Source organism: Platichthys flesus, chromosome 19 (genome assembly GCF_949316205.1).
Source record: "Platichthys flesus chromosome 19, fPlaFle2.1, whole genome shotgun sequence".
NCBI classification, from domain to species: Eukaryota; Metazoa; Chordata; class Actinopteri; order Pleuronectiformes; family Pleuronectidae; genus Platichthys; species Platichthys flesus.
In genome coordinates, this window is record NC_084963.1 from 15967769 (window position 1) to 16184018 (window position 216250).

Sequence of the window (216250 nt, forward strand, 5' to 3'; positions counted from 1 at the left end):
TGCGGTATTGCCATGGCCTTCTTGTGGCCCAGGTCTGGCGAACAGGAGCAGACTGCCCAAGTCACATCACTCCATGTGGTATGTGGACTGGGTGACAGTGTGGCAGTGTGATCAATTTGAGTTTGGGTGTTTTCCTTTTCCTGTAGAATTTGCTTGTTATGAAGTTTGGTAATCCAACATATTAGTGGTGCGCTGTGTCTGAATAGAATAGTTGATTTTTGGCAATACAGAGATTAGTTAGAAAACAGTAAGCCAGCCAGATATTTCCCTCATATTGGTGGGGGCCTAAATCAGCGTGGTTATTAATCATTCATTTGAAATATGTCAATGTTGTGATTCCATTTTGTCACTGCTGCTCTCAATTGGCCAAAAATGTATTTACTGAAACTTTAATTTTCAATTAATCAAGTCCCTTCTCACAGGCCAAATGGGAGTATACGGTGAAATTTGTCAGCTTTGATTGTTATTGTTTGCTGAAACAAAATATCTTTCAGTATAACTTTTATTTAAAGTGAAATATGAGACTTCATTTGAAACATGTGGTTGTCGTCTGCGAAAGCAGCAGAAGGTGGAAAATGGGCTTGACTGAGATGAGGCAAAGATCTTTTGTTGCTCAATGAGTGTAGCCATATTTTCTACTCTCAGTAATAAATGTAAATCTATGACTATATCCTTCCTCCTCCACAACACCAGGTGACATTCAATTATAAAACTAAAACAAGGGTAAAAAGCTAAACATAGATTTCAACAAGTATCTAAAAATGAAATGCAGGAGTGAGGGGATATAAGGACCTAAGCGAGGGAGGAAAGCTCCACTTTTGCTGACACATCTCTTTTTGAAAGAGCAGGCTCTACATTTCCTCTGCCGTGAACTCGTCCTGCCAGAGTCAACTGACGTCTGAAAATGGGTCATCAACTTCCTCAATATAAACGTCCATTTTACCATTCACCACGCCGTGAAATGAATGGGCCATGTAATGACAGTTTTTATATTTGCTGTTCTAAACACCAGGTGCCGTTTAATAATGACTTTCCCAGGAGGAAAAAATCCTCAGGTCACACAGGAAGTGTTTTGTGTCGCGTTTGCTGAAGCACCAATGGATGTTTATTCAGGATAATGATGAGATGAAGTGTGTGGTTTGTGTCAGCAGGGGTTGGCACGCTCTGTGGACAGCAAATACAAAAGAACACACACAAGACCCTTATGTAAAAGCTAGAGTAAACATAAACACTGAGATGTGCAGCGACATGAGTAGTGATGTCAATGTGGCCTCTTCCTGTGATCTGGTTTCACTTCTCTAAATGTGCATGTATCACAATTAATCACAGGGGACTTTAAAATCACTGATGCTAACATAATCCCATGATGCCAGGTGATGCACGGGTGTGTTTCGTTCAATTAATGAAATGTGTGTATATTATTACTGACATCATGAGGAGCCACAGAATCCTTCATAAGACCAAAAGATATAAGGCCTTAACTTCTTCTTTACATATACTCAGATTTATGATTTTATTTATTGTACATATGTTTATTTATTTGTATCTCTAATAATAAAAACAACAATAATAATACAGTAATATTATATTTATTTATAGAGCACTTCTCAAAAGAAAGTGACACAGCATCTCAAATAAAAACACACAAGTAAAAATACAAGCAAATATTTTTAAAAGAAGAAAAAAACACATTAAGCGTGAGACAGAAATTTAGGCACGACCGACAAACACATGATTAAACCATAATTAGGTAAAATCACGGGAGGCGGTAGGATAAATGCATGTTTTGAGCTTGGACTTTAAAGACAGCTACTTGACAACAGCCAGATGTGACAATCACATCTTCAACCCAGATCCTCGTCATAGTTACATAGTTCTGGCACCTCGCAGACGGCAGCCTGATGATTTTCTTTGGGCAAACAAAAACCCTTAACGTGTGATGTTAAAGAGATGAGCAGTGTGTTGCGAGATGAGCGTTAAGAAGCGAGAGGGATCGGGACAGAGGAAGGACGTTCTTCCTGGCTTTGCATCCTGCCTTCTGCTGACAGAGGCTGGTTTTGCTGGAGATGAGCCCCACAGAAACCAGATAACTCACTAGATGAGAGAGTTTGTTTTCCCCTACAATCACCAACCAAGGGAACTGTCCTTTACGCAGCCTTTTATGGTGTTCTTTGGAAATTCAGTTGTTTCACATGTGTTTATTCATCATATATTTAGCATTCACTGTGAGTAGGGGTCATGATACACTTTACATTACATTACATTACATGTCATTTGGCTGACGCTTTTGTCAAAAGCGACTTACAATTAGTACACTCAGCGTTTATATACTAATATACTAATGACAATAACAAAATGTGCTTTCTATTAGTCAGATTCTGAGAATGTTGAAATCTTCCTTTCAGCGATGCGTATCTCTTTTCCGTTGCATGACAGTCCGATGAACCTGAGGTCCCTTGGTTCCTTGTTCTTCTGAATGTGATTCATCGTCTGTTTAGATCCGCGCAACTTCCAGCAAAACCGCACATGTGGACACAGGAGGACATGTCGGACATGTTCTACTTACTCATGTGGAATTTGAGAGTGGATTCTGGGAGGACGGGGAGAAGTTTGGGACTCCCTTCATCCAGAGTCAGATTGCAGATGGCACATGAGAGGACTTATTATTATGACAGAACGCTGACAGAGACAATCTAATGGGAAGTGTCCTTTCCCTCGTTTATGACAGGAAGGACACAATCCAAACATAAAGCATTCGGGGCGTGATTCCTGGAACCAGCTGCCACCACAGCCAGAACCTAAGATAGCCACTTATCTCCAGTCCATAATTGAGGTAGTCTTAGATTTTTATCCTCACTGTTTTTTTAACTCTCAGCTGCCATCACGGCTCTTGTCCGATTCAGTCTAAAAATACAGCATGAAGCAGGAGCTGGCGGCGCAGGAAGCAACGTCATCATATTCTGATATTCTGAAAAGATTCGTCAGGATGTTACCGTAAATCACAGTAAAAAGAGAGGCTCTGTGAGTGTTTCCACACAGTTCCAGCCACCCCCTCCTCCCCCCCAAAAAACAGGAAGTCTTTCTAGTCAGGAGAAATATTGGCCAAGCACCTTACCTACCCTCTGGTTTCCTGAGAAAGCTGGGAGGAAACTGCCGGACCTCTTAAAAGTGGTGACTTCAGCACATATTTGTGCCCCTCCAGCGGGCCATGACCACATAGCCCCCAGAACTACCCCATTTCTGCTCGCAGATAGAGCGAAAGAAAGAGGACAGGGCAGGCCCCACATTGACTTTCATAGACGTCAGGGAATAGTCCAACTGTGTTTATTTAAGTCAGCAGAAAGTACGGGTCAAGAGTATTCTCAGCTTCACACTCTCTCAGATGGATAAAAGCGGACATTCGTCGGGCCTGTCCACGCTGCTGCGGTTCTGTGTCCACGGATCAAGACTCACCTGATCATGAACAATTAGCTAGTTTTGATCATAACCTTAAAAACAAATCCAGTAATGCCTATGCTGAAAAGACGTCCTTTCCCTTTTTTGTGTGTCATTTACACACACTGCACTCCTTCCTCTTGAAGAACCAACTAGTGCAGACTCAGCAACAGCCTCCGAGATCACATGACAGACCATTAGGTGCAACAGTTTAAAACTTGTAAATGACTCTTGTGTTGATATATTTACATAAGAAAAGTGTGTTTGACCTGGTACAGAACCGCATTAGTGCAAACACGCAGTCCACTACATGTAGTTATTCTAGTGTCTGTGTTTTGCTTCATTCAAGATACATAAACAGTGTGAGGCTGGAAGACGTGGACACAAAACACAAATACTAATGTTCGGTTCAATGTTGCCATCTGGTGGACAGAGCGTAGCACTTCAGTACGTGCACTCCTGATCAGTGTCCAAACCCCCTGTCATGCACGTAACAGTTTCTTCAATATCATTAACGTTGGCAGATCGATCAGTTAAGTACTAGCTGGAGTTCTGACAGTCCTGTCATTCACTTTCCAAAATTCTGATGATGACCTTGATGCACCATGGACAAATCTTGTCAATGTATTACAACAGTCAAAAACTCCCTTTTCCTGCAAATATTTGCTCTGCTGTGCGGTAAACCAGCCAAAACAATTGCATCATCTGGGGAACACAGAAATGAACAAATTGTCTGCAATCAGGATGAGTGTTCTTCAACTAAAAACACTAAAACATTACATGAGCTTTGCCTCTGTGTATGAACTCTGTGTATTATTTAAAAGGAACCCCAAAATGTTTGTCAGCTTTTGTGTGACAAGCGTCTCCCTGCATTTCAACCTGTGCATGCTGGGATGCTTTCCAACTTCCCCTGACTCTGAGGAAGACTGAATGCATACGAATATAGTACATACATAATACTCAAATGATACTTTCTAAAACACTCCAGTAAATATCGTAATATATCAACTATATTTACTGCCAAAGATTGCAAGTACCATTGATCAAACTTCTTCAAACTCACTCAAGTTGAAGCCTTTTAACACAAATTCTAATTATTATTACATATACTGTCTTATCTAAAAGTATTATCAAGTTGATCAAAATAGATTTAGAATTATTTAAGAAACCTAGAAAACCAGTCTATAATATATATATATATATATATATATATATATATATATATATATATATATATATATATATATTTGTTATATGCCCTCAAAATATACTAAATTTTGTGTGGTTTCCGTGTCCTACTTTGTTTTAAGCGTTTCAGTAGTTAATGTACAAGTTTTTTGCAATAGTGCTAATTGATTAAACTCAGTTTAGTTTGGATGAATGTAACTGAATGTTAAAGTAATTAAAGGTACTTTAAGACAACAAGTTTGGGTTTTTCTAAATTAAAGTAAGCAATCGTGTTGATATAACTTTAAGTTGAACAAACTGAATTGACTTGTTTGTTACTAATTGAAGTATAAGTAATTTATTTAATTATGTCCAACAATTTTCTTATTTTCCTGCAGATAAATTTAATTTAAAAGAACTTGCAGGGTCAATGATAACAGATGAATCATCACTTTTACGTAACGTTAAGTTTATGAAGAGGCTTCGCTGTCAAGAACAAAACATAGAGACTGGAGGAGTAAAACGTTTTTACTTCAAACAAACACGGACTCAATGTCACTGTGGCTGAAATCCAAACTATTGACTTTCCTGACAACAGCGTGGTCCTTCCACAGTTTGATAATCATTGACAGAGACGCAGCTTAAAAGAGAACAGACGCTCAACACCATTTATCTTTCAAAGGTTCATCATGAGGACTGAGGTCGCCCTCCAGCTGGGCTTCTGTGGCCTGTGTCTGACTCTGGCTCTTCTTGGAGAAGGAAGGTATTAATGCGTCCTGCTTCATTTGAGCCTGAACATATGAGACATATGAGGAATGTTGCTTTTTAATCAAACTGTGGATCTTAGTTCTTTGTATCTAATGTGTTTATTTCAGGGCAGTGGAGCTTCCTGACCCCCCAGCAGTGAATTGTAGATGGGGCATCTGGTCACCGTGGACTGCATGTGATCCGTGCACAAAAACCAGGGTGAGATCATTTGAAACCGTTCGGATGCCAGTGATTACAAAAGTCAAGATGGAACTTAGTCTAATAAGAGAAATACCAGCGAGTATATAATGAACGGGTTAGTTTGTTACATACTCGCATAACCGTGAAACCGTCATTTATTTACTAGCCAGGTTAGTGCCATTGGAGTAGAAATATCTCTTTGACAAGGGAAACCTGCTCAAGTATTGCAACACAAATATATAAATGTTAATGTTTTAACAGCTTAGTGTTTCTGTATGTTATGCCACATAAGTAAGGCAGAAGCTAACACTAGAGAAAAGTAAGTAACAACAGAGGTTATTTGATGAGGTTATATTATATTCTTGGGGCCTTTCTAGCCGAGGATGAAAGAGCATAGAGTAAAGTTAAAGGAAGGTTATCTAAAGCCTCCTCATATTTATGTTATAATACTGAGTCCCCTGTTCTCTATTAAAGTAATCATAGGATCCAAGGTTTGGTTGATATGCTAGATACATAACAAATGAGTGAATAAAAGGCTATGAATAATAACATTCCTTTTAGTGGACACTCTGACTTCCTTGGAGACGGATAGAGAAGACACATTAATGGTTTATTTGATCTAATTGGTCCAATAGAGTAGCTCCACTTAAAGCCTAATGGTATGTAGCCAGTCTGGCCAACGTGGCACGGACAGGTCAGATTTGGTCGTGACAATACAACTATGAACTTGTTAACTTTCTTTCCACCTCATCAGCCTGGTCTCCCTGATACATCTGGAATCGAGAATAAATACTTGCCAAAGACGTCATCCGTCTTCAGAAAATACTTCAGTCCTTCCGCCAGCAAGATTTCCCTGGACGAGAAAGCTAACAAAAAACAACCAGTAGTGTTTTCTCTGGGCCCTTTGTAAAAAACCTGTAACAATGATCTAAAATAGAAAATGCACAAAATCAAGGTTCACAACATCTGTTATACAGTTTGTCATATTTCAAACCTTTCTTCTCTCAACGCCGCAGAGACGTTCTCGAACCATCGAAGTGTTTGGCCAGTTCGGAGGTGACTCGTGCCAGGGTTCAATCGGGGACAGGGAGCACTGTGCACCAGATACTGAATGTGCTCGACCACCGCCCCCTGAGTGCTTGGACTCAGAGTTCCAGTGTGAGACAGGTACTTGTACTCCACAGTAGATCTCTCTTTGTGATATTAAACTCCAGCAATTTAACCCCCGATCTGATCTCATCTTAACAGGTCCTTGCATTAAGAAGAGACTAATGTGTAATGGAGACTATGACTGTGAGGATGGATCAGATGAGGACTGTGATCCTGTTCGCAAACCATGTGGGACGAGGGTTGTTGAAAACAATGAGCAAGGCAGAACTGCAGGATACGGGTAAGAGCGAGTTATTGTTATTTAGGATCTAGCAAGAATCAGTTAATAAAATAAAATATATAGATTTCTCTACTAGAATGAAACTCAGTGCAGTTCATATCTCCGCCAAGTCCCAACAGTCCGATTAGGAGGCCACATTCAATACACAAGATCCAGATTTTAATTCTGATATAAAACTATTCCTTTGAGTACAAGTAAAAGAATGCATGCTCCTGTCTGAAAGTGTCTGTTCTGTCCACAATCCAGAATCAACATCTTGGGTGCAGATCCTCGTATGAACCCCTTCAACAATGACAACTTCAACGGAAGATGTGATGTAGTGAGGAATCCAAACACTCAGCGGTATGACAGGCTTCCATGGAATGTTGGTGTGCAGGACTATCAGGTGAGCTGCAACTATTTTTCCAATGGGGATGTATTAGCCACATCTGTGTGCTTTAAATGGGGATGAATATAATGGCAGTGATGGATCTAAAACTGTTTTTCCAGACTCTGGCTGAGGAGACTGTTTCGAGAGAAATCTACGAAGACACTCACAGCCTTCTGAGGGAAATACTGAAAGAGATGACGGTGAAATTGGATGCTGGACTTTCCTTCAAATTCAGTGCGAGTGAGGAGTCCATGTCCAAAACACCTGCAAAGTTGAATTTAGATTACCATTACGAGAAGAAAACTATGATAAAGGAGGTCACAGAGTACAGCACCATTAAGGTAAATTAAATAATTCAAGGAGCAGTATATAGCAGTTCAGCACCATTAACTAAACTAGAGAAGGACACACTGCTTGAGGCAGGAAGGCTTCAAAAACATCTGTATTCATGAATAACTCTGTCCTACACGCTCAGAACAAGAGCTTCATGCGGGTGAAAGGCCGAGTACAGCTGAGCACCTACAGGCTGCGCTCTCGTGACTTCAAAGTGGCCGATGAATTCCTGGCGCACGTCGAGTCTTTACCCTTGGAGTATGAGAAGGGTATTTACTTTGCCTTCATGGAAGACTACGGGACCCACTACACAAAAAACGGGAAGGCTGGCGGCGAATATGAGTTGATCTACGTCCTCAACCAGGACACCATCAAGGCAAAAAGTAAGTGTGTTCTCAAATCCTCCCCTCTTTTTCATGTTGTGAAACTTGATAAAGTGATAAAAATGTCATGAGTGCTCGTCTTTGCTTTTCGAATCCCTGCAGATCTGACGGAGAGAACGATTCAAGAGTGCGTCAAAATTGGCATCTCAGCGGAATTTGGAGAAGATGCGAAAGGACACCTTAACCACGACAAGTGTGGTGACGTGACCAAGAAAGAAGAAGGTTTGCTTGCCCTGTTCTTCATGATTACACGCTGGATTATATCACAGGATTTTCAAGCCTGGTTTAGTACAATACTTGCCGACCAAGTGTACACTGTAAAGAAAAATCTCGCAACCATTCCTCTTGTCCACATTGGTTAGAAAGTATGCCTAAGCAAAAAACCCTATAAAATCCAAAGCCCCTGTTCTAAAGTTGAAACAAGATAAATACAAGGCTTTAATAGTGTCTGGATTAGAAAAATGTTATCGGTATAATGTAGATGACTTTGTGTAGGGTTTGGTACTTTGGTTTTGCTCTGTCCAATGATAGACCTTAACATTGACCCAGCTAAAAATATCTGTCAGGCGAAACACAAAGATGGAATTTTATAACTTTGGTACGTTGGTTAAAAGATAGACTTTTAAAATCTACTTTATTAAGAGGACACAGACACTCTGGTGAGTTTATGTACAGTTTTACACAGATGTATCAATAGTTCAAAGTCACTGAAAGTTGCTCTGCTCCTGGCAAACAGGAAGTATTCAAGGCAAAGCAGTGGTGGACAAGGTGATGACATCAGTCAAAGGAGGTACCCTAGAAAGTGCAGTCACCATGAGAGCTAAATTAAACCGGGATGGGGTGATGGACCTCGCTACCTATCAGAACTGGGCACGGACCATCGCTGAGGCCCCAGCGCTGCTATACAGTGAGGTAGGAACTGTTGATCACGCAATGTTGTGTCAGTCCACCGCTTTGGGAAGCACTTCAACAACTGATTGGTTGTTTAGGAAATGTATCAGTATTCATGGTTTCCAGTGGATGGATCGTATGACTCTGATGAAACTCATATTTTAGGTTTTTATTGAAATTTCCCAACAGCTAAGAATTCCATAAAATTTAATACAGATAGTCATGTCCTGCTCAGAGGTAACTTGTAAAGCTCTGGGTTGACTCATGTTTCCTCATTGAGGTAAACACTTTTCTTCTAAATACATAGAAAAAATTATCGGAATCTGCATGGTATTAGCATTTAGCTTCAACCTGTGCTAAGTACAGCCTCACAGAGCTACTAGTGAACCAATTCTTTCGAGTTCAAGGCTGAAAACGGCTTAAGTCTTATTAAAATCATACAATTTTATTTTGATGTTATATGTTTTTTTCTGTCACAGTGTAATGGCAAGTGAATTAAAGCCCATATTCTGTTGTTCCTAGCAGCCAGAGCCCATCTACATGTTGATCCCGTTGGACATGCCTGGTGCTAACTCCAGGATAGCAAACCTGAAGCAGGCCACAGCAGAGTATGTAGCAGAGTACAGCGTGTGCAAGTGTAAGCCCTGCCATAACGGAGGTACCCTCGCACTGCTGGATGGAAAGTGCATGTGTCTGTGCCCTCACCTGTTTGAGGGCATGAGCTGCCAGAATTTCAAGGGCGATAAAGCTCAACACCCAGGTAAGAAGAGAATAAATCAAAGCATATAGTGTGCCAACATCCCAACAAGGCCACTCATAAAGCTTTTTCTTCTTCTGAGTTGATTTGGGAAATGTTTTCGCAGGTACGAGACCCACTGTTAATCAGGAAGGTAACTGGTCGTGCTGGTCGGCCTGGTCCGGTTGTAACGGAGGGAAACGCTCCAGGACCCGCAGCTGCAACACAGACGGGCTCCTGGGAGCTGTGTGCAGGGGCGACACCAACAGTGACGAATTCTGCTGAACAGAAAGATGATCAGTTTCTCACGATCTCTTACACACACACGTACACACACACACACACACACACACACACACACACACACACACACACACACACACACACAACTCTAACCCTAAATTCAAGTATTAGCCCTCAAACAAATTTCCTCACTTTCCAAAAATATCCTCACTCTGTAGGGTCTATCCTGACAATGGTCCTAACACACATATAAGTACATGAACACACACACACACACACACACACACACACACACACACTCACACACACACTCACTCTCTCTCTAAGGAGAATTTGGAGAACAGTACCGCCTTGAGGTTGTTAATAGATAATGCAGTTCCTATAATGCTGTCTTTGTTATTTGTAGTAGTTCATGTTCTTTTGTGATTTAAATGTGAAGTATCAGTATGCAATATAAGATGTAAATATGTTCACACATGGATTGGTTTGAAAAAAACAATCAAACTAGATGATCCAGTCAACTTAAAAACAAATTACACACATTTAATAAAAGTGCTGATTTCAGTTCCTGTGTAAATTAAGCTCTTCTCACTTCAGGATATTTAGCAACTTTATGGCTCAATAATAATAATACAATAAATGAATTCAAGAGCAATTTCTTTTTCATTCAAGATTCAGGACTGGCTGTTACAGTCGACAGTAACCTGGACAGAAAGAAAACTGTGTGTCCTTATCACTCATTAATCAGACTAAGACCTAGATCCCGAAACAGAACTGGGTGTCTTTCAGCCGTAGCCCTCTGAACAAGGCGCAGGCTGCAGTGTGTATTAATGGGCTAATAACTCATCTTTAAAAGCGCAGACACATTCCATCTGGATGTGCCGCGCAAACAAGAACCAGATGAGCAGACGCCGACTGGGTGGAGGGAGAAGTGGATAACTGGGGGACAGAGATCAGAGATTAAGGTGTTAGACATAAACTCGACATATAGATCACAACATATGAAGACAGTTTATGTGTGTGTTCTGTTTCCCTTTGTTGGGTGTGGCTGAAAACTCCTCCACACATGTACGTGTGTTTAAACACACGTTACTCATAAAGGCGGCAACAATTTGAATATTTGGTGCAAATAGTGAAATACGGGAACAGAAAGACACTTTTGGAAGTCTGGAACTCAGACATTGAAAATAATAATATATAATATGCAGATAATTGCTTTTGGTAGAACTTTGTGCTCCCTCTACTGGTGAATAGGTCGAGTAACATTGTAGCACACATTGTCAATAATACATAGGCTTTTGAAAGGAGCAGGCAAAGTAGGAAATATTGCTAAAGTTAATTATTCCTCATTCATAATAAATAATGCATCATATTAATTCGCATGGTGGCTCACTTTCACGCTGCCATTAGAACACTTTTTACTATGGAAAAATTTGATTTCTTTCACTTATGAAAAACGCAACAGGAGAGAGTCTGAGGCAAACGCATTCACAACCATAAAAAGTCCAGAGCATTCAGGTGAAGGGATGGAGCCTGGGTAAAGCAAGCAGGAGGTGCATCGCCCCTGATTGCCCAAAGCTCTCTAATCGAATAGTCTTTCAGAGTTGACTTCTTTGTCTCTTCAACATGTAATGGTTGCAGGTTTGCATCGGTATGATGGGTGTTTGTCATTCTGAATTATTTGGTTTCTTTTGGGGTTCACGTCTGCGTCAGTCGTCTGTTGGAATCGTCATCAACACGTCCACTTGGTCGTGGTGAAATGTCCATATAATCTCCTGCTCTTCTAACACGGGCTCACTCAGACATTCTGTGTGTGCAGCCACTGATTCACACTTAAAAAATAACTCCGGAAAGTTTCAGGAAAATGTCTGGACCTTCATGCTGGTCTGAAATCAGCTTTAAAGACGAGTCTCCAAAGGACTGTTCGTCCTCGTCCTGTGCTGCAACCCACTTGATCTTTTCTTTCTTGTCATATTGATTTCTTCTCTTTTTGTAGAAGTGTGTTTAACCTCTTCTAATCATTACTGGTAAGAATACTTACCACTGGGTATTTGCTCTAATGCTCATTGATTTGCCATCACAATGGGCAAAAAAGGCTGCCTGGCATATTTGCTCAGCTTAATGGCCTTTGATTTTGTGTTTGCTCTCGGACTTAGACTCAGTCATTTAGCACCAACACTGCAGGCATGACTGCAGATCCTTGTGTCAGAGGAGGCCCCGTAAAGTAAACAGCAGTAAGTGACCCAGCAGCCAGGTTACTACTACTACTACAGCCTGGCACAGTATTTGGGAATAAAGAGGAAATGTCCATGTTATAAAAAGTGTGACATTTTACCTATGTAAAATGAGACTACGAATTCTTTGTGATCATTAATATATAAAATAAAATCCACCCGCCTTTCACCAAAGTCTTCTGGATTTGCCCTCGCCCCCAACCCTGCAGGATAAGCAGTATGGATGAGTGGATGGATTTAGAAAAATCCTCAACAGACTTTAATAAAAGAGAGCCTGAGAGGATAGAAACATATAGTGCACCAGGACTGAATTTAGGGTCTTTGTATAGTGTGTATCATTGAGTTGGGCTTTGTTAAATCAACTATTTTCAATAAACAATAGCTTAAAATGACATCATCAGTTTTGGTCATCCTGATTCATTTATCACTTATTCCTCTTTCACCAAGTTTTCTGGGAACAACACCTCTTAAATAGCGTGGAGATGAAGTCCTACAGATGCATGTGTGTGTGTTGTGGGGGGTGATAAATGCATGCTTGAGAAGTAACCACTGGGGGTGGTGGCCCCTGGCCTTTGGGATGTCAGCATAATGGAGTAAAACTTTGGAACCTTATTGAGCTCTGGGAAGACCCCATTCACTCCAGAGAGAAACCCGGGCTTGGGCCATTATCTTAGCCTAAAATGTTTTGTTCTTCCTCCAGCCTTCAACGGAACAGTTAGCGCGAAATAATGAACCCCTCTTCATCGATTGACTGCCTGATTGTCTTTTACTAATTTTAGCTCACACTCAACTGAGGAACAAGGGGAGATTTGAAGCGTTAATGTCCAAGATACTAGAGATGCTGGCATGTAACAGGTTATTATTTCAATTTAAACACTGAGAGAGCACATTTTCCATTTCATACCGAAATCAATTTGAAAATCTACCATCCAAAATAAATAATTTACTCTATATGTGCTTAGTAGAAGCAACTTAGATTGAACCTTACTTCATCTTGATTTGTTTCTGCCTTGAAAGTATTAAAATATAAGCTCTTCACACTTTAATGAAGCACGTAACGAGAAACATAAATAGAGAAAACGCAGTTCATTCCACTGAGTAGTGCAAGTCCCAGAATTCCTCACTTTGAGACTTGTTTCTCACAGTCTGTAGGAAACTGCATTTGCTTTCAAAGTGCAGCCCATTGTCGCCTCATCTCATAAACATATAGTCCCTGCTTTCAGCGAGGAAGAGGTAAGGGATATTTTTGTTAACAAAAGCCCTTAGAAGGGTGTGAATGGAGCCCCTTCGCACTACTAAATGCCTGCTCACAGTAGGAGCTGCCCCCTCCCCACTTCCCCGGGTCACTAAAGGCATTGAAGTTTCAGAGGGCTGCCACGGCAGATTACTCCACACAGCTGTCCCAGCACCGTGGAAATGAAGTTATGCCCCTCGTCAGCTATGTTTTGTGTCCTCCTCCTCCACCTCCTCCTCCTCCTCGTCTCTCACTCCATGAAAAACTGTGCACCACTGCTCTTTGGTTGGCCTGCAGGGGGGAAACAGAGGAGGCCACTAAAGGACAATCACTGTCCAGCCTTTGCAGATGGAGAGAACCTGCTCTGATTGGCCGATTAAGTATTCCCCTCTTTGCATCATTAATCAGACAGCCTTGAAATCCCTGACATTCAGGCCCAGCGCAGCCCTTCTCCCAAACCAGACCCTTCCCCCATTAATCCCCAATCATAAATCAGCCCCTCCTCCACCTTTCCCACCTCTCGAAAAGCTGGGGATACAAATACCCACTTCAAATCCAACCCCCAACCTTCTAATTATTGTCTCTGGGGTTCATGCGTTAATTTGCTCTTGCTCAAGTTTGTTTACTTATAGTCAAACCTGAGCTGTGGTTGCCCAAAATAGTGACGTGATAAGGAACTACTTAGCATTTGAAAACAGTAGTAAAGCAAACCTCCTTTGAGAAAAGAAAAGAAAAAACTATGAGCAACAAAACACAGCGTGAAAGAATTTTTAACTTGTTGTTTTGCTGCAACAGCCTCAGTTTGTATGATGAGGCCAGCAGCTTTGTGGATAGATAAAATGAGTTTATACATGTAGATATAATTGTAAATTACTTTATGTGACTCCTCTTTTTACTACTACATCAGAGAAGCACTTTACCTAAATGTTTTTTATCACAATAACAAAATAAGCAAGAAAACCTTGGAAAGAAAAAAGGGAGAGTGAAATTCAACGTTACAAGCATTTATTATTAGTAAATACTATAGCTTTAAGGTATTTAGTTTTAATGAATGAATGTTCTCCCTTACAGCTAACGACAGGTGCATTTGCCCAATCAAGATATAGTAGAGCTGCAACAAACACTTATTTTATTATTGTCAAATGTTTATCAGTGTGTCTTTTGATTATTGGACTGACCATTTTGTTTATGAAATAAAAAAGAAACGGAAAATGCTCATTGCATATTCCAACTAAAAGTCTAATACCTGAAAGATATTAGATGAACAATTATTAACTAAAAGATAAAAACAAATTCTGTGTTTGATTATGGCAATTACAAACAATATTTATCAATCAATCAAATTTTATTTGTATAGCCCATATTCACAAATTACAATTCATCTCATATAGGGCTTTAACAGGGTGTGACATCCTCTGTCCTTAACCCTCAGCAAGAGTAAGGAAAAAACTACTAAAACCCTTTTAACAGGGTAAAAATACATAGAAACCTCAGAGAGAGCCACATGTGAGGGATCCCTCTCCCAGGACGGACAGAAGTGTAATAGATGACACGTGTAGGAGAACATCATCAATAATCAAAGTCTCTAGCAGCATTTGATGAGGGTAGACACAGGGGCGTTTCTAGGATTGAAAGAAAGGGGGGGCTTAGCCCCTAAGGATGCATAATGTTTGCGCCAAATCTTTTTTTCAGGGCTCATTTGGGGCTGCAGATATCCATTGTTTCAGACAGTTCATTGATTGGTTCAATCAGAAAGAGTGTGATTTTTCTCTGTATCTTTGCCTGCATTCATTCAGTATAAGATGACAGAAGAGACCGAATTTCAGGGTCATTGTGAAATTTGACAACACAAGAATTAACTTTTCTCAAATAGAGAGAAATAATTTTTCCTGCTCGTAAAGGAAAGACGGATATACTAGTTTTCAATATCCGCGTCACTCCCAAATCCTAATTCTTAAAGGGACCACACACAATGGATGGAGAATGGACCTGCCAGTGTCACTTCTGAGTTGTTTATTTGTTGTATTATGAGCAGAAAGGAATAATAGGCACTGATAATATTGTTTTAAATACTAGAGATAGATATTAATGCAAAGAATAGAGAGCTGTCGATAGTTATTTCTTACATTTCAAATTTGCTCTTTCACACTCTTGCTCACTGGAGACGTTTACTAACAAAATAGCTAGCTAGCTAGCTTAGTGTTAACATAGCTCATTACAATATTCCCTTTCATTTGCCTCAAGTAAACCTAAATTTAAGAAGGTAACAATCGTTAACATCTACAGAGCCACATTCTGTAACTACCTGTACTTACAATTTCACTCCGTGCATCATTTACTATGAGCTAAACTCCTTGGCTGTCATCCTGCTGTCTTGATGAGAGAAGTTACTTGGCAGAGTGAGAAAGCCAGCGCAGCCCCGATGCAGACTCCCCAAGGTCCTAGTTCCCGGTCTTTTATTGTTAAGTATGATGAGAGGCTATTGGATTGTAATTTGAAGGGGAGAAAACATACAAACCAGAAACACACTCACATATGTAGGGTTAGGGTTAGGGTTAGGGTTAGGGTTAGAATAACTTGTATAAATAACATATAAATAACTTGTCCAGACCACGTGAGCGGTTTGACTCCATATCCGTTTTATTCCCTGTTCATACCAATAGGCTTGAAAAATTCATATTACGTGACCACTCAAATAAGCGTGCGAGTGTAAACAGGAAGTATTTGGTTGTTCTGGAAGGGGTCATGTGATAGGAGCCTGACGAATCAGTGAAGGTTATGAGTGTCTACGTCATCATTCCCAAACATCTCAGTTTTTGCTCGGCAAGACAAAAAAATAGAGGCAGAGTTTTCAAACTAAAACCGACCCAGCAGCGTTTTCAAACTTTTCTGTTTTAGCAACTCTAAAAGTGTTCCTGCGTTTTCGAAAGAAAACGTATTAACCTGGATGTAGCCTTAGGAAACGGGATCAGCAAAGACTGGATATTTCCTTGACAATAACTCAAAGAAACATCATTGATGGTAAAATAGATAATTCAGTTGATGTTTTAGCTTTCTGAATGAGTGCAGCTAGAGAAATAAAAAAGCTAAGATCACACATCACAACATCTGAAAAATGTAAGACATTACTATTCTGCTGTTTGGATGAAAACGGCCTTCTGACCGAGTTACACGTTTCTCTAAGCTGTATGTCAGCATATATCAGGTTGTGGAGAAAATGTGTTCGATTTCATTGTGTAAATCTAACTTTGTCCTCTTTGTTCACCCTGCACGTCTCTTTGGGTTCACATGAGCAGAACTGAATTAGAAGCAGTTCTCTATATATCAGGAGCGAGAGTTTCCAAATGTCCTCACCAAGAATAAGTCGGTCTGGTGGCCGAGCTGTTTTTAAAATGTCTTGCAACGTTCCACTGGGACTTTGAGAGGAAGGGAGTTATTTTGTTGCCTGTGATGCCAATGGAACTGAGGAGCAGTGTCTGACAAGATAATTTTACAGCCGAAACATTTATGTTGAGTTTAAAATGGTGATTAACACCAGTTGTCAATTAAAAAATATTTAAGTGAGAACGTCACTGGTCTGATTTAATATTGTCTAAAGTTTCAGTCGCAGCCCTGTTAGGTTTTCCTCCGTAAACCTAGAGGACGGAGGATTCAGGCGTGACAGAGGGGAGGTCGGCCCAGCAACAGAGTGAGTTATGATGAGGCAATTTTAATGAGCTTCTAGTCCCGGCACCAAAAGCCCCAGTTGACTCTTTTCTATTTCAGCATGGAAAAAAACACACAGCATTCCTATTTTTCTCTGGTGCCAAAAGTTAATTGAAAACATTTCAGGGTAAAGTATGGTCTGGGGCCCCCATATGACTCTCATCCCTTCATTATCCCTGACAATAACAAAAAGGCATTACAATTATTAATGGCTGAAGCAGAGTCCTTCTCTCTTAAAGGGACAGTGGCAGGCTATTTTGCTTCTCACAACAAAGGGCCCAGAAATGGCTCCATTACATCACTTACTGTTTGTCTGCTTTTTCTAACACTCACTGTCATCGTAGGATTTATTATTTGCGGTCGTTCTTTTTGAGGCTGTTAGTTTTTCAGAGTCAAGTCAAAACCGAAAGCCAACCTACGATGACGTGAGTTAACCCGACAGCCGCTGGGAGAAGTTAACACAACTAAATATACAGATGACAAAGAACTACCTGTTGCACAAATGAAAGTTGTGGGGAGAATATTAGGCGAAGCAATAAACAACTTTCTCACAAAACACTCCGTCCTCCTCGTGGACGGCCGCCTCCTCCCGCACTCCCCCACTCCCTGAAGAGGGGGACAGAGGAACAGTGTGAATGAAGTGCCCCCACATTGTGCAGCAGCACCATTGTGTGTTTTGCATCTCCATAATAGAGGTGCCACTCGACTTCTCTTCCGATCAATGGGCTGGAGGGCCCATCGCTTTGCCTTGAAAAGCAATATGGCGGCCATCAATGCTTTCAAGACCCATTATCACAAATGAAGGAGTGGACACCAGTTTTTGTTTTTTCTTTTTAGAGCCGACTGACTCATAACATGAAAATGAATGCATGTTCCCTACATTATCACTACAGTTACAGATTATCCAAATGTTACAAAAATGTGTAACAGTTGATTTTTCTTGACAACCACAGGCTGTCACCACAAATCAGGCCTGTACTGCTTGTTGGAATAACCAAACATATTATCACGGCCGTGGTGAACCTACTGAGCGCTTAAACTGGTGAATTAAAACATTTCAAGTTGGTAACATTGGATTCTGAGTTGCTCCGAGGACTATTACCTGTTCTGAGTAGTACGAGCACTTGGGTAATGTTGGCAAATCGGTTTACCAAGAATATCAGAGGAGCTGTGACTCAAAGGCTACGTCCACGCTACTACATTATGCAGAGATGACACAGTCACGCACATTCACTTTCTGATTAGTTCTTATTGGAATGAATACAATTATTTGAAAACACCTACTGTCAGCTGCAGTTCCAGCCAATCGTCAGTCTGAGAAAAAATCATCTCACTTTTAATTTTTTGGTTTCTCATTTGCTGTATTTTCTGTAACCAAGCCACCAACTGCAGAGTAAAGGCAATCTGCTTCCTGTTTACGCACATATACAGTCCACATGATTGGTCAGATGATAAAGGTGGGTTAATATGGACAGGGATTTTATGCAGAGCTATAACGCACATGTGGATGAGAATACTTTAGATTGAAATTGAAAATTTTTAAATGAAAACATATTTGATGGATGTAGCCAGAGTCATTGTGGGTACAGACTCTTGCCAGATGTTTAACATGCAAACTGGCACACATGGTACAGATACAAAAATAAGGCTGCTGCATGCAAATATTTTGAAAACCACTGTAGGGCTCTGAAATTACTGGAGTTGAAATGACACATGGTAAATAATTACTTTAAGAAGTAGCTGAACCCATCAAGCACTTAAGTGTGTGTAAATGAACTGACATTAACCCGAAACTGTGAAGTTTGGATTTTTCAAAAAGGAATCAAGACAGATTAAAAGTTTAACATGATTTTAAAACGTATTTATTTAATGTGCACGTACATTCAGAGGAGTGTCTTCATAAAAGGGCAACATAATATCTCAGTTCACAAGAACACAGGCATCTTCTTTTTTCTCAGTGTGTCTGAGTGACGACTTCTAGCGAAGATAAAGAAAGTTATCAAAAGCTCCATTTGAGAGGAGCAGTTTTTTCTTTTCTCTCACGTTTGAACAGTTTCCAGGAACAAACAGATAATACCTTCTGCAAACACCAATGTTTACAGGGTCAAGTCAATGCCTCTCAAGACCTTCTTCTATCCAGATGTAAGATATCCACAGGGTTTTTCTGGCTGCACGTCACCTTTGGTTATTTAATGAATGGGTTGTGGAGAGTGCTGCTTTCACAGACGCTCACTTAATGGTGAATAAAAAACCAACATTAAGACGTTTAGGCACTTTTACACAAATCATTTCCCCCTGCCTCTGTGGTTATAATGCAGTAAGGCTGGGATTCGGCTCTTCGCCTACAGTGCAAATCTTAAATCACATATACAAACATTTTTGACCAAAAATAATTTTACACAATATACTGTACAATATATGCTTATATTGACTACATACAAAAATAGGCTCCTCCAACTTTACAAGATGACTAACATCTATGAATTTCCAACTGATAATATAACAAGGCTTCATGTGCTATAACCCACAAACTGTCATCTGCAAGATCCTGACATGAGCAGTTAAACAGCAAATGTCTAGAATTATATAAATTTGTGCGGATTTTAAGTTTAGTGACAAAAGTTTTTGGTTCCAACAAAGCAGATGCCAGAGAGGTGGGTTGACTTCGCAAAGAACAACTCCACTGACTGTAGTTGCCCTGGATGGCTGCAGCTTTTCATAATAATATGGTTAAAACCAAGATGGTGGTCAGGACTTGCAGCACACTCCGACACGGTGTGGAGACACCGGAGTCTTCCACATATTGATAATCCGCCTGGTCCACGTAATCGTCCTCCGAATCGTCCTCAGTGTCCGAGAAGCCGCTTCCCGCGAACCTGTCCTCGGGGTCGTAGCAGAAAGTTTTCATGCTGACCTTTATGTACTCGCAGACGTTCCTCTCCGCGCCGTCGCACACGCATGTGTCCAGCTGCTGCGCCTTGGATATGGAGCGCATGTTAGCGATCACCCTGCGGCAGCCGTCCGTGCACCTCTCCCCTCCGAAAAGTTTCCGACAGTGAAATAAATAATCCCTCATGGCGGAGCTGCAGGCCGGGTCGGTCTCGCACTGCCGCCGGGCCTCGGTGCAGCCCAGGGTGCTGGTCCGGGGCAGGCACGGCTCGATGGCTTGCTTGGTGCCCCTGCACACAGGGTCCAGGGCGCAGTCGCAGTCCTCCAGAGCCGGACCGCTGTGGGTGAGGTTGAGCTGGATCAGGGATGAGATGCAGTGGCTGGGGCACTTCTTGCGCTCCCCGGTGAGGACAGAAGCGCAGGCGTAGAGGTACTGGTCGTACGCGTAATGGCACTCCGGCTCGCCATGGCACTTGAGGATGGCTTTCCAGCAGACCAGCCGGCGGCTGTGGCTGGGAGATCCGACACAGAGACCGACGGTCAGGATGAACACGCTGCAGATCAACACCGCTGCCCGCTCCATCAAAATGGCACGAGCTGCCATTTCCAGGAAGAATGAATATTCAAACTGTCCAACTTCATATGGACTTCTGTAACTCCACGACGCTGCGTAAAAACCGCGTTTCTCCTGGACTGTTATCATGTCTGCGTTGATGGCTCGGAGCGACCGAGGGGCCACAAAGTAAGCAGCAGCTCATCCCGGAGGGCTGCACGGAGCCGGTCATGTTCAGGTCCGCTCGCTTCAGATCGTCTATGTGTCGTTGAGGAACCGCAAAGACGAGCAAACTTGTCCAAACTTCAACATGTCCTGCCAAAAAGACCCAACGACTTATAAGTCCTCTAGAAGTGTCCCGAAGTCACTCATCCGCTCCCTGCTGCACTCCTCCTCTGTACCCCGAGCCCCGCCGCTTTGTGATGAGGGCTGCGTAGTGATGGGATGATTACTGCAACCACCACGTCCCATTGGTCCGTCACACTGTTGTGATTCGCTCGTCACACGGGGCCCAGTGACGCAAGCTACTGTTTTTAAACTGAGGTACATCAGGGAGATTTCCTCCTGATGGTCTATCCCATCAAGTAGAATAGAGTGGCTCCTGAGCATGAGTGGTGTTGATGTCCTAAACACTAACTGCAACTATAAACATATGTATTTAATGAGAGAAGAAATACAAACAGTATAGGGACAGTATATTGAACTGTCAGAGGCTGTAGTTCTGTAGGTTAGCCAATAAGATTACACATAAGAAGTGCACATTAAAAGTTGAACACAATAAATATCCAACTGATCTATATCTCTCATAATTTTTTTATACTGAAAACAAATACAACATTTTAAACGAGGATTTTATGAATCATTGACCTAATAATTTAAAAGTAATTTAATTCAATTACTTTCCAGTCTAGATTGTATATTGTGTGAGTTTTGACTGTTCAAATTATTATTACACATTTGAAAGATGAGAACACGGACGTCATTTTAAACGTCATGGTTCTGTTGGGTTAATTTCACATCCATTGTTTGCAGATGCTTAAGAAATGTCCAGGATTTCTTATCGAATTTAAAGAAAATATCAAGAGTATAGAAAATATACAAACACTCAAAAAGTTACAAAACTGTCCAAATGTGCAATGAACTTTTCAATGAGCTACAAGAAACTGTTTCCCTTGTTAATTTTATTTGGTCTCCTTTGTATTATATTAAATATAATCATTTGACATAATGTATGTACTGTTTTATTTATTTATCTGAATGACCGTTTATTTATTACTGCAACATCATTATTTATACACATTTGTAAATAAAGTTAGAAAAAAACAACTAATTTAAAGTGAGGCAACAGGGGATTTCTCCTGCCTTACTTTTTTATTTCCTCAATGTCAAAAACAAGAGAACATGTAAAAGTATAATAGAGAATAAAAAAGAAAATGAACTAACTCTATGCCAATTCATAATTATCACAATAAATCTTAATTACATATAGCCCATTTAATATAATGCTTATGCATTGTATGAGCACAGTGAGGAGGTCCAATATTGAGCTATCTCAGATTTGTGTTTGTCATTCTCTGCTCGTAAAGAGTGTAAAACCACAGCTCTCACTCAGCAGTAAAAGTCAGTGACATTTATCATGATTATTATAATTGAATCGACTGACTCGTTTTGGGACATATCTCCCACCCCATAGTCCAAATTATCCAAAAACTGTTCTGGAGTTATATTCTCTGTAACATGAATTTTGATTTACAAGACAGTTCACCCATTGTGGTGCGATTCTTAAAATTGTGGTTGTAATAATTGTATGTATAAAACCCTTGAATTGTGTGGTCTTCCTGTCTGCAGGGAGCAACAGCAGCTGTTAGAACACACGCAGGGCTCCTGTTTTAGACTTTCCCCCATGAAACACGACAAGTCTTCTAGCTCTGCTACAACATACGTATCGACGCTGCACAGGAACATTAACACACACCAATAAAGGCATGCCAGCTGAAAGAGCCATCGTCTCCACATGGGGAGCTGGGAAAGTACCTGAGGCCTTCACACTTACACATTTGGTATTTTCTTTACGAGTGTGAGCAAGCTGTGGTGTGAAAATGACCAGGCGCTTTACCTTTTGGTGTAGGGTATTTCCTATTGCCTAACAATAACACTTAACTAGAAAAAGAAGTGTGAATAGCAACTGCAATCACAGGCGTGCCATGTAAACAAACATCAAGCATGAGGCCAGCAGGGAAGGATGTAGAATGGATCATTTGAGGCCAACAGAACCAAGAAAGAAAACCATTTGGTTCTCCTGACCCCCGGCACATCACCGTGCTATGACCCACAAAGAGCTGGCAGCTCTCGCGGGGGACCCTCGGACACCCCCGATTCCAATTAGAGAGATTAGAGAAGAGTCGGGACAAGTGCCGAAGAGTTTCTTAGCCAAACAAACCAAACACCCACCTCACTCCCTCGCGTACAGCTGGCATACCAGAGCAACAGGGTGACTGCAGACTCAATTTAGAGCAACATCAAAGTGGTGGAGAGAGAAAGCCCAAATGGGGAAGTTCTTTTTTCTGTAGAGCTACAGTGAAACACAAGTCTGTACAAAGTTTTCTTTTCAACAACCGAGGACAAACTAAAGCACAAACCCTGGCCACACTTGATTTTGGCTTTTCATAATGCCTAGCAGAACCAAAATCCCATCAGTGCTGGACGTCAGCCAGATAAAAACAAGGGCCAGATTCAGTGGAGCCAGCAGCTCTGTATGATGGAGCAGGCAGCTGCTCTCCCCCCTTACTGGACCTCTTAAATTACTCGAATACATCACTTGCATTTTTTTCCTTTTATACCAAATGTCTCCGCCGGTACTAAGGGCAAATATGAGGCCTTTACAGTTTCCTTTACAGTCTTGTTGTCCATTCATTTAAAAAAGAGTTTACGTTCAGATATGCATCCTGTTCGTGCGGCTGTTCATTGCGACTTTCACCGATGTAATAGGGTTTCCAGAAATGGAATGTTGTTCCAGAGAGTGTATTTGTAAATACTCGTACAGAGACAGACATGCTCTTCAGTTTGTCTCCACTGCTGTCAGAAGTCGTTACAAACGAGTTGCCCTGCCAGAACAATTCACTGAACTTGTATTCAAGTGCTTCCAAGCCCAGACACACACACACACACACACACACACAGAGACACACACACACACAGAGGAGGGGGGAGCAGTCAATATTCCAAAGTTGCCAAATGTTTTTCTGACTTCTTTTTGGCACTTCTTTGTGGCCAATGGAAACTTCTGTTAAAGATATGTTCATGTGTTTGTCCACGTTTGTTCACCTTCTTGGTTCCCAGACCATGAATTCTGACTTGTGGTCAGAATTTGTGATCCCATCACTTGACTGACAGATCGTAGGATCTGATCACTCAAACCACATTGGGAGGTGGTCTGTGACACATGTTGCTACATTCTTTTTCACTGTACAGACACAAATATTAGCCTGGACCACATGCAAAGGACCAACTACTCAGTTGACATCTTAAAACCCCGCTGTAGTGTAAACAGAACTTTTCTCTTCTCAGTGTCCATATTTTCATTTATTTGTAGCTACAATATCAACACTGAGCACCACATGAACATTTTTCTGAAATTGGTATAATACTTCATCCTAGTTATGGGTATTCACTCATTCAGTCCCTCCTGCCTCCACTATCTCCCTATCTGTCTCTTTCTCGCAAACAGACACATATAAACATAAGACTATTGGTCTTTGTGATTACAAACTCATTTGCATATAGAGCTTTGGAGTTGAGATCCAACCACATTAACTTATAGGAGACACATTAAGGACGCATTTGAATGTAAAGTGTAAACCAAGAAACCTAACACTGGCCACTTATGATTGGACTCTCTCAGGATGGATGTTAATATCATATCCGAACAGGGCCTGTGACACAATCAGTCTTCAAACAAAGCAATGCGCTCCATAACTTTGTCAAACCAGAGATGTTTTGGGATGGCACCTCATGTTCGGAGACTAAGTGCATCTCTCTGGGGGTAGCCTTACACCTCAGCAGGAAAATGAGTTGACTTTGCTCTCACCTAGGATTACAGAGCCAAAGTTTCAAACACGGGTCACGCCGGCTGTAAATTAGCTGAAAAGTGTAGAATACGGTATGATGAGAGGTTGAGCAGATAGACAGTTGTTACTGGTTTCCCATTAATAAGACTTTCAGATTCCTTTGGTTTATGTGATGGAACAGGTACTACGACGGGGGTAAAGCTGGATAACGTGACAAAAAGATGCACCGTTTCCAATAAGGTTTCATAGGAAAGCAGACGGGCTGTTAAAAGGATTGGAAGAGGAGGCTTCAGTCCAGACAGAGAGGTAGACGTTGGTTTTGCCATCACAGATAAGGGTAACTGATATTGGGTGCTGTGGTAGATTAATGACACCTGCAGTAAAATCGGAGTTATAAGGAACAATGAAGACCTCCCAGGGTTGCAAAGGCCTTCAGTACAGAGGTACTCTATTACACAGGTCAGGTAAGGATAAGATAATGGAGTCTTTTCCCTCCAGTACAAAGCAGGGGAGGACAATGAAGCGACGCAAACGCCCCCTGAGGTGATACCACTCAGTATCTGTGCCTAAAGAAGGAAGCGTGCACCGCTACAGACAAAAACACAACTCTGGGACAGACAGGAGGTTTAGTTTTTGTTTGAAATGTGACCTCTCCTCTTCAAACAGTGATCACGAATCTCTCCAAGAGGAAATAGCAGCTCAGGAAAACACAAATGCCAACATGACCTCCGAACAGAGAAGTCATTGTTTATGATTTCAGGCTTTAGAAGACACCAGAGAGGAAGAGGAACATTTTACCCTTCAGTTTTTGTTTAGGCTCATCAGATGAGATATAGTGTTAGTTTTTTGAATTAGGCCCTGTCCAAAATCGTCTCTCTTGGCCCTACCTATATATATGAAACGCATTTAACTGGGACGGAGCCACAAGGGAGAGGGCTAGACAATTTCCCCTTCGATCATCAGCAGCCAACCAACGTTATTACAGCGACAAACAATATCAACTTTTTCATATTAATAACCATTATCAACCAACATTATAACAGTGACACATCTGACATCTGCAGGACAGACGGAACAGATTCATCTATTGATCAATACATACGCAGTCAACATTTTTACATCGGCTATTTCAATGTAATGTTAGTCCATAGAAACTTTGACTCCACAGTGAAAACATTATAACATGACAGGGATTTTCTATTTTTTAAACTTCATACACGGGACAAGGGAGTAACAAACCTTACTCATTACTCTCACTGAGACTATTTACAGGCTTGTTTTGACAGCGTAACTATCCATTTTCCTGAAACACAAGCAAATCAATTACATAATCATTTGCTACTGGATTAAAATAAGATATATCGCAGGGATAAATACAAATGTATTGGTTATTTAGCAAGTTTTCAGTTTACCCGCAGTGGGTAATTAGCTTCCTCTGTTTGTAAAGCCTTTTTGAGGGGGGTCCTGAAAACACTTCGGTTGAAGGGGTATTTAAAGGGCTAACTGGCCGCTACCCCTACATCACATAGAGAAATGGGGCAACACTTCAAGCAAAATTAAGGGGTAGGAGCAAGTGGTGGGGCAAAGGGGTGAAATGGGAAAGGGCCTTGAACTCTGCTAAATAGAGAGACTGTTCTTTACCTTCCATCAAAGCCATCCGTGCTAAGCTAAGCTAGTCTAAGTGGATGCTTATTACTGTGGAAATGATACTCTGCATGCACATAAACACATACAGTCCCACAGTATAAGTTGCAGAAGCATGATATGAGGGTGCTAGTTTTCACATTTCAATGGTACATCCTGTAATTCAGACCCTCTGGCGTCCTGCCAATGTGGGACACACAAACTCGGTCTTTAAAGCGTAGCTGCTGTTCCAGGAGACAGAAGATGAGACATGACCCAATGCTTCCCTGACATTTACCCAAGTAATCACAGCGCTCTCTGTGTCGTGGTTTTCATAGAACGTCAGACAAGACTTGTGAATCATGAGGACTGATTCATGTCATTTTGCTGTTGCTGATGCACAGTTGACAAAGATGATAAACATGTGTCTCTTTCTGTCCTAATAAAAGAACATTTTTGTCTTTCTTGTCCTAAAGTTGAAAAATGATCCAAGTTGGATTCACCAAACTCTCTTAACCGCAAAGTGTATGCGCTGTGTTAATGCCAGTAGTATAGATCCGGAACTAAAAACACAATTTGACAGGGAGTACGAGACAAAAGTTTTGAAGAGGGCGGTTGGGGTGGTGAAGTTTTTATAGGAGTGAGGACTTCATTTCAGGCGACATTGTTGAATTTAAGGCCAATTTGATCATGGGAGCTCCATGGGAGTGCTGGACATTAACAGAGAGTTTGATCCTTTCTTGAAAGCGCATGTAGAAAGATATGGCAACGCTGACAAGGGACAACCATCCTACCCCTCATCAACGACATAACATTTATTTGTTTCACCTGATGGTTCCATCAAAGAGCATTTAGTCAGGTGTCAGCCTATTCAGAGTCGCTTCTGCTTTGGTTATGTTGCACCTGTTGGTTTAGTTACCTTAAAGCTTTTGGCAGCTCCGACTTCATTCATTTGTGTGGTTATGTCAGGGCACCTCAGTGCGCTGTGTTTCTAGCGCTGCTACTAAATTGCATTTTTTTTCTGCCAAAGCGTAACGAGTGAGGGGGCCCCTCAAAAAGAGTAGCCTAGGGCGCCATGACCAACTTTAATTCGCTACTGGCTAAGAGAGACTTCTGAGAACTAGAAAACAGATGAATGCCCTGAATTTATTTAAATTACTCATACATGCCACTTTAAAATGAATTTGTCTGTATGGCTGACTCTTGAATGAGGCCCAAGTTGCCAACGACTGCAGAACTGTTGGTTAGGGAAGATGGGTACACATGAAGACATACTCCAAAAAATTCTATATTGTAAAAAAATGTTATGGTGCCTGAAAAGGCCTCGCTCTTTGGTGGCTATGTTGTTAAAGTCGTTGTTGCTAGTTACTATACACATATGCTACAAGCAAAAGACATAGGGACCTGCTTCTGGTGGTCAGGGCTGGGATGAGACTGTCTTCAATGACAGTAACCACATGCATGCTTTTAATCCAAGCACACCACCCTCTGTAAGGCGTGGCAGCAGCGGTGGTCTGGTCCAACTTTCCCCATCCATGACTGCATCGAATAAATCAAGATCATCTGCGGGGACTTTTTCCAATTTCTATGCATACACACCACAGAAAGACTGAATTGTAACCACAACAAATAAAGAAAGAGAGGGAGACGATAAACTTGCTAAGTACCAGGGGCAGATCCTGGGGTGGGGCCAGGGGGGCAATGGCTTCATCTGAAAACTTATTGGCCCAAACGATGCCCCTGTCCTGTCAATATTCTGAAAGAAAATAGCCACCTTACAAACAATACTAACAGTAAACAAAACAGTTTGTTAAGATACAATACAGTTTTCTAAGCTTTCTAAAGTACAGAATGTAGTGTAGTGTAGCGTCACTGCTAATGACACATACATGAACCCAGAGACATTTAAAACCTGCTATTAGAGGAAGTTACAGGACGAGCTCAGCACTCTGCAAACATTAGACTTGCCTAGTAGCGCAACTTTGTGTTGCGCTACTAGGTCTAGACTTCTTTGTCATCTAGACTTTGGTAATGTGTTTATTTTTTATTCCAGGTTGAAGTCATCAGACTCTACTAAAACCCCCCTTGTCTAAGACAAAGGGGTTTTCAAATGCTACAAAAGTCAATCAGATGTCAGGTTGAATTTGAGATTTTTTGCGGTGTTGTGGTGTGTAACACTACCAAGGGAAATCATCCTTCTTGGAAAGGGGTTGAGACAGAGTTTGGAGTGAACTCCTGGGTGCACCAGGGTGGTCTGGCATATAGAGTTTATGTTTAATTTAAACAGAGGCTCTCCGGGTCTGCGTACTGTCACTGCGCTGAGAGGAATTTATCATTTAAACAAGAGATGTGCAGTTCACATATGAAGGCTGGTGAAAGATGTTACTGAGGTTGCCAGACAGAGAATCTGTTTTTTTGTGGAAGTCAATGGCTAAACAGTTGTCCACCTTTTGCTTGTGAACTACAGTTTACCACAGTTGCGCAATCAGCTGTTTTACCGACCTTTCCTCTTTTGTGTGAATTGTGCTCATTACATTTAACTTATTCCTGTGTTCTGTTTCAGAACAACCCCCCCTGACTACTAAATCATGTATCAGTCTTGACAGAGGATGACATCACTGTAGATTCAGGGGCCACAACCGAAACAGCTTGTATAAATCTAACCAAATATGGTGTGCCAGCTCCTCCGGGTCCATCCGTGCATATATCTTCCTTCCCTTGGTACAAGATGGAGATGGACCACCAGAGAATAAGATGTTTATTGGTGCCCTGGTGGCCCTGGTTAAGACGAACTGCACCTTCCCAGGTTTCTCCTCTCGTTTCCTGTCAGCTCTCTACTGTCTGCTGTCTAATAGAGAAAAAGTGGCTCCAAACACAATTTTACTGCTTTGTCTTAAGTGCTACCAGCATGTTAAGATGTTTGTTTCATGCTGATGTTCAGCAGCCATGTTTACCATCCTCTTATTAAGCATGTTAGCAAAATAACCACTAAGAGCAAAGGCAATTTGTTCTGCGTCTACCAAACCAAACCAACAAACCAGAGTGGATACATTACATTTTTTAACCTAATGGTGGTTGCAGATGAGAAGTGGATGAAGAGAGAATGAGGGGAATATCATTTTTTTACCAATTTTTTTTTTATAAGGGTCCATTTGTTGAGACCAAAACCTTATAATGCTGAAGGATAAGTTCCCCATTTCAAAGTTAGTATGTGTGATCCACTGGGAACCACGAATGTCTGATACAGATTTCCTAAAAATCCATGAACATTTTCCACCACTGTGAGCTGGTGGAAGTGAGATGTGGGGCTTTGTGGGTCAATTTCTGTATCGGCTTGGACCTTGAGGTGAATCAGAACAATTCATTTTTGGTGCAAAATAATTGACCAACTGATTAAGCCATCCTTTACTTTTGTTTCAGGATAATCTCTTTTACTCCTGCATTTCTGGAACATGAAGAGGATCAAGACCTGTTTCCTTTCGGGATCTAGTGTCTGAAACACGGAGATGGGCCGAAAGGGAAAAGGCGGTTGTTGACTGAATAAGCTGTCAACCGCAAAGACACACCACAGACACACAGCAATAACAGTCTTCATCAGAGTGCAAAGTAAACATAGCCTGTCTGGACACGGGGCGGATATCAGACACACAGTAAGGGTAACAGCAGGAAACAACTGACCAGTCATTGTTAGAAGTAAAAAAAGGTTAAGACAGAGCTACATAAACCAAATTAAATAACAGAGAGACAAGGATCTGGTATATTTCATCATGTTATGAATCCACATTCACAATTATCTGGCTAGATTATACTGCCATCGTCTCAAGCTTCTGTTGTTCACAGGACAATTTAATAGAGAGAAAGTAACGCGGATAGAAAAACAGAAGTAAGAAATGCCACTCTGAAAAGTATGGCAAAGAATAAAGTGCAGCCTAACACACTCAACAATGGCCGTTATAGTCGCCACCGTATTACCTCTGTTATGTTTTTATCTGCATTCATATGTTAGAAAAACTACTCAGACAATTTCCATTAAATCTCGTGGAAGGTCGCGTCATGACCAAAAGGAATTAAAGATGAATCTGGGGGAGGATCCTGGAATTTCAGAATGATTGCGAGATCCGACATTTATTCAACCGTTAAAACTGGGGTTTCATAAGTGACTGTTGAGCCTTGGCAGAGGCATGTGCACTACTGAGCGCCATTCTACTTTTAAATAGTTATTCCTACAGTAACACTAATTCAAAGTGAGATACGTCATCTTGTCTTTTTTCTTCTTAACTCCTTTAGAACCGAGTAAACGCATGTACACGCCGCACAAACACACTCACCACACACAGTAGCAGGGGGAAAATAAACAGGCTGGGTTTTGCTTTTTCCTGCGCAATCTAAATATTGACTCAGTAACCTATAATCATACGCAGTCTGAACAGAATCGAAATAAACATGTGCGCCTGCAATGTGTAAGTGTTTGTGAGTCTCATGGGCACCGGGACCCTTGAGTGCTGACACTGACAAACACACATAAAATACGGGAAGTGGTTCTGTTTTCTGTGAACACCAGACAATATGGATTCCATCCAGCACACTGGAGCAACACAAGTTATTTTGCGTGTGCTTTATATACAAAGAACTCCTTTCAAAGTCGACCAAGCCTTCCATGTCTGATCAAACATCTGCTTTCAGTTCACATGATTTAACTTTCATATGACTTACAGTATTCTGACATTAAGAGGCTTTAAATTGCCAAGATGTGAGTTAAAAAAAGCAATAAAAATTCCACTCGGCTCCACGCTGCCAAGTTTCCAAGTGACACAGCCAGTGAGCAACACAGCTGGGTTGTTATTATTGTGTTTCAACATTATTAAAATCTGATTCAGCTTCAAATCAAACTTACAATCTTATGTTTTCCTTTGCTGGAAGCCACAGGACCATATTGGAAGAGATACACACTGGTCTTTGCAGACGTTGTTGTTCTACGCACCATAATGACTGCTTTCCTAAATAAACTTGATTGAGTGAATGAGGCTAGAGTGCGAGCACACTGCTGGATCTTTTGTTTTTTTCTAAGTGACTTTCTTTGGCTCATTAGCGCAGAGCCACAGCCAAAAACCTTTCTGCTGCCGCTGAGGCCTGTCAGGGTTTCCTGCTGACACTAGAAACCATCAGAATCTGTCAACACAGAGTCTCAGAGAAATTAAAACTGCGAATGGACAAAAGGTTCCAACAAAGAAAGATGAACGGTTCAATATTCTGAGAGATATAATATTCTCTCTTGGAGACATCAAATAAAAAGCTCAATACCTCTTATACATATATATATATATATATATATATATATATATATATATATATATGTTTATATGTTCATTAAATATGAAGCTGGAGCCAGTACCAAGTTAGCTTGACAGTTCACTTTTGAGTTGCTCTTGGATCATTGTACTGTTTAAACATGCAAGATAAAAGACATTATCATATTTCTTGCTTGTTTAATCCATCCAAAAACCAAAGAGTAAAAACCTTTTTCGTGGTGGAACTCTTTTGGACTTGAGTGATTTGGGGATATGTCGGCTCTTGTCCTCTAAATATTTGTGTCTTCTACATGTATTGCACCACGTTTTCATCCTGAGATATTTGTATTCTTTTCTTTTTTTCTTTTTTTCTTTTTGCATCTGTCTCATGTTAGAAACATGAACACACCCACATGCTCACAGTGAATTATGCAAAGGATTTCCTGCTGCGTTCTCATATCTGCTCCTCAGGATAGTCTGTGGACTTTTTACTATTTCATATTAAAATAGAGACTTTTTAGTTTTTAGTTTAGCCCATGTCTCTTCCTCAAACGCAGAGGAGGCAGGATTTTGACCTATTCTGCAACCGGCCTCCAGGTGGCAAACAAGACGTGTGGAATTTGCTTTTGAGGAGCTGTCATGTTATGAGATGATATCTATCTTTATAGGCAGTCTATGGAATAAACAATCTATTAATGTCCTCCATTGTCTCACACAAAATTAACGTTATTTACTTCTGTCCAATCTGTATAAACGACGACCCTGCAATTCAAAAAAGTATTTGTGGCAGAAGTGGGCGCTCTTCACTGAGAGAGGATATCACAGGATCCTACACACCTACAGTCACTTGCACTTAATAAGTCAACGTTATACCAAGAATAGAATAAGAATAATGATATTCTAACATAGAGACTTAATCCTCAATACAGACATAAATATTCAACTTTGGAAACTCAGTGAAGAACATGAGAATCGTTTTAATCTGTGTTTATTTAAATAAATGTTTGTATTGACGAGAGTGTGAGGTGGTCATAAGTCCATTGAGGCTCCAGGTTCCTTCATCAGTGCAGCGATGGAAAGAGTAGAAAGAAAAGTCCTGATTGAGTCTTGTAAGCTCTGCTCAGCACCAGACTCTGCCTGCTGGGTTAAAAGAGGAAACCATCACTTAATAACCCAGACATTTTGCCAATTTACACTGATATTATTCTGTCTTGTGTGTTACTTTAAAACTTAGCAGATCTGATCACCTCATTTGTTATGCTTCTTGTAAATGGAAATGTATTCCTGCACATCATCAGGGGATCCGAGGACCACAGGGACTCGCTGGTGGATATTGGTGGGCTGGATGTCCAGAACGTTCATGGATCCTGTGGTGGCCATGCCTCCTGCTTGCTCCATGATGAAGGCCATGGGGTTGCATTCGTACAGCAGTCTCAGCTGAAAATGAGGGGCAGACAGACTTGATGTGAACGTATATATCAAATAACATGCATTTCACAGCGACTTAAAACAAATGTCATGTGATTGACAATTTTAGAAGCTCTGTCTGCTCACCTTGCCCTTTGGACTCTTGACATTGGCAGGGTATAAAAAGATTCCTCCGTAAACCAGAGTACGATGAACATCAGCTACCATTGAGCCAACATATCGACTGCCATATGCCGCAGAACCGTCCTGGAAAACAGATTGTGGAGAATTTATTAGTCAGTTTCGTGATTTTAAACTTTTACCCAATTCAATAAAGATGCCTAATTGAAGCCAGTTTAATATTTGACCGTTGTAAAATAAGAATGACTAACAGTTCATCTATTGCTAGTACCTCTGGGTATTTCTTCTTTTGCAGGTACTCGGTCACATCTGGGTAAAAGTGCTGCGCATATCCTTCATTCAAGCTGTAGATTTTTCCCTTTTTCTTAATCTTCACATCTCGATCCACCAAGATGAACTCACCGATTGCCTGCAGAGAAATCTCACATCATCAAAAGTGATCACAGCAGCAAAAAGTGTATGTACTGTATACAGCAGATAACCAGATAATGGTAGTGTCTTGGACGCCATCTTACGGGGTCGAGCATGAAGCAGTCCACTCCCTGTCCAGTGGTGAGGACCATCATGGTGGCACTGCCATACAGAGCATAACCTGCAGCAACCATGTTTCTTCCAGGTTGCAAAGCATCATTCTCACAAGGCTCATCGTCCGTGCTCTACAGAACAAGATGTGGTAAATATCACCACAGGAAAATACATTTTAGACATTTAAGGAAAGTAAAGCAATGAAAGTTATGGGAATTCAACTGTCATTCAGCATGACAGTTGGCAAGATATTTCACTAAAAGTGAAATTGTGTTGTTAAATAACCAGAGGTTCAACTCCAGTCTCCCCCATGCCACTTGCCGAAGTGTCCTTGGGCCAGATACTGAACCCCAAATTTCCCCTGATGGCTTTGCCGGCAGTGTGAGTGATGTGTAATTGAGAAAGTGCTTAACATCAATGCACTGTATGAATCAATGTGCGCTAACCCTTTTGATTAGATGTGCTGACACATTAACAGACAAAGATATGAGTAAAGAATTAACCACCTTGGTAACAATAGGCTGATATAATAACTTTATGGATTCAACATGCAGGATCATTACTTACCTTTTTGTAGATAGCAAAAATTGTTCCAATGGAAACAAGACAGTCAATGTTTGAGGAACCATCCAGTGGATCGAAGCACACAATGTATTTTCCCTGTCGGAGGAGACAAATAATAAAGTGTCATAATACTGGCAAAATAAAACTCTCCATAAAGAAAGAGAGCAGCCGTGCACGTGTATACTGTACAAATGCACATACTCTGTTGTCTGGGTCAACGATGATGGCCTTCTCATCTTCCTCGGACACGAGCACACAGGAGGAGAAGGAGGACTTGATCATGTTGATGACCAGGTCATTGGACAGGACGTCCAGCTTCTTCACCTGGTCCCCCGTCACATTGGTGCTTCCAGCGATCCCGTATCTTCAAAGGTAGGAAAGATATCAAGATTAAAGATTTTAGAGCTCTACAGTTAAAGCTATGGATTTCTAAGTAAATCTAAAACACAGTTAAGATAGTGTGATGAAAAATCCATTCACAAACTGTCCTCTTATGCTTGTTAATTGATTTTTTTCCTCACTGTGAGGAAGGTCTGAAAAGCCCTTTATCTTGACGACCTCTGCCCTGGGGGATAATGCACAACATGGTCAGAGTTTACCTTTGGCCAGGGCCTCAGTCAAAACTGGTTCTCATGTTCTACTCCAGACTGTATGCTACATGTTATGCTTTACAGACATTTAAATTTAAGACAAATAAATGTCTCGACATAGAATAGAGCGGGAAGCAAAGAAATGTTAAAATGAAAATCATTAAGTAAAATCAATTTGTAAAGGTTTAATATTGTGCTAATCATCAGAATCAGGTTTTGTGCCAGGCAGGTTTATACATACAAGGAATTTGCTGTGGTATACATTTAAAAAAAGGAAACAAAATAAGAAATATAAAAAAAAGGAGAGATTTGCAACACGCTAAACACTAGAGCTGGATTGTCCAAAGTACACTTAGCCTGTTATTTGTCACGGGTTACAAATAACACAAGTTAACGTGTCACAGTCACAGTCATGGACATCAGTTCATAGTTTTCCCTCATTCATTTCACTCAGCTCCATAGTCAGATACACTGTTTTGTTTACATTGCCACATTTGAAATGAAACACTACTCACAGGTTAGCGATCCCAGCCTTCCTGACAGCGGTGGAAATGGCTTTGACAGCTGTGCAGATGGAGTTGAGCAGGTTGGTGAACTCCCCTGTTCCCTGTGCCTTCCTGCCCTGCTCCAGCACAAACCTGGTGAGGGTCAACACGTTGGTATCGAAGACTCCCTTGTCAGACATGTTGCTGTCAGGTGTGGGACCGGGACCTTAATGCCTCAAGTGAAACAGGTGAGCGTTGGCCACAAGTTAAAAAGTAGACCGTGGAACAGAGATAGGGGCAGAGGCAGGGGTGTGCAGCTCTTCCAACCAATCACAAGCATCTGTTCTCCCAGTCTAGGGAATGATTTGATCGCTTCTGTTACTACGAGAGCAAAGTTCAAAGATAGTGGTAATTTCTTGTGTTAACCTGTAGTCTGAATCAATCTGATCGAGATAGCTACAGTCTGCACTTTAAACTTAGCTAATTATAAGTTGTAAGCAAAGTTTAGAATTCAAAATCCACTATTAATCATTTCAAAGGCACTCAGTTGGGTTCATACCTCTGCCAAGGCCGAGCAGTCAGCTTAGATTCTATCAAGCTGCACCAAAGTTTACACACTCACAGATGTCAGTTCCTTAAATGTGCCTGATTCTTCATCAAGATCCATGAATTCTTATTTTTTAAAGAGAATCCATCTTGTAATGTTAAAGAAATTGAAAAAAACATTCCTGGATCAGGCCCTTAATGCAGATCCACATCCAAATGGCATGGGCTGTCACCCTGACCCATACCACACACTTGCATCAAGTTTCATGTAATCTTGCTAACAAACAAACGGACTGGAGTGAAAACATAACATCCTTAGCAGAGGTTGAAAAGTTGTGTGATGTTAGAGTTGACATAGCAATTGACTCTCGAGACATTGTGATCAGGGTTTGCAACGCAGCACTGCATGATTCAACTATAGCCTTATCCCTGTTTTCTGATTTCAGTGCAGTGCCTGTTGTAAACCTGCCTGTTTGAAATGTAATGTTCTCTTTTCCAGTGTTAATGCTCTTGAGTGACTTCAGAATTATTCCTTGTCATCAGTGAGTCCTCCTCAAACAGATCTAAAATATACGGACACTTTTTATTGCTTGTGTGCAGAGCTTGTGTAATTAGAAAACTGTGTTTATCCTACCTGCTACCACGGTTTTATAGTCAATGTTTGTATACAAGTTTGAATCATTTACTCTTATTTTTTCATACATTGCATGTTGACTCAGATCTGTTAAGCAAGTTCTCAACTTTTCAAAATGAAAGCCCTGTAATCCAGCTACAAGGAAAAAAACAAACAAACATTGGAACAACAAAATGAATGTTGTGCTTCTATTTTTTAATGATAAATCAGAAAAGAGGAAGTGATTCTGTAAATATTTTTGCCATGACGGAGATCAGAACCTTGACTCCCATTAATGTCCATGTCAGTTTGATTTGGTGAAATAAAAATAACATGCTGCAAACTGCCAGTTGCAGACCACTGCTCTAATGGATCTAAAGAAGTACAGTAGAAGAAGACATGTTCAACTTGGTCCATAGACTCGAAGCTTACTGCCCTGCCAACACTGACTGCTAGAGCTCTGGTCACCTATAAATTAAGTTTTAATTTATATTAAATATATTGTGTGTCCAAATCGCAACAAATCTGAGTGCAATCTCCTGGCCACGTTTAGAGTGGTAAGCCTATTAGATAAACCTTTTTTCCCATTCCACAGACAGACTTCTTTGTGGAATTAGTAGGCAGATAATCATCCATTAGGGCCAAACTATTCTGAGATTTACTTATTTGGTTTGGTAACAATAAATGCCATTTCCTTGCTAAATAAATGCCTTCACTCAAACTGTTTTTGTTTTACAAAGTGTCATCACAGCTTGTACTGGACATGAGGGATTTCGCACTCAGCACGGTTAACTATTAAAAACATGCCTTCCCTGCATGATCCAGGGCAAAGTCCAAGTAATGGGGCTCATTGTCCTTCTCTATCCTGGTTTTGTGTAATCCCTTTAATTTCCCATGTGCTGATAATTCAGTGTTTGTGATAAACATTCAGGCGAAGCGTTGCCGAGTGCCGTCTCCGAGCTACAGTGTCTCCGCAGTGTGTGCATGTAATGTGTTTGCTCCGTCTGGGACACAAACATGATAAGGGTAAGAGACAGGGGCTAGTGAAGTGACTGTAATTACAACACACTGTAAACCTGCATGACCCATTTCACAACATGAGGCTGAAGATGAACCTTGAACTTTGACAAAGGCATCAGGAAAAACAACAGCCACTACTATGAGGTCATGTGTGATGCTTGCAGTTAAAATGCTTCTGCAACTGCTGCTCGAAACTCTGAATTAGTATTTAGATAATCTTGCTCTGGTATGACAAATGTGTAAAATGCAATTCTCCACTGTGTCCACATGATGTCACTGTGCAATTTACAAGCTGCTGGATATGAAGGAGGTTCAGGAAAAGACTCAATTCGAAGGAGCGTGGCACTTCCTGCTGCTTGTAACTGGAACTGCAGCATTAGAGCAGGTTAGGTCCATAAGTAACATCCTACAAATAGCTACAGAATAAAAATAAAAAAACATGTAGTATCACGCTCTAGGAAGGTGTAGCTCATATGTCACTGGGGTAAATTGTTGTTTAGAGTTTTGTTATTGAAATAAAAATAAACTATATTTCTATAGCACTTTCAAAACCAGAGTTACAAGGTGCAGATGGAAGAAGAATGAAATAATAGTAAACACTAGAATATAAAAGTAAAACTTGAATCTATGCAGAATAGCTTTGTTACTGCTTTTTAAACTGAGCTATACTCACTCTGCTGATCTGATGTTGAAGGGGAGTTTGTTTGACAGTGTCAGAGTTCAAACCAGAAAATCATGATCCATTTAGTTTTAATCTGGGATCCTGAGACTTTTAACAACATTAACAAATTGACAGTGATATTTGATCAGCTTTTTTGGGGGTTTAAAAATGCGCTAGAAGGATATTTGTTGAAAAAAATTCATTCACAAAGTAAAATATGTCCTATGACAAATCAAACAGCTGTTTAAGGCTGCATGCCAGTTCACATGTCACATGGTCTTTGTCATATGACTAATGGCTTTGGAGTAAATGGACAAAAATCATATCGTTTTTGTGCTGTTTAACTGTTTTAAGATCATCAATAATTGTACCTGACTGACTGTTAATTAATATTAACGTAAGCTGTGGAATCTCTGGCAGCTCAAACTTAGTAAAACCTAAAACAAACTATTCATTTATTCTTATTTATCCTTTTTGTCAATAAAAATGTTAGGCCTCCAGTGAGCAGTTGACAAATGGGGATGTGGAGCTATAAAAAAAGCTATGAAAACTATATAAATAATAATCTAAGTTTAAACTTGTAGGTGATGGGCTATCATTTATAAAAGAGTCAAAATATAGAGTACCACTCTTTTTTAAATGTGGGACATATGATCGTGATGTTTGTGTTACGAGTAATGGTAATTAAATGTTTTTTACGAGATGAGGATGGACTTGATGATGACAGCATTTTGAAATTGCATTGTAACAATCTAAAAACGTTAGCATTGACTGAATGTTAAGGTCTAGGGTTTTTGTACAGACTCAAAACAGGAAGCCCATAATGTGTGGAAATAAATTAAAACACGCAAAGCAAAAGAACCAACTCAAACAACGACAAGAGCTAAAAGAAAACAAACAAGCAACACAGGGAGCAAAAACTGAAACACAATGAAAAAAACAAGAGACAAACCAGCAAAACTGAAGTGCAGGGAAATCCAGGAGCGTAAAGGAGACAAGACACCAGAGCTCAAGTGTGACTCATCGATTCAGGTGCAGACAATCAAGAAGGAGGGAAACCAGACAAAGATAGGAAGTAAAGGAAAGAAGCTTCAAAGTAAGACAGCAAATAATAAACTCGAAATACAAACGAAGATATAAATACAAAACAGAAATTGAATTTACATGTGAAGGTGATTCTTTGCTTCGTAATATCTTACAAGTTAAATAATAATCAGACGAATTCTTAAAACTCACAAAATGTAATTTCAGCTTGTGACGCTTTTAGATAAAATAGAGCCTACTTGTGACCCTCTGTTATAGGTGCATTTGTTTATCAGATAGTACCAGGTTTTTGTTTCACTTTAATCATACTTTGACTTGAAAAAAACTTTGGAGGAATTTTAGAGATAAGTGTTGAAAACAAAAACTTTTTCTGTATTTATACAATTCATTTTGTCTAAATTAAGAACAACAACCCTAGACCTGCATCACAATGTGATTCCGCTGAGGAGGACAACCTTACATATTTAGCAAAAGTTTAGCTGACCAACATAAAGAGTATTTTCCAGGATCGTTATTGCTCAGTGGCCAAATCCAGCAATCCAACAATGTGTCTTCCGACTGATCAAAGGTTAGGTTTTTCTTTACATGCAATTAGTTAAAAAATGTATGTAACATTTTTAATAATCTGATATAGATGATAACCAAGTTCATATAAATCCTATTTTATCGCAGGCTATTGGTAGATGCAAAGAAATAAAAGACGCAAATTATATTTACCTGGGGTCAGTCTACTGTCACTACTGTGCAAGTTAGTGACAGAATGATTGAATGAGGATATGTGATTTGCTTTTTTGAAAAGAGTGAGGGCTGGGTCATGTCTGATTTTAATGCACGATGATAATTTATTTTATATACAATAAATGTTTACATACATATTAACACATAAAACTTACATTTAATGTTCCATACTGGGCAGAACATATGGCATAGTATCCACACCTCTAACATATTATTAATGATCAGTATGTAAATTTCATTTTATAGCCTACATATCAAAATGATGTTCCTCATATTTGAAAGCATTACATTGCTTAGCATTGCCTACCATAGAATACCATAACATAGCATATGAGAGAATGTCATAACATAGCTTGTTAGGGATTCGTTCACAAGTGCTGAATGAGACAGAACTGGAGCCTATGTGCATTATTTGCGAGATAAAAACCTCTGCATGCTGAAAACAGAAGGTGCTTACTGATGAGAACATGATATGGCAATGCAATGATGTGAGTCATTGACGCTGAGGCCTATAGGATTTTGCCCACTGTGACTTTTGCAGAATTAACTATAAGATCTAATGGCCTTGTATAGTATTTCCTTTGTGTAAGCACTGCAAGGTTAGTATATAGACAGCTGAACCTGGGCCGAGAGAGAGAGAGAGAGAGAGAGAGAGAGAGAGAGAGAGAGAGAGAGAGAGAGAGAGAGAGAGAGAGAGAGAGAGAGAGAGAGAGAGCTTTTCAATGAAAGGTATAATGATACCTTACATAGAAAAGCTAATAATCAAGATGGCAAGCATTTACGTTATATTTCCATATCTATTCAGTTCACTGGATGTACAGGGTTGCTCTTTAATTGGTTCCTTTTGAAACGGATTCACGGATCAAGTCCAGGACATTTTGAGAACTGTGTCAGGTAACTTCAATGTCTACTATTACAATAGTTTAATTTCTGAAATTTGTAATCATTTTGACATTAATTGTACATTTTTTGTTGTGTGATTCACAAAATTTGTTCACAAATTGTAAATTAAAACTTAACATTGCCAGAAATGAGTGCCTCCATCAACATATATTGTTTGACTCTAGCCATACGAGTGCAGTTACGCCTGTTTTTTTAGTGAATTACAATATTTATTGTGTCAAGTGTTTCATGAATGTGTAAGATCTCTGTTACTTTTTGTTTATTCACTGGCGAAAAAATACTTGGAAGATGGTCTGTGGTTGAGAAAACCTGCCAAGAGTATGGCTGGGCATTTAGAGGGAAAGTTGCAAAGTAATTATAGAGTGGGTTCAGTCTATGTTGAGACATACCATTTGCAGAGAAGTGACTACTGAAAACAGACTGTCTACACGATTGGAAAATCCTCCTCCGTCCCTCCTCTTCTTGTTGGACAGAGAGAAAGAGATTGTAGTCAGAAAACAAATTTCGAGGTGACAGACGAAAGACTCTAGACTCAAATAGATGGTTCCTGATGAGCGTGTAACACTGAGGTAAGAAAAAAAACCTGTAAGGGTATCAAGTATATAGCATGGCATGTTGCAGTTATTATGAAGAGTTAAAAATGCTTGAAATTATCAATATAAATAGTGTTGCGAATTTGATGTCTAATTTTTATTGTGGAAAATTCCGTAAAGTAATGATAACTTGTGTTTTTATTACATGCATTCAGAGAGACATGTATTTTAGAGTTTCTTCTCTCTAGCCCTGTGTTTGGACAATTAAAAAAAAAAATCTATCACTATTCTAATAGGTCAAAGCACTGAAGAGTGTGTTCCTAACTACTTTGGGATTGACTACATTCATCAGTTGGACGCGGGAAACCTCAAGTTTGTGGACAGTTTCCAAAACTGCACCATCATTAAGCGGCTAAGCCTTAAGAGGCGGCCCAGAGCGGCTGTTAATAATGCAGAAAAAACGCAGAGTGGTGTTTCATCCAGTCAGTGGTATTCTGAAGAATCCTTCACATCATCAAGCACAGTTGATACAAGACAATTGGGTTTGTCTGCCACAACGAAAGGTCGACCACCACTTCCTCCTCCGCATTGTTCCTCCTTGGATACTAAGCTGATAAGGAATGGGGGACTAGAAAAATCTCAAATACTTACTGAGTCAAAGCCTCAACCTACTGTAAGATCTATAAAAAGACCTGCTATGGAGACCAACAAGCACCTGGAGCAGGAGATGACCAGCCAGCCTCCACCTCAGCCTCCACCTCAGCCCCAACCTCGGCGACGACTGGCCAGCTTTGGAGGGGTAAGCTCCCCTGGGTCACTCTCCCCCTTCACTGGCCTTGTGGCATATAATCAGAGCAACAGTGGAAACAAGTATACTGGAACAGGGAGTGACATGAACGTTCACTTTAGCTCATCCCTTGGCGCCAGAGGCAGCACAGGGAGCCTGACATTTAGCCCACAGAGCTCTGGTAGAACAACTCCAGTTCAGAGTCCCGGCTCCATGCACCTGCAGCATGTCCGTGACCAGATGGTGGTAGCTCTGCAGAGGCTGAAGGAATTGGAAGAGCAGGTGAAAATCATCCCTATCCTCCAGGTAAAAATATCAGTCCTTCAGGAGGAAAAGAGGCAACTCCACTCTCAGCTCAAGAACCAGAGTGACAATGAGGACATGAACAATGGGATCTGTAGGAGAGCTGATAGCATGGAAAGGTCTGATATTAAGGTGCATATAGAAGAGGGACACAAAGTGCAGAGTGACCCAAACAACCTAAGTGAATTCAGGAAACTGACTAAAGAGATGCAGGCACTGGAAAGAAGCCTCAAGGGTGGACATTTGCATGCTAGGCTAGGACAAGGCCATACCTCTGCTCATGAAAATACAGTCCTAGTTGGAATTGATGAAGACGCCACGTTGCCTAAACCTTTAAAAGAAAACAAATGTGTGTTCACAAATCAGGTAGAGACCAGAGACATTGCAACAGAGGTGTCTGAAGTTAATCTTGGAATTTACAGTGTGAGGGAAGCAGAGCTTGATGCCCAACAGCTATTAATTGGTGCCCTGAAGGAGAGAATTTCTTACTTGGAAGCAGAGTTGAAAGAATCAGCCCTCCAGACAGAGATGAGTCGGCTGAAACTGGAGCTTCAGGCGGCAGGAGCTAGGAGCAGAGCTGACAAAGCATGTCTTGCAAAGCCATCCACTGTGAGCACAGGTTTTGAAGCGAGGCCACACACCACAAGCCAGGGAGTGGGTAATCACACAGAGGTACGGGACAATAGCACGGGGGAGGCAACAGAGGTAAAGAGCGTGGGAGTATCATGTTGTGGACCAGAGCTGAGAAACGTTTGCACCGGACCAGATGTACCCATGAAGACCAAAGAAAAGGGCATGGGGATTCAGGTTTTAAAAAACACACAGGGCGTTTTGATGGAGATAAAGATGTGTAATGCAGAAACCAACACAGCGCCACCACTGGAGATTGTGGGGTTAAAGAAAGGAAAGACTCAGTATCGTTCAGTGGCTAGTGGGGACTGTTCTGTTGATGTGATCATCTGTGAACCAAAGGAACTGGTTTCTGAAGGTATGGCCACAGATCCAATCAGAAGAGCTGAACTGGGAATCATGGCAACACCACTGACAGCTTCACAGCGTACCAACACTCTATCCAGCTCAGTGTCTCGCTTTACCAACACCAGGCATACCTTCAGCACAGACTCCAGCACTAATACTCTCCTCAGTACCCAAGACAAGCACACCAACACCACTCAGACTCTTACAAGGGCTGTGTCTGTAGGGAACCGGGTCACAGACATCAAATGCGCCCCAGAGACCCGTACCATCGGTGTCGGAACTGCAACTCTGGTTGGAAATGGTCTCAAAATGACCAGAGACACTGGTGTAGGGTTCACAAACATTAATGAGAATTTCCTGGTAGGACTGAAAACCCGAAATATGGCCTCTGGACCATCCCATCTGCCTGACCCTATCAAGACAAGAAGTATCGGTGTAGGAGAGGGGAGGATACGGGATTTTTCATCTTCACGCAGTACACCTGCCCAGAGTTCCCAGCAATCTTCGCAGTCCCAGTGGGACCCTGAGCTTAACCACTACATAGAAAAGATGCAGAAGCTCCTCGGGGAGCATGGGAACCTGCTCACAGACGACTGTTCAAACCAGTACAGTGGTCAAGGAAATGACAGCTCCAGGTGGTCCGGCAACAACAAAGCTGAGGTCCATCATTTATATTCTCAGCCACCAGGTAACCCTGCAGGGATTTGATTCTTAAGATACCCTGTGTTGTATTCTTCTGAACAAACACTTATGTTGAATCTCACCACAAATCATTGTGTGTATCCTGAAGAAATGCCTTCCCTCATACACCATGTTCCCCCTTTTGAACATGCATTTTGGGGGTATCTTATTGCCAAAAATCCTCTTTCAGTGAAGTAGCATAAAACCAATGTACATCAGTTATCTTGCTAAACTCTAACCCAAATTAGAAAATCCTCGTGCACAATAGAAACCCACTCATTCAAATAAAGCTCCACATCATCAACAGTTGTCAAAAACTCCACTTGGTAAATTTGATGTTTGATTGTTCTTATGTAAGGTGCTGTAACGTCATGTTGGTATGATTGAAACATTTTCTCTTTCTTTTCACAGTCAGCAGAGAGTATCAGTCTCCGTTTCAACTGTCAGTCCACTCTTCTAAATGTGAAAAAACAAACCCAGAAATCTGCCAACAGAGCGGCAATGAATCTGAGGTGAAAAGAATGATACAGCTGTTAGAGCAACAGGGATCCTCGGCCTCGCAAGGTAAACATGTGTGTGTGGCAATGTGTTATGATTCCAAACAATTATGTTTCAATATAATCTTCATTAGAAATACAGTCAACATTCGGAGGATACAAAAACTCTCTGCAAAACTTGAGCTTATGTTAAAAATATTCATTTTCCAGACCACTCCTGAGGCCCAGTTTATACTTGTGTTAGGTTTAAAGGAAGTGGCTGCCTTTGGCTTGGAAGGTTTGACTTTCTGAGGGATACACTTGCAATGTTTGGAATGATATCTGGTTTTGGAAGGCAGTTCATTGCACATAGCAGTTTGTGGCTGGGAGTCTAAAATTGAATGGGTTTGTAGGAGGAACTGGTGTCAGGAAACTTTCTCCTTAAAAATGTGGCCTTCAGATGTGTAAGAATATTTTAAGAATCAACAATATATCCTCACTAAGTCCTATCGAGTTAAACCTACTGTATTTATATCTGCTGTATATGCATATGTGTATGTGTGCAGTTAATAAAACAAACTGCAGGAGTTAGAAGTTGTCTATGTTAAGCTTCAGATGCATTGGTTTCGTCATTATTTCTAGACAAGTCAGCTTATCCTGGCGTGCAGCTGCCTGTGATAAAGAAACAGAATGGAGAGCCAGGCTGTAGCAGTAACAGGAGGATCATGAAGTTCATGAGGGTGACAGCAGGGTTAGTATCTGACGTCTAAACTAATATTTTACTGCTTAGCACTTGGATACGATACAACATTTTCTCTGTGTATTAACTCTTGCTTTTTGCCCTTAGACTGGACCCCATGCCGTCTTACGAGCTCCCGGTCAGTGAGAAAGGAAACTCGGAGGAAGGGGACAGGAGAGGAGACAAAAAGTTAAGGGAACCCTTTCAAGGTACGACTCAAGCCAGAAAGGGCAAAGGAGGCTCCAACAAGGGGGTGAAGACGTCAAAGCCGCACACACAACAGAGGTAATGTCAGAGTCTTTAAAGCAAGAGCCTCTCAGTTGAACAGGAGTTCTGCTTTAAAAAGCCTCAATGCATCTTAATGTTTGACTGTGTGAGTGTTACGTATGAGTTGTCTTCTCTCATGGGAACTGACACTGTGTAATCTGTGGCATTTTATTTCTTTTAGGTGTAAGTTAAGTGAAAAGATTTTCTCTGCTTGTCAAGCCTTAAAGATGCACCTGAGTGATGACACAGCTCTACCCAACAGGGAATTGGTATGTTTTGTTCTCCATATTCAGATAGAGAGGTATTCATATTGTGTGTGTGTTTGTGTGTGTGTGTGTGTGTGTGTGTGTGTGTGTGTGTGTGTGTGTGTGTGTCTGTGTGTGTGTCTTGGGGGGGGTTCCTCTACTTATATCTTTGTGAGGACCATGTTAAGCATAGACCCTATAAAACTCACCTTTCTAAATCTGCTTTTGATCTATGATCTATTTATGTATTATAATTGTTTTTAATGTAAAATTACTGTATTTGAACTGATATAATGACACATTTTTGTTATTGTTTGTATTGTCACTGTTTTTACCATGATAAGTGTCTTTGAGTACCTTTTAAAACAATAATAAGTTATTATTATTACAGAGTGAGGACATTGTGACCGGTCTTCACATTTTCAATGGGCTGTATGAGGGTTAAGATTTGATTTTAGGGTTATAATTAGGTTAGGGTTAGGGTGAGGTTAAGGTTAGTTTGTATGGTTAAGGTTAGGGTAAGGGGCTTAGGCATGTATTATGTTTATGAGTGTCCTCACTATATAGAAGTACACACATTTGTGTGTGTGTGTGTGTGTGTGTGTGTTTACCACATTTAATGGTATGTCACAGATTGAGTGTGCGTGGGGAGATACCGGGACAGGGTGTGTTCAAGTTCTGTCTTTCAGAAAGAAAGGAAACAAATAGCACAGGAATGTGTTGACTCTGTAATTTTGTGCCGGGGAATTTTGCTTGAAGTTAGAAACAATAATATTTCACAGTGAAAGAGACGCCTCACTTTCCCATTCATTTTAAACTACAAGAAGTTCAACAGTCAAGATAAATCCTATGATGTAACTTGAAATGGAAAAACACTGAGCATGATACAAAGTTTTCGCCGGGGAAATGAAAACAGATTCGTAAGGCTCTTCCTTTATGATGTTGTTTTGTAGATCTTCATAGTGAGTTTATAGTGTCATGGTTCTTTGTTTCTTTACGATGCTCTTCGTCTTAGTTCTGTCGCTCTCATCCCTGTAAAAGATATTCCCATCAATTCAAAGTAGAAATTGCTCTGCACACTGTGAATTACGGCTGCATCTTGCAAGGCATTTATGAGGACGCATGAAAAAGTATACACATATTTGAGTTGTATCATTCTGTCCCTTGCAGCATAACTGCCTGCAAACGCTCCAGCAGGAGTGGTTCTCCGCGTCCAGCCACAAGTCGGCTGCTCCCGATGCTGTGGCAGACTACTTGTCAGCGTTCCGGGTCATTTCGCCTGCGGTATTGCGGCACATTGCGAATATGGTCGACGGCAATGGAAACACAGCTCTGCACTACAGCGTGTCTCACTCCAACTTTGGCATTGTCAAGAGACTGCTGGATGCAGGTACGGTGCAACTCGGGTCATCGTGTATTCTAACAAAGTTCCTTCCTTTTTAGTTTTGGTCTGTCGCTCCACGCTGTGAGAATTTGATTCAGTTTCTCCACAGTTTTCTGTCTTTGCGTAACAAAAGAAGGGTTAAGAGAAACTTAGCCTGCTGGCATGCATTTTAGAAACTGGAACAATTACTGTGCTTTTGACTAAAATTCTCTATGATGATTACACAGCAGAGAAAGAAGCAATGATACCCAGGCTTATAGAGATGAAAATCCTTGTTCAATTCGGCATTACTATGCTTCTCAACAGCCACTTAGAGGCAGATAGGCCAACAAAGAGTTACTCTGTGGATCATGCGTTCAAACTATTTGTAAGACTAAACTTCCAAGGACAAGATGCAAGCAGTAGAGTACTATGCACTATATACAATCAAATGAAACCCTGGCCTCGTATAACAGCAGAGTGAATAGAAAGAGTTTATTGACGTTTGCGAAACCAACCAAGGGAGATGTTTTCTTTTTGTGGTCTTGCTCATGTGGTCTTGCTCAAGATGCAGCTTTTAAAATTCTTTATCGATCCTCATATGTCCCAGACAGCTGCGGCAGCGCATGTTTCCCCCCTATCCACATTAAATGAGACATTAAGGAGTGCTTCAATATTTTCTCCAGTTGTGTATGAGGGGACACAAGTTCAGAGAACAGTGATTATGAAGAACGGGGGAAACATCTTCTCTGTCGTTTGTCTAAAAGCCTTGCTACTGCTTGAGGCTTTTTCTTTCTCTTTGGATCGACTAAGGACATGTGAAATATAACATAAAATCAAAACAAACAATGAACATATTCAAATACTGTATCAAGAATGTATTTTTTTGTTATTTAAGTAACTGTCTGTCTAACTATCTACGTCTGAGGATAAGAAAAAAAAAGAACCCAGTAGGTTTGAAGTGTGGTGCTTCGGATTATGCACTGAGAGTGTGTGTGTTAGCAATTATGTGAAACTCAAGCACTCTCGAAAAAACATGCTTCTGAGAACTTTTAATTGCACAACGGGAATGAAAGCTCAGTTATTTATGGAGCTTTGGACACCAGGGATGATGGGTAATATACACCATTTGCAACAGGGTAGGCAAAAAGTGAGCACTTGCCTGGGGGGGCCCTTGAGAACAGCTGATTATGTTGGGGTCCACAGCAATGACAAGTTTATGAGAACTCCCTTCAATTCTGTGATAGGCTGTGTACAGAGGACTGCAAGGTTGACAGGGTCAGGAGGTCACATATGATCCCATGCCACCAGGTCCATGCTGAAAGCTTGGTTGTTTAAGAGTTTTGGTTAAAGACTTGAGTGAGGGGCTCGGTTTGGTTGAAGGTCGGGAACCGGAGGCCTCCAGCTCCCAGTCGCTCCAGTGGAAAGGCTGAAAATCTGAGCACAGAGGCGTTTATCACCTGTTGTTGCTGCAGAGGTGGCTGGTGCTCAGCAAAACTTACATAGTGCTGCTTTCAAGCTTCTAGAGTGCTTACATGGTTGCTATGTCTGAGTATACACCTCATTTATATGTGACCTTTAATGTAGATCCATTCTATTTTTAAAAAGAAAACAATAATTTCTCACCAGGGGTTTTAACCATAACAAAACTCAGTACAGTCAGTGTCGCTGGATATGAGCCACACAAATGATAACACTCCTCTACATCCTCTCCTTCCCTCTCTTGTGTTGCACTGGGCACCATCCCCACAGAGGTGTGTAACGTGAATCAGCAGAACAAAGCCGGCTACACGCCCATCATGCTGGCGGCGCTCGCAGCTGTGGAGAGTGCAGAGGACACGAGGGTTGTGGAGCAGCTCTTCACAAAGGGAGATGTCAACGCCAAGGCCAGCCAGGTGAGCCAGTCCCCTCTCGGGTGGAGGACGTGACTTCCTGTCCGCACCTTTGTTAATCGAAATGATGTCTACAAGACGTGTTGATGATTCCATCCTACTTTAAGAGGAGAGAAGGTTTCTTTTGGATTATTACAAGCGTATGTCAGATCTGTGAATGTCAGCTGTGGGGTTATATATCTGTTCCTGCATAAGAAAAAAAGACATAAGGGAAATTACAGTAAAAAACTTTTTCCTCTTTACTTATTTACTATTTTACTTGATTTTACTACTTCCTTTGAATTTCAATTTTGTATAACATATGTATATATGTCCCATCACCCCCCTGTGTCACACTCTGTCTTCCTGAATTTGACCCATTATGTTCAGTATGTCTGTTATTTATATTCTCCCCTAATAGAAAAATCCATCTTGCAGCCATTAAGTGTGGTTATCAAAAGTTCTTTTACAGGTCCATAACTTTCTAATAATTCTTTAGTAGTTATTTGTATACATTTTTTTATCTGTCAAAAGATTTACAAAAAGCTCCTAATTATTCAGTCATTCATAATTTATTAGGGGAAAGTTTTTTTCACAGCTTTGCCTGATCCACTGACCTGAGGTCATACAGACAATTAATTAGAATTTGAAATGTTGGAGATGTGTGGACTCGGCATCATTAACCTTGCGTGCTGTGTTTGACCCCTCCCGCCTGCCGTCCAGGCCGGTCAGACCGCTCTCATGCTGGCTGTGAGCCACGGCAGAATGGGGGTGGTGCAGGCCCTCCTGGCGCAGGGGGCGGAGGTCAACCTCCAGGATGACGAGGGCTCCACCGCGCTGATGTGTGCCAGCGAGCATGGCCACGCTGACATCGTGAAACTCCTGTTGGCCCAGGCAGACTGCGACGCCACCCTGACCGATGGTGTACGTGACTCACTGCCACAACTCACTCTGAATTACAAACAAAGAGAGCAAACATTTAGATTAGGATTTAAAGTATGTCAGGAAAACAGAGAAGCTTCTATTTCATTAAATACACAAATATGCACTTGTCTCCTGTAAATGTACAATTAACTGGAAAACGTCTTTTATGATTTTATGTTTTCAGGATGAAAGCACAGCCCTGTCCATCGCACTGGAGGCCGGACATCACGACATTGCAGTGCTGCTGTATGCTCATGCCAACTTCTCCAGAGGACAGACTGGGGTATGTGGCATTTTCACAGCACTTTAACTAAGTGGGCTATATATTCAGGTTGCTGAACTTTTTTACTGTGTGTTTGTGTCTTAACAGGCCGCCGCTCATCACAGTGTAAAGTCCCTCTCCTCCCCTGGTGGCAGACATCATTTTGAATAATGCGATGGCTCAAATTCAGATTCTTCATGAGAGTCACATTCATGAGGCGATTCCGATCAAATCTCTCATAACGAATGTGAGGATTTTAACAATGTCCGTTTTAACCTCTGTCAGACAAATTCTTTAACATTGTAATTTACCAGTTGACAGGATACTAGTCGTTTTCAGGGTCCGGTGTCCCATAGCATTTGAATAATGTGGCTTAGTGTCATTATACTTCACATCAGCAGCAGCTAATATATGCATAGCAGAGTATATTGGTTTGTATTAATAATATATAACATTTAATGATTGAACCTGCAGTTGTTTTGTTATATGCATTACTTCAAATATGTTCTTTATTCCTGGCGATTCAGTTTTTTTGCAAATAATATTTCAAATATTTTAAAATACATAAGATACAGAAAGTTGATTTGACAAAATTGCTACATAGTAGGTAAAGATTTTGAGATCATTGGATGTCCATATTTGTATTGTTATGGAATAGATTTATATATATTTAGGAACTGATGTGTTACTATTTCCATATTCTTTTAATGGAAGAATGTCAAACTTTGATATTTTCCAATCATAAAATGACATGATATTACTTAAGACTGAAGCAGGAACTTCTGCTGATATGCAATACATTGTGGATAACGTGCAACGGAATATTTCAGCACTTGGGAAAAATGCTCATTTGCTTTCTCACAAAATGAGAAGCACAACACCAACTCCCTGTGGGTTTAACATGAGGATAGCTTGGGTGTGATACAGATAACACAACGTCACGTTACCTGCTGAGCTGGACCCAAATGCAAACAAAGAAAAACCGCAAGGCCTAGAAAAAAATAACATTTAGTCAGCTGAAGAACTCTGGGGAAACAAAACTGAAAAAAAAAAAAAAAATCAGTAGACACAGCAACTGGACATTAAAAATAATACTGATCGAGGACCTGACACATTTGACTTAATCGACACAGAAATAATACAAAACGGTGACAGTGTAATAAAGTCCAAACCAGATTGATTAATTAGTAAGCTTTAAGAAGCTTTGAACCATATACAAATGGATGTAGACTCCAGGTCCAGAAAGTGAAGCCAATGTAGAACTCCCTGACTCGTGTATTATCGCAAATGACCAGCAGAGGGTGACTCCACTGGTTTTCAAAGAATTCTGTTTGAACAAATGTCTCTGATCATAATTCTTACTTGATTTTTTACATCAGTAAACATGTTCCTAATTAGTTTATTATCACAATTGCTAGTTTCAAGTATTCTTAAATAAACCATGACGTTCTTTTTAGTAAATTATGGTCCCATTTAGAGAAAAACAGAAGATAAAGCAATGCATCAGGACATGGATAGTGTCTGATTGACAGCTAATAACATCCAATGGGTGCAGGTTACAGGTGTAGGTGGGCATGCAGCGTCTTTGGTTACTTCTAGATCAAACCAAGATGGCGCTGGACGAAATGCCCAACTAAAGGCTTCAAAACTGCAGATTACACAAACCAATAGTCCAGCCAGCTCCTTCCATCCATTCTTTTATGTTAAGCTAAGGATCTCACCTGGGGGCTGCAGCTTCATATTTAACGGACAGATGTGAGAGAGATTTTTCTTACACTGGAAGGGACTGAAATAGCATATTAAAAAAAAAATTTCACTCCTCCTTCAAATGGCGTTGACATTAAAATGCTGTTTTGATGAAAGCTGGACAGCTGAATATTTTCTCGTCTGTGAATGACATGTCTTTTGTCACCTGACTGTAACTTTTCTCTGCATTTGAATAAATGTTGTATTTGTAAACTTAAAATCCTGTGCAGTAGTTCATGACTTAAACATTCACAATATATATATATATATGTATATAAAGATAATTACAAATTTTGCACATGACTCACCAAAGGCGTAATTAAGGAACGTTGAACGTTGGTATGGTGAGATAATGTCATAATCATGATAATAATATTTCTAAATTATTATTTGTTACCAATGAATGATTGCATGCTATACTCAGGAAATATTTACTATTAAAGAAAGATAATACTAACTATCTAGAAGCCAAATAGCTACAACAGAATTGTGATGGAAAAAAGTCTTTAGATTGAATTGACAAAATAACCACTTATGTACTCTTTGGCTCGTAACCTGATTTTCACCTTGGTTTAACTTTTTAACTATTCTTGTGTGGTATTGATGTTTGTTTGCATCTGCTAATGTAAAATAATGAACAATTGATTATTCTTTATTCTCCTCACTGCGAGCAAAACACTCAAAGAGATCCCGACTGTTTGCTGCTCTGGCTCCTAAATAGTGGAACAAAGTCCCATTGACATCAGGCCAGCAGAAAGTCTACACATCTTCTGCCGTAGGCTAAAGACACATCTTTTTCGACTACACCTTGGATTAAGAAAAAAAAAAGTCAGTTATTGTAAGTCGCTTTAAAAAAAAAAGCATCAGCTAAATTAAACGTAATGCATGAAACGATTAATGCAACCAGCTCTTGCTTTTGAGACAATTTTTAAGGAACCTATATCAAAAAGGTTCCTCTCTGCTGCTGGCCACTAATCAAGTCAAACAAATAGACACAAACAAGTACAGTCTCTGAAAAGTGCAAGATGTTTGAAGAAAATGGCAGGCGAACCTTCAGTGGGTCATCAGCAGTTCTCTCCCCCGTTTTCCAGTCTGGCAGTGGGAATTAAAACTGAATGTCAGACTGGAATTATCTGTCAAACATCAGAGTGACTTGTGCCCTGTTAGTTTGGGCTTAGAGTTTGTTTGCAATAAATGTGGGACACTAATTGAATTCTGCATCAGCCCCGCAACTAAGAGAGTTGCCATGGCTTAATTTAACAGAAGAACACTGATGGTGAATAAACATGTGACAAGCTATAAATTATAAGAAATCCAAGAATAGGTCATGGCCCATGTTTTTGACATCAATCATTTTTTTTTAAAGACATTGCGTCGTGCTCACATGATTTGTAACTGCAAAAGGTTTTAAAAGTGATGTCCGGGTGCAGAAAGGAAGAAAGAAAGCTTCCATAAAAAAACAGGGTGGATGAATAAAATTATTATTGAGCTCCCCCCCCCACACACACACACGCACACACACACACACACACACATAGCCTGCACAAACACATGCAGACTCCAAATGTGACTAGGTGTCCCATTACTGAATGTGCTTGTGCGACTGAGAACACTTTGTGAGTCATTTCCCGGCAACGGCAATAAAATGCAATGATATACAAGGTCTAGCATCACTTTATTTGCTGTTGCCATGGCAACGGGCAGCGGTTTTGAACGGGTGCTTCTTGAGAAAATAGCACAGGAATGATACGTCTGCTCCACTGCTATTATCTATAGTCTGTTGTCGAAGCACCACACAACTTATCAGAATAGACCTTCACAGGCCATGTTCACTAAAAGAACAGCTGCTTTTCTTTCATTGAAGAAATAAAAGAAAGAACGCACCTGTGAAGGATATATGAGCAATGACGATCTCATAGAGATCAACAGCTTTACAGATCGAATCATCAACACTTAATGTTCCAGTGTTAATGTTGCATGATCTGATGGTTAATGATTAATATATATAAACATGATTTCAAGAATCTTTCCTTCTCTACATGTGAGGGTCCCTGCAGTTTAACGGCTTCCTGATTTCTGATCTCCACAACATGTGCTTGAAAACACGGCCTTACACATGTACAACTACACAGCTCACCTGTGTTACAGTCGACAACTAATATCAGAACTGAATTCATTCCTTACAGCATACATCTCGGCAATCGTGTTGATTAAAATCTTTTTTTTTTTATTGTTATTATTTACATAGCCTTTATTCCCAAATAACACGCATTGGGACTGATAACTTTTAATGGAAAAAAATGGAGAAACTTCAGAGAGAGTGCGGGAGGGCAATCTGCTGTCCAGGCCAGAATAAGTCAGTGTCTAACCTAAATGGAGAGGTGTAATAACACAGAGTGTGTTTGACAGAGTGGGACCAGCAATGCTATGAATGAATGATCCGACTTAGAAGACTGGCTGGTAGTTTAAAAAACATTTTAAAGGATAGAGAAATACTCAAAGCAATGTGTTTGGAGGCTTTAACCTTCAAACTCTTTCATACAAGTGTATTTTAAGTGTTTGTTGTAAGCGGCTGAGTTGAGCAACAGTAAAGCTGTAGTGAGAAATGCATTAATTTGAGGTGAGTATGAGAAATGGCCCTGACCAGCAGCTGGGGATTGTCTTAACTTTCACTGATTTCTAAGAGTAATTGATCGACCTCTCCCATTATCAGCTGGGATTGGCTCCAACTGCCCCTGTGACCCTCAAAGTAGACGTAACGATGGATGGAGGTTTAGGGGATGGAGTGTTTTCAATTTGGTGCAGTTTGCTTGAATGTAGGAGACTACAGGGCCATAGTGGAGTTATCCGTTTGTGACACTGTGGTTCAAGTCCAGTCCGTGCAGCTCAGGTCCCCTTAGTTTTATAAAAGACGGTGCATCTCACAAAAGCACAGTCCTCCACAGCAATATGAGTCTGACCTTACATTTGAAGAACAGCTTTTACTTCAACCCTGTTTTCTTGGGTGTACACTTAACTTAACTGTTGTGCGAGTTCTAACATTGTGTGTGCCCCCCCAGAAGCCCTTTGCACCACATGCTAGGGAGAGAAAAAAAACTCCACTTAAATCTGATTTACAGAAACCAGATGTGTCTGAAAATGAGTCAAAAACTAAAAAAAGAAAAGTCCACAGTTTTTACGGCAACTGTTACAGCTCTTTGTTGCACAGATCTTTTTTTGGTTTTGTTCCCCCCCCCCCCCCCCCCCTTGGCAGCATCAAGTGAAATCTGAGTGATTATTTATGCATTAATAACCATGTTGGAATTTTGGGTGGGTGGAGGGGTGGAGGGGCTGCACATGCACCCCCTCTCTCCACGGAGGAACCGTGGAGAGAGCTACTGCTGCTGCAGCAGGCTGGAGTCATGTTTCCAACATCCCTCCTGCATGGGTTTGACATGCAGTGGAGGGACGAGGGAGGGAGTCGGGGGGGGCTTTGAAATGCTAGGCACGAATTAAATAAAGATCATGATGGGCTGGATTATTTAAAAAAAATGGACCCGATAACTTTAACAGCGGGGGTAGGAAGAGGAGGGGAGAAAAAAAAAGAAAAAAAGCCGTCTGGCAACAGTCGATATTAAAAACATGCAGAGGGAGAGCGGCTCGGGGCCTTCCAGAGTCAGGAAAAAGACGTCGGGCAGCTGCAGACAGGAGATGGGCACGGCGCTCGCGTTTCCCCCCCAGCCCATTGATTTGTGTATGAAAACATAGCGCTGCCATTCTCCCCCCGTCTGGGCTCTCGCTCCCGAGTGATCAGCTGATGAAGAGACTCGCAGCTCGCCGCTATGCTGGTTTGCTAATTCTCTCCCCCGCCGCCGCAGCCGATCCTGGGAGCCCGCCCGCAGACCGCGCTCAGGTAAAACCGCCTCATCCGCGCCTCCTCCATCCATGTCCCACCGCCTGACTCCCGCCCGGGCTCCGCGTTCAGCCAGGCTACATCGCAAGGGAAGAGACGGGTGAAGCGTGCGCGTGTGAGCGCGTGTGCAGGGTGAAGAGAGTGGGTTGTCTAGTGTGTGTGTGTATGTTAGTGTGTGTGTGTGTGTGTGTGTGTGTGTGTGTGTGTGTGTCTGAGCAGGGGGGGTCGAGAGAGGGAGTGTGTAGGTGTGTGTTGTAACAGATGAGAGGGAATCTTTGCCAGATAAGTCAGGGAAGGGGCAGGCTTGTTATAGGAGCTATAGCACAGGCATGGAGCATCACATGCACACACACACACACACACACACACACATACACACACACACACCCCACACACACAAGTGACACCCTTCTTTCCTCACACACACACAAGCACACACGCACACACATTTCAGTCAATCAGGCATCTCTCAGCTGTGTTATACATCTTTGAGGATTACCCTCTATCCCTCCAGTATTCCTCTGCAGCCCCTTCAGAGAGGGAGCAGCGGGGCGCTCAAAGCCTCGATTTGAGCCGAGCGATGATGAGCAGGATTTCCATTGTTGCCTCTCCAGTGTTGTTGTGTTGTGTCCTCTAAACTCTGCTCTCTGCCTATGTCTTCTCTCTGGTTGGTGGGAAGTGTGTAGGCAGGCATGTTTCTGGAGCGATGACATTTGCTATTACTGAGTGTTTTCCTCAGTGTGTGCAAAATCTCAAATTTCAGGATCCTTGTAATCTCTTGTCCTTGAGACATGCATGTTCACAAGTGCATGCTCTCTTATAGGAGGAAAAAGCTGCTGCTGCTGTGTGTGTGTGTGTGTGTGTGTGTATGATTGATGCATCAATATTCTGTTCAAATTGGACAGCATGCCTCCGCTATCTGCTCCCTCTTTTCCTCGGATGCTGCTGTCGCTGCATGCATACTCATATTTCCGGCCTCTAATTGCCTTTGTGGAATACACTGTGGTCGCTGCAGATATTATTTTTTTTAGAAAAAGGAGCGATGATGAAATGGTCGAAGATATCACAGGATGCAGCGGGCACCCTCGCTGAAATCCACGCTCCTAAAATCATGTTTCCATTCCCATATCAGTGCATTAAGCCAAGTGTACACGAATGTTGGCACTTTTAGACGCAGAACATGGCTTTTTCACATTTCTATCTATTGTGCGTTTAAAAAAAACAACAACAATGTTCCTCCCCTTGATAATCATCTGACATCAAAGCCTCCAGATACAATAATCTGTCCTAAATTTGCAGACACAGCGCAGAATTGTAATGAATACATAAACCCCCTCTTTCATTTGAATACAGAACCGCACACTTTAATAATTCTGACTGATGATAATCACGCTGTATTTGGAGATGATTTAAACTTGGATCCTAAAGCTTGGGGGGTAAGATGCTTTAGGTCTCTATCTTTGAAAACAGACACCGTGTCTGGAGCATAAAAAGAGTTCAAATGAAGAGAAATATAAGTTTCATTAGAATTTAGTCAAAGTTCTTATTTTCTCCTGTTACTCATCTGTTGTCCTGCTAAAGCTGATGACCTGAATGACCTGACCTGGATGACCTGAGCTGCAGAGGGAGAACATTACAGGCTGTTGTCTGTACATCATATGCATGTTTTCTCTATACCCGATACAACGCTTCACCCACCTTACCCTGTAAGTTTCTTTGAGTTTGTTAGATTTCCCCACCCATCGCTCCCTCTCCCTGCAGCCTGAGGCAGGAGAGAACGGTTCGCTGGAGAACATGGAGGAGGACATCAGCCTAAAGAAACGTAAAGGTGATCACCATGGGGAGAGAGTGCTGCAGGCCGCGCAGGAAACCGTCGAGAAGGTGAAAAGGAAGCGAGGCCGCCCGCCAGCAGAGAAACTGCCTCCGAATCCACCTGAGCTCACCAGAACACTGAACACGCTGGTCGACATGGTGATCAACTACAAGGACGGGTGAGCGATTGAGGATCTGTGGAATGTTTCATGGCACTAGGACCCAGCTATAACAACTGTCAGTTTCACTGAGGAAAGAACCTGCTTTGCTTTTACAGAAATCTTTATAAATTCGTGCTCACAGAAAGATTCTTCAGTCAATGTTTCTCATAATTTCCAAACAAATTCAATAACGATCTCACGTGGAGACAACCGACTATTTCTTATAAACATGAATAAATTCATTCGGCGGCTCTGGCTCAGGAGGCAGAGTAGGTTATCCAAAGGATCGGTGGTTTGATTCCTGACCTCTCCACATGCTAAAGTGTCCTTGGACAAGACACAGAACGCCCAAGAAAAAGCGCTGCATATGGAAGCGTTGTATGATTGTTTGTGTGAATATGACACACACACACAAATATATAGATATAATTGTCATTCTTATGACTATTTTATGGCCATAAAACACAGAGGAAAATTAAGACAGAACAGTTATATTACACAATGACTTACATTTTTTGTTTCTATCTAATGAATAAAGTTCACCATTTTAAATCAGAAAAAATAAAACAACCACCAGATTGATGATCACCACCTTGCGTATGTTAGTGAATCAGAATCTTTCTTAATAAACAGGCGCGTGTGTCCTTTGTGTGCAAGTAGCAAACTGCACCCCCTCTATTTATCTATACAAGGACATCCGTCTGGTGTATCATGAAGTAAGCGGTGTGCTGAATAGAGAAGTTGAAGTAATGAGAAATAACCCCAAAAGGTAAAAAACTACTTATCCACCCACCTAAAACATGAGGGAACCTCTACAGGGGCAGAAAAGAATATTTATATATATACACACTTTTCCAAAAAAGAAATTTAAAAACATTTATTTTTGAATTAAGTCATTCACACTAATTTGACAGCAGGAAGGTTGATTTTAACAAAACATCCATCGTAAAGTCTGTACAGATGTTTGCTGTGATCTGTAGCTACCAATGGTCGCATCAAACGTGTGTGCGTGCATGTGTGTTTGTGTGTGTGAGTGTGTGTGTGCGTGCGAGTGCTTAGTTCTGCTTCTGACTGATTTGAGAGAACCTACACAATCTTCCTTAGTACATCCATGAAGTAATGTTACATTCATAAAGCCGTTGGCTGCACACAGATTTTTGTTCAAGTTGAAGTTAAAACTGATTCAGCTTGTGCGGTCATGTCTCTGAGACTCACCTCATCTTCTGTCTGCACACGCACACATCTATTTCCTGTTCCTCCTCCTATTGGTGAATTTATATGAGCTTGTTGTTCCTATAGATAATGTAAACACTGTGTCTTCAAAACAGGGCAGGCATTTCATCCATTTCATTTTCTAGCTGTTGCAGTGGTTGTATTAACATATTTAACAATTTTATTGAATCATTATCTGCATATAAACAACCTTAAAACTAGAAAATGTACACCATGATATTGGGATTGTTCTAAAACTCCAAACATAATAATATAAAGTGTGAGCAACCGTGGCCACTTCGGGATAATCTCCACTATATATACTGACATAATCCTTCAACCCGTCACATTGTGCTTCCAGGTTGGGTCGGCAGATCAGTAAAGGCTTTGTGCAGCTTCCCTCCCGGAAGGAGGCACCTGAGTACTACGAGCTGATCCGGAAGCCTGTGGACTTCAGGAGGATCAGGGTACGTGTTGGGGAAAATCCTCAGCACTCACATCTTCATATCTTTGCTGCTTTGTTCAATGCAAACACTGTGAGATGAAACTCCAACAGATAAATACAAAATGTCTGTATTTGACATCCCAGTGCGTCTCACAGTAAAGAGTAGTTGATACAAATAGTGCTTAGGTACAGTGTGATGTTAAACAGTACCCTAGCATGGCCAAACCGACACCGATATTACTGGGTGACTTTGGAACCTCTCTGTTCATTTTCAATTTCCCAGTAGTGTTATCAACGGCGAGAGAACCGAACTACAACCAATCACTGATGAGACATGTGATGTAGCACAGAGTGCCTGAAACATGTAAACGGACTATTATCTGATACAACAGTTGGTTTAATGCTGTCGCGGTAGCAGATTCACATCATGGCCAGCCATCTTCTTTGTTAACAAACTTTTAAAACCGGCATTATTTTAGATATATGGTTGTGAGTGGCTGGTCTGAATGGTAAAGGTGGGCAGACACATTTACAAGAGCAAATAAACATCAACCTTCTGATTGGTCCAGCCAGGCTAGCCAAATATATAAAATACATGTCTTATGTTTACCAGTTTGAAACACCAGTTTGAAACACCTTGGAAACATAGCACAGAGACTTTGATTTATTTTTAATTTTTTTTTACTTATCCAGATTCTTAACTTCGTCTGAGATTAAACGTTGAAAATAAACATTTTAAACAATAATACACAACTATAGTGAAAAATGACTTGCGTCCAAAATTAAAAAGAAATTGCCTTTTATATAGACAATCATTTTTTGTGGATAGGGGCACATGACATTAGATAGAATGCTAATATTACATTAAATCAACCTCGTGGAAAAGGAACAGAAAAAGTGGAATGATCACAAAAGGCCTCTGGAATCACTTGGTCATCTTCATCCTCAGGAAACCATGGACGTAATAATAACGAAATTTCACAACAACCCATGTGATAGTTGAGAGGTTTCAGACCAACACTGCCTCTAGAACCCGAGCTGTTAGTGAGGATGGATATAAGACTGTAGGCACTTACCGACAGAAGGAGTCAAAAATAAAGTATGACACACACAGACAATCGCAGCTTCCCAGCCAACACATTTGAATGACAGATACAAAAATAAAGGTAATCTGTCTCTCTGTACTTGGTAGCATCGTATTAGGTTTGGAGTGGAGCCCATTTGTGGTAAGTGGGCGTAACCTATTCCTGTAAGATCAGTCAGAGCGAAGTTACAAATACGAGTGGGGCTTCATGTAACAGGCTGCAGAAAACTTGAGATGCGCGTCCGGGATTCAGTCGAACATCAGAGGGTGAAAGAAAAACTCTTTAGAAGATTAGAAAAATACATTATATCATCAACTCCCATCTTACTGGAAACCAGTGAAAGAATGAATTGAACAGGTATGTGAAAAAATTGAAGTAATGAGATGAAATAAAAGGGGACTGTTATGCCTTATTTTCAGTACAGTTACAGTGTCAGATGTCCAAAGTGGACAGTCTCACATAATGATTGACTGTTAACCGCTCAGGCATTCCCCTGCTCTGAACACTAACATTTACCAACACTTATTTCTACTTCTGCTACAAGCTGATAATGGATTTCGCAAAATGGTCCTCAGCTCCACTTACAGCTCGATCTCCATAAACCATCTACAGGAAGGGTTTTATAAGCATTACATGTAGTGAAACGTGCAAATATCAAACAGCAGGTAAGGGTTAGGGTTAGGGTTATTTGCCGACAGCAGAATAATTGGTAACATTAGTTTTTGTATTTCCTGTTTTTGGCTCTGAGCAGACATCGGCCTGTATTTTTGTGTATTTACTTATGTAAAATAGAGCGCGAGTCCGACTGTGCACGACACCAAACATTAGCGTAAAACCAGAACCAGACAGACATTCTTTTTTTTTATGTCCAAACACAACCTGAGCCCAATATTTCCCCCGATTACAGGCATGTGCAGTGTAAAACATCAAGTAGGTAGCCCATGCAAAGTCACAGAAGCCGACTCAAACCCGAATATCATGTAGAAAGTTCTGTCCGAATCCTGTCCAACTCGGGTCGGGTATCCCATCTTCAATGCTCAACTATTTACAGGAGCACATATAGAAAAATCCACAGTTGTATCGCTCAATAAGCAGGAAATGTTTGTCATATTTACGGAACAGAGACGTCATGCTGCTGCTGCTGTGGATGTTCATGCTGCCCACTCTCATTTCCTGATTGGATTCGTGCTCGAACATGTACGGATGTTTGGCCTCATTTCAGTCAGACGCTCAGCTGAGAGGATCCATTACAGGCAGTTTGAGATAAATAATTAGTTTTTCCGAACTTTGAATCATGCAAAGCTAATCCAGCGGAATAAAAACATAGAGCTGGATATTAGCATGTGAGATCCTCCTTAACCTGTTCTCCAAATGATTTGAAATCCAATCACGCATTGTAATTACTGAGTTTTAGACTTGCTGCTAGAAGAGGTTTTTTTACCCACAGATAGAGGAAGGCTTGAAGTTACTCCTGCTTCCATTCTTTGTGCTAAGCTAAGCTAATAGGTGTAAAGAAATAAATCTCATCTGAACTTTTACACTCACTGTGAAAGGAAGAAAACACATATTTCTTGAAAGATATTTGAGGATGGGAGACTCAGTTAATACGAGTTACCTGTGTGCAACCTTTTCCAGGCTTGTATTTTGGGGTGTAAATTATATTTGATTTTACCTTCTAATACCTCACTGTAATAAACGGCGTCTCAACAGCTTTGTTGCAATGGCCGCGTTAAGATTTGATACTGACCCTCTGCTTCCCAGGAACGTGTGCGCAATCACAAGTACAGAAGTGTGGGGGATCTGGAGAAGGACATTTTCCTCCTGTGTCACAATGCTCAGACTTATAACCTGGAAGGATCTCAGGTGAACCCAGAGAAATTCTTTCATTTGAAAGCAACAATTCTGCTCTATTGTTGTTATCGTGCAAGGGTCTGGATCTCGATGTGACTGATTACCTGTGTGTGTGTGTGCGTGTCTCTCTGTGTGTGTGTCTATGTTTGCCACTGCAGATCTATGAGGATTCAATTGTTATTAAGTCTGTTTTCGAGAGCGCGAGACAGAGAATTGTCACAGACGAGGAGCAGAAGGAGACGGTTAGCACCAGTCACAGTGATAATGGCGGCAGAGCTGAAGACCAGTTTGTTCCATCAGCAGGTGAGAGATGAAACACAGACATGAAGGGGGGGGGGGGGGTGGTTCACACCAAGTGACCCAATGGAAGTGAAAAGACAATGAGGAAAAACATTTTTCTTGTTAAATCTCCTGATGATGATGTCGATGAGTGACAAACGCAAAAATAGTAAAACAAAACAAGTATCTCCCTGTGCAATGAACCTCCCGCTGGGTCGTGCATGTGTGAAGGGCATTTCATACGCATGTCTGAAAATGTCCTCTGCCTGCATGTGGAACTTATATCTCAAGAAGCATTCATCTCATCGGCTACTCGCGTGTATTGTTAAGTGCCCAGGCAAGTGTCAAATTTGGTGCGATTTGGACACTAACTTTATAAATAAACAGACAACCAGTGGTGGCTGGGACTCAGCATGTTGTGACTTCTGGGTTCTGAAGAACCGAGTCGAGCTTCACCGAACAGGTGAACATCCCTTTCTCGCGGTTATGTGAGTCCCGCAGCTGGTCCCCAATTCCAAACAGGTATATTAAGATCAACCCCTGCACTAGGCAGCGGAACTGTGAAAAAACTATCTCGCATCCGACCCCTGATCTGGGACCACACCCCAATGTCTTTTCTTTGTGATAATCCGTCCTGTAGTTTTTTTTGTAATCTTTCTACAAAACAAACCAAATTACACTGGAAATGGTTTAACATCAACGTAATTGTGTTTTCTCTTTTGATCACCAGGGAAACCACTACCAGTCCAGCTAAAGAAGGGCACTAAGGAGGAGAGAAGCAGAAATACAATGGCCAAAAGGCTCCACAGTGATTTAGACAGTGATGAGGATCTAGAGGCTAACACCACAAAGGATGAAGGGTGAACTGCAAGGCCTCAAAAGGTCCATTTTTTGTAGTCTTCTTCATGTCTGTTCACTGCCACATCCCTTTTCATTGGTTTCCTCATTTTCTAAGCAAAATAAAGGTCTTTGAAAATAGAACAGAAGGGCCCACTCGAAGAGAGCCACTCGCTGCACTTAGTGCTGTTCCTTTACTTTAGCTAGTATTTTACAGTAATTATGATTTCCATTCTATCTGCCTTGGTCCCTGTGAATGCTTCTGCAGATATTATGTAAAACACCAGTGTCATTGACTGTTTTTAATCAGTATATTTGATTGTATGAAAAGCCTTCGTATGTCTTGGAGCATGATTTGTATCTCTCCTGAAACCGAGATCCTCCAGAGCAGCGCCCGCCGAAGAACCGCAGCGCGGGGAAGGTCTTTTTAACGACAACGGGAACAAACGAACACTGCGAGTGTGTAAAAATCTCTGAATGAGATTAGAGATGCTACATCTTTGATTAAATAATCATAATAAACACACAGCGGACGTATGAGGACAAAGAGACTTGATAGTACGCCTTTTGTATGATTCTGATGCTTGATGGAGTCAGTTTGGGTCTTATCAAGGGTACTCAAGTTGAACATTTATATCCCTTCTGCTACAGTATATTCCCATATTGTACAGTCTGTGCAGAGTGATTCAAAACTCTATTGCTTTTCAGTTACTCTCCTAGTTGGGGAGGACAGAAGACATCGTTGTTAAGACAATCCCGGCAAACATGTATCACTTCAACACTTGGGAAAATAAATTTTACCAAGAAATCCCTCGGGTTCGTGGTTACTGTTGATGCAGCACTTTTATGAAACCAGAGAATGGTGGATGTCTTTATCAGATGATAAATAAAATCATGTTCAGTTTGAATACATAATCTACTATGTAATCATCTATACGTCTATATTCATGCAGGAGCTTCTTTCAGTCAGCATTATTCACGTGTGAGCCTGTATTTTCAATATAAAGCCAATAGGTGGTGGAAGAGAGCTGTGTACTTATAATTATACTCACTACAAGTTTTTTAGACGCATGTTTTAGTATCTGTGTCCCTTTGCATCAATATCTTAACCCAGGTGTAATTTAAAAGATGAATTTATTTTATATTCTATATTTATTTAATGCCATGAATATATAAACGACCACATCAAAACCTGGGTCCATAATTATTAATAAAATAAGAAGTGCCCCTAAAGATGTGTTGAAGTACCAACTAAATGATAATAATTAATTATTTGCGCATGAACGATACAATCATTTTATCAAGTGACTGACAACAAAGTGCTCTCAAGTGATCATGCCTGAATTATGGAATCAACGATTTCATCAATCTAACATACAGTATTTATCATGTTTAAATATATAAACAGAGATTAATAGGAAATGGCAGCAGATAATGAAGATGCATGGAAAAAGGATTGTTGTATGTTTCTTCAGACCCCTGATGAATACCAACAAAATAAAAAAGCCTAATCATACTGCTCCAAATAATGATTCTATTTTAAGAAAGAAGAGGCTTGATGAACATATGAATTCATCGTTTTTTTTTATAATATCCAAAGTCAAAATGTGTTATTCGGTGATGTGACACAAGGCACTGTTTCCACAAATGATTGACAAAATAGTCAAGTGTTTTGACAATGGAGTTATCCACAATTATTATCACCACCATTTTGTGACCATTGTGTACTGTGTACTTTTTGCTTACAGAAGAATAAAGGGATTTATACACAGGTCTATGAAAACCCTTAGTTCCAGAAACCTCTCAATGTGTCCTCATACAGAAAATGGGCATACCCCTACATGTTGATGCATCATCTCTCTCATACGTGCAAATCATAGCCTCCAGTGAATAATAGCTTTTTACATCATGTGACAGTAGGACCCATCTGTGGCAATGTCACAGGCAATCTGTGCCCACCTGGCCACAAACTGAAGTTTTTCAATTTGCGTCAGAGGGTCTGCATGGCGACCATCCAATCAGGATTGATTGGATGAGTGACATATTGAAAACACAGATGCCTTCGCAGATTCATGTGCTATAGCTTCCGAGGAGAAGTGACAGCATGTCTGCAACATACAGCAAAGTCACGTAGGTGGTGTTCTGAGGAGGAATCCAAGATGGAATCCCAGGGCGCCGCTCCTATTTCAACAGTATGTGAGCTTATATTCTGCAAGTAATTAGTGATGAATTACAAGAGGCAAGGTTAAGAGTTTGTAATGAGAAATGCAAAGATCACAGTCCCATGGGATTTGATCTGTTATTCACAACAAATACTGCCTACTGGAAGTAATGTTATATATGTTTGGTACAAGTCAATTTACATTTAAAAATGGGAGAAGGGGTAGGAGAGGATCAAAATGATCTAGCCGAAAGAAGATAGTGTGCATATTTCCCAAATGTTGAACTACTCCTTTAAAGCAGGAAGTACAATTGACCACTAGGGGATGGAATGTTTGGAAAACAACACACGGGCCTTAGACTGCTCATTAAACTCATTCAGACACGTATCGCTCCTCTGGAATCTTTAACATTTAGGGTATTGTAAGCATGGGTTAGGGCAACACAAGAATAAGGTCATCAAATAAGTCTTACAAATACTTTATCTTTTTAGCCCCACACTAATATAAGTGTCAGGACTTTGACAAGATCGAGAAAGAAATTTAGTCTATCCTGAGGAACTACACAGACGTGGAGGAAATGTGTCTTTTGTGGAGGAGGAAATGTTTTGTCATGGTCGACTGTGAGGTTGTCGTTGGTTACGTCTGCGTGAGATACAAAGAGAGAGAGAGAAGAAATATTGTGATTGGTTCAACATTTTGGATCAACGTCCCAAATTCTTTTTTTCTTAATTGTTGACTGTAACATGACTTTCTTCTCGAAACAATTGCCTTGTTCTCTTAAAAACTTGAAGCAATATGCCTACCTCATTATCATGATAAAATGCAAGGGCAATGGCAGTACAAACGTCATCACCTTGCACGTATTTATACAGCACATACGTCAAAAATGATTTGGTCAGTGTTGGGAGCATATATTTTGAGTACACACTATGTAATCACCAAAAACAAATAAAAACCTGCAAATTGGTATTTGGACCAAATAGTTTTCTGTTATTTACCAGCTTTAATAAAAATTTGTGCTTATTTGCTTGTTATACAGACAAAAAAGTACATTCTGTTGTGGAAGATTCACCATTTATCATCCTGTCGCTCTAGTTTTCACTGATGCAGGAATGTTGACACCCAAATAAACACAAAAAGTGTTAGTCTACTGCCAGAGATTTGATAAACATGGAGGAAATGACAGCTGACAGTTTACTGATGACATTTTGATCATTACTGCAGCGCTGTCTGACAGCTGACTCTGAAGTCTGGAGGTCGGAGCATCCTTGAGTTAACAACTAGTCAGGTTTTGCCTGCTCACAACTATGTAACTTTCTTAAACCTCTTTTTCTAACCTCTACCATGAGGTTTGCAGTCTTGGTTTTTGTTAGAATCTGTAGTTAGTATTAACAATAAGATACAATGGATAACAGAATGCTATGAAATTCATTGAATCACCAGCAAGTGAACATGATCAATAACCATGTAAAATAGCTGATGATAACCTGACTTTGTCTAATGTTTTTGGTTCTGAGTGCAATGACTAAGCTGTTGGATAAGTTTCCCTGAAATTTACTACAAACTGTCATGTTCCACTTAAGGCAGCTGCACATTTGAAGATAATCGTGCCGATTTTTGCACCTTCCGACAATCGCAGAGTTTTCTGTAGGTCAGTCTGTGCAAATTATAAACACAAATAAATCTGAAATACACTCCTGATCAAATCAATAGCTGGCTCTATTGATTAGCCAATAGAGCCTGTTGCATACTTACGGACGTACGGCTGCGAATAAAAATAATAATACACTTAAAACTCCCCTCCAGCTTGAGCAGCAACACGTATAGTTCAACTACACCTTCTCAGCCATGATATCATCCATCGTTTTTTATTATTTTTGTTGATCATTTTTCACTGCAAAACAGAACACACAATATTGGTCCTCCTCCTCGTTGGGTTTTCCTCTAAAGTTATGCTCAATCACTCGCTTGTTCCATGCTCCAGTTCAGCAGGCAGCGGTAATGCGCCTAGAAGTTGTTTGCTGTTGAATCGCCACTCCAAAAACGTGTGAGATGTTACATTCAGTCCAAATCATCTAGTTTGTGCTTTCTGAAGCTTCTAAATCTGAAATAAACTCCCGATCAAAATCTTAAGACCAGTTAAAAAATTGCATGAATTTGCATTTCGCACTGTTGGATCTTAGGAATGTTCTAAGTAGAGTTTCAAAATGCAAAAAGAAGAAATGGGAACAAGAGACCAAAAGTTGTGAGCAGGCAATTTATTGAAAACAACAATTTAACTCGGTTTAATCTGTCTGTGGTCTCCCAAATTTCGACAAGGGTTGAAAATCCTCTTGTGCACCATGCTTTAAGATGATTTAAACTAATGCCATCTGGTCTACACTTTCCCTTCACTGTCCCTATTTTTATCGCTAAATAGTTCATGTTAGTATGCTAACACTAAATTAGATAGCAAACATTAAAAGCGCTAAGTTTCAGCATGTTAGAACTCTTCTTCAGCATGTGGATATCAGCATTAAGGTACATCACCATAAGTACATTCTAACAGGGCCAGTAGTATGGCTATCTAGGCTCTTAAGCTATATCGCAATGTAGGGTTGCATCCTTTGGAGGTCTATGCAAAGGCCAAACCGAAATAGACAGTATACAAAAGATCTGGGTCACTACTTTGTCCCAGCATCGTTACCAACTTTGAGCTACTGCACTTACTGCAGACTAGCTGCCTGTATAGCCAGCTCATTAGCTCGTCACTGGCACACAATGAATCCTGTGATAAGTAAACCTGAGTAGGATTCACCCATTGGTGAATCCATTGCTCAGGATTGCAACTCATTAGTTCTCTGCAGTGTTCATTTCGTTGACGAAAACTATGACGAAAAATATTCGTTAACGATCTTTTTTCCATGACGAAGACGAGACGAAGACGTAACGAAAACGTATCTTTGAAAATAAAAACTATGACTAAATCTATTTTAACTTTCGTTGACTAGACGAGACGAAAATGTTGGTGGTTGACTAAGTCACAATCATTTTTTTAACATCATCCTATCAGGCCGTCATGAAAAATCAGGAGTGGCCGAGTGAGTGTGTTTGTGTATGTGTGTGTGTGCGCGCCAGATAGCGCACCCGTCCCGAGGCTACGCCCCCTGCCCCCGCTCACTCGCTCAGAGACACAGTGAGATCAGAGCTTGTTCCCGTGAGGCAGCCTCTTAGTGACTAACTGCTTTTTAACTATGGAAACAGTGAAAACACAGACTTTCTCTGGTCTCAGCTGATCACAGATCAGCGCAGCAGCTTCTTGATCAGAGCAGAAGCTGCAGGTGGTTTGTACCGAGCTGCAGTTTCTGTGTTCGCCTCCAGCCTGACCTGCTCTCACTTTTTGTTTTCACATTTAAACTAAATATACATTTTTAAGCTATTAGGCTGCAGCTATATGTTTTTATTTATTTCAAAATAGGGTACGTCTTATTTCATACATTTTCCACAAATATTGGGAGGACTCAAATAACCCTACAAAGTTCTGTGTTTAATTTATTTCAAAGTAGGCCTACACTTGCCTGTGTATTTTCTTCTCTTCATAAGTGTTCGGTGTTATCCTTTGTTGTAACAGGCACAAACAGCAATTAAATGTCAAGAGTTTTCTTTATTGTCGTTCTCTAATTTCGTAAATGCAACAAACTATAGTTTAGTATACTATAACTTTATATTAAACTTTATTAGCTTTGTTATCAAATATGTTTTTTACGGCTCCAGATACATTTTATTTGGGGGAAGAGGGAGCAAAACTCTTTTGATAGTAAAGGTTGCCGAGCCCTGCTATAGACCAATGCTGGTAGGGATATCTAATGGACAACTTAAGTACTGCAAGCTAGACTATTATGCAGTTTTAGACAAAACACAGGGACCCTGGGCCTGAGTAGAGAAGAAAAGGATTTTAATGAGGCTATTAAATGTGACTAAAACTAGACTAAAATGTAAATTGTTTTCGTCGATTAAAACTAGACTAAAACTAAGGAGGATAAAAATGACTAAAATGTGACTAAAACTAAAATGCATTTTCGTCAAAAGACTAAGTCTAAGACAAAATAGCTGCCAAATTTAACACTGCTACTCTGTGTATCTACAATTCAAATCCCATATCAATCACTAGAAAGCTCATGAGAATATCACTCATCAACATGTCTTAGTGATCCCAATACAATATAAAGTGTCCATCATCCTGTTCAGTCAAAGTCCATTTCCTGCACGTCCCTAGGTAAAGTAACATCATGAAACAAAACCTAATCAGTTTACAGTATTGAGATATGTTTCTTAACGTTTAATGAAGTGGGAAGAGTCTCACAAGTAAAAGCTCCTCACTGATGTTTGGAGATTAACAATGTCCTTAGTGCGGGGTAGCTAATGGGCAAGGGCTCTCCCAGTGGCACGTATGTGTTCTTGATGAAAATCCCACATTTAATGTCACGTAAACCTAATGGAAGACCACAGATAGAGATATTGCTGGGGTAGACACACTAATGGCTTTTGGAGATTAGTGTGTCCAGAAGGTTTCTTTAATCTGTTGAGGAGACAATCGATTTTCCTTTTACCTCCAGGACATAGATAGTTAGTGTCGTCCACATTGTTGTGCAATAGTAGGAGTAGAATTGACAGTGGCTAATTATGAATAATCATGAAATATGATTATTAAAATAACAATTATTTCGTAAAATAATCAAAAATGATAAAGCTATTAATTAAGAATAGTAACACATTTAATTATAAATGATATGGTTATCCATTAATAATAGTTAAAATAATTAATGAAAACATTAAAATTATCAATTAAGAATAATACAAATCTGTAATCATTGCTTATTGTCGCGGGGCACCACCCTGGTTACAGGGACCAACAATTCAATCTTTAAATATCAGTCTCAATGATATAAGTTATATTAATAATCTCAATATTTAGTATTAATGATTATATAATAAACAATGAAGGGTTTTAAGTTCGAACACAGGCTATAGTAATCCAGCTGTATACACATACATATGCACAAATAATCACAGAAATACAAATACTTTAATTAGAAAAGTATTTATTAAAAGGGAAATAAAGTTATGTTATTCAATGATTCTTCATTTAACAAACTCCAATATTTCAAAGATGGCAACAACAGCAGCAGCAGTTATCACAATTAAGACCACGCATGTGATACGGGGTATCTGTGTGTGCGTGTGGTCGTGTGTGTGTCTGCCTGTCTGTGTGTGTGAGAAAGAAAAGGGGGAAGTGGCTATGGTGTAATGACGAGGTCACGTGGTGACGTCATCTGGCCGAATTCAAGGTGATGTTACCTTCACCTCCCTTTAAGATGGAGGTTGCCTTGTGAAGCCACGTTGCGAAAAGCCTCTTAAGTAGGGTGACAACTATTTCCATTTGGGAAAACCAGGACACCTTGTCGGGTGGGGGCATAGACGGATTACCGCATGGGCAAAGTGGGCGTGTGCCCAGGGCCCCAGAGCCAATGGGGGCCCTTGGCCTTCAGAGTTTTTTTTTAGTAAAAAAAATAAAATAAAAGAATAAAAATATATATATTGGAATGGATATGGTTTTGAAAATGTAGTATGATAATAAAATAATTGGAATTTTTGAGAAATTAAATGTGTGATGACACAATGACGTACGCGCGGAGGGTCTAACGTACAATGCGTTTTCAAAATGGAGAATCGAGCGCTGAGTGGAGCAGCTAAAAGAAAGCAAAGGAAAGAAAAAGAAGCCAAAGATGTCTCTTTGTTGCAGCAAATTCCGTCCATCTCCTCATTTTTCACCAGAAAAGTGAGGCAAGGTGATGGTACTGACAGCAGCGGTGTCATTACCACAACTGCAGCGGACAATGCTAGCACTAGCATTACTACGGCGGGCAGCAGCCTGGCGGTGGCGGCCGAGACAGGTCAGACCGAGCTAAGTCCTGTCACATCGCCAGTGGATGAGATATTGGCGGCCGGGAACGAACCTGAGAGTGCGGTACAGCAGAGGGATGATGATGAAGACTCCTGGTGTGAAACTGTTACTGATCCTGCGCTGTGGGGAAATATATTCAGTGGCAAAGTAAAGAGTGTTCTTATTGAAAGAGGGCCCTCTTTATTTCACAACAGACGAAGGAAATATCCTGCATCGACGAGAGACTGTGGACTAGGTGGTCGGGTTCGTTCATTAACTAATGACATGATGTGCAGTCGCCTGCCAAATGGTCAACTAGCACCACGTGAATGGTTGGTGTATTCACCATCAACTGGACATGTCTTTTGCTTTGCCTGCAAAATTTTTGGGGCAACAAAAAATGCATTTGTGGACGGTTTTTGCGACTGGAAACATCCACATCGCATTTCAGAACATGAGAGGAGCCCAGTCCATATGTCCAACATGCTGACACTGATGCAGAGGATGAGTGGATCTGGCGCAATCGACTCAGCGCTGATAAAGCAAACTTCGGATGCGAGGGAATATTGGAAGGATGTTCTCCGACGTGTGGTGGCAGTGATCAAGTTTTTAGGAGAAAGAGGACTGGCATTCAGAGGGAATGACGAGCTCATTGGATCGCCAAATAACGGCAACTATTTGGGAATATTAGAGTTAATATCCCAATTTGACCCATTTCTGGCAGAGCATATAAAAACATATGGCCAGAAGGGCAGAGGGAGCGTCTCATATTTGTCGTCAACAATATGTGAAGAGTTTATTGACATGATGGGAGAAAAAAACAGGCAAGTAATTGCAGAAGAGCTCCGTGATGCAAAGTATTTCTCTGTCATTGTAGATTCCACTCCCGACCTCTCTCATGTTGATCAGTTAACATTTATCTTCAGATTTGTTAGCAAGCAAGGTAACATAGTGGAGCGTTTCCTGGCATTTGAGCCAATTCAGAGCCATACAGGCCAAAGTCTAGCAGATTGTGTGACTGCAATGGTGGAGAATCTTGGGCTGGATTTATCTAACTGTAGAGGCCAATCATTCGATAATGCCAGCAACATGTCGGGCCGGTACAATGGACTGCAGGCACATTTGAAGCAAAAAAAACCATTAATCCACTATGTGCCTTGTGCTGCGCATTCTCTAAATTTAGTGGGTGTGAACAGCATAGAGGGAAGCAGTCTAGAAGTGGGACAGTATTTTGATTTATTACAATCCTTGTACACATTTTGCGCAGGATCCACTCACAGGTGGGAGCGAGTTTTTCGGAACTCTGATATTCACATAGACTTAACATTAAAATCACTGTCAAACACTCGGTGGAGCTGCCGAGCTGACTCGACTAAAGCTCTTTGGCAAAACTATGTTAAAATAAGGGAGGCATTGGAGAGCATAGCTGAAGATGAAACTGAGAAAAGAGACACCCGAAGTGAGGCCAGGACACTTGCTGTAAAATTAAATAAACTGGAAACTGCGTTCATGGCTAATTTCTTGAATACAATTCTGGCTCGTTTCCAACTGACAAGTTTACAGCTCCAAAAAGCCGACATAGACCTCATGACAGCTGTGCGCCTTCTTAAATCTCTGCATGATTTTGTATTAGCACAGAGAGGTCTTTTCACAGACTTTGAAAGGGAAGCCTTAGCTGTGCCAGGCGTGTGCCAGACGTACAAATATGACCTCCAGCGCACCAGAAAGCGCAAACGGTTTGAGGATGACAGCACAGAAAAAGATGCGGTATTTGATGGGAAAAGCAAATTCCAAATAGAAACAATCAATGTGGCTATCGATAAGTTAGTCAGCTGTCTCAGTCACAGAATTGATGCATACAAGCACCTGCGTGATCTGTTTGGTGTTCTTTTCATGCTGGAAAACACACCTGACTGTGAGTTAATAAACAAAGCGAACTCACTTGCCTCTGCCTATCCCGCTGACCTGGACAGCAATCTTGGAAATGAACTGATTCACTTCAGAGCTTTCATCAGATCAGACGGACAGAATGTGCCTCCACCGAAATGTCTGAAAACAATACTTGATTGTGGATTACAGTCAACATTTCCTAATGTGTACATTGCCATAAGACTGTATCTGACGCTTCCTGTGACAAACTGCGAGGGAGAACGGTCATTCTCTCAAATGGCCAGAATAAAAAATGAACTAAGGACAAAAATGACCCAGAGACGCCTGAACAGTTTATCAGTCATGGCTATAGAGTCCGAACTCGTTCAAGACATGAACTTTGATGATCTGATAAAGGACTTCTCATCAAAGAAAGCCCGGAAAAAGCCTACGTTTTAGGTGAGTCTCATTGTGGTTTTGTGTGGTCCTAGCTGTGGCTCTTTACTGATGTTGATTCATGTTGCCTTTATTACTTTAAAGATTTGTGTCATATGGTTGTCTATATTTTAATAAAGGTGTGTTTTACTCTATAATACTGCGAGGACTGGCTGTGCGCTTGCTGTCTCTCCCATAATATGTTTATTGTGCTGTACGTGGCACGTGCCAAATAAAACAGACCTAAAATAAGTTATTTTTTGTGTGGTTGTGTGTTGCCCGGTGTTAAGCCTGAAACATGCTTCGGCGCAAGACTCGTTTTCATTCATGCTTCCCCAACCGTTGCGCGTCTTACAAAGCAATTCCGCGCCAGAACACTAGGCGGAGTAATGCTTTTTGTCGAAGACGACCTTAGAGACGCCTTCTTTCTTCTTCGTCGATTGTTTATTTACATCGCCACTGCGGCTCCTCGTAGCCTTTTTCTGGCGGATTTGTGTGACAGGTTATACAAGTGATCATACTATCGGATATCTTCTGCCAAGTGCTCTTCTATTTGGTCCATATTCGTTCTTCTAAATCTTCCGTGATATCTGCCGGTATTATGGGTCATGAAACCGGAAATGCAGCTCCAGAAGGGATGTAGAGCAGACCAATCACAGCCTTGCGGGCTGAGTGAGCTTGCGGAGCTTTGCCGTAAATTTTAGAAAAGGGGGTCGACACCCGTCAGCACGTAAGGAGGGATACATAAGCGCGTAAGGGACCCGGAAGGGCTCTTGCGCTTACGGGCCCGTGAAAACGCAGAAGCATGTTTCAGGCTTTATGTGCGTAATGGGAAGCCGCCGTTCCGCGCGCACTGTTTGCGTGTGTAGATAGGGGCCCGTGGCAAGTTTGTGTCCAGGGCCCATGGTCATGATAATCCGTCTATGGGTGGGGGGGGGGGTTAAAGGTGGGGCGGGGCGGGGGGGGTGGCTGGGGGGTGGGCGGTCATGTGGAGGATGCTGCTGCTTTAATAGTATTTTATTATTATTCAATTATACCGGTATATTATATTATATAGATAAAACAAGATATTTACAGTTGGTTTATTAAAAATGCTTTTCAGTAAAAGTCAGTAACAATAACTCCAATAACAAATGATAATTTTATTCAAAATGTATTTATTCAAAATGCTTGAGTCAACAATTCCTGTAATGAATGAACAGCACAATGAAAGAAATAATGTCGCATCTTAACATCCTTCACTTCACTATCAATAACTCTGAACTTGAAATAACACTCACTTAGCCTCAGTTATGAACAAAATAAAGTCTGTTTTGTAGGGCTATTGGGGGGGGGGGGGGGGGGGGGGAATTAACCAATGATTTACAATCATTGAAAATATCATTGAAAATAATTACAATAAATAACAAATGAGCTAATTTACAATCAGGTAGCCTATTGGAGAAAATAAATTAACAAATGAGCATAATACAAAAAACACCTCTTGTATACTCGAAAATATAACTTAAAATATACAAAAAAAAATAATAAATATCAACACACCATCTTAACTTCCCTGCTTAATCCTCGTCTCCCTCTTCATCTGTTTTGTCCTCCTCTTCGTCTGGTTTTTCTTCCTCGTCCTTCTTTGCCCATTTGTATTTTGCTGTCGAGCTGATCTTCTTCAGCAGTGTCTTGTGGCCCAACATGTACGTGTGAAAGTCCTTGCATGACATATCTTTGAGATTGTATTGCACAAATAGGATCCCTTTCAAAGATGGAACTGAGAGCTGGTTCCTCTCCTTTGTCCACTGGCTCTGCATCAGTGAAAGCACTCTCTCCACATTTGCATTATGTGGAGAAAGTGCGAAGACAAACTGTGCCATCCTCAGCAGCTCCGAGTAGCATCCGATGCTTTTGGCCTTCTCAAAGTACTTGACCCACCTCTGGTGCACCTGCAGGCCCATGAATGCTTCATCCTCACTGCAGCTTTCCACAAATGTCTTTAAATTGGACACTTGGTCAAAGCATTTCACATTGTCAATTGCCACCCCTTTCTCCTCAATTTACTTGCTGCAGGCCTAAACATCAACCCACTTAGGTGCCTCGCTCATGTCCATCCACATGAAAGGTGTGAATTCTTCCATGGGCGCCATCCATTTCTCCAGGTACTCCAAGCATGAGCTATACATGCCTAGCACATCCGCCATGAACTTGTCACATCCCTCTCCAAGTCCTTCTCTGCGGTGTGCGGCAAGCAGTCCCTTGACTTTCAGGGACATGAAATTATTGGTCTTCCGTTCAATAACAACGTAATAATATTGGATGCTGCTCAATATTTTCTTGATTTCCATGAGGGAGTTGTCCTCCCTTTCCATCTCCTGAATGTGGCAGTGGAAGATGGACATGAGGGAGTGCATGTGCCACAAATACACCTCACTAAAAGGGTTTTCAAAAAAAACCTTGATCATCACAGGTGGCTTTTCTTGGGATAAAAAGAATGCTTTTAGAGCAGGGAACATCTGCAGCATCCTCTCTATTCCTGGGAATAGAGAGAACCAGCTGGTCTTGCTGTGTGACAGCATCCTCCTGTATTCCACATCCACAAAATCGCAGTACTCTTTGAGGGACTCTGTGCGCACAGTGTATATGTGGAAGTACTGGTAGATTTTGAAAATGATATTTTCAATGTCCACATTAAGCCTATCTGCCCCGTGATGGACACAGTTGTTAAGGATATGTGCTGGGCATCCCACACCAATCAATGTTTTGTTTTGTAGCAGCCTCTTCAAATGTGCAAACACATTATTTCCCCCTTCGTCACGCCGAGTTCCACCAAAATTGGTGTTGCAATTGTCGCCGGTAAATGCGACGCATTTGGAGGCCAAATTGTATTTCGTCAATGTTTGCATTAAGAAATTGGCGATGGTCGTTGCAGTCTCGTTGGGTATATCTTGCACTTCAATTAGTTTACTCTGAACACCACCCGCCTTCCAATCAAAATACTGAATAATGATGGGGAAGATTTTCACCGCACCATGATTGCTCCCATCAGTACTTACAACACAATAAGGGATGTCTTTTAGTGCGCCACTTCTACAGAATGCGGTGCCAGTACACTATCAACAATAGCCTCGGTCTTAGTTCGGGCACAACTAAACTTTTTAGCAGTGTCTGAATCGGGGAGGGTCTTTTTGAGCAATGCACTAGTGCAGTCCATGGATCTGTAACTGTTGTGGTGTTTCACTGTGTGAAATGACCATGCAGCCTCCGCTGCATTCACTGCATCCTCGTTCCCTGGTCTGAGAAAGTACTGTGTGATCGAGTTAGCACTACATTCGCCTCGGACAGCTGTTTTGTGCTTCTCGGTGTCCAGGTGGATTTTCAGATCTCTTGCACCTCCATTGGACACCGAGACATATGTGCCTGCTTTGCACACTGTGCACAAGGCTTCCCATTTGTCTCGACCCGGTCTGAAAGCCGGGAAACTCTTTAGTAATTCGTCGGTAAACGAGCACTTGCGCTTCGGCATGTTGTTTGCGTATGACTGACAGACACGTTGTCTACGTTCTGATTAATAGGGCTGACAGCATAGGGGCGGGGATTAGGCTACGTCGCACGCAGAGCCGTGGGCAGTGCCCTAGTGCATGTTAATGTAATGGTCCAAAGAAGGTCATTTTAAAAACCAGGACATTTCCTCACTTTCTAAAAATAACCCGGGACACCCGGGACAGGACGTGAAATACGGATGTATGGTCACCCTATCTTAAGCGGTGCTACGGTGGGTCTCGTGGTTGCAACGGAGGTCAGCGCTGGGCCGAATAGAGCAAACTTCTCTTGCTCTTGGAACGGGATTTTGCTTCGTCTCTTCTCTGACGGGATTCAGCTTCGTCTCTTCTGCAGGAATGAACAGCGGTAACGCCGCTGTGGATTTGGAAAGAAAGTCTCTGAGCTCGGCCAGCGAGCGATTTCCTGTGCACGGCCTTTTCAAGTTAAAAACAAAAATAGTCTCTATCAAAGTAAGATCAAACTAAAGATAAAAGACAATGAAAGAAATGAAAGAAAATAACTCTGGTTGCCCCCTTTAGCAACTAAATCATCTGGAAAGACCCGGAGGGGTCTGTTGACGTCTTCAGAGCAGGGAAAAATGGCAGCGATTATTGATGTCTCAGTGGTTTTATTCTACCTGAGAGGTTCTACCTCCTTGAGGTGCTGGTCATAGGATAATGCTGGCTTTAAGCCAATTGAGTGTCAGAGTTGGACCTCAGTGGGCGGGGCTTGGAACTCAGCGGGGGTCCTGAAGGCTCTTCAGGACATTTTCCAACCACCAGGGGGAGATTCTCAGGCCTGCTGGAGAATGTTTTCCCTCCAAAAGTTTTACAATCCTTTGTCCTCACCGTCGGCTCCAGTGTCTGGTGCTCAGCCTCTGGACTGTGGCCCAACAACATTTATTGTGACATCCACTAATCCAGGTGATCACCTTTTATCTTATTGCTTTCATTGATAATTAGCTAGCAATGCTAGCTAATTAGCTAATGTCAACACAACTTTGATTCTATATTTCACAAGTGAGGTCATTTTTTATTTGTCATCATGCGTCACATTTTACTTATATTTTGCCATGTGCAAGTTCTTCCCCAGTGGACTCAAAAATTGCTTAATTTTCTTAATTACGTATAAGGTTGTACAATCACAACTGTGTTAATAATTGCCATCAAGATATACATGGTTTTAATGGGTTTGTATTAATTAAAATGCTCTCAACACTGAATAGGTTATGCTTCAGTTTTCTCTCTTTCATTTGGTTGTGTTGAAAGCATTTGTAATTTTTTGAATTTTGTGCCTAATTCTAGGGACAATTCAGGCTGGACACGATTTTATTAAATTACTGTAGTAACATAACAGGCACTTTTTTGGAATAACAAACCTCTACTCTTGATTTCATTACCCAGGCTGATTCTGGTAAGAGGCATTGCCAGGGAAACCAAAACCATTACAGCTTGGAGAGCTTCATTGTTGTCTACAAATGCATCAATGACAAAGTTGTTCACTACACAATGATTGTAAGTACAGTTTTTTTAGGCTGGCCCAGAGCCACCAACATGTTGCTGTAGAAACCCTTGATCTGTTTCCTCTTCTTTAAGAAAAAATTTGTCACAAAATTTTCATTTTTTATTAGCACACTGAAAATCTGTATTCCCAATACACAAACAAGCAGCAAAATCACACTGGCTGTACAGTTAGTCCTTTTTTTCCCAAATAAGTAATATGTATGTAGCAAGCAAAAAATATGAATTGTAATATACAGTTTATGACATATTACAATTATCTATTTGTGTACACAAATACAAAAAACTATTAAATCACATTCATACACCTTCATAATTTCATCGCCTCAGGAACATTTTTATTTATGTACACAAAGATCTTGGGCTGATAATAACCACATCTGATCAGTGCAATCAGATCTGTTAATTCAAACACTGCTAACATCATCAAAGTTAAAATATAAATAATGAAGTTTCATTAAGAATGCTTTCAAATCATGTTGCATGTGCAGAACTTAACAATATGAACTCTGTTAAAAGAACGAGTTGCTTGGCTTAGCACACTGATATAATCATGGGAAGTATGCACAAGTACCACTGCAGAGCACAACAAAGAGAGTACCAATTACTTGACTAAGAACATCAATATTATGACACATTTCAGAACATAATACGGAGCAAACAGCAGCCTACTTGTACAATGCAACTCCCTCTTCCTCTCAACATGTACAAAAATGTATTTTTAAAGTATTTTATACCATGGATTGTTCCCTTCCATGTACGTCAGCTTGTTGTGTTCGTTCATTCTATTGCAGCAATTGTCAACCATGATGTACATTTCATTATGTGCATGTATGTCCTTGTACATGATGAAAATTAAAACCATAACCAAATCTTAGATTGGCTCCATAGCACTACTAGTGGACAAAAACTGTACGTCCCTTCAAGACACATTGTTTACTGTGACTTATCAAATAGTGTTAAAAATGGCAATTGTACAACCTTTTTCTTAATGAATATCTGTCAAATATATGCACTGTTCAGCTAGAATAGCAGCATCCCTGGTCAATAACACATCACAAATTGTTTTCAATGTGCATGTGGAAATGGGGTACAGAACCTATAGTTTCCAGAAAACAACAAACAGAATCTATGGTTCAGGTGTATATTTGAGTCCAGAAGGTCAAACAGTGACTTAAACACAGCTCAGGACTAATCATGTTCAAATGGTTCTGAATGAAGGACCATGCCTTGGGTAGTTCGTTGTGAGTTTTAAATTTATAAGCTTTGTCTTCAACTGATGGCAATTTTTCTCCAACGGTTAAATACTGGCCATACCCCTTTTCTCTATAAGGTATTATCGCATTATGATCATGTCCTTGTTTGTTCTCTTGTCATGGTAAGCCTCTTATCTGCTCTGCTGTCACCAGATAACTGGAGGGCACATAAAGGCTTTCCAAATGAGCCTGTGATCTTTCTCCCTTTGCCGCAGCACGTCGCAGCCATCAGCCCCGCACCGATCGCCCTGAGGCACTACAGCATGCACTTTGACTAGAGGTAGGTGACATAGCTCTCTACACACCGCCTCACACTTCACTCTTGAAAGTAATCCTATTCTTCAACTGTCAACCCCCGCCTGAAAGCCTCAAAATGTGCAGCAGTAAGAGTAATGTTCAGAGCCCCTCTGAATTAAAGTCTGATCGCGCTGTGCCGCTGTGGCGTTCGCTGAATCTCAAAGGTTAAACGGCACCTGCAAAGTGAATCTGTAATAGAGTCAACACAGTTGTCCCCTTATAACACCAAGACGAGGAAGTCTTTTGAGGTGTGGAAGTTTTTCTAAACATGGGTAAACCGGCATCAAAGGCAATTAACTTTTCTTCAAATATCCATTTGCCTATTGTCTTTTTTTCCGGTCATGGAGGCCACTAAGTATGGCATTTTGTTAATTTAGCTTCGTCCTCTTCAAACTCAACTCAAATGTCTGGAGACAGATTGATTTTGTGGTTGGAATTTGCAAAGAGCCACAGACGACTGAGACGGGTTTGTTGCCCTTATTAAACACCCTTAAAAGAAACCAAACCATCCGGGTGTCTTGTTTCCATCACTGTTCTGAGCGGGAGACAGCAGCTGTGTCTAAATTTGTGGGCTGCATCCTTCACAAGACCCGGTCTATGTAGTCCACAAAAGAGGCAAAGTTTGTGGGCCACATAAACCGAAGTACGATTGTCTGGTCTACAGAGGATATCTGTATATATATCTGCCTCACCAGCCTGCCCCTCACCTTACTGTTGTTTCCAAGCAACAGAGCTGAAGTTGTAGATGCCGAGATAGTATTAATACCCCTAAGTGTTCCGTTAGTTATTCGAATGATTTGAAGCGCAAAGAGACATCTTGTCCTATTACAGTTCTGATAAATGGTTAGTCGCTTAAGCAAAATGAATCCAGGAATATATTTAGCTGGGAAGGATCCACCCGTTGGACCTTTCGTTTTGTGAGGATAGAAGGACGCATTTGAAGGAGCCTTTGAAATGGGACAGCCTGGTCGTGCTGCTGTGACACAACTGAAGGATGCAGCCCCTGATTTGAGACAGCTATTAAATCGTGTCTCCTACTGAATGCACATGCCAGAGGTTGGTGGGTATGACTCAAAGGGGAGGGGGCTTTGGTTTGGTTCACAGAATGTAAACAATCAGATTATATCTCCGGTCACTTCTCACTCTCATTTCCTCAGGAGGTCTTTGGTGCTACACGTTGGCTGCATCCCGATTTTCGCTTCAGTTAGAATTGTTTTGGTTATTTCACATGAGAGAATTTTAGTTATTTGTGCTGGATATAGTATGTAGCACAAACTTCTGGTTTGAGGTGGTTTGGGATTTACCTTAAAAGATCATATTTCCCATCCACTAATCAGGATTTAGCAACAGTTGAATCCGACTCTGATGGCAGTTGGTGATTGTTTGTTCATGGACAAATCAAACCAATCAAGTTTATGAGGACTTTAAGCTCTATCTGTTTATATACACAATGATAAACATTCACAAAATGATTCCCGATGATGCATGTTGCAGAGGCTGAAAGTACCTTCACAAGTATACATATTTCTGAGGTCTGTTTTCCATGGTCCTTTAAACGTTGTTGTCCAAAAACCTTGAGAGGCTCTTAAAGTGCTGTGCTCTTCACCCTCTGGCCATCTAAATATGGGACACCTTTTCCAGGTCTTCCAAGATCAGGTCCTGTTCATTAACATCATGTCTACCAGACAAACGCCCCTCTTCCTGACATGAGCACTTCCCATTCCTCACAAACACTGATCCTGCTCTCGAGCCTGATCTGCTGAGGATGGCAGGCTGGACGGGCAGCACAGCATTCCCTCGTATCCGATGGGAGTACGTTCGCTGGTGCTGTATTTCAGCAGAGCACAGTTGGAATTTGAAAGCCGCCTGAAAGCCCCTGCGGAAGTTCTTGTTGAAGAACCCGTAGATGATGGGGTTGACGCTGCTGTTGAAGAAGGCCAACCAGTGAGCCAAGGGATACACGTAGATATTGATGACGCGGTACTGGTGCTCTGCAAGGCTGGCGTAGTCGCTTAGCATCATGAGGGTCCACAAGGGTAGCCAGGAAATTACGAAGAGCAGAGCCACAACCAGCAGCATCATGATCACCCTCTTTTTCTTACTCGAAATTGTGTGACAACTTTCCATGCTCAGCTTGTTGATGCCGCTCCCCTCGCCAGGCACAATTCCGCCGACCCTCATCGGAGGAATGGCGGTCTTAAAGAGGGTGAAGCCGATGCGGGCGTACATGATGACAATAAGGCTGAGAGGGGCGAGGAAGATGTTGGCGAAGAGGACAGTGGTGTAGATTTTCCGCATCTCCTGATTGGGCCAATTTTCCCGGCACCAGTAGAAGGGGCGGGTATCATTGTTGCGGCCGAGGACAATACGCACCCTCTGCTCCTTTGTGACCTGGAGCATGACCCCTGAGGGACACATGATGGACACAGCCAGGACCCATATGATGACGATTATAAGCTTGGAGTTCGCGATGGTCAGCTTCTGCTTGAAAGGGTAGACAATGCAGCGGAACCTGACACAAAGGGGATTGAAGGATATGCATGAAGGAAAAGAAGTCTTGTGGGACACACACAGCCCCACAAGCACAATGCAATTACAGCCCTCACCTGTCAACAGCTATTGCCACGAGAGTGAACACAGATGCTGAGACAGATATGCCTTGAACCATGCCACTCAGTTTGCACACTACCCTACCAAATGGCCATCCTGCAAAAAAGGGAGAAACTACAAATGTTTGAGTTAAAGAACATAAGACAAACAACCTGCAGAAACGATTTGAACATTAAAATGAATCCTAACTTAAAAAAAAACGTATACACTGACCTGTTATGATGTTGTCCACTAGAGTGGTTGGCATGCAGAAGATGCCAACCAGCATGTCACTGATGGCAAGGTTGAGGATGAACAGGTTGGTGACCGTGCGCATGTTTTTACTGCGCAGCACAATGAAACACACCACCCCGTTGCCGACCATGCACACCGCGAAGATCAGCAGGTAGGCGATGGTGAAGACGGCAGCCACCGAGGGCTTGTGGAGGTAGAAATCCACGTAGGTGATGTTCTGGTGGGTCAAAGCTTGCTCCTGCAATCTTGAGGAATTGGGAGGGTTCACTCTCTCCCATGTCGTGTTGAGAAGCAGATTCTGGGTCATGGTGATATCTGGTGACGGACAGAGACAGAGAGGCATTAATACATCACTTAAGTAACCTGTAAGGTGTTCGGCACATCAGTAGCCTTCATATGTTCCCCAATAAAAATCCTCCCGTAGCAAAATCGACCAACTATTAACCAGAGCACCATTACACCCAAACACGCACCCCTCAGTGGAGTGCAATTCTGCAGACCAGAAGAAGAATCGATTGGTCATTACATAAAACAATAGAACTGCCACAGGAATCAATAGTTCAATTCTTGTGTCTCTCGATTATTGTAAGTGGGATGATTCAGTGAAGTGCATGCTTCCTCACACAATATAACAACCACCGCGCTGACCAAAATAAGATATCTGCTGTGAGAGTGGTGGGAGAGCGTGCTAAATGGTTTACCGATTGGTTACGGTGAAAAAGTGAGAATGGCATTCTGGGAAGATTAAGGCTTGAAGCCCACCTCGTTTCCACAGCTCTGTAATAGGAACACTTCAATAAACATCTAGATGGATTTTTGGAAACTCAATTTGGGAAATTTCTTGATGGTTTGGCTCATGCTTTCTGCAGAATGAGTTGTTTTCAGTTTTGTTTTTATTTCACGCAGCTCAACGCAATTATTATTAACAATGAGCTGTCAAATCATTGTGTGTATACAATGGCATAAACGAATCAAAGAGGTTTGCTCTGTAATGAATATTCTATAAGCGGCAATGTATTCATCAGTCAAATTCAATTTTTGTTTCAAACAAACAAGAACATAAACAGTGGTTATACTACTAAGATAACATAACAACAATAATAACACATCAATAACCACAACCAGCAATAATATTAAAAAATTTCAAAACTGCTACATAGGATTCTTCAAGCTATAGAATACGTTCATCACGTGCTGGAAAATTATACCACAGCAAGCAAACAATGACCTTATTACAAAAATCAAAGAATAAAGCTGATTTTAAGAGTAGATCAGATTTAGTTTGTCTTTCAATCATCATGGAATTTGGATCAAATTCAAACTATACATTTAGCTGTGTCAACATGTACAGTGTCTCAGTGATATTTACTACTATAAGAGTAAATCACACAGTGCATAATGAATTAGTCAAGGTGTTGGGAAAGAAAGTCACAATTTCTTCCAGAGGTATATTTTCCTACATCTTCCTAATAATTTGAAGCCATCTCACCTTCCTTGAGTCAGTATATGGGTTGGATTCCTCTCTTCTTCCTCTCTCACTGATCTGTTTCATGGAAAATCCTCCCGCTCAGAGGAAAAAGCTTCACGCTCGCATCCCCCCTCTGTGCATAGTGCCTGCCAGGCAGAGACTGCTGGAGCTGCTACAGATGACAGAGAGGAGACCAGAGTTCCCCATGGGAGATGTGCTGGGCAGTGCAGGTGCTGGGAGCGAGACACGTCTTGAGGCACTGTATGAATTGAATGTGCTGCCACAGCACTCTGTGTCAATGAGGAGCAACGGTTGAGCATCTGAAAAGACCCATCTGTGGCATCTGTTTTCTTCGGCAGTCGGGGAACATCTTGTTGAGGTGTTGAGGGGATGTCACCCCTCATCTTGGCTCAACCAATCGGTAACAGAGCATCAATCCTCCTCCCTTGTGCTCACTGTAAATCACTTCTCACCTTCATCTTCTCACCCCTCTCACATCCATGAAGCAAAGTGGATGTGAAGTCTAAATGGTTTCAACACAGTGCTGCATTAATGGGGGGTTTCTGTGACAGGATGTAACGGTTGTTATAGTTCACATGTTCAGGACTCCACCCACCATGTTGCAAGCTGCTTCAGGATTATTGACACGTTTCAGGGGAAATGGAAATTGTCTCAGATTGTTAAAGCAGAAGATAGGTTGAGGGGTGAGGATTTAATCCAGGGTCATTATGTGGTGTATGCAGGAGCGAGGGGTGAGGCAGAGGACCAATGGCAAAGGGTGATACCTGACCAATAGGCAACAGCAGGTTAAGGAGCAGGATTGATGCTTTGTAAGTGGATAGTGGACATTTGACTTGAGGGGAAATGAAAAAAGGAGGAAGCAATTGTCTTATGTGTGGTTGTCACACAAAATATCTCTTTCAGTTTTTGCTGGGTCGGTGTGAAATGCAAAATGCTCAATTAGCACATTAAGATGCCTTTAGCATAAAGGTGTCAAAATAGTTGACTTATGGGAAGCGGGAGGGAGGGAACTCGGTGTCAGCTAGAGTTTATATGAAGTTTATCATTTTAAAAATAGGGTTCCAAGTGCGCACTGAACGTTGTAATTGCAGCCACATGAAGTTTTAATAACACGTTCAGTGCTTTGCAGGGAAAGTGGTTCACAAGTTGTGGTGGCAGAGGCTTATGTGCATGTGGCTGTGCTGTTTTCTTTATGTCAAGGACATGAGGATTGCAATGGAAAATTTGTCCAATATACCACGCTTGTATTATCTCAAGCTATTTCTCCGTGCGAAACTGAGAACCACATATCTGCAGAATACTTGTCTCCACCAGCAACACGTCCAGGAGGCCTTCAGCAGGTGTTTGTGTCTAATCTCCTGGGATTTCACTATTCATTCAGTCCGCACATATAGTTCACATAGGCACACACACAACTAAAATAGTGAACACACACAAACCCAAGGATACAAAATCACAGGAACCTTTCATCACAACATTCACGCAGGGTCGCCTCATTTTTGAGGGTTTCAGCTCAGTGGCCTTGCTATTAATTTGGCTCGGCAATTATCGGTGATTAGATGAATGAGAAATGTTCTTTCTCACCCACTCTTTGGTTTTCTATATAAAATAGCAAATAGCAAAGCAAAAGCTATTAATTCTAATTAATTTTTTTAAGTTTATTCTTCAGTCATCTAAGGTTTTATTCGGCTTTAACTGACGGCGGGTGACTAAGACTGAAGCAGATTAACACACTTAACGCTGATGGGAGTGTCTCTGGGAGTGTCCCCCTTCAAACGGAGCCACAAGGGAGAGGGTTAGAAAATCCCCCTAGGAATTGTGACACCACTCGCTACGTCATCAGCATTATTAATTAACATTATTATATTAACAACCGTTATCAACAAACATCGTAGCGTTGACACATCTCCCTCACATTTTCCAAAAAATAGTAACTAAGGGTTTTCAATGCTCATCTTGGATCAACCATTCAGTTACCGAGCATCCATCCTCCTCCGCTGTGCTCACCCCTGTTCTCAACAGGCCCTGTGGAAATCACTCTACACCTTTTCCTTCTCACACCCCCGCTAAGTTGAGAAGATTGAATGAAGTTTGAATGCTGCACGGCCTCTCTCTTTTTCCTCAACGCTTCACTCTCTCCTCCAGGGTTTAAGTATACCTTGAATATGAGCTGCAATGTGACCAAAACATATTTAAGTACAGTTGCACATTTGATTTTACCCAGATATGCAAAGAGAAAAGCAATAATTCAGAACTAGGCAAAATGATGGGACTTTATTTCATAAATGTAATGACGCACATATATCAACAAGAGAAAAGCTACATAGAGTTTTTTTATGTTGTGGCGGATCTATGTATAAATATGAATAATAATGCGAGGTATCAAAGTGGTACCAAGGTTTTTTCTATCAGGACAGATGTAAAATCTTGAACAGCTGCAGTCACTGATGGTATACATAGATACCTTATATACAGTTGCAATCAGAAATATTCAACCCCCCAAAGATTTTAAGGATTTATCAATTAAAGTAGACAGAATCTTGTTCTTTGATCAAGATTCTGCTTTGGATGCCTTCTTTATGAGTTGAGTGATAAAGAAAATCAACACGGAAAATGCATGATGTAGTATTTGTGTGTAGCAGTATATTTTGTTAAGATAGCCATGTCACAATTATTCAACCCCTATATAATATTGTTGTTTTTAAAGCTGTCTGACAGTTGTTTTTGTCCTAAAGTTGAGTTGAAACATTATTAAGCCTTTGGGAACTCTATACTGATCCTTCATTTGCTTCAGCTGTGATGCATATATAAACCCCACCCATGAAGGTATTCAAGGTGAGTTGCAATCATGGGAAAGACAAAGGAGCTTACACAAAAGCTGAGAGAGGAGATTATTTCATCACACCTGAAAGGCCTTGGGTAGAAGAAGAATTCCCCAAAAATTATATTCCAAGAGACACAATTGGGAATATTATAAAGACGTTTACAACTGATGGAGCAGCTTCAAACATGCCTGGCCGTGGAAGATAGCCCAGCATTTCATCAAGGACCCTCAGCAACTTAGTCAGAACAACTAAGATAAATCCCTGTGTGACTGCAAGACACCTACAGGATGACCTGATGAAGGCTGGTACAAGTGCTGCAGTGGCAACTATAAGACGTGCACTGAATAATAAAGGACTTAATGGCCGGCTCCAAGACGCACTCAGCTCTTGACCACAAGCAACATCAAAAGTCGACTAGAATATGCCAGGAGGAATTTAGATAAGCCTACAGAGTTTTGGGTGACAGTTCTATGGACTGATGAAACCAAACTGGAACTGTTTGGATGTATGGACCAGCGGTATGTCTGGCGTGTGAAAGGCCAGGCTTATGACCAGAAGAATACCATCCCCATAATCCAACATGGAGGTTGGTCAAAGATGATGTTGGGCTGTTTTTCTGCGGCAGGAACTAGCAATCTTTATTGTTTACATGGCATCATGGATTCACAGAAATACCAGGCCATTTTAAAAAGGAATGTGATTCCATCTGTTGACAAATTGAACCTTGGTGATCATTGGACTTTCCAGCAAGACAATGATCCAAAGCAAAATCTCCAAGTCCACCAAAGCTTGGTTGAGAAAAAGATCCTGGAACGTCCTGGAGTTGCATTCACAGTCACCAGATTCAAATTTGATTGAAAATCTTTGGTGGGATTTAAAGAAGGCAGTTGCAGCATGGAAGCCATCAAACATCACTGATCTAGAGGCTTTTGCACTTGAAAAATGGGCAAAGATTCCAATCGAGAGGTGTAAGAAGCTTGTCCGCACTTACCGAAAACATTTTTTAGAAGTTATAAAAGCTAGAGGATGCGCCACAAAGTACTGAAGCTGGGGGGTTGAATAATACTGCACATGCACATGTGTTGAAAGAGTTACATTTTTCATTAGAACTTCAAAGTTAAGTCAACTTCTGTTGTCAAAATAACTAATATACGCATCAATAAATATCTTTTGTTCTTTGATGTTTTTTTTTGTCATTTATTGTCATTATCTGTCATCCACATCACTATAATGTCTATTGAGGTGAGGGGGTTGAATATTTCTGATTGCAACTGTATATAACAAAACAATTGATTTATTCCAGTAGTGGACGTCTGTGCTCAGCTCAGTAACATTTAATAAGGTGACAGTAAACCCGCTGGCTCCTGACAAACACTGTGCATCCCTCCCAGGACATGGTCACCGAGGTTCATATCAATGTCCTGCTCTCAGTCCAGAGGAGACACTATTTCGATTTCCCCTCCGGGACCCCTTCTGTCATTTTCTCCCCCACATAAATCGTCACGTAAATTGTCCCTCACTTGGCCAGCCGAAGCCATTATCAATTTGATCATTGGCAGTTAATAAATAGGATCTATTGTAACGTATGCAAAACAGTGTTAAAAGTAGGACAGGTGTTTGCAGGGGTCAGGAGGGTGGTGGACGCTTCAGGTTCCGCTCAGAGACTTCTCTTCGTGATGACAATTTCGAAACTGTGTAATTATGGGATCCTTGAAACAAGTCAAAGAAGAAAAAAGCTTTGCCAAATGTACATATGCATGTGCTGTCGAAATAAAGGAGTGGATACAGTTTGAAAACTGTGTCAAATGTTCGCTCGCAGTGGAAGCTAATAAGACGAAGAATGGACAATTTTAATAATGAGGCAAAGGAGCAAAAAAATGGCGCTGCAACTACTTTTTCCTTTCAACTCTCGAAGCCTGTTATTATTATTCTATTTAAGCTCCGAGAGCAGCAAGTGATATTGTTAACCCAGAGTTTGTTTATTAGTTGTGTGGTGTTCTTCCAACGCCTCTTTTTTTCGCCTGGAAACAATGTCCGGTCATTATTTGTTGTTTTGCTTTGGTGCATAAACCTGACAGTGATTGTAACTATCCCACAGTCCTATTCAACACCAAAACAGCCCACACTACTATAATTAGAAAACAGTATATTATAGCCCACTATACTAAGTAAGGTAAATGTTTTTGTGAAAAAAAGAAAAAGAATGATTATCTTATATCATGTTGATGTGACACTTCAATTGGATTATGTTTAAGCGCTCTCATTGTCAGTCACGGTCATTATTCATTTACTCTCTAATCAAACAAAATCAGGCCATTCTGAATCCATTTGTTGTTTCTTTTTTTACTATATCTGACGTCATCGCTGTTTAGCAGCAGTGGAACAGCTCCCTCTCAGGCACAAAGGAGCAAAATGACATTAAAGTGTCAATGTATTGGTCTGAAAAGGTCGCCAGAGACATACATCAGTACAGAGAACATGAAGTCTGACACGGGGACACCTCCACAGAAGCTGAGAGTCTGGTTCTAACTAATGACCCTCCTGCTGTGAAGCAACTGTGACAGTGACAGTTAATTAGGTCAAACAGAATCTAAATGCATCCACATGCAGAACATCTTTTTTGCTGATCATTGTATCGCCGCGTAGGAATTTCATTTTCATCCTTTCCTAGTTCCCAAGGTTCCCAAATGGACGACAGTTAATAGAAACAGACAATGACACACGGTCAAACCATTCAAACCACAGCTACTGATTCACAGTGGTTGATCAATGGTAGTTGTACCTATAGTGGCTTTACTTTAATATTTGCAGCTTCAGACAACATGACTTGTGTGACCAACCTTTATTAGTCTTCATTAATAAACAGAGGAGTTGTGGGACCTTTCAAATCTAGTCAACCCTTGAGTTGCTCTTAAAGCTAATATCTGATCTATAGAGCAATAGCACGTGATGAAATTAGTGTAGAGTACAGAGGCCGACTCATTAGTGTGGTTAACCTCCAAACCACATGCAGATAAAATACATTCAATTTATTAAAATACAGCTGCCTTTGGGATTTCCTGCACATACTATTTCCTCATCTCTAGATGTGAGGGCTGCATTACAGACATCATGGTACTTCATCCACCTTGTCCTTCGAAAGGTTGCATATTGCAAAAGTCTTTGCTGTGAAAGTGTGTTTCTAACATCAAGGACAATCAAATATATCGAAAACAACTTTCAGTATCAAGCGACTCAGGACAAGAGCGCCGCAAAGAACTGCCTGCGAAACATCTAATAAAGTGCAATCAACATCTCTCTGACACTAACTAGGTTTCATAGGGGCCGTGCTGCTGTGGTGGGTTGCATCACATCACACAGGTGCTTTTCTGCTGTCAGACGCCCTGACACCCAATCTCGTCTCCTATGCAGAAATTGTCTTTAACTATAGGGTTCTGCTTGGAATCATTTCTTTTAGAGAGTCACTACTGCCCCCTTGAGCCTGAATGTGATTCAGTGTGGGGCTGAACAGGAGGATCAGCCCCTGCGTTCACTTCTATTGGAACTACTATATTTACTTCTAACATTGAAAAGCAATGTTTATCCCTTTCACTTTCAGTATTAGTAACGGAACATAATCAGACGCCTCCTTTTGTGTGCTCTCGTGGTCACATTACTCATAGCCAGTCACTCGGACAACACCTGTAATATCCAATATCATTAAGCTCAGTCCAGTTAATTACACATATTTTGATCTTGGCAATGACACAAGCACACAGTGATTCATTGTCATGAGTCAATTAGTTTCATTACAGCCGACACAGAGTCCTTTGATCGTGGAAACTATGCAGCTCTGCCATTTTTTCCACTCTCTGCTGTGAGACTGAGCAATCGCAGCAGGATGTGAGGACGGCATCTGCAGCTTAGATTACACCCGATACATCCACTTAAGAGAAGCACACATGCACTCCACGTGTCTGAACCTCACACACCAGATGCTTATAGTGCATATACTTTAATTACATTGAACTGGGACCGTTGTGCTTAGAACAGGCACTGGTACATGTCTAAAAAAAAACACTGTGGCCTCAGAACCGTCTGTAGTGCGGATAATATCAACTTTACTAAATCACACATCAGTTCAAACCTGTCGTTTGAAATCCCATCATTAACAAGCTGCATCTTTCAAACGCTTACAATAAAGTGAAGAACACAGAGAACTGAGTGTTTAAGAATCATCTGGACTGTTTTATTGCTCTCATACAAAAACACCAGTTCAAAAAAAAAAAACTCTGCTTCCTTCTGAGTAACCTATCGTATCATTTGATGCTTGTATAAAATCCGTTTTTTTAGATTACGAAACAAAAATATATAGATTATATAATCAGCAGGTCTAAAAATCAAGATTATACAGTTCACAGAACAAAGTGGAAGACAATGTGGTTTTTAGATTTTTGGGTTTCGAAGCAACTTTAACGGTCTCGTACTTCAGAGAGACCTACTGATGCGATTTGGAAAAGCAGGAATCAATAGCCCTTATATTTGCACTACAACTGCACTGATCGTACACGTGATTGTCTTCAAAGAAATACAGAAACATTTCAAAATGGATGGAGATGCATTACATTCAAATGTGCAATAAGAATCTTAAATTGACTGATTCTATTACAGTGTTTAACTTCAATCAGGGAGAAGAGCACGATAAAGAAATTCACACGATATTGCAATATTTAAGACCTGTGTGTTTCGCTGCTCATCGAACCGTCACTACAGAGAATTTAGGTGATGATGCACTATTGATTTTCACAGCAAAATAATCGGTTTCATAGTGAAGCCCTTTTTACTCTGCACACTATGAAGCAGGAGTTCTTCCAGGAGCAAAACATTGCATTAGCTCACAGTGATTGTTGATTTTCATTTTAAAAAGATAAACAAAAAACATTAAAATAAAAAATAAAAATGTAGTCAAAGATTGCATCAAAGATCACATTTTAAATATAATCACATTTCAAAAGGAAAATTCAACTTAAGAAGACTTTGAGGGTTGAATTCTTGGTCCAGATTAAACTGAATCATTCAGGCGGGTGAGAAGGGGACAGGACATCACTTCTGCCCCGTCAGCACATGAGAACATTAAATAATGACACTTTATTTAAAGATAATGCCATTTTGTTTTAGTTTCCCTGTGTCTGTACTCAGAAGAGTTTTTAAGATATGCCTTTTTGGTTGAAAAACTTAAAATCGTAAATTAGGTCATTTCGAGAGAAAAACCTGAACAAAATATAATATCTTAAGTGTCGGAACAGGATCGAAGATCCTATGCAGTGCCAATTGGAAAAAAACAAAAATCAGTGTTTGATCACAAATAATTAATAACAGATGTTAATATCCATATAGTATGCCTTGCGCCTACAGTAAAGAGGTAGAGCTACATACAGGTATAATACATCTACAGTATTATCTCCCTACAACAGGAAAATGACAGCAGAGTGGATATAGACCACAGAATTTTTTTGCACAAATGGGGAAGTAAAAAGTAAAAGCCATAAGTACGATTCAAGAGTTTAAATAAAATAAATATACATTAAAAAAACGAGGAAAGAAAGAAAAAAAAGATTTAGAAAACGAGCAGGAGTTCCAGTCTGTATGGTGTGAAAAGAAACATTATATGCTGTTGCGTACGAATCTGCAGCCTTAGATGGCTGCTGGATAAATAATATACGTTTAAAATATGCCCATAATTACAAAATTAATGTCTGCTCCTGACTGTGCATAGATGTCCTCTCCTAGCCCTTTAGTTCACTGCAAGTATAAAAATGGAGGATTTCACGTGCGTGTTGACAGCTCTCGCTATTGAGTACAATTAACACCTGCGATATGTCTGAATCTCAAAACTCCAGCAGTTACGAGTCAAAACCTTCAAGAAATATTAGAAATAACTCCTGGAGGGGAAAAAAAAACTAACTATAAGGGGGGCGGCCAGTGATGATCTGTGTTCTTTGGAAATAAATTGATAAGAAAAAAAGAGCAGTTCAGCGCCTGTGGAAAGGTACAGAATTGTATAAAATTTCATGAGTATGTTGTGAAGCTATCTAACCTACATACCCTGCACCTCTTTGATGATTCTACATGTTTAGCCAGATGCTTAATAAATTATTAGCGTACACATGAATATCTTATTAATGTCCCATAAAAACTGCACACACATGACTTTGATGAGCCCTTTTGCTTTCTACGGGGAATCACGCATACGAAGAACAGTCAAATGGCCCCTTATTAAAATTCAGTACCAGTTTTAGGACAAATGCCTCCATTCCGTTTGAATTTGGCTCTAAAGGAGAGGCTGGGTTTGTTACATCACGTCGGTTCTGCTGGGTTCTTTGGACAAATTCATTCACAGATCAGTTTCGGAGCCCCTCCTCCAGATGAAGCCGTTATCCTCAGTGTTGCGGCCTATTCGAATCTGAGGCAAACCTTTGGTGTACAACCCTCGTTCAAGACTGGAAGGAGGAGAAAGTGAGGGAGGAGCATTAAACCCGACGCCTGGAATCCCACAGCGTGAAATACTCAGGTTCTCTCATTTGCCTGTCCGAGGAAATATGCATTGAATATGCCAGCAGGTACTCACTTACTCAGCCACTGTGGGAGACGCAAAGTAATGCTCAGCATGGCGATTGCGCGTTAAGGAGAGTCTGTGATTCATCTCCTAAGTGGGGGAAAGAGAGAGAAAAATAAATCATTTTCAAAAACCTACATACAAAACCGGGATATTTTGAAGAAAAAGAAAAAAGGTAAGCACCAACAAAGCTGCTTTCAAGCTGTTCATTTTGATAATCGTATTGACATTTCAAGGTAAGAGCAGCTTTGAGTTCACTTAAAAAGATGTTAAGGTTGTTGAGTGCAAGCAGGAAAGAGTGTTAGAGGACCAGCAGCGCTTGATGCTACAGAGAAGCAAAAACTGGACAGTACTCACTATCCAAAGACTTATGCCCCAACATGGGCTCCTTTTCCAGCACATCCATAGAGATTTTTATACTGGGGACATTTTCATGGTAGGGGTAGTCAGACTGTGGGAGGAGGGAGGAAAATGAACACATTGGGATTTAATTAAAAAGGTGAGGATCTACAGGAGGATGTAGACTATCACACTGGACACATGAAAAGGTAATATGTACTGGTTTGTATTTTAATCTACAAATTTAAAATATCAAGGTTTACTTACGAAATCAGCTTCGCTGTCGATGCTTCCCTTCTTCTTGTTTTTCTTCTTCTTCTCATCCTCCTTCTTCTTCTTGTCCTTCTCTGGAATGACGTCGTCCAGGTAGCTCAGGTCGTGCTGGGAGAACAGGTAGTCCATGGCCTTGCGCACGGCAACCAGCGCCAAGATCTAACAAAAAAAAGAATAAATGAAACAGAATATTCCATTTAGCCTCTGTGTCCGGGTTTCGAGCGCCCCAAGTTTTTGTCCCGTCCGTCCTCCAGTGACTGCAGCAGTTTCTCACCATGACCGGGAAGATGATGGCGGCCACGGTAGACTTGAGGATCCAGAGGAGAGCCAGACACAGGCCCTGGATGAAGGTGAACAGGTGGATGCGTCTCTGGGGGACGTGTCGCAGGTAGATGAGGTCCGGCTGGTGCTTGGCTGGCATCAGGACCAGCAGCAGACGGTCCATTAACTGAAACAGATGGGCGGGTTCAGAGCTTGAACACAGTGCAGCCAATCACCATATGTGTAGTTTACATAAAAATGCTAATTGTTTTTTTGATCATGATTGTTTCGATAACAAAAGGGAAACGCAAGTGGAATGAGAGTGAAGGTCGTGTTTAACTTTGATATGTTAGACGTTAACATACGAGTAAATCTTTCAGTCACAAGGAATTCAATTGTTAAATTCAATAATAACTGTCTCTAGTTCAAGTGCTGCTCCACGACTTTGACACTTTGTGGGTCGGCTTGTTCGCCGTCTTTGTTTCGTCTCATGCTTTTGGTGCCAGCTCTACACCAATAGCCTTACTTACATTCCGGTATGTTTTGGACAGGAGAGCCTGTGCTAAGGATGTTGGTTGTATGTCGGCAGGATTAAGCAAAAACTATAGAACAAACTTCCATTAAACTTGTAAGGAGGATCTGGGAAAAGAGGTGGATTCAGGGATTTTTATGAAGATCCAAACTAAAATTCACATCTAACAGATTCAAATGTGGTTGCATAAGGAGATTGACAGCCTTGGTTGAGGTTTGCACCGATTCAAATTTTTGGATGTAGCCTTGCTCATTTTAAATTTCACACGTCAAACACAAAAAAGGTTTTGAGTTGATTGAAAACGTCTTTTGCAGGGCTGAGCTGGATGATGAAATGAAATGCTGCAGTGTTTATAGTAGAGTAATTGCTTTTAAGTGACAGATTTCTTTCATAAAACTCACCTGGACACCGTTGAGTGACGCCACGCCCATGTAGAGGAACACACCGTAGAGCACAGGCATGGGAATGAACTGAAAAACACAGAGCGTGGTTTTAAAAAAGGGCTTCGATATCATGGGTATAAACTCAACAATAAAGAGAAAGACATCATTAATTCGAAAACAATCTTTCACATTCCAATGTCACAGCAGGTTGGAAGAAAGTGTAGAAATCCCAAAAATGATTGCTCTGAAGTTTTGAATTTGAAAATCATCTTTTCAAAAATGTCAAAGACAATGTTATCAGCAATAGACAAGCACTGAAAGCACAATCTTGTAAATCTCCACAAGGGGGAGCCCCAGCTGCACCAGTCTCCAGTGTGACGTCACATGTTTTAATCTGGCCTCAGTGAAGGGATGAAAACTCAAGAAGACCACACTCAGCTGCAATCAGAGTTTGGGCGCTGATGCACATGCTTATTTCACATCGCATTACTTCTACTGTGGGAGTCCCTAATCGGATGAGCAGAAGATCTGAAATTATTTAAAATTTAAGAAGGGTGACAGGAGTTTGTCCTAAGAGAGGAGGACAGTTATCCGTGTTTCCGGGGAAGAATTAAGAAGCCGGAGCGTTACCTTGAGGATGGGGGCCATGAAGACGGAGAGTCCTGTGAGGAGGAACACGAAGATCCCCGTGACCCTTTGCTCCCTGGAGTGAAGGATAGAGGAGAAGAACAAGATCAATCAATAACTCAAAACTTCAAAGACAATAGCTCTGAATCTAGACTGAAAAACAGTCTGATAACATGCAGCATGGTTCTATAATGGCAGTATACGCTAAAGAAACAGTTAAAACACACCGTGCACACGCTTAAACCGGTGCTATAAGTGAAGTCCTTTTAGAATGTCCTCTTATATTGTATACATTTCAATATTATATTTATATTAACTTGTAATTGACAGTATTCATTTCCCAGTTGACAGCATGAAGGTAGTCGTCTTCATCATCTATAATGGTCATGTGACCATGACACAATCTTTAACAGATCAGAAATTAGTCCACGTCAAGTTTTACTTTTCATTGTTTTCAGTTCAGTTAATCCATTCTAAAAACAATTGATATACAAATACAGACATTTGGAAAATACTTTACATAGATCTTTACTTCCTTACTTTTCGGGGGGAAAAAAATTTGATTCTCTTCTCGCATCTCCTTTTCTATTCTGGTCCAGTTCTATAAATATTTCTGTTCTTAATATTTAATTTTTTGTAAACTTTCTTCTATTTTATTCCAATGGATTCTGTAAAGCACCCCTGAACCTTGTTAAGAGAAAAAATTTAGTTTATCGTGATCACTCTCGTAAAATCGATATGTTTATTAGCTCTACACAACATTTTGTGCAGATTTTGCACACAGTATTGTGGCCCAGGCCCCTACAGACAGTCAGTCTGCCCCCCGGCCACTTGCTCAAGGGATCAATAAGATCAAATTAAACCCGGGAATCCAAGGTGCACAATTATCTACCTGGCACAGGTAAAAGCCAACAGTACACTTGGGGAAAAAAAGAAAAGGAGGAGAAAGATCCAGTATAGTCGGTCATTTTTCTGGCAGCTGCGTGAACTCACCTGACACCCAGGAATTTAGGCTGCTCCCCAGGGGCCGACGTCTTGGTCTCCATTTTCAGAGAGTCGATATGGGCGATGGAGATGACTGTGGCCGCCACGTACCACGGCAGACCCATGAAAGAGCAGATGATCATCAGGATGGCCACCAAGAACAGGTCCAAGTGATAGCCCGCCCCTTTCTGAGAGGAGACACAAGGTTAAGACAGCAGAAGAAGAAGAAGAATGTGCTTTATCAGAATTAAACCACAGTTATCATAAAATCGCTGACTGCTCCTCATTTCCTCAGTATTTCACAAAATGTTTACATTCTAATGACCTAATGATGATAATTTTTATGACTGAATGAAACTCAGAGGCGGTAGCACCAACCTTGAGTTTGTGCTCCTTCCTGTTGACGATCACCGCGGTGATCTGCTGATCCATGAATATCAGAATGGTGACCAGCAGAGCGGGGAGCGCGGCTGCCAGGTACACCCACCAGGGGTTTCCTCCAAAAGGAGGAATAAACCAGCCCCTCTTTGGATTTGTGGGCTGAAAGATAAATAATAAAAAAGACAACTTTTAGGAACTTGTAGGCGGGAGTAACTGGACATGTGCACAGAAGTCTGGGACGACTGGTGCATCATTACACGACAGAAAGCTGTTAACTAAGACTCTGCGGTCAAACAAGGCTGGCTCTGTGCTTGTACTACAACACCGGCTGTGTTCTCACATCACCTATAATCATGTTGTCATTTGATGCAGGTGCCCGCTCCTATACCCCATCGGTCCCTTTCTCCGTGTCAGGGCGGGGCGGGGGGGCTTAACGCCAGCTGAAGAACATTTGAGCTCAGCAACCACCGTGAACGACTTTGTCTGTGTTTCAGGTAATATGTATCGCTTACTGGGCAAACCACAGAGAAAGCTTTATACTGGGCTTTCAGAGAATAACTGGGGCCTTCTCGCAGGAACGGGCAGAATTGGAGTTAGAAGAAACTGCGCCTTGCAGACCACTGTCATTCACATTTCAACTCATTCAGTGCAATGACTTCAAGTACACGGTGGATAAATTATGTTATTGCGAGTGTACATGTGTATTTCTTTATGGATAAGATGCTCTGCCATGTGTGGTTACTTACCTTGAATTCACTTGGCACTATGAGCTTCGGAGTGTCCACACCAACAAACGCGTCCACGCCGCAGAAGAGGAAAATGGTCAAGATGATCGCAAAGTCACTGATGAGCTTCCTTACCTGACGGAGAGAAACATTTACAGGTTTATTTTTAGACTGTGGTAAAGGGAGAAACTGGCTGCAATGATATGTTTTCACCCCAGTTGGCCCATCAAATATTTGTGGGGATCCGGGATTTATTTTAAACCACTTTCTTTAACACAGCAGCGTTTGATTTCTCAGGGAATAATTACTATTATGGAACTGATATCTAGGAGAATTGTTGGCTTGTCGGAGGTATGCACCTGACTGAGTTCCAATCTATCTCTTCATGCGCTTGACAAAAGCCCTACACACAGCTAAACTGCAATGTTTTTATGTAAACACGCCGATACCCACTTCGCTGACTGTGCACATCACTGCACGTGCAGTCGGTGCATATATAGCTTGTGAAGTAGACAGTTGTTCAGCAGGTGGTGACTAAAAAATTGTAACAGGTTTTAAACAAAGCCGAAGGCCGATAAATGAGGGATACAAGTGACACAAGTAGAAATACATAATTAAAAGAGCCAAAAAACAAGGGTATGAATTGTAGAAACTTTTGTGACGCCTTAACTTCTTCATCATCGGGCCTTTTTTTATTATTGACCTATACTCCTGTAAGGCAGTGTCCTAGTCTAGTATGACCTAGTTTAGTGCTGTGGGTAAAGTAAGAGTGAAGGAACAATTTAATATGATTCGCGTTTAATGTCGGAATCCTCAATGTGACACGTGATCTTGTTCAGCCAAATATTTGAATATTTTATTTTGGGTAAATTAAGATGACTTTTCTTGACAATCTTTCAATAACTAGTAAGTTATTCAATAAGGCTGGATTCTTCAAGTATCGAGTGCATAAATTAAATTACAGAAGTTGGACATTTCTGTATTGTAATCATATCCTTAGGAGATAAAATGTAATCATATCCTTAGGAGATATTCTAATATTGTCAAATACTGGATTTTCATTAGCCGTTAACCATAACCATCCAAATCAAGAATCCGAGACTTGAGTTCGAAAGACACTTTTTGGATTAAACTACAAGAAAATTTGTTTTTGTGATAACATAAAACTAAGAAAAATAATCTAATCTACAAAATGAACCCACACAATTGAATTCTGTTTTTCTTTCTTCAGATGAATTATCCTCTTTACAAAGTTTATATCAAACAAGTTTAGGTTGGTTTAAAAACATTCCCATCAGCCTAAGCTGTACTTCGTGGTCAGTGGGTAAATACCACAACTAAGACGATAAACATCATTATTATTATTATTATTATTATTATTATCATCAGGGGTGGGTTTACTGAATTAAGTTTAACTGTAACTGTAATTGGAGCCTCCTGCCTTAAACACTGAATAGTTTGAAATCTGACCCTCCCACATCGACACCTGAGCTTGGCGCCTACACTGAGAGCCTCTTGGTAAAGGTATGTGGTGATCACCACAAACATCTGTAATGGTTACTGAAGCCGACTGTGTCACCACCACTGTGGTTCACTGTGCGGCCAGAGTTAGAAAAAAAGAAATCCAGTGATTAATAAGAGGCGTCGCTCACTGTGGTGGGGAAGAAGCGGCTCGTCTTGAACTTCTTCAGGCACATGGAGCAGGTGTAGGTCCCGAAGAACAAGATGAAGCACATGAGGGTGATGTCAGGCACGAAGCCACAGGCCTCTCCCACCAACTGCCCCTTGTATTTCAGACACTGGTCCATGGTCAGGGACGCCCAGGTGGCGTTCGCTGCCTGCAAACATAAGAGGTTCTTTTGACCAACAAGAAACAATATCTGGAGAAAGCCAGTGAATTTAAGCCACAGTTTTGTTCTCGCCACGAAATGTAAAAAAAAACAAAAAAACAGGACACTACATACCACATCAGAGCCGTTATTCCAGGAAGTGACATCAAGGATTTCCGACGAGTTGCCTGGTTAAAGAGATACAATATCTAATCAGGTAAAAGAACAACCTCCGATACTTGCTATATCACATTTGATTTCACAAACAGCTCTGCACAGTCATTTGCGACACAGTCACTGACAGGGCCGTTGAGAAAGTAAACAGTGGTATCTACTGGCTGAAACACTTGAGTATCATTTGTTATCTCGACTGTCAACACAGGGAAGCACAAGGGAAAAGCTTTGTTTGACATACACTGGTAACATCACTGCCAACCGGACCAAACCATATACAAGTGTTCAGCCCTCACTGTCCCGTGTCAATGGGAACAGTGAACCTATGATGGTGCCTTGATAATATCAACATGGGTGTAGGGGCCAGAGTGGAGGAAGGCAACCTACCAGGAACGCACTGGCAGCCGTAGAGCGTGGCAAAGTTGTGGTTGAACTCGGAGTTGATGGGGTTGTGGTGGGCCAGCTTGATCATCTTTTTGAACGCGTCGTAGATGAAGATGAAGCTGATGAGCGCGGAGAAGCCCTCCTCGGTGAACCGCGTGAAGTACTGCACCAGGAAGCTGGCGTCCGTGGCGACCAGCACCAGACAGAACACGGCCGACCACAGGCCAATCCACAGCCGGAACTCAAGGTAGTCAAAGCGGTTATCTCTGTGGAAAAGATTCAAATAAGAGTGGGGGTGTTAAAAAAGGTTGGGGAATCTTACATTAGGCTCCCGAGGCCTTTGAAATACCACAGTATTGCCTTTGAGGCTATGCCTTGCAGCCAGAGTTGTTGAATGTAGTTCACGCAACTGCAAAAGACAGGACGCGTGGAATGGAGACAGACAAATGGTCAGCCAAGTTTTATGTGCGTTTGTGTATGTGTGTGTGTGAGAATTACACCGGAGTTACTGAAACAGCAACGTGAGGCTGGTTAATGACCAAAGTTTATCGCCTGCTCAATGAGAACAGGAGGGAGTGAGGCAAAGCATTTGTGAGGTTGCACTACTCCCAGTCGATGGCGGAGCACATCCACCTGTAGAGAATACATATCCACCAGCTGTAGACCGACTCACAGCTGCCTAAGAACTGAAGCATGGAAACATTTGCAGAGACATGGACACCGTGACATTCTTCACTCACGGTGGTAAATGAAATGAGGGTGAATTATTACCTGCACAGCCAAGGCAAAATATTTCAAAATATGCAGTGATAGTTTTTCATAGAAACTTCTATTACAGGACTTTATGCTTTTGGTTAATGTTCTTAATACTAGTTGTAAAATAGGATGTTATTGGACAGGACAGAACAATCTGTTCCTGCCTGAGATTTGTGCTAGGCTAAAATGTTATGGAGGGACATTCTTTAAATAAACAATCCTTAAAGCTCAAGCTGCCAGTTGTAACCGTGAATTATCCATTTGTAGTCACATTGCGTTTCTGCGTCACATTCAGGAGGATAGGATTTCTGTCCTCCGGCGGGGAAAAAAACAACCATCTATAAATATCTCCCAGGCGGCTTGTGAATATAAAAAGTGACCGGGTTGGATCAGTAGCTACTCACCTGCTGAAGTTGAAGAGGAGCCTCTCGAAGACGAGCACCGGGCCCGTGCTGCTAAGGATGGTTAAGGGCTGACCGGCCAGCAGGCAGAACACCGCACCAGCCAGCGCCGTGCCCAGGAAACTTTCCAGCACTCCCTGTAACACACAAAATAACCCATGTAGAGTTAACACACATGCTTAGACTATGATGGAGCACATTCATTGGGTTTAGACGACTCTAAAGCTTAACTCATGGTTAACTTTAATCCATTTAGGTTTTGATCTCACAGAATTTGACCTCCTGCATTTTGTTTATTAATTTGCTTTAAATAAAAATTAATGTACTGTGCTTTTGCCATTTGTGTTTTCTTGGCCAAGTTGAATGTTTTGTTTGTTTCCTATTATCTGCTGTAGTGTACCTTAGGTCTCCACCTCGAAAGCAAAAGCTGAATATGAGATATTAGTTCATCAGTTTTGAGCATTTTTCACCTTTTTCCTCTCACACACCTTCTTGAGCCTTTTAAACACTGTCGTGATGATTCTTGCTTGCTCAGCAGGAAGCTTTGTCTATACACATCACGCAGCTGCTCTTCTGGCTCATCAGGAAAAGTCGGTTTGATTTCCAGTCATTATCCGTTTTGCATACGTGTGTGTGTTTTAGAAGCTGTATAGATACAGATGAGTAATTGATAAGTACTACAGGCTCTGCTTCTAGGACGCATGTTGAGAGAGGGGTTAAGTGAGGGCAGGGATTCCCTCGGTTGTTCTCCGTGCTTCTGCATCACTCCCCTCTTCCACTCCATGTTTTGGAAGGGGGGGGGGGGGGGAAGTCACTGGAAACACAGACGAGGCTGCAGTGGCTCAGTAATCTGGATCTGTGGTTATTTACAGCACGGGCAAATCCCCCGAGGGCTGGTTCTCCACAGGTCTGATAGGACGCAGCTCTTTGGCAGGAGCAGAGGGGCCAAGCGAGTACACCTTAGTCACTGGACAAGTGTTTACACACAGCTACCAGGGGCACCAGGCGAGCAGTGCATGCCATCGTCACACTGAACGCTGTGCTGTAAACAGCAGGTAAAGCAGATGGATGCTAACTTGCAGCTCATACTGCAAGTTAGCAGCTTATCAGCGTGAGTGACTTCAAAACACGGAGCTATGATGGAGGTGAAAATAAATGATACATCTTTAAGTGCTAAGTGTTTTACAGTGATGGTTACAAAGCACATTCACTTCATTGTCACTGTACTATTTTCATGTATCTGCACTTTTACTCCGCTACATACAACTTTATATCAGTGATTTGTACTCCACTACTTTTCTTCAATGCGTTCAAGTTTAAAATTTTTATACTTTTTTTAAAGAAATCAATAAGAGCAAAATCGGTCCACTGATCCAATGAGTTCATAACATTGAGTTCATAACATTAGACTGCGCCTCCTTTAACGGGAGAAAATCGAGCCATTAGTCCCGGCAGCGGCAGAGACACCGCTGCCAAGACTAAAAATGTCGTAGACCATTGCATAAGGGAACAGGCTCCACTCAAGAAGTACTTTTAATACTTTAAGAATATCTAAAAACAAGTGCCTACTTTTACTCAAGTATAAAAGTGAATGAGGCACTTTTACTTGAGGTTTGTGTATATTTATTTGTAATTTTCTTAAATAAAATGTTGAGTACTGCGCCACTGTTTAGTAAGCTTTTCAAAGCCAACTGTATGTGCATTAGAGATTCCATTTGGATACTTTGGAAACCAAACTGGTGCTACCAGAGAACCAGTAGATGACGTAGTACCAGCAGATTTAACCAGGCTCAACTATTTAGCAAGAGTCAGTGCCACCTGAGCACAAATTAAAGTCGTCTGGATTCATGTCCTAATTTAGGAGAGATTTTTTTTAGGGACCAAGTTTTATTATGTCAGGGGTCATAACACATGTTGTTTTTTATATAATTAGCCCCATTATATATGTGCTCTGCCAGCAGTTAACTTTACCAACTTCTTTTTTTTCCACATGAATGCCAAGAAAGCCCTCGGCTGCCATAGTTGCAACACATATCAAAGCAGGGGGTTCAACACACGTCAGTGAAAGAAAATGTTTTGCTACGTTTTATCCAGGCTGAAAACAGACCACGTCTATTGCAACAGGAAACTTGCACCAGGATATCTCCAAAGAAAAAAAGCCTCAATCGCTGTAAATAAAATAAAACGCCACCATAAGGTGTGGGAGGATGGGTTACCTGCATGTTGTCTGTAGCATCTCCAAGTAAGCCTCCGAATGTGATCGCATTGGTCACAGTGCCCAGATAGATGAACATGATGGCAGACAGAGACTGGATGTGTATTGCATCGTAGAAGTCACTGGCGAAAAACGGTATCTTCCTCTTGATATCCAGGACAAGACCTCCACAGAACCTGAAAGACAGAAACATTAGAGTCTGCAAAGAAAGAAGGACTTGTTCCAAAAAACAATAGTGAATCACTCTTTGTTCTTTATTCGTGTGTAGAACATTTCCTCATAGGAAACTTAAATTAAGACCAATTTTTTATTTCAAATTAGGATTTTTACTTTACACTCGACATTGACAGCAATCGCATCCTATAAGGATCTTAATCCGGATGATGGTTTCAATCTTAAAGTGAATTACTTTCTCGTCCGCTGAAGCTCCTCTCCGACCTGGTGACCTCCTCCCCCTCCATGTCCTGCATCATGGGGGGCGTCTCCGTTCATATGGGGTGGCTCTCCTCCAGAGTACATGTTCTTCCTTAAAACAGAAAAAGACAAAGTGTCAATATAGTCGAGTACACAGAGAGAAACTAGGACGAAACCTATGAGTCATAGATTCAGTGATGTTTTGTCCATCAAGCAAATTCAATAAATGTGCCGTCAAATCAAATATCATATATAAACATTTTATACGACATATAAACATGATTTTACAGAGGCATATGTCACACAGAGCATTAAATCTGTTTAAATGGTATAGATGCAAGCTTTAGCCCTTTCCAATTATGCTTTGACATAACTGATCCAGTTTAGTGTGATGTGAGTATTGTCTTTAGTGACATATACACCGTATACAGTAGAATGTGTAACAACAATGCTCTAGCTACATGTTTAATCTGATCTCTATGGCCACCTGATATCTCTTTAATCCAGAGAAAGTCTAACGTGAACTAAAACTTGATGTAATGTGTGGGATGTTTAGAAAACACATCCTATCAATGAACATTTGAATTCCTAAACATGAGAACTCATTTTTATTTCTGCACACTCAAGGACTTTGGTCTGGTTTCACCAGCCATTGAGGCTCATGTTTGCTGATGACGAATTGTAGGTAAATATTTTATGTATAATGTTTGTTAGTGAGACAGTTTGTTGACTTTGTGACTCGTTTCCATTCCTGTTGCTTTTGAAAAAACTTAACCATTTGCTTATCTAGAAGGAAAAACTTTTTTAGCATTTACATACAGGTATGATGTGTAGCTGCGGATAAAAAGAGGAAACTATCCCTGGTGTGGAGAGACTTTCCCGGCAATGTGACTTTCATGCTGCATTTTCCATGAAACACATTGAATAGATTTATAATATATTTCTAATAGATTTATATGCAGGGACTTGGACTTGGATTAGGCTGTGTGGATTAGAGCAGACCTCTTATCTGAGGAAGGCAGCGACTTGGGCGGCTCTATCCTGATGTCAGGGTCCCACTCGCCGGGGGGCAGGACGATGACCTCATCCAGGAACTCCTCGATACCAGCCAGCAAGTCCTCTCTGTCCTTCGCTTTGTAGGCGATGTCATGGAATACCTGCCGACAAACAAACATAACCGACCTATTAGCAATCGCCTCATCAATAATGTAACATGTGCTTAATTATTCATCCAGGGGTTTGGAGAAGGAACAAAATGCACAATTACATCGAGACTACTGCCCACAAGGGCTGGAACACAGGCCCAGAGTGAAGCATAATTTTCTACACTCTTTCACAATGTACCTAAATGGAGTTTCATCCTTGATGCGTGTCCTGGGACCACATGAACAGACGGGTACAGTACTACCCTCTACAGCACCAACCAAAACACAAACATTTGACAAACTCATGTCGCAACCGTCACGGAGAGTCGAGGGGGTAAAGTTTAACTTGAGGAAATCCTGGAAACCACTTCCTATCCTGCTCTGTTGACATAGGAAATATACTCGGAAAAGAGCTGAGGCCTGTGGGAATTGGCAAGGCCAGGTGCCACCAGGATTAAGAACCTTATTAGCGGCCTGTTGACACTCATGACAACACGGCAAGATTTAGTCAGCAGAAAGAAGTGAAGTGAGGAAAACACTGGCGGCTATCACAGGCCTATAATAGAAAGATGTTAACCACAAACATTGTGTTAGGTTCAATGCATTTGTGCTGCCCACACCAAAACAAATTTGTCAACCTGAAGTTGAACACGCAGCTTAACAGTCAAGCTATGGGCCAGACTGCTGTGATGATTAATACAGCAGTAGCCACAGAGCTGAGATTTGGCAAGAGGACAAGTCGGAGGTGTTGGCAGTCAGCCCAATGCAGCTCTGATGAGATGGAGGCGATGGCAGAACATATATATTGATCATCAGCTAATATAGGCCGCCAGTCAACACCAACATATTTCAATAACTATTAGATGGATTCCCAGTGATTTGTGGTCGACAGAGGAAGCATCTAATGGACTCTTCCCTACCTTTCCTCCAGAGCCTGTACCACTGAAGAGGTTACCCTTTGAGTTTTCAGCAAATAGTTAATTATTGAAATTTTGTAACACACTTGGTCAAAAACTTAAATTTATCTGTAAATACTGCCACACTGCATGTAAAGACATTTTTGCCGCTATAGTTAGATCAACTAAAAGTTTACGCTCGCAGGGTTTATTTACACGGCGTAGAAAGAAAACTATCAGTGTCCTTTCTAGACTTGCATCTTCGAAATCTTAGTGAAGTGTTTTAAAGTCTGAAAGATTAGCCATGTTGAGATGCCCTTTAGCCCATTAATCCAGGCTTAATTAGTCCAATCAGAGCCTGAAGACGCATCAACAGGGAGCTTAAGTGAAGTGTTCCGTTGGTCCTCTATAATTCCACATCACACTTGTTATTGGAGGTTAACAAGTTCTTGATGCAAATACAGATACCATTAAAACCAGGTCAATCCCTCTGCTCAAGGGTTCATTTTAAAAAGAAAGAGATTGCGACAAATTATAATAAACAAGACGTACCTCATCTGACATCAGGGTGGCGATGGCTCTTCCAATCTCATGATAAGACTTTGCTTTACCTTTGGGGCCGAGCAGCACAAAGAGAAATCTAACAGGATGAAAATGAGATGTTTTGGGAACATTACATTAAAGTCACAATGCGACTGTTTCACAGTAACTGAATGATGTGTAACTTCAACCCGAGTGATGGCAACACTTGTACATTCATACCTTGTGGGCACCGGGACCTCGGTAAGGGCCCCCAGCATGACGGCGTGCTGCAGACGAACAAACGCCACGAAGGGGGTTTCCAGGAAATCAACCTCCCCGACCAGCACGTTGGATGCTTCTGCATCGCGGGGCAGCTTTTTCATGAACTTGTTCTTCAGCTGTTGGGAAAGGGGGGAGCAGGACAGAGAGCAGGAACGTGAGGTGAATGACAGACAAGGAGGGTTGCTGTGATCTTTTCTGAGATACAGATTCAAAAAAGAGCAGGACATACAGACTGAAACTTCTCTAAATACATTAATGACAGATGACATATCACATAAGTGCAGTAGTTAAAATGCTGCTTTACCCAGGCAGGGACTGACTGGGTGTCGAATAAGAACAGGGAGTCCACTCCCTTTCCTACAATTATATGCCGAACAACAGCTTGACTTTATGCCACCAAATAAACATATTTTACCATGAGGGCGTGAAAATGCATCTACAGTCTCGTGTATGATCCACACTGCGCTCATTTTAGATTCAATAAAAGACACATAAGCTCTGGATGACAGAAAAAACGCCTCACTTGCAGGATGACTAACAAATTGACCTCTGAACAAAGCAGTGTTAAAGCCACTTGTTACAGTTTAACTGCTTCAGCGATGTATCCATCCACCACACAGCCATTTAACCCGGCCATGAGTCAGAGAGAAACTGCACGTGCTGACGATAGAAACTCGCACGACAAAGACAGTGAGCCTTTGTTGCACCGCGCAGTGAGAGAACCAGGGGTCTTATCTGACAGTATGTGAGGCTCACAAGATCGGCCACACACACACACACACACACAGCCCGACACATGACCTTGCATAGTGGCGCTTTGTGAATGGAACCCATCACCCACTAGGTCCCACGTCATCTCTAGAGAGACACAAACGCATTACCTGATCCCTCTCCGGCTTGTCAGAGAAGTCGCTCAAGCTGTTGGAGGTGAGGTTGCGATGGGCGGTCGTCGGGCTACCTGCAGAGAGATAAAAGACACTGTTGGGATAAAAGAGGCCTGACTGCAGAGCTTCAAGTGAGACGCATGGCGGCCAAGGGAGAAGATGAGGCCAAGAAAAGAAAAGGCAACGGGAATATACACGGAGAGAGCCAGAAACATCAGGACCGAGCTAAATGTGGCAGGGCTTAAGCTTTAGGACTAATGCCAGATGGTCATTCATTCAAGCACTCCAGGGAGAGGAGAGCCGGGCTACATGGTCTTCTTAGGCAGGAGTCAGCAGAAACATGCTTAGGCAACTATTGGCAAGTGTGCGAGAATGTAAACGTACTTACTTACTGGCAATGGAAGGGAACATAGTCTTCCACATTTTATAAATAAACAAAACAAACCATGTCTCCGTCTGTAGGGCCCATACTTCAAAACCTAAATCCCTTTCCCCCCCTCAGTGCAACTACCAATCCGGCTAGAGATATTACAACTTGATGAATAAACTTTAAGTTGTATTTTCAGTTCAGAAATCAAACCGTCCACCAAAGGAGCCCGCAAGGTCTGACAGGGTTAGTAAGTGATGCACACACACAGGTTGGTTTTATACATCTACACACATTCTTAATTCATTATAAATATATATACATGTCCATCTATGATGATATAAATATGTATATAGAATTGAGTCGCTTATTTGAATATATATCGTAATTTTTTTTACGGTTGTAATGTTATAGCAATAGAGACAAAGTTTATCTGCAACAACGCTTTAAAGTTTGATATTCATGTGCCTTGATAGTAAAAAAAGTCATTAGCCTGTGACATACCAGATTATGTGCACTACACCTGCGATGGTTCTCAGATGTTTACTTGTGCGACATCTTTGTGGCAACGAAACTATGAGCCTCTGTAGCACCAGTGCGATATGCAAAAATGAAGTTGGTGCACAGCCCTGGAGGGGGTTCCAGAAACACTGCTTTTCATACAGCGTCACCTCACTTACAGAGGTATCCCATGCTGGCGCTCCTCATGACCCCGCATGGTTCCTCTGGGTCTTGTGGGTTTAAACAAGGCACAGGGTGCTCGCGTGCTATTACGCCCCAGATGCAGGAAGTCAGAGGTAGCGTGCAGACCCAGGCAGAAGGAAGGAAAGGAAAGAAAAGGCGAAGGAACACCAGGTTGAGAGGTTGGAAAAAAGAAAAGAAAAAGAGGTTGTATTAGAACAACAGATGTTAGTATAAGAGTTTTCACAAACGAATGACGAGACAAAGACAGTAAAAGTGAAAAGGAATTGATTTCAAGGTTTTTGATTACCATTCTCCTGGTTGGAAAACAGTCTACTCGCACTGGAAACACTCTTTCCTATGTCTGCGAGAGAGCGCAAGTTGGACTTCTTGGTCTGGTGACGGTGCTTCCGAAGCAGCGTGTACATGACCTTCTCCTTCAGTTCCGCCTTCAACTGACCGCTCTCGATCTGGCTGTCGGTGATCGTCTCTGTTAGAAGGGACAGATCGAAACCAATTTAACATTTCAAAACATGCTGGTGTTTCGGGAGGTCTTCTGCACATGCAACCCCACCACTTACCGACCACCTGTGGTAGCGTGGTGGCTTCCAGGTCCAGCAGGATCGTGCCCTTCTCGATGCACGTTTTGAGTTCCATCAAGCTGTGCAAGGAGAGCGTGGCCACGTGAGGCTTGCTCCAGCGCTCGCCTCCCTCTTCCACCTTCTCCTCAAACTTGATCCATCTGGACAGAGGAAGAAACATATTTGGAGCTGGACATTTGTTAACAACTGTTTTAGACCTTGCCAATAACTGTGCCATTTCAGCACAAAGCACGCTCATATACAAGAGCGTGAATAATCTTTTTTTTTTTCCTCTCTGCCAAGTTCCTAAAAGGCCACTGCATAATATAAACAAGTGTACATAATAGTGGCTTTATAGGTTTATGAACAAATACGGGCTATGAACAAAAAGGAGAAGAGACGGGTTCTCTTTTCTTTACTAAAACAACCCCAGTGTGTTTTGAATTGGCAACAGTTCAAGGCGCAAGAATAGGGGACGCAGGACAGCGTAGAAATCTAAAACAAATCTCTAGACTTGAGGAAATGCATCTCATGCTGGAACGTAAACAGTATTACATGGAGCGGATCACGCACGGTCCAAATCGTAGAAACAAGACTTTGTCAGGGCCACGGAAAGCTTTATATCGGAGTTAAGATTCAGGAAAAGGATTCGTTTTTTAATAATGATGCCTCGCATGCCACCAGTACAAAAGAGCCATTCTCCTGAGACCTGGGGATGGGGTTTCCTCCGAGGATAGAATGTCCCTCTGGCGATGGCCGACATGCTTGTGCTCAGCGATCTTAGTGGGAGAGGAGCCTGGTCACGGTGGCCCTGTCGACCTCGAGGAGTTCATTTACTTTCCTCTGATATGTAACTCAAACTTTCACCATCCAAAACCTTGTTAAAAAAACTCCACTCCACTGATTTAACAGACTCATTGAAAGCCAACTAAAAGAGAATCAGATTGGATTAACCTGAACCAGAGATTCTCATTTCCTCTTCAAAACCTGACACCCACATTACCCACAATGCACCTCAACCACCCACAGCTCAGTCGAGGATTCGGGTGTTTAATGCTGGGAGAATCTAGCCTCAAGGTGTCCACCAGTCTCAGGCAGGGTAGAGTGGAGGCCTACAGACCAACTCCACCCCTCAGGTTTGTCCTTTTCAGACATGCAGTCTTCAGACATTAACCAGGCTGACTCAAGTACTAGGATTTGAGGCAATTCCTCAGACTTCACTCAGCTCTGTCTGGAGCTTTGTAAAAAAAAAAAATCCCCTCCACATACAGAACAAAGTAATGCGGTAAAAAAAAAAAAGTAAACTGACTGACGCGTAAAACTGGTTGTCCCCCTTTTAAGATAAGATTACAAGAAGTTAATAGAAACATAGGCGCACTTATCTAACAGGGAATAGAAACCAACGTGATCACAATGCTCAACTTCCTCAGCAGCAATACTAACTCTATCTCCATTTGATAACAGCTTCTGTTAAGGTCACATGCAGACAGAAGGCTCCAAAAGCCTACTAGAACATTAATATAAAAAGGTATAATTATAACCACAATTTGCTGCCAAAGTGTAATGTGCTATAGAGCTAAGTGTAACTTTGAGGCCTGTTCTGGCTATGTGGGAGTTTCTGCAGTTTCCTGGTCCCACAGAGTAGGTACTACAGATCTCAGTGGGATAAGAATAGACTGGGAGTTCACTGGAGTAGAGCCTATTTCCCTACACATACAAAGTGTGATTATTCATAAAGGGATTGTGTTCCGCTGACTGCACAGGGATTGCGAGCAAGGACATTTTGTCGACTACACAGCCCAAGGCCCTTGATTAAAAAAAAAAAAAAAAAAAAAAAAAAGGGGGTGTTGGAGTTTTACATGTCTGATTTGGAAGACACTGGACTCACCTGGCCGTCTCCTTCCACTCCATCTCCTGCCCGTCCACGGACAGCAGCTCGTCCAGCTCAGTGAAGAGCTGAGGTGGTGGGGGGCCATCGTCCTCCTCCCCCAGGATAAACCTGATCCGCTCGGCTGGAGAAACTGCACGGAGGAAGAGACTTGTTAGGATACAACAAATCAATCCTGTCCAACTTTATATAAGGCCAGCTCAATAACAATTGTGAGAACCCGCTTAATTCTACAATCGGTGACGCACAGGAGTCTGCAGGGACAACCATAGTGGGAAGCCCCCCCCCGTCACATGCTCAGCTCACCGACATTAAGAAGCTAAGATCACCCAGAACAATATCTAATACGTTGTTTTGAAATAAGTTATTGTGTAAAAACTTCCTGATATGACATATTACTGTTAGATCAAATCAAATATACAAGATTGGTTGAAGCTTTTTCCCCAAACTGAGCACATAATAAAAATTAACTGACTCAACACCGCAACACTGTCAAAAGATTGATGGACAGCCATTTATCTTTTTAGCTAAACAGAGGTCCACATCAGGCTTTCAAACCGCGGACATGATGTATAAACTGTGACATTCGTCTGCAAATTAAAAAGGTGTAGCTGTGTTTTGGAAAAACAGTGATGTAAATGTAAAAAGGCAACGCAGGCATCTTTACACGTTTGCTTTGGCCATACTGATCTACAAAGGGAGGTCAAAACAGCCTCTACTCGGTTTGAAGCCATGAAAGGACAGCTGGTATTTAACCAAGAGAGGAGGAATTTCACAACACTCGGAAAAAGATTTTCTCAGAATATTCCCTTTCACTTCCTTATGAGGATTGGCAAAGACCTGTGGCAGCGAACTGACATGGGAGAATTTATCACCTGTACATACTCCTTTTCCTCCTACTCCTTTTCAGAATCTATAGACGCATAGAGGTGTGCCAGTATTCACAATGAGTCCCAGTTATAGAACAATAGGGAGAGCCCCAACGTTTTGTTTCCTGTGCAAAGGGTTTTCCATTGTGAGCTGAAATGCTTACAGGTGTAGGAGAGTTTTGCAACAGTGCGGTGATGGAGTGGAGCGCTAAGACACAACAGGCTATTTATGCAGCATTCGCTTGATCTACTTTACCAGTGAGGATTCCACAGGCCAATACTCAATGGCGTAACAGTGTCTGTAACCTTTTAATCCTGACCAGGCTTAACTTAGAATGCTCGTTGTTAAAATAGTACCGTCGGAACTACGTAGCGGGAAAATCGAACAACTTAGCTACACAAAGGTCAAGATCAATGTCTTTAACACACTGGAAACACCTTTAGAATAAGGAAGGAGATGTGGCTTTAAAAAAAACTAAACACAAAAGCATAAGAATGAGACCTTTAGCGCCCTTTAACCGTCCGACTTGCAGAACCTGACTTTTCAAGCAACGTTTGTTGTCGCCAGGTGTACACAACAATACTTGCCGCTTAAGCCCCATGACTACTGTCATCAATGAAAACCAGGCCTTTGTTGTAGTTACACATGCACTTTAAAATGGGCAGCTCCACGGGGTTTGCCACAATCAACAGGATTATGCCGATTTAGATGGAGGGCCAAACAGCAGAGTGGAGTGTATCATGCACTCCGTCTGCCACTGTGTGTTTTGAGTCGGGTTTCTGGCGTCTGGTACATGTCAGCCCATCCCACACATCAGACTCTCTGGCTGTCACCTTGTGCTGCAGCTTTACAGTATGCAATGCTACACCACCCCCCAAACATGCCCACACATGTAGGGAACTAGCTAAGGACAGATGCCGATCCAGATCGCATGATGCACTTCAATTATTCCTTGTGGAAGCAAGGGGCTTCCACTGAGGACAGTAGACGAGTTAACAAGATGCAACGTGTCCTCATATTAATTAAAAAGGTGACACGTTAATGTGAAATTCTTTTCTGCTCAACGGGAGGAAAATGGTTGTCCCAGTTGCGGGTCGAGCCTCAACATACAGCAGGGTCTGTCCGCTCCTTCAACCTCACACCACTGTTTACAGTTCGGATCGTCTGTGGCGATACAGCAGGGAGAGACCGTGTGTCTGTGTGTGAACCAGAGGTCAGTTTAAAACCTGCTCCTCTGTTTAGTTTAGTCCCACGTCTGTCCCGCTGACTGTTGATGTGCAGTCTGATATGAATTCCATGGCTGAGGCACCATCATCGCTGTTTACGTTCACACAAGTGTCACCATACACATTAAAGGCTACAGGGTAAAGCTAGGCCATGAATTTAAATCCACAAAAGAATTGTAAGTTCCGATTCATGAAGCAACAGACCCCTGTTCTGAGTTGTTATAGCACAACTAATGCTCAGCTGATGAGTGAATAGTTGTGAAGACATTAACGGTTTCTCAATAAAAGATATGAAACTACTTGAATATACAATAAAAAATAAATAAATAAACTGTAACGAAACTTGACTCGTCGTTGATCATTTCGGCCCCCGTGACATCCAGATAGAGATTAATGTGAGCTAGACTCCTATCAGATCATGGTACCTTTGTATGACTAAGCACGCAGGCTGGTTTACACCTGAGCATGCCACGTAACAAGGAGGATTACAGCGTCAGGGGATTAGGCAAGTGCTCGTCTGTGAGCTGACAGCTTGATGTGACCCTGACATGATAAAGACAATCAAAGCCGGGTAAATAAACAAGGCGATGCGGTTGAACCTGGTGACAACTTCTTACCATCTAACCTGTGTGTCATTTAAATACCCGATACATTTCAGTCCCTCAGCTAGACGTTAGAGCCATTACTTCAACTGATAAGGTCGAGCCACATGGTTCAAATTACTGGGGAGCTAAGGGGAGCTCAGAGTCCCTTTCACAGCCTTTAGGGAAGTGGTAGATATCTTTCCAAATCAGAGGCCATATAAAAAAGGGACCACAACTTTCACAGAGGTGCGAACATTCATGCACAATTCCTGATTCAGTAAGGTTCACATTTAAGTAATGCAAGGTTTAGTGTTAGCTCCTTTTTGAAAATTATTCCTTGTTCAAGCACATTTTTTACTTCAAAAAAGTTCTGAAAATGATAACAAATTTGTCATTCTTTGTTAGAAAGTGACTTTTTATATTTGACTTATTAAAGGCTGACTGACAATGAGTACTTCAGGGAAAATTGAGCAGGGTGCTCATCTGGCCCCGCCCCTGGCTCCGCTATAGGGGGAACTCCAAATCATCATATTTTGTTTTTTTTTAATGAGGATGTTAATCAAATCTTTTTTTAAGCATCACCTCACACGTGTCATGAAACTGGAAAAGGTAAGATGCAAACATGTCGGCGTCTCTGCATATTTGACGAGAGCTTTATTTGAACTTGATGATCCATTTCAAAATAACACTGGAAATACAAGTCCATTGACACCTTGAGATAGCGTGATAGTCTTCTGGCTAATGAAATCAACTCAAAACACTGCAACACAAAACAAATGAACATTATTTATACGCTGCGGCTGTCATTGTCCACACACGCCCTGATGGAGGTAAATTCCCCTCTTCTCTTCCGCTCATTCCCATCATCCAGCTCGATTTTGATACCATAATGGTTACTTCCACCAAGGATGAGCTCAGGTGCAAATACACCCCCCCCCCAATTTCCAGGCCCCAACATTTTAAATAGTGAATTCCACAATCCTGATAATTGTATGTCTTGTAAACAGTTTTTATACGGCTTGAATTGTTTGGAGCTCTTAAGAAAAACCACCACCCAAGAGGATTGTTTGGTGATATAGATCAAGGTGACAGCATGGAGAGCCCCACAAAATTAAATACACATATGGGTGCCCCAACACTTTCCCACCCGTTTACACATTATAAAGCTCTTTTCTGGTACATCCAGGGGACATTGACTAAACTGACCTATATATGAAGACTCTTTGAATTATAATTTCTCCTCTACTAGAAAATGACCGTTGGATTAAAGGTTCTTCCATGCCTCTTTTTTAAGCGTCAGTATAAGGAGAGACATCTGGTGTGTTTTCTCTTACAACAGGATGAAGACCTCAGGGACTAATAACAATCTTAATGTGCATTTTGCATCTCTGACATTTATTGAATCCTGCGTCATCACTGCAGTTATTCCACAAAATGAATTACTCTTCACCGGCATGGAAGTTGTTTTCTTAGGCCAACTTGCAGTGCGGCAACATCCTCATCTATTTGTGTGCGACATCTTGAATGTCTGTTTTGCTCCCTTTTCCCATCTACCTGGTTTTCAGCGCCTTTCCCACAAATCCTACAAAAGAAGTGTTAATCATTAAGGGGCCGGATAATACCCCTCTTTTATTTACTTTACACACTACAAATCCAATCCAGTGTCATTTTCAGATTAGTGCTCAACATGTTCCCACTCCCTCGCTCCATTAATTCTGTTGAGTGTAGGTTCCTGTCAGACAATTTATTTTTCCCTGAGCTTTCTTGGCCGTTGCCCCTCCCTGGCCTCTCTGCTCTGAATCACTACCTCCCAAGAACTGACGTCATGGAGGCTGTGATTTGTAGAATGCACCTTGATCTAAACCGGCATCTCAAGAGATTTCTGCATCGTTAGAGATTTATGAGTCATTTATCATGACTCATAATGTGGCCCCCATACATTGTACCCTGCTTTTGCCGAATTTCCCCGTTTATCTAACTCACTGAGAGGTTTGAGGATGCTGGTGGTGGTGAATTCGTCTGCGGTCTCTCCATCCGACTTGTATCCCTCCGTGCTGTGCTCCGCTCGTTCCCGCTTCTCCTTGTGGCTCGACTTGCGTCTGTGCCGCCTCCTCCGCTGGTAGCTCTTGGGAACATGAACGCCGATGTACACGGTGTGGTGACCTGCCGCATCACGGGGAATCACAGGTCAGATTACACTCATTGTTAAAAGGAAATCTCATTACTCCCAAAATGCATCCCGACTGGAAGAACAAAAACAATGGAGGGACTGGTCGATCCGTTGTGATACGTTTGCTTTTCATATGACTGAAATACTTTTTGATGATGAATCCATTCATTGACAATGGGAAACTTTGCTCATTTCCCAATAGGGCATAGATAGCTTGTTGTCAGTCACATTGCAAAATTGCACGAATGCCAACGGCTTCCTACAATCGCAGCTCATACAGGAAATGATGAGTTAAACTCTCCAGGAAGTAATTACAGACACAGAAACCTCTCCCTGCTTAGATCGACCAGCCTTGGATTGTTCCTATTAACCACGCATTCCACACACAGGTCTTCTGGGCAGGGTTTGGGGGGCTTTAGTTCTAAAATCTATTCAACCCATGTTATTTGGGGGGGGTATTCCATTATTTTATTTCATTTGCAATTGTTAAACACCTTCAAGGCACTGACTCAGGTCTCAGAGACAGACCACTCAGTCATGGGGGGGTATTGACAACAAAGGTGAATTCTGATGACTTAAAAGTAATCCCTTAATGTAATATTGATTTTAAGACTGGAACTATGTTCCTTTAAATAGAAATTTGAGATATGGATTAAAGCAGAACCTAACGTGTAATGCTACCACTTTATCTGATGTGTTTTAGTTTATTTGCGTGTTGTTATAATACATTTTAGATCATGGGGTGTTTGCTTGGGTTTATTCTACAGTTAGTTTGGATGGTATGAATAGCGCGCATGAACTATCCAAAGATGTTTGTACAGCCGAATCTCGGGTCCTTTACAGTGTTTACGCTGTTGATTAATGAGCCTCGTCAGAGTAAATAAATAAATTCCAATCGCATCTTTTTAAAAGTCACATTTTCTTGTTGAGTGTCTTGCAACACCGCTTTGTGGGTTTTCATGACATCTGTCGCGCGTCCCCGTGGTCAGCCTCGCTTCCTCAACTAAACTAGGATTCAGCAGCCCTGCAACTGACGAGGCACATTCCCATGCAGCCGAGCAGAGCTCCTTGCGACTGCGACACCCAAACAGCTTGACACAAGGCCAAAAACCCTCTGACGTGGTTCTCTTTGTGTGCAGCCTTAAGTGTTCGTTTTTGAACTATGCAACCGTTTCACTAAATGCACGTGGGCGTCTCCAGATGAATTGTTTTGTGGCTTTCGCACTGGACAGGATTAGAACACTTGGAAGACATCCTCCGGCTCAGAAATGTTACGCTAAACTGGACATTGTCAATCTTTGATAATAAAAGTGAGAACAACACTTGGGCAGACAAAGGGTAAAATATATTAAGGCTAATGTTACCTTCTACTTCCCCTTCGTCACAGACATGTTTGACAAAGGAAGCCCCTCTGTCCAACACTGCTTCATCCTCCATTCTACAAGAAAAAAGGGAAAAAAAACATTTAAATAAGAAGCAAGTTTACAAATATGCGTGTCAAACTAAACTATTTGCTTTCACTAATCATATTATTATTATTTATTAGTATTTTTTTGGCTTCTCTCTAGATGAGCAGACTGTGAAATGGGATCAGATAGCAGGAAGCATTTATGGGTTGTTAAAATGAAAATAATGGTCCTCCATTTGTACATATTGTCATAAATAAACTTTAAATCAAATTGAAGAAATGACAAATTTCTTAAGGATAAGTAAATCTTCATGAGTCCGTTTAAAAAAAAAATCATTTGAGATTATATTCAATAATATGAATTATCAACTGTCATATTTTTTTGGCTTATCATTTGTTCTTAAGAACAGTTGTCTTTCAATTAATCATTTTTTTTTCATTTCAGTAGTTACCATTGACCACACGCTTAAAACAATATCAATACAATCATTTCTGGACTTTAATTATCACACTCTAGTTTTAATGTCTGAATTCAATATTTTGGACAAATACATTTGACGCAGTATGGTTTAAAAACATGTATTATTGCATAGCAAGCTTTGAAATCAGTTTTCCAAACAAGCATTTGCATTTCCCACATTTGTGATGGGGAGGCCCTCACCCACGCGACCAAAGTGTCACCTGCTCATCCACCTTCACTGCTGAACACATGACTGCAAAAGAAAGCTTATTCCTTCAGTGAGCACGTGTATAAATTAGGACGCTCCTTTAAATGACTGTAAGATGAACCTTCAATATCTATCATATTTAAATGACAGTCACACTGGTTCTTCTAGTTCACAAACACAAGACTTCATTGTTAACTGTGAGGTCCCAAGGCTACTTGACCAGGAGTTTTCTCTGATCGTCGAGCCCAAATCTTCCTGGAAGGTTGGAGGGTAAAGTGGCTCTTCCAGTCCAGCTAAGAGTGGCCTAACTTTTGAAGCCTCAACATAGGGGGAAACTCCAATCACACACGTAACGCAGGTACAGAGGAAACAGCACGCCTTGTTCTAGAGAATGTGGCAAGCAAAATCCAGGAAAAAACTTTTAGTTCTGAATGACTTATGTGAATTCTTAAAAGCTAAAATCTCTAAGTCATGTGTATATATATAGTACACACAATTTGCATATGCACGTACTGTGCATATGGATATGCGTTTTGTACATGTATACTTTGGCTGCACGATATATCTAATGTATCGTCATCGCATGACAGGCGTGATGTATACGGACCGCAAAAGACTGCTTGAACAGTGATAAATCCATCCAGTCAAATTTAAACTCCTGTCACAGCAAATTTGACCAACCACTTCATGGGAATAGTTTTTGCAAAACAGCAAAACATAAATGTTTGATTTCGGATGCGAATCAAGAATGTTAAATTGTTAATAAACATCTGGACAGTTTCAATTTGCTACTGACCAATCCCCAAGTGAGGTCCACACAGTCCCAAAAAAATGTGGGGATGGGAGCAGTGTACACAAACCACTAAATAAACAAAGTCAGGAAGGATACAACTTGTTCCTCTGCTTGCACTAAGAGCTCATCTGAATTTTCCCCAGTGGATACGGTATCTGGCCTTGAGGGACATAGAGGTAGCCCATCATGCTGATAGCAGACCTAATGTTGATGCCACCGGCCCGAGATCAAATGAGTGATCACTGTGGGCTGGGCCTCGCGCCAACATTTACATGCAATAGCAATTCTGTGATTAGCCTCTGTAGCCTCCTTTTGTGGCCCATTGTTGCTCATGAAAAAGAGAGGTCAAGTTCCCACACGGAGAGGGTTGGCGCTATCGCTGGACTCCACATTTCGGCGTGTTGTGGTTGTACGCTATCTTTATTTTCCTCCAGGACAGAGTGTACAGAAAAATAACCACCAATTACAGGGAGCTGCCTTTGTTGCGCCGTTTTCTACTCGGAGCTCATGTATCGCAGGGACGGCGGTTCAGGGGACAAAGAAGAGAAACATCCAAAAGCATCAAAAACAAATAAGAGTTATTTTAATCCTTTTTTACACAAACATTGTGTATTTAGTATTTTGGGAGAATCTTAGACATGTGGGAAGCTTTCCAGTAAGGCAGCCCGGTCTAGTAGCGTCAACCTCTACAACAGGTGAAGTGTGGGGTGTGGGTGTGTGTGTGGGCCGGTCATGTAACATAGAAAGGTCTTCAGAAGACCGCCGGCCACACTGAAGAGCAAAGGAAGCTCAGGTTGCAGGTTTAGTGCTGCTACAGCACCATGTTAATCAATCCACACATTAAACTGGCAGGGGAGATCAAGAAGAACGGCCGACTGGTTCGGATCAACAGAAAGAGATTGGTGAAGAGTGGACAAGACACAATACTACGGATACCATCTTCAGCATTCGCCTGCAAAGTCCAAGTGACTTAGGCTTCAGGTAGCTGCAGGCAAAACAGAGGATAAATCTATGTTCTGTATGAAAGCAGAGAGCAGATAGGATCCTATGACTCCTATGCCGGAAATCTTCTTGATCTTTTTTCATTTCCTGCTATGACTTCCAACTGTGTGATTAATTAAAAAAGACGAAAATCAAAAGCTGGCTGAGGGTCACAGCAACCAGCCAGTGCGTCCATCTTGCACTGGCATACAACCTCACTTCTTCTCGGTGACCTCGTGAAGAGTGGATAAACCTGTCGGTGCGTGAGGAGCCTGCGGGATCAGCTGCCCAGGGATCAGGGATCATCGCCATCTCTTTACAGAGTGACGCACCCAATCCCACCAGGCCAGGTTCACAGTGACCGTAGGTGCCCTCAGCGCAGGCAGAGAAACAAGCATAACTCTGGGGGTTTTATGAACATTAAAGCGAGCCCCCACATCAAGGAATCAGATATTAAAAACACCGGAAGGCTGCAAAGGTAGCAGTACAAACATTCTTAGTCACCCCCGTGATGGAGAGGGACCAGAGGCTGGGGTCAGTTTGAAGTCAGATACTTACAATGGACCAATATCTGAATAATAGTTTATTTGTTTTATAGAACATGTCAAGGTATCAAAGGCCGCTTTAAAGAAACTAGGAGATGAGAATAAAAATGAAAAAAACAAGCATAGGAAAATGAACATGTTTAATGAAATGTTAAATATCCAAAGTATTGAAAATGCCATAGAAACCTCTCAAGCTAAGCTTATTGTATAGTTCTCATTTGAGTGACGAGAGTGCTTTCACAGGAACCTTTCAAGTCCACAGGAGGTGACTGATACTGAAGGGATAAAAAAAAAAAAAAAAACTATTTTGAATTTGTTATTTTAGAACATCATATATGCTGAAGTGTGAAGAGGATTTTAAAAAGTCTGTTTAATGAGTATTTTGTTGTGTTCCATGCTCTTGGTGAAGGGTCTGTGGCACAGCTCTGTGTTTGAAAAGTGTCCAAAACAAAATCTAAATCAGACTCTACAGGGTCATTTCATTTGTTTTTGGCTCCTGTACCGACTTTATCGTTTTTCCTGTTTGTTGTGTGCATGTCTGTTTGTTTTATTATTTTATTAAATGCTTCCTCTTCCTCGTCACTGACCTTAACTCTTAAGTTCTGCAAGTGTTAGTGGTCATTGGTTTGTATTAGGCCACTGGTTACTTTTACATGCACATGTTCTACAGCTTCTGTCAAATGTGAAAACAAATTATCACAACACTGATATAGGTTTACATATCAGGTTGTGAGATGGGATTTAAGAAGCAGGTCAGACAGAGATACCGAATGACACGTGCTATATGCCTGGCATTGTTTATCGTTTATGCAATTACTGAACAGGGCAGGTACACCTTAACTTGAAAACTTTTGAAAAGGGACAGGGAAGTTGATGGCTGTGTGATTGCACAGTGCATTGAAGATTTCCAGTCAGCACACAGAGGAAGACTCATCCAAGCAAAAGTACCCTGCCCCAAAAAAGAAGAGGCAGGCATTTCCCCATTGCAACTCGTATTGCGCAACAACACCGGTTCCAGACACGTACATTTCCGTGTTGTATCCGTGCCGTGGTTGCGCAGCGTGGACGCACATGCTGCCCCACGTTGGATATGGATTTCAGGAGTGTCCGCTCATTGACCACATTGTCTGTGAGGCGCACAAACACACGCACAACTTTATTCATAAAGTCGCACCAGACGCTTGAGAGACTCGGAGTCCAGCACTTGGCCTCTGCGCCCTGAGTCTCTCTAATCGATACCGACAGGTTGGTGGAAAAAAGATTACCGAGCCGGCTCTGCCAGCCAAGAGTGTAGCTCGCATGAATCAAACAAATCCTTACGTGATAAGGAGCCAAACAAACAGGCTGTACATGTGAGATAACGTGCGAGTGAACCACTAAACCGAGATGTGCCACCCATTTACGCGCAGAAAGTCCTCTAATGGAAACTTTGAACGTGTCCAGCTCCAGATTCATTGGTGAATGAACCTCACCTGGAGCCTTCACTCCTCCACCTGGCCAGGAAGCGGCCAAACGGCGGGGACTACAACCCGCAAGGTAACGTTTCCTCACGGAGCTGCCTGCTGAACAAGGAAAGTTGGAGAAGGTCGTGAACTTACTTGTTCTTCTCGGAACTCATGGTGACGCACCGACGACCAGCCTGGACTCCTGCGGTCCTCCTGCTCCCGTCAGGTCACCTCTTGTAGTCGGGTTAGGGAAGCTCGTCGCCTACTCTGGAGCTGTGGCGCTTAGCAGCTGAGCCAAAGTTAACAAAGCGGAGTCGTGGCAGGAGTTTCTCTCTTCCTCTCGCAGGACGGGCTTCTCGGGGACTCCGCAGGTCGAGTGTCACGCGTGTGGCGCGCTCCTCATGTCGGGGTGGACTCGCTCAGGTTTGTGCCACGGTCACATCCCGGGCTGGAAACTGTCAGGTTTGGTGTCTCGGTGGAAGCGTGCGCCGAGACTCTGAGTGCGCAGCGTGTCCCTCTCCATATTTAAAGTGCCATCCCTCCTCCTGCGTGACGACACCAGGAGGAGGAGGAGGGTGTCTGAGGGCGAAATGAACAACAGCTTCATAGATGAGAATTATAACATTAATTTCATTCTAATGTTGTGTATGGTAAGTTTCACATCCATAAATCTGAAATGGCTGATAATATCCCCAATTTCACAGGATTTATATCTGAAAGAATACCAGAGCAGTGTCCATTGTAAACCTGCCTGTTTGGAATTGGCTGTTCTCTTGTTCTGTGTTAATGCTCTGGAGCTACTTTAGAACTATTTATTGTGAACAGTGAGAGCTTTTTATAAACAGTCGATGGTGCAGAGTGAAGTTTGAAAACTTTGCGTTCATCCCACCTGGTTTATTTGCAGTGAAGATACACATCTCTGACTGAAGGCCTGTCCCTTCCAAAGAGCACTGGTTGCCATTTCTTATTAACTAGTTTATATTAATATTGAACTTTTCAACTGTCCATGGCATGGCAATATCACAGGTAATTTACAAAACTCATGCCAGAGATGTGAGATCAATGAGATAAACGGTTTTCGTGAGAAATGCGTTGCACATACAGACGTTTTGTGGAATAAGTAGGTAGATGGATCCCCTCCGACTAATAGACAATAAAAATAAATAAACTATCCAAATGTACAATCAACTTTTCAATGAGCTATAATGAAGTGCCCCCCCGCAGTTATTTTCTTTTCTCATATTTACGTTAATGTTGACAAATTGTTTGTACTTTTTAGTTTTTATAATCAATATAAATTGATGTCCTTTACTGTTTAACTGTACTGTCACTAAAAATGGTTATTTCTGTGTTGAGCACATATCTGTAGGCTTTGTGTATATATATATATATACACACAAATGTTATAATGTTCCAGAGTTAGGTTACAACACTTCAGCTTGTGAGATCTCTATATTTTCATCTTGAAAGGCATATTCAAAATTCAAATAACAAAACAATAATGCCTAGGGTAATTTTTTTGGCCTTCTGGTGTTAATTCCACATCCAACAAGTTTAACAGCAAATCATGATGTGCATCACATTCACCTGACACTTGAGTTTGTGTATGGAGTACACGCAGAGCTTGAACATGCACTGTGGTTAGTTGTCAAACACACACCGCACCAAAGAGACCTGAAGCTTTACCTGCTATAGTGCCTCCTCTTCTCAGTCATTATAGAGGCATTAAACGTGAACATTAAAGCACCTATTTCAAGGAGCCTAAGGCGAATCCCATTGGAACTACCTGGTAAAGCTCAGCTGACCAAAATAGCTGACTGAAGAGCTGGTGTGGGGACTAGCGCCACCTGCCGGACAGAACTCTCACTTTCACAGGCGCTACAAATCACCAGGACACATGAGGAAACAAAACGCTTGGAATAAGTAAAAGGTTTATTGACAAGACACCAAAGAACAAAAATAAACGCACATACATTCTCATTTACACACACTCAAATTGATAAATACACAACATATGTTAAAAAAATAAAAGCTGTTAATGAATTTAAAAAAAATGCAACAGGCCAGATCATTTTTAATGATTCTATATAGAGAATGGAAACAAAAGAATGTCAGAGTTGATGCATTTCATTGCTTTAAAAATTACTTTCCCATCTTCACAACGTGCTCAGGAACTCTTTCACCTGAAAAAGAATGACAACAGGAAAACTGTTTAACAAACATCAGTCTAAATTTCCTTTGTGTAGTTCACCCTGGGTGACACGCACCCCAAAACAAGACTGTTTATATCAATTGTGAAAAGCTGTGTGTGTGTGTCTGTGCCTGGTTCCCTTTGTTGTCTAATGACATTTGAACGGGAGTGAAATCTTAAAAAGCACCCGTGTTTACTGTTAACATGAAACTGCTACATAAGCAGCTCTTCAGGCCTCATTACCACAAGTGAAACCTAGGTGCATGTGGGTGTGTGTCTGTGGGTGTGAATCAGTATCAGAACAATCCATCGGATCTGCATCTCCACAGACATGTATGATAAATACTTTGATGTGAGCTTATACGTAACCCCAAAACAACAATCTACACTTAACTTAACTAGATCTTTGTATTTCATTAAATCATAAAAGTTGGAAGCTTAATCTTACAAAAGAAAAATTAGACTTTTTTTGATCCTGTAAACTTCAGCCCCACGTCCTTTTTGAAAGTTTGTTTTAACTTTTTTGTTTTGGTGTTGTTTAATGGGTTGTCTGTAAAGGAGAAACCATTTTAATAATTTTGTTACGGTCTTCTCCAGGATCCCTGAAGTCCAGTAAAAAGACCTGTTCTCCTCCTGGAGGAGTCGGGGGGGGGGGGGGGGGGTCCCGAAAGTAAAAAGTATCATAAGCCATCACAATCCTGTACTCTCTAGGGAATTTTCTGTCATGCCCACAGCCCGGCTTTATTATGTGTCAGCTCGTAAAACAAATCCTAACTCCAACTCCTTCACTACTTCTGCTATCGGGCTACTGGTCACTGGTATGTTGGCATGTTGACGTCCGATTGTGGCTCCTAATTGATCCAATATTTTTTTATTTACATGAACGGGTTTGACATTGTAACAAATTGCACTGCTGGGATTAATACAGTTTTCTGAATCTGATGGAATAGGTGACTTGAGAGAAATACTGAAGCATTGCACGACCATTTCAGATATTTTAAAAAGGCTTCACTGTCACTCACCTTTTCCATCATGTCAGTGCTCTTGTTGTCATTGCCCTTAAATTCTTCATTCACATCTATGGTCAAGACCGGCACTTTATTGAGATAGTCAAACTCCATACTGTGGAGTCCAGAGAGGCAGACGGACATCGTGTTAATTCACATCCAGGAAACAGCATCCATACTTTGTATTGAATATCTTCAAAACATTTGTGCACGCTGAACCAAATAAACTACTCATTTATGGCCTCATCTATTTCTTAAACAAATTCATGCAGCAGCACAGATCACATGGACCTTAAACTATTTCCGTCTCCGCGCTGCAGTCAGACTATTGCATGCATGCGCTCTTTTTCAAAGAACAAAGATTCTTCAGATAATCAATGTGGTGAAACAAAATAGTCTACAGTGCATTCACTGTCTGGTGCAAATACGTCACGATAGCCCCGTGTGTTTGCTCACTTCATGGTCTTGTGCTGCAGCCAGCTCTCGTGCTTGAAGTGGAGCTTCTCCAGATACTCCAGTGGGATTTCTTGCTCCTCTTCTCTGCCTCTCATGTGCAGCCGGTCTAAACATTTCTAACATACACACACACCAAAAAAACATGGTTACATCTTACATCTGTTCCCTAAATCCTCTCTTCTGGCCTTATGTGAGCTCAGGAGAGGAAAACAGCCATTATCCACAACAGCCCTATAACGGGATGTGCTTGAATAACAAAGCAGCTGTGAGGAGGGGGGGGGGGTACCTCAGGAGACGCTCTCAGGTAGATGATACCATCCAGCTCGATGTGCTTGCCAAACTGGCTGTGCAGCCAGCCGTGCCAGTCCTGGTACACAGACCACTCCGTCTCATTCAGACACTCGCTCTCGTAGAGGTTGGCAGCAAAGATGTACCTGAGACATCAGGGGGGGGGAAGGAAAGAACAGATTATCCTTAAAGTGGAAATTGTGTAGACTTTGCGCTACTGTCGATCATCAACAAACCTAATAAACGCAAATAGTGAGTGCATTGAGTGTCTCAGAGATTCCTCATTAACGTCTCTGATACCTGTCACTGTAGATGGAGCGCTCGAAGAACTGCACAGGATTCTCAGCTTCCCGCAGCTTCCCGTTGGCCGACTTCATCTGGGCACGCACCCTGCTGATACAGGCGTAGCTCTGGAACGTGTAGGCCCACCTCTCTGGCTTCTCGTACATCAGCTGCAGTACGTTCCCGCCGCTCTTCTGCGATGTGCTCAGCTCCTAGTATAGCCAATTAAAAAAAATTTAGTTGAATTGTATTTTTCCTCGTGAACTGAGAAGGGTGCACAAATCTTCTGTAGTCACTGTTTTAATGTCCACAATCACATGACAATCTAAACAATGACTTTGACATTCATGTTCCAGGTCATATGTTCACTATATTAAAAGGGCATTGGTAAAAATTGACATTTTACATTATTTACAGTGGCTGCTTAATATCTACAGACTAAGCTGTATGAACAACAAACACAATCTTAACTGACATTTTAGAAAAGTACTCGCCATTATTTCCCACTGACATTACCATGATCACAGACAGTTCAGAAGTGTTCGACAGTTCAAGAGTTCAACTGAGCCATTTTTAAATACCACAGATATTTAAATTCCTATTTCGTAGTCATAAAAGTCAGAATGACAGCAAGCCAGAAGGGACAAAAAGTGTACAAGTGTTTCTGTCAGTACATCACAGCTAAGACGCAGCAAAACTTGACAAATGGATCAACTCAAAAAATATATAAATAATAATTAATAAGGGTTTTTTAAGTTAAAGTCGAAAGTTTTAGGTTTAAACCTGGTGGAAGATCTCCTCAGCCAATGCACTTCAGCCACTCACACTTCAACCACAAAAGCAAGCAGTCGTCTCTTACAGACTTCAACATAACACTGTGTATCTTTTGCTTACTCTTCAAAAAATGCAACAAATTAAAGTTTCATCATCTAAATCAAGTATCAAGGATTAGTAAACCTAATGATGATATAAAGCAAGAACCCGAATGACCTGTTAGAGCTACAGTGACAGTGATACTGAAAATATGGGCGTGTTGAACCATTGAAAATAAGTCAGTGAGGGTGAGGCTGCAGCTGTATGGGAGGTTAGAGATGTCTGCCACGATGATGGCATGTTCATCTGTCCAGAGTGGGACCATCTGTTGCCCCGTGTGTGTGTGTGTGTGTGTGTGTGTGTGTGTGTGTGTGTGTTCGTGTGTGGTATAACGGTAACCGGTGCAGACATAAGTACAGATGGCAGCTGCACTCTAAATACAGATGAACACTCTCCCCAATATCTTAAACTGGGAAGTGTGTGTGTGCTGAGGAGGATCATCATATATTTGACGTCATCTGTTAAGCAGTCTTTAAAACTTAGCGAAGCAAAAACACAATAACCAGATCATTGTTGTCGCCTGATGTAAAACTGCTCAACAATTTTATCTGAGGTGTGTGAATGGGGGCGTTCATTCAGCAATGTGGAACTTTATTTATGCATTTTTTAAACTGGAGGAGCATTATTGTGTTATGTGTATTCTATGTGACATCTACATTCTAATTCCACTAATGTCTGTCTTTCTGTGGAACCGCTCATCATATTGGCTTCACACTGTGCATCCTTATTGTAAACTGGGGTGTTGTGCAATTTGGGCACGTGATACCTTCAATATTCATTAAAAAGAAGCAGCCGATTTAGCTTTATGAATAAACATTGACGATAAAACCTTCTCTGCAAATAAACCGGGTGGGATGAACACAGAGTTGTCCGACTTCACTCTCATACACTGTTATAAAACAAAATTCTGATTTGTTTGATGAGGACTCACTAGGAAAACAAATAGATCTGAAGCATTTGGACCAGAGAACAGACCGACACGGACCAGAGAACAGACCGACATGGACCAGAGAACATACAGACACGGACCAGACAACAGACAGACACGGACCAGACAACAGACAGACACGGACCAGAGAACAGACAGACACGGACCAGAGAACATACAGACACGGACCAGACAACAGACAGACACGGACCAGACAACAGACAGACACGGACCAGAGAACAGACAGACACAGACCAGAGAACAGAGAGACACGGACCAGAGAACAGACAGACATGGACCAGACAACAGACAAAGAAAAGACAGACATGGACCAGAGAACAGACAGACATGGACCAGACAACAGACAGACATGGACCAGACAACACACAGACAGGGACCAGACCAGGGGCGTTTCTAGGATTGAAAGAAAGGGGGGGCTTAGCCCCTAAGGATGCTGAATGTTTCCGCACGTAGCGCGCGCCAAATTTTTTCTTCAGGGCTCATTTGGGGCTGCGGATATCCATTGTTTCAGACAGTTCATTGATTGGTTCAATGAGAAAGAGTGTGATTTTTCTCTGTATCTTTGCTTGCATTCATTCAGTATAAGATGACAGAAGAGACCGAATTTCAGGGTCATTGTGAAATTTGACAACACAAAAGTAAACTTTTTTCAAATAGAGAGAAATTATGTTTCCTGCTTGTAAAGGAAAGACGAATATACTAATTTTCAATATCCGCCTCACTCCCAAATTCTTATTCTTAAAGGGACCACACACAATGGATGGAGAATGGACCTGCCAGTGTCACTTCTGAGTTGTTTATTTGTTGTATTATGAGCAGAAGGGAATAATAGGCACTGATAATATGGTTTTAAAGACTAAAGATAGATATTAATGCAAAGAATAGAGAGCTGTCGATAGTTAATTCTTACATTTCAAATTTGCTCGTTCACACTCAAGTAAACCTAAATTTAAGCAGGTAACAATCGTTAACATCTACAGAGCCACATTCTGTAACTACCTGTACTTACAATTTCACTCCGTGCATCATTTACTATGAGCTAAACTTCTTGGCTGTCATCCTGCTGTCTTGATGAGAGATGTTACTTGGCAGAGTGAGAAAGCCAGCACAGCCCCGATGCAGACTCCCCAAGGTCCTAGTGCCCGGTCTTTTATTTTTAAGTATGATATTGGATTGTAATTTGAAGGGGAGAAAACATACAAACCAGAAACACACTCACATATGTAGCGTGTTAGAGTTATAAATAACTTGTCCATGTGTAAAACAATAGTTTAATTTTTTTTTTAAGTTTGAAAAAAAAAAAATCACAATAATTATTTGGGGGGGCTGAGGAACATTTTAGGGGGGCTTCAGCCCCCCTAAAACAGGCCTAACAACGCCCCTGGACCAGACCCTGCACTTGTGATGATTGAGAACAATGACGCTGTAAGTACCTCGAAGTCACTGCTCTCTGTTTGGACGTTGCACCACCTGGCGATGGGCTCCGGTACTACCTCCCAGTCCCCGCTCTCCTGCTCCAAACAGCGCAGAAAGGTGGATTTACCAGCCGCTGAAACACACATGGACAGCAGTCAGCCACATCACGCAGGACACACAAACAGTCACACAAAGGCGCCATGGAGGAAGAGAGGCTGCTGCTATGGGAAAGGAAGGGGAAGCCGTTTACAAACCAGGAAACAAATGGCTAAATGAGCAGTGGCCGCCCGGGATCAGTAGGTTTTACGCACAGTGACACCGTCTGCTGTTCCGCCAGCGGTTCAAGCTTTAAAGTTAGATTCAAACATGTCATGTCGCTTCTCACCGATATTTCCCTCCACTGAGATCCGCCGGATCCGTTTCTCCAGCGAGTCGTTCATCGAGTCGTTCATCGAGTTGTTCGGTGAGTCGTTATGTGAGTCCGGGCAGCGTCTCTTCGGGGTCAAAGACATTTTGTGCTCTAACCGCGTTATGTTGCTCGGTAGACGTGAGACGGAGAAGCTGCTGGCGGAAAAAGGCTCCTGGTTTTTTAAAGTTCGGCGGCAACAGACGTCAGGAAGCGCGGGTTTGACCACGTCAGTTCCCGCGTGGTCCCCGCCCAGGAAGCAGCTGCAAGACACACACACTCACACACACACACACACACACAGTCACAAAATCACAAAATCACACACACAATCACACAAAGAAACATATACAGTCACACACTCATTCACAGACAAACAGTCACACACTCATTCACAGACACACAGTCACACACCGCAGTAACAATAACATACTTTTAACTGGCCTATAGTCAGTGTATCCCTGCCGTAAAAGAAACAACACACACACACACACACACACACACACACACACACACACTCACGAACAAAGTCACAAAGACACACACACAGTCACACAAAGAAACATATACAGTCACACACTCATTCACAGACAAACAGTCACACACCGCAGTAACAATGAAACACTTTTAACTGGCCTGTAGTCAGTGTTTCCCTGCCGTAAAAGAAACAACACAAATACAAAAATGTCAAATAAAACTATGAATCATGTATCCTTTGTAAGATTTCTGAGATAAAATATTTTATATATATTTTATGTCCTACACTATGAGACTAAATTTATTTTTGTGTGCTGAAGATGCCATGAGCTCGATGATTGAGAAACAGATTTGTCTTTTATGTACTTCAAAAGTGCTACATATATTCATGCTTGTGTATATTATGTATATGTGTAGTTGAAATCTTTTCATCTTCAATTCAGTTATAGATAGCAATACATATTCACAACAATTCCAACCTCCTGTTGTTTTTTGTTTCTAGAAAGAGGTAAGAAAGACAAGGGGAGATTATTAACTGAGAACCTTCATTTTATATATTTCATGGATTGGTTGATATCACTATTTATCGGCTCACCTTGTTGTTGAGGTTACCAACTGTTGACTTTATCTATTTCCTGTGAGCACAAGCAGCTCCAGGTGTCTTGATTTGTTGTTGAGAAAAAGAAAACAAGGAACACATGGTACAAGAGACACGGAAACACCTGTGAGCCCTTTAACTTACTAAAGTAGGTCTATGTTCAATGTGTGTATTATAAGATATTATTCAGAGATCCTCTTGGGGTGAAGGCTGTTTATCAACATTTATTTGGTGTAACTAACAGCTGACATTAGTAACTGTCATATCCACCTATCTGTTATTTGCCTTTTTGAGACAAAGAAGCTGAGAAATAAGACATTGTTCATCTTTTGTTAAAAGATGAACAATGTTGTTATTTTCCTCATCTCTGCTATATTTGTCTTTAACAATAGAGGGCAGCATGTAGCACAATGGAAAATTATAAAGTGCTGGAAACCAAATATTCATCAAGCAATACAAATTACAGTCCTCAATGTGCTTCATACGGATAAACATCAGCGCTTTCATTTTGTTGAACTGGATCTAATAAAGTGCTTTGTAGCCTTTGGGGCAGTTTGATTGATAACACAGCATTATAGTTTATAAACCTAATTGTGTGCAAACATCTTAATCTGCTGTTAACTGAGATAAGAAGTGAATTATTCCACTCTTAGTTGTAATGGAGTAGAAGTAGCAAGTTAATTTAAATGTTAATTCCCAAATCGAAGTAACTAAAAAAGTAAAAGTACCATGTATACAGTCGTACACTCTTAATATAACATTATAAAAAAAAACATATGAAAATCATTCAAATATTGTAGAAACTGATTTTTTAAATAATTTAGGATCGTTTCATCTAAAGTAATGCATGTTTATCTGATAAAATAAAGGTCATATGAAAGATTACTATCTGTATAGATAGAGTTGGTGGTTGGAGTCCATCCCAGCTGACATTGGGTTAGAGGCCAGGAACACCCTGGACAGGTTACCACGGTATCAGGGTCAACATACAGACAAAGACAACCATGTGTTTGGAGTGTGGGAGGAAGCTGGAGAAACCACAGAGACACAGTGAGAACACGCACACCGGGATTAAATAGCACAGAATTGAAAAACTTGTGGATCTGTATGAAAGTACCGTACTTCAGTGAAGCGGCTGCACCGAGCTCACAGGTAAAAAGTCAACAGAAAATTCATTCAAAGAGTCAAGACCACCTTTATTTGCCTTGTAAACAGCATCAATCAATTCAGTAGCATTGAAAACCCCTACCAAGCCATTATTTACAAACATTTCATCATATACTACAGTCGGGGAGGGAAAACTGTAGGCAACAGGCTATGTGACGGGCATTTCATAAGGATGAGATGCTTTCAGGATGACCCAGGTTCTATTACATTTTCATGTATCTGATCATGAGCAGTAACATTCATAGTACTTAGCTAAGGAAGTGGTAACAGGTTCAGAACAATTAAAACCAACTAAAAGTTGATATCCAAATGGAGGGACGGGGAAGCAGCATCATCTAAAACAAATCTATGCGTCCTTTGAACCAAAAGCTAGCACCCCATGCTCTTTGAAAATGACGCTTAAGACAGTTCGCACCCTCAGTACTCAGCATGGGTGCAATATAGTGTTACACGTATCCGATATTAAAATGTTCAAGTCCCCGTTTCTCAAACCAAACCCCAATGAGAAGCACCTTTCTACTCTTAACAAACACCAGAATTTAAGCACTAAAAGGAAAATGAACATCAGATATAAAGTAGGAACGAGCCGCGCACTATGATCCTTTTTGTTAGTGGTTTAGTGTCAAATATTGCATAGTAACCTACACTCTGAGATCCGGGGAGGGGGGGTCATGCATCTGCTGGTTGAAGCACAGCGACGAAACGAGTCAAACCGTACAAAAAGCAGAAGAAATCTCACTTGTGCCATATGGACGATTTCAGAGGAGGTTCCAGCAGTTCAACATTCATTTGGGGGAAAATATGAGCGGAGACAAACTATGATCAGTCACACGGTACAGCTTCTCACAAAGCACGGTCTATGCAGAATAAACATTTGGGCAAGTGAGGTCAGGGGAAACGGTTCAAAGTGCTTTTATGGCTAGTGAGATACCAACGGATGCCTCGGACTCCAATTCAAAATGCTGTTGGAGACTGCGACACAAGTAACTATTCTACCCTAATATACACTTTAAGGTTTTAGATTCATGGCGGACATTTTCTAAAACGCGTGTCTACTTAAAGGTTTTTGGGGAGAGACCAGTTCACAGGAACGTGTTACTAGGAAAAGCTAAAGGTTTAAGTTCATTTTCAGTCCCCGCTACGACGTGACGGTATTCTAGCCTCATCTATACGTCCTTAATAACATTCATTTATCATAACCTGCACAGCACAGCAAAAAGACGCAACTAAATAAGAATATGTTTGGTGAGAAGGTGGTTTTACAGAAAAAGAAAATCTTCTTTCAACCCAGTTACAGTACAAATAGAGAAAGGCTCTAAAAGGGAGTTTAGAAACACAGAAAAATGACAAAGGAAGGAGGAGGGGAGAAATTTAACGCTGTGTCCAGTGTTTCAGTGATATATGGCCTTTATCTTCTTACAGTTTTCACTGTGGATATAGGGCAATAATGAGCCATGCTAGGCACTTAGGATTCTTTTGTATTGACTGATCGCAAATCACGACTGAGCTCCGTCGACGTAGCTTAATGAATAAAATAACCAGCTGAAAAGGTTGGCTTGGTTGCCATAACAACAATACCCTCCTATTGTAATACAGCAACTTTACTTCCCCTGCGGGCGAGCTGGAAATCTAAGAGCATGGAAATGCCTCATGTTGCCAGAAATCTTAGTGATAAAAAACTGTGCAGTATAATAGAAAACTAATGTGTCTCTAATATCCTAAATGTAAGCCGTGACTGAACACTGTTTAGTTTTTTTCATACAGCTAAAACCTTCTTCTCTTATATGTTAATCTGTGGTTTGTTCAATTATCCCTGATAGCATTAGTCCTGGTGCCTTAAACCTATCAAGACCCTTCCTTCTTCCTGGCCCTTTTAAAAACATTTCCCCAAATGGAAATATAGTATATACTGCATACGTATAGCCAGGGTGGGGTGGGTATCTGTGCAAAAACTAGAAGACCAATAAAATAAGGATGACAGCGGTTTATCTGTCCTTGGTTGTCAGTTTTTCAATCAGCTCCTGTAGTGGGACCAGCTCTTTCCTGTCGATGAGGTTGAACTCCTGCAAAAGACAACGGAGAGGGAACTAACATTATCACACGATACAAAACAACAGAACTGTTTGTTCCTGATCTACTGTATTCGTTTCAAATAAATAAAAGCCAAAATCCGAACGTGAGCGACTCCTCACCTGAACAAAAAAGATGAAGTGTTTGAATGACGTGTTGAGGTGGGCCTCCTCCTGCAGCTGCATGACCGAATCAAAGTGCTGGTGGTAGATGTGGGCGTAGACCCTGAACAGACGCTTGAGAATGGTCTTCGCCACGGACATGAAGTTTCGCTTGAAGGGGACACCTGGGGAAGGAGAGGGCAAGAGAGAAAAGCTGCTCAGATCATTCCGATCAGAATCAGAAATACTTCATTCAACCCTGAGTGGGATTGGGGTTCTGCTTGTTACACAACAGAAGATCATTTATTTAAGATATAAGGTGTAATGTGCTAGCAAGGTGATGGAAGTCCAGGGCTGGTGTATTGACTCAGACTGTCTGATGCTCCCAGGGAGAAATTGCAAAGTCTGATGACCGCAGGCAGGAATGATTTTCCGTGGAATGACTTCAATTAAATTACAAACCAAAGATACAGATCATATCAGTGATAAGGTTGAGGGATTCCCAAGATTTGGATTTTCTAAATGCCTGAATATTGTTAATATTTTACAAATTGTGCTAGGTTTCTCCGGGCATAGTTTAAATTAAAAAAAAGCACACATAACAAAGCTCAATAAGAAGGCATCTCATTCTTAATTATTTTTTTTTTACTCTGTTGCTGCTGGACATCTCACTAAGCTCAAAAAGCTCAGAGTGATCGAGGCAGACGCAGCCTTGCTGAAGTATGTTCATTTGGATTGAAAGGTTTTTACAGACAGGCCGGAGCATGATTTGAGGGAAGTGCAAACACACTTCAACAAGGAACCACCCTGTTCTAACAATGTGTTAAGCCCTCATATGCAATTCGGAAATTTGTATGATGTTTAAATACAGAGAAGCAGTAATACATCTATTGATTGTGGCTCTGAGAAACTTTGAAGAAACCAAACCAGTAAAACATCAAAACTACAAACAACAGAAACAAAACCTACCGATCTTTGAAGGGAAAAGTGTCTCATCATCAAGCTGGTCTTGCACCCAGGTCATGAGGTAATCAATATACTTAGGAGCGGAGCATTTGATGGGCTTCTTGATGTTAGTCCCATCTGCCCAGTGGTACTCGTACCTACAGGAAACACAGATGACAAACATTTTGAATAAACTTCCATCTAGGTTCACACTCATTCTCCACTGATTTAATTCAAATATATAACGTTTAACAATTCCTTATTTACATGTCTAAAAACGACAAGATCTATGTTATGTTATTTGTTGACTTGTGTATTAAAATGATCAAAAATGTTTCCAACAATGTTCAATACTCTATTCAAGTTAGCAGAACATTGCATTTTGATCGCATTTAACTCGTCATATCCACTTTACTTCTACATTTGTCTGTCTCTCCTATAACTTCAGGGGCAGACAAGGAATGATGAAGGAAACACGCTGCTAGCCGGTCAGCTCTTCCTTCCTTCCACTGTTTGTATCGGTCACTCTTAATGGACAATGATTATTTGTTGCCATTTGCCTTTGCAATCTTTCGCCAAAGTTGTCCTAGTCAAGTGTGATCGCAAGGGAGAAATAAAGCGATCCAAAAAGATTATGGGACAAAAATGGTGGTAAATGGTTTGTATTTATATTGTGCTTTTCTAGTTAATGACCACTCAAAGCACTTTAAAATACTGTACATTCACACCTTCACACACACAGATTCATACAGTGCATCTATTAGCAGCACTTTTTCGTTCTATGTGGGCCAATCCGGGGTTTAAGCATCTCTCCCAAGGACACATTATCAAAAGAGGTCTGTATTGTTTTGACTGAAAGACCACAAGCGGTTGAATTTACCTATTGTATGTTTAATGTCAAATATTATTATTACTGCTTTGGGCCTTTCACCATTATTGACAGTACAGTTGAAGCGGGATATAATGAAAGTCAAAAACCGAACCAAGAAAGCGTTAATTTTGATTTTCAGCACCTTCACAAATAAAGCTTTCAACCTTGCAAACGTCCATCTCAATATTATGAAGTAGAACAGGACAGTAGCAGATAAAACCTAAGCTGTTTTCATACAAGGTATCTGGAGAAGGTCTACACAACTGGGTCCAGATGTTCTCCGGAGTTTGCTTTTTACAAATGAATGCTGCAGGAGATTCTCTGCTCGGATGCGTTCACGACAATATAATAATAATAATAATAATAATAATTTTACCTGTATAACACTTATCTAAACAAGGTTACAAAGTGCTTCTCAAAAGTCCAACACAAAAAAAACAAATAAAGTAAAATGTATTCAATTCAGTTCAATTTTTAGGGCCAAATCATAAATATAATGAGGTCAAGACCTTGACATTTGTAGAGAAACCCAACAGCTCCAACTATGTGCAAGCACCTTGGCATCTATGGAGAGAAAAAACTCCTTCAACACAGAATCCTCCGGTACATTGAGGTGAGGGGTAGTGCAGCAGGCTCAGGCAGGACGGAACTAGTAATTGTGCTGCAGAGATCAAGTGTTTATTCTTACAGCACATCCACAGCTGCATCAGCCCTCATCACATGCTCTTGACATCTTTGTTGGTGTCTTCTACTTGAATGACACCTCTTTTTCATCCCGAGATATATTTAATCTCTTTGTTTCCGGTTTTGTGACTGTTGCGCGTTTGAAACGTCATCAACACACCTACTTGCTCTTGGAGAATCCTGCGGAAAATCTCCTGCTCTGCTCTCGCACCAACTCGTTGGTTTATTATCCAGAGCAAGTAAGGGCTCTTTTGAGCTGGCTAGAGTAACTCCAGAGAAAGTCCAGACATTTGTGTTCTCATATACAGTCACTCTGGATAATGTCAGGAGATTATCCGAAGTTCAGGCCATAAACCCTGTGATCGGTGACGGCCGATGCTAATCCGATGATCAACCTCAAAAAGCCCGATCGCGACACCCTTAGTTAACGTTCATGACCTAAAACTATGAACTTACTTAGGACCAGCAGACATGACTGGGCAGCTTTCCTCTGTGCAAAAGTCTGTGATGGTGCCATACAGCATGTTGATCTGGTTGAAGAAATCCACGGCTGAAAAGGCACAAAAAGAACATATTTGATTCAAGCGCACATGAGACTGAAAACCATGGAAGCTAGCAAAACCACTGGCGTCACGTTTCTCTGGAGCGGCTGACCCTTCCCACTTCACTGCCCAGCAGCAGAGTGCAGACCAGTGAACACTCTACTTATCTGGCACAAATTGTGTTATTGTCCATTCCCAGGGGCATGTGGCCAACTTGGGCTTTCCATCTGTTTGAGAGATCCATTTAAAAGGTTTGGCGGTGTTAGCGCTGGGGCTCTGTTTGCTAATCTAAGACAGTAATACATACTGTGCAGCTGATGGGGCATATGGTTGGCACATTATTGGCCAGCTCACTTCAGTAGCTGATTGAAGTTTTCCCGTCCCCTCTGGAGACACTTTAGTTCAAAACTTTTGTATTCATAGCTCGTTGGAGGTTTAACAATGATAACCACGCCAACAACTAGACAAAATATTGTTTTCCCTGGCAACCACCAAAGCAATTGTCAATACAACTGATATTTATTAGGGTCCAGAGCTGTAAGTAAAGAGACAGCTGAGCCACAGGGCATTAGAGACGCTAAACGGACACAGAATAAACTTGTATACACGCTCTCTTTTTCCCTCTGCTGTCACTATCCATTGCAAACAAAAAGCCAAAAAGAGAATCTTAAAAACATTTAAGTGAACTATTGCTTCTAGTGTGAACAGATCATTCATTTAAACTGAGCACTTTAAGTCTAACTTGTGCTACTTCTGCAAGTTGGAGCAGCTTTTTTGGCTTGACTAACAGTCAAATCACAGAAAAAGGCTCATTTGATGATGCATCCGAACATTTATTTTGTCATGTTTGTCCCACCAAAATTTAAATCTGACTGAGATCACTTGCGTTGCACTGTAGTACAGTGTCAACGGCTTATACAAAACTTCAGCGGGTAAGGCGATCTGACGTAAGGCTGACCAGCCATTTGTCTCAATTCAGAGGAAAGTAAACAAGGCTCTCAGCTCAGACAATAAAGTCTATTTAACATTCACAGTGGTTTTTCCAGCATGAACGCTCATGGTCTTTGGAGGAAATGCCAAAATCTCACACCCCGGTGCTTCACTACACTGATTCTTGATGTGGATTATTTGAACTTTTCAGGAACACGACTACTGAGACCTTTAACAGCAAATATAAAGACTATGAGGAGACTGACAAATGGAGGGGGGAAAAAAAAAACGATTGCGTGAGGGTTGTGTCAATCTTCCGGGAATCTGAACCAAAAGAGGGTGTATCAAGGCGGAGGAGAGGTGAAGTAAACTTGGCACTTACTGTTGACTGCGACCCATTCATTTAAGTCTTCGCCCTCGGGCAACATGACTGCCATGCGCAGGTTTCCACTTCCCAGTGTAGCCTCTGCATGTTTCAACAGCTCGTACTGATGAGAACCCTCCGGGATATTCTTCTTGGGCTTGAACGTCTTGGATGAACGGTTTCCACTGTAATGAGTCACAAATCAAAGACTAAGACAAAGGGTGCGATTAACATGGAAGGAGTCAAATAATCGGACAATTTTTGAGCCTGCGAGGGCTCAAACTATTCAGATCGTCTAAATAATAAGGGGGGGGGGGGGGGGTTACAGATGAATTGGTTGGTTTGGCAGAATTAATTAAGAGTATGTGTGTGGGGGGGGGGCAAGAACAGTGTAGCTCTCTGTGTATGACGCTTAATGAGGTCATTGGGAGAGGTACTGTATTCAATCTCTCTCACTGGCCCATTAAACAAGCATTCTTGTGAGTCATCACAACATGGTAGGGTACATACCAACACTGTTGCTTTGATATGAGATATGACATCTGCTAATACCAGCCTATACAGAGTATCATATTCTGATGTAGAATGTAAAATATAGAATAGAGTCTGGCCATTTACAACAGATTACCTCAAACCATAAGGATCCAATCAAATATGTCTGATGGAAACGATGATACATATCTAAAGGATGTTTTGTATGCTGTGCAACGCTAAGGAAGTGACGGAAGTTTGAATCCGTTTCGTCAGTGTACCGTAACAAAAGTGGCATAAAGCAAAATGAGGTGATCTAATTGGCAAATCCTTTTAGATTGCTTAGTGTTTTTAATCTAAGCTCTTCCTGCTTAATTTACCTTAAACACTGTGGTGTTACTTTTGGATTAATTACTAGATCGCCGGGTTGTGTCATATCGATGCTGGATTAGCCCGAGGTAACAAAGTGGTGACACCAGCAGATACCCAGGCCCGACAGTGAACATAACACTGTTTAATCTGCTCTCGTATACGTGCTCAATGGGTTTAAGATTAAAGCCACTGGTTCGATTCGTCTACACGAAAGATGGAGTTACACTGAGAGTCCAGCGGATGATGATTGTCTTTAAAAACCCGACAGAAAGCTAAAGCGAAACACATCAGACAACCGAGGCGACTCCAGGATGTAGTCGCAGCCCGTACTCTGCTGTGGCTCGCTAACTAGCTCGGTAGCTAGCTAGCCGGGTAGGTGTGTTGCAACACTGACATTGTGCAAACCGTCGGGCCGGCGGGCGGACAACGTAAACATTCATCGCACGGCTTTGTTTTACTCACAAAAGAAAGCTCATGTTTCCCCGGAGCCCAGAAGACAAACTCTCCTGGCGCGCAGCTAACGAGCAGAGAGGAGGCAGATCCAAACTCTCCGGTCTCTCACGTCCCCAGTTCTTCTCGGGCTCCCGTTACTGGTCCGTATGAGAAGGAAATCCAAAGTAACTGTTACTGTGCCTGTGACAAACAGCTGATGGGAAGGGAACCTGGTTATTTTGACAGACAGGCTGCTGGTATGTACGCTGAGAGGCAGCAGCGTACTGGATCTAGGGTTCCACTTCTTCGTCTGACGCCCCGGGCACGTCAAACGCAGGTCTGCCGTATGCTGCCATCTAGTGATATACCATGGAAACTGTAATATTTCTAAATGCAGTCTATGGTGGCAACCAACGACTTTTTTCGTTATTCAATAAACTGCTGTTTATAATTCAGTTTATACATTTGATAAATTGTTATTATCTGTCTATCTCTCTCTCTCTATCTATCTATCTTAGTTATCTGTCTATCTATCTATCTATCTATCTATCTACATTACATTACATTACATTACATGTCATTTAGCTGACGCTTTTATCCAAAGCGACTTACATTTTTAGAACACTCATCATTTTATGAGGGGCCATCTAAGGACACTTAGGCATGCAGATGGGATAGAGTGGGATTCGAACCGGCAACCTTCTTGTTGCAGAGCACCCACTCTATCCCCTAGGCCACGCTCTCCCCGTGGATATCTATCTATCTATCTATCTATCTATCTATCTATCTATCTATCTATCTATCTATCTATCTATCTATCTATCTATCTATCTATCTATCTATCTATCTATCTATCTATCTATCTATCTATCTATCTATCTATACAGACCAAATATAGCATAGTGGCCAAGGCATTATGTTTTCGGTTTGTCCATCCATCTCATTTTTGTGAACACAATGTCCAAAGAACGCCATGAACTGAATCGAATTTGGTGGTCAGAGGTCACTGAAACCTCACAAAATACATTTTGGAACTTGTGAATGTGACATCTCAGGAACACCCTGAGAAGTTTTGTCAAATTTTCTAGAAACATTCAGCAGGACTCAAATTTTCACTTATTTGATTTTGGTGGTCGAAGGCCAAAGGTAAAGGTTGTAGTGACCTCATGCTCTAGTGAACTTATCATATCATCCAAACTCTCTATTTTCTTGTAAGTAACTGATGCTTAATTCAAATCATTGGGATGAACGAACAGTAATGTTGATGCAAATAAACCTGCACTGAAACCTCCGGAGGATGTCCTGCTGTTTTTATCACATGGGCTCATCTGGACATGATCCAATTTTTTTAGGTGGCGCCGGCAGGGGGAAGCCCGGAGCCTCTCACCCAGACATTTGTACTCTCACATACACCCCTTCCGGAGAGTGTCCGGAGATTATCCTCAATTCAGTGCACCGCTGGGCTGAAAGCAGCTTTACTATTTGAGAATGCAGGAATCCAAACTAACCGCTGGTGGCCGTTGTTTAACGTTTGCTCAAATCGAAACCAACAGTGAGGCCTTCAGGTGCACCATGCATCTTTCAAGCGCTGTCGTAAATATGACACAGTTACCACGCTGCTTTTATACAACCATTAACATCTCCTGACAGAAAATGTTTTTAAATTCCAGATCAAAAATAAAAAAAAACACTCGTTGATGTCGCTGCTTGTTAAAGATGATAACAGTTGGACTATTTGTGAACACATTGTAGATACTGGAGCACTAGGACCCCTCGGCCGTGTGTCAGCTGACGGGGCTGCCTCTTATATACAGTCTATGTGTGTGTGACCCGCAGCTTTTCCCAGCTTGTTGGAAACGGATGTGGGTGAACAGGCCCCCGTCTGAGGAGCCAGACAGCCGCACTCACCCCCTCGCAGAGTCCGCCTCAGGCACACGAACAGGTAAACCCACATCCCAATCTACGGGCTTTTAATTTGAAAGAGCCGTTTATTGACAGATCCCGTGTGTTAGCTAACGTTGCTCCTTTATCCGCAGCAGCAGAGGAGCAAGATGGAGTGTGAATGGAAGCCAGACGAGCAGGGACTTCAACAGATTCTACAGCTGCTCAAAGAGTCCCAGTCTCCGGACACGTCCACGCAGAGATCCGTCCAGCAAGTATCCTTCTCCCGAGGCCCCGCTCGGAGGATAGCGTGTTGTTTGCCTCACTCGTCTGCGCTGCCAGACTCAACAGGCTAACGAGAGCTACAGGGCTAGCCGGGTGGTTACCGTTAGGAGCTGGTACGCAGGTGCTCAGGCTCCGGCTGTTGCTTTGTGTTGTCTCCAGCAAGCTCCGCGGGGCCGTGCCGTGCCGTGCCTTTGTGACATTAGCCTGGTGTGTTTTCATCTGACTAATCGGTGTCGCCGTTCTCTCTACGTCCAGCGTTTAGTCGCATCCCTGTCCGCCCTCACCTCTCATTGTCCTCTGGCAGTAAACACGAACACCATTTGTTTATCCTCCAACGGCTAATGTCCAGGTAAAAGTGCTGTGTCTAGCTGTCAGTCTGCAGTAACGCGTGACGTCTCACATGCATGAAGGGATCAGACAGTCGTTAACATATTATACATGTTGTCATAATGACGTAATGACATTGAGGAGCGGGACAGTAATCCTCATGTATCCAATTAGTGACTGCACTATTTATTTATACTTGAAAGGGACCGTGTACTGTAAAAAAAACAACACAAATGTCCCCATGTGATTAATTGTAACAGATTGTATCTTAAAGCTGGTTCGCATCTGCAGACCCTGGGCAGATCAGAGTAGAAAGACAACAGCACAACACAAGACTGTACAAAGATGCACACTCGACACGTGATATTTGGTAAAAGTAACAATTTTGCAAGTACACTGATACATCAGTAGTAAATATTAGCATCGGTAGCATTTTATTCAATCATCACATCGAATGTCCGAAGTGTAAACAAAGTCTTTGCATTGAGAGGTGATTTCACAAGGTCATACAGAAGCAGAGTGCTTTATGTACGCGTCACCATATTATCATCAATCGATGTCACCTCCAGCAATGTGTAAAAAAAACCAGAAGGAAAATCATTCATACTTATGTTACATTGCACCGAGCCATTAACTCATAGTCAAAATGCAGTTGTAGCCCTAAGTATGCTATCTGGCTGGGTAGGTACAGCTATCTGTCACGGCAAATTACATATTTATGACCCCCCCCCCCCCCCCGCATCAACATACGCCGACTTCCCACACACACACGTTATTATACTGTTATTTGTAATGTACACCGCCACTCGACAACACAAACACTGGCTCTTTCTACATTTCTACAGCTGAGGCGAATCCGTTTTTTTTACCATAATTACCATGTTATGGATTGCAGTGGTAATGTGCTCACAGCCTTGTGACATGCTGCACGTACAGTTAGCACTTTGTCTTCCTCAACCACCTTCCTTAGAGACTGGAGCAGCTCAACCAGTATCCAGACTTCAACAACTATTTAATATTTGTTCTGACAAAGTTAAAATCAGAAGGTAAGCAATCCGTCCTGTCCGTGTCAGTGTGTCCTGTTCTTGTATCTGCACCTTGTTCCCGAGATGATCCGACGCTACCTGACAGTGCGAACGACAGAACTCTCTTTTTTCATGTAACTGCCCAGTGACAGGTCTGTGGAGCCATGACTCTGCTTCCCCGGTGGCATCTTTGCCACAGATGACGCGGCACTAAGAATATGGGTCACTCTAATTTTAAACCTAATTCCTGGCCCCACACAACTCTTGGCTTGACTGTCTGCACAGTAGATGACCCACATGTTAAGTGGTATTAAGGCATTTCTCATAGTTCAGATGAAACAAGCCGCATGCTCAGAAACAAGAAGATGAACAAAAATGAAGCCATCGATTTGTAGTTCAATTCCTAATGGCAGTAACTCAGACAAATAGCATTAGCAGCTATCCATCATTTCCTAAATAATCCCTTTGTTTTACTTTCAAGGATTATTCGAGCACTTCGCTGAACAGCTTCTAGATTATGTCCTGATGCTTGTGTGAATCTTGGAGGGTTGAATGAACAGTAATGTTGAGGCAGTACAATCCTGTTATCAATTCAAAGACTGAGTCAACGACCTTCACAAACTGAAGCTGTGACTCCACCGGTGTATTTACTTTACATTTTCATTTGTTTGTCTTCTCTCCACCTTAACAGATGAGCCAACGCGCTCCCTGAGCGGGCTGATACTGAAGAACAATGTGAAAGCTCACTATCAGAACTTCCCCAATGGCGTCTCTGATTTCATCAAGAACGAGTGCCTCCAAAACATTGGGGACACTTCTCCCCTTATCCGGGCCACTGTGGGTAAGTGCGGTCCACTGGAGGCAGTGATCACTGCTCATAAGAATACAAGCTGCTATAGAAAAGTATCAACCAGATAACGCAGATCCAAAACATGGTCACAATAAGACAACAGCAGAAAAACGTCAAAACCTGTCAGTGTTAGGAGTAGAGGACAGACGAAGCAGGTACAAATAAAGCAAAGACATCAATAAAACAATTCAGTTTATAACTTCACAATAACATAACAAAGAAGATATTTAATTTCACACTATTTTGTTATTTGGACAATATTAGTGTGTTCATGAATGATTTTGGATTTGTTTGAGACTCTGCATGAAACAACAACATGTCTATTGTTTGTACTTGTGTCCCACCAGTGTAACTAACAGTAAGTCCTTCCCTCGTCTCAGGTATCCTCATCACCACGATTGCCTCCAAAGGAGAGCTACAAAACTGGCCGGAGCTCCTGCCTAAGCTCTGCCTGCTGCTGGATTCGGAGGACTACAACACATGTGAGGTGAGGACAAACAGTGCTGTAGTAGACGGTGTGCAGATGTTGTATATTGTTCTATATGGATATTTTGTTGTCAACGGTGTTTAATCTCTCTGGCAAGTATTAGACCCAAAGTGGGACTGGCTGAATGTTGCTATTCAGGTCTCTTAAACATTACTGTAGTTCTTCTAAATTCCTAATTTTGTCTTATTGTGCAGGGTCAGCTCAAAGTACATTGGCAAAACATGTCCTTCAGCTCTTTTACACCTGCATGTGTGTGTGTGTGTGTGTGTGTGTGTGTGTGTCTATGTGAGAGAGGTAGTGATTTAGTTTGTGCCCGTTTGTGAACATATGTGAAAGCTCACTTATGCTGTTCAGGCACACAGTGCCGCATGGTTGTTTGTTTGTTTATTTGTTTATTGTGGGAAGGAAGGGGACCTGGGTCAGCTCTAAAACACAATCTGGATAGTGTCCTGCTGGCCAGATGAGCCAGAGGCAGTCTCACAGCTGGAGCACCAGCCACAACTACAGATTATTTTGACAAGAGACCATATGACCCCATTTTCTGATCTGACACACTGTGTAGCTTTTTAAAAAATCTGCATATTAGCAAAAAGCAAGATGGTGACGGGTTTATACTGCAAATATTTGTTTTCTATATAAGCTATCATTAAACAATTACTTGTATTTATTATATCTACACTGACCCAATTTGAATTACAGTGTAATATAATTTATTCTTCAATGTATCCAGTTTAAGTGCTAAATGTAGTTGATCAGTTCACAATGATATCTGCTCTTGTACAGTTACTACATTGTTATGGATTCTTACGCCACTTGAAGACGATATTGGATCAGCTGATCAGTGTGATAGTGCCTCACCCACACTAAGACTCTCATAAACTCCCTGCTTGTTAATATGCTGTCAGCTGCGTGTGCCTGTAACATCAGCGAAGGTCGAGAACGTGTACACCTTTGCACCGTAGAACATGCACAAATTAAGTAGCAGGTTAAACTGTCGTGCTAAATTCAGCTGTCGCGAAGGGCAATTGAAATGGATCCTTGCAGGATTACCCATCACTGCTCGGAGCCGGAATGTGCACATGATTGTCTGAAATTTAAAGAAGTGGTGTGACAGAAAAAAAAATGTCTCTCCTAGTTGCACCACAGCACGCTGCTCTTATGAAGCTCACTCAGAAGCAGAGATTTAGGTCATCTATTTACTGCTGAGGATCCTTAAGTGTGTGTGTGTGTGTGTGTGTGTGTGTGTGTGTGTGTGTGTGTGTGTGTGTGTGTGTGTGTGTGTGTGTGTGTGTGTGTGTGTGTGTGTGTGTGTGTGTGTGTGTGTGTGTGTGTGTGTGTGTGTGTGTGTGTGTGTGTGTGTGTGTGTGTGTGTGTGTGTGTGTGTGTGTGTGTGTGTGTGTGTGTGTGTGTGTGTGTGTGTGTGTGTGTTTTAATACTCAACTGTGACTGAATGTAGCAACTCCTCATAAGACTTGCTATGTTTTTGAAAAGCAGCTTTGAAAGCTTCTTAGGTTCTGACGTTAAAGATGGTTCAAATTGGTGCCATACTTTTTCTAATCTTGTGGTGCAATGTTCAAAAGTGTGTGTTTGTGTGTGAGTATTGTTTAAGTGGATGTGGCGATAATGGCAGTACTACACTGGATACAATGGTTTTACAGGCTGTGAAAATTAAGGACTTTCTTTACAGAAAAGTTTTATAAGGCTGTTTGTGCCGTGTTTTTGTTTATTTTGAATTAAACTGGATATACTGATTTAAAATGGATACATTGTACTGGATGAACAGTTACTGAATCTTAAAGACATTCTAGTCCTGCTCCTCTTTTCCATAATAGCCTGCATGCTAATCTGTGCACGGTCTCACATATGCGAATGTTTCAGTGGCAAACCTTTCGCTAACTGTTCATTACCAAACCAAGGAGGTGAATAAAACCTTCGCTTCCTGTAGTGTGAGTTCAACTTCGGTCAATATTGGCCCCGCCTTTACGTCTGTGTGATTGGGCCCTTTCCCTGTCCAACCCAATCTTGAGAAATTGCAATTCATTTTTAAATAATTCCTTCTGTTTGAGCTCACGCATTGATGTTAAGCAAAATGCATTTCCAATTGGCGATCACTTAATGTCCTTTGCTGTGGACAATAGCCTTCTCTGTACATCTGTGGAGAGTTGGAGGTGGACAGAAGTCAGACTTTGTGTTTAAACCACAATGAGCTCTGCCAACTCCACAGCAGCTCTCGTTCAGGTGTCGGATGCGGCAGATGTACCCGCGTACGCTACGTAGTTCCATTTTTGAAGGTGTTGACTGTTGCCATAGAGACCCCTTGATAATCCACGCTGTTACTGCCATCACAAGGACTTTGATCTCTATTTTAGGAATACTTTTACTGGCGGTTGGAGCTATATGCATTCTGGTATCCAAGCCATGTGAAGACTTAATAGTGTAAATATCCACTATCATGACTCTGTAGTAGATCTATGCAAGATCGTCCTCATCACCCTGTTACAGAGGTGTACTCATTATGAGCTGATATGTGGTAATGATGGTGTGTAGCTTCGAGTAATGTGTTATTCTGAGTTGTATTATTTCATTGGCATACATGGTTTCTGCATGGTCTTAGAAATGTCTAAAATTTGATAATAGGAATTTTAGGCCTTAATGGTCTTAAATGCGTTAAAATATTACATCCTAGGTTGGAAATAAATTTAGTTAGGTCTTAATTATCAGCAGCCAGGCTAATAACACAAAACAACAGATATGATCACAACACCTGTTTTATAGTTTTACATTGGCTCCCAGTTTGTTTCAGGATCGATTTAAAGATGTTATTGATAATCATGGCTCTTCATAGTCTTACCCCCTGCTGTATCTCAGTTCTTTTAATTCCCTATTTACATCTGTGCCGCTTATGATCTTTGGGGAAGGGTCTGCTGTCACTTCCTGCATCTAGGCTGAAAACTAGGAGGTGATCAGAGGGTTCACCATCAGGGTCCTTGCCTGAGGAAATGAGGCTGTCTGAGACGGTGTGTCATCTTCAAATCACAGCTAAAATTGTACTTTTTTGGGGGGTAAGACATAATCCTGAATTAACTTGAGGTGCCAGGCTATTTTGGTGTTTTAGCTCTATTATTATTATTATTAGCACTATTATTTTTGTACTTAATTTCCTTCTTCCATAGTTTGTAATGTGTAACGTGTGTTGTCGTTCTTTCCCTAACGATATCACGTACTATCACATGGTAATCTAACTAAAAACCAGACCAAGGTGGAGCTGATAACTGAGTCTACAGACACCCTGGTCAGAATTTTCCTCAGTACTCGCGTATTGGCTGTGGGTAAGACTATGGGTACCTTCTGTCTCTGCATGTAGTTTGAGACATTACGCAGAGTTTTCAGGGTTAATCTTTACTTGGCTGCATCCAGAAAATTCGGGGACACCTTCTTGTCTGTCGTACTTACTCTAAGTCTTAAATTCCACTACGTTCTCAAATAGGTCTTCAATTTCGACAGTGTCAATGATTTTCTCTTTTAATTGGTTATCAAGACGCACCATAAATTCCTTGCAAATCAACACCAGTTCCTGGAAAACGTGGTGGGGTTGTAGAAGGAGCGCCCTGCACCACCGTGCCACCCCCTCTCTACGGGCTCTATAAAAAGACACGAGCAGGTGTGTTGGATGCCAAGTGCAGTGTTGGTGGATGGCTCAATATAGGTTTTGCCTGAGAGCACTTTTACTGTTTTGATTAATGGCCATTGGAGAGGGGCGGTGATGGTGTTGCGAGGGTCAAGTTTGATGCGGCTCCAACAGGATGAATGCTCACCTGTGCTCACGCGAACCGCACCATAATTCAGGTTTTTCCAGAGCAGGAGTGTGAAAGGAGATGTGCAGTTGACATACCTCTCTCGGCCCCCGGCAACCGGCTCGCTGTCATCTGTGTGACTCACATTCTCGAGTTTAATGACCTTCCGCAGCCGGACTTGAAGGGAGGATTACGCCTCAGCGTCACTGGAATGCCTGAAGGCCACTCCCATTACTTTGCCCTTCTCTGACACACGCTCGAACACTTACAATACATAATGTCGTGACATCAGCGGGAGCGGCCCTTTGTCGTGTTCCTCATGTTGTCACATGGATCAGTTGGAACGGAGCTACATTTCGGCATAGTATAGAATGGCCAGAGTCTGATGCTGAATTGCTGACTAGTCCTTGTTCATTCATTATCGTCCCAAAACAAAATTATACGATTCTGTTAATAAAATTCGTTTGGATTTGTAATATTTACAAAATGTAAAGCCAAATCCACATTGGACTAAGACTAACGATCCTGCGAATGAATGAACTATTTATCAGTATATGGTTTTGTAGTTATAAAATAAAAAATGTCTTTGTCCAACCAACAGTCCAAAATGTAAAGATATTCACTTTACAATGATTTCAAACAGAAAAAAGTAGCAAATCAGTTGAATAATAGATTTAACCCTTTAATACATTAAAGGATGTAATTTAAAAACCTTAAACCACAAGGACTAACAAGGAATCATTATTGTTTTAGTTGGTTAAATCTTGTGATATTTAGTTTTTTCACATTTAAATCATATTTTGTTATCCCTCCTGTGCAGCCTCTGAAAAACTGGTATTTTTTTCCTAGTGAATTTGAAGTCGGCTGCTCCTCTGCAAGGAACCAGTTAGCCGACCGTACTTATTGGGGGAAAAGGGATTTATTCATTTGACTCCCACTTGACTTCTGTGACCTTGACACAGCCTCCACCTTGAGCATCCTCATCTTGCGCCGTCCCTCGACGCACCCCCGTGTTTTCTTTGAGACATCTCTGTGTCTGTCATCTGAGCAGCATGCAGACGTGAGAATGGTTCCCATGGCAACACATTTCAGACAGCGACGGTGTGTGCGCTTTGCCGTTTCTTGCGTCTGATCCTCAGACTGCATTTTCGTGAGACACACTGGAGTCTGCAGCATATCGTGAGCGTGCATACTAACCATCCGTCAAGCAGCCAGTATTAAGAACGAGGGAGTTGGTATATTTAGATCTGACTGCTTGCCAACTGTTAGTGCTCCGAAACGTGCTCAGTCGGCTCATCCCTTCCTGCTCCAATAACCTTCAGACTGTAGAAATATGACCTACAGTACATATTTCTTACATAAAAGGTTATAGTACATGTGCTGACTAGAGAGCAAATACACTGTATATGAACCTATATCATAAAAACCGATAAGAACACGTTGCAAAATACACCAGGAGGTCAGCACAATATTAAAAAGGAACTGAAAAATAACCCCATTCAACCTCCGTAGCCTTTTTATAACTTCATGCAAGGAAGACTTCCTTTAGGAATCACCAACAGAGCTATTATTAGACATAGCATCTCAGTATCTGTGGTATAACCGTTTGGCCGTTGTGAGAATCTGTACAGTGGATTTCCGCTCATCCCTTTGTTCTGTTGTTATTCTCAGTGTTTTTTCTTTTGTCCTCTTCCCTCAGGGAGCGTTCGGAGCCCTGCAGAAGATCTGTGAAGACTCTGCCGAGATCCTGGACAGTGACATGCTGGATCGTCCTCTCAACGTCATGATCCCCAAGTTCTTACAGTTTTTTAAGCACAACAGTCCGAAGATCAGGTATACTGTTTTCTTTTGAATGCTTTCCTTCTACCTACCAATTCAGTTTAACATCTCTCTGTCTGTCTGTCTCTCTGTATGTGGAATGCATATCTTGTGAACCATTCAGCTCATCAGTTTCACACTTGGCATAATTATAGCTACTTGCCCGAGGAAGTATAGGGCTGAGTATGGAGCGATTTGGACATGATCGGTATTAATCAAATTAAATAGGCAATCAGAAGTCAGTGCAGTGTGCCTATAGTCAGTGGACAGACTTAAACATGTCTTCTTCTGCGTCCACTGATAAACTACAGCGGCAGTCAGCAACTGGGTCAAACCACTCGTCAACATCGCAGCCAGTCATTTTGATAAGTATGTTGCTGACCTCCATCGTGGCAGCGACAGTCATAGAAAGCAATTTGTTTTGAAAATAAAAGCATGACGTTTGTTTCGTTGCTAAAATACCTTATATCAAGCACAACTACCGGGCTTTTATTTATTTTTTTATTGTGAACTTGTGTCTGAAGATTGGGTGGATTGCTTAACAGGCCTCCGAATTACCCGACATTCAATGCCTGAAAAAATGACAGCTCAATCGAACTCAAATATAAATCAGACCTATGATTACTTACAAAGCATTTCATGAAAAACTTTGACTATAAAATGGTCAGAGCAGATAATCCCGGTAGGATGAACTCAAAGTTGTCTGGCATCACTGTGCATCATCCAGTGTTCATAAAATACTCTGCACACAACGTCCAGTACACAAACAATCAAATGGGTTTATTGTGGAACTGTTTGAGGAGAAATCACCAATGACCATGAATAATTCTGAAGCAGATCCGAAGCCTTAAAGGGATAGTTCATCCAGAAATGAAAATTCTCTCATTATCTACTCACCCCTCTGCTGGTGGGTGGAGGTGTTTGAGTCCACATAACACTTCTGGAGTTTCAGGGATAAACAGCGTAGCAGTCAATGAATGCACCTCGTTGAAAGATATAGGAGGATATTTAGGGTTAAAACTTGGTGTAAATGACCTTGTTTGGAGTTGAATATAAATGTCAGGGCTTAACGACACTTGGATGACGCCACAAGAGCAGTGTGGAGGCATGTTGGGTTTTTTTCTGTTGTTTTATTTCATCTGAAGAATGACTCACCATTGTCTTCAATTGTATTGGATTCTTTCCAAAAAAAAAAAATTTACGCCCTGAGACTCCAGAAGTTTTTTTGTGGACTCAAACACATCGGCATAGGGGTGAGAAGATAATAAGGGAATTTTCGTTTTTGGATGAACTATCCCTTTAACTGTTCAAACAAACAACCCGGTCCAAACAGGCAGGTCTAGAACAGCCACTGCAATAGTTTTGTTTAAATGTAATTCTTACTGTCAGTCATACCTATTTAAATCATCACCATCCAGTGGGGGTTAATTAAAATTCATTGAGTACGTTTATGTATTCACTTCCCTGTAGTTATATATTTTATTCATGATGCACGATTATCAGTCCACATGTGCACAGTTCATGCACAGACTAGATTGAAGGTCCATGTAAATTCACGGTGAGAGTCTCCGTCTGTTCGCTGTGGAAAAGAGCTCCTCATATTTGAAGCTTGAATTTGTGCCGTCGGAGCAAAGAAGAAGACAGAGGCTGCATTCACAGCGTGCAACATGTGAGGTAAAATAGTTGGTGTGACTCTTAAGTGTTGGTTATTGTATTACAGGTCCCATGCCATCGCCTGCGTCAATCAGTTCATCATCAGCAGGACCCAGGCTCTCATGCTCCACATCGACTCTTTCATCGAGGCAAGTCTCGACCGTTAATTATCTGTTGCCATAGTTACACTATGCAGACAAACTGCTTCCCCTCGTGCTTTGGTAAATAACAGCTGTCACTCACTCAGACTATTTGTCTGCGGTGTACCTCTCAGCTCTCTCTGCGTCATACAGCCGCTCCTGCTTGTTCCAAGCTGTTTGCAAATTATGGCTAGTACGTTATGAGGCTTCTTTTGTATTCCTCTGTTAAGATTTTGTATCTTTAACTCAAACGGAAAATGTCATGTCAGGATGTTGTTTTCTGCTGTTTTTTTGTTGTACTGAGTTTTCTCTGGCTATTCTAATTAACCTTATCAGACTGACTTTATTGCTGAATGTGTTTATTATATTTAGAGGTTGGTAGAATAATTTAAAAAGGCTAGTCTGACAAAGCTCTGTTAGAGATTTGAAAGAGTAAACATACATTTAAAACAGTAAAATGTATATTTATTTTGAAAAGCAGGGTTAGAAGCAGGAACTGTTAGATTATACATTTAATTATAGGAACCTCTGTTGAATTTGTAACAATCTTGAGGCTTTTAAGGGCAACATGAAAACTCTCCTTAAAACAGATCAGCTGCTGAGATATTATAACAATGACAAATTACAAAAATATAATCTACAATATATCAAACTACTACTAGCATAAGTGCAAAATACTAAAAAAGACTTTGTAAAACCTAAGCATTAGATAGATAGATAGATATAATGGGATATATTACAATATAGACTTTGTAACTACTGTTTATATCTGTTCCAGAAAACAGTTTGTTACTCCCATGTAAAACAATTGCTGCTTCACTATTGTTCTTATTATTGGTGTCACTTGTTGTGGTACTTGTTGTTTCACACACTTCACCTTTTGACCCTGGTGTCCTTCTATCGTCCCATAGAACCTGTTTGCACTGGCAACAGATGAGGAACCCGAGGTGAGGAAGAACGTGTGCAGAGCTCTGGTCATGCTGCTCGAAGTCCGCCTGGACCGTCTGCTGCCGCACATGCACAACATCATCGAGGTGAGTGGGACTGGCGACGGAAAGAGGGTTGAACACTGATGGAAAAGAAGAAGAGTGAATAGATGTATTTTAAGGATGAGTCAGACTTTCTGTGTTTATCGAGAATATTTTGATATTTTTACACTGACATAAGTTCTCATCAAAGACCAAATGATAAGCATTAATAATGACCTGATCCTACAGCGTGTTGTCTGTGTATCTGAAGCCTCGTGGTTAATTTCTCGATTAAACCTTTTTACTTTTGTTAAATAAAACTCCTTAAAGACTACAATGGCCACTTTTCAGGATATATAATTCAACCTTTTAAAATAATAGTATATAATCCTGACGCTTGTTTATGGGATTGTTGACAAAAGCAATCAATAGCAAATCAAGAATAGCTTCTATAGCCTGAGCTAGCCAGGTCTCGTCGAGCTATGTGGTTCAGCAACCAGTCTTTACTCGGCCCTCCTCAGCTCTACCCACAGTCCACCTCTTTGCCCATTTTGGGAGTAGACAAGAACCGTGTTGAGTCAGGTGCTGGCGAGAATGCGACAGCCGAGCCGCCCACTGTCTTATGTACACTCCTGATGACGCCTTTTGGACAGACGTACTTGTGTTACAGTTGGGCTACAAATTGCAATCCATATTTTTTTAATTAAATGTTCAGTCTGTGATTAAAAGCCTTACGTATGTAATCCTGAATGTAATTTATCTTAATTGAATCTCAGTACATGCTACTGAGGACTCAGGACCAAGACGAGAATGTTGCCCTGGAGGCCTGCGAGTTCTGGCTTACTCTGGCGGAGCAGCCAGTGTGTAAGGAAGTGCTGTGTGGACACCTTTCCCAGTAAGATTACAGACACACACACACAAACACACCTACTGATAATACACACAGTGACACTGTAATACTAATATTGAAAGCTGGTGATTCATAGCAGCCTTGGCAGTTTCTATCTGAAGACCTTGTCACAGGTTGACATTCCTCTTCCCAACCTCAGGACGGCTGATTAAGAACCTTGGCTGTTGGCCTCAGCTGTAACATCTGTCACCACACTGTTCCATTAAACTGTACCACAGCACAAATCAGATGTGAGTGATTACGTGTGGCCTCCAACCTATCCTTGCCCTTTGTCCTAATAATGTTTCCCTCTGGTGTCCACTCCAGGCTCACTCCGGTGCTTGTCAACGGGATGAAGTACTCCGAGATTGACATCATCCTGCTCAAGGTCAGTTTATATAGCCTGGTATTTGTACCTGTACAGATAACTCGATGAAGTGGCCCGCCATTCGGGATGACACGTTTTATATATTTTACCGCGGCCATTTTTAGAACAATGTAAACACAAAAGAGTAATATAACCGCAACATTCATCATCCCTTCATCCCTTCATCCCTTCATCCCTTCATCCTTTCATCCTTTACATTCCTCACATTCCTCATCAGGGCGACATTGAGGAGGAGGAGGACGAAGCGATTCCCGACAACGAGCAAGACATCAGACCGCGCTTCCACCGGTCGCGCACAGTTGCCCAGCAGCACGAGGGTGATGGGATCGAGGACGAGGAAGATGACGATGATGACCTGGATGATGATGACGACACAATTTCTGACTGGAACCTGCGTGAGTTCGTCGTCTGAGCTCTGGGAACCGTCTGCATCTCTGTCAAACTGTTTTCCCCCCTTGCTGATTATAAATTGTCTTTTTAACGGTCTCCCTTTCTTTTTAGTGTATTGATTACTTGTTTTTTGTATGTTTGTACCTGTGTTGTCTGTATGATGTTTGTCCACCTCTGTGTTCGTGTGTGTGTCTTTCTTCTGTCCTCCAAATGTTAGGTAAGTGTTCAGCCGCGGCGTTGGACGTCCTGGCCAACGTGTTCAGGGACGATCTGTTGCTGCACCTTCTGCCACTCCTCAAAGAGCTGCTCTTCCATCCAGAGTGGGTGGTGAAAGAGTCCGGCATCCTTGTGCTGGGCGCCATAGCTGAAGGTAGGTAGAGAAGAAAGAGAGGAAGGAAAAAGCCGGAGACAAACCATAGGGAGTAAAGCCCCCCTCAGGATATGGAGTTGACACTGTTCTCATCTCCGTCTGCAGGCTGTATGCAGGGCATGATCCCATACCTGCCAGAGCTCCTCCCCCATCTTGTCCAGTGTTTGTCTGACAAGAAGGCCCTGGTCCGTTCCATTACCTGCTGGACGCTGAGCCGCTATGCCCACTGGGTTGTCAGCCAGCCCCCAGATGATTACCTGAAGCCCCTGATGACGGAGCTGCTCAAACGTATTCTGGACTCCAACAAGCGGGTGCAGGAGGCTGCTTGCAGGTAAACCCATGTCGTAATGCATAATGTCATCCCTGTACTGCTTTGCGAATGGTGCAACCCACATTTGTCCTTTTTGGAGTCAGAAATATACGCAGATTCATATTTTTTAAAGGGGTTCCACTTACAGTGTTGTCTTCCTTTTCCACTTCTCTCCACTCTCCTGACCAGTGCCTTTGCCACTCTGGAGGAGGAGGCCTGTACAGAGCTGGTGCCCTACCTGGCGTTCATCCTGGACACGCTGGTGTTCGCTTTCAACAAGTACCAGCACAAAAATCTGCTTATTCTATATGACGCCATAGGAACGTTGGCAGACTCTGTGGGACATCATCTGAATAAACCGGTATGTAGAACTGAAAGATGTACTGTTTCACTTCACTTTTCTGTGTGACTCTAAAATTAGCCAGTCAAAACTCTTTACTGCCTCTTCCTCATTTTACTTTTGTGGTAGTTGAAAGTTTACTTTAAATTGTTAAAGTTTTAGTTAGATTTCCTCATACCCAGCAGAAAAACTAACAAATACAATTAACACCACCCCCGTGAATCTATAATTATTAATTATTTGTTTGAATCTATGGATGAATACCTTAATGCCTGTAATTATCATCCTAACTTCTTATTTTTATATACCATATATGTGAAGACTAATTTAAACTGTGTCATCTATTAGGAGTACATCCAGATGTTGATGCCTCCACTGATCCAGAAATGGAACCAGCTGAAAGATGAGGACAAAGATCTCTTCCCTTTATTAGAAGTGAGTTTCTAATGGTCACACACTGCCTGTGCCATTGGTGTTAGTCCTGTGATACTAACAGCTAATGGTTTAATCATTTCCTCAGTGTCTGTCGTCAGTAGCCACGGCCCTGCAGGATGGCTTCCTGCCCTACTGTGAGCCTGTGTACCAGCGCTGTGTCAACTTGGTCCAAAAAACCCTCGCTCAAGCCATGGTGAGAGCACAGGACCCTTAAATGTGTAGCTATACACACATGCATACACTCCAAAGGATGTCTGCACAATTTGGTCCGGACTTTCTCCGGAGTTTGCCTTTCACACATGAACATTGCAGGAGCACAGAAATCTCTTTAGTGTTCAGGTGAGGGGGGGATATAACGTATTATTCCGCTGCAGAGATCCCGTCTTCTTAATTACAGCACATTGACACCGGCGCCTGCCCTTATTACCCAAAGCTCTTGTGACATCTTCTTAAGTGTCTGGCCCCTTGAGATGTTTATAACATATCTTTTTTTTGTGCATCTGTCACATGTTAGAAACGTCATCATCACACCCACACACTCGAGGTGAATCCTGCGAAGGATCTCCTGCTGTTCTCTCACATCAGTTATTTGGGAGGGCTCCAGAGTTTTGACTTGGGGGCTTGCCAGAGAAACTCCAGAGAAAGTCCAGGGATTAGTGCATGTTTTTAAATAAGCTTCAGTCATAGTCTGTAGAAGTCACTTTCAGTTCATTCATCAGTTGGACACAAACATGAATACGAATGAATTGCTGATGTTGCTCTGTCTGCTGGAGGTGTGAGTAGGTAATCGTTTCCTTGCATGTTAAGAATATCAATTTTTACAAGGTCGGAATAGGTTATCGTTTATAGATTATTGCACTCGCCCCAAGTGGTGAAAACAATGTAGGTATAACAGGTGAACTACCTGAAATGTACCCAACTCCATAACTCTAGAGCTTTACTTAATTAAAAATATTTAACTTGAACTCTAACCCTTTTTTCTATCGTCCTACGCTGTTGTAGCTTCACCAGTCACAGCCTGACCAGTATGAGGCCCCTGACAAAGATTTCATGATTGTGGCGTTGGATCTTCTCAGTGGACTTGCTGAGGGTCTGGGTGGCACAATTGAGGAGCTAGTTGCTCGCAGCAACATCCTCACTCTCATGTATCAGTGCATGCAGGTGAGCAGCCGTCACAGTGCGTTAACAGGTCACTCACCTGATGAAGTGTTTAACCTCACCTGCAGTGTTAAACCTTTCGTTGTTCACTCCGTCTGCTCAGGACAAAATGCCCGAAGTGCGTCAGAGTTCGTTTGCTCTGCTGGGGGATCTGACCAAGGCTTGTTTCCAGCACGTCAAACCCTGCATCGGTAAGTTCCTTGCGGCTGATTCTGAAACCGTGTTTTGCAATACGTTTTTAGATTGTTGCTAAGTTTACTCGCTCTCCTTCTTACAGCTGATTTTATGCCCATACTCTGCACTAATTTAAACCCAGAGTTAATATCAGTGTGCAACAATGCGACATGGGCGATCGGAGAGATAGCCATACAAATGGGTAAGTGCCTTAGGTTTACCACACATTCACAGTAAATGATTTTGTATATTGTGTTATGCATCTACAATCACCAGAGTGCACAGTCAACAGATTTCTGTCCGTCATCGCTTATCTGTTCTCCACTCATAGGGCCTGAAATGCAGCCATACATTGCCATAGCCCTGCACCAGCTGGTGGAGATCATTAACAGGCCCAATACCCCAAAGACTCTGCTGGAAAACACAGGTACCACTCGGTGGCAGTGCTGAGCTAGCCAGCCAGCTCACCACATGCACAGTGAGGTGCTCACACACTCAGGTCCATTCAGCCAGGATTCACCACACCCATAACGGTGCCTGTCCCGCCCCTTCCCAAGCCCTGAGCCTTACAGGTTTCGCTGGTTTCACCAAAGTACGGAGTGTAAAAAGGAAACGAAACTCGGGCAAGACCTGGTGTGAAATTCTTGACAATCTTGAATCAAGCGAGCCATGTAAGTGCCCGGTCTTGGGATGAACTACTGTGGTCTGACTGTGCATCATAGGGTGAAGTAGAATATCGTAACAACACATGGTGAAGCACAGGCACTGTGTGAGATACATAGATTGGAGAGATCCTAGTCTTACACAGTTAACTTTTAGACTTCAGACATATTTACCCAATACTTTAACGATAACTACTCGTGAATGACTGCGAGAACACTTGAAGTTGCTAAATGTAGGGCACCTAGCCTAGAGCATTCGTCTTAAAAAAAGGTTACACTCCTCTCTTGTTTTTGCTCTTTGAATTGGAAATTAGAATGCGATGAGTCAGAGATCGTTGAGAACAAAGATTCATGCAAGCGTGAAGTGTAACCTGCCAAAATAAAAGGAGTTTAGGGACTCTGTAGATGTGTTCCTGTTTGTTTGCTGTCGGTTTATTTGTTGCTTTTATTTACTGTTCTTTAAATGTTGATGCATATCTGCCAATAGATGTTAAGTGTTGTTAAGAATGGCCAATGTTTGATGCAGGATACATGATACGTCTCATTTTTAAATAATTTATTAATCAAGTTTTGCAGCTGACCTAGTGAATGTTTTCAACTAGGGGTGGGCGATAAATCAACTGCCTAATTATATTGGAAAGTAAAACATAATCGCTATGTCAGCCGTTGCCTGATTAAAAAGAGAGCAGTCCAACTGATCAACTAAAGCGTCAAAAGTAGTGTCTTAGCCCTAAGAGAATAGTGGAGTGTCCGATCTAGACGGAGACACTGAGGCAGCCACGGGAGAGGAAACTCTGTTGACAGGGTTTCAGTAAATTGTTACAGTCACTGCTTCAGGATCAGGGCCAGCGTGCATTTGGCCCAGTTGCCTTTATAAAGTAGGCAGCACGCAGTTCACCTGCCACACACAACATGAGACACAGGATAAAGTGGACAGGATTGATCCGGATTCATGATCGGACGCCGTGCCAAAACTTGAAAATCAATGAATACCGTGATATTAACTTTAGGTCATATCGCCCGCCCCTACTTTCACCTATTGTTGCTTGTTTTCAATGTAAACGATTGAAAACACGACAGTGAAGCAAAATGATACCAATGATTGAACAATTATGTTTGTTTCTTTAGTGATCTGTGACAACCAGTTCACGAGTGAAATCCGGTGTAAAATAGCCACGTAAGACCACAGCTAGGAGTGGGCGTGGCAATAAATTGACAGCACTTGTCATTTTGACTCAGATCAGCCGATCCTGCACTGAACTGTACTCTAATGAGCATACCATCTGCTTTCTGCATGTGTCATTGGACTGTTCATAAATGCCTGTTTGTTAATGAGAATGTTGCATAGTTTTGTGTCTCTTAAACTTAGGTCCTCCCTCCTCTCTGCCTCATAAGAAACCTGCTGTGCTGGATACTAGTCTCCCTCCATGTAGTTGGCTTGGAGTAATCTGTCATTTCTTTCTCAAATGAACCACAACACAAAACAACATTTCTGTTTCATATGGAAAATTTACATTTGTGAGTTTAAGGGAGAAATTTCTCAAGTGAACTGCTCTTGTTTATGCCAGTCGCATACACATGCTAAACCCCAGTGTGTCGTAAATTTCAGACCCACATTTTAAATCAAGCTAATTGATTTGGATCCGATTACGAAATCTGTTGGAGCCATATGATTTCCGAAAGCAGATGACACTGTTTGCCTTTTTTCTATGAATGTCCTGTCAAAGCTGTCAATGTGTTCTCCCTTAAACGTGTTGTATGTTTTTTTTAGAGTGTCATATTTTACATTCCTCCCCGCGACTGAAGGGGCAGTAATAACCGACACCAGTGAAATCTTCTGTTTATTATCATACACAGATTCTGTTGATTTATGTCTCTGAGTTGTTTGTTTTTTCTTTATTTTTCTCCTCCCCCTCCTCATTGCTCATGTCTTGGTTGGCGTTTGGTGGTGTGTAACCGTGATTGCGTTACCTTAGCAATAACAATTGGTCGTCTTGGTTACGTTTGTCCTCAAGAGGTGGCACCCATGCTACAGCAGTTTATAAGACCCTGGTGTGTATTATTCAATCTTTTATTTAATTCATCTTCTCTCTGCTTTCCTCCGATCTCCTCGCTGTCTCCTGTGGCTCTCCTCCTCTCCCCTGTCGCTCTCCTCCTCTCTTCACTCTCCTTCTCAAATGAAGTCTTTTCTGTTTTTTATTTCTTTTTTCCTTTGTTATCAGTTCGTAATCATTGCCAACCTTGTGACTAACCCTGTCCTCTTTAAGGTCCTACTTGTGATTTTCGTTTTGCCTCAGTAGCACCTTTGTGTATTACACTTTGATTTGTTTAGTTTATCAGTTCGTTTTTTTGTCATCGTTAACTGTTGCTAACAACCTAAAAGATGCATGGGATCAGATTTGTCACATGCCTGCTGGTTCAACGACATGAGAAAGGATGCAAAAAAAAAAAGCAATTCCTAAATCCCTTTCTCATTTAGTAGTCACCCAGCTGCATGTGCCTGTCCCATAGTGACCCCAAAACCTTCTCTAGTCAGTCTATCCAAAAGTAATGTTATTTTGAAGGTGCTAAAGACGCTGAACACACTGCTCAGACTAAATAAAGTTATAAGAGCTCAGAGTAGTTGTATTAGCATAAAGACCTTGTTTTACTAAATTTGTTTTGTGTGCATGCTTGACTCGTTTTCTCAGGTCATTATAGACACTGTTTTTTATTGATAAGGAAAGAAACCACCTAAACAATACATTTTTATAAGGAAAGAAATAATTTTGTGAATATCTCACAATAAAATGTTAGTATATTGTTATATATATAGGTATTAAAGCATTAGTCATTCATTAATTGTTGTTATACAAGTTTCTAAAATGGTTACTTTATGGTTTTTGAAACGTCTCATGTTAAATTTGGCCGTCCCCTTTGTCAGGTGCACCTCTCTACGAAATATAAGAGACAATGAGGAGAAAGACTCTGCGTTCAGAGGAATTTGCACAATGATCAGTGTAAATCCGGGAGGTGTAGTGCAGGTGAGATCCAGCACAAAGATAGCCGCCTGGTCATAATGCTTTTTTTCTTTTATTTCTCTGCATTTTCAAATGTTGCCTCACCTCTCTTCTCTGGAACAGGATTTTATATTCTTCTGTGACGCAGTGGCCTCCTGGGTAAATCCAAAAGAGGATCTCAGAGACATGTTCTACAAGGTAAAAGCTGAAAATGACCCTAACCCTAACCCAAATTGCTGAATTTTACTGAGATCACTTTACAACTGAAAGGACATCTGTTAATGGACTCATCTTATTTAAAAAGAATAACATTAACAAAAGTCATTTAGGAGATCTATTTCGTAAAAAATAGCATGAAATGTCTCCTGGTGTCACGTTTTCAGATCCTTCACGGGTTCAAGAACCAGGTGGGAGAGGAAAACTGGAGACGATTCTCAGATCAGTTCCCCACGCCACTGAAGGAGCGGCTGGCCACCTTTTACGGGGTGTAACTGTTCCCAGAGCAGTGTGCCTCATCGCTGGGGTCAGTTCTCCCCGTGATCTAGTTTCATATTGTTGAGAAAATACGCAATGTGATTTCAGTATATTCATGACGGCTCTCTTTTCTCTGCACACAGGTCATTCACTTTGGGAGACAAACTAGGGAACCTCTTTTACCCAGGGAACATGTTACCCTTTACTGGGGGGAAGGGTCTGCCTGCTGAGGGGAGGGAAGGGGTGCGGACCCCTCCCCGACCTGGTGGATGGGGTGGGAGGGAGGTGGTGGCTGCAGTGCTCAGAGCCCTCTATGCACCAGCAACAGGGGGAAAGGGACAGGCAGAACAACCTTAACAATGGGAGGAAAATTCATGTAATCACATCTTAATCTGTTTGTTTTTTCTCTATTTCTTCTCCAAACACTTTACTTTCTGTCAACCAAACTACTCATGAGAAATGTAGGGAGATTCGGAGAAATGAGTTTTTGTGTATCAAAATGTCTTGTGCAGGAAGTGAAAGAAGAGCAGTCACACATTTATAATGATGTCAGCCAGGTAAATGGCTCATGGCAGTTTAGTTAAATTGAAGATTATACTCAGTAAACACAGTGAAGGTTCAGGAGATATTTTCTTTAGAGATAACTTAAGGCTAAGGAACATCAGCGCATAATAAGAATGCATCATAGTGGATCCATATCTGGAGAAAGTGATTTTACAATGCTGCATATCACAGAGAATACGTTAACGCCTATATATTTGTCAGATAATTTCAGTGTTTCTATTCTTTAGCAGGGCAAACGCTGTTCATTGTGTCACTGGAGAGCACAAGGTTTGTTTTAAGGGGGCAGCTTTTCTTGGAATAGGTAGCATGCTTGTATCATTGTGAAAAGCTGTCGAATATTGGTGATGTGCGTTGCGTTCAACGTCCGTCATTGCCCTGTAATAAGGTTCTTCTTCGATCTTGCAATTTATCTGCTTTCAGTACTTTTTGTTTCCTCTACGTGAGAATTACAGCAATCAGCTGTGAAGTAGCATGACTGGGTTTACAAAAAAAACAACAAAAAAAAGGAGAAAATCCTGGCTGTGACGTAAAGGTGGAGTGAATCTCTCAGTCTGATCTTGTGGTGTGGATGTGCCATTCATCAGCAAGCATATCTGAGCGCTAGATGCTTCCCATCCTTTCTATTGTCTGAGCCTCGCGGAGGAGAAGCACACGGGTTGACATCCTGAGTCGGTCGTCACCGTTTGTTTCTCGGACTTGAACCACAACAACACTAATCCCGTCTTTAGTGACCTTTGGCTATCAGAACCATCCAGCCCATCAACTCAATGTTGGATATCTTTTATTTTCTCAATGTACTGAAATTTCGTTCTCGGTTGTATGGCTTCTTGTTCTAAAAGCATGATCTCGAGGATGACTGTGTAATGTTTTGGGTGGTTGTGTTTCGTGGGGTACTTGGATGCTTTCATCTCTTGCATGTTGGTGGCCCCTCACACCCCAACATATAGTGGGGAGGGGATTATGGGAGGGAGGGGAGCTTCAATTTAAGGTTTAAAAACCTTTAGGGTGGTGCAACACTGGGAAAGTTATAACGTCACGTAAATCTTGCTGGAGTGTTCTCCCTTAACTTTGACCCCCGTAGCTGGATGTATAGTTTTAAAGAAAAAGCTGTGAAACCACAACGTTATTGTCCCTGGTTGTTTTTGCGCTGTTATATTTAATTAAGTGTGTAATTGTTTCAGTTACAGATAGGCTGAATGTATTCCATGATGGGTTGGAACGAGAGGGAGATTTTCTTTTTAATCGTTTTTCATTTTTTTTTAATGCCCAGCCAGTAATTTTTCCTCTGCCGGCCAGAGTAATAACTGCAGTATTTTAACCTGATGCGATGCACATAATATGAACTTAAATTTCAAATTACAAGCTCTTGAAATTAATGGTATAGCCAAACCCTTTGAAATATGATTTGAGTGTTAACAAAGATAATAAACTATTGCTACTAATACTACGTATCGACTTTAAAAGTTGTTTAGTTTCTCTGATCAACTTATACAATGTGAAATATCTAACTAGTCTCTTAGATTTAATGTTCATGGGGTGGGTGTAGGTTAATTCCGGACATAATGCATCATGGAATACAGAGGCAAATACTTAAATGTGCCACATCGTTTTGTGTTTTGACGTGATTTTTTGTCTGTCACATTCCAGCTGTTTGGCATGCAAAACGATGGAGTAATCACAGCTTGATGGGGTGTGTGCGTGCTTGTGTGTTCACAGTCCGGTTGGTCCGTCATTGAAAGAGTGTAGAGTCTTTAAACCCCCCGAACCCCCCCCTAGCCCTGCTGTGTGCTGTATTTCTGACTTGACTGCTGCTATACATTGTAGTTGTGTGTCACTACTTGAATATGTGTTTTCTACGTGTTAACCTCAGGTCGTCTGTGTTCAGTGTTTCTGGTTTTCATGGTTTCCCCCCAATGTGTACATGCCTTTTATCCATCTTCTCTCAACAACTAAAGATAAGTTAAACTCTTGCCCTCCGTGTTAAAAGTGGGTAGCCATGGGTGTGAATTGACATTAGTGTGATATGTGTGACACACATCTAGCTGTCAAGTGTTACTACAACTGCAACGCAAGAGGGAAGATTAATTTGGAAACTTGCACATACTTTATGGAACTTTTATCTAAAGTGATTGTTATCAGTCTACGATAAATATTTAGTGTAATATGTACACAATGCCTTGAGAGCAAATACTTTGAGGCTTGGTTGGTGTTTTGCAATAGGTATACAGTATGCTGTCTCTAAAGAAACAGACAACGCCTAAAAAGGCAAAGAACTAGGTTGACGACTTATGGACATTATGTTATGAAGATGATGTTAGAAAAAATAAGTTTGACTTTGTACGAAGCTTTATTGAAAATTTGTATTTTATAAAACACCCACCAATATTGAGGAATGTCTTGTCAAAGAACTCCGGTATTCTCGTTTAGCCTTCAAACTTGATTAGACGATCTGCCTTCATCTTTTTTGCTAATAAAAGCAAAAACATCATTTTGATAGACATGGTTTGAGTTTTTTTAATAAGCTGCTGAATTTTAAAATTAATACTTTTGGGGCCACCAAATATTTTGGATCATGCAAAGAATCTATATTGTACTGTAGTAATTTTGTAATATTTGTAAGATGATATAGTGAGTGTGACTGGTTACCATTGCTTGAGTCTGTACATTTGTTCCAATAAATTGTTTACATTATTATGGGGTTTTGTCCTGTTTTTCTCACATTTATAGCTTTTTTCCTTCTGCAGCTGCACAAAATTCTGACTGGTTCCATCATGTTACCATATAATTTTTTTTTACAAGCGATCGATCCAATAAAAGTGAGAAGACACATGATGTAACGTTAATGTATCCTGGGCAAATATGACTGCAGCAGCACAACATAATGCATACAGTATGACTACTCATCAGATGTCTGTATTGTGTCCTGCATTACGAGGAAGGGCAGGAATGCTAAAGCCGTTACACCCTAGTGTTTATAATTCAGTCATGTTTGACTTGTTTTTAGCACCTATTGTGAAATCTGTGTTGCCTTTAACTGTTAGACCACCCCTGGGTGAAGTGTGAAACAGTTTTGGGGTTTCAGGGATAAACAGGGTTGCATTTACTACCACTTCTTCAAATGTAATAAAGATAAAAAGCCTCAATACTGCCCCTGTTGATTCATCAAAGTGTTTTGTTTCTATTGTTTGTTTTTGTTTTACGTTTGAAGAAGGGGACCCCAGTTAGTTCAACTAAAATGTATAACTCAATGTTTTTTTACCCTAGAACGGGCTCTTTTTATTTAAATACTTTATATTTACAACAGGAGCAGGGTCCTCTCACGCAGGCCGCCATGTTTTTTTTTTACAGTAGATAGAACTAAACAAGCTAAACATTTGAGTTTTAATGAGTTTTTATGATAACTTAACAATGACAATCACCTAAGCTTCTCCTTCATGTTTGGAAAGGGAGGGTGTGGTGAGGGGTTTTCAGCTGCAACATGCCACTTCACCACCAGATGTCACTAAATTCTATACACTGAACCTTTAAGAAAATGCACAGTGGCAAAGTAAAAGAGTTTCATAAGGATATAAGTCAATTCTTCTTATTTTGATTCATAATATGTCTTCACTATTTGCTCTTAGATGTATTTACTTATTAAGTGTGTGTTCTAAATATAAACCTTTTTATGTTTTGGACAATTTTATCTCATCTTGTGCTCTACGTGTAAAAAATAAATAATCTTCACGAGCACCGGAGTTCACACGGGCCCTTGAAGGCATCACTTCCCTTGTCTCCCTCCGCCAGCTGTGGCGCTGTTTCCCAAACCGCTGGGGGGGGACGAGCCGCAGCACAGCCGAGCGGAGGTGGAGTCTCGCGGTGGGGAGGGAGAAGAAAGGGGAGAGAGGAGGAAAACGGGGACAGGCAATTCCGAGAGAACCGGGGGGAGGACGGTGGATGTTTTACGCCTTCAACGTTGCATTAGAAGCGGGTAAACGGCGGCGGCGAAGAGGAGCAAAACAAGATGATAACGCCCTACTTCCTGGAGAGTTTCTGGGTAGGTGGTCCCTTCTTGTTCACGCTGTTTACACCGGTGCTGTTCTTCTTATCCTCCGCTCTGCTCCCTCCCCACCGCGGTCATGTCAGCCAGGAACTGGCTTATATTCTCGGCGTCTGGTTCACACGCTCGCTCCCGTTGAGGAGGTGGTGTCCGATGTCCGCCGCGCTCACCGGCCTGCAGCTCCCCGTTCCTCCGCTTATTCTCCTAGGCGATTAATATTTGGCCACCGCGGGACTTTGGGCCTCGATAACCGCATCTAACTTGAAACCTCCACGAATCCCACCCCCCGCCGCCGCTAATTGGCCCTCTCAGACTTGCTTGGAATGTTGATGGTCACTTCCGAGAATGCCATTGGACGCCGCGGCTGTCCGTCACAGCCCCCTTGGGCAGGACGCGTCGTTTTTCCTCCGTAACAAAGTTTCAGTGAGAGGCCAAAACGCTGAGTGGGTCTGAGGAGCAGTTTTTTAAAGAAGCCACAGTTTCTCACTTTTGTTTAGCTCACGTCTGGACGTGTCCAGTGCTGCTGCGCGTGTTTCCCAGTTCCCACCCTGAACCCGGCCGACTAAAGGTCAACCCTCTCGCGATACTCCTTCGACGTGGCTCTGTTAAATGGCAGGTTTACAAAGTTAAAGTTGTTCTCAATGAGTTGTCCTGTCTGTCATGTCATTTGAATAAATCTCTACAGCCACGAACACAATGTCATATTTAAAGTGACCACAGCTCCAGCTCTGATCTCGGGTCATGTGTCGGGGATGGTGTGGGTTTTTAGTCTCTTAGCTTGTTCTCTTATCACTTTGAGGCCAGGGGTGTTTGGACAATGGCTACTAAATAAATATTGCATGAGGGAATATAATAGAGATATTGTAGTTATACTTACAAACGTGTTTTTCAATGAAACGGCAAATGTACGTACAACACAAAGAGCTTTTCCTGTGTTTCACGCACACATTCATAGAGTGGATCATAGTGCAGCGCTGTCTCTATTACACATAACTTACAGCTGTCAGGGGCAATTTGTTTTCCAACACAAACTACAAACTGCTACACAACATAAAACAAATGGTTGAAATACAAAAGGACGTACATAAGTAATATTGGTATTAATAGTAATAGAGACAAATCCTAAAATAGCCTGACACCCCAAGTCAAATCAGGAATATGCCTTCTGGAAGAAAAAGTATGAATTTAGCTGAGATTTAAAAGAGAAGCCTTATTTCCTCAGGCATCTTGCCCAAGGACACTTGAATGGGGTAGACTGGGATTGAACCGCCCTCCGTCCTGATCCACAGGTGTATTTATGGTGCTTGGAAATGTGGTCATGTTGCTGAAACATCTTTTATGGGGAGTGTGTCGGCCACCCGAAATAACCTCCATTCATAAAACATCTCAGTCTTCCATTGAAGGTGGGAAATCACAGCCCTGCTTAACTCAGTGACCGAATGGAAACAACCTTAAGCAAAGTGTTTGTAGTAATTAGAAAAGTACAGTGCTGTCGACTTGTCAAGCCTCTCTCTGTGCAACAGAGACTTTCATAATCAGTGAAATGGAAAGGGGGGGGGGGGGCAGAGATGCTCCCGATCCTTCAATCTGCCCTTTGTGCCCCTCAGTGGACCACAAGAGGATCCAGTGATGGCAAAGATCAGCTGTGTGTTTAACATGCAGCGCATGCACGCGCACACACTTGGCATTAAGGACATGCATCCATTTCCCTTTGACTTGACTACAAATCATCACCGCAAGCGCACAAACACACACTCACATTAGGTTTTCAGAAATGAAAAGTTTCTCAATCTTTGCTTTGTGCACAGCATGCAGGAGAAAGCGCCTCCCTCCGTCCGGGCCTCTTTCAATGTGTAGACATTTTCTTGGTTCTTTTCCATGTATATAATCTTGGCTTGGATCTTAGTCGAAGACAATATCGCCCCTCAGCTGAATAAACAAGTCCTGGTGGAATTGGGAGCCAGACATTGAACGGCCATGTTTCTGTGTCACTTGATTGCTCACTGGCTGCAACATTTCCCCTCTCTCTATTTGCTTGCATGTTTCATTTCCCTTTTTCATGTGAGTTCGCTGTTGTCTGCGGATGAAAGCTTTCAAGCGACTGTGTGACTGTCCCCCACGTGTACTGAAATGTCCCAGTGGTCCAGTGGTTCAGAATGGCAGCAGGATAGCGGAGCTAAGACTCTAATTTTAGCGCTACGTCTATGATGAGCTTGTGCTTGATGTGGAGTCAGTTACCCTCCGGCCAGTCATGGGAAAATGAGATGGCAACGTGATAAGCAAACAGTGTTGATACAGCCAACAGCCCCGGGATGGCCGTCTTCTCCCTGGTGTCTGTGTTGTGTGTGTGGTCTGATAGATCTCACACATCTCACTTTGCAAGCCGGAGGTCAGACAAGGGAAATCGGTGCAACAACAGCAAGACTGAAACAAGAGATAGAGATGGACAGTGCACTGGTGACATATTGCCCTTCAATTTATTTTTAACAGAGTCTCAAATTAATTAAGCCCAATCGAAGCAGCCACCATATTGCTGTCCATCCTGTCTCCAGTGGATTTTTAGTTGTGAAGCTCCATTAAAGAGCCATGAGAAGTGGTGGGATCTCTCTAGCGATCCGAGAGGAGGAAACATAGACGTTTGCACTGGTTTTGAAACAGAAATCCTCTCTCGGGGTGGTTTGTTGTCGTTTGCTTTCACTGCCCGAGGTCGAGAACTCATGTCCTCTTTCTGAGGAGGTGGTAAAATGAGTCACAAGATGCGATGCACAAACTTGCTCTGAGATTCACCCTGCACGGTCGATGCCACATCCGTAACTGTAAGCCGTGGTTGGGCTCTTGTAGATTTATGTGTAAACCACAAACAAAGCCCAGCCCGTGTGTGCCTACCACATACGTTTGTTGTTGTCAGACTGATGCGTTGCGACAGCACAGTGCACCGCTCCCAGGCCTGAGTGGTCACATGACCCGGAGCAGACACTGTGATGTCATCCTGCTGTCTACGCGCTCAGAGCTCCGGGGTCTGCAGCGGGCCCTTCATTTACATGATGTCTGGAGAGAGGGAGGCTTGTTTAGCCGGTTCAATTCCTCTGTGAAAGTTTCTGCTGTTTTCACCTGAACGTTTGCTCAGAAGTCACGTCAGCTGAAACCCTCTTAATCCTTCTACTAATATTTTCTGTTTAACTGCTGCCAGTAAGAATTATGGACATAAACTTCTTTAAATACACTTATCTAACCCGTGATACATTTTGCTGCATTATGTGATGACTGTATTTGCACTAGAGCAATTTCTACTTGCAGCAAGAAGTGTTTTTTAACACAGATCTGTGTCCGATCAGGTCTGTGAGGAAGTTAGTTTAATTACTTTTACTCCGTGCTCGTTGCACAAACTAACTTCTTATTTGGTGGAATTTATCACACACATACAAATAATAAATAAAGGTTGCATGGAAATCAGTTCTCAATCAACCTACACTGCTCTGGAGCCACTTCAGATTTACTCCTTGCCATTAGCGGGTCCTCCTCAAACAGTTCTACAATATACTGTCACTTTTATTGTTCGCATAATGGATGCTGTGTGTTTTTTTTATATTTTTTGTTCACCCTACGTTTATCTGCGACGAAGATTCTATCCTCACTCCTTTTCATGAAATAAAACTGAATTTGCTTAATTACTGTTATTGTGTGTGCATTATATATAAGTTTAAATTATTTACTTAACTGCTGTTATTTTGTTTTATGTATGTTGCTATTTCAGAGGTCTGTTAAGCAACCATCACAAACCTTCAGACCCAAGTTCACAACATTTCTAAATAAAAGCTCTGTAGGTGAGCTCGATACAGAGCATTGCAGCAACAAAACAAACATTGCAAAAGACTTCTAGCTCAAGAGGAAGTAATTCTATGAATGCTGTTGTCATGGGGGAGATCAGCAGGTCTGAATGTCTGTGACTGCCTGATACAGTGAACGATAATGTATCAAAATTATGTGGCTGCAATTTGACCCAGTTGTCAACCGCTGCTGCAGTTTATCAGAGGCTGTAGAGGAAGACATGTTCAACTTGGTCCACAGTATGAAGGCTCACTGCCCAGCACTCACTCACTAGTACAGTGCATGTGTCACCTGTTTGTTCACATTTTATTGATATTGACATCTCGATGCGTGAACCCGATTAGATGAATGCTTCATGAAATATGCATTCCACATATACTAACACTAGGAGTGGTTTTAAGTGCCTCTAAGGGTTTGTTTGTCCTGGTTGTTGTTGTTGCACAATAATGAGTTAACCCGGACTCCTTCCGTGTCATGGGTTGCATTTCTGCCTGCCAGACACTAAACACTTGATTCTGCACACACTGGATATTGACACGGGTATTGTACTGTGACACATAGAGAGAGAGTTGCTGTCCCCCTCTGCCCGGCAGATGTGACATGATAAAGTGCAGCACTGTGGTTTTGTTTATCTGTCCCCGAAGGTGCTGTTTCAGATAAGGCATGTAAGCAACTGTTTCTTTCCGGGTTGGTTGGCCCTGTTAGTCAGGAGAATTTTTGCAAAAACACATTGATTTCAATCGCATTTCGCTCAGATCCAGACAAAGGTGTAGATCCAGGATTTTCTTTCCTTTTTTTATATAAAGCAAGATAGGGAATTATTTAAAATAACTCATGGATCTTGATTTAAAAAGAAGACTGTGTATTGTTATGGGACTCTTATCAATAAGGTATACAATCTTGTGCAGCTTGATTGATTCTAAGGGCACTCTACTCTGCGCACTCTATAGTTACACAGATGTTGCTGTGTGAAAACACTGGACAATGTGTATTTTAAAGCAGTGCTTTGTGTTTTTGCATTCATAGCTCTTGGTGAATGGAGCCACTTAATTATGGCACTGCCTGTGTCCTATTGCCTGCTCATTGAAACAATGACTCAGGCGTCTGTAATGAGAAAGCTGTGTGCTTTGTATAATGTATGTCTTCATATGAGACGAGATATAGTTTACCCTACTGCAAGTGGCGGTTACTTTTAGCATTAATCCGTGAAGCTGCTTCTAGACATCGAGCTCCGTAGTATGCAGCATATGTCAGAGTGAGAGCCTCCAGAATTTGGGTTGGGGTTGATGACGCTTCTAAAACACAAAAACAAATATCTCTGTGTGAAAAAAAAACAGAGAGACACACCTGAAAGATACTGACGAAGATGTCGAGAGTCTGTGCAATGGGATGGCACCAGTGTTGTAAAAAAATCTGAGGATCTCCACAGTGGAATTTATACGTTAGATCCCTGCTCTGTCTGCTGCTCCACCCCTCACCTGAACCCTGCGGAGAGTTTGTTAGTGTTGTGAACACAACTGAGTAGAGAACCCCCCGCTGGTTTTGCATGTGTGCAGAATGCTCTGTAGGACATGTCTAAAAACGGTGTTTAGTTTTCTTACTTAAGTTTTACTGATTAAATGTTTGGTCCTTTTAAATTTTCAAAAAAGTGTGTTTTTAAGGTCTTACAGGCTGATTTACACTTCAGTGATTTTCATCTTTTCGTGTTAAAAAAATCCATGGAAAATTGTCTTTAGAACAACGGATTGCAGAACAAGACCACAATCTCATTTTTAACCACAGTTAATCTTACGTAATGCTGCTGTTTGCATTATAAGTACAACTTCAGTAGAAGTTCACTGAACCCTCAGTAGTTCTTGGACCGCTTACAAGTACCTGAGTTGTGCCATAGACATTTTTTCTAGGGAAAGAACACGCTGTTTAATTTTGCATTATATAACCTGAAGCTGTAGTTTATTACTGTATATTAAATTCCTGACGTCGCTGCTTTTTCCATCTGAGCCATAGGACTGAGCTCTCGTCCCAGCTTAAGCATAGTGGACGTTTAACCATGACGCTAGATGTCTAGTCGCTGAGCTATTACCTAGATTTTTTTTCCATCGTGAAGCACACAAGTTGCCGCAGTCTGTGCACACTACAGGACATTGTCACAGCCTGTGTTTTTCAACTCCTACCCTTCTATAGGAAGCTGTTTCAGCCGCTCGCTGAGCTGTTGCTCAAACAAACCGTGACTGACATGTGTTCTAACCTCTCAGAACGGTTTTCTCCTTGTGGGGGGGAGCAGGGAGTTAAAGAACCCTCTCCATCCAAAACGCAAGCATAATGACCACTTCAGAATTTCACAATGTGTGGTTGGAATATTAAACACCCAGTGTGAGGGCTTTTATCAATGAGTCTCCGGAGGAGGACATTGAGTAACTGAGACACGCTGGTATCACTTCTTCACTACCACTCATATCAGAAGTCATAATAGAACAGCCTGTAGTGAACTTATACAATGATTCACATATCTTAATCAAGTCAAATCTGATTAAAGGTTTTTTATGCATCACTTTGATTTTCAGAACCAATTCCACTATTGTAACATGGTATAAACTCAAAAACGCCCTTAGCCGGTTTCCTGTGTTTGTTTTTATTTTTCTTTGTATTCACTGACATCACATTCCACGTGAGCACAGTTGTTGCACAGAATGGACTTTCTTCCTGTTCCTGCTCTGTTTGGAGCCGTGTGTTCTCGCTCACTTCCCTGTTGTGTGGGCGGATTGGCCAATCATCTGCCTTTCTCTCTCTCGTGGTCCAGTGAGTGCTGTGCAGGTCGGTGTTACGGTCTGCGTCTCCCCTTCCTGGCATTTAAATCGAAAGGCGTGCAGTTGTTTTTTGTATGCTGTGCTGTTTGCTGCTGGCGGGGAAACAGCTAAACGTGTCCTTTTTTTTAGTGGTTATCTTGTTAGAACAGGAAACATCTCTCCAGGTTAAAATGTCGGCCAGTGAGCTGCAGCATGGAGACAGATGCTTTTCCTTTAATGTCTGTTTGCTCTGTAAATAAAGTTCTGTTTGAGCTGACTCTGACTTTTTGACACTGACCTCTAAGGGCTGTCAGTGTGGACCAACAGAGCTACACCACGGTGTAACACTGCACTGATGTTGCAGCCTGGGCACCAAACTGCTGACTGTGGATCGCTCCAGGAACCAGGACATATCTGTGACAGTCTTAGGTTGCGCTGAAACAATGGTGGCAAACAGAACCCGACAAGAACGAGGATGAACTTGAGAGTGTGGACAGAGGTGTAATCGAATTGACCTCAGCCTTTGATTTAGGGAGGGTATGAGTTTCCTTATTTGTCTTCATTTGGGACATTTGGGTAGAAGCAGTGCTTCAGCCATCTAGATAATGATTTGGAAAAAGTATCACATTTGTTTTCTTAGATAATCCAAGGACACTTTGCCGCTACAAGCTGGGATTTGTCTGTCCCCTCGTTCTCACGAAAGCAGGAGCCTAGTGGAGGGGGACGAGAGAGTAAAGTGGTTAGGGTTAAGTTCCTCTCTTCTCAGATATGACGAGGAGACTTTATTGTCCAGAGTTTAGCAGTTGCCTGACCACCTGTCATCTGCACTGTTGTAAACAGACTCTTCATAGTGAATGAAATTATAAATATGATAATAATAGCAATAATGATTGATTATACCGCTTCAGTCGACTGTATGGTTAAGTTTTATTATCAGTCCTAGTTTTAAATAAAGAGTTGAACATTGAGTGGGGTTTCACAGTTGAAAGTCCATCTGTCAGAGCTTTCTGGTTGACAGTCATGGCCCAGATATACACTGATGCAATAAACTAATATCAGTTTAGCTGATTTGTTGGTCTTGCTCTCGTAAAGTAGATAACATATTAAGTTCTTCTTTTATTCATTGTGATATTTTCCTTCGAATTCTTTGAGATTGCTTGTTGACACTTATATTTTATTCATAGGTTTGTTTTTTTCTATCATGATCCTATTAACCATTTAAATATTTGTTGAGTATGCTAATAAGCAGATCACAAATAATCATAATTATTGTTATTAGTAGGACTAGTAAAGCAGCAGTAGGGTATCAGTATAGCTGTATTAGAAGTGTATGGACATTTATGACCATGAAACATTTGGTTTGACCTAAATCCACCAATTCTCTTTCATTTGAATTATTCAGATGTTTGTTTGCATTTTTAAAGTATCGGTGCAACTGGACACTTGTTCCCCAGTTGCGTGGTTACGGCAACACAGATCAGACAGATATCTGGTTGTCTCCTACATTAGATGCTGGAGCCTTTATCCCAGTCTACCACCATTACAGCGTTTATTGATATTTCATTACTCTCAGACATGGCCAGGATAAGTATGGTTGACCAGAAGCTGCTGCGGATGCAGCTGGAAGCGATGCAGACGATGAGAATGCTGCTTGTAGAAAAGCCCTTCAGGGTAAAGGGGGATCAATAACTGAGGGATTGTCTTTGTTGGACCTGGTTCTTATTCCGCCAACTGATCCGTCTGCATTTGTCTCGTCTCTGATATTACAGGGGGAGAAGAACAATGGCTTTGACGTGCTCTACCATAACATGAAGCATGGCCAAATCTCCTCCAAGGAGCTGACAGACTTCATCAGAGAAAGGTAAGTTACTCAGTCTTATTCCGGGAAGGTGACCATTTGGCTACGGTTTACCAGTTAATCACATACATGTAACATGTTACTCATTAACGTTATATATCATGTGGTTATAAAATACATGTCTCTCCTGTCCTGTGGTTTTCTTGGTATTGAAATGAAATTCCCAGTCGACACCTGCAGCTCCTCTTCTTTTCATTCATCCAAATACTTCACTGCTGCTGCCTATATCAACTATCTACTGCTTTCAGAGTTGTGGGTTTTTTACTGCTGGGGCTTCATATAACATTCCTCTTTGTTTATTATATGGTTTATTATTAGTCATGTCTTTCTGATGAAAAGTCAGAAAGCTAATTATGTCAAGTTTACTGTGATACATGACAAAGAAAAGTAGCAAGTCGTCACATTACAGAAGTGGAAACTGACGAAACTGAAACTGTGCTTGTTATGTAAACTTCAACTCTTTGTTCAGGGAGATTAAACCTGAGTCCATCTGTAACCTGGCATGTTTCACTCCATCAGTGTCAACAGCTTGGTAATAACATAGGAACAGCTTCTTTTCAAAGTCTACCAACCTCCACAAAGATGAACCTCACTGTGTAACAGCTGTGAGTTCATAACCAGCTACGTGATACACGGTCTGCCACTGGAATGCAACAGTGTCTATCTGACTCGGAGGAATATGCGCTCAGTCCGATTTGATATCCTCCACCAGCTCTGTCCATGAGAGATTATGGGAAAGTGACAGATGATAATTCAAAAGTAACAGGAAGGAAAATTAGCATTTCTCCAATATTTTAGTTGTTAACTTTTACTTGTGTTGTATTGCTTAATGATTCTGGAACCTTTTGTAAATCATCTCTGTTTAAACACTCCAGACTCGAATGTTATGCGTTAATGTGGTTGTTTATATACGTGCAGATGAATGAGAGCATTATTAGTGAAGGAGACAGAAGGTTGAGAAGAGCTTGGTTTTATTAACTAAAATTGCTTGTATTGCTTTTGGTGTATCAAAAATCTATTCACTCTGTGCCAGCTTCCTGGTTGACTTCATAGACTCAATGATGTGATATGGTTGTTTCCCTTTGAAAAGCTTCACCATGGCTCCCTCTTGTGGGAGAAACAGCACATTGCACTCTGTGAATATATTCCGAGAACATTTACTCTTCTGGCAATAAGACCCCATTCCCTGAAAGTGTCTATATTCGCAGGATCAAGTAACAAACACATCCATAAAGTATCTTGCATCTGCTTTGAGTCAGACTTAAAAGATAAACAAATACCTCTTCTTTTAAAGCAAGTGGATACGATTCAAAACATTTCAACCACCAACAAGTCACACACCGTCCAAGTCACTGGGCCAACTAAAAATAATCGGAACTAAAGGTTCATGCACGGGTTATTTCATCTAGTGTTTGTCATCGAAACAACTCTATAGGTCCCAAGTACTGCATCATACTTGTTTTTAACAGTAAATGCAGAGAAAAATCTCTTTTCACCACTCTTAACAGAAAAATAATAAGAAGTAGTTAGTTTGTTTGTTTGTTTGCAAGTCAAAAGTCTGTGTGACTAATCTAGTAGTTAATAATTATAATCCTGCTTCCTAGTTTAAAAGCACGATGCAAACTTTAGTTTTTTAAGCGATACCTTGGTATTTACAACATAATGATGTGTGAAACTGGAACTGCCGCTCTGGGCTCACAGGCAGATGTGGAAGTAGGAATAGAGCCAATAGTTCATCTTTTGCTCTTCCCCCTCCTATGTATTGATGCAGTGCTCTAAGTGCATTTGCGTTTGTCTGTGTGTACCTGTGTGTGTACTTGTGTGTATGCATGTGTTTGCGCCACACAAGTTTGTCCCGTTTCCCCCTGGCTGACCTTGTTCCTGTGACGTGACTGCAGAGAGAGGCTGGCAAAACGAGACTTGCATAATTCAGACCTTCACTATAACTCTGCCGCAGTTTTTTTTTTTTTTAAACTCCTTTCATTCTGCTACAAAATGAATGGATAAAAAGGAAAATTGAGAGAAGCATGGTTTCAAATGCTATCGTTCATACGCTGTCAACATCAGGTTTGTGAATGGATCAAAAACCAAACCATACTTATTTCCCTACACTGTTTGCATGTGGTCAAACATTGATGCTGCATGGAAGGGGATATTTTTGGCAGGGATCCGCAGTTGTTCAGTGCCGCGGGCTATTTGTGCCATAACCTGGTTGCAAATACTTTAGAAAAATGTACTATACATTACAGTTTGTTCTTAAGAATTGCTGTCTTGGTATTATTGACGTATTTGGGGATAATTGAGGTGCTGTCTCTGACCATTTATACTAGTTTAATAAGTAATATCTGTGTGTTGTGTTTTCTCTCTCTCCTAGGAGTACTATTGAAGAGGCCTACGCGAGATCAATGACCAAACTTGCCAAGTCAGCTGGCAACTTTTCTCAGCTTGGGTGAGTGTAAACAGCGTTCTGTCTTTCTGTACACAAAAAAAAGATCAATGGGAATTTATGTAAAAAGCTTTTGTTGTGTCTTTGCCTCTGACTTGTTGATCATCCTTCATCCCAGGACATTTGCTCCAGTGTGGGACGTGTTCAAGAGCTCGACAGAGAAGCTGGTCAGCTGTCACATGGAGCTCGTGAGGAAACTGCAGGAGCTAATAAAAGAGGTTCAGAAGTACGTGGAGGAGCAGGCCAAAGCACACAAAAAGGTACACAAATGGACAATACGGGAAACCAGAGCACTGGGATTGATCAAAGTTCTCATTGCTAAACACTTTTGGAAATTCTGAGAATCTGTTGCCTGTAGTGTTTTTCTACGAAGATTTCCCCCCCCCTACACCTCACTCCTCTACTTCTCCGCTCGGCTGAGACACACCATCAGCCCATATCTCATGCATGAGGCCACAGAACACAAAGTAAAATAGGAGTTAGGAATTAGGCGAGTTGTGTTTGTGCTTTCAGCATGACAAAAAGGCTGTCACAGTTTCTCTCCGTCGCTTCCCTGCACTCCCTGCTCCTCTGCTTTGTGTTGCTTCGCCTCCTTGCAGATACAATGCACACTGAGGTAAAGGGGTACAAACTGCCCAAACTAAACACCCATCACTGAGAAGATGAAAATGTTTATTTTTCTTTTGATAACTTCAGTGATGTTTACATTACATGAGTGTGTCAAGATGAGCATCAAATAGTTAAATCAATGAGTATAGCTATGATTAACAGTAAGCCAATCTCAAGGCTTGACCATAAATTAGCCTCTGGGGCATCGGCCAATGTTTTACAGCTATCTGCATCTGAATGTAGATAAATGAAAAACCCGACATTGTTGATGCATTTCGGTCTTTGTGATCCACCTCTATTGCTCTCCACACGGACTGTTTACCTGCAGGTACCCAAAGCCTGATGAAACGTGATGGATCAAACTAGAAACGGAAATCCTAAGGCTTCCATCCTCAAAATCTTGTCCCTCACCCAAAGATTATGCAGCGATTAACAGCAATCAGTGTGGCCACTGTAATTATGTCCTGATTTTATTTCTTAATTTTGTGTCCTTTATACAAACAGAACAGATGCAGTCTCATCAGATCAAATGCAGAGTTGTATCTATATTTAATAGCTATAGGATAGCTGTAATTACTCCCCACTGTACTGTGCCACAGTTCTGTGTCAAATGCTGGGGAGTGAAATTGCATTTTACTAGAGCAATAAAGGACCTCTGTCTTTTTCTCACGTAATATAAAAGGTTATCGAGAACAAATGTTGACTCTGTATTATGCTACAGTGGAACTGTAGAGCAATGGGTGGCACTTGCACTTATTATCTAGCGTGTGGTTAGCTGAGTAACTTTGGAACACTTTTGCGTTGTTGTCAGACAAAAGAAGAGGTGGCGTCTACCCTGGATGCCGTCCAGAACATCCAGACCATATCTCAGGCTCTGCAGAAGTCCAAGGAGATCTACAACGCCAAAACCGTGGAGCAGGAGCGCCTCCGCAAAGAGGGGGCCACCCAGCGAGATGTGGACAAGGTGGGAGGTCACACAAACACACACACACACACCAATGTAATCATGGTATGCTAATAAGTCGTCATGAAGTGCCTTAAAACTATACATAAACATAAACCACAAAAAGTCTCTTGCCTGCAAATTGTTAAGAGGAGTAAGATTTTCCTGCTGATTCATCATTTGATCGAGGCAAACAGAGGCCCATTGTCTACAGTATTTAAACCTATGATCACCGTTTATCTTGCTGTTTATACTTTGCAGGCTGGAGTGAAAGCCAAAAAAGCCACAGAAACCTACAAAGCATATGTGGAGAAATATGCCACAGCCAAGTCAGAATTTGAACAGAAGATGACAGAAACTGCACAGGTATGGTGCTTATTGTATTTCCTTGTGTGTGCTGTGTGTGCACGTGTCTTAAATGAAACTCTGTCTGTCTTTCTGGTATGCAGCTCTTTTGTTGTGTAATATGGCAGCCTCGTACGTGTGTCTGTGTGTGTTCCACGTTTCGTGCCCTGTGTCATCTCCAGATCATGTTTTTTTCCTCTCTGCAACGGAGTCATCGTGGAAATCTCTGATTGGGTCCATCTGAGCGACTGATTAGATAAACTCCAAATTAAAATCAGATCAGCAGAATTTGGTCTCCATATCCTCCTGCACCGCAGCAGCTGCGCCACCAGAGATGTTCCCGGTTATCCCAACATTTTTTGGGTGTTTGTTTTTCCCAAGAGAAAGTGGTGTTGCATCTCCGCTTCCTTGGCACCGCAGTCTTTAGCCCATCTCAAAGTCAGCACATGTGGACATGGGCTCTAAACACTGAACACATGTGGCTCTCTGACATCACTGGGGCTCCTCCATGTGGGCCCTCTTTTGTCTTGATGTGTCTGTGGGCCGGTGGGTGTGTCTGTGTGTGAGCTTATTGTGGTGAATGACAGAAGTGCAGTCTCACTTTGTGTGTGAGTGTCTCTGTCGAGTAGATGCAGCAGTTTGTGTGTTTGTGGTAGGGGAAGTTCGTCGCCCTCTTCCTGGACAGTTTCTGATTGATTATACTCATCCTCTGTGGTTTATCCCACAAGCCCAGAGTGAGCGTCAATTGGAAGTAACTTCTAGCTTTTAAGGTTGTGATCTACACTGTACTACAGCTCAATACTGAGGCTACATCCATCTTTTCAAAATTAAAACTATTTCCATCCACGCAAGCATTTCAGCCTTGTGTGAATAATAATCCATGTGCATACTAACACACCTGAAAACTCATATCACATGACCTTTCACGTCTACTGAGCATGTGCGTCCAGGTGTAAGACGGAAGCAGATTGTCTACTCTGCAGTCAATTGCATACTATCAGCCAATATTACAAACAAAAAACAAGAATGGTTAAAAGCAAGAGCAGAGTTTTGTTTTCTTGGACCGATGACGAGGTGGAACTGTGACTGATGATAAGTGTTAGCGACGCTTTGACTTTACTGCTGGTAGTGAAGTCATGACTGATAAGACCCAATCAGGAAGCAAATGGGGCGGATTGCATCATTATTTCCAAACGTCTTTATTCCTGCCTGTTCAGACTACATCGCAGCTCAGGGGTTCTCTAAATAAATGGGTCCAGCAGCATTTTTATGTACTCAAAACCTCAGGAAGAGTGTGGACAGCGTGTGTTAACATTGCTACAGTGATGCATTATATCCTGTGGTACGTTTTGTGTATGAGCATCGTATATAGCTGCGTTCACAACAACAACAAATCCTCTGCAGGATTCAGGTGAGGGATGGTGCAGCAGATAGAGACAGGAAGTAATGTATCAATACCGCCACAGAGATCACATTCCTTTTTTTTACATCCACGTCAGCTCTCATCACCACACACTCTCTTGAAAGCTGTGTCTTAGAAGCACTTCTACCAGCATGAGATCTCACATCATCTCCTCTAGACTGTCTGCACACTTCTTCTTTTTTTGAGGGGGCCAGGCAGAGGAAGTCTGGCCCCCTGGCAGAACCTCCTGCGTTCAGAGTTCAGTGTATGTCTGGAAGCAGCTAAAATAAGAAATGTTTCCCAAGCGACGTTTTCACCCCAAACCTTTATTTGTTGTCACGGCTGATGAATGAGGCTGATGCCGAAATGCATGTTTGTTGAGTGACTGAAGGATATGTTGCATCATAACTGTTCTCACCCTGTGTTACAGAAATTCCAAGACATTGAAGAAAACCACATTCTCCACATGAAGGAGATCATTCAGTCATACTCGCAGTCAGTCAACGAGACACACATTCAAATAGGAGAGGTGAGTGTATACACATACACACACACACACACACACACGCACATGCACACATACATCTCTAACATTCCTGTGGGTGGAGTAGGTGTCTTGTTGACCTGCGGCTGTGCTCATTGGGTTCACTGTGTGTCATATCAATTAGTGTCGTCTTTGATCTCGCTAATCATTTAACTAAGAAGCAGGAAATGGTCCATTCAGCCTTTTATGCCGAGCAATTAAAAACTGATCAAAACTCCCTCTCAGCATACCTAAAACACCTCCAGAAGTCCAAACACTTGCCAAACACTGTGTCTGATAGTTCAGTGTGCTGCACAGGCCTGCCCGTTTGTGCGTCAGTGTGTTTGGGTTTCAGCAAATGGCAGTAAGTGCGATCAACTCCAATTGTGCACGCTTTCAAACATCGCCCACAGCTATATTAATCAGTATTTAATGTTAAACAGAGATTCCGGTTCATTTATTTGTGCAGCAATCATACTTACCAGCGCCGCGCAGGATAAGTCGAGACCAACACTCTGCTGCTCTGTTCTCATTCGTCTGTGGCCGCTCGATAGTGATGCTCTCGGTGTAGTCTCCTCTTTGTCCATAGAGGGCGACGCAGCTCCACTGTGAGAGTGTCTCAGGCTCACCTCTCAGCTCGTGCAGCAAGTTGAGAAGAATGCGGAGCGACAGGCTACCACAGGTTATTCAGTCTCACAGTTCCTACTTCTGAGCTGGAGATGGGCAGTGCTGCTGCCTGTTTCTGAGTCAAATTAAAAGACTGCTCGGAGACAAGTGGCCGGTCGTTCCGTACCAGAAAATCCGAATGAGTCCAAGAAATGATTATTTGGAGATAAGTGCCCTTTCAACCAAGCTTTGAGGGACTTTGGGGAAATCATTATTACATAATGTTGGGGCGAGAGGGAGCGGGTGAGGGAGGGAGCAGGGTGAAGGAGGCTAGGACCAGTTTTAACTCAGCAAAATTGTTCTTAGTCACTGAGGCCGCAGGCATTCATGTTGACAAGCAAACAGACAAATTCATACATATTCTTACATTTAAATATCAAATATGAAGGCTGCTTCAATTTCACATGCAAGCCCACATATATTATCACACAGACTGTCTGTAGTCACAGACCAAGTCATTAGTCAGCTGAATGATTTGGTTTTCTTTCTTTCTCTTGCAATTTAATTTTTTGGGTTTACGGGTTTACGTGTGGACATTTTTTTAAATAAAAAAAAGTTCAGTGCAGATCTCTTCAGGCGAACAGACAATTTTAACTTTATTTTGAAATATTTCTATATGTTTAAGTAAATAATACATTAGTGTCAAAATAAATACATTTTTGTTTAGTTTTTTATACAATTAAAATAATTGTTAAATCAGCCACAGGCATCCCCATTTTCCAACTGTACACACATATATATACGGTATATGAAATACCCGGCCTATTACTGTACTTTTAACTTCTATTTATATCAATATTTATCAGGTTACCAGCCAGTGAGAAACTCACATCAGTCAACTACTACATGTTAGTGTTCCTTGGTTGGAAGTTGGTGGGAATCATGTCCTTCTCACTGCACTAATGTATCTACTGGATGGTTGGAGTGCCTGCAAACAGATTTGCACATCAGTGATGGGAGAGTGTGAATCTCTGCGTGCCTTGAACCCATTTAGTTTGCTGGTGAGTCCATGTGTATCGGTTTATCACATGAGATGTAATTGCAGGGAAGTTGAGTGAATGAAACCAAAGTGAAGGGCACCTGGAACCGAAAGTGTGTCACTAAAATCATGTCAACCTCGCAGGCGTTTATCAGAGTAGACTTATCCAGTATCAGCTCAGTGGGCGTGAAGGATAAACAGGTTAGAATGAAAGGATGAGATAAAAAAGTGAACAGTGTAAAGAAAGGAAACACCCTATAGATTTATATTAAGTTCCTATTTCAGTTGAGAGAAGTGCAGAGTTCCCTGCACCGAGCGCTTCCAACTCGTATGGGGCATAAGGGCAGGTGTGTCTGTCAGTGTGCGTGCTGTGTTTGCTTTTTTAAACGAGCGTTTGTGTGCGAGCGAGGATCCCTTGAAGGCAGATGCATGTTTCGAGCATGTGGGCGAGAGAGGTCTCCACAGGACGAGCCCTCTGTGTGTTTGTGTGTGTGCACGTGTGTTTATGCGCGTTTGTGAGGCGAGCAGGCCATGCAGGTTGATGACATTAGTGCCCCCCCCCCGTCATGCCAGCAGCACCTGACAGATCGCGTGTGCTGCAGTGAGCATACTTCCTCACTGCGGCAGCCTCCCTGCTGCCCCCCCTCCTCCCTCCTCACCCACATCACCATCCCCAGCCCCCAACATCCTCTCCTGCCAGGGCACAGAAGGCTAATGCACTCCACCTCGCTCCAGGGGCCTGGGGGGCAGACACATATGTGTGTATATGCGTGTGTGTTTGTTTGATAGTGGAGCCACTCTGCGCTTACAGTATCACGCACATCTAAATGGTTTGGTGAGACGGCACAGGCAACCGCTGTTCTCCATACCCACGCCTATACATCGCTTTCACTTCCCCCTCAGTAAACACATAAGCACACATGCACATCCAAAACAAACAAGCAAACAAACACTACCCTTCCTCTGATACTGCCCAAAGGGCAGGCCACAGTGCCAACAATGATTCAACCTGACACAATAGAGTGACGGTACAGTACAGTATGTCTCCACAGGCCAAATGCAGAATAAATGTTAGAAATATCAACTACAGGCAAAAGCAGTGCAAGTCACAGGGAGAGTGCAGCCGGATGCATTTGTCTCCCGTCATGTATATCATAAAACAAATCGCACCAAGCATGTGACACTAATCCTTTGTTTTTCTTTATTCTTAGAAATATGTGCATGTTATGACATAGTCTCACGCAGTGCTGCACATCGCTGTGCCAGCTCTGGAGAACGGTCTGGCAGCACCAATTATCATTCTGCTGTGGTGAAAAAAAAAGAAGCTTTGGCTTGTTTGTATTTCTTTAAACCATTCACGATCATCTTGGGTGGCGCACTGGGGATGTAGTGATGGTGCTACTGAAAACAAGCATTTGCATGTTTGGGGGCGTTTGCTGGCATTAAAATGGCAAATTCACTGCAAAGAAAATGCTAGAAAAACAGTAAAAGACGAAGGTCGAGTGGGTGATTACAGCATTTTTGTCAAACCCTGCCATTTTCCTCATGCAGGTCCTGTAATGAATCTGATTTTAAAAAGGGTAATAGGCAGTAAGGGGAAAGAATGTTGCATGTGACAGGCACCAAAGGCTCATACCCACACTTTATATGGTGACAAGTTACTATTCACACAAAGTTATCAAATATAAAATCGATCAAAGAGCAATAAAGTTAATGTTGGCTTAGTCATCTAACTGTAGTTCCCTCAATTGTTAATGAACATTTTACATATTAAGTTACATCATTTATAACAAGACAATATTTGAAACAGGAAGTTCTGGGTAGTGAAAAAGCAAATAAGACCGATACACTATAATGAGAAGCAACATGCTGAATTCAGTGTAGTACATTACAATACAGTACATACAATACTTTTATATTTATCTCTTATCAATATGTCTTTTTACATCTTATTTATCAATTCATCCAATATGTACAATGTCATTCTGTCAATGACATTCTGCAATATCCTTATGTCTGTCTGTACCATATTTATCTATTTATTATTTTACTCATTGTTTCCTTCTACTGTGCACATTCTGTGTATGGTCTGAATGACATTAAGGTGAATCTCGAATCTCTTTCATGTCGTTCAATTTTAATTTATCCATAAACAAAGTATATACTGTATGTAGCAGGCAAGCTATACAGACTTTCTTTTTTTTCTTGGAAGCCAAAAGATACGTGCAAGCCATGAACAATGAGATGTGATCGCCTGGGAAAAAAAGCACATTTTTATGATCTCCAGAGGGAGAGGTGCCCATCTGACACCAGGTTTTAAAGTGAATGAAAATGTGTCATTCTTCAGTCAGGTTCAGGGCACAGTAAAAACACACTGCAATATTTATTCACTGTTGTTCCCTCTTTGCTGGTGACGTTGGATACGGCTGTGGTGCCAGTAGTTAGATATATAATTTGATCTTTGAATAGTGAGATTACTGTTGATTATTACTGCGAATGTTATTGATCAAAAATTAACACCACCATCGACTGGACCAAAAATATATGTTGAACATCCCTGTGCTCATATAAACTCCAGTAATTCTCTGAGTTTTTAGTAACTGACCATAGATATTCCTTCTTTTTGACTTTATAGCTCCACCACGAGTTTGTGAGGAACGTGGAAAACACCTCGGTGGAGAGCTTGATACAGAAACTGTCCGAGAGCAAAGGAACGGGAAAGGAGAGACCAGGTAAGCCACACTGACTCGTGTGTTTTTATTCTAATAACCCGTGTTTGTCAGTGCCTGCGTTGTGTGTAAATAAATTAGTCTGGGGGGGGGCTCGGCCTGTTCCTGCCTTGTGCGGATGGGAGGGGTGTATAGAGAGGGGCAATTAGAAGAAGGAGAGGGCCATCAGAGTCAATCATAGTAATCTTCTGTAAAGGTAGGCAGGCTTGGCATTCCAGTAAGCATGTGACACACGGGGGGCTTTGCTGTGCTCACAGACTAAGCAGGCAGAACCAACCTCTTCAGGAGGTCAGAGCTCAACAATGACTCTTGTGTAAACTTTGCCATGCCACAATAATCAAGGGAATACTCCTCAGACTCCTTCGGCGCAACACTCCCTCTCCTCCCTCTTTTTGCACACACACACACACAAGCTCCTTCACTGATAGTTGGTCACTCGTGTAGTTCATGCAGTAGCCCTGCAGCTAGATGTTAACAGCAGCGCCTGATAATTAGTCGGCGGAAATCCTGTGAACAGTTTAAAGCCCCGTCGTAAAATGTCCAGTCACTTCACTAGTCCCTGTACTTGCACTGCATTACGTCAGGTCACGGGCACAAAGGGTTCACCTCTGCTGTGTTTGTGTGTACACAAACGGTGACCCCTGTGTCCAGACGCTGCGTCCAAGGAGTGGTGGCCTTCATTTGTTTGGACAGCAGAATTAATTGAGGCTAAGAAACGGTCAGAAAATTCCTCTTGTATCAAGCTGTTCATTAGGGATTGCACAGCAGCCCCGGCCCTGTCAGAAAAATAACCTGTCTGTCCCCTGATTAAATAGCTGAACGGATGGCCAGTCCGGTGCCTTTAGAGAGAGAGAGGTTGAATAAACTTTCTATTGCGGAAACAATCCCAAAGTGACACACTGCGAGGCAGGGGGGGTTCGGAGTGTTCAACGATATCCAGCTGAGCTGTCAACTGGCGGCGGGCCAGACACGCAAACCCCCTCTGCCCCTCTCCCACTCCCAGTGCCATGTGAAGCATATGCAATTTAAAAAACCATCCTCCGCTCATGCGTGACTGCATGCTTCCCTCACAGAGAGTAGAAAGAAAAGAAACATCTTCCCCTGTATAAACAAAGTCGTCTGTCTGTTTAGGAGATGTTTAAACAGTTCCTAATGTCAGCCCAGATTTAGGTAATATTCATGTGTCTGGTGTTTAGACTTTTTCTGCAGTTGGTGTGCATAAATATTGTCAGATGCAATCGCGGGATGCTAGCGGCAAAGAGTTCCTGCTCTGCCTTGGCCTTACGTGAATCCAAGGCATTTGTTAAACATCCCCAGAGCTTGAACCAATAATACAAATATGTAATTTTCCAGTAATTTCCCCTTTTCTGGGTCCTTTTTAAATTTTCATTATTTTAGTTTGACAATACCTTCAGCTGATGCATTCAATTAAAAATGATGTGAGATGAGATAATGATTGGGAGCTTCCTCTCGTGGAAAAGATGCACCTCACAAATTCCGAGCTTCTCTCCTGGTTTCTGTCGGCACAATGAGCGAGTGGGGACAGCCAAATTACCACGTCTGCGTGTGTCTCTCTCACTTCCTCCCATGGGAGAATGCTTCTTGAGTGAGCATGCCAATTTTGTTTTGATTGGCGTGAAACACTCTCACGCACGCGCCCACACGCACACCCAAACAGCCATTCGTGCTCTGCATTGTGCGTTTGCCGGCGGTGAAGAGGCCTGATATCGCACAGTAGAGTAGATCGGTCATTGGTGTACTTTATCCACTTCACTTGGCGTGATGCAGGCCTCTCGTGACTCGCCGCTTCCCTGCGCTTCACTCAGCATTGCACACGCCAAACAATGCGTCAATTCTGCTCGCGACTGGCGTCCTCTGGGGAGACTTCATTGGACCACTGCTAATGTATACATTTTGAGTTAAAATATCATTAGCTTTGTTGTTTTCAGGTCAAGGCATGTTAGTGTATCGGAAATATTGCCAGAGGGTCGTGCCCCATCGCTCTCTCTCTCTTTCTCTCTCTTTCTCTCTCTTTCTCTCTCTCTCTCTCTCTCTCTCTCTCTCTCTCTGTCTCTCTCTCTCTCTCTCTCTCTCTCTAGTCATGTGCAGCACATCTGTCTGTATCTGGTTTGCTGGCAGACACAGACTACGTGTCCTTCAGGTCATTTGATTTAAGAATATCTATTTTAAAATAGCATTTTAGCAAGATGTGTTGTTTCCTGCTACTTGGCTAGGCGTCATAACTGTGCAATTGCACTGTTAATACTTCATAGAAATAAATTGCTGTACTGTAGTGCGTGAGTGTGTCTTATTAATTTACAATTGAAGATATGGATCACATGCACTAGTGTAGCCATTACACTGATGTGACACTGACCTCAGTTTGTTTCATTAAATAGTCACTCTTTCTAACAGATAATCACACGCACTCACACACTCACACACACACACACACACACACACACACACACACACACAGACAGACTAACAGACACACATAGCCCAACCTCCTGGATTTTCCTGATTGACTCATACACACATTGCATGACTTGCCTCTGGTCCTCCTGCAACTCTTTGTGTGTGCGTGTGTGTGCGTGTGTGTGCATGTTATAATGTGTACCTTTTAAAGTGTCGACCCTTTAAGAGCCCCCATAAATGTTTCCGGAGGCTCACTTGAAGCGTGCAGGGCCTCGGAGGTACATGTGTATAATTGATGAGCATTAAATTAAGTGTAAACGCAGTTTTTTTTGAATGATGTCTCCCAATATACAAAAGCAATGTTATTTTTTGTTAAATCACATCCACGGCTGGTCGTGCTCCGAGCCATATAAGGGCTGTTCGCTGGTGTATAGATACAACGATTTGTTGGTCCGGTCTGTTATTTCAGCAGGCTTCGCATGTATGTGTGTGCGTGATTTGTTTAGTTTCTTCTCTTTTTTTCCCCTTCTTTTTCTGGCCATATTTTCGCATGCCATGGAGAAGGAGAAAAGGGCATCTCTTAAGCCTGAGAGCAGATTTGTCCATGTGGCTTTATACACTTCTCTGTGTGTAATCTTGGACTTGTTTGTCTTATTGTAATAGGGTTAGTGACTTTGCGTGTCCCGTGTGGGCAGGTTTAGTTTCCGCTCACTTCATACCTGCTGTTTGCTGTGAGCGTGCACCCACCTACACACACTCACACACACAAATTTAGAATTGGATTATGATTGTGGTGATTCATTTGTCCCAGGTGGTTTTTTTGTGTGTGTTTCTATGAGGAAGAGTCTGTGTTGTACAGTGGTGCTTTGTGTGCCCAGGAGGGATTGTCACATCTCTGAGTGCCACCAGACACACAGTTGACTCTGCTATTGACCCTGTCTGCCCTCTGGGACCAGCCTAGCCCTGTGTGTATCTACACTCTGTATGGCACGCCAGGCCGCGCATTGTGTGTTTGCCAGAGTGTGTTTGTGCTCTGTGTGTATATGTGTGTGTGTGATTATTGCGTGATGTACATTCACAGCATTCACAGCAGGGGGCTGTTGACCCTTTCCTTGCCAACTGAACCTAAATGATTTTTTTTGTCTCATTAGGGCCCATTGAGTTTGAGGAGTGCAATACAGCTATCGCAACTGAAGGTGGGTCTTGTCACAAAATGAATACACAGTACAGGTTTTCACAAGTACACGGCAAGTGACATTTTATTGAAGTAAAGTTTTAAATAAAACATTTCATGTATTTTTTTAGGGTGTTTCTAATTGCTTTGTTTTTGCATTAAGGTGCTAAACCCAGAAAGCGAAAACCATTCGGCATCCCAGGTCGTAGTAAGAAAGACAAGGACACAGACTCTACGTGAGTCCCAAGACTTCATATAATAAAAAATAAACATATAATAGATAAATATTGTAATAAATACAAACTGCTCATCATTATATGACCGTTTGTCTTCCAGGGAGTCTACAGAAGTCGAAGCTGCTGTGAGTATATTTTTTTACCAAAATCGCTAATGAATGTTTTCTTTAAATATTAATTCAGCTTTGGATGTTCTTTTGATTTCAAACAGCAGGAGGTAGAAAAGATCCTTGCTCATATTATTTTGCTCTCTCTCTCTCTCTGTTCCCTCTTGTTTGTGTTGTAGATTTGCTCATTCATTCATTTATTTCTCTCTGTTTGTGCTTGTAGAACACTGCCAATGGTGCTCCCCCCGGATACTATGGGGCCATAGACATCCAGAATGCTGTAAGCAAGCTAATACACAGAAACAGACACACACACAAACACTGAGAGAATATTCAAACCATCGTACATAAATAAATAAAAACATTTAATTGACTCAAAAATTATATTTTCGTTTTTTTTTCTTTTATCAACATTGGATTTCCATAAAAAAATTTCCCTGGTCTGCTATTCTTGTATCCTCTAAAGCAGCTTATATAAATGTTTAATGTGAAAATTTGTAGTTGTGATAATGTTTGCTTGCACCGCTAAGCTGTTGTCGCACATGATGACATGTTTTTTTTTCAGATGAGTGTCAGCCAAAAGTTATGTTTGTGCGTGGTGCAGAATTACTGGAATTAAGTGTGTGTTAAGTTTTTGAAAAATGTCTGTAACATTTCCACTGTGTTTCATTGGTAATGTTATATAAATACTGTATAAACAGGGGAGAGAGTGACTATTTTCTTTCTCTATGTAAACATTAAAACCAGAACTCCATTTAATGTTATTTAAATTAAATTATCTATACTTGACTAAATGACACACTTTGATGAAAATTATATTTATTTACATTTGAAAAAAATTAAAATCCAGAATTTTTTTGAAAGTTTGTCCAAAGTTAAACATTTTAGCAGAGGACAAAAGTTTAGTATGCAAAGAGAATTAAACCATTATACCTCTGCTGATCATTAGGATATGATCAATTATATTTCAATTACATGACTTACACTGAGACAAATCTGGATGAACAAAGTTATAAAGTTGTACTGAAGGTAAAAGACAGATAATTAATATGCAAAGAGAAAGTAATTGTATAAGCTACTTATCAACAAGTAATAATTGTCGTATTCCAACTGCATAATATTCCATGTATATCATCAGAATTAATTTATTGTCTAATCCTTGATTGAAGATTTACATTTTAATGAATTTTCTAAATGTAGCACTATGAGATGAGCAAAATCTTAAATGTTGATAAATCAAATTTTGGTGTGTATCATTAAGCTGTTTTTTATACTAATATATTTATTTTAACTCTGTATTGATTGAATTGTGCAACTAGAATTTTTTTAAATGTCTAACTTGTCTGCTTTTGTTTTTACAGAATGTTCCCCAGGTTGATGCGGAGGGCTTCTGTATCCGACCAGAAGGAAATGAAAACGATATCCTTTTCTCACTCTAAGACTCAGTCCACCTTCTAAGAGTGATTGGTGCTATTTGTTTTTTTCTGTTCACACCATCTGCATCCTGAGACCAGGACTTAACACAACTGGACTGTAGATGCTCTCCTCCTCTCTTTACTTTCTGCTCTGCTCCTGTTGTCTCCTTAACCCTTTTTCCTTCTCACATGCCAAAGAGAATTCCTTCTATTCGTCCAGCGACTCCGAGGATGAAGACGAACCCAGGAAGTTCCACGTCGAGATCAAGCCCGTTCAGCCAAACAACGGCACGCACCAGAACCGGGCCACCATTGACGAGCTCAAAGCCTCCATTGGAAACATCATCCTGTCGCCCTCCACCTCGGTATGGCTTTACTGACATGTTAAGTATTAAAACTCCCAAACTCAAACCTGTTGCTGTGCTGCTCTGCTGCACCGCCCGTCTGCTCTGCCTGTCCAACACTAGAGGGCAACAGCAGAATATCTAACCTTTGTCAGGCTACATGGGAATGCCATTTATTCAGCCTATCCCCCCTGTAGTCGTTTGCCATCAATCACTCTTGCTTGGAGCTTATTTTATTTACAATGGAAAGGCGTATGTGTTATGTCCAATTTATTTCACATGCCAGATTGGCTTCTGGTCCGGTGCGTTTCCTGCATGCACACATTTCATGTTGTGTTTTTGCTCAGAGTTCAGTTCCATGGTGAACAACTTCAGGATCACATTTTATTTTGAAAGAAAAAAATATCAATAACTCTGGGTCAATAATTTTTCCGTTTAAGTGGCTGATGTTGTTGGCCTTTGCTGCAGACTCATACACACAGCTCTCTTTGCAGGCGCTTGCATGGGATGTTTTGTGAAACTGCACACTCACAAATGCGTACACACACACACACACACACACACGTACACACACACACGGAGAGAGAGCCCAGTCTGATCCGTGACCTCAGTCATGGAGCCCTTCATTCAGCCCCTTGTCCCTCACCATCACTTCAATCTCTGAATCACTCTCCACTGCTCTATGAAAATAGCAACTGCCATTAAAATTTAAAGCCTCACTACTGCTTGTGTGCAAACATGCACCGTGGGTGCACTGAGCTGTTGTTGTTGTTAATGGTGTTGTGGAGTGGCTGAGGGGGCACGCTCAGTGTCGCGAATGAATGGGGGTCTAGTGGGTTTCACCCGTCGCACTCCCCGGCTGCACATTAAACCAATGTCACGGCATCTTCCTCCCGCTGCCTCCGCCTCAGCCTCTCCCCTCCCCGGCTCTCCCCACCATTCCTCCTCACTGTTTGTGTTGAACCTCACTCTTACTTTGCCTTGTTTCTTTCTTTGCTTTCACTCTTTGGCTTTTATTGGATACCACTTCTTCCAGTCAGGACTCTGTTGTGGCTATTTATGAATACTTTATAGGCCTCTTTTTAACTTTTTCCTTTTTTCCACTCTTGGAATTATGGTAACGATACATTTCAAGTTTAAAGAGGATGTTTTTTTTTCTTCTATTTAATGTTACAAGACTCAGGAGGATGGATGTTTTCTTTTAAACATTAGACTTTGTTCCTTGCAGTTCGGTTTTGGTTGTTGTCGTGACTCGAACCCGCAATTACTTTCTCATCCTTAAACAAAAAAAAACATAAACCGCTGTTTGTGTGTTTGACTTATTTTCAATTAAATACTAAAAACGAATCATTACATTGCATTTTATTTCCTCTATATCTGTTAAGATGTATTTTCTGCACCCTTCCCCTGCTTTATATGTATCCCAAAAGTTCCTGATTAAATTTCCAGCATACAGCCAAGGTGATGACGAATGTTGCATCATCTGGTGTGAATTACTGAGAGATTTTCCTTTTTTCCCCCCTCAGTGCTCATTTTTCTGTCTTTTTCATTTCTTCTCCTGTTTGGTTCTCCCTCCACGGTGTTCCCTTTATTGAAATAGCAATGGAAGTCGTGTGTGTGTGTGGCCAGCAAGAGCCGTAATTGAACCCATTTGCCGCTTAGCGCCTGTGGGACTAAACCCTGGCCTCACAGCTCTACGGTGGTTAAACGCTTTTGCTATGTTCCTTAAACCCATTTTGTTTTTTTTTTCTCCCCTCCTCCCTCGACCGTCCCCCCAACCATTCTCCTCGTACGAAAACGTTCTTTATTGAAATTGATGCTCTGAGTTTCCATTGGGTTGGTGGCCCCCAAGAGCATCTCTCGCATATCTTGTGTTACGCAGCGTGACATGGCAGATTTACTTTCCTCACAAAAAAAAGGCTCTGGGAAGGAAGTTGGTGAAGTTTTGGGGGCACGCGCTGTTTTGTCTATGACTGATTGTCGTACGGGCGATGATAGTGATTTTTTTTTTTACCCTACGTTTAACGTCTGGTATGTGTGAGTCGGGAGTAGTCCTGTGATTTACTGTCTCTAACTCTGAAGTGGAAAATGCCCTCGGCCTCTGGGAATAATCAATAATATCCCTCAAAGTTTTCTTAACCCTATTTTCACAGCGGTTATATATATGTGAAATTGTATATATTGTTATATAAACAACTGTTCGAGGCTTACATCAACCTATTTGACATAAGAGGATTTGGGTTTGTGTTTCCAAAAGTTGCAATGTTGGAGTGAAGCGGAGAAAAACATGATGACCCGTAGAGTTCTTTCTTTATTAACTGCCAGTTTTATGTGTCCTACATCGGGACTGATAATTTCTGTCTTGTCATTTTTTCTTCTTCTTTTTTTAAGTTTTGTTTGGGACAAAATCAGCCAAGTTTTGGAAAGCACCGATGAAAATTTGTGGTAGGTCTCATGCGTCTTTGATTAATTGCTCTTTTTTTGTTTTGTTTTCAGGGACAGATGCGGAGGAACCAGTCCAGTGAGTATTTTCTCAGTCTGACCTCTCTGTATCTGTGTGTTGCCGGATGACTGTGAAAGAAGGAGGGGGGGGGGGGGTCAACTGTACAACTCCTCAGCTTCGTTTTTTTTGGCCTGGGAGGTTTTTAAAGAGGCTGTCTTTAAAAAGGAAAATCCAGAAATGTAGCCAAAATCCACACATCCCAAGACAAAGTAAATAACTGTTTCGTTCCTGTAAATGTGAGCTTCAGGGTTATTTCTCCAAATACCATTAATTGCTACATTAGCTGTTTGTCTTTTTGACATGTCAGATTTTTATTTTATCTTCTCCAGACAGTTACAGTTTAGTGTGTTTGATCCGTCATGTAATGATTCAAGCTCCATGCCGTCTTAATGCACATTAAAAAATCATAAAATCCTTGACTATAAATTCAGAAAATCTATTTTTTATTTTATCAGCTGAAAAGCTCTTTCTTTTCTTTTTGTTCCAAACTCTCAGATTCAGCCTTTGCATGACCCTAAATGATAATGTGTTAATGTTATTTGTATTCACATTATGCTGCTGAAACACTCACTGAGTCAAATTTACACAAGGCAATGGCATTGATAGATGTACTGTACATATGCTTAGGGATCACAGGAGTATCTGCATTAAGCCCTAAGGCTCAGAGTCGTGGTGAGTATGTGGTCGCTGCAGTAGTTACCCTCCAACCCTGCCTTGCCCTCCTCCGCCCAACGTACCTGCCACAGCTCTCATCTCTGTCCCCTCATAGGAGCCTCTTCACTCAGCTGATGCAGCTGACACCAGCTAACACCACTGACACCGTGTTCTCTCACTGACTTATAATGAAGAATTCTACTGACATGTGCGGTTATGAATTTGGGTCCTTTCAGCCGCATCCTCTTACCTCTGGTGCTTCAGTTCTGCTTGTATGAATCTTTAGCAGGTTATTGTAACACTTTAGAAAGGGGCACAGAGTAACCAAGCAACGCCTGATTTTATTTTTTAGTTGCTAAATCCCCCCCCTCCCCCACAACCTGTTGTAAAGTGTTACCACCCCATCGAAAACACATTAGCGGGTTGTCTTAATGCTTTTGCAGTAAGGTTTTGCTTTATAAGGCGTAAATAAAAATGTTTTGTATCTAAAGTAAATCTTACTGCAAATATATTTCTAAAATTTTCCATGGCAGAAAGAGTGGTTCCCACTCAGTCAAAACCTCACTTGTGTTTCTGGCTTAAGGTGTGATATACTTTTTTAACAAATGTTTTGGATACAAGATGGTGAAAAAGCTCCCGTGTTGGTTTTTCGATTACATTTTTTCCTCGCTGTGAAAGTGTATTTGCTGTCATCACTCGATGCAGGTCTGAGTGTGTGTTTGTTTTGCCCTCGCTGCAGGCGATGAGCTGGCAAAACCTCGAGTGCCAACATCGTATGAGTGAGTACTGGAGGAAAACATCCCAACTTCCTTTTTAAACTAATGTCTGTTTAATTGCCAACGTGTTAATAGCTGCTACTGTTTTAACGTTAATCTCATTTGTGCGCTTGAACTAGTATTTGTAAATTGTTGTGCTTAAAAGCTGCTTTAAAATCGATTTGTATGGACTTGTTATTAAGATAATCTCTAGAATCTGCACGCTACTGTGCATCTAAAGATGTTTTTAAGGCGCCATGGTATCTTTGCTCAAGTACAGATGCATGGAGCCGCTGTTTGAACAGAGGTCTGCTCTGTAATTTATGGAAAATAAAATAAACATTCTGTGTGAAAAATAGTGAGACTGTGAGAGATCTTGCATCACCCGTTGTGCACTTCACGCTACCCTGCTTGTATTCGGAGCCTTCAGCAAAAGCTGCCAATTTCGCTTGATGGTTTATGTTGGCAATTCACAAATTCTAATTTCTGTGTTGCTTTGTAGTTTCATCCAGGAGCTAACACTACTCTTGCATACATTGACTACCCCCAAGCGATCAAATTGTCTATCGCTGGTCTCCAGTTCCATGGTTTGATGAAAGAAAGAAAAACCCTCTTGAAAATGTGAGAAGGTTTGTTTTGACTCCCTCTCTCCTCTGTCAGACTGACCAACAACGACCTTCTGTCTCTGGACCCGTTCAGCCCGACTCTGGCAGCAGGCTCCTCCTCCTCTGTGTCCTCCTCAGCAGGTAACATCCCTTTGTTTTACCAGCACCTCTGTGCTCATATTGTACCATGATTTCATGGATGACACTTTAAATCTTTGCTCTGTAGCAGAATCCCTCAACTAAATGTGAACCTACGAGAGCTCACTTGAATTTAAGACCGGTCAAACAAATATTTCAACTAAATCTGATTTTACATTTGGCCTTATGAGTTTTCCGAAAAACAACAGAACAATCTTCTGACAGTAAAATGCCCTGAAATAAATGACAGTTTTATGAGAACGGTCATGGTCAGTGATTAATGCTGACTGTTTTCTGTTGACTGCTGTAACATTTAGCCCGTTGAAAACTTTGAACGTGAAACAGCAACATAGCAGCAAATGTCTGGTTTGCGGTGGCGGTGGATGAAAACCGTTATGATACAGTGTAAAGAAAGTGATCATGAAATAGTGAGGCTTTAACCAGTGAGATTCAACTGCATTGGATTCATGCATTCATCATTATCTGTGAAACGTTTGGGCTTAGATAGACAATCTGAAACAAGCACCACCAATAAAATCCAGCGTGCTGTAGGAATGTGAATACACTGAGAGGCTGATCAAATCAGGATTACTCTATCAGTCATTTCCCCAGTTGGTGCTTTCTTGCTTGTCTCTGCTTTTTGATTCAAAATCTACCTCAAGTGTTTGCAGTAAACCTTCTCTAAGCATTTCCCTCTCAAGGTTTTCGCTGCACAAAAAGTGTGACAGTGTGACTCTCGTGGCTTTACGTGCATGACACCAGTGTTTAAACAGGGTGACATTAGCGCTGACCCATTGCCTAGGCTAAGGGTAATCCACAGTTAATTGGCACCTAGTGGAGGTCAGCGGGTCGGCTGTAAAGCCCATTGGCACGTATGTTGTCAAACATTGTCTTGTTGGCTGTCAAAGGTTGTGACTTACAAGTCAAAAGAGCATCGTAAAGTGCCCCGATTAAGATGCGGTGATGGGAATTAAGTCCCCGCATACAGCTTGTTAAATCTCTGTGTACAGTGGAGCTGTTTTACCAGCTCCAAACACACACATGACACATTAAACACATCTAGTCTGTGCGGATTTACAAAGATTAAACTCTGAGGCAGGGATTAAAAACGATTGATGGACTTTTTCTTTATTTTATGCCACTATGTTCTATTCACTTTATTTTGGTCTGTACATTCTTATGTTTCCCTGTTTTACACATTTTTTATTTCTGCTTTTTCGTTTTTGCTATCTGAATTTAAATCATTCGATGTTTTTATTTACTTTGATTTATTTATTTGAACTTCTCTTGTTAGACCTTGGCTCTGTTTTCCTTTCAATCTCTCCATCCCCATCTTTTCTGATGAATGATTCAGACGTCTTTCTGCCAGAGGCATCAGGTAAAACCAGTCCGCCCCAATAATCTAAATGAAACCTTGTTTGAAGAACTCGAAGCATTCATCAGCTGCTGTTTTGCATGGTATTTATGTTAAGTTTTAGTTTCTCCTTATGTAAACCTCAAAGTATTTTGTGCTTCAGAAGCATGTGTGTGTGACTTTTAATTGTCAGGACATGTTCTCATGCATGTCTGAAATCCGGGTTTGATACATTCTTATTGAACGGTGTGCCTGGTGTTTCTTAAGAACACAAAAACAAAAACAAATATTGACATGTTTTAAGCTCATTTTGAGCTACAGTAGATTCAAGTAACTTAATTTTATGATTTCTATATTGGTTTTGATTCGCCAAATTCCCACCAACTGTAATAAAAATTCAGCTAACATTAAATTTGAGTATTATATAACTGTGCAGCTATAAAACCTTACCACTCCAAATGTGTCTGAAACAATTAAATAGGCTGAAAAACACATTATAAACACTCAGGAAAGACAAAAAGATCATAATAAAAACTCAGGACACAGAGGTGATTCCTATTTGGTTGAATGCCAAAAGGTAAAACAGATATTGTCCGCTGTAAGAAGTTTTGTCTATCTCTTGTGAAATGTGTCTTTTTAAAGCAACCTGAGGAAACCGGAGATCCAAGCAGGACACAACATCAGAGGTTATTCTGCTGCTTCATTAGTATGAGACCTAACAGCAGAATGATTGTATCTGTCAGGGAGAACCGACAGGAAACAGTTTGACTCCATGATTTGCTGCTATATGACTTCATGTCTCAAGGGTTGCTCTCTTTACTCTGCTTTGTCATGTTTATCGCCTCTGTCAATCGCATCACCTCCTTCAGTCGAGACGGTGCCACAACGGGAGCGCTCCCCTCCCCTGGCAGAGAGCCAGCAATCCAAAGATGTCTCCTCTTTCTCTTCATCCACGTCCTCTCCGTGGGACTCACCGGAAAACGCTTTCCAAGCAAGCAAACCCGTACCGGCGCGGGCCCAGAGCGCCCCCATCACCCTGCCGACTGAGACGGTGGACCCCACCAGAAGCCCGGCCGCCGCCAGCCCTCCAAAGAGCGTCGACGCCTTCTCCTCCGTGTCCTGGTCCCAGAGCCAGTGGATCGCTTTCAGTGATGGCTTCGCTCCGCCTCGCCGCCAGGGATCAGGGCCGTGCGTGAAGGAGCTCCAGAGGCCTCCGCCGGGCTCTGGCAGGGCAAGCCGCTTCCTCTCTGATGACTCTGCAGACACCTACTGCAAAGCAGCGGGCAGCAGAGAGGACGGCAACTCCTGCTTCACGGATGTCTTCACTGGGATTACAGATAGGTCGATGGGTGCATCTCCACCAAGCAAAGTATTCAATGGTAACATTACTGCTAATGTCAGAGCGTGCTTCATGCCTGAGTTTGGAGTTTGAACTAAATATTTTATATTGCTTTTGCTTGATTATTATTATTTGTTTTGTGTTTACTATTTGTTGTTATTTGTTTTTGCATTAGGTTCCTATTTGAATGTTTTTTGTTGTATTTTTCTTTATTTAATTGTATGGACATGTGTTTATTCAACTCACTGCCTGTTTTGTAACAGATTTGTTTTGTCTTTGATTTTATTTTTGTGAAATATATTTTGGAATGTGTTTGTGATTCCTGTGTTGATTTTTTTTTTATTTTTTTTACGCTTTGCTGTTAATATTTACAAATACGAGGTTTAAGGATGATGCATGATGGTTTTGAAGCGCAGTTATATATGAACATGTGAGCACCGATTTTCTTTTCCTGCTGTTAATCTGTCACTAACTAGTGGAACCTTGTTTACCTGTGCAGTGCCATTACCGAACCGGCCCACCACGCCGCTGACAGCTGGAGCCCTGGTGCCCCCACCACGACCCTCCTCCAGGCCCAAGCTCCCCACTGGAAAACTCACAGGAATAAATGAGATTGTGAGTAACTAAATCTCCCCGACATGAGCAACACATGTGCTGTTGTAATTCCATTCTAACATTGCAGTACCATCCTGTGTCATTGACTCCCCTTTTGCAGGTACGACCGTTCAGCCCACCCAAAATGTCCGGCGCCAGTCCTCCACCTACTGCCCCACTCGCCCGGGCGGAGAGTTCCTCCTCCTTGTCCTCGAATGCCTCTCTCAGCGCCGGCAACACCCCCACCGTTGGTAAGCCTCCTCAGCATCCTCTTTACCTTTTCTATACACATACGTACATTTGTCTATTTATTATCTATTTCCTCAGCCCCTCGCCAGTGTTCCACATGCCCTTGTCTCTGCACCATAATGTCCTGTTTTCTCCTTTCTCCCTCTTCCTTCACTGCCTCTTCAGCTCCCTGCTTCACTCCTCTCCTTACAAGGGCCGAGCACACCTTTGCTCACCCCCTCTCCTCCCCAGAGCCCGAGCTGCTCTTCCTATCTCCTTTTTTTCTACTAAGCCAAAGTGAGTCTGCCTTTCCCAACTCTCGTTTCTCTCAGAGAGACACTCCTTTCCATGGTGCTGTCAGACATCGTCTCTGCTCTGCATACATTTCACTGATTCCATGAACGTCATCATTAGGGCCCGTCAGCTCTTTGTTCATCTCTGTGCAAATCACATCAGCCTTGTCAGCTTAAGGGCTCACCTGCCGCCACCACACATTCAGAGAGCGGCTCACAACAGCGCTCAGCATCATCTGTCCTCACATTTGTGCTCTCTGGGTTTGTTTATCTCCTCCTTTCCCCTTTATGCCTTTTAATTTGGCGTAAAGAGGATGATGTGTTCATAGCGAAGCTGCCTACCTTTGAGAAGCGCTGTGAAACACCATCAGGTATGGTTGAAGTTCATACAGGAGGACTCTCCTCTGTATTTAACCAAAACTAACACCAGTGTGTTGAATGGACTGGATCGACGACTGGACCGTTTTTTGTTTTTTTTTGCTTTGCCCTGATTGCATTTATCTGCCCTCATGTTTCTGACATTTGTCTTTCTATAAAAAGCTTCTAACTTTATACAGAGTTGTCGATCGTTTTGAGTTGTTAAAATAATGAATGATACGACTGCTACATCTTTTCTGAATTTAAGTTTTCATCTGAGCCGTCTGAGGTCATTCCGACTGTCTACCAGTATTTAATTATGACTAAAGCAGCTGTAGCACGAACTGCTCTCAATCCGTGTTGTATTTCTGTTTATTTGAAAAATAACAGAATGTACTGATTTGCGCTGTATGAATGACTGACCGCACAAGATGTAATAATACAACTATTCCTAATTATATAATGCATCATTGCATGATCAAACCTTCCTCATTCTGATGTGAGCCCGATGATCTGAGAGTCTGAACTGCAGCTGAGTCAACAGGCCTGAATCTCTGTGCCTTTTCTCTTTCTCAGGGACGTCTCGCGGTCCCAGCCCTGTGACCCTGGCATCCCAAGATGCTTTGCCCATTGCCGTGGCCTTCACAGAGTCGGTTAATGCTTACTTCAAAGGAGCTGATCCTTCTAAGTGAGTCTCACATGACCTCCTACTGCTCAAAGGACCCGGCGTGGACCTGCACGCATTCACATTTTTGTCCATATTTGAACTTAAACAATAACACACATGACGCTATAAGATATACCGTACATTACGTGGTGTTGTGCTTCATGGTCCCTTGCCAATGTACACTTTGCTCAGTAGGTCTCTGGCTGCCAATTTTGCAGAGTGTATCTCCCCCCCCTCGCTCTGCATGTGTGGAATGTTTTGCGTTAGCCCGACACCATTCTTTCAGAGTGGATAACCTACATGGGGCAGATTATAGTCTGGGGCAGTGAAAACATACAGCCTTTTATTAGTTAACTGCTGTTAAATTGCCGGCGTGCAAAAAAGCTTATTTTTGCAGGGATTAGCAAATGGAACATTTCATAAGCAATGCAGCAGAGACGCGGTGCAGGGTTGAGCCACGCTGTGGGTCGTTAACCACCGCAGCCCAGGACGGACCCCAAATGGAGGAAGACTCTTCTCATCCCAGAAGTTATTTAGAAACTTGATCAATATTAGTCCATAGAGGCAGACAGACACACATTAAGACTCACATATGTGGACATATGTTAATACCTAAAGCCAATATGTTGGATTGATCCAGAAGTCAACAGCAGGCTGGATATCTGCTTTAAACAGGCCTTGGACGGACCTTTATATAAAGAGCGGATTAACAGGCTTAAGACCAAATCTGTCAAGTATGACTTTGTATTCAGTTATAGTAATGAAACGAAAAGTGGAGCAAAGAATTAACTGTAATTTTGATAATAGATTAATTGTTCAGGTCTTTAACAAATGCCAAACATTCTTAAGATTCTGTTTCTCAAGTAGAGGCTTTTCATGCCTTTTTAAAAAATGCTTATTGACTCGTTTTACTCGTCTTTTGGACAGAGCATGAGATTTAAAGACATCACACTAGGAAGCTTTCATGGATACTTTGTCTGTGATGATTCTCATCCGGGTCACTCATCTAGCCATTCTATGAATTAGCTCATATTCACATTTCTGCACTCCACAGGTGCATTGTGAAGATCACCGGGGACATGACTCTGTCGTTCCCCATGGGCATCATCAAGGTGTTCACCTCCAACCCCTCCCCAGCCGCCCTCTCCTTCAAACTGAAGAACATCAGCAGGCTGGAGCAGATCCTACCCAACCAGCAGCTCTTATACAGGTGAGGTGTCCGGTGAACTCACGGCAGCTACAATACAAACAGGCGTGTGTGCGTTGCGTGTGAAGACACTCGCAGAGTTGATGACTTGATAACTTGTTTGAGTTGCGGTCGAGTCAAAGGACGGTTTGGCCCTGATGATACGAGGGAGAATGGAGGAAATGTAGTCTGCGTCAGCGAGGGGAAATTCAATTAGTAATCTGACATAAACCCATCATTAAGTTGTCAGGGAAGTATTTTCCACCAGACTTTAACAGCCAGGTTCTCAACAGCTCATGTCCTTTCTGAAATACTTAGCGCCCTAAAATAGCAAAGAACAGCAAACTTAATATAACAGCTGCTTCATTTAACACACTTTATGTTTTCTCTCACCTCTTTTGTCTCAGTCCAAGGGGATTTGTGTGTGTTTTACATCACATGCAGTGGTGTATCAAGGTGCCATTACATTTGTCAGCGCTATTTAAAAAAAAAAGAGTTTGTGACCGGTTCATTTCTAAAATGACAACGTTTTCTGTTTCTTTTTACGTTTCCTTTTTTTTATGATTCTCGCTCCGGTTACCTCAAGCCCACATGGCTGGACTAATTGAATTCACTGGAATTTATGATTTAGAAGCTGGTTGGATAAAACAGGGTCATTTTTTCCAAGCTATTGGAGCTTTACACACAAAGCCAAGAAGAGCAATGAATAATTGAGTCTCTGATAATTCCATGTGTGTGTCTGTGTGCCTGTGTGGTTGTGTGTGTATATTTCTAACTGCTTGCTCTTTATCCAGTGATCCTTCCCAAAGTGACTCAAATTCCAAGGACTTCTGGTTCAACATGCAAGCGCTGACGTCCTACCTCAGAAAAGCCTCTGATCAGAATCCCTCAGCTTCCTACTACAATGTGGACATCCTAAAATACCAGGTCTGTCAGCCAGCGTCCAGCCGGGAGCATAATCTATATCAAATAAATGCAGTCGTGGAATGCTGTCTGAAAACACATTTCCCCCAAAGTGCTTCACACTTCAAACGAACCTGAGAGAAAAGAGTCCAAAAAACAAAATGATAGCGAGGGCAAGGGAGGGAGAAACATAGAGCATGTAGAATGTATTCTTTAAATTTGAAAGAGCTTCGATAGCCATGTTCCAAAGTTACAGAGAAATGATTTCACAGGATTGTCATAAAGAAAAGTGGTGCATATCATTTAGGCAGAATGAACTGTGTGCTTGAAACTAATGACCAAAATCTTTTAAGGGTTAGGGTTAGGGTTAGGGTTCCACTTTGTAGAATTCTCCTGATGAATAAATATGAAGTGTTAAAAAAAACCTATACATTTGCTGAGTCTGGTCAAAAAAGTTTGGTGATGTGAGAAGAGTTGGTCTTGGTCCTGGTTTCTGTTTATTGAAATGAGTTGTGCTTTGGTTCTGTTTCCATCACAGGGACCAATTCGATTTATTAACAAAAATCGCTGTTATTGTTCAAAATGCTGTTAAAACTGACTGTTCTGTATTTCACCGCGCTGCTGTGTTCAGGTGTTGTCTGATGGGATCCATTCCACGCCTCTCAACATGGCCGTGTACTGGAAGTGTACAGACACTACAACGGACCTGAGGGTGGACTACCGCTACAACCCAGATTCCATGGCCTCCCCTGGGCAGCTCACCAACGTCCAGATCTTAGTGCCTGTTGACGGGGGGGTCACCAACCTGCAGTCTCTGCCCAACTCCATATGGTGAGACGTGGCGCTGGTTGAATCAGCGGGAGCACAACATGTGTGATGCATCTCAGTTAAACAGGAGATTTAAAGGAGACATATACTGCTCATATTCAGGTTCATCATTTCAGTTTGGGTTTACGTGCTTTCATGTTCAGAACACACGTCACTTTCCTCCCATTTCTGCAGCTCCTCTTTTCAGCCTCTGTCTGAAACACTTAGCTCCTGTCTCCCCCCCCACCCCCCCCTCCTGATAATGCAGTGTGTACCATGCGTAAGACCAGCTGCTTGACGTGCATTATGCAAATGTGTTGCATTGTGATGACATGTCACATCTTGACACCCCGGAAGAATGGGCGGGGCTACTGATGAGGCGTTTCAGGAGCTTCAGGAATAGTTTTCGGAGTGGACATCAGAGGACAGAGAAAAATTTAAAAAAGTGTATACCCCCTCTAAGCTTTTTTTTTTTTAACTTTTTCTCTAATTTTAGGAATTCCGAGCAAAATAAGTGTTTGTGGAAGCTGAGTGACATCTCAGAAAAGTCTGAAAATGAAGGTATGGAATCTTTAATATGTTTCCGTTCTTACAAATTCGTCAAGCAGAATCTGTGATAGTGGATTTTGTGGTACAACCCTGAACCAGACGCTGGAGATTGAATGTACCTGTCTGTGTTTGACCCAAGGTGCTGGATCACTGAGGGCCAAGTTCGAGCTGTCCAGCGGTCCGTCGAACCCCTCCACTATGGCAGTGCATTTTATGAATGAGGGGAGCACCCTGTCCGGAGTGGACATGGAGCTCCAGGGGCCCGGATACAGACTTTCTCTCAGCAAGAAGAGATTCGCCTCAGGTATGCCACACTCACGACCATGCATACTCACCAGATTCTGATCTAATGCATCAACAACTCAAACTGTCTCCTGTGTTCTTCTTCTTTAGGACGTTATATGGCAGATTGCTGAGGTCGTCTTCTCCTCCCCCCCGCTATGGTTCACATACAAACATCCCTTTCTACACACAACTTGGCAACTTTAGCCTCCGAAACCTCTGGATCCACCTGAGCACCACTGTGCTTTTTGCCCAGGAGGCAAGAATCTCACTACAATAAAACAGCACTGAGTATTGAACACTGTCTAAAAAAAAAAAAGAATAAAAGAAAACTAAGATGAGCTTTCAGGAAACTGTGTAGATATGAAGTGGAATAATGCTTTCTCAACATTTCACTTTTGTATCGTCAGAAACGATTTATGGATTAGATATACATCTATATTGTTTTTTGAAATCATAAAAAAAAGAAAAAGAAAAAAGTGCACTAACAATCTTTCAGCTTCTCTTTTTTTCCCGCTTATGTTTGTTCTTCTTTTCAAGAGAAGCGTTTGAGGAATTTAAAACAAAACCATCTCTGTCTGGAAGAGAAGAGAAGATGTCTTTCCTTTTCCTCTGATCTGTATATATTAACGCTGAGACTTCTGCTCCACCAGCTCTGGCTCAGTTCTCAAATCACTTTTCTTTGCTGATCATTCGCTTAGCCTCCGCACAAGTAGTCTTTTTGTGTTTTTGTTGCATGTGCAATGAAGCCATGAAGGTAGAATCTGTCTCACCCGCTCTCACTTTCTTATGGCACAAGCTCGATCTTTAAACTTACTTTGAAGTGCTTTCAAACAAAATGCAAAAAAACTCAAATCTGACCTCAGTGCCTCGTCTTATTCTGTGGATCAGTAGGTAACAAAAGTGCTTCAATGTTTAACCCAGATCTGGGTTGTTCTAGATTTAAGCTACATTTCTCTGTGGTAACATGCATGGAGTTTTTTAAACAATCACCCATAATGGGCTTTGGGAGCAGTGGGGTCTTTTTACAATTTATAATTTGTTTCCCCTTTTAAATTCCCCTTTCAGTCACGACGTGTCTTTTTTTTCTACATTTGAACCCCAACTTTCTATTCTTCTCACCAATCTTGACTTTAAACGTTGTGTCAAATGTTAGATACTTAAAAACAAAACAGCAAGGGCGTTACCCCAAAGAGTCGTAGCTTTTTCTAAACTGGCTGTGTTTTTTTTAAATCAAACTTTTGTGCCCTATCGATGGAGAAATGTGCCTGAATCAAACTTGTTTTGTAAACTCAAGCACAGTTCATGAGAACAGCACCGACGTCGTGCCAGTTGTGTTTTTTACAGCTCTGTTTGGATACCGAAGGGAAAATGTTGCCTCTTTTTACAAGCCAACAGTCTTCCAGAAATTAATTTGTCACGTTTGCCTTCTTGGATTGAGTTTGACCATTGAACTCATTTTATTTTTCTTCTAATATCTTCTTTTCTGTACTCGTCAGTCGACCTCAACCTGCCATATACTCACAGAGCATTAGTGAGGTTTGAGAACAGTAGCACATTAAGGCCAAATTAACAATCGAAATGCCTTAAACCAACTGCTCTACGCTGTGTAATCCAGTGTGGTTACATGCTGTGACACAGTGTTGCCATTGCCCTGTAATAGATTACTGATGGGTCCTGCCTCTCGCATAGTGCATGCTGGGATAAGCTTCAGCCTCTTGTACAGCAGGAGCGGGTGTAGAAAGAGGATGAGTGGAACTGTGTCAGGTTTGGAGGGCTGCTGCTGCTGCTGCTGCTATTAGAGGCTGTTGTACTTCTAGATGGAGTGTTTTACGTTGTGTTGTGAGTCGGACACACTTTCGATGACCTCGTCCTCGCGATGATCCTGAAGTTGGTCGGTGTGTCGGTATGTGACTCGTCTGGAGATGCAATAAGTTGCGTGGAAGCTGTGATTGAAAATGGATGAAGCCTTGTGGGAGGCAGGAGTTTCATACGCTGTGCATCCTGTGGCCAACTGACCTCAAACGATATTTTAGGAGACGACAGTTCAGACTCATGTTTAATCATTTTGTCAGTGCTTTAAAACAATTTTTAATGGTTTACAGCTGATTTAAACTCAAACCCCGATTTGATTAATTTAATGTCTCACTTGGAAACGTCACAATTCATCATATCTTGCCAGGGTGATTAAATCTATTCCTAAATTCATAATGTTTTTAATGTTTTGTATGATTCTTTAGTAGCTGGATTAAGACTCAAGCATTTAATACTATCTTAGAGCAAGACACTGTTGTTGTCTGTTGAACTTTTAATCAGCCAAATGTTTGAAATGAATGAGTTTATATGAAATCCTGTAAAATTGTAGCACCAGACGTTTGTACAGCGAAAAATCAACATGTTGCTCTGTGATCCCCCTGTAATCAATTCTGTCCATGATTTATGGTCAGATGAACCAAATGCATTAACAAAAATGGACTTCGCAGATTCTGTAGTTATATTCAGTATTAGCAAGCTGGTTCTTGCTGTCCCCGCAAAACTCTCTGAATAACTTTTTGAAGGCTCATTTCTAGGTCACTTTCATTTTCTTTCTTTATATGTTCTGTGAAGAGCAACATTTTGTAAATGATTCTCATAAATTGTACATTTTTACCAATATCAGCCACTTTTTGTCTCTACTTTATGATTTCTAATTGTGCCTGTATTAAATGTGTAATATATGAATATATACAAATATATGAAAATGACTACTTCGAGTGTGTTCTGTGTGATTCCTTTAAGCCCTGGAAAATAACAGGAAGTGGGTATAGTGCACGTCTTCTAAAGGACAGTCCTCTCACTAAAATGCTTGATAATAAATATGTCTTGAAACCTTCTACACACCTTTATGGTAAACACATCAATCCATGTTTCACTCACATTCATGAATTGGTCTCAGAGCTACACTGTCTATCTAGCAACTTTTTTCATATGTTGATGGTGAACCTTAGCTAAACTTAATCATGTTAACATTGCATTTAAACACTGCTGTGTCCACCAGAGCCTGCTAGCACCATGACTGTAGACTCCAAAGTGGGGGGAAACATCGACCATAAAATTGGATAAGCTAGGTAGGATGAATGCAAAAAATATATATACTAACTTTGAGGGGGGTTCACTTATGACCATGAATAATGCAGTCAGTTAGTAGACTCTGGAGCATTAGAATGAGCACTGCACGAGTAATCATTTAACCAATATATAAAATACACATTGAGATGGGTGATAATGATTATATCATCTGTTTAGACATGAAACCTGATTACTTTATTCCAATGCTTGCTGCTTAGCTCGGGAATTAACGGAGTTGTGTTTTTCTCAAACATTAGGCAGGTGGAGAACTGTCACAGAGGCCATAATGTCTCAGCTGCTACCTCTGTGATCATGGGAAGAACAATAAACTCAATGAGTCACGATGTTGTTTTTTTACAGCAGAATTAAACATCTGACTCAGTCAAAGAAACGAGAAACACTTCTGGAAGATTCAACGTTATCATCTTTCCTTTTGTCTGGAGACAATTTGGTGACTATGCTCCAGTGGAACTCGGAGGAAAGGTTGAAACATTTCAAAATCGCACTGAAATGACCTGAATTGACAGATAGCTCTCAGGCACAGAGAGGAAACCCATGTGTGCGGGGGCTGAGCCGGCCCTTTAAAGCCCTCTAAATCCCCCCAAATATACAGATTTCACTGATGAGATGTTGGAGACTGAAAGGTCAGAAACGACAAGATAAAAAAACAAACAAATCTATTGTCAGTTCTTTTAGGAGCATAATCCATGTCAAAAGGTTTATAACAAACCTCTGCTGACATGCAGGAGGCCGGAACACCAAAAGTTTGAACGCCACACATGTTAACGTGTTTGCACTGCGAGAACTTGCCGTTGCTTCGCTCTGGAGCATGTATGCATGTACGCTCAGCACTACATCATGACCGTGTGCCTATTAACACACCCGGGCCGTGCCTCGCGGCCTGAGAGCCTCCTTCTTGCAGTTTGAAGTACAGCAACATGTGCGAGCCATCAGCGTTGACTCTACTTTCCCCTGTCCGCCTCACTCAGACGAACACGGCGAGATCTTAGGGTCTCTTGTGTGTGATGTTATTCTCTGAAAGGCCGGAGTGAGATATGTGAGCTGAAGTCATACCCTGACACCGTGTTGCTTCACGTGTTGGCTTTTGTGTGTAGCCATGCGTTTTATAAAACGACTTGTTACAACGTGTGGGTCTTGAGTCTTTGGGCTACACAGGTGAGCTGGCTAACGAAGACAAATGAGATACATGTATTTGCTTTCTTCCTACGAGATACATGAGTGGATCAGAACAACGTGCACACATGTGCCACAGCCAGGTCATCCAGCTCGGCATTTGCTTACTGTGTTTTCTCGTGTGCTTCGGAACGTGAATAAGGAGAAAGCACGGATGCTGAAAACAAAATGCTTGTGTTTATTCAGAGCTGATTGTAAAAAATGCTTGTTGATTGATTACGTAAACCGATGGCAACTTGTGTACCAGAGTGTTCACCATCTCTCCGTGTTATTGTTCCCACTTGAAGTTGCATTCACAGGAGTTTTTCCAGTCTGGAATTCATTTTTCCGATTATGCACCATGTGATCACACGATCCAAACTGGGAAACCACCAGCCAGCTGCAAGGTAAATGAAACTGTTCCACAAACACGAGCAGGTTGACTGATTGACACATTGTACCTTATTTGGGTGTAGCGGGTAAAAAACACATCCTCTAAATGAATAGTTTCACATTACGTTTTTGTAATAAATGTATCTTTTGGTTTTGTCAACAGTAACATGGGGCGATCAAAGCCACTCCTTGGGCTGTCTGTTAAATATGAATCTACAATGAGCTATTAACAACTTATGTCTTGTTTGTACAAAACAAATAAAATAAAAACGACAATGAAGTTAAGGTTTTACTAGGTGAGTTGTGTTGGCTGGTTGACTGAAGACCTCACAGTAACACCATAGTTCCTCGCCAAGAAACAGTCCAGCACATAACTACTGGTAAACCACAAATAGATATATATTTTTTTGTGCATATTAAAATAACAAGATATTAAATGTCAATTATAGGGCTTTAGCTGAGCAGGTAGCTGGATATTGTAACCCTTCAATGATCCGTGCAAGTTTACCCACATTGTTACCCATAGGCTAACAATGGACGACATGACAGCTCCCGAAAGGTGAAGCCAAACAGACTTGATCACCCCCTGGTGGCTGGCTGCATCATAGGTCATAGAACCTGCGTCCTCATTGTTCGTGGACTGGTCATGACCTACACACATAAAATCTTAGTACACAATAAGTCATTTGTTTCCAGATGGTTTCTGTAATTTCGGTAGTTATTATCACACTAATGTTTTTTCAAGTGTTTATTTTTTTCTGGAGCGGACTGTTGACAGTGCGCCTCAATCGCATCGCTTAGTGCAGGGCCGCGTTCTGTGTTGGGCGCCACCTAGTGTCTAAACTAAGAAGTACAATACAGCGGGTCATAGTCCATTACATTACAATTCATTTAGCTGACTTACTTGTGCATTGATTTACAACCCAGAACAATAATAATCAAGAAAGTACAATTTCTTCAAAAATAGAGCAAAACTACGAAGATCTATAAGTAACTGCCATTTAAGTGCTTCTAAATTGTTAGTTTAAAAAAAAAAAAATTACGGGAGAGGCGGTGGTGTAGTGGCAGAAACTTGGACTATGGGGAGAGAAGGTCTCTGGTTCGACTCCACGGAGAGACAACAAAAGACGAACCTGGATTGATCTGTCCAAAGATCCAAGAGTCTCCCTACCCTGTCTAGTGCCCCTGAGCCCAGATGGGTCAAAAGCAGAGGTTAAATTTCCCTACCTGCATGAGTATGTCTGTGCATGTGTTTGGGACTAATAAATGCATCTTAATCTTAAATTTTTTTGAGGCAGGCCAATTTAAAATGGATGGCGGGCCGCAGTTTGGACACCCCTGCTTAAAGAGAAACAGAGGAGATTGTGGGGTCAGGGATGGTTGGGGTACCTGTGTCTGGTATCGATTGATAGAGCCTGAAGGTCAGAATCAGCTCCGTGAAACGGTCTCGGAGCAAAGGGAGCATTTCATCTTTGTTGTCCCCCCTCACAGTTGTGTTTGCCCAACGGCCCACCGGAGCCATAAAGATGAGTTATTCTACAATCCGGAGAGCAAGGCCCACATCAGTAACATTCACGGACAATTTATAATTGATGAGCCCATTTGATCTCCCTCTTCACCGCAAGGAAAACCATCTGAACAAACAAGGATGGTGTAAGTTTATTGCATTAATATGGATCCCTCTCCTGTGCTTCTGCTGCTCACTCCAAAACCCAGAAGACCCCTTTAGAATAACTCAAAGCCCGAACATGTCAGACTCACATCCAAAGGCATCTGTCACATTTTCCACTCGGCAAGCAGGCCTCTGACAACCGTTTCCCCCTGGCAATAAAAGTATGAACACAATTCAGCGTTAACTAAACTGAAGGGAAATGTATCACTGTGAAAGGTCTTAGACAGATTACCGTTGCCTCTCTGACACCAGAAGATCATCAGCTTTACAACTGATCCATTAATCAATTAATATGTACTCTCAGTCCTTAGGGAATCATGTCGGGATTTGCACTCGAATGAAACATCTAATAACTCAGAAATAAAAAAAACAACCAGTCAAAAATCCTGCCTCCTTATGGAGGTCAACTTGGAGGTGGAGGCAGGGACTGGGGAGCTGACATTTCCCTCAGAGATTCTGTTGTAGGCTTTAAAAGATTTATAGTAATCAAGTCATCAGAGCCCTCGAGCCATATCTTTGAAATGTGCTCGAAACATACCTCAGGTGCCATTAAAACTTCTTGCTGTCTGAATCTATTTGTCAACACGAGAAAGTTCAGCATAAAAGAAGCTTGGGAAATAGCTGTGCATTTAATCTGTCAATATCCCCTGCAGAAAGAAACGACTTGACCCCTGCAATGAGATGTGTACACGCTAAGCCCCGTCTCCATAGGGATACGGTCATTCGGAAAGGGTTGTACCTTTTATATAACCTGAATTTAAAGTTATCATGTACATTTCAAGGGTGTAAGCAGCTTGGAGTAATTCAATTATACAATCTAATTGGCTCATTTCATGGTGAAACCTGTACATCACCCACAGTCTTAGGTGTGATCTTCCTGCCAAATGCAACAAAATTACAACAGTTATATTTTCACTTTTCTCTGACCACTGCTGGAAAGGTGACACGAGTCACTGGGAGTAAGAAGCGAGATCCGGTGATAAGACGCTCCGAGTCCCATCTACTGGCCGACTGCCTCGTCAGCCCTGGGGAGTGGGAGTGGACCCTTCCGTGCCATGTTCACAGAGGCACGTCACAGGCTATTTGTCATGGTAAGCGTGTGTGTTTGGGGGGGGAGGGGATGACTGAGAAATGGTCACATCTTAAATCCTGTGGTCGTCCTTCAGTCCGTCTCTAATGGGCCGGCAAAAAAAAAAAACACAATATTACTGCATCGTTTCTCTTTGAATGTGATATAGAGACACGCAGGTTCCTTATGACTTGACTACAGCAGCAGAACATGTAAAATATAAATGGGAGAAATCATTTCAGATGCTTGCTAGTCAAGTCAAATCAATCATAAATCTGATATTTGACTCAGATCTGGAGATCTCTATATTAGCTATTTATCCTCAATAAGTAAAATACCCTTTAACTAAAAATGAGGAAAGTAACGAGTAACGACACGGTACTAGGTACAGTGTTGACTGAAATAGCAATAGGAACATTTTAATATGGAAAATTAAAACAAACAGAGGGACAGAGACAAAGACACCATTACCCCAAACAGAGAGAGACAAGGACGCATTCGACTCAGAGAGAGAATCTACAAGGACACCCTTCACACAGCGGGAGAAGAGACAAGGACACTGTTCACACGGAAGAGGAGGGACAACGGTGCAGTTCACACTGAGCGGGACGACACCAGGACACCGGTCACGTCGACAGAGATAGACAAGGACAGAGTTCACACGGACAGGGACGCCATTCACAAAAACAGAGAAAAGATGGGGACACCGTTCTCACAGAGTGAAAAACACAAGGGCACCGTTCACACAGGTTGACATTCACTCATTTTGCACAAAGGAGAAAAAATAAAAAGCTTCAGAGACGCCGAGAGGAAAGATCGATGGATCTGGGAGCGAAATGTGCAGCGTAGATGGTTTATCAAATACAGCAGATGAATTGAAGTGGGAGGAGTTCCTTAAATTTGTCTTATAATAAAGTGAGCGTGGCATCATCATTATCCTCGAATCCTCATTTTAACCCTTTTTGTTTCTCAAAATCAACATGTTGCTGCTTATTGTTTTTAAAACTATTCACTGTGTGCTTTTAAAGTGCCTGCCTGTTTTAAATTGGCTGTTTTCTTGTTCTGTGTTAATGCTCCGGAGCTACTTCAGAATACTTCCTCGTCATTAGTGAGTCCTCCTCAAACAGTTCTGCAATATATTTTATTTTATTGTTTGTGGTCAGAGCTTTTTATAAACAGTCTATGGTGCGCAGTGAATTCGGAAAGTTAAAAGTTGTGTTCATCCCACTTAGTTTATCTGCAATGAAGTTTTTTTTAATTATTTATTCATGTGTTTTTCATGAAGTGAAACTAAACCTGCTTTATTGCTGTTCATGTGTGCGGCCCGTGTGTTAGTTTGAAGGATTGACTGAACTGCTGTGGTTTTTCTTCACATGTTGGATGTCGGCTATTGCCGAGGGCTGGACCGCTATCGACCCAATCTTCAGACCAGAGTTCACAATTTTCAAAATAAAAGCTCTCTAACTCAACTTGCTGTCAAGCAGTGCAGCAACAATACGTGGTGTGCTTTTACTTTGAAGACAAATTGCCTAACAGGAAGGGATCCTATGATATGGTGAAATTCAAGTAATCGAATCAGTAAAATGACGAGGCAGGAGTTTTGAACCCTGCTGCTGCTTATCTGAGGACGTAGAAGAAGACATGTTCATTTCCTGTCCACAGACTGAAGACTCACCGCCCCACCCCCACTGACTGCTACTGAACACTCGTCCCCTGTTCAATTTGTGTTAACGTTGACTATCTAGTGTCCATATTGCACCAAATTTGACAACGCACATCCTCTGTCTTTTAACAATACACACGGCAGGTGTGAAGCCAATGAGATGACTGGTTCATGGGATATGCGTTCCACATACAGACAGACATCGGCGGAATTAGAAGGTAAAAGGTGGCCGAGCTGAAGTCAAATGAGATGAAGCGTAGGCTCAGGGGATCAATACATGAGTCAACAGGAGACACCGGCAGAGCTCTCCTTCCTCCCATAGAGGAAATGTTCAGTCCATAAATATTTGGACTTTGCTAATTGAAAGAGTGTGTGCAGCTCCACTTCTGGGGGGTTCTTTAAACACTGCACTCATATGGATTCTTTGTATAGTTACATGTCCCTTTGTTCATTAGTGCCAAGTGAAATGAGCTGAGTCTTTGGTAAACAGCCACACACACACATACACATGTTATTGTCTTCCTATAGTTGCGAGGACAGATATTGACGTCATGTATTCCCCAACCCGTTATCCGAAACTTAACCAGCACCACGAAAGGCCTGACCCCTAAACCTAACTCAACCTCCAATGCTAACCTAAACTTTATTCTAATCCTAACTGGCCAACACACACACACACACACAGGTTTGTTCTCAACAGCGACTGGCCCTGTGTGTGTTTGCAGACCTTTTGTTTGGCTTGGCCCGAAGCTGCACACGATCCATCCTTTCCGACTGGCAGGCTGGTTTCATGCCATGCGGATGTGTGGATGTGCTTTTGTAAATGCAAGCTGTCCGCTGGGACGCGAGCAGACTGCTCTGAAATTCAACAGAAAAACATGTTTGCATGTCACCGTGTTTGCATTCGGAATGAAACATTCATGACCATAGGTGTTTTTCTACTGTAGCACACGGAGTCACGTCTGGCCGCTCTGCAAACTGCTCTGCCGCAGCCCATGAAGGAGGCACCCTCACTATTAATAAATGAGATAATACTGGGGGAAAAAAAGACTGGCAACTACAATAGGGATGAAACGACGCTTGCACTGTATACGTTTAACCTTTAACGACTGTGATGATTACTGTTTAATTACCGTGATGATTTGGTCAATGCTGTCCAGAACCAACCAAAAGTCAGCAAGTCTCCAAGATGCAGGTGCAGCATGAGTTGTGTGTTGTTAAGACTATGGCGGAAGGAGCAGCAGCCAGGTGGAGGCTGTGGCAGCAGGAGAACCGTTAGTCATCTGCGGCAGTAGATCCAAACTCTAACATCCACGGTCGTCAAATTACAAACAAACGTGATATTTTTATCCCGGCATTTGGGGGTCGATCGCGATGATACAGATAACCATGATCATTTTGGTCACTGTGATACGACATTTTCACACTGCTTTTATCTCTGAAGCACGACACAATAATCTCCTCTCATAGTTCCTCATATGAAACCTACGTAGGCCTCAACACTCCAACACTCTTACCGCTGTGTGGCTTTCACGTTGTGTGCCGCTCATTTGGCCCCTGACTGTAACACGTATAGCGTGATGTGTTTTTAAGCCCTTCCATTTAACATGCTAGACTGATTGTTCGACTAGTGCAGCCACGAGCCGTCGCTGATATGTTATGCACAACAGCGCAGTCGGGAGACGTGTCTGTGTGAGATGACATGTGACAGGATGGATTTCGGATCACGTTCTGTGCGTGCAGGAGCCTCCCCCTCTCCCCGGCTCCTCAGCCTCTCAGACCGACCTGAAACACAGCAGATCTCCTCTCGCGGTCCCATTACCTCACGTCATGCATGTGTGCAGTGTGGTTACACATACCAGACTAAAACGTGAACACAACAGACATATATTGACGGCTTTCTTCAGTTGTATTGTGTAAGAGAATGTTTATCACATTGTATATTTTCTTTCCAAATGGATTTCCTCTGCTATAAACTGCCCCCTTTTACCAACCGGCACTTCTGT

The 216250-nt window shown here is 41.7% G+C and overlaps 11 protein-coding genes across 20 annotated transcripts; 5 read left to right on the forward strand and 6 right to left on the reverse strand.

Moving 5' to 3' along the window:
- Window positions 1–5236: 5236 nt before the first annotated feature.
- On the forward strand, window positions 5237–10021 carry c9 (complement component 9). Its single transcript, XM_062412425.1, has 11 exons — window positions 5237–5365; window positions 5478–5568; window positions 6567–6717; window positions 6799–6940; window positions 7187–7325; window positions 7430–7651; window positions 7786–8026; window positions 8129–8248; window positions 8763–8938; window positions 9443–9677; window positions 9781–10021. Exons 1-11 carry the CDS (start codon window positions 5292–5294, stop codon window positions 9936–9938), a joined length of 1749 nt encoding a protein of 582 aa, XP_062268409.1. The 5' UTR covers window positions 5237–5291; the 3' UTR covers window positions 9939–10021.
- Window positions 10022–18915: 8894 nt separating this feature from the next.
- gas1b (growth arrest-specific 1b) lies at window positions 18916–20944 on the reverse strand. The gene has a single exon (XM_062413463.1). It carries the CDS (start codon window positions 20659–20661, stop codon window positions 19786–19788), a length of 876 nt encoding a protein of 291 aa, XP_062269447.1. The 5' UTR covers window positions 20662–20944; the 3' UTR covers window positions 18916–19785.
- An 11517-nt stretch (window positions 20945–32461) lies between these two features.
- Window positions 32462–35465, reverse strand: fbp1b (fructose-1,6-bisphosphatase 1b). Of its 2 annotated transcripts, none has more exons than XM_062412281.1 (8): window positions 35232–35465; window positions 34328–34490; window positions 34130–34222; window positions 33553–33693; window positions 33309–33446; window positions 33044–33163; window positions 32737–32926; window positions 32462–32626 (listed from the first exon to the last, which is right to left on the reverse strand). In XM_062412281.1, exons 1-7 carry the CDS (start codon window positions 35399–35401, stop codon window positions 32738–32740), a joined length of 1014 nt encoding a protein of 337 aa, XP_062268265.1. In that variant the 5' UTR covers window positions 35402–35465; the 3' UTR covers window positions 32462–32626; window position 32737. The 2 variants fall into 2 exon arrangements, with proteins under 2 accessions (XP_062268265.1, XP_062268264.1); XM_062412280.1 differs by having other exon boundaries at window positions 32462–32629.
- Window positions 35466–38971: 3506 nt separating this feature from the next.
- Window positions 38972–52082, forward strand: LOC133975365 (KN motif and ankyrin repeat domain-containing protein 1-like). Its single transcript, XM_062413295.1, has 12 exons — window positions 38972–39137; window positions 40691–40717; window positions 41556–44015; window positions 44420–44572; window positions 45127–45235; window positions 45332–45508; window positions 45672–45759; window positions 46906–47125; window positions 48851–48993; window positions 49693–49893; window positions 50078–50176; window positions 50264–52082. Exons 1-12 carry the CDS (start codon window positions 38972–38974, stop codon window positions 50324–50326), a joined length of 3906 nt encoding a protein of 1301 aa, XP_062269279.1. The 3' UTR covers window positions 50327–52082.
- Window positions 52083–55505: 3423 nt separating this feature from the next.
- Window positions 55506–65227, forward strand: LOC133974678 (probable global transcription activator SNF2L2). Its single transcript, XM_062412330.1, has 6 exons — window positions 55506–55793; window positions 57555–57784; window positions 59340–59445; window positions 62270–62371; window positions 62518–62662; window positions 63369–65227. The coding sequence occupies exons 1-6, from the start codon at window positions 55698–55700 to the stop codon at window positions 63500–63502; spliced, it is 813 nt and encodes a 270-aa protein (XP_062268314.1). The 5' UTR covers window positions 55506–55697; the 3' UTR covers window positions 63503–65227.
- Window positions 65228–79002: 13775 nt separating this feature from the next.
- Window positions 79003–83929, reverse strand: LOC133975627 (neuropeptide FF receptor 2-like). Its single transcript, XM_062413626.1, has 3 exons — window positions 83289–83929; window positions 83072–83171; window positions 79003–82977 (listed from the first exon to the last, which is right to left on the reverse strand). The coding sequence occupies exons 1-3, from the start codon at window positions 83650–83652 to the stop codon at window positions 82083–82085; spliced, it is 1359 nt and encodes a 452-aa protein (XP_062269610.1). The 5' UTR covers window positions 83653–83929; the 3' UTR covers window positions 79003–82082.
- Window positions 83930–91827: 7898 nt separating this feature from the next.
- LOC133974822 (electrogenic sodium bicarbonate cotransporter 1-like) lies at window positions 91828–123554 on the reverse strand. Of its 3 annotated transcripts, none has more exons than XM_062412597.1 (26): window positions 122986–123552; window positions 118357–118430; window positions 116806–116985; window positions 112143–112275; window positions 110255–110415; window positions 109984–110163; window positions 108623–108699; window positions 107700–107857; window positions 107490–107577; window positions 105899–106053; window positions 104892–105008; window positions 104484–104658; window positions 102271–102404; window positions 101114–101376; window positions 100688–100740; window positions 100376–100561; window positions 98745–98858; window positions 97996–98157; window positions 97627–97805; window positions 96637–96709; window positions 96025–96093; window positions 95105–95278; window positions 94825–94989; window positions 94576–94669; window positions 94235–94308; window positions 91828–94102 (listed from the first exon to the last, which is right to left on the reverse strand). In XM_062412597.1, the coding sequence occupies exons 1-25, from the start codon at window positions 123003–123005 to the stop codon at window positions 94265–94267; spliced, it is 3228 nt and encodes a 1075-aa protein (XP_062268581.1). In that variant the 5' UTR covers window positions 123006–123552; the 3' UTR covers window positions 91828–94102; window positions 94235–94264. The 3 variants fall into 3 exon arrangements, with proteins under 3 accessions (XP_062268581.1, XP_062268580.1, XP_062268579.1); XM_062412596.1 differs by having other exon boundaries at window positions 94231–94308; XM_062412595.1 differs by lacking the exon at window positions 94576–94669 and having other exon boundaries at window positions 122986–123554.
- Window positions 123555–124753: 1199 nt separating this feature from the next.
- dck (deoxycytidine kinase) lies at window positions 124754–130951 on the reverse strand. Its single transcript, XM_062412220.1, has 7 exons — window positions 130680–130951; window positions 130312–130427; window positions 127075–127268; window positions 126773–126920; window positions 126487–126602; window positions 126046–126145; window positions 124754–125015 (listed from the first exon to the last, which is right to left on the reverse strand). The coding sequence occupies exons 1-7, from the start codon at window positions 130804–130806 to the stop codon at window positions 124989–124991; spliced, it is 828 nt and encodes a 275-aa protein (XP_062268204.1). The 5' UTR covers window positions 130807–130951; the 3' UTR covers window positions 124754–124988.
- Window positions 130952–132950: 1999 nt separating this feature from the next.
- Window positions 132951–141051, reverse strand: LOC133974617 (MOB kinase activator 1B). The gene is made up of 6 exons (XM_062412253.1): window positions 140755–141051; window positions 139468–139634; window positions 138070–138163; window positions 136083–136216; window positions 135135–135298; window positions 132951–135005 (listed from the first exon to the last, which is right to left on the reverse strand). Exons 1-6 carry the CDS (start codon window positions 140766–140768, stop codon window positions 134928–134930), a joined length of 651 nt encoding a protein of 216 aa, XP_062268237.1. The 5' UTR covers window positions 140769–141051; the 3' UTR covers window positions 132951–134927.
- Window positions 141052–142574: 1523 nt separating this feature from the next.
- On the forward strand, window positions 142575–165796 carry tnpo1 (transportin 1). 4 transcript variants are annotated; one of them, XM_062412249.1, is made up of 25 exons: window positions 142575–142666; window positions 142761–142880; window positions 144188–144263; window positions 144934–145083; window positions 145473–145579; window positions 151073–151206; window positions 152912–152993; window positions 153896–154018; window positions 154729–154847; window positions 155169–155229; window positions 155447–155624; window positions 155837–155989; window positions 156095–156320; window positions 156489–156660; window positions 156988–157074; window positions 157160–157267; window positions 158077–158235; window positions 158336–158423; window positions 158510–158608; window positions 158738–158833; window positions 161045–161120; window positions 161992–162091; window positions 162191–162265; window positions 162451–162590; window positions 162685–165796. In XM_062412249.1, exons 2-24 carry the CDS (start codon window positions 142776–142778, stop codon window positions 162556–162558), a joined length of 2682 nt encoding a protein of 893 aa, XP_062268233.1. In that variant the 5' UTR covers window positions 142575–142666; window positions 142761–142775; the 3' UTR covers window positions 162559–162590; window positions 162685–165796. The 4 variants fall into 4 exon arrangements, 3 of the variants coding, with proteins under 3 accessions (XP_062268233.1, XP_062268234.1, XP_062268236.1); XM_062412250.1 differs by having other exon boundaries at window positions 142764–142880; XR_009924664.1 differs by lacking the exons at window positions 161045–161120; window positions 162451–162590; window positions 162685–165796.
- Window positions 165797–166993: 1197 nt separating this feature from the next.
- On the forward strand, window positions 166994–207916 carry fcho2 (FCH and mu domain containing endocytic adaptor 2). 4 transcript variants are annotated; one of them, XM_062412200.1, is made up of 29 exons: window positions 166994–167141; window positions 175528–175619; window positions 177991–178065; window positions 178181–178322; window positions 179483–179635; window positions 179876–179980; window positions 181792–181890; window positions 186165–186261; window positions 189828–189872; window positions 190014–190086; window positions 190187–190211; window positions 190417–190473; window positions 191555–191612; window positions 191798–191973; window positions 194449–194473; window positions 195083–195127; window positions 195849–195888; window positions 196525–196610; window positions 199800–199915; window positions 200016–200145; window positions 200309–200419; window positions 200727–200786; window positions 201349–201460; window positions 202494–202649; window positions 203420–203552; window positions 204160–204359; window positions 204832–204896; window positions 205024–205188; window positions 205278–207916. In XM_062412200.1, the coding sequence occupies exons 1-29, from the start codon at window positions 167109–167111 to the stop codon at window positions 205298–205300; spliced, it is 2697 nt and encodes an 898-aa protein (XP_062268184.1). In that variant the 5' UTR covers window positions 166994–167108; the 3' UTR covers window positions 205301–207916. The 4 variants fall into 4 exon arrangements, with proteins under 4 accessions (XP_062268184.1, XP_062268186.1, XP_062268185.1 ...); XM_062412202.1 differs by lacking the exon at window positions 200309–200419; XM_062412201.1 differs by lacking the exon at window positions 195083–195127.
- The last annotated feature ends 8334 nt before the right edge of the window (window positions 207917–216250 follow it).

Excerpts from the sequence above, each read along its gene's own strand:
- LOC133974678 (XM_062412330.1), top strand. The coding sequence starts at position 55,698 with ATGAAGAGACTCGCAGCTCGCCGCTATGCTGGTTTGCTAATTCTCTCC. Across the intron at positions 55,794-57,554 it reads CGCCCGCAGACCGCGCTCAG|CCTGAGGCAGGAGAGAACGG; the intron begins GTAAAACCGCCT and ends CTCTCCCTGCAG. Across the intron at positions 59,446-62,269 it reads TGGACTTCAGGAGGATCAGG|GAACGTGTGCGCAATCACAA; the intron begins GTACGTGTTGGG and ends TCTGCTTCCCAG.
- c9 (XM_062412425.1), top strand. The coding sequence starts at position 5,292 with ATGAGGACTGAGGTCGCCCTCCAGCTGGGCTTCTGTGGCCTGTGTCTG. Across the intron at positions 6,941-7,186 it reads GGCAGAACTGCAGGATACGG|AATCAACATCTTGGGTGCAG; the intron begins GTAAGAGCGAGT and ends TCCACAATCCAG. Across the intron at positions 8,939-9,442 it reads CAGCGCTGCTATACAGTGAG|CCAGAGCCCATCTACATGTT; the intron begins GTAGGAACTGTT and ends TGTTCCTAGCAG.
- dck (XM_062412220.1), bottom strand. The coding sequence starts at position 130,806 with ATGTCTTTGACCCCGAAGAGACGCTGCCCGGACTCACATAACGACTCA. Across the intron at positions 130,428-130,679 it reads CTCAGTGGAGGGAAATATCG|CGGCTGGTAAATCCACCTTT; the intron begins GTGAGAAGCGAC and ends TGTGTGTTTCAG. Across the intron at positions 126,146-126,486 it reads CTGCAGCACAAGACCATGAA|TATGGAGTTTGACTATCTCA; the intron begins GTGAGCAAACAC and ends TGGACTCCACAG.
- fbp1b (XM_062412281.1), bottom strand. The coding sequence starts at position 35,401 with ATGTCTGACAAGGGAGTCTTCGATACCAACGTGTTGACCCTCACCAGG. Across the intron at positions 34,223-34,327 it reads TCGTTGACCCAGACAACAGA|GGAAAATACATTGTGTGCTT; the intron begins GTATGTGCATTT and ends CTCCTCCGACAG. Across the intron at positions 33,164-33,308 it reads AAAAGAAGAAATACCCAGAG|GACGGTTCTGCGGCATATGG; the intron begins GTACTAGCAATA and ends TCTGTTTTCCAG.
- gas1b (XM_062413463.1), bottom strand. The coding sequence starts at position 20,661 with ATGATAACAGTCCAGGAGAAACGCGGTTTTTACGCAGCGTCGTGGAGT.
- tnpo1 (XM_062412249.1), top strand. The coding sequence starts at position 142,776 with ATGGAGTGTGAATGGAAGCCAGACGAGCAGGGACTTCAACAGATTCTA. Across the intron at positions 142,881-144,187 it reads CGCAGAGATCCGTCCAGCAA|AGACTGGAGCAGCTCAACCA; the intron begins GTATCCTTCTCC and ends CACCTTCCTTAG. Across the intron at positions 156,321-156,488 it reads GTGCAGGAGGCTGCTTGCAG|TGCCTTTGCCACTCTGGAGG; the intron begins GTAAACCCATGT and ends TCTCCTGACCAG.
- LOC133975627 (XM_062413626.1), bottom strand. The coding sequence starts at position 83,652 with ATGCCTCTCTGTCTCTGTCCGTCACCAGATATCACCATGACCCAGAAT. Across the intron at positions 83,172-83,288 it reads AGTGGACAACATCATAACAG|GATGGCCATTTGGTAGGGTA; the intron begins GTCAGTGTATAC and ends CCTTTTTTGCAG. Across the intron at positions 82,978-83,071 it reads GTGGCAATAGCTGTTGACAG|GTTCCGCTGCATTGTCTACC; the intron begins GTGAGGGCTGTA and ends CCTTTGTGTCAG.
- LOC133974617 (XM_062412253.1), bottom strand. Across the intron at positions 136,217-138,069 it reads GTCATGTCTGCTGGTCCTAA|GTACGAGTACCACTGGGCAG; the intron begins GTAAGTTCATAG and ends TGTTTCCTGTAG. Across the intron at positions 135,299-136,082 it reads ACTTTTCCCTTCAAAGATCG|GTGTCCCCTTCAAGCGAAAC; the intron begins GTAGGTTTTGTT and ends CTCCTTCCCCAG.
- LOC133974822 (XM_062412595.1), bottom strand. The coding sequence starts at position 123,005 with ATGAGTTCCGAGAAGAACAA. Across the intron at positions 94,309-94,824 it reads TCGACAGCGAAGCTGATTTC|GAGATGAATCACAGACTCTC; the intron begins GTAAGTAAACCT and ends TCCCCCACTTAG. Across the intron at positions 94,103-94,234 it reads GCGTCTCCCACAGTGGCTGA|TCTTGAACGAGGGTTGTACA; the intron begins GTAAGTGAGTAC and ends TCCTCCTTCCAG.
- LOC133975365 (XM_062413295.1), top strand. The coding sequence starts at position 38,972 with ATGAAAAAAACAAGAGACAAACCAGCAAAACTGAAGTGCAGGGAAATC. Across the intron at positions 45,509-45,671 it reads AAGCCGCACACACAACAGAG|GTGTAAGTTAAGTGAAAAGA; the intron begins GTAATGTCAGAG and ends TATTTCTTTTAG. Across the intron at positions 50,177-50,263 it reads TCTCCAGAGGACAGACTGGG|GCCGCCGCTCATCACAGTGT; the intron begins GTATGTGGCATT and ends GTGTCTTAACAG.
- fcho2 (XM_062412200.1), top strand. The coding sequence starts at position 167,109 with ATGATAACGCCCTACTTCCTGGAGAGTTTCTGG. Across the intron at positions 191,974-194,448 it reads TCCTGTCGCCCTCCACCTCG|GGACAGATGCGGAGGAACCA; the intron begins GTATGGCTTTAC and ends TTTTGTTTTCAG. Across the intron at positions 199,916-200,015 it reads TCACAGGAATAAATGAGATT|GTACGACCGTTCAGCCCACC; the intron begins GTGAGTAACTAA and ends CCCCTTTTGCAG.